Source organism: Mesoplodon bidens, assembly GCF_964165515.1.
Source record: "Mesoplodon bidens genome assembly, chromosome: 3".
Taxonomy (NCBI): Eukaryota; Metazoa; Chordata; class Mammalia; order Artiodactyla; family Ziphiidae; genus Mesoplodon; species Mesoplodon bidens.
The window spans coordinates 163,090,372-163,328,846 of NC_138178.1; the positions used below are offsets into that span (position 1 = coordinate 163,090,372).

Here is a 238,475-nt window from a genome sequence, read left to right on the forward strand (position 1 = left end):
GCTATTTCCTTTCCCATGTTAGGGAAGTTTTTGGCTATAATCTCTTCAAGTATTTTCTTGGGTCCTTTCTCTCTCTCTTCTCCTTCTGGGACCCCTATAATGCGAATGTTGTTGCGTTTAATGTTGTCCCAGAGGTCTCTTAAGCTGTCTTCATTTCTTTTCATTCTTTTTTCTTTATTCTATTCTGCAGCAGTGAATTCCACCATTCTGTTTTCCAGGTCACTTATCCGTTCTGCCTCAGTTATTCTGCTATTGATTCCTTCTAGTGTAGTTTTCATTTCAGGTATTGTATTGTTCATCTCTGTTTATTTGTTCTTTAATTCTTCTGGGTCTTTGTTAAACATTTCTTGCTTCTTCTCGATCTTTGACTCCATTCTTTTTCCAAAGTCCTGGATCATCTTCACTATCATTATTCTGAATTCTTTTTCTGGAAGATTGCTTATCTCCACTTCATTTAGTTGTTTTTCTGGGGTTTTAACTTGTTCCTTCATCTGATACATAGCCCTCTGCCTTTTTAACTTGTCTATCTTTCTGTGAATGTGGGTTTTGTTCCACAGGCTGCTGGATTGTAGTTCTTCTTGCTTCTGCTGTCTGCCCTCTGGTGGATGAGGGTATATCAGTCATGCTTATTTCTGCTACTATTCTTAGTAAAGAGTCTATGATGCCTGGAGAGACAGCCAGGACTAAAGTCTCCATAATTTTTTATAACGAACTACTCTGATCACAGCAGATTGAACCAGGGTGGTCACTGATTCAAAGACCACCATTGATAGTCTGGCCAATAATCTATATAGAAGCCAGATGCAGCAGTTGGACTACATGGAGTAGGCAGTTGGGCTAGTAGGCGTAGTGTGAGTTGGATGATATGTTTGGTGCATGTCCAAAGCTCATTCCATGCTATTTTGAAAGATATAGGAAAAGAAATAGAAAAAGTTGAATATTCTGTTTATGTCTTTGGCTTCAGTCACAGGATATAAAGAGAAAGAATAACAAAGAGAAAATAACAAGGACAGCATGCCCAAACTCCCTTGCTGGGCGTGTCTCCTGCTTGAAGAAACTGAACATGGAACTGTATGGCAGAGAGTTCTTGAAGGATGTGTCATAGTCTGTAGCACTCTTGGTGACCTGAGCTGGGGAGGGGGAATGGGGAGTTGGGCCAGGGAGCTCTGGCCATCCAGAGATGGTGACTGGTGCAAAAGCCTTACCCAACTGGACATTCAGTCCTGGAGGATAAGTGGCTGATCCCATCAATCCTTGGTATAGAGAAGACAATATTGTTGGTGGACAATAGCATAGGCAGAAATGTGTATATATAAAGAGAGCAAAATGTGGAAGCCACAGGCAGTAGAGGACATGTATAAGAAGATGTCATGTGGTAGAAAGAAACTGAGTAGAAATAGCTAGTGGCTGAGTGCAATAGGAGGGCAGAAGCATGAGAAGCAGTGACACACAGTAACTGAGTGCCCACAATGATGGAACAATAGTCTAGGGGCAATGGATTCAATACTGCTGAAGGGATAACCAGACACCAGGACATCTCAGGTGACCACTGAGATATCTGTTATTTTTCTGGCCTCTCCATCTATCCCAAAGACAAACACCCATTACTTGAGATAACATAAGAGTGTCTCTGTTCTTGTCCCACATAAGAAACCACCTACTGTAGTGATGGAAAGCAGGAGCACTAGAGCTAGACTGCCTGGGTTTGCATCCAAACTCCAGCACTCCCAAGCAATGTGACCTGGAGCAAGTTACCTGACCTCTCTGTGCCTCTGTTCCCTCACCTGTGGGGGATTTTACTATGGGTATATTATTATTACTTATCTTGTAGGCTTGTTATGGGGCTTAAATAAATTAATAATTGTAAAGTTCTTAGAGCAGCACTTGGCACATAGCAAGTGGTATATAATCACTTGTTGAATGAATAACTTGTCAGAAGGGGAACTCTTCTTCTCTACTCCCTAACACTCCCTTCCATGTGGAGGGACACCGATTAGTGTAACACTCCAGGCTGCTCCCCACCTCTTGACCACTCCTTTCCTCACTCAGGGTCTGAGGGGATGGAATGACTTATCTGATTGGAGAGTACATCAGCTAGAACTGGGCTCAGCCTTAAGTGACAGGAAACTCAAAATAATAATGGCTTAAACAAGATAAAGGTCATCTCTCTCCCATAAAGTCTGAAGTAAGCAGTCCAGGCTTAGTATGATGTCTCCAGGGTCCCAGGTTAGTTGGTTTGCCATCCTCAAAATTCAGTTTCCATTTCATGGTCCAAAGGGACACAAGCTCCTTATTCTTGCCAGAAGGGAAGAGGAAAACTAGGGGGAGAAATGCAGATCCTCATTCATCCTAGAAACTGAGCACAACCTTCCTTTTACTCCCATCCCCTTGAACAAAGTCACATGGCCACACCTAGTTGCAAGGGAGATTGGGGAATGTAGTCTTTTTTCTGAGGAGCCACCAGGCCCCACTGAAAAATGGGGGTTGTATTACTGTAGGGGAAAGGGAGAGTAGATTTAGGGGATAACTAGCAGACTCTGCCTTAGTGAGTTTGTAAGGAGAAACAGAAGGCTCAATTCATACACTTGTTGGGGAAAAGACTCCTCCTCATCTAGCACGGCTGGGTGGATGTCTGCCTGATTCTAGGGTTCAGGATTAGAAAGTTGCCTTGGCCACCAATAGAAGCCATATTCTCCAATATCATTGTTACCACCACAGGGGTGATATATTTATCTTCACCTGCTGAACAACTTTACCTTATTTTCAATTGTTTCAGAGCCTTGGTGGGGAAGAAGGGTGATAGTTTTATAGACCCTTCAGATTTCCAATATAACTTAATGAGGAAAAGACCTGCACAGAATGTGTCAACACACATGGGAGTCACATAGAATTCCATATGTTGTGGACCCATGGCATGGAGAGAAGCCAGGGTGCATTTCTGGCTACATTTTAATTGCACTACTCCTAGATCCAAAATGTGTTTGGTGGCTAAATATGTCTGGATGTAATCTTTTAAAAAGCTCCAGTGAAAGCAATACCATTATACTTCCTCCATCCTGGGAAGATTTTCTGTTGAGTGGGATCCAGAACTTTCGTGTTAATTCTTTAGCAGAGTGGGGTTTTTTGGATCTAGACTGACTATTCTCTACCATGTACTGTTTTAACATTTAGAAAGTGGCCATTTTTAGCAAAAGCACATCGTGTGAATGTAGCATATTGGTGTGGAGGAGGGTTACATTTCAATTTGCTGTGTTAGAGAAGTAAGAAAATCACTGACTTTTAGATCTGGAAGGAAACTTAGAGAGCTTTGAGCCAACCCTACCTATTACAGATGAGAAAACTGAAGCCCAGAGAAGGAAAACAAAGCTGGCCACTCGAGCTAATAAATTAGAGAATTGGACAAGAGCCCAATAACTACCAGTTTAATATGTTTTCCAGAATACCATACCAGGCAAAACTCCCCTCCACTCTCTTCCACCCTGCACTTTCCCTACAGTCAATACAATTAAGAAAGAAAAGAGGTGGGTTACTTAAATTAACTTCTCCATGCCTCAATTTCCTATCTGTATAAGGAGATTCATAATGCCTGAATCACAGGGCTATCCAAAAAGATTAAGTTAGATAACTATGCCAATACTCTAACACCAACAAAGTAAATGTACCTCAAACAGAATAAGGGCTCACAAGGAGTTTTTATTAAAAGAGGACACTGGGCTTCCCTGGTGGCGCAGTGGTTGAGAGTCCGCCTGCCGACACAGGGGACACAGGTTCGTGCCCCGGTCCGGGAAGATCCCACATGCCGCGGAGTGGCTGGGCCCGTGAGCCATGGCCGCTGGGCCTGTGCGTCCGGAGCCTGTGCTCCACAACGGGAGAGGCCACAACAGTGAGAGGCCCACGTACCGCAAAAAAATAAATAAATAAATAATGAGGACACCATGTAAAAGGTTAAAATTTCTAAGCAAGGACCAATGTCATATAATCACTCTGTCACTTGCTCATTCATTCATTGATTCATTCAATCAAGAGTAAATACACAGGGGACTTCTCTGGTGGGGCAGTGATTAAGAATCTGCCTGCCAGTGCAGGGGACACGGGTTCAAACCATGGTCCAGGAAGATCCCACATGCCACGGAGCAACAAAGCCCATGTGCCACAACTACTGAGCCTGCGCACTGCAACTACTGAGCCCACGTTCCACAACTACTGAAACCCACATGCCTAGGGCCCACGCTCTGCAACAAGAGAAGCCACCACAATGAGAAGCCTGCACACCACAATGAAGAGTAGCCCTCGCTCACCACAACTAGAGAAAGCCCGCCCATAGCAACAAAGACCCAATGTAGCCAAAAATAAATAATTTTTTTTTAAAAAAAGAGTAAATACACAGTTATTATCTGCTCTGTGGCAAGCATTGCACTGAAGTCTGGAGGTATAAAGGCGAATCTAATCCTGCTCATAGTGAGAAGAGGATATAAAAGACTACATAATATATTAAGGGCAAAATGGAACAGGTAAGTTCAGGTATGAGGTGTAAAGAGTGACCAATGAATTCTCTTGATTAAGGCTGAGAGAGGAGAGATTAATAGAAAATATTTCCTGAGGGAAGTGACTCCTGAGCTTGGTTTTCAAAGAAATAGCATGTGCAAAGGCACTGAGGCATGAAACACCATGTTATTCATGGAAAAATAACAGAGTTCAATGTTAGAGAATAAGGTGCAAAGAAGACAGAAATAGGAGGTGAGGTGACAGGAACCAGAACATGAAGACTGCTCAGTCCATGCTGAGAACCAAGAGTTTACATGCAGGCAGTGAAGAGTTCGTTGAACACTTTTGAGCAGAGAGAGGTGTGGCCAGATTGCTTTTGGTATGAGTTGAGGAAAAGGAGAAATTTGACAAGGCAGGAAGCAGGAAAGCCAGTTAGGAGAGGACGTCAAGACTGCAATCTGTCCACCAATATCCATCCAATATTCATTCTCCCTTCCTACACAGGGATAAAATTTTTACCTGGACATAAGGCTGTCCAGAATGAAGATTATATTTCCCAGTTATCTCCTTGCAGTGAGGTGAGGCCATGTGACTAATCCTGTCCAATGGGATGTGAGTTTATATTACATGTGAAACTCTGGGTTCCTAGTTAAAGGAAAGGTTAAAAAAAAATCCTCTCATTTCTCATATCTCCCTTCTTTCTTCCTGGAATTCAGGGATGGTGGTGAGCCACCTTGGACCATGCAGATGAGAGCAGCACCTGAAGAAGGTGAAGTACCAAAATAGAAGGGACCTGAGCTCCTGCAGAGGAAGAGGCTAGAGACCAGCCTGGATTGTTATGTGACAGAGAAAATCACTTCTATCTTATGTTTTAAGGCACTGTTACTTTAGGTCTCCATCACATGCAGTCAAACCTATATTGTAAAAATTCCATGAGATGCTGCTGCCAAGTTGAAAGAAGATGGTCTAAGTGGGGGCAGAGGAAATGGAACAGAGATAACAGATTTGAGAGAAGCTGTTGGACTTCCTCAAAGGATGAAGGAGACATGAGAGAAAGAAGTGTCAATTGCTCTCCCCAGGTGCCTTTGCTTGAAGACTAGGTGGATGGTGACATCATTTAAGAAGACAGGAGAAATTAAATTACTTCCAAATATCTTAAAGGACTTGGAAGCTTGCTGGAAAAGATCTTGGTTTTCAGTTCATTTGTTCATCCATTTAAAAACCCTGTACTGAACTTGCGCTAAGTAACAAATTATTTTTTTTAAGTTATACATTATCAACAGAGTCAGTTAAAAAAAAAAAGATGGGTATCTCAACTGTAACATCAGTAAAGTACAGAACTCTCTAGACTAAGCACAGATGTGTTGGACCCTCCATGGTTTGAGCTATCAGCAGAAGGGCATCTCTCACCTAGCGTGGTGTTACTCCAGGTTTGCACAGGTAGCGAGCCTGAAAAAGGGGAAGTGTGTGAGGCACGCTTTGAGCTGGAAGGTTTCATCAAAGCCCACTTGTTTGGAATTGAGGTGCTGTGAGAAAGAGAAAGTCCCTAAAGTGAGGATGATTCCACATAGCCACTCATTTAGTTGTGCCGTAATCTCAAATATCCTTAGGAAGTCCATTTTAAACTAAATTGTTGGAACAAAATAAAATATGTGTATGTACATTCCACACATTTTGAAACATAGCCCTGTTTAAATAATCTCTGCACATTTTGCAGCAGACTTTCTTTTTGTACTGTTTATCCTCTTACACAAGCAGTTTAAATAATCACCCCACGTGATATTCTGGACTTCCTGGGTAGAATAGGTTTTCTCATGTTGATTAAAAATTCAAAGGATATCTATAAATCAGGAAAGTCATTTCACATTCGTGTTAACATCCATAAATGTTAGGCTCCCTCAAATATATCCTAAAATAGGTTTCTTAAACATAAAATATACAGGAAGGAAGATAAACAAATTTATTTATTGTCTTAATGGATTGTTGAGATCATGTTCATTCCTCCTATCTCTGTTGTCCTCAGAATGCTCTGTCAACCGTCAAATGAAAGTATTTCTCAACTAAGTCAGAAAAAGGGAAAGCGTTGGTTTAATTAACTGGCTTTCAGTGCAGTTCTCCAGGTTATTTCTTGAATACCTGCTATGTGCCAGATCCTGTCCTAGGCCTATGGGGATGCAGAATTAAATAAAACTAAAATTATTGCTCTGTTACAGATGCAAGCAAAAAGCCCAGGGACCTAGAGGAAAAGATGAATTCCTTACGGTTAGAATCCAAACTCTTCCTAAATATTCCTACATTTGAGCTGAACTTCAGAAAGGAGGAAGGGCTGGACCTGCCAAGGAGGCATATTTGACATTCCAGGAGAGGGGACGAATTTCCATGGATGTTGGATGAACACTACAGAGCCCAGTGGGAATGGGCTGTAGGCTGTACAGCAGGTATGTTTATGGGCTGAATTGTGTCTCCCAAAATTCATATGTTGAAGTCCTAACTCCCAGTACCTCAGAATATGACTGTATTTGGAGACAGGGTCTTTAAAGAGGCAATTAAGCTAAAATGAGGTCATTAGGGAGGGCTCTAATGCAATATATGACAGGTGTCCTTATAAGAGAAAATTTGGACACAGACACGCACAGAAAGAAGATCATGTGAAGACACAGGGAGAAGATGACCATCTACAAGCCCTGGAGAGGCCTCAGAAGAAACCAACCCTGCCAACAGCTTGATCTCAAACTTCCAGCCTCCAGAATTGTGAGGAGATAAATTTCTGTTATTTAAGCGACTCAGTCTGTGGTACTTTGTGATGGCTGTGCTAGCAAACTAATACAAGGTGTGACTCGTCAAAATTTGTAGAAGACCGTCAAATGCATTACCCTTAATCCTCACATTATCCTTGCAACGTACACATTATTGTGCACATTTAAGGAAACAGGCTCACAGAGGACAAGTAACTCATCCAAGGACACACCTCTAAAAGTAACAGGAAAAAAATAGGTAGAGAAGTGGAATCACACTGCACATATTTCTATTTGCTCATTTTTACTTAGTGGTTTTATCCTGGACACTCCCCATATCACTAAAACTCTGAGCATGTCGATTTAGGTTTGCCTATCTCAGCTTTGAATAAGCTGCCAAAGGAATCTACATAAGATGAAAACATCTTGAAAACTATACTGGAAAAAACAAAAATGAATCATAACCTATTAAAACTGATAAGAAATTTCATGATCACCCAAGAAAACCAAGCACCACAATAGATGAGAACATGGCTATGGCACATTGTGGAGAGTGGAAAGGCAGTCCTAGCCTATGTGAATGTTCTGGGGAGGACTTCCTCATCTTCCTGGACCCCAAGACCTATGAAGAGCTGAAGGTGGCTGATCCCTCCCTACCCCTGGATCTGATAAAGCAAGGGGGATGATGGTGTTAGTGCTCACCTCACAGTCTATGAAAAGAGGGAAAGAATGATTCACAGCAACACTCAGGGACATTAGCAATGAACTCTATGATTTGCAAGATAAAAATCAAGAGTTCTGTTCTTGCTTTTTGTCTAAAGATTATCCAATTCATTCTTTATAACCATTTTCAGAATGATGTGTGTGACCATTGCAAGACTGTATGTCTATCTCCAGTGAAATCCATTGAAGAACTGGGATCACTCAAGGAGAAAAAAAAGAAAACATTCATCACCTTCTAGAATCTTACTATCTGGTTGAAGAAAACATAACAAAATCTTTTTTAAAATTAGAAAGAAAAAAGACAGGAATATGTTTAAAGCAGCCTTCAAATTATTTTTTAAATAGCCTAATAAGAAAGGTTAAGGAACCTCCACGCTGTTCTCCATAGTGGCTGCACCAACTTACATTCCCACCAACAGTGCAAGACGGTTCCCTTTTCTCCACACCCTCTTTAGCATTTGTTGTTTGTAGATTTTCTGATGATAGCCACTCTAACTGGTGTGAGGTACTACCTCATTTCAGTTTTGATTTTCATTTCTCTAATAATTAGTGATGCTGAGCACCTTTTCATGTACCTCTTTGCCATCTGTATGCCTTCTTTGGAGAAATGTCTATTTAGGTTTTCTGCCCATTTTTTGTTTGGGTTTTTTTTTTTTTTTGATATTGAGCTTCATGAGCTGTTTGTATATTTTGGAGATTATCCCTTGTCAGTCTCTTTATTTGCCAATATTTTCTCCCATTCTGTGGGTTGTCCTTTTGTTTTGCTTATGGTTTCTTTTGCTGCACAAAAGCTTTTAAGTTTAATTAGGTCCCATTTGTTTATTTTTGTTTTTATTTTCATTACTGTAGAAGGTGGATCAAAAAAGATATTGCTGAGATTTGTGACAGAGAGTGTTCTGCCTATGTTTTCCTCTAAGAGTTTTATAGTATCTGGTCTTACATTTAGGTCTTCAACCCATTTTGAGTTCATTTTTGTGTATGGTGTTAGAGAATAGAGTTACCATATGATCCAACAATCCCATTCCTAGGCATACATCTGGAGAAAACCATAATTCAAAAAGACACATGCACCCCAGTGTTCACTGCAGCACTATTTACAGTAGCCAGGCATGGAAGCAACCTAAATGTCCATTGACAGATGAGCAGATAAAGAAGATATGATACATATATACAATGGAATATTACTCAGCCATAAAAAAGAACAAAATAATGTCATTTGCAGTGACATGGATGGACATAGAGATTGTCATACTGAGTGAAGTAAGTCAGATGGAGAAAGACAAATATCATATGATATCGCTTATATGTGGAATCTAAAAAAAATGGTACAAATGTATTTACAAAACAGGAATAGAGTCACAGAGATAGAAAACAAACGTATGGTTACCAAGGAGGAAAGCGGCAAGGTGGGTGGGTGGATGGAGAGATAAATTGGGAGATCGGGATTGACATATACACACTACTATATACAAAATAGATAACCAATAAGGACCTAGTGTATAGACTAGGGGACTCTACTCAAACTCTGTAATGACCTACATGGGAAAAGAATCTAAAAAAGAATGGATATAAGTATATGTATAACTGATTCACTTTGTTGTACAACAGAAACTAACACAACATTGTAAGTCAACTGTACTCCAATAAAAATTAATAAAAAAAGAATGTGTGAAAATGCTTTGTAAATTTTGAAGCATCATAACAGGTTAAGGAGTTCTTATTACTGTTCATTGAACAAATACTGAGCTTTTTCCTGTATGTCAGGCACCATTTTCTGGTTATTCATAATAAATGCATACAAGTTAGCATGGTGGAGTTCAAATTGAGTTAGTAGTTGCCTGAAAGAACTAGACTAAAGGAACAATTTAAAAGGGTTGAGGGTTTCCTCTCTTAACACTGCCATAAATATTTTGGATACCATCATGGCTCAGAGGCATAATATACAAGGCAAAATTCAGGCCCAGGGCTGGAATCCCAGCTCCACCATCTATTTGTTATTTGACCTAGGTAAGTCATGAAAAGGTCGTTGATAATAATGTACCTTGAAGGGTTCCTAAAGATTTCATGAGAGCATGTGTAAAGTACCCAGCCCACAGTCAGAGCACTGTAAATGGAAACTTTTATTATTCTTAGGAGCTATATTGGTTTCCTAGGGCTGCTGTAACAAAGCTTCACAAATGAGGTGGCTTAAAATGACAGAAATGTATTTCTCACCATTCTGGAGGCTTGGAAGTCCAAAATCAAGTCGTTGGAGGGATTGGTTCCCTCTGCGGGCTGTGAGAGAGAACGTGTTCCATGCCTCCCCTGGCTTCCGGTGGCGGCCAGCAATCCTTGGCATCTCTTGGCTTGTAGATGCATCCCTCCAATCTCTGCCTGCATCATCACATGGTCTTCTCCCTGTGTCTCTCTCTTCTTCTTCTTCTTTTTTTTTTTTTTTTTTGCGGTACGTGAGCCTCTCACTGTTGTGGCCTCTCCCGCTGTGGAGCACAGGCTCTGGACGTGCAGGCTCAGCGGCCATGGCTCACGGGCCCAGCCGCTCTGTGGCACGTGGGATTCTCCCGGACCAGGGCACGAACCCATGTTCCCTGCATCAGCAGGTGGACTCTCAACCACTGCGCCACCAGGGAAGCCCACTCTCCTCTTCTTATAAGGACACCAGTCATACTGGATTAAGGACCCACCCTACTCCAACATGACCTCATCTGAATTACTTCTGTAACAAACCTATTTCCAAATAAGGTCACATTCTGAGGTACTAGGAGTTAAGACTTGAACATATCTTTTCTTCTGGGGGGAGGGGGGTGGGCAGGATGAAGGGACACAATTCAACCCATAATGGGAGTTTAATTTCAGCTTCTTGTCACACTCTATCGCAAGTGACCTTGAATGAGGTATTTCCTCTGTTCATTAGTATCTCCATTTATAAATGGAGATAATAATAACTGTCTTCTAAAACCTCCCTAAGAATTAAACGACTATAAGTGAGAGTGCTTTGCGGACTATAGGGCATCGTGTAACTTAAATTAATCACAGACATTCGTCTGGCATTACAGGCTTTGGATGCCCATTCTAATCCTAGCAGCCAGGCCCCAACTCCTGTGAACCACATGAGCCCCACAGTTTTTTGCTTACCTTCAACAATCCCAAATAGGACATTTTATTACTTATTCATTCTCTTAACTCAAAGTGAACTAAATTATGCCTGCGAATGATTGGGCAGTGGCAATCGAATTACCTGACAATTTCCATGAAACTCACAGTACTAACTTAATGCAACGTGACAGCTCTTTCCTGTAGCACATTCTCAAAATTTGATTATTCTTAATAAAAAAACATTCACCGGGAGCCTCACTCGGATTGCACAAGGCCTGTTCAGTATTCATGTGGAAAGATTAGGCTTCAGGAGTGACAGCCTAGAGCAGCCAGCCTGCCTGCCTGCCTGCCTGTCAATCATTTTCTCAGGCTCCAAATGCAGCAGAATTGATGTGTACCTTGTTCTGTAATCTTTTTCAGGATTAGGGACTTTGTTAGTCCATGAATAATGAAATCTGCTATTAGTCATAAATTGGAGGAGATAGTCTGTGTTTTGACGCCAAGAGAACAATTTAAAAGGACATAGGCCTTTGACACGTTCATAGGCCAGGCATATTAAAGCATCCAAAGTAGCCTCCATTCAGGTTCTACATTTCAGTGGTATTTATTGCATATTACCAACAGGTGTCCATTTAGCGAGTGATATAAAAGAAGTGAAACGGAGTACGTAGGCATTTGCTTCACTCTCATTCACTTCTGGACTAAAACATGTAGTTTCTCTTTTTTCTATTTCCACACGGTGCTTCTCATCATAAGTTATTACCATCCCTCCAGGGCCCCCAGCCAGTAGCACCATGGCACAGTGAACAATTAGTGCCATAAAGATTAAGCATGGGGTTTTCACCAGCCTGAAAGTGCAGCAATCCTAACGAGGAAGATAGGGAGAGGTGATCTCAGAGCCACATAGACCATCATTCTCAAGACACCGGATCAAGCCCACACTGACAGAGCCGGGCACTACTTATCCCCAGCTCCCCCTTCACCAGTGGAGAAACCCCAGGATAACTGCAATCAGCACAGGTTGTTTCCATGTCTTGGCTATTGTGAATAGTGCAGCTATGAACATTGGGGTGCATGTATCTTTTTGAATTATGGTTTTGTCCAGATACCTGCCCAGGAATGGGATTGCTGGATTCTATGGCAACTCTATTTTTAGTTCTTTGAGGACCCTCCATACTGTTTTCCATAGTGGCTGCACCAATTTACATTCCCACCAACAGTGTAGGAGGGTTCCTTTTTCTTCACGCTCTCTCCAGCATTTGCTATTTGTGGACTTTTTTTTTTGGCTGCATTGGGTCTTTGTTGCTGCGCACGGGCTTTCTCTAGTTGCAGCGAGTGGGGGCTACTCTTCTTTGCGGTGTGCCGGCTTTTCATTGCGGTGGCTTCTCGTTGCAGGGCACAGGCTCTAGGTGCACGGGCTTCAGTAGTTGTGGCGCACGGGCTTAGTTGCTCCGCGGCACGTGGGATCTTCCCGGACCAGGGCTCGAAACCGTGTCCCCTGCGCTGGCAGGCAGATTCTTAACCACTGCACCACCAGGGAAGTCCCACTGATGGCCGTTCTGACTGGTATGAGGTGATATCTCATTGTAGTTTTGGTTTGCATTTCTCTAATAATTAGCGATGTTGAGCATCTTTTCATGTGCCTGTTGGCCATCTGTGTGTCTTATTTAGAGAAATGTCTGTTTAGGTCCCCTGTCCATTTTTCAAATGAGTTGTCTTTTTGTTATTGAGTTGTATGAGCTGTCTGTATATTTTGGAAATTAAGCCTTTGTCAGTCACATCATTTGCAAATATTTTCGCCCAGTCCGCAGGTTTTCTTTTTGTTTTATTTATTGTTTCCTTTGCTGTGCAAAAGCTTGTAAGTGCGATTAAGTCCCATTTGTTAATTTTTGCTTTTATTTGTATTGCCTTGGGAGACTGACTAAGAAGACATTGGTACAATTTATGTCAGAGAATATTTTGCTTATGTTCTCTTCTAGGAGTTTTATGATGTCATGTCTTATGTTTAAGTGTTTAAGCCATTTTGAGTTTATTTTTGTGTATGGTGAGAGAGTGTGTTCTAACTTCATTGGTTTACATGCAGCTTTCCAACTTTCCCAACACCACTTGCTGAAGAGACTGTTTTTTCCCCATTGTATATTCTTGCCTCCTGTGTCAAAGATTAATTGACCATAGGTGTGTGGGTTTATTTCTGGCTCTCTATTCTGTTCTATGGATCCATATGTCTGCTTTTGTGCCAATACCATGCTGTTTTGATTGCTGTAGCTTTGTAGTATCAACAATGAGCTTTTTTTTAAAAAAAGAGAGAAGAAATATGTATCTTATACATTGTACCTTTATTATAAATTATAAAAGATAAGTATACTACATTTTACAAGTAATAATAAAGTGTATAATATTTTTAGAGCTTCACACAGCTCTGTGAATATACTAAAAACACCACTAGCTGCCTGGGTCTTGGGTGGAGGGAGTGGGGAGTGGGAATGGGGAATAACTGCTAATATGTACAGGGTTTCTTTTGGAGGCATTGAAAATGTTCTAAAATTAGATTGTGGTGATGGCTGCACAACTAGGTAAATATACTAAAAGACCACCAAACTGAAAAGATTTATACAGATAATCTACTTTCTGTCTCTATGAATTTGCCTATTCTTAACATTTCACATAAATGGAAACTAACAATATATGGTTGATGTGACTGACTATAGTTTTTATCATGAATTCCAAATGAGCAATTGATTCTCATAGAATGCTTTCCTTGAGTTTTGCTGACCTCTTGTCTCCATAGGCAGCCATCAGTTGCGAATGATGATTGAATGTAGTTCCAATGTGGTAATGATATTTTCATTTATATTCATGAGTAAAGTGTGAAACAATGGAGACATACATCAGAACTTCATTCATCAAGGATATGAGCAACTTCTTTGCTGAATAGCATAAATACTGAAAGAGTATTTTCTCAACATTTTATGCCATTGACAATGTAACAGTCATAAACACAGCACAATTTTAAGTTTAATCTTGATTATTAACATTTTCTCCATCACTTTTTAAGTCTAGACCAGGGATCAGCAAACTTTTTCTTAAAGGGACACATAACACATATTTTAGGCTTGTGGGTCATACAGTTTTTTTGCAAGTACTCAGCCCTCCCATTGTAGCATGAAAGCAGCCATAAACAATATGCAAATAAGTGGATGTATTCTAGTAAGATCTAATTTACAAAAACAGATCACAGGCCCACAGGCCATACCTCTGGTCTAGACAATCAACAAAATAAACAAAAGACTTTATTTATAGTGTTTACCAATTTCTGGTATGTAAATACTTCCACCACTCCCACCAGGATTTCAAGCTACCAATATGACACCACTGAATGCAAAGTTATGAAGAGATGCATAGTAGGAGGTGGCATGGTGTTCTACTAATAAAAGGAGATAGAATAATAAAGTATCAAAAACATAGTACTCAAGATATGAGATCCACTGACTGTATAAGGCGTCTTAATGTTCTATTTTCCTGCATGATTACTAATGGTCTTTGCTGGCCATTTTCTCTAAAGACAAGTTATAAGAAAAAAGAAAATTTCATGTATTTTCATCAGGCTAATAAACAGTATTCTTCATCTGTAGAATACCAATTAACACTTGAAGTGGCTGATGATATTGCATTTTCTTATGAAATGATAAATATTAAATAGTCTAAATAGATTATAAAGATGTAAGGAATTACGTTTCTAATAAACACATGAACAAACCTTTCTCCAGCAACTGATTTCTTTCTGTGATTTAAAGGGAACCATTAGTCACAACAAAAAATGTATGTATTTCTCTGATTTCCATGAGGTTATATTGGAATTCAATGACAACTAAAATATTCAGACTAAGTGTCTTCAATAATTCAACACAATAGTTTATTTTCAAATTGTAATCTAAAATATTATAACATGTTGATGATGTGAATAAAACATTACTTGACTTGAATTCCTTACTTATTAACAAGAATTTGTTGAGTGCCTACAAGATGCTAGTCACTCTGCTAAGTAATGTGAAGGATACAGAGGTGAATAAGACACTCCTTCTTCTCCTTCCATTTCCATTTCCAACACTCTGGTCCAGGTTCTTGTCACTCATGTCAGGATGACTGCAGTTGTCTTCCAAATCATACATCTAACACTACTTCCTATTTCCTTCAGCTCACATTGCATATTACCAGGTCAAAATTTCTAAAACACAACTTTTATAATACCACTTTCATGTTGAAAAACTTGAATGGCTCTCTACTACAATAAAGCACAAACTTCTTAGCTTGGCATCCAAAGTCCTCAGCAGTGAAGTTCCTCTTCAACCTTGTCTCTTCCTACACACACTCTTGTCTCCAACTACTCTTTGTCTCACAAATTTGTCTTTGGAATTGGGACCATCACCCTTTTGCACATGCTGTTCTCCTGGCCTGGAAAATTCTGCAATCAAAGACTCCTCCCCATCCACCTAAGTCAAAGCTTTAGTTAAGCGTTTCATCTTACTGCCCTGTCCCTAAGGATCTCTCTAGCTTCTGACTTCCCATCATTTAATTCTTACTGCAATTTGTACTATGTATGGAACAATTAATTTGGACTATCAGCTGTGTCAACTGTATTGGTCAGGATTCTGTTAGAAATCCAACCCGAGCAAGCTTTGACCAAAAACAATTTATTGAAAGAATATTGAGGTAACTTACATTATTAAGGGATTGAACAATCCAATGGCAAAGACAGAGATTCAGCTGGAATTCAAGAGCAATTGAAATTGAGCATTTCCTGGACTCTGGGTCTTGCCTCTGCTTCTTGTGGGTGGCCTTTGTTTCCTTCCAAAGTAGATGACTTCTCCCACATGGCATAAAAGAGGACGTCCAACAGTTGCTATCTCATTTCATCATGGCTCCTTCTCCCATAAAAGAAAGCTTTTTTTTTTTTAATCCAGTCAGAAAGATACTAGGGAAGGATTCAAATTGGCTTGACATAGGTCAGGCACCCATTCCTGAATCACTCAGTTGTAGCTAAAGGGACAGCATTATTTAGTACAAGTGCAGCTATTGAGAAACCAACTGCAATGAATGTATCAAGGGCTGTTCCCAGAATAAAACAAATATTCACGAATAAGACAGTAAACCCAAAAAGTGTCTCGTACACTCCACACCTTGACTACCCAACATTAAGTGCATGTTCACACATGTGCGTGGGCACACTCACACACACAACACATTCTGTTTTCAGGGGACTTGAGTGCCACAGTAATAAATGAGGCCAGAGTTCTCACTGAAGTATCTGTAGATATAGCCTCTAGATTCAAGGTAGTTAAGGTCAATGGAGTCATTTCCCACCACTGTAGCCACTGATCTCCTAAAAAGGCAGCTTCTCCATGATTCCCCCATGAATCACCTGGGTCACTTAAATAGATGACAGATAGGTGGATAGATAGATAGATAGATAGATAGATAGATAGATAGATAGATAAAGGATTTTTTAAAACTAATCTCTTCGAATTAGGTTTTATTTCAAATGAACGCTACTATAGTCAACACAGACACACCTCGGTTTATTGTGTGTTGCTTTATTGTGCTTCACAGATACTGCATTTTTTTACAAATAGAAGGTTTGTGGCAGCCCAGCATCAAGCAAGTCTATTGGCACCGTTTTTCCAACAGCATTTGTTCACTTCATATTTCTGTGTCACATTTTGGTAATTCTAGCAATATTTCAAACTTTTTCATTATTATTATATTTGTTACAGAGATCTGTGATCAGTGATCTTCGATGTTACTACTCTAATTGTTTGAGGGGCACCATGAACTGCACCCATGTAAGACAGAGAACTTAATCAACCAATGTTGTATGTGTTCTGACTGTTCTACCAACTGGCCATTCCCTCATCACTCTCCCTCTCCTCCAGCCTATTTCCTGAGACACAGCAATATTTAAATTAGGCCAATTAACAAGCCTACAATGGCCTCTAAGAGTTCAAGTGAAATGAGGAGTCGCACATCTCTTACTTTAAATCAAAACCTAGAAATGATTAAGCTTAGCGAGGAAGGCATGTCAAAAGCCAAGATAGGCTGAAAGCTAGGCCTCTTATGCCAAGTAGTTAGCGAAGTTGTGAATGCAAAGGAAGAGCTCTTGAAGGAAATTAAAAGTGCTGCTCCAGTGAACATGAGAATGATAAGAAAGCAAAACAGCCTTATTGCTGATATGGAGAAAGTTTCAGTGGTCTTGATAGAAGATCAAAGCAGCATAACATTCCCTTAAGCCAAAGCCTAATCCAGAGCAAGGCCCTAACTCTCTTTGATTCTATGAGGGCTGAAAGAAATGAGGAAGCTGCAGAAGGAAAGTTTGAAGCTAGCAGAGGTTGGTTCATGAGGTTTAAGGAAAGAAGCTGTCTCCATAACATAAAAGTGCAAGATTGGGGCTTCCCTGGTGGCGCAGTGGTTGAGAGTCCGCCTGCCGATGCAGGGGACACGGGTTCGTGCCCCGGTCCGGGAAGATCCCACATGCCGCGGAGCGGCTGGGCCCGTGAGCCATGGCCGCTGGGCCTGTGCGTCCGGAGCCTGTGCTCCACAACGGGAGAGGCCACAACAGTGAGAGGCCCACATACCGCAAAAAAAAAAAAAAAAAAAAAAGTGCAAGATTGAAGCAGTAAGTTCTGATATAGAAGCTGCAGCAAACTAACCAGAAGATCTAGCTAAGATAATTAATGAAGGTAGCTACACTAAACAACAGATTTTCTATGTAGATGAAACAGCCTTATACTGGAAGAAGACACCACCTAGGACTTTCATAGCTGGAGAGGATAAGTCAATGCCTGACGTCAAAGCTTCAAAGGACAGGCTGACTCTCTTGATATGGGGTAATGCAGCTGGTGATTTTAAGTTGAAGCCGATGTTTATTTACCATTCTGAGAATCCTAGGGCCCTTAAGAGTTATGCTAAGTCTACTCTGCCTGTGTTCTGTAAATGGAACAACAAAACCTGGATGACAGCACATCTGTTTACAACATGGTTTACTGAATAGTTCAAGCCCACTATTGAGACCTAATGCTCAGGGAAAAAAGATTATTTTCAAAATATTACTGCTCATTGACAATGCATCTCGTCACCCAAGAGCTATAATGGAGATGCATGAGATTAATGTTTTCATGCCCATTAACACAACATCCATTCTGCAACCTATGGATCTGCAAGTTTCAAGTCTTATTAAGAAATACATTTCGTACACCTATAGCTGCCATAGATAGTGATTCCTCTGATGGATCTGGGCAAAACAAATTGAAAACCTTCTGGAAAGGATTCACCATTCTATATAACATTAAAAATATTTGTGATTCATGGGAAGAAGTCAAAATATGAACATTAATAGGAGTTCGGAAGAAGTTGATTCCAACCCTCATGGATGACTTTGAGAGGAAGTAACTGCAGATGTGTTAGAAATAGCAAGAATAGAAGTGGAGCCTGAAGATGTGACTGAATTGCTGCCATCTCATGATAAAACTTTAATGGGTGAGGAGTTGCTTATTATGGATGAGCAAAGAAAGTGGTTTCTTGAGATGGACTCTAATCCTGGTGAAGATGCTGTGAAGATTGTTGAAATGACAACAGAGGATTTAGAATATTACATCAACTTAGTTGATAAAGGAGCAGGAAAGGTTGAAAGGATTGACTCCAATTTTGAAAGAAGTTCTACTGCGGGTAAAATACTATCAAACAGCATTGCACCCTACTGAGAAATCATTTGCGAAAAGAAGAGTCAGTCAACGCGGCACACTGCATTATCGTATTTTAGGAAGTTGTCACAGCCATGCCAACTCTGATCAGTCAGCAGTCAACAAGGAGGCAAAATCCTCCACCAGCAAAAAGATTAGGACTAGGGGCTTCCCTGGTGGTGCAGTGGTTGAGAGTCCGCCTGCTGATGCGGGGGACACGGGTTCATGCCCCGGTCCGGGAGGATCCCACATGCTGTGGAGCAGCTGGACCCGTGAGCCATGGCCGCTGAGCCTGCGCGTCCGGAGCCTGTGCTCCACAATGGGAGAGGCCCGCGTACCGCAAAAAAAAAAAAAGATTAGGACTTGCTGAAGTCTCGGATAATAGCTAGCATTTTTTAGCAATAAAATATTCTTAAATTAAGGTATGCATATTTTTTAGATGTAGTGCTATTGCACTCTTAATAAACTACAGCATAGTGTAATCATAACTTTTATATGCACTGGGAAACCAAAAAATTCATGTGACTCACCTTATTGCAATATTCACTTTATTGCAGTGATCTGGAACTAAACCTGCAATATCCCAAAAGTACGCACGTATTAGACAGTGTGACTGACACACACAGTAGTCACATTTTTTGCTGTAAGAACTACTCTTCCAGAGGGAAGAAAATCAAAAATTAACAAGCAAAAAAAGTCAGCTGCAGGTGTGGCACTGTGCTGAAAGCTAGGAAGGTATATATTCATTTTTTATTGTTGCCATGAAAAATGACCACCAATTTACTGACTTAAAGCAACAAAAAGTTATTGTGTCACATTTCTGTAGGTAGGATGGGCTCACCTGATTTCTCTCCTCCTGGGTCTCAAGGCCAAAATAAAAGTGTTGACCAGCCTCAGCTCTTCTGCAGAGGCTCTGGAAAGAATGTGCTTCCAGGCCCATTCAGGTTGTCGGCAGAATTCAGTTCCTTTGCACTGGAGAACTGAGGGCCCTGTATCCTTGGGGGCTGTCAGCCAGAGGTTGTCTCAGCTTCTAGAGCCTTAATCATGGTTCTCTCCATTTTTAAAGCCACCGACAGGTAGTAAAATGCTCCCTGTGCTTCAAAACTCTCTATCTTCTCCTTCTGCCACATTCCTCTGTCTCCAGCTGAAAAAAGTTCGCTGCTTTTAAAGGCTTGTGTGATTAGATCCGGCCCACCTGAATAATCCAGGATACCCTCATTATTTTAAGGCCTATTACCTTAATTACATCTGCAAAATCCCTCTTACCATGTAATGTAACATATTCACAGGTTCCAGGGATTAGGGCATGGACATCTTGGAGGGCCATTCTGCCTACCACAGAAGACATTGAACCTTGGTCATGGCCAAGTGCAGAGAAGGAGGCATTTCAGACCAAGACTGATGCCACTTTCATGTGGGATTTATTATTGTTGTAATTATCTTGTTTAATCCAATGTACTGGAAAATACTATGAAAATAAATTTGTTGATTTCAATATACTTTTTCTTATTACATATAAATATACATTTAGAATACATAGATATATGTATTTATATAGTCAAAACCTTGGAGCTTCATATTTAGTTCATTCAATTTATGAAAAATATGTAGCTCATAACCTAGTTAGACAAGCTAGTCCTCTTTAATCAAGTCAATCAATCAAACCTGATTTACTGTCAGAAAAAAAAAAACCTCTGACTTTATCCAAAGTAATGCATTAATTATAAAATCCACTAAAACAGACACAAATCAGAGTGATAAGTTTCCAATACTGTAAAATAAATTACAAAAAGTTGTCAAGACTAAAATGACACAGATCTAATGTCATAAACTTATGGATTTTTGTAAGTTTTGAAATCAACCATAAAGCTATTTGCTGTTTTTCATTATTTAACTCATTATGGTATAAAATTTAGTGTATGGTTAAAATTGTGCATTTTTTGTGAAGGGGGGCCTAGGGTGAATGACAGGGTACTATTCTGTCAGCTGTGTGTGTGTGTGTGTGCGTGTGTGTGTACTAATGCAGATGTTTGGGTGATGTTGTGATGAAAATTACCTTGATGCAATGGTAGCTTCCAACTATGCTCTCAGGCAAGATTTCTCAAAGGTCACAAAGGTTCACCAACCAAATCAAAATACCTGAATCACACAGGTTATTTAATCAATTTAAAGCACAGTAAGAAGACAGGGAAAGAGGTGAAGTAGGCTAACACACTTAGGATACAAGCAGATGGAACCAGCACAACTTCTCCATCAAGAATTTCAGACTCAGTGCCTAGGGCCCATGGCACTTTTAGGAGCCCACAAAGCAGTTTTAATTTCTTTTACAATTGAAGAAAAAAACATCATCCAGCCTGGATTATACTCATCTTTATACCAAGACAGTAGTAAATACAATTTTTAATATTTCTTTTTGGAAGAAGGGACCCAGGAAGGAAGATTCAAGTGCTCAGGGTGAGGGACAGACATCTTGCAGTCCAGGATGGAAAGACTACACTACCCAAATCTTGGGTCACACAGTGTTTGCATCTTGTCTTTCCTTCATCAATATTCCCCACTGATGACTGAGATTTGAACACAGGGCTTTGCAGACAGAAAGTGCCTGGAGGCAACACAAACACTAGCTTCATCCAAGAGACTCAGGACAAGGATGCCTGGGCATGGTGACAGCTTAGCAATTAGTCTGCTCAATAGCTCTGGGTCTTCACTGACCTTCTTAGGCAGCACACAAGTGGGGCCAGAATAAGACCATAGCAGGAGCCTCCAATGGATGGTGAATTTAAGGAAGCCCAGAAGTGGCATCATCTCACTTTATGACTTGGTTTTTCTAAGTCTTTGTACCTATAACTTATAACTAACACCTTTTTTGTTCCACCACACATTCCATTTATTCTATCTTCAACCTGTCTCACAGGTTACTTACTATCTATAGCACTTATGTATTCTGCCTGCATATTTGTTTGCCCATATGTATTCTGCAAGCTATTTGTTTGCCCATTATTTATACCAGGTATGTCCTATCAATTTTGCCTATATCTCATAAGTTACTAGCTTTCTTAACTATGCTTAACACTTCTTATGAGTCTTGTCTATCCCATTTGTTGTCTTGCCTTTTATAAAAGAGCTAAATATTCTCAAATAATACAGAAAACACATTACAGGAAAAGTTAAATAAGAATAACGTAGGAGGTTAAGAAATAGCACCATTAATTTCATTGGACTTTGTGATCAAATATGTTTTATGCAGATAAAGTTACAAACCACAAAAGACTATGTAGTTCTAAATGTCCATCAACAGATGAATGGATAAAGAAGATGTGGTACAAATATACAGTGCAATACTACTCAGCCATAAGAAAGAATGAAATAACGCCATTGGCAGCAACATGGATGGACCTAGAGATTATCATACTAAGTGAAGTAAGTCAGAGAAAGACAAATATCATATGATACCACTTATATGTGGAATGTAAAAAAAAAGATAAAAATGAACTTATTTACAAAACAGAAACAGACTTACAGACATAGAAAACAAATTTATGGTTACCAAAGGGGAAGGAGGGAGGGATAAATTAGGGGGTTGGGATTAATAGATTCACACTACTATACATAAAATAGATGAACAACAATGACCTACTGTATAGCACAGAGAGCTATATTCAATAACTTGTAATAACCTATAATGGAAAATAATATGTAAAAGAATATATATATATTTATATATAAGTGAATCACTTTGCTGTACACCTGAAACTAATCACAACATTGTAAATCAACTATACTTGAATTTTTAAAAATCTTTTGAAGACTGTGGTTTATCAACTTTTCATCATGTTTTCATCATCATCTTGTTTCTATTTTACATTGAGAAGTAGACAAAATAATCATTTTATAAGGTGAAACAATGAGCATTTTCTGCAGTTTAAACATGTAGTTATTGTTATGATTACAACACAGATTTAGACTTAGGAATCACAGAAAAATTTTATCCACAGGTTTACCCAAGGTAACTTGAAAATGTGATAGCTCCTGAAAATAATCCAGTTATATTTTTCATATTAACCATCATTAACCTATTCTACTTGAGCTGCTCACAGGTGCTTTTCTGTCTAGGTAATGACATTGTGGGGATAAGCATTGAGAACAGCTAGAAAGGAACACTTACGTGAAATATTTTGGTGGGGAGGGCACCAAGAGGGAGACCCATTTTTAGTTTTCATTATTTCTTTTTTTTTTTTTGAGGTACGCGGGCCTCTCACTGCTGTGGCCTCTCCCGTTGCGGAGCACAGGCTCCGGACGCGCAGGCTCAGCGGCCATGGCTCACAGGCCCAGCTGCTCTGCGGCATGTGGGGTCTTCCTGGACCGGGGCACGAACCCGCGTCCCCTACATCAGCAGGCAGACTCTCAACCACTGCGCCACCAGGGAAGCCCCCATTATTTCTTATAAATACTTTGCTTAAGTTCATCGAATTCTCAAGAGCTATGCATTTCACCATAATAGTGAGGGATAAAAGGGCAGGTCATGAAATGAAAATCAGACCCATGGTCTACAGATAATATATTTCAGGATACACCAGCAGGGGCCAAAATATCCTTATTTCCAGTGCCATGCTTCATCTTTAACAGAAATATGTACAAGATAGAAAAGGAAAGAAAGATGGGGGTGGGGCGGTGTTATTCCTTGATTTCATCAATTAAAAGACTCTGCCTTCGAGTCAGTACTTCAAATTGACTGCCCTGGAGAGAGGAGGTGTGGTTTATAACTCAGAGCAATGGACCACAGTAAGAACTGGAAAAGGTAAAGTGTTTACCTTTCTTAGACGAAGTGGGAGTTGGGCTATGAAAAGGGGAAAATGGGAAAGGACAACTCTTTAATGTCAGGTAAGAGTACCCCAGGGGTCTGACAGCCCAATTGGAAGGCACTGGTCTGTATCTCTCAATTCAACTGCTAATTGTTTACTGACACTATCATCGTAAAATGCTTTACTCTTAAGACATTTTAAAAATCTTAAATTCAAGGACCATTTCTTATAATCCATCCCCCACGATGCTGCACAGATAATAGGGGCCCAGGAATAACTATTTGTAGTTCACCCAATTATTCATTCATTCATCCATGCATGCATTTGCCAAGGACCTATTGTGTATCAGATGCTAGTACAACAAGTAAGCCAATGAACATTTACTCTAACTTACTCTGTGGCAGGCACTGTACTAGACACCGGAGAGAAATAATGAACCAAACTGTACCTTTGAGAAATTAATTGATTAGCACCTCCTCTGTATATTTATAGACTAAATTCCTGGGTCCCCTTTATTTAAAAATCTCTTTTTGTGACAAAGTGAGAGAGTGGCATGGACATAAATACATACCAAACATAAAACCGATAGCTAGTGGGAAGCAGCCGCATAGCACAGGGAGATCAGCTGGGTGCTTTGTGACCACCTAGAGGGGTGGGATAGGGAGGGTGGGAGGGAGACTCAAGAGGGAAGAGACATGGGAACATATGTATATGTATAGCTGATTCACTTTGTTATAAAACAGAAACTAACACACCATTGTAAAGCAATTATACTCCAATAAAGATGTTAAAAAAAATCTCTCTGATTCCGGTCTCACTATCACTTTTTTTGCTTTATGTACATATGAATTGAGGAGAAGTAAATATGAAACAATTCTTACCCCACAGCCCACACAAAAAGAGGTCATGGGCCAGATTTAACCCATGGACCATAAATTGTTGACCCGTTACTTAATAAAAGTAGAAAAAGAAAGAAAACCAGGGAACAAATTTTCCATAGCAACGATTAAGTTGTGTGTGCTGATACACAAGTACTAGTTTTGCATCATTGTCCAAAGAGAAAGGAAAGACTAACAGTTGTGATTTGCAGTTTATCTGAGAAGAAATGGTTGATAGGAACATCATGTTCTGAGCCAACTGTGAAGGTTAGAGGTTGCAGAAGGAAAACAAGACAAGGTAGATAAATAGGGTAATGAGCCATTCGATTGTCAGAACTTTTTAATGCCTCTACCACAACTAGGCTCATTTCTCTTATTACTTGGCTGAAGAATGGCTACCATCAAGGTGACTATCACAGGAAATTCACCACTGAAAACGGTTTGGCTTAAAATTCTTTCTCCTTCTCTGACATGACGATACATCAGAAAGTATTGTTTTGACTTGAGTCTTTCAGTATGAAAATGTGCATATCTCTGAAGAACGTGCTATTATTGCTCTTTTCTTTTTTTCTTTTGGTTTTAGGCAATGTATTGGCTTCCTGATATGATAATATCAGTCTCCTGATGTTAGTCTCCTCCTCTCTTCCCCTTCCCCCACCAACACTTGCACATCCTCCATCCTCATCTCCTCCTGCTCAACATGTTACATCAGTGCTTCTAAAATTATGAGTCTATATGCTATTTAGGAATGACATGTGGCAAACTATAACATGTTGTCTTTTTTTTCTTTTCTGAAACGCATCTTGCTTTTTCCTCGAGGTAATTATTATCTTCCTTCCACCCCTTAGTTTCTGTGTTCTTATCAATAATTCAACTTCCCAATTATTTCCTAAGGCCATCTCTTTCTTGTAACAACTTGCCAGCTGAATCCCAGAATGGCCAACACACATCAATACTAATTCTTTGTAACCAGTTCTCCTTGGGCTGCTGGCTCCCACATATCATAGTTTAGGTTTCTGTTACAGCAGCATCCACTTTCTCTGAGTGTGAGAAAGCAACACTAGTTGCTACAATAGACAAAACCCAAATCTCAATGGTTCAACTTAATAATATTTTTTCTCACTCATGTCACAGTCCAGGGCAGATCAGGTGGCTCTCCATCTCATAGAAAGCCATCTGGAACTCAAGGCCTCAAAGTGACCATGGAAAGGAAGGAGACCAGAAGATCATTCTGGATATTTTTCTATCCAGACCTGATAGAGGGGTTATATCACTTCTTCCCACATTCCATTGTCCAGGATTCGTTCACATGGCTTCAATATAACTGCAAGGGATCTTGGGATATGTAGTCTTCCTGTGTGCTAGGAAGAAGAAATGGTCTGGGGAACACAGAGCACTGACTGACACACCATGTCTTCTGATTACTTGGTGCTTTTTTTTTTTTTTTTTTTAAACGGAGCACATCCTCCAGTAACTTCCTGAGAAGCATTATAGAGAGGTAAAATTTTGGGCACTTCCCATGTCTGAAAATTTCTTTATTCTAGCCACACGTGCATTAATACCATGTTTGGGTATAAAATTCTTGATTGGAAATTTGGTTTCCCCCAGAATTTTGTAGCCATTGCTCTAGTATCTTCTAGCTTCCTATGTTTGTGTGTCTTTGAGAATCAGATGTCACTGAATCCCTCCTCTTCACTGACAGAAAACAAGTGACACTATAACTGGACTATTTAAGGCATGATTATGTTTGTGTGCTTCCTGCCAAAAGAGTCATTAATTGTACTGACCGGTTGTTTCAGAATTGTGTAAGACAGTCTCAAAAGTACATAACCAAAAGAGCTGAAATTCTGCCTCTGCTCAGACTTCTTATGATTCCTGGTGGTAAGGACCAACTGAAAGAAAAATTTCTGAGCTCTCAAAAATTACTGATCACAAAATATTTCCATCTGGACATGTCCCTTATGTATCACTACTCTGATGGAAGTGACATTGAGGCATACTGTATACGTCAACCATGGGTCAGTGAGGGCAGAGAAGAAGCCATCACTGTGAGAATGGGAGGAACTGGTTTCGTCAAGAGACCCCTAACAAGTGAAGAGAAGCCGCAGCCAGCAGCCAAGACACAGCCCCTAGAGGGAGGTGACGAATCCAGCAGATTTCAACCAGCATTAAACACTGAAAGCTGTCAGACCTGTTGGGAAGAAGTTCCCAGAGAGCATGACAATTGAAATTCAGAAAGCCAGCAGAGCAGTGAATCCAGGTAGTCTATTGTTTGAAGTAGACTACTCCAGTGAGCATTTGAGGATAAACCAATCAGGGTCTATCCTTCTGGAAGAGTAAAAATATCTAATAAATTCATCATCTGGCCAAGCAACTATGGGGTCGGGGCATACTGATCCCAGCAAGGAGATCAGGGGAGCTCATCTTGAATCCAGGTCGACGTCAGTCTTCAATGACCTTTGCCCTGGTTTCTTGGCCCTTTGAGAATCTCTGTTCAAAAGACCACATCAAGGCCACGTGTTTTGACTTCCCCCTCATTGTCAGTTGCTTAAAACAAAAATAACAGTCCAGACTCCCTGCCTTTAAAAGTAAAGGAGGGACTGCCCTGGTGGTGCAGTGGTTAAGAATCCGCCTGCTAATGCAGGGGACACAGGTTCGAGCCCTGGTCCAGAAAGATCCCACATGCCGCGGAGCAACTAAGACCCTGTGCCGCAACTGCTTAGCCTGCGCTCTAGGGCCCGTGTGCTGCAACTACTGAGCCCACATGCCTAGAGCCCGTGCTCCAAAACAAGAGAAGCCACCGCAATGAGAAGTGCATGTACCTCAATGAAAAATAGCCCCCACTATTCTTTCTCTACCGCAACTAGAGAAAGCCTGCGTGCAGCAACGAAGACCCATCCCAGCCATAAATAAATAAATAATAAAATTGTTATTAAAAAAAGTAAAGGAGATTTATTAATTTGGGACACACAGGAGCCAATTGCTATAGAATTTTTTGGTACCAACTGAAGTCAAAACTAGGTATAAGCTGGCCAACCTAGCCTCTTAGAACCGTGTCTGAGTTTTCTCCAGGCTGAGAGAAAGGCAGAACTGAATCCTCAGTAAGAAATTCAAGCTACCAAAAATAAAAAGATTTTACAATTTTTGTCCTACAGTTCCTACAAAACCAGGGACTTCCATCCAAGACACCCACTGAGCATCATCCACTGTCTTTACTGGGTACACATTGCTGTGGTTCTTCCAACTGCTAACTTTTTCCACTCTTGGGAGCCTGGAGCATGTCTCCCATGCTTTTCTCATACCATCAGAAAAAAAGTTCAACTCAATCTAAAAGCAATTTAAAATATTGTGTTCGTAATGACAAATCTGTCTAGCTCCAGAGAAAACAAATAAAACGAACAAAAGCCAGATTTTTAGTGGTTGAGTTTGAAATTAAGGAAAAGACCTTATGAACTAGAATTTGGGTGTTAGGACCTGTCTTCTCCCAAAACAAAAGGCAACATAAACATAGCTTCCAGAAAGGCTCTAATACCCTCTGTGTAACAGCTCCCTCTGGCTTTAAATTGCTTAACAATTTATTTGACTTTGAGCCTCAGGTTTTGTTGGAAGTCCATGGCAGTATTGGAAAGAGAACCCAGGATCCCTCACTTCTGAAACCGTACTCATCTCTTTCTCCTGTCTCTGCCTCTGCCTCTGCAAAGAGGAAGTATGACTCAAACAATGCTTTGGCATCAACAGAAGAAAGGACTATAGAAGAACAGCTCCAATCAGTCCTTACTATTCTTTGGAAAATATCCTCTTGAGTCTTTAACATGGTGCTGCCAGCACACAGCAAAGAAAATGGTCTTCAGGTTGAGGTATGGTCAAGAAGAGCAATATATGGAAAAGAAAGCGACCCAGCTAGGACCATTAGCATAAATGATTATTAATCTGCCATTCACAAAGGAAGCTTCCATACTGTTGAGGCTTCCGTATTTCTTGTTTGTGTGTGCTTTATTGTGAGGCTCCTAAAGTGAGCTCTGAGAAGAAAGAAAATGCTCTTGGAACAGAGGAGACAACACCTTGCCTGCTTTTGATTCTTAGTATGAATACAGATAATAAAAGAGAGTTTCTGGATTCTTCTTGGGGGTTTTCAGTGGAAGGGGTCAGAAAAGTTCCCAAAGGCATCACTGGCTTTTGGCTGTCCACAGGAGCTCAATTTGATCCTTTTGACCCTTCAAAGTGAGTCCTTCCTGTGGAGAAAACAGCTTCGGCAAACATTGGACTTTTCATCCTAGCTGGTGAAGGGGGAAGCCATGTGATCCCATGGAGAAGGGCTGAAAACTACCTTGGAAAAAATCCAGCCAGAGCCCAGAGAGTCTTCTCCTGGCTCTAGGGAAGATAGGATGGTCTGGCGTGGGTCTTCCCTCTTACACTCTTGCCTTGGAAAGCACTGTGCTCTCTTCCCCTTGGGCGAATCCTTGCCAACCCTTAAATACCCAGAGTGGAGATACCCATTTTGTGCCTGAAACTACCACTATCTTGGTAGGTGTATGAAATAAAGCCAGTGTAGCTAACAGCAAGCTAATGTAGCAAGCTGCATTAGTACACCTGGAATGCAGATTTTTTATCAGGTTTATATAGGGTTTAACTGGGTATGATATAAGTGGGAAATTCTTTTTTCTCCCACCAATACCTGGGTCAGATTCCATCACGTTCAAGTCAATTTCAGCTGTTAAAAAACAGTCTCATATTCAGGAATTCAAAAATCCAGTCCAGAATCAAAACTTTCTAAATCAAAACTGTAAACTTGTGTTCAATTAAATCTTCTTTCTCCACGCAACTCAGGCTTGATTTCACGTTTTGGGAATCAGCATCTTTGGAGGGGTCGTTGGCCTTCTCTCTCAGCAATACCTCCTACCACAGTTCAATCTACCCAGTGTCTGCTTTTTGGTTCTCCAGGTACCAAAGGGATGAGAAGGAAGAGATCAAAGGAATTTTTACTTAATTGGTGCTGTTTCAGTGCCTTGATGTGCCTCTGTCATATAAGTACTGGCTTTATTTTGTGGGCAGCAGTTAAGGGTGTGTTGAAGACCATTTAGGGCTCCTCCTTGTGGCAAGCAATTCTTCCCCTGGCTGAGTCTCTATGACCCCAGCTCCATCAGTTCCTGCCCTGGCAGTGTATCTCTGGGGTCTGCTTACTCGAGAAAACAGGCTTCTTAGACAGGATCTTTTCAAGACAATGTGTGCCCAGATCCGTTTACATGTCTGCCTGATGCTTTGGGGATACATTCTTGCCCCACAAAGCAGTGAAGTGCAGCTTGCTTAGCCACTGAACTTGCTCCTGTGAGCTGCCCCAGCCAACCTCCCACCTTTAGACTTCTCCAGGGGACACCTGTCAATCTTTCTAGAGAACTCTGTGCTCAAACAGGCAAGCTAATGAATTTCTGAACCCCAACTGGCATTCAGCCAGGGAATGTGACATGGTCACCCCTTCTAACAGAAAACACCAAAGTCTGAGACGTTCTGGTGGTTTTATTAGGTCTTCTTCATTTGGCTAATGAATGAGAGCAAAAAGTAGCAACACCCTCTCCTCTCCTCTTTTCCCTTCCCTAAGGAGAAGACCCATAGCTGGCTTTACCCCTTCAAATGCCCTTCAAAATAATTCACCCAATAAATGGCAATCTTCCAATAAGATGGACCTGGTTTATGGGTGCAGGTGTTCAAAGAACAACTCTGGTTCCTCTTTGGTAAATTCTGAATGAATGTGGAGCTATTTATTTATTTAGCCCATTGCCCTCAACATTAAGGCTTTAGCTGAGATTCCAGTGCAGAGAGAAAAGTCTCTTTTCATAGGCCATTTCATGGATTCTGCCTCTTTGTGAATGAGGTCTACCTCTACCAGCATAAGAAAAGAATCACAAGATGAGGTGACACAGTGAGGTGTCCACTTCAAACAGTCATCTCCCCATCTCTCCTGGGTTTCTCTTTGGCTATGCCAAGGAGTCCTCAGTACTGGCCCTCCACTCAAAGTCACATGTCTAGCCCCAGTGCTATGAACTTTGATCCCTGTTCAGGAGGTTAGGTATCCTTCTCCCAAAGGCACAATAACCAATTTTCAAGGGGGCGTCAGACACCTGGGTGCGTCCTCAGCCTTTACTTCCATAAGGCACTGAAGCATCGTATTGTGAAACCTGGCTACTTACACATGAAAAATTGAAATCATTTAACCAGCAGCATACGTTGGCTCATTGAACACGAAGTGTTTCTTCTAACCCCAAAGGACATCATCAGAAGTAGTCAGCCTAAGGCACACCCAAAGATAAGCGATAACGTGGAACTTTATGACTAGCATCCACTTTCAGTTACCCCTTTGTGATTTATTGAGAGGAAAATGTTCATCTTATCCAGGCTCAGTTTATGCATGGCTCACCTACCATTTGTGTTGCTGTGACATTGCAGAATAAAATCTAACTTAATATCACTCCCCAAAACACAAGTAGACAGTTGATTTTGCTCAGGGAAAAAGTGATATAGTACATCCTAAAGTCAAATGCAAATTGTTTACAGAAATTCTGTTAACATTAAACTGCCTGCAAGTAACATAGTGAATCTGAAAGGAAAAACAAAAGCATGCACAGGTTTGAATTTTTTACACATCAAAGCTATTGAAAGTTAGAGTGACAGGGATATATCATGACCACAGTATAAGGCAGGTTCGACCTTTCCTCCTTCAGAGTTCCCAGCACTGACAAAACAAGTGCAGGAATGAATTGCCAACTGGGGTCCATTCTGAACACTCAGAAGAGTAATGGGGGCCATGAAAAGGATGTGCTGAGCAAGAGGGAAGGGGCTGGGCCTCAGCCAGGGCACACCCCTAGGACATGTTCCATCCAGTCTGGGCCAGCTCCCCAGTATTGGTGCTAGAAAGGGCGGTGGGGGGGAGAGCAGCTTAGAGGGCTGGGCACTCAGGCTATGTCTGCCCTCACCCAGTACCTCAGGGGCAGCCAGCTTCACCAGTCATCAGACTAGGGACAAATAGAGGCAAGCCATTCACACTGCAGCTCTGCTCCTCGTGCTCTCTCGGGTACCCTCCTGGCCTCACCTCCCTTTCCAGCCCACTCCTGTTCCCTGGGTTTCACGGGTAAATGTTGTCTTCCATCTTTGGACTTTTTAAGAAAGGCTTTGAAAGACTCAAATTTACTGATGCCTACTTTGGGTGGTCCAGTCTATTCCCCCCTCACCATCCTATCCTGCCCCTAATGACTGCTGTGACAACTAGGACTATTCCCATCTGAGAGTGTCACCTCTGACCCATTCACATCCTTGAAACTACTATCCCCTTCCCAGCTCTGTTCTAAGCTAGGTGGACCTGATGTTCAAAATATTTAACAACCGGTATATGGTGCAGCCACCAACCAATCAGAGCGGATTCCAACAGTAAACAATCAGCACAGAAGGGCTGGTAGGCACCTCCTGAATAAGGATCCCAAAGTGAGGATGAAGAAACTTAGGCCAGGGCTTCCCTGGTGGCGCAGTGGTTGAGAGTCCACCTGCCGATGCAGGGAACAGGGGTTCATGCCCCGGTCCACGAAGATCCCATATGCCGCAGAGCGGCTGGGCCCATGAGCCATGGACGCTGAGCCTGCACGTCCGGAGCCTGTGCTCCGCAACGGGAGAGGCCACAACAGTGAGAGGCCCGCGTACCACAAAAAAAAAAATACAGAAACTTAGGCCTGTGTTTAAGACCCATGGCTTTTCTTCCATTGTTAGCCTTTGTGTTCTTCAAGAACCTCAGGACTGTCTACAATTAGAGCCAGCTTGACTGATTGCACCATTCACAGAGGGGAAAGCCTGGCTATGAGGGAACAAAAGGTGTCATGCCTATACTGGGAGGTTTTTTGGAGGGCTTGGGGGGTCGTTGAGGTTTTTACTTAGGTAATATCCCCCTATAAATAAACATCTCCACACATGGAAATTTCAACAAGTGTATTTTTCTGAAATAACTTCCCTTCCAAAGGACAAGCACTTTCCATGTTGTCATCATACACTGAACTACTAGAAAATTCCAAGGAAACCCGTCACTCTGAAGTAGGGCTTCTTCTACCTTCAGGGGACAGGAAGAAATAAACTAGCTGTCACGAACTCTCCTCCATTACTGCCCCAACAGGATTGCACCAGCTGTCTTCTTCCTCTCCAAATAAAGAAGACTGATTGGCATCTGAGGGAGAAACCACATCACATGAAGATGCCCAAATATACATTCTATTTTAGCAGGCAAAGTAAGAAGTCATGATTAAGACACCAGCCATGTCCTGGAAATAAATGCGCACCCAGAGGTGTCTGGGAGCCTAAAGTATCATGAACACCAGCTGGCAATTCATTGCCAGGGAATGCTCTTCTTCTACTCAGTGTCTACAGTGTCTCTGTTACTGGCTAAATATACCCCAAATATAATTTAAATATAGATGTGCTATCTATTTCTCACATTCCCTGGGGCTTCCAGTGAAAGACAAGGATCATCCCAACAGTCCTTGCCATCACAAGGTATTCATTGAGGAGAAGCACTGGCTATATTAGTTCATCAGCATCCCACATCTGCTGAACTGGTCTGGATTTAGCATAGTTTAAAATCACTGGGCTTCCCTGGTGGCGCAGTGGTTGAGAGTCCACCTGCCGATGCGGGGGGCGCGGGTTCGTGCCCTGGTCCGGGAGGATCCCACGTGCCGCGGAGCGGCTGGGCCCATGAGCCATGGCCGCTGAGCCTGCACATCCGGAGCCTGTGCTCTGCAACGGAAGAGGCCACAGCAGTGAGAGGCCCATGTATCACAAAAAAAAAAAAAAAAAAAAATCACTAATTTCTCCTCCCTCCAAAAAAAAAAAATTCATGAATTTCTTGAATTATTTTTTACCATTGAATTGGTATAGCAAAATGGATTTAAATCAGGACATTGAAAGTAGTTGCAAAACTGCAGTTATAAACCTCTGTTTTTGCCATAAGGTTTTACCACTTTTGAAGCATTGGACTGAAATATGTATATATATACACACATATATATTTAGTGAAAGTAGTCAAATAATCCAAAATGCCAATGACTGCCAAAGGAGAGAAATTTATTACTAGGGCTATATATCAGAGACTGAGGGCCTTTCTCATTTAATTTAGCATTTTGTGGACTTCTCTGGGGTATAAGAAGAGGAAAGCTGTTGTATCAAAGAATAAGAGTGAATGAACAATCACATGACAAGAGTATTGGGCACAGTTTCAAATTTTTTTAGAAAACACCTAAGTACATAATCTGAGGCTAGCAGGGAAATGGCCACTCAGGGCAATAAATAAGAAGCCAACTGCCACTGGAGTCTCAGAATATGAAGAGAAATGCCAATTCATACAAGTTTTGTTTGACCCAATAATGGGCCAAATTTTATGCAGATTTCAAGAACCTGATACAGCTCTTAACTAGCTGTCTGTGCTTCTACACATAGGAAACATATCCATGGTTTTATAAGAAAATGCTCTGGCCCTAAGTTTTAAATCTCACCCAAAAGGCAGTTATTACTCTTAAAACTTTCTGTTACTCCTAAGTTAGTCAAGTAGGCCAGGTATACAAGATTGTGCTCTGAATATTCACATGTTCCTCTGGCAGAGATTTAACTTTGGCTTTGAAATATGCCATTGATGAAGCTATAACCAAGAGCACAATTTGGATCAGAGACAGATTTGACCAAGCTGGGGTCCAGGACCAAGTGACTTGTAGGGGCAGGAATATAGAGGTGGATCAAAGAGCAGTCAGGGTCAAAAACTAGGATTCAAAGGCTTAGTTCTCTTAAGTCAAGGCTCCAGATCAGGTCCCAGGCCAGAATGCAAGATGCACAAGGTACAGGTAGAAATGTATTCCCTGAATGGGGCGGGTTGGAGGGAACCAAGATAGAGGGGCAGACAACTGTGGATCCAAAGACAGCCTATTAGCTTCCATAACCTCCCAGGAGGTTGAAATTAGCATACATACCCTTGCTAGGAGGCGTCCTGCACAGAGGCGTGCAACGAGTGTCAGGGACATCCTGGTGTCAAAAGGACCGAGGGTTTGCCACTGGTCCAAGTTTGATTGGCTAACCCCTGACAAGTCAACTCTATCATCTATCTCCACAACATTAAGCATCCACTTGCATGTGACAGTTTTCATGCAACCCAACGCTCAGCCAGAAAGCCTCCCAGCTCTGCAGAACATTAGTGTACTGACTCTCTCAGCGCGTCCACATCCCCACCCCCAGCTCTCCATTTCCCTGCCACAGCCGGCCCTATCCAAGGCTGGTACCTCACCCCAGTCTAGACCCAAACCAAGCCAGGCACGAGGAAGGAAATGGTGGAGTCACTTCACTTCTCCCCACCACCCCCCGGCCCATCCCTTCCTACCCCACTGCCCATCTGGCAGGGCTTAGCTTTAGGTCTCCTGCCTGTAGACTGAGAAGGAAGTGGTGCCCACCCATGATGGCTAAGTAGCTAGGTTACAGCTCTGCGCCTGGATCCTCCCTGGCTCTCATCCTGACCTCTGAGCCCTAGGACTGATGCCCGAGCTTGCATACATCCCTGAGAGCAGTTCACTATCTCCATTCTAGTCGTAGGGCAATCAGGGCTCCTGCATCCTGGAGTTCCCAAACCCAGATAATCTCCATGTGCCCAAGGTCAGAGGACTGGGTTTCTGCCTTGTACCCCGTGTTCCAAGGTCTTGTTCTTGATTCTCCAACGTCGTGCTCAAAGTTGATCTCCACTCCATTCTCCAGCCCTCCTTGGGCAGGATCCAGATCTAGAGCAGAAACCCCCTTCTTTGGATGTCTTTCCTGACTCCCCCCAGCAAGGTGAAGGGCCTCATCCTTAGGTTTCAGAGCCCCCCTGTAGCTTATCTCTAGGATAGTGCTTTTGCATTCCGTTGTAATTGCACTTCAACTTGACTGCCTTGTCTAGTAGCTGTGACCTTGAAGGCAGAGATGAAGTTCTGACCATTTCTATATAACCTTAGGGCAAATATGGTGCCTAGCACAGAGAAAAAACAAAATACAGGCCAATTGAAAGAATTTTGGGTGGATGAATGAGAAAATGAGTTTTCTTATCAATAATAGCCAGCCCACCTGGACTTCTCTGCATCCCCCGAATTTTCATGACCTGGGTCCAGCTTTGTGATGAGAGCTCACTGGACCTGCCAGAAAGCTGAGCAGCTCTGCCCACCTAGCTGAACCTCAATGGTGGGGATCTGTTGCTGGGCTCAGTGCCCCAGAGTCTACCCCAACCTATGGTGATGTCGGTGGTAGGGTGGCTAGAGCCACCCAGCCGTCCTGACCACTCCTTACTTTGACCAGATCTCACAGAAAGCCAGTTGTCTGGCCACACTAAAATTCTGGTCTGCAACTCACCACCCTTTTAAGTGATGGTTTAAACTGTTACCATTTTTACAATGGCATTGATGCCTGTCTCCTTAAATAATATTCCAAGAAAAACTGACTCGTTTCAGAAACCACAAAGTTCACAGCCTATGGAAGAAGAGAGGAAGAGCAAGGAGAGGCACTTCATAATTTATCCAAATAGCAGGTGCCAAAACCTTTCAAAATTCACTGAACATCAACACATAGAGAACCTGCATTTAACCATGACAGTGGGCAGGCTTTGGAGTCTCGTGTGTAGTGTGTCCCAGCACCTCATGAGTGTAAACAGATAAATAATCAGGGGACTTAGATCAGGAGAGCCCATTCCATTGGGGGGAGATTTGGAAGGGCACCAGGACCAGGGTATGGGACACACACACACACACACCATTCTGAACTTTCCAGAACAGTCCTGATTTCAAATATTCAGTCCAGTTGAACAAACAGTATTTCAACACTTCCTCATCCAAACCACATGTCCTGGATACTGTGTGTAGCCCTTTCACTAGATAGATCAGAAAGGAGCTTCTCAAGCTTTTCTGAGACTCCTCAGAGCATCTGTAGACAACACCCACACTCTGGCAGGAGTGGGGAGGGTATGAAAGCAGAAGATTCTAGAAAGCACCCACACCTGCAGAAGGCAGGCAGAGGGTTATATCATCGGACAAGTCTTATCCAATGAGGAAGGAAACTGGCGGAGACTCTGGGTGTTGAAAAACTGTAGTCACTGACAACTCCTATGGGGCTTGGGGCCTCCTTCTAGAGGCACTAAAAGCCTCTTTTTGATCAGTTGGGATCAAGTCATTGCAAGTGTGAAGTACTAGACTCTCCAATAGAATGTATCCACAGAGTTTCGGAACTGGGTCCCCTGGGCACCCCAGGAATCTAAGAGCACTTTAGAAGGGTGAGACTCCCTTGGCTCTTCCTTTATGGAATGCTTATCAAAGTCCTTGATCTTGGCATTATCTGTGTTATCACAGCCCATCTTTCCTAGTTATGAATTTGATACTTCTATCATCTGAGTGTAACACTTTATTTTTGGAGGTGCTCCAGTCAGCTTTGTCATCTTCCTTAATTTGTGCAGCTGCTCCGGGGTAAGTAAGAGGTGATCCACCTTCTGTCCATTTTGTCAGGGGCTCACCCTGCTGGTAAGTCTGCACCAGGCACTACCACCTAGAAATTCTCCAATCTGCATTCGCCACACAGCTAGCACATCTCCAACCCTAACATCCAATAGGTATCAGTTTCTGAGTAGCTATTAAAGGCGTCTAACCATCCCTATCCATCCATTGTCTTCCAGCCACAGCACAGTGGACAGATGGACGTATTCTGGGGAAAAAATAGAATCTTGCTACATGTCCTACGGACAAAAAAACGCAGTCTTCCCATGAATGGGAAGCTCACACAGCTCACTGCATTCCTCCACCCAGAACATCCCTTTTGACGTAAGCTCAGTCACATCCCAATATTCCCATCTTCACTTTGGCGCCTGGCCAATACCTTACAAGATTCCTACACACCCTCTGGTGTGCAAAAAGAAAAATAGACAAAGGCAGTGGCTTTCAAATCAGGATCCGGGGGGTTGTCCTCAAGGGATCCATAAACACACTGAAATGGTGTGTAATGTTCTTCTTTTTTCCTTCTGCATATATGACTTTCATCAACTCTCACAGGAATCCATGACCCAAGTGATGTTAAACTCCACTGCTGTAAGGTATATTCCAGTCAAGCAGGAGTCACTCTCTGGTTCAAAATGGAAAATACGCCATTTTCCTGTACCAAGACTGGAAAACCACTGGCAAGAGCCTTTTGAGGTAACCAAAGCCATAATCCCATAGATAGACTTCCAGTTCTGTCAACCTCTTTCCCCAAGAATGTACCCCATCTCTCCATGGATATGGCCATGCCTGACTCACCTAGTCTCCGTTCACTGCCCACATGTTGTGGTGACACAGCTTGGGGTCCCAGAGTTCATCACTGGGGAAGCATCTGTCTTCATGGACATCATGGCCAACTTTGGAACCTACTTCCACCAGGAAGAGCATAGACCAGAAGAGCAGTTTCTGGGTGTCTTCCTTCCCCATCTCCAGCACACCTTTCCATCAGGGCATCCAGGAACTGTCTGTCATGATCTACCAGTAGAAGGGCACCCAAAGGTTTGGTATGGGGGTTCTGCCTTGTCCTTGAACATTTAAATGCAACTAAGCACACCTACGCATCCCTCTGTAGACTCTGTAAAGTAGAAGGTCATTACAAGCAAGAGTACCCCACTAGTGGTTCTCCCAGGACCTCTCTCCTGCTTGGTCCTGCCAGGAACTACCTGACTATGCATTTCCCACTGCTTCCTGTGGCTCTTGATTTCAGCAGGGACCCAGTTCAATCACCTTCTTTGGCTCAACAACTTATTCAGCTCTTGCTTTACATGTTGTGTCAGTTCTGGCCCTTGCTGAGAAAGAATACGCTAACCCTTTGGCCATACAGAGCTTCCCTTTTACAGTCCGGCTACACTCCCTCACTTCCCACTTCTCACCTCCTCAGATCTGCCTATGAAGGTTCCTGGAAGAGTTCTCACATTTATTAGTTTTTCAGATGTTTGTAGGAAAGAAGGACATTTCAACCATGGCTCCAGGCAGTAAATGTGCCCACATTTTGCTATTTGAAATTTCTGAAAGCAAAGAAACTGAGTACTGTGTTGAAGCATTATTTTTTCCTCTTCCCTGATAGAAGGTGGAACCCTGGCCCTCAGGGGCAGATGTTCAGATGCTTCCTTGCTATCTCAAGTGAAGCCATAGTGAGAGAAGGCCTTCCTTCTCCCTGCATTCTCCAGACTGCCCAGCTGGCCGGACCTCATCGTAAAAGTTACTTCTTCCCCAGATGGCCTTTGTGGCTCAGGATGGCTGGAAGGATGCTTATTGTGAGATCTTTTCTGGCCCTGCAGTGTTACCCCATGGGACTTCTGGAGAGCAAGGAGGATGCTGCAGCCCCCGGGGCACCGTCCCTGGTCCTGATCTGCATATTCCCTGGAGGCACCTCACAGTCTTCCTTCCCTTCTCGTGAACCATCCAAAACCAGACCCATCTGGATGCGAGTTCCCCGCTAAACTAGAGAATATTGTTGGTATTTGGACAGGAAAATGATCTTTTTGGCTGGGTGCCCTTTGACCCTCTGTTGTAGGGTTCACCCACCCCATGGCGTGATGAGTTTGGGCCCCAGTTGCCCTGTTTCCCCAGGGAGGCAGATATCTGAGAAGAGGGGGGCAGCATGGTCTCGTGAGGTTCCTTCCAGCACCTCGAGCTCTGCTGCTCCTCTCTGGACAGCACCCTGCCACTTGCCTTCCCCCTCCCCTTCAGTCAAAATCCAAGGGCAGAGGCAGGTAAGTTTGGGAAGGAAAAGGGAGATGTGCTGGGTAAAGAAGGGAGAGAATAAGAACATACACATCCTGACTCTTTACTCCGCCGCAGTAAACACTGGCACTCTGGGGTTTTATAGAAGGAAGGTGGCAAAGATCTATGTAAATAGAGCCTGCAGAGCTGATTATGTCTTGGCCTGTAGACCATGAGGCTGACATGGCTCACCTTTCACTCAGCAGGAGAGTCGTGCACAATCTGCTTTGTCGTTTTGTCAGGAAGGCAGAAAGGGAGCGAGGGGCAAGCATCTAGAATCCCAGGACCCGAGGCTGGGATCTGGCTGTGCGAATCCGAGTCACTGAACCTCAGGGGCTCAGTTTCAACTTGTGCAAAATGAGGACAGCCACAAGCCCAGTACCCTCTGGACCTTTCACAGCCCCAGTGGGCACCCAAGTGTGTTGAAGCATGAATTCTGAAAACTTCATCTGAATCCCAACTTGGAGATTTGAACCAGTGCCTTAGTGTTTCAGCATTTTACGGGTGGGAAATCTGGGGCACCAAAATCCAAGAGCCTTCTCAAAGATGACAGAGCCCTTCTTCACCCAGAGACCATTAGAAACCCCAGCAGCCTTTTGCCAGTCCCTGATATGCGATGATTTCCTTTACTCTTTCTAAACCTGAGTATCTGTGTTTGTCCCCGTAAAAATCAGCAAACAACTACTAAACTCCCCCTGAGTAAGAACACTGTGGGACAGTGTGTGCAGTGTGAATGAAATAGGGGTTTTGATAGGAATTGGAGGTTTTCAAAAGCCTGAAAAGAATAAAGAGGCAGTATGCTGATATCCTTAAAACAAGCAGTCTAGGGCTTCCCTGGTGGCGCAGTGGTTGAGAGTCCACCTGCCGATGCAGGGAACACGGGTTCGTGCCCCGGTCCGGGAGGATACCACATGCCGCGGAGCGGCTGGGCCCGTGAGCCATGGCCGCTGAGCCTGCGCATCTGGAGCCTGTGCTCCGCAACAGGAGAGGCCACAACAGTGAGGGGCCCGCGTACCGCAAAAAACAAAAACAAAAAACAAAAAACGAGCAGTCTAATCTGTGAGCAGGCAGCAACTCAATCCATGCATTTGTTTCTCAGGAAAGGAAAATGTATAGAGTTCTATGAACTGATATTAAACAAATAGCATGTGTGATATTTGCCACAAGAGTGGAGGGAAATCTCTAACTTAGCCCTAGATTTTATTTTTTTATCCATTTGTACTGCAGATGGAATTGGGTCAACCAAAATTCTGTCCTCTCTCAAAGGCTCTGTTAATTATGCATCATGAAAGGACAATCATGGCCACTCATGATTTGGGCCCTTCCTGGTCATTTCCAGCAGCGGTTATTGTTGGCTCTACGAACTGGACATCTTAGTAAACTGAATTCTGTTTGGGTGATTGGTTAAGCAGTCTGTTCTCCCAGGGAGGGTAGGCAGGAGTGGAGGACCTGGCTTTGAGTCATGAATAGTGAAAAAAGCAAGGCTATTCCAGAGGAAGGCCAGCCAGGGATGCAGAGGTGGACAAGGCCACAAAGAAGCAAAGCAAATCCAAAACTCAGAAGCAGCCCCTCATTCTTTCCTTTATTCTCTTAAGAGGAGATTGTCACTGAGGCCCTGTCTGCACAGGGCACACACTCTATGTGAGAAGACATTTGGGTCCCTAACGACGTAGTACAGCAAGTGACAGAGAAAGCAGAGAGGCGGCGGGGTCAGGGTTGTGCAGGCCAAGAACGAGGGGAGCCTCCTGCAAACAGAGTAGTAATTATGAAGGGGAGGCCACTGTGTTTCCAAGTCCCTTTTCCTATTTGTCAAGGACTTGCCCAAGGTCATGTTGGACCGAAGTCTTGAATCACACTTCCATGAAATTACCCAAGTTTTCCCTGCAATAAGTAGCACACCACCACCAAGCCACTTGCCTCTCCCAGGACAAAGGTAGGAAGCAAATCCAGTAGAAAACCCAACACAAGCAACTCACAGGCTCCTCCCTTATTGGCAGAGCTGGGAGCAGGCTGTGCTCACTCCTCCAGCCCCCATATCCTTCGACTCTGTCATAACTACTCTCAACATTGGAGGAAGGAAAAGATTTCTATTTAAAACAATCAGGGGTTGCAACTTCTGCCTTCTAAGGAAGTGGCATGATCCACCTCCTTGTAGACGATTTTTCTGTTGAGCTGTCAGGTTGATGGGCCTCTTGGGATATGAGGAGTGAGGCCACTGAGCTAGTCTACATGTGTGCAGAGTGAGCCAAGGAAAGCTAAATCGCTTTGCTTAATAAAGCAACCAGGGCTTCCCTGGTGGCTCAGTGGTTGAGAGTTCACCTGCTGATGCAGGGGACACGGGTTTGTGCCCTGGTCCAGGAAGATCCCACATGCCGTGGAGTGGCTGGGCCCGTGAGCCATGGCCACTGAGCCTGCACGTCTGGAGCCTGTGCTCCGCAACGGGAGAAGCCACAGCAGTGAGAGGCCCACATACCACAAAAGTAAATAAATAAATAAAAATAAAAATAAATAAAGCAACCAGAGTTTTGGAGCCAACTGCAGACACCACCAGGGAGGGGGCTGGGATCTTGGGAGAAATGGGGATGTAGTGTAGTTAGCAGCAATGGCGGGGGTGGGGATTAGGTAGAGAAGAGGCCGGCGGAAAAGCCCCCAAAGCCTGGGATAGCTAGTGAATTTTGTTTCTTATTCTAAGCAGTGCTAAAATCTCTTCCACTAACCCCAAACCTTCAGATATGCAAAGAGAAGTAGCTATATTTCATTCATCCTAGGGTGACAAGGACAAAAAATAAAAAGAAGTTATAAGAGGCCAGGAAGAGTAAAAGAAGGAATTCAGTAGGATCAGGAAAATAGAAAAAGGAAAGAACCATAGAAATCCAAGGCTCATAGAAAATCCTTGGATGTATTTGGGAGAACACTAGATCTCTCAGAATCTCTCAGGACTCCACCCTGGCAATTTGGTTACCAAAGGAGAGAGCCCTATTCTGGGGAGACAGGAAGACAGGGGGCCCGCATTGCAGAAGGAGGGGAGTTGACTCATAGCTTTCTCGCTGCCCGTCTTACCCCAGATCTTCTCAGCCATCCTCCTGTCTCCTCGTCGGCCTCACTGGAGTCAGTTACCCTCAAGCTCAGCCAGAAGCCTGCTCTGTTTATTCCATTTTTCTAACTCAGGTGGTCTCTCTCGCCATCACTAGCACTTGCCCTTGTATCTTATTTTGTCCAGGCGTTCTCACTTCTATGGAGCACCCACATCAAGATTCTGTGCTTGACTCTCGGGTTCATGTGGAGAATATTCCCTCTTTTTGCCTTCCTTCCCTCATTCCACTCTCTTAATAACTTATCAGAACCAGAGCAGAGAAACAGCCCCCCTCCTCATGCCCTTTTACAGCTGTCCTGTTCAATGCAATTCAATTATAAAGACTTTCATTGTCATGGACATCATATCTTCCCCCAGATTTATTAAGTGGTGAAAACACAGAAGAAGATCAGTCACAAAATGTCTAATGCTGACTTTCTTTTAGAGTTTGTAAGGGGGCGTTCCCAAAACAGTCATCCATCTTTGTCATTCTAAAGCTCTGTCCCCTGAATATTGGACAGTCGGGCCGCCAATGGCTGCAGACTGGCTGCAATTCAAGGCAACTTTTATTACTTTTTAGCAGGAAGTATATACTACTTTTATTTCCAAAGTCTTGTTACATATTTTTTACCAGCCTACCACAGTTATGTCCAGAATTAGTTCCCTAAGTCTGTCATTTCTAAATATTCTGATCCATCTAGGCAGGACAGACCTCACAGGAGTAGGCAGAAAACATGATAACAAATGTCAGGAAAAACTGCAAAACCCCATAAATCTCTGCCTAAAATCTGAATCTGCAAAATGCCCTTTTGCTTCCCTCAGTCCCACAACCTGGCATGCTATTTTTACCTCCTAGTCAGGACACAGAAGCAACACAAGAGTGTGTAAAACTACCCCTACTTTCTGGTTCCAGCTAGACTGGGACTCTGCCACTCATGAGCCGTGTTTACCTCAGGCAAGTCCGTCTATTTTCTCTGAGGGTCAGTTTCTGCACCTGTAAAGTGGAAATACTTATTCTACCTGACGAAGTTCTTAGAAGAATTACATTATAGCATGTATGTCAAGTACCGAGCTGAGTGTCAAGCAAAGAGTGGATCCTTAGTGAAGGTGACTGTCCTTCCCTCCACCTTCCCCCCTCTTCTCAGCTGTCCAAGCTGCACCCACCCCTTTCTCCTTTGACTTGAGGATCATTTCCTAATCTGGGGGACACAGTGGTTGGGAATCAGCTTTGCCTTTTTCTCTTCATCTCCAAAATGTCACTTTCAACTCCATCCTTGGATACGAAGGTAAGGAGGTGTCTTTAAACATTCAGATGCCTGACAGTGGACACATGAGCTTATCTTCAAATAAGATGGAAGCTTATCCCCTACTAGCAACACTTCCTGGAGTGCCTGGGTTTCCAATGAGCTTCTAATGTCATCAGAGCTCCTGGGCTTCAGGCCACCATGATGCTTTGTCTGTGTCAGCTGAGCTGGATCACTACCTCCTCCTGGAAGGAGACCAGGTTAACCAAAACAAGTCCTTTCTTTAATCATTTGACAGCAGACCTTCAGGTAGGCAGAGTACAACTACAGGTTTAGACCTCTGTGAAGCCCTTGAGAAGTCATTAAAATTGGGAGAGTGAAGTTGTTCATGGAATCAACCAATCACATAATGAGGAATCCTGGACTAGGTTTTCTTAGGCAAACATGTCACAAGTTAACATCAACCCAGCTTAAAGGAAATGCTCCATGCAGGGAACTTATATGGGTCAATTCGAAAAGTGTTTATTGAGCACCTCTTTTTCCTGGATCCTGGTGAGGAGAGGAGGGACATAAACATGAATCAAACAAGATCCCTATCCTCATGGAGTTCCTAGGCTCTTCGGGGAAACAAACACATAAGCAAATAATGATAGCAACAGAACTGAATGTATCAAGTAGCAGAAAACAAAGTTCAGAAAGGTTTCCCAGAAGAAGAAACGTTCACCCGTAAAAAAGGAAAAGGAGTTTTCTAGTGGACAGAAACTTGGGCAGGTCATTTTAGGCAAAAGGAAAGCAAGTGCAAATTCCCAGCAGGTGAAAGAGCAGGACCCATTTGAAAAATGTAAGGACATTGGTAGAGCTGAAGCCCAGGAGCCAAGGGAAGCAGCAGGAGCACAGGAGTCTGGGGCCACCGGGCAGGAGCAGAGCCTTGATCCCGTAGGTGATGGGAAACCAGAGACGGAGGAAGGGGTTAGCACCACTGCTTACCGCTTTAGCAGCAGTGCGAGAAGTGAGCTGAGGGACAAGTGAGTACCACTGTCCCATCTGTAAGGTTCACACTTCAGAAAAGGAAAGCTGGTGAACAAATAAATGCCCAGAGAGTCTCTGCTCTGTGACACGGATACTGTGATCTTCAGAAAGCACGGGTGGGGGCTATCTTGTTGACCCTTCTTAACCTGGAAGAGTTGCTAGAGAGGATGGGAGGGTGAGTGTATGATATGTCCTCCTTCTAAAGCTTTGACTGGAGAGTGTTCCAAATAACATGGTGAAACTAACATCTGAATAATTCAGGTGATGCCCATACTGTCAAGGTAACATGCTACCCATCTACCTGTACTTCGGTTCAGTATGAGTCCAAAGAAATCCACTGAGAAGACTCTTGACTCAGTGTGTGCAGGCAGTGGGCAGAGAGGCCTGACCTGGCCTCTGGCGTGTGTGACCCAAAGGAGTCACTGAACATAGCTAAGATCAGGAGAGTGGACCAGAGAAATAGGAAGCTCTCTTTTCTTTCCAAAGTTTATTATCTATCTGCATTTGTGTGGGGAAAAGTGGAGCTAGAGAGTGATTTCAAATTCACAGAAATAGTTCTTATTGGAAAGTGCTTTCTGCTAAGAAATGGCATTGCCGGGGGGATGCTGGAAAGAGAGAGAAATCCAAGTCTTCTGCTGGAGGGGCAGGCTGCCTGGGGGGCCTGGGTATAGGAGGTAGGGAGCATCCCAAATGCAGATGTCAATTTCTTTGCCCCCCGAGTTCACTTAAAAGTGGAATATTGATGGGCTTACCTGCTGGCGCAGTGGTTGAGAGTCCACCTGCCGATGCAGGGGACACGGGATCGTGCCCCGGTCCGGGAAGATCCCACATGCCGCTCCGCGGCTGGGCCCATGAGCCATGGCCGCTGAGCCTGCGCGTCCGGAGCCTGTGCTCCGCAACGGGAGAGGCCACAACAGTGAGAGGCCCACGTACCGCAAAAAAAAAAAAGGGAATATTGATGCAGGCAAGAGGCGGAGAATGTGAGGTTGTTAACACCTGGAAGACAGGAAAGAATTTCCCTCTCTCTAAACCCAGAGGGTCCCTGGCTTTCTTGGATGGGCCTGTGGTTTCTCTCTTCCTCTACTATATCTATAGTGAATTTTCTGTCCTCTCACCATTAATTCCTCCCCACCCCCTTTTCAGAATTAAGGAGGCCCTCTAATCCATCCACATTTGACTCATCCATCCATCTTGTCAGGGCTATTCCCCCACCCCACTACAGCCAGCACTACCACAAGACTCAGCTCAGCAAGGTTGCCAAGGGGGCTTGGCCCTATCTATGTTCTTGCTGCTATAATGGAGCCTTTGTTGGCAAGGATCTCCCACTGAGTTTCCCCTATGCCCACCTTCCCCAAAGAAGGTAGAAACTCCTTATGGAAATGTGTGATCTTATGTAATTTTGTGTCTGGCAGGACTTATAGGTATATCTATACCACTGGCAGTGTACTGGAAACAGAGACCCTCATATCCTATTGTTCCAGATGCTTCAATCCATGGCATTGGGCAGCTTCTATGCATAAGGACTTAGCCCCAGGTGCTATCAGGGACAACAGGAAATAAACATCGGGGCCCTCTTTATTAGGGTCTCACAGTTTAGCTCTACAGATGTTCCCCAGGTTATGAGATACTCATGGGCAAATTTCCCCTTACACAAATGGTTCCTAAAGGCACTGGCTACCATTTAAGAGATGGTAAAATTATGCCTTTCTCAAGTAGACACAAAGTAGTCTTGAGCACAGATGCAAACCAAGGAGCTAGAGGAAGGAGGAAGGGGTGGGAAAGGGGGGGCTTTTGCTTTCAGCCCCATGTTTCTGAATTGCCTGGATTCTTCCTTTATCAGCTCACATTACTTCTAGGTTTTGTGAATTATTCCCTCTCCATCAACCTAACGTGCATCCTGTTATTGCATCTTCATTGTTATTGGAGATTATAGTTCAGGGGAAGGTATAAGTCATTTTGAGGACATAGCAAAGAAAACAGAGATCCTAATTCATTCTGTGGCCAGTCATGGCTGATTCAAAAGGTTTAAAACCTATTCCCATCTCGATGACATCAAAGTGATTTGTGGGACATTAGGGTGGCTTCTATAAAATGAAGGCAAAAGAAACATATCTTCTTTGTCAACTTATGGGAAACATGACTTGTACATGGAAAAGGGTTATTGCTTTAAGCAGGGACGTGTCCGTACACATTGGCATATAACCAAGTATGCGCACATAAACACATAATCAGGTGACTAAAGTTTATGAGAAATACCGAGAGACGCCCATCTGTGTCAGTAAGCGCCAGGATCTAGGAAATCTGGAGGACTGCAAGGCTGCATGGAGGAACTGAGTCCTGAGTAAGAGTGGGTGGGATTTACAAGGGGAGGAAAAAACCAGGAGGCTCCTATGGGAGGAGGAAGCCTGCCAAGCATTTCTGCAGAGCCAGAGGAGCTAGTCTCTGGATGTGAATGGACCCATTTGCATGCAAGATTAATGTAGGCAAGCGCCATGAAATACGCACCATGAAATAAGAGTAGACAAGTAGGGTGGGGACACGACATGCAGGGCCAAGGACTTTGAAGTTTCTCCAATGAGAAGCTAGCAGTCACTCATCGGGGGCAGATTCATGAGAGCAACTGTGCTCCTGGACGCTTCTCTGCCATATCCTAACATTCATACAGTCCCAAACTTTCAGCATCACCTATAGACCCTTTTCCAAACTGAATGCAGAGGGAGGGAGACGCAAGAGGGAAGAGATATGGGGTTATATATATATGTATAGCTGATTCATTTTGTTATAAAGCAGAAACACTCCATTGTAAAGCAATTATACTCCAATAACGATGTTAAAAAACCAAACAAACAAACAAAGTGAATGCAGACAACAAGAGAGGGCTGCTCCTTTTTACAAACTGAGAGAAGGAAGAACTAATTTTTTTTTCCTTGGCTAGTTTCTCTGGCTACTCCATAGTAACTTACATATTTAGGCTTTGTGTATGCATTCATCAGGTACTTCTAGGGGCAGATGGAGAGCCGGGGGTTGAGACATCTCAGAATCTTGGAACAAGAAAACATCCGGAGCCTCAAATCATTTTCAAAAATGAGAGACAGAGTCAAGTGTGCGCAGTCATAACAAGATACAAAAACAAGAAACCAAATTGCGTTCAGTCATATAATTTCCCACTGGAAATGGAATTTATTTAGTGAACTTCAATGCTCCTGGAACTAAGGGGTTTTTTTGTTCTTGTTCCCTATTTAATTAGACCCGTAACTCTAGTTATGCCCATTTCTTAGAGGAGCTTAACTACATAGGGCGCAGCCATTAAAAAACCATATAGAAAAGAGTATTTATTAATGTGAGAAAATGTAATGCATTGCTAAATGTAAAAGGACAGTGTGGTAACACTTTTGTAAAAGCAATATAAATATTGTATGCATTTATATATATTTATATATAAATCTAAGAGGGAGAAAAACTAAACCAAAATATTAAGTTATGTTTCCATGGAGGTGACTTGCAGATGATTTTTATTGCTTTTCTTCCCTCTAGTATCACTCAAGTTTAATATTTCGCATGTATTTTTAAACTAAGAAGGAACTGTGTTATTTTTTTTTAATTGCATAGGAATTTGGGATGAGATAAGGCCCAAGGATTATAGTTTTGATTAGAGGAGATTCCTGAGTTCTTTGCCTTTCTCTTTCTAAGCAATTTGATGATAGCAAGGGTCAAAAGAAGTCCCTGGTTGATTTAAATCTGTTACCATTCCTCCACTACTTGCCAATGCAGGCATTTTTTTAGGGTGTCTGTCTGAGAGAGAAAGAATCAAGGCATTTTCACAAGTGATTAAACTCATCTAGCTAGAGTGGGAGCGAGAATGACAGATACCCATGTAAAAAGACAAATGATAAATATTTCAAAGCATTTAATCCAGAGTTTTTGTGTGTCCTCACAGGCCCCCAAACACTTAGTCTCCTACAAGGACTATCTGAGTTTATGGCTGCCAAAGTGATGTACATTTCATTTAGATGACGAATCACCTGTTTCCTCACCTTCCAAATCATAAACAGTTGCACTTAATGCATCTCACCACACTGCTATGCAATGCAGAAGAGAAGGGCTTCTTCGTGAAAGGCAGCTCTATTTCCATGCTGGACATCACTTACCCAGGCACTCAGTAGGAGACCACAGACAGATAATGTCCTGCCTGCAGCCCAAATGCCACAAAACACACTAATATTATTTCTCTTAATGGTTTCCTTACACTACCGTCCAAAATGAATCTGCTAATATGTAACAGGACTTATCAAAACAGGTTTCTGCTTCTTCCTTAGTACTCATCCTGAAAACCTATTGGTAATTACCATTATTGGGCTTCATTTTGCCTCTGTAAGTCTTAGAACAGAAACCAGAGCTATCATACATGTTCTCTATCTACAGTGTGGTTTTGTTTTCTTGGAATGCAGTGCCATCTAAGCTCACAAGAGACTGGCAGCAGCATGACAGACTGGGATGCCAAACAGAGGGGACAAATTTCCATAATGGCAGGTACCTTCAATATCCCAGACTCCTAATGGTTTCCATTTCTCTCCCTTTCTGAATTAAAAAAAACAAAAACAAAAACAAAAACCAAGCAGCCTCTGAGATAGCCTAACCCTCAATCAGATAAGGTGAAGGTTAAAACAGTATTTGAGCCAATTGGCTTCTCTTTTTTTTTTTTTTTTTTTTTTTTTTGCACGGGCCTCTCACTGTTGTGGCCTCTCCCGTTGCGGAGCACAGCCTCCGGACGTGCAGGCTCAGTGGCCATGGCTCACGGGCCCAGCCACTCCACGGCATGTGGGATCTTCCCGGACTGGGGCACAAACCCGTGTCCCCTGCATCGGCAGGCAGACTCTCAACGACTGCGCCACCAGGCAAGCCCCAGTTGACTTCTCTTAATATGCCGTCTCAACCAGTGCTTTTCAAACTTAATGTGTGTCTGAAATCACCTGGAGATCTTGGTAAAATGCAGATCCTTAGGTCTGGGTTGGGGCCTAGGATCTGGAATTTCTAACAAGTTCTCAGATGATGCTCATGATATGACTGGTCCACAATCCATACTTTGGGCAGCAAGGACCTTGACCTTTCCAAACTTGGCACTTCTGGATCCCTTTGGTTGAGATAACTCATTAAAACCAACTTTGTGTGACAGTGACCCAATATAATCAAAATTTAATCTGGAGTAAAGGGCTCACCCCTGACCAGGGAATATTATGAAGGAAGTCCAGTATCTTTGTGCCCTGAACATTTGGCAAAATGCGGGAGGAAAAGGGAGGATGGCATGAGAGAGACAGGAAGTGACATAGAGTGGAGGACATATCTATGGTGCCTCCAGAAGCTAAAAGGGTTTTAAAAAGTGGCACAGTACGTTCTTTATCAGACCAAAAAAAAGGCACCAAACCAACTCCAGAAATAGACCCAGAACAAATCTGGTTCTGCTGATTTTCTTAACTACTTCCTCTTGGAATCCAAAATGGAAGGATTTTCAGGAAAAGAAGAAAAGGGGATCATATTGCCTGTGCCTCCGTAGGTGACGTATGCCTGCTGAAGGCATTAGGAAACCAATAATGAGACTCTTTCTATATTCAACACTTGAAATGCAACTGGACAACTGGACAATGAACTACAGGGCAGATTAACTGAATTGGTTATGGCAATGAGACTCCTTCATTCCCAATTTCCAATGTTTTGTGACTTATGGGATGTACATGAATTAAGTATGCCTGGGAAGGATACATTTACTTCCTTCCTAGTGAAGCATTTGCACCTGCTCTTTCTCTGAGTCTATCAAAGATGCCCATTCTGCAGTGATTTCCATTTACATAAAATGGATAAGAGTGTACAGGTGCGCTCAGATAACCCCTCCATACCATTGTGCATCAAAGGTAGAAGGGATTGTATACCCAGACTCTCAGATTCACAGGCAATTCTGAGGCCCACAATGACTTGTCCAAGTCCAACTTCCAGTTGAAGGAATATTCTACCAGATCAGGAAAGGGGAGTCATTTATGGAAGAATCACAGAAGCCCCATACAGTCTGGATGTATGGATTCCGCATGGCCCAAATTCAGAGCTCATAATTCCTTTGCATTTCCAATTTGCAAGTTTTAAGGAAAGAGCAAAAGGCCAAAGAGGGAAATTTTCACAAAAATGTATACTGCCCCTGCTGTGACTGCTTATAGAAAATAGTAGATTCCTGAAAGAGAATCCAGCTCTGAATCACAGTCCTGGGGACCAGACAGGGGGACCAAACCAAGGACCGAACAACAGGTCCCCATGGCAGGCAAGGGGTGGACCCCTGGCCCCTACATGAAAGACTGTGCTTCCACTTGAAGGAAATTATTTTCATTGTCCCAGATTACCATCACCAAAAACAAAAACTTGTACCTGACAAGCTGGGCAAGAAGCTAAGATTTAAGGTAGAGGGGTGTATTGTCAGATATGTAAGGTCTATAACTGCCTGTAATTGTCAGGGTGACCTTTTTAAAAAGCTACTCAGTGTCATAAAAGGAAGAGAAGAAAGACAAAGGGGCTCATACTCAGAACCCCTACATGCTAGGGAAATAAAAAGTGTTTGAGATGCCTTTACCTCCACCATCCAAAGGTTTCTTGGGGAAGTGGCCTGATACCAGCTCTTGAGCCTCATTGATCCTGTGCTTCCCTCCTTCCCTCCCAGCCAATCTCCTCTTCATGGCTTCTCTTCCTGTTCTGGAAGAACTCACAGTGAGACTCATAGTGAATCCTTTCCCGACCCCTTCGGACATCCTCAATGTCCTAGCCCCTTCTCTTCCAGCCCCATCTGCCCTATTGCCAACCTTGGATCGGTCCAAACATTCTCCCCTGACTGTGCTTCTACCTCTGTGCTGCTGAGCACTGCTTGACAAAGTCACCTCACAGGGTCTGCAGCCTCTCCTGGGATCTCAGTGTCCCATAACAACCCTCTCCCATATCCCACCACAGCTATTCCAAAGCTTCACCACTCTTACCAAGTCCCCATTGCATCCCCAACTTCCTGCCCTCAGCAGATCAGCTTGCCTCCTACCTCCCGTAGGAAAATAAACCCTCAGAAGAGTCAGGAAAGCTCCTTTCTGCCTATGAATGTATCCAAATCTGCATCCATCCCTCCTCACTCCATCACCTTCAGAGAACATTATCTATTTTTATGTCCAAGGCAGTCCCACCACCAATGCCCTGCATGCATCCCCTCTCTCCTCTCTTCTGGGCCCAAGACCCTCCCTGGTGCTTCCCCAATCCCCCTTGTATTCTCAACCTCTGTCATCAGGTTCCTTTTGTACAGCTTTAAAGGTGCCCCAGTGCATGCCATACTTGTGGAAGAAGCAAAGGTCTCCACTGATCTTTCCTCTTCTCTTGCAACTGCTCTATCTTCATTGCCAAGCTCGTCAAATAAATGTGCTACGCTTGCTCCCTTCACTACCTCTTTTAGCTCACTGCAACCGTGATTCCCACTGCTGCACCACTGAAAATGTTCTGGCAAAACTTGTAGGCACCTCCTAAATAACAAAACGAGGCTCAGTGGACTTCTTACAGACCTCATCGTATGTGAACGCCCTACTACTCCCTTCTCCCTTGCCCCGCCCTAGCCCAGGCTCTGGCTCCCTGGGATCCTCCTCTTCTGTTTCTCTCCCCCAACTCCTGCTTTACTAACTTCTGTTGGTTTCGCTTCTACCCTTGGCATGTGTCATGATTCTAGGCTTTTCCCTCCATGTGCTTAGTAGAGGGCTCTTCCCCACTCTCATGACCTTATCTCCTGGATGGACGAGTGGACCCAGAATAACCAAGTCCTTTGCTAACCATCTCCTAGTCCGAGTTTTCTAAAGAGCCCACAGGTACCTCATTTCCTGACTGATTCTCCCTTTCCCACAATTTCCAAGCACAAAGAGAAACCCACTAAATCCGGGTGCCTTCATAGAGGAAAGGGTCTCACAAAGTGAGAAAGGTTGGAGATGCAAGAGAGAGGAGGAAGGTCTCCACAAAATCAGGAAAGAAGGGGATTACTGAGGGCACAGTAGAGGGCTTAACTTTGGAGATAACAGCTGTTCCTCTGAGGAAGAGAACTTAGTATTTATTGAGTGCCAACCGTAGGTGCCAACAAGGACTAAGCATTTGGCTCAGTTTCCTACTCATAATAATCTTATGAGATAGGGAATAGCATTCCTGTTTTATAGAAGAGGAAATCCATGCCAAACAAGGTTCATTAATTTTCCCAAGGTCACAGAGCTAGTTAAGTGCCAAAGTTAAGACTCAAACTGAAACCAGGTCTCTGCAAAGTCATTGTTCCTAAGGCATGAGAGAGATAAAACAAGGATCTGGGAGAGAAAGAAATATGAGAAGTCTGACAACCTTCTGAATATGAATAGAAATAGAAAGAAAAAAAGGATGTCACAAAATTTAATAAACTCAAAAGCCTGGGAGAATATTTCCCTATATCTTCCCTTTGCCCAATCTCCTTTTCTCAAAAAAACCCAATAGTCATCAAGCTCAATAATATTTCCCTTCCAAGTGATGTTTTTTTAAATGTGTTAAATCTCATTTGTGGTCTTCTTATATTGAATTTTGAGTGGAAAAGAGAGGGAACAGAGATGCTTTGTGGCTTCATCTGCTGACTTTTTTTTAAACATCTTTATTGGAGTATAATTGCTTTACAATGGTGTGTTAGTTGCTGCTTTATAACAAAGTGAATCAGTTATACATATACATATGTCCCCATATCTCTTCCCTCTTGTGTCTCCCTCCCTCCCACCCTCCTTATCCTACCCCTCTAGGTGGTCACAAAGCACCGAGCTGATCTCCCTGTGCTATGCGGCTGCTTCCCACTACCTATGTATTTTACGTTTGGTAGTGTATATATGTCCATGCCACTCTCTCACTTTGTCCCAGCTTACCCTTACCCCTCCCTGTATCCTCAAGTGCATTCTCTAGAGGTCTGCATCTTTATTCCCATCTTGCCCCTAGGTTCTTCTGACCATCTTTTTCTTTTTTTTTTAGATTCCATATATGTGTGTGTTAGCATACAGTATTTGTTTTTCTCTTTCTGACTTACTTCACTCTGTATGACAATCTCTAGGTCCATCCACCTCACTACAGATAACTCAGTTTTGTTCCTTTTTATGGCTGAGTAATATTCCATCGTATAAATGTGCCACATCTTCTTTACCCATTCATCTGTTGATGGACACTTAGGTTGCTTCCATGTCCTAGCTACTGGAAATAGAGCTGCAATGAACATTTTGGTACATGACTCTTTTTGAATTATGGTTTTCTCAGGGTATATGCCCAGTAGCAGGATTGCTGGGTCATATGGTAATTCTATTTTTAGTTTTTTAAGGAACCTCCATACCGTTCTCCATAGTGGCTGTATCAGTTTACATTCCCACCAACAGTGCAAGAGGGTTCCCTGTTCTCCACACCCTCTCCAGCATTTACTGTTTCTAGATTTTTTTGATGATGGCCATTCTGACTGGTGTGAGATGATATCTCATTGTAGTTTTGATTTACATTTCTCTAATATTAATGATGTTGAGCATTCTTTCATGTGTTTGTTGGCAATCTGTATATATTCTTTGGAGAAATGTCTATTTAGGTCTTCTGCCCATTTTTGGGTTGGGTTGTTTGTTTTTCTGATATTGAGCTGCATGAGTTTATCTGCTGACTTTTGTCTTTCCTCCTCCAATCTCATCTTTCCTCCTCCATCACCTATGGGAATGAAGAAATTTTGTACACTCCAATTTGCTTTAGGTCTTGGCACCCTGGACATTCAACATTCACAGTAGATACTCCCTGGGAGTATCTATATTCTCCTGAGGCTTAATCTTTGTCACTGCCTTTCACCCTCATCACTGACTTTTTTAAAATGAAAAATTTTAACCATTTGTATAATTTGATTGGGCTCTTGTGGGAGGGTGGAGGGGGAAGATGGAGTAAGAAATCTGCATTATTTCCTTGGCTTTTTCTCTAAACTTACTATGATTTTCTATCAGCCAAGAGAGTGAGCCCTCCCTCTTTTGCTTAGCTTTGGAAATACTGTGAAGATCAGCAAGAACTACATTGGATGGTTGGTGGGTGTATGTGATGTGCATGTGAGCACATTTATGTATTGAGGGTGGGCTGATGGCATTGTCTCTGAGGTCATGACCATTGAAACCCACTTCTCTTGCAAGGTTACCTACCCGCCACCCCTGGGGAATTAAAAACTAAGAAGTCAGGCACTCTCTCTAAATATTATAGTGAGAAAGGGAAAATGATCTTGACCAATGGTATCAAAATCCCAACATTAGTCCAATTATTTAAGTTTGACTTCTAAATTTAGCTTCAGTTAGGTGTTCAATAAACACCTTTGCAGTGTAAGAGTCATTCAAAAATTATTTAACGAAAGGACACTATGTTGATGTCCTAATGTTTTTCTCTTTGTCTAATGAACGCATCCAATTAGACTCAAAATTTTGGTGATATACAGTGCAAGAACAATGGTCCTTGTACCCCTCCAGGCTTTGTTCAGCCACAAGTTGCCTAGAAAAATCCATCTACATTTGTGCCAACTCCTCAGAGGAGCTTTCCCCTTGAGCTTGTATTAGAGAACAGTCTACCTGTTCCCCTGGAAAATCTTTGGTCCCAAGTCATCACGAAAATCATACTGAAGAATGGACCAAACCCCATAAAAACCACATGTAGAAGGAGAAAAAATGATGAGAGTTGAATAAATTAGATCTTAACCTTGAGATTCAAGGTGTCGTCAGACACACACAGAGAGAAGACTGTGCTGTGTCTCTGAAGGGCTGCAAGTGTGGAGAGGAGCAGACCACAGGACAGTTTAACTGAATGGAACCTTGGCGAAGGCAAGATGCCACAGCAACCCTCCAGTATCGGGGGGAGGGCCTTTGGTGGGATGAGGGTTGGGGGAGGTGGGAGGAGCTTCAGACTTTGACTGCTCTCACATTCCAAGTGAACATGTGACTCTTCTTCCATAGTCACTATTCATTTTCTTGTTCCTCTCCCACTTGATTATAAGCCACTTAACTTATCTCAGAGCCCCAGCCCAAGCCTGGCACATGGTAGGAAGCCAATGAATATGGAAGAATGGAAGGAAGGGAGGAAGGGGGGAGGAAGGAGAGAAGGTAAGACAACTGGAAAGCCTACATACAGACACAAGTGAGACAAGAACTTAAAATGAGCAGCAAGACCAGTCTCAAGTAGACAGCTGAAAGACCCAGAAAATCTTCTGGAATTTCTGAAAACTTCAGCGGGCTCAGCTCAATGGAGAAGAGGTCCAAATTTTCTCTAGTGGTCAAGACAAGAAAGCCTGAGGATGGGGACAGAGACAGTGTCCCCTATTCATTGTTCCCCTGAGGGCCAGGGCCAGAAGTGACCACAGAGCCTGGCAAACAGGCAGACAGGAGTTCCTAAAAACCATGTTGAATGAACATGAAGCTCATTTCTAAAGCCCTTTCCAGCTCTGACATTGTGGGACTCTGCCTTTCAGGATCTCTTATTTCAGGCAAATCCCTCTGACACGCCCGGCAAAACAGAGAAGGATGAAATTGCATTTTGAAGGATAGAAAGAGGTAGAAGCCAAAGCTTGACCTTGGGAAGTAATCTCCCTGTTCCAGCCTGGGGGACTCCCTGGATTGCTGACCAAACGAATGTTTTCTCCAAGAAAGACCATTCTGCCCATTGATGGCAGCAGATACTGTGTTGGGAGAAGAGCCACAGTACAGAAACCGTGGTCCTGGTGACCCATTTGATTGATGGGTATACTGCAGAACTCCATTCCACATTTTCCCCACACTGGAGCCTTCCATATCCTAAGAGGAGGGGTAGCTCCTGACTTCAGGCATATTCCCACTCTTCATTCCACTCCCTTCTGTTCTTACTAATGAAGGAGCTTAGCCTGGTTGGCCTTTCCTAAGGATGAATGATTTAGGGAAACTGCTCTGTGCCTTAACACACAGGCCATGGTGGGAAGAATTACTAATGTGAGTTTTGGCCGCATTTATGAATGGCAATCAATCAGTATAGAAGGAAAGAAGGAAGGAGGGGTTGGAGAGAGAGAGCAAGGGAGAAAGGAGGGAGGAAAGATGGGAAGAATGAAGGGAGGGGGGGATGGAGGAAGGGAGGGAGGGAGAAAGGAAGGAAGGAGGGAAGGAAGGGAGGGCAAACTACAGATACAGATGAAACAAAAACTGGAATTTAGAGCAGCCCCTGTCTCAAGTCCAGAGCCAAAAAACCGAGAACTTTTGTTGAATTCGTTTCTGAGAAGGAAGACACAGAATCAAATTTCTAAATAACTAGTTTCAGGTCTCAGTGCTGTCCTTTTCTAGCTGGGTGAAGAAGTCCCTTTAACCAGATTGTCTGATGAGTGAACTCTTGCTTTTCCTAACCTTAAAGGACCGGAAGTCCTTTATAAATCCGCCGTACCGTTCGCTCATGTGGTTCTGGGTTTGTGTTCCTAGACAATTTAACTGGACCCTTTTCTTAGGCTGGGCTCTTCCTCACAAACCTTCAGTGCTCCCCCCACACCCCCATTGGGTCCTTCCATTCTAATAGCACTCATCCATCCTTGAACCCGCCCTGACCTGCCCATCTCTGGGCTTTTGCTCATGGTTCTGCTCTGCCCGGAACACTCACCTACCCCCACCCCCAGGCCAACCACCACTGACTCAGGCCTCTTCCTGGAACCTGCCATGACCCCGCTGCCAGGTGGCAGGTGGGACGCCTTCTTCTGGGAGTGACTCTTTCATCGCAGTGGCCACATTCTGTGACATTTATCGGCTTTGTGGGTTTCACCCGCACTAGACGGTGAGGTCCTTTGGGCAGAAACACCATCTCACTTCTATCACTGGATCTTCGCCTTAGAGCCCCAGGCCCGGCACACAGTAAGCATTCGATCAATGTTTGTTGGGTGAAGGGATGAATGAATGAACGATCATCTTCTCCCTGTGCTTGAAACCCAGATGCCCTTGAGAAGACTGAAAGGTAAGCTTGAAATCAAGCTATTTGTCACTCCCTCCCTCCGTCTTCTCAGTAGGTGCATATTTTGTGCCTTTTTCTCCTCGTACCCTCTCTCATTTCTCCCTTATTCCCCTTTGTCACTTTAATGGCATGCCAGCTCCCAGATGCCAAGCAGTTTACAAGGCTGGAAGTCTGGCAGTAGTGACACAAGCAGAAAGCATCAACTCCCAGCGATGGCCTGGGTCAGCTGGGGGCATCAGGAGACAGAGACCTTCCTGAAATCTATTCCTAGGGACTCAAAGTGTGTGCTGGAAGACGGCGTTTTCTATTTTGAGTGAACCAAGGAAAGCCTTGGCATGTAAGTATGGGAGCCACATCAGGAATGCTGTATTCCAGTCTGGACCCCTCCACACTCATGCTGGAAGTGGGCAAATAGCAGCTGGAGGGTCCTCTGTCAGGATTACTACAGAGGGGACACGGGCTCTGCAGGACAGCTGGAATACGTGAGCTCAACATTCCCTGTATTGGCAGGTGTCAATATCTGAGGGCAGTTTGGGGAGACTGCAGTGCATTTCTGACTGGGGCTGTGGTTCTGACCCACTGTCCCATCCCCCTTTCCCTTCCTACCCCAGGAGGGAGACTGCAGGGTGGGGAGAGGAGGGCTCCTTGGCCTGACCCCGTCCGAGGGAAGGCGGGGTCTTCTCCTCCCCTGGGTTCTTTCAAGGTCCAGCCTATGAAAAGGAAAGTGAATATCAGGGTTACAGAGAAAGGCAGTTACCAAAACGCCACAGTAACTGCTCCCTGCTTACTCGGGACGGTGCTGGCAGCAACAGGCTCGATGGCAACAACAGCGACGCTTTCGGCACCTTTGGCACAAGTGCCCCGGGGCCTTCACGTGATGTATGAGGTTAAGCGCTAGCCCCAGGACCTTCTGGCGTCTTCCACGGCTTACCTGCCAGTTTGAATATTGGCACAAGCCCAGATCCCTCGGCCAAAGAGGAAAAGGATGAGTACTGCGTGAGAGAGTCACTCTCAGGGACTCTGGGGACGATTTAAGAGACACTTGAGGGGTTGGAGCCCCACAGGGCAGCTGCGGGGGAAGGACGGGGCCCGAGGAATGCTGCTGTGTGGCTGTTCCTGCTGGTCTAGCCCTCAGCGAAATGGTTGGTTTCCCAGAGTTTCATTGCATTCGGAACCACTGGACTGAGATGACTCCTGAGGGCAAGTTTGGGAGTAAAGAGAAATGATGACTCCGACTCCAGACCCAGAAGGCATCCTGGATGGTGGCGTGGAGCAGAAGCCTGCCTGGGGGACCGGGAGAGTGGACGGGAAGGGAGGGAGGACAGCCACGGGGGCAAGAGAAGGCAAAACCGCCTTTTCTCATAATTATCCAGTGACTGGCAGGGAAGATTTGCTGGCCCATGTGGGCCCAGAATACGGAGCTTCTGAGTACTCTGCCAGGCCTGGGGGTCCCAGCGGGTGGGAGGCAGGCTGTGTGCAAGCTAGGGCAATGCGATGCAATGCCGCTGCGTGTTACAGCCCTGCCTAAACAGGGCACGGGCCCTGCTGGAGCCGCATCCCACATGGCGCCCATTTCTGCACTAGCGCCACCACCCACCCTCCCAGACTAACCCCGCTCATGGGACAGACCTTTTCATAAAAAAACAAAACAAAACTGGAACCGTCCACAGAGCAGAGACTGAACTCCAAAGCACGCAAACACGATTAACACCCCCAACTACCTAACCTTCCTCACACCAGCTTTCCTGGCCTCCGAAGGCCAAAGGGAAGAGCGCTTTTCCACTGTGAAATGATCTCTAAATGCCAAGAGGTATTTTTGAATAGGATCATCTAGGACTTGACATCCGAATCCAGAGAGAACAGAGGAAGTGGATAGATAGACACAACGGTTATCGACCACAGCCAAACCCTCCCGAACTGCAAGAGGAACTTCTTGCTGAAGTTAGCCAGCCGGCAGGAGACTAATCACACAGCGCCAGCAGAATACCCAAGGAAGGAGAACCAGGCAGGAGGGGGCGGGGGAGAGGCAGCTGCTCACTTGCATTTTCTCTCTCAAGAGCCAATCGTCCAGGATGGGAGGGCAGCTGTGGCCTTTGGGTGATGTCCCAAATGTCCCTGTGACGATTTACCCACCTGATGGAACTGCGCTCAGCGGCTCTGTGCTCAGCGGCTTCTGAAGGGATGGAACAAGAGACAGAGACAGAAAAAGAGGAAGGTGAAGACACTACCTGGTGTCTTCCATTCTGTACCTGTACCTCTGCTGGATGGTCTAACACGTTTTCTGACAAGTAGGGAATTTTCTGACTTTCCCTGGTGGTGTCACAGCCAGCCCCCCACCTGAGCTCTCACTCTTCTCCCTCCCCAGAGATGGAGGGGACCGGAAGGGGCGGGGAGGGCAGTTTCGTGTATCACTCTTGGAGCCTTACTAATTCAGTGCTTTAGCTGAAACACAGGGAACTGGGGGGCGGGGGTCTGAGGAAGAGGTCTCAACGGCAGACAGCACCACTGTGATTTGCTGCTCATCTTCCAGCCCAGGGAGAGGACCGGTCCCCTAACTCCCAGGGCTTGGTATCCTCACCTTACGAAATTCATCCAAGTGACCGTGGGAAGAGATGAGGTGCCCTGGCCCATCCGGTGCCTTTGATGACAAAGAGGTGGCATCTCCAGGGGGCGGTTGCGTCTACCAGGCTGTGGTTTTCAAGTTTGGATTAGAAGCTTCCCTGCAGGGAGGAACCCAGGAGAAAGTGGGACCTGGAGCTACCATGCTGAGCTGGTAAAGAGAGACAGCCCAGGGGCGGGTATAGAACATGCTGGGTGGGTGGGTAGAATACGTGCGCCTGAGTATGTCTGGAGTTCAGTTCTGTGACGTGGTTTGGCCATAGGGTTGTCTGGATCCCTCTCTCCCCACAGGGGACCCCCATTTCTGTCCCCATCGCCCCTCCTTTTTCCCTGAATGGGGAGACAAACTCTGCTCAGCACCACCCTCCCACCCACCAAGGCCGGAAGGGGATAGAAAGCAGGAGCTCAGCTGAGGGTGTTCTTTGCCTCTAGTTACAGGAAACAGCCTTCCCCATCCTATTCTCAAAAAAGGGATTATCCAGTCTGAGGCACTGCCCAGATACAAAGTGTTTCCAGCATCGGAATCTTCCACAACTCTTCTGTTCCTGCCTTAGAAACGAGATGATACAGGTTCAAAACAAGAAGATTCACTTAGGACAGAAAAAATTGTTTAGGTGTGCAAGAAATAGTGAAGCCCTTTATTTTCTGTAAATCATTATCATTTCAGTTTCAAGATCCATCCTACCAGGAATATAGGAAATTTCTACTTGGGTTGATGGTTTGGGCTGGGATCCTGGGACCCTGCACTTGCCCAGAGCGCCCCCGGCCCTTCCCCCAGGGCTGCCCCGGGGCTCCTCTGCTGAAGCCCATCATGCCATGTCCCATGCCCTCTGTGTGGGACCCCAGACTTCTCTCTGCACTGTCCCCATCGTAAGGAAATGTCTTCCGACGTGGGGAAGCCTCTTTCCCAGCCCTGCGTTCCGAGTCACTGTGCTTCCTGTTAAATGAAATCCTCCTGTGTGCCTGGCTTTTGAAACAAAGAAGCAAGGAATCCTGTTGCCATTGTATTCCTCCCTTGAGGAAATGAAGCCAGAACCTGGGAGCTGCTTGATGTGAGACAAGAGAGAGGGGGAAACACGGGGAGGAGAGAGAGAAGCTGCTATTCTGTGTCTTCCTCAGTCACACTTGCTTTCAGAAGGAGTTACAATTCCTGTTGTGATCAGTGAAGGGTAGAGCTTATCCTCTGTTCATCTTTTAAGTTTGGTTTAGAGCTTGTGATTTATTTTAGAAAATGTCTTACAGCAAAGTAATCCCAAGTGAAGATTCATTTGTGATATCCTCAGGACAAACGGATCAATCTCAAATATTATTATGCAGAATTCTGATTGGGAGCCATTCACGTTCCCACGTTCCCTAACCAGTCCTACTATGTATGCCTTCTTTAAGATGCCACCTCTTACAAGAAGCCTGCTTTGACTGTCACGGTGCATACCAATCCTCACACTCTCTGAATTCCTAGCACTTTTGTGATAATTCCTTGTATTTTTTAACAGAATCACATACAGTCCTATTACAGTTCTTCCTCCAACCAGATTGCAGGATTTTACTGCTCCAGTGCACATTGCACAGCACTACCTAACTACAACATGAGATCCTTGAGAGCAGGGATCAAGGCTTTGCCATGGCCTGTCACTCTCCCAGGCCCTCACACAGAGTGGGGTTCCATAAGTATTTGTTAAATGAATGGATGAATGGATGGATGGATTGGATGGATTGGATGGATGGATGTCTTGTACAGTCGTAACCAATTACCATCACCATTAGATATTCTTTTTTGTTCCCTCTCAGCAATAATTCAGTGGAGAAATTGTTTCAAATTCACATTCACTCATGGAAAGAAAGGAATGTCCCATTACTTTTCTTCTATGGAATCAGACAACTACAGAATGTTGTTTAAGGCACAGATTACTGTTCTACATAAAATGTTGAAACTTAGAACCATAGATTATGCTAGCATTATGTGTATTTCTATTTCATACATTTGCAACTTATGCTGTTGATTCCAGAATGTTGGAGTTCTCCAAGGTTCTTCATTTCAAAACAAATTTCTGTCTTACTGAGGCCTTGCACTTGTTCTTTGTCTCAGGTGTCTGTAAATGATTCAATTTTGAGTCATTCATATAGGCAGTTTGTAGATAACAGATACTGGAAAACATTTTAAAGTTATCATATTCCAAGTGAGGAAAAAAATCTATATTTATCCTGAATGATTCCAAGTGATGAATCCTTAAATGACCTTTAAAATTCATTTACTAAACGTTAACTCTTTCAAATGGGTTATGCGAGACATTTCAAAAAAAATTTTTTTAGTTTTAGATTCTTGTAATGTATTTTTAAATTTATTTCCTAGAACAAGTCATATCTAAAGGCAATACATAAAGGCAAATGAGTGTTGGCTTGGGTGCCATCTCAAATTCACAGAGCCATGTATGCACTGGCATTTTAAGACTGAATAGTTTTGTGTTCAGGGTGTGTGTGCACCACTCTTGTTCCTGCGGTTGATGTAAATTCACAGAAGTGGCGAGGTAAAAGTTACCATTGGGGGTCAGTATTCTGTCTCTAGATGTCTTCCCAGATACTTTCCATTTACCTGGACCACTGCCCTCTGCCCTGGGCTCCCCTCACACACTGCATCCTTCCAACCTCCCCTCAAGCTCACCCCAGATTTGGGCTCCCCTCCTCTGCTTCTATTCTCCTCAGAGGCCCTTATGCAACACCATGGTTTTGGATTTGCTGTTTATCCAACAAATATCTTTTGATCTCCTACCACGTTCCTGGCACTGTGACGGGCCCATGAAAACAAAGAGGGGAAGAGGTCTCCCTTTAGGGGCTCTCGATGTGGGGAAGAGAGACAATGACACAAATGGGGTGACGGTTGATACCAGGGGATCACTGGAAGGCCATGTAGTCCAGTCCTGGAGGCGCAAGGAGTTTTCCAGAAAACTGATCCCCACAGCACAGTGGCCAAGAAATAGAGCAACCATGAGACCTCTCTGGGATTCTCAGGGCTAACTGAAGAGGAATTTGAGGGGCTGGAGCCCCACCAGGCAGCAGGGCAGGGCCAGAGGAATACTGTTTTATGGCTGTTGCTATGATCCATTCCTATGAGGCCAAGCAGAAAGCCCTTTCTAATAAAAGTATCCTATCTAGGTACTTTGGGCTTCTCTAAGAAATGCAAGTCCATTTACTATCATTTTGGAAAATTCTTAATCTTCAACAAAGGTGTCTAGTTATCCTGCCCCTGTTCTCAGACTGACTAATGCTACTCAATTCTAGATGCTGTACCCTCATGAGACAGTGTGGGTGAATGATGCCTTAGTATTATTCTGAAAATAGTTCTGGCCTCATGGATACCATGAGAGAATCTCAGGGATGTAAGAAGGTCACTGGACAATACTTTGAGAACTGCTAACCTTGAGTACGGTCTTAAAATGGATTCTGAGAATGCACGTGGATTAATAGGGAAGGTATTCTACAACTGATGAAAATATCTGCCTTGGGCATAGGTGTAAGGGGTGGTGGCACATTTGTCATATATTTGACATCCACACAAAACATAATTTCATATTTCCTAAGGTCATAGACATTCAAACTGTATCTCTAGTAATAAGATTGGTTTTAAAATAAATATTCCATCATCTGTACATCTATATGAGAGTTATCCATCAAAGCAGTCACCTTTAGAGTCTAGTTATTTTAATATCACTGTGATTAAAATTTTGGAGTTCTTTGTAAACCCCAAATACAAATCAAGTTCATTACTTTGTAGGCAAACTTGATTTTGACCAAGATGATACTCAAGAACTGGATAAATCACTTATTCCACCAGTCTTGGCTCCAAATGACTTCCAATTCACGAAAAAATTAAATCTGCCTTGAAGGATGCAAATGTGCTATCATGAAGGGTACTAAAATTATTCCACCAATAATTCGAGTGTCTGTATTGTATCAGGTAGTGCTCAGTGCTGGGAATGAAAATGAGAGGCTGAGTTCCTGTCCAGAGGAGCTTATCATCTGCATTAGACAGACAAGGAAACCAGCTGTTAAATCCAGTATAGCAGATGCTCGAGTTGAGGGGAGCCCACTGTGTTGAAGGCAGCTAACTCACTCTGAGGGGAAGGGGACAAGTGAGGGAAGATTCCCCACAGGTACCTCTTCAGCTCAGTACTGAAAGACTTGCAGGAGTCAGGTGGTGGTGGGATGGGGAAGGTGGCACATAAATGAGGAGGACTTTCAAAAGGGACAACACGTGCGAAGACCTGGCAACAGAAGAAGAAAGCATGGACCATTGGGGAGCTTTCAAGTAATCCAAAACTGTGGTGGCAGAGAGCGGTGTGCGAAGAGGCAGAAATACACGTGGGGCCTGGGATAGACCAGAGCTTTGGGATTTTATCCTGAGGGCCAAGGAGAGCCACAGACCAATTTGTATTTTGGAAAGATCATGTTGAATTCCTACTACGCACCATGCACCATGCCCCAGGCCCATAAAAATGAAAACAATAAAAATATGAAACGGATCCGTCCCTGCCCACCCATGACCAGTTGTCACATTGGGTTAGCCTGGGCGCAGTTCTTGGCTTTGGCTACTGTGGCAGCCACTTGGCCTTGCTTAGGTCCTGCAGCTGGGAACTCACCTTTGACCTCATGGCACGCCTCTCTCACAAACAGGAGGGGAGAGACATTGCAGACAAGTCAGAAAGAGCCACATCACCTTTACTGGAGGAGTGCTCAAAGCACATGTCCCTCACAGCTGCGTGATCTGGTGAAAGAAACTCAGGTTTGGAGCTGACTCACTTGGGTTCGAAGTGTCTTATTCTCTCTGAGCCTCAAAGTCTGCATCTACAAAATGAAGAAACCCAACTTGTTTCGTTTGGAAGACCAAATGGCACATTTGTAAACTGCCTAGCAGAGTACCTGGTAGGTAATAGGTGCTCAAAAATGGTGAGCATTTTATCTCTACCCACCATGACAAGCCCATGCTTGGTGGACGCATAGCAAGGGCAAAATCAAATACAGCTTGAAGTGTTGTCACCCAAAGAGTTGTCCATTTTATACTGGCAGACTTGTCACAATGTCCAAATTCAGTGTTTCACCTAGAAAATGTGACATGCTTTCCAACCACCAGCAACGTGCAATCAGGATCAGATAAAAATAGGGAGGTGAAAGTAAATGCGCAGTAACCATACTGGGTTAAGATTCCTCTTCTTGGGTTGCTGTGGGTTCCCCTGCCCACAAGACAGCGAGTTTCCATCAGCTCTGCCCCGATGAATGCCAGCCAGGCAAGCAGCCTGACCCCAGACGACCTGCGGTCCTGAGTATAGCTCCCAACCCAGCCACTATGAAGCACGTTTGGCCCACAGAAGAAAGGAAAACAGGAGAGACATCGGATTGGATCTTCCAGAAGGTCTTTGTTGTAGTTTTCTCCATCATTGAAAAAAAATTACATCATCAAATAAAGACAATAGCAGCACAGCTTATTAAAATGTTACAAGCAAAGTTGCTTTTGTACTTTTCCTAAGAACATTATGAAATTCCCTCCTCCCCCCACCCTGCATTATTTTCTGTAAAATGCCTTTTTTTTTTCTAAAGCACCATGAAATCCTACAGAGAGAAAAATAGGTAAAACACCTCCACACGTGGGTTCATCGCTGTCACGGGGTCCCCTGCCTATGACTCTGGGATGGGTAAGAGACCAGAGGCTGGCATGTGGGTGGGTTTGCATATCGGTTCTAGGCACCCCTGCACGTTCTCACTTCAAGCCCTGATGGCGGAGTGGAGGCTTCCCAGTTGTCCTGGACAGTGCAGGACCGCTGTAGAGATGGAGTGGGAATGCTCTCAAGGAGTTTTTTGGTTTTTCGAAATGCACAGGGAACTATTTGAGATTTTTCACTTAAAAACTGAGAACAGAAAGATTCCAAATCTCTTAGGCACCTGTGAAAACGATCACATTCGGTAAAATCAGAGACACCTCTTATTTCTCCTCATCGCCACTGCACCGAGGTCACACGACTTGGGGACCGCCCTGGGAGGACTGAGGTTTCCATGGCCTGTGGGTGGGGTGGTGAAGTAAGTACAAAGCAGCTGGTTCCTCATGCAAGGACAGAGGCTGGGACTTTATTTACAGCCCTGGAATCAGCATGCTCTTCCAGTGTTTCCATACGCAGAATTCACAGCACCCAGAAAGCCAAATTGAAGTCACCTGTGTTTCACAGAGTTGCCATCTGTATTTTCTAAGGCCGTTACTAGCTCTTACACTCTACCACCAAGAGCTCCCTCTGCTCACGCAGCCACTGTCTGCACACAGTTGCATCATAACTGTGAGAAAGAATATCACCCTCCCCCCTTAAAACATTCGTGGGATGCAGGAAGCAGAGACATGAAATGCAGTACTGGCTTTTTTTTTATCTTTTTTTTTTTTTAGAGAGTCTCTGCATGTTTGTTTGTTTTCCTATGCCTTTCCTATGGTTCAGAAACCATAGTACACATTGGAATGGTCTACATTCTTACCTAATACAGTGAGTAAAAATCTGCCATACCCAAATTCTGGCCACATTCTCACTAACCCCCAAAACTAAGCATACAGATATATAAGCAGCATCGACAATCGACTCAGCCAAGAAGTATCATCTCAGAGGGAAGCAAGGGTGGTTTGCTAACGTCTAATACAACTAGGACTTTCAACATGGAACAGTCCTCACAGAACCCAAAGCAGCCATTTCCTGTGTGTGTGTGTGTGTGTGTGTGTGTGTGTAGGCGTCTGAGTAAGAAATGTCTGTCTATAGTATATAAATTCATAAAGTAATCAAAGGTAAACTTTACTACAATTGACTGCAAATAATAACAGCTTAAAATTCTTTAGTCTTAACACCATGCAAAAAATGCCCACATGGCATGAGTCCCCTAGGTGACAGTGTGCTGTAAGGTGACAGAGTGAGTCTACACAGGACATGGATGTAAGGTGGATACCAGGCTCCCAAATACATCTGGTCTCCATCAATCACCAAGAAAACATATCCCAAAGGGCAAGAGACTAAGCTCTCATCTTCGCCTAAAATGAGTGGGGCCCGTTAGTCAGTGTTTACAAACCCAGGTAGTAATGTTCTTAATAAATTTAATTAACTCATGGACCAGGGAGTGTTTGGTCAGAGAACTGCAGAACTAAAAGGGACCTTAACGATTAGCTGTGTTCCACTCCCTTGATGTGCTGATGAGGTAACAGAGATATAGGCAAGGGGCCTGAGGGGCCCAACATCCCAGTCTGGGACTGGGGAGCACAGAAAAACAGTCCCAGTCACCTTAGCTGTAAGTCGGGGACACCCCTACCTACACACACGTAAGGCCCTTCCCCAAAAGTGATAAAGTCCTAGAGTCACTATTGGATTAGGACTGGGCCTTGAGCCGAAGTCTCTCCAAATTGTCCCTTGGTTCTCACCAGATCCATTGTGGAGGAAAAATTCAATACCCAATTACCAGGAGAAACAACAGACACTGCGCACTGAAGTTACTGCCCCTGTGCTCTCTCTATCCATGTGCAAAATCAAAACGTTTTCTCCAGGTTGATGGTGGGGTGGGGAATGCAGGTTGGAAGGACGGGGCTGTGCCGATGCGTATGTAGAATTTGTAGCAGTTTTGCTTTATCCACACAAATTCTACGTGTTACTTGGCCCCATCTTAAAAAGGTAACTTTCATGCAACTCCAAAACAACTGGCCTCCCCCCAGCTCTTAGCTTGTACACACGAAGTGAAGTCTCAGCTTCTCCTCTGGAGAGTACGTTATAGCTTGTCCAACACTCTGCCCACAGAGCTAATGGATCAATCTCCACAAAGGGTGGGCGCTTCTTCGACTTTATTCATCAGGGCCTCAGCCCCGTCTGTACCTGGGGAACTCCCAGGCAAGGGCTATTTTCGATCCTCCATATTATTGTGATTTGACTCGTCTGAGCGAGCATTTACACACACACCAACGCCTGTTCTGTTTGGTAAAGTGTGCAGCTTAGAGGTTTGAATTGTTTTATTCCAGCTGTATGCCGAGTTCCTGCAGGATAAGCAAGTAAAGTGCAAAAGCGTGCTTTCAAAGGGCATTTTTAACAATACAGAAAGGATGCCACCTAGAGCATTCCCAAAACTAAAACCAAAATAATGTCCAATAAGCGTCTGCAAGGGCAACTCGTTAGGCCATGTTTACACAAAGACCTCATACCGTCTTGGTAGTAAAGATCTTCTCCCCACCTCTGTATGCTGTGTCCTTGAAACTAGAAAGACACACATGCACACACACACAAACACACGCACACTCACATTCACGAGGGTGCATGACACGGATGCTGTAGCAAAGTCAAAAGCAGACTTTGGTCAGATAGACTTTGAATACCAGCTCCACCACCTTCTTGCTGTGTGCTCTTAGGTAAGTTACTCACTTAGCTTCCCTGAGCCTCTGTGTCTTTAACTGTATAATGGGTTTCCAAACACTTCCTGGAGAGTATTGCTGGGAGGTTTCAGTGAGCCCACGCCCATAAAGTGCCTCATCTAGAGCCTGGTCCATGGAAGCCACTGGATACAAGACAGGGAAGCCGCTTGGCCAGATTTGCTTATAGGGTCTAGAATTTTAACCCACTATTATAAAGAAGGTACCAAGATACAGAGAGTGGAAACCCAAATGAATGAGATCCTTGGACAGTTTAATCAGGAAGCTTTTAACTTGACAGGATAAGAAAAGTCCCAGTTATCTACCAATTTCTTAAAACACATTTTATGTCAGGCTGGAATGATTCCAATAGTAAGAACCAACACCCACACCCGCATATACATTGTTTTCCAAGTGTCTATTTATTACTATGTGGACACAGGATGGCACCAGTGAGCCACAGCCCCGTGGAGGCATTAACCGAAACCGACCTCGGACAGGAGGGGTCTCATCCAACTGGATTCTTATTTGGCTCCTTCCCAAAAGCAATGCCAAAACTTTAAATAGAGCCTAAAATTAGGGGGCAGGGGGCGGGGACTGGAGGGCTACATGTGCTCTAGACAAGGGAGAGCTGTGCATTTTGGGGAAATGGGCAGGAAGAGGTCTGCCATGGTTCCAGTAGTCAAGGATGTGGAGGGTATAATTTTCCCTGAAAGTCCAGAAAGCATTAGATGGTTTGTGGAAGTCTCTGCTAGTCCTGTGATCTTGTGATAGATCTACTCTGTGTATTAGTTATGTGACATCTGCAAACAGTGGCACCGAGCCTGGGAGCCCCAGACCAGCAACTTCCCAGTGTTGCCAGGTCCAAATGCTTAAGTGTGTGGCACAAATAACTAAGTTTGAACCAGCATGATGGCCAGCCAACTCTGAAAAAGGCTGAGGCACACACAGGATGGTTGGCCTAGTACATGTTTTTCCCTTTCTGATAAAAATTCACTTAGAATCCTCCTCTCCAAACCTATGACTAGCCACTCTCCCCTTTCCTTCACTGGATGTTCTAACTTCATGGAACAATCATAATGATCACCACTTGTTGGTTACTGTTTGCCTAGAAACAATCAATCCCAGTGGTGTTCCAATTTTAGAGACTAGCAGGTATGAGGAGAGAAAGGAGCAAAGGAAAATAAGTGATGCTTTCGGAATAAAGGAACACCCACACGTGAAAGTGAAATCTTTCAAATACTTCTTTTAAGTATTATTTTTTTTAAATGGCGATAATGGCACTTAAGCTGCAAGCAATGAAAACAATTAAATCTCCTTGTACAAGGGTCGGTTGAGGGATTCATTTTCCTTTTGTTTGCAGATAGCAAGATTGAGCCTCGGGTCACTATGTCTACCCTAAGACACCCAAAGGGACAAGAAGCCCTGAGATGGAATGATGCCATGGTCCTCCTTGGTGTGTCTCAGACATGCAGGATGTCTATAAAAATTTAGGATCAGCTAGACAGAACAGCAAGCCACCGGCATCATGCGAGGCAATAGTTTTGGTATTTTCCCCCTCTTATCAAAACAAATTGTAACAGAAGTTCCACTGGAAAAGTGAACGTGAACATTTCAAAAGCCAGTTTATTTTCACCGTTGCACCCACTGAGGAAAATGCATGATTCTTGCCTGTAACCATGCAGCGGCTGAGGCTGAGTTTTCACCAATGCTTGCGAGTTCTTTGGGACTACCTGCCCCTGTGAGAAAGACAAAATTCAGTAGGCTTCTGTCATTGGTTAAGGTAATATCCACAGTGTGATATGTTTGTGATTTTTTTTCTTTTGTAATGAGGAAAGCAATTGCACCTTTTAATATGTGTGCTCTGATCTGCTTCCAACAAATTCCAGGTGCTCTCGGGTCCCAAGGACATTCATTTGGAGCTTAGAAAGGCTAGGTATGCACTGAACGGTTTGTATCAAAACTGGAGCTCAGAGCAACATTCCAAAATGTCCACTCTAACCCAAGTTACAAGTACCACTTCACCCCCCCCATCCAGTCCCCTTCTGTGTGGGCACATACCACTAATGGTAGGTTCAGGAAATGACTCCATTTAAAAGACACACCTGTTCCTTTCAGACGGCTGGTCTAAGGAATAGCTGCCCTTTTCTCCCCGCCATAGCGGGGAGGCGCTTCACTGGGGCACAGCATCGCCTGGACGTGCCCTTGACCTCTGCGGCCGTGACCTCCTATGCCTGCGAAGGCTCCCTGGGTGTCCTGCGGTCGTGACGGAAAGTGAAGTCCTTGTTCTTTGATTCCTTTTGGCAGAGCAGGCTTTCTCAGTCGTTTATGGCACAGTGAAATATATTCTTCGATGCTATGTAATTTCGGACTAACGAGAAGTCTTGTTTAAGGCACGTGTCTCAGGGTGAATTAAAAAACAAACAAACAAAACCCACAACGCTCGGTCAAGTCCAATGTCCTTACAGTCTAGTTTCTGCCTTCAAGTAACGCGTTGTTCTCGCGCTCCCGGTCTTTGGTGTCCGTGGGGACCACGCCATTCCCCACCTCGGCCTGCGGCTGGATGCAGTCAGTCAACACGGCCGTGCTGGAGTGGTCCGGGTTACACACCTTCTCCGCCTCCTCCTCTCTCTTCTCCTCATCCAGGGAGTAATTCCGGAAGGTCCTGTAGATCTTCTGAACATCCTCGGGCAAGGTCTTTCTGATGTCTTTGTTCTTCCTCTTGGTGAGCCTGGAGGCGGACCCGAACTTGTTGACGATGTTGTCCTCAGAGGCTCCCTGCCCGTGTTTGTTGAGCTGCTCGGACCCCTGCAGGCGCAGGTTGTTGGGCCGGTTGTTGATGCTATCCTGGGACGAGGCCTTGAAGCGGCCCGCGTCCAGCGCGGCGAAGACGGAGCGCTTCTCGGGGGAGAGCATGTCGAGCGAGTGCGCCCTCTGGTCCAGGCCCAGGCGCCGGCGCTCCATGCTGCGGAGGGTGGCCGCCCGCTGCAGCTTGTCGTGGATCTCCACGCTCAGCCGCCGCCGCGTCTCCCGGAACTCCGCCGTCACGTTGGCCTTCCACTCGGCCGCGTGCGCCTTGATTTCACCCACCTGGCGGAGAGACGGGAAAACAGCCGCGCGCTGAGGCATGCTCCTCCGCCCCGGGCGCACAGCCCTCGGGTGTCCCCGCGGGAAGGAGGCCGGGACGGGGCCGCATCGCCCAGCGGGAGGGCCGGGATGCTACCTCTGCCCTCGCCCTCCCTGCCGCCTAGACACCCACCTCCGCATGGCTCGGGTCTAACGAGCCTCGGGAAGGCACACCTGCTGGGGAACCCAACGGCAGCTTGAGATCTGGAGACCGTGACGTTGGCATTCTGGGGCAGAGAGCAATGTTTGGAGTCGGACAGGCCTGAGTTCCCGTTGTTGCCGCCCCCGTTCCTCCAGCATAACTCCGGGGAGGTCGTGCCTAGCTCACGGGGTTTTTCCTGCTACGTGAGGCAGGCATGCATCTAGCATGTTCAGCAGACACAAAGCAGGTGTTCAGCAGGTCCTTTGCCCTTCCCCGTCCCTCCAGGATCGATCTCTATCTGGGAAAGGTGACCCACCTGTCCCAGTTAGCCTGTGAATGTCCCGCTTTTAAAAGGGAAAGGCCTCAGTCCTGGGCACACTGGTCAAGGTGGTCACCCTATATCTGGGCCGTGCTATGGCCTTGTGCTAACCCTGGTTTAAGAAGACCCTCCAGGGCACATGGTAACCAAACTTCCAGGGTCAAGGTGCGGGAAGAGGGCGTGTTCTGCCAAAGCCCACAGAACACACTTCCTCAGAGCGAAGTTTTGCATGAGGGTCAATCCCAAATCTCTGGGCTCTTTTTCAGCAGGGCTATTAGTTAAAGTCTCATGCTTTCCTATACAGATGAGTAACTCGGACGTTTGCATTGAGGAACGTCAGTATTTATGGTGTGGCTTTCTCTTTTGTTATAGCTGATTTTCAGCAGGTCAGTTAGCTATCTGGGGAATCAGACTGGAGAGTGCATTGACATGGCTTATGCAAGCCAGGAAAATTAAAGCATTGCCCCCAGGAGTGATCTGGGAGACATCTCCGTTCAACAACGCTCTCCTGGGGCCTTCCACATCAAATGATCGCGTTCTGGGAAGGGAACAGTCACCCTTAAAGAGGCTGCCCCTCTTTGTGTTTCTTTGGGTTTTATCTCCTCTCCTTTCTTTAGCACTTTCCTTCTCTTTACTTTGCCCTCCCTCTTTCTTATTTCTTTTCCTCTCTTTCCAGATGAACTACGTGGACATTTTATAAAAGAAACAAAATCTACCTTTCCTCCCTATGGCTACCTTTTCTTGCCTCTGTGTAGGTTTCCATGCACATTTATTTGAGGAAGGAAAGGCTGTGTGCCCCTGGCCACAGACATATACTTGTTTCTACAGATCTGACAACCAAGAGGGGGCATAAGTGAAAGGAACCCCTTGAGTTCACTTCCCCATGGCCAGCCACAGTTCAATAACTTCAGTCTCATACGGAATTGAGAAAAATTCACGTATTTGCTGACTGGGGACAACTGCACACCTCCCTCAACTGTAATCTACTTCTGCTATGTTTGTTTGTTTTTCTTTTCATTTCTTTTTTTAAAAATAAGTTGTTGTTTACTAGTCTTTCCAGGAGCTGTGGGCTGGTGGGTCATCAGATTTTCACACCTCCCAAAAAAGGATCCAGAAATAACTGCTATTCCATTTAGCTTGTCATTTAAAACAATTCAAGGATTCAAAACAAGGAAGCCTAGAAGCCCTCCATTTAGTAGGACACAGTCTAGCCCATAGAATAGAGATAGGTAATTCTTAACACGAGCCTATCTGATCTCAGGAACATTCATAGAATCTGGAAAGGGGTCCTACCTCTTCTTTTGTCTTTTTGGACAGAACCCGTAGCCAATCTCCGATCATACTGAGAACAGCTGCAAAGTAGGCAAGGCCAACAAGGATCCAAAACCACACTAGGGGCTTATACCACTCCCGGTAATTGATGCCAGCGTTTCCCCCTGAAAACAACCAAATGTTACTTTAACCAGGATCTAGCATACAGCCTTCGCAGAGCAAACATATCCCAGTCTGTGTAGCAGAAATGTTGTCCATCACCATCTAACAGCTACTAGGCTTGCTGTAATACACAATGTGACATCGTTGGGATGGCAAGGAAAAGACATGTCTCTTCCCTAAAGTAGCCTGACCTGTGGCTTAACTTCCTCTGAATCTTGACCACTAACCATAATACTTGTAACAAAAAATAGTCAGTGGCCAACTTGATCCACCTAGTCTAAACCTGAGCTTGACGATGAATGACTTGAATAAGAGGACAACAGAGCAGTCCCAGTTGTCAAGTTTTTCTTAAACTGCCTTAAATTTAATAAAAATAAAATATCATTAAATAATCCCAAATGGTTGGGAACTCTTGGAACCATTTCCTTCTTAAGCACACATGCATTTACCAAGAGATAAGTAGATGTATGGAAGTAATATTAGACTTAATGGTATTCCTGAGACTCGGACCCAAGCAATAGTGCTAACCAAGGGATGGTGTTTACATGATGCTAATCCATAGGGTCAGTTAGACTGAGCAATTAGAATCACCATGCTAGAACGAAAAGGGACCTTCAAGCCCAGCTAGTTCAATCCCTTTACAAATAGGGATTACAGTAAAAATCCATCAGACCAAATTGACTAGTTGCCTGACTGCATTGACTGGCTGTCCCATTGAAAGGACCAGTCATTATTCCAAGTAATTAGCCTATTTATTCTAGGCCTCCTACAGGCACTGCCTAAGGTAGCCATGCAAAAGAGATTCCAAGCCCAGTGCCCTCTCCTAAAGAAGTAAGGAAGCTCCATGAAATAACTACCAGCCTTGCTCTCACCCTGTGAGATGTCATTGCCCACTAAAGCGGGCAGGTGGCCATTTCTAAGACAACCAACTTGAGCCATGGATTGGTAATTATGGTACCACATGGTAAGTGATCACTGGACTTTCCCACTGGGGCATGTTTGTAACCTCATCTAGCATCCTTGAATCCATACTGAGCTCTTATGGTATCAAGAATACCTCCCAAAAGCAGCTGGGCAGGCACTGTGTCTTGTGGCTCTTTTCGGGGTGACCAAACCCACTTTGCAACGCCGCCTGCGAGGTCTCCATAGCTACAGCCACTTCTTAAAATTAGAATTCCAAATTTTGCTAAAGGGCTCTGTGGCAACCCCCCCTCGGTTTGGTGTAGCTGCCTTGTTTTTCCCTTTCAGGTAACTCTCCCCGCTCAGCTTTCTCTAGGATACAGTTGGAGTTTCTGCAACGTTAAGTGGGTTTCGAGGTTCATTTCATCTCTGCGCTAGGCTAGAGAACTCTGCAGCTTTCTCCTTGGAGCTATCTAAAAATAAATATTTACCTTCACAAGTCACCATCACCCCAAAAAGACTGTCACTAGGGCGCGCTAGCGAACAAGGCTGCCTGTTCCTTTATCAGCTGCTAGCCTGGAATGCAGAACTCAGTGTGTGCTCCCAGTTGGGGTCCAAAATGCTTGTAATGTTGTTAGACTGTCCTAAAGTGAGTCAGCTACAAAATAAACCAGCACTTGATCCTGCATGGTGATCGATGTTCTGATCGATATTTCTGAATTGATGCCCTGTCAAATCACAGCAACCATCAACTCTTGTTAATGTATCTTTTTAAATGACGGGCATCCTTCCCTTTTGCTCTTAAAAGTATTGCCAAAAGGTTGTGACGCACTTCCAGTGTTCTAAGGCATGCATTCTTCAGACTGGTCTATGTTAGCCCTGGAAACTGCAGTTTAGAAGGGCCTGGTCCAATTGCAGTCAGCACCGTGAATTATAGAAGACCCGAGTCTGCGGAGACTTCAGGACAAAGGAAATATGGCTCTGTAATCTGCGGTGAGTAAGGGAATTAAAACAGTGCTATGCAGGGAACCCTGCTCAATATTCTGCAATAACCTAAGTGGGAAAAGAATTTGAAAAAGAATAGACACATGTATATGTATAACTGAATCACTTTGCTGTACACCTGAAACTAACACAACATTGTTAATCAACTCTGCTCCAATATAAAATAAAAACTAAAAGAAAAAAAAAGAAAGGTAAAAAAGGTAAAAAAAAGAGACATATTTACATGTACAACCACCGTTATCAAAAACCCATGGGGAAAACATGTTCATTTTCTCTCACCCAGTTACAACAAAAACAGACTTTAAAACATTCTAACAATTCTACGTGTTTATCTGTAGATTTGCCCATTTGCTCCATTAAAATCTTCCATTGTTAAAGATCATTAAAAAAAAAAAAAAAACAGTGCTAGTGGCAGTCACACCCTTACCAGGTAAGTAAACATCAGGTCAAGTGCTGGTGTGTGCTACGTAGTCACAGCCCATGGTGGCTCATAAGGATAAATGATAAATTTAAATCACAAGTAATTTTTTAAATCTCATATTCCCAAGGCTGTGCTATTTGTATCCCAGATTAACAGGTTGACAGATGGAACTGAGCGCTTGGTTAGAAAGCAGGGTTTACCATAAGTGCCCTCCAGAAGACAGTCCTCCAGACAGGCCAGTGTTAGCACAGGGGGCTCTGAAGCACAACAGAGTGCAAATGATGCTTTGGGGAACTTAAAGATCCTGGTGAAATAGCTCTAAACTGCAGCTGCCGTTACATGTGTTTACCTGGGACTGGAACCTCAGCTGAGTTTTCCCACAGTGCAGCTATGGATGATGCTAAGGAATTAACCAGAGAGTTGTTCCTCTTACTTTCCTCATTTCTCTGTGTGGTGTCTTTCCAGAGCTTCAGGCCTCTCATCAAATGGCATCAAGTGACCTCTTGCCCAAGCTGAGGATCTGCACAATGGTTGAGCACTGTGCATAAGGAAAGATTGGTGGGGTCCCAGGCCTCGGGCTCTTTGTAAACAATCTTTAATCACTTTGACTTTGCAGTTCTTAGCCCTTAGCCAATAAAAAGGAAGAAAAAAATAAAACTGCTATTTCTACAAAGTGGACTTCAGTCTTCAACTTCCCAGTTGGAATAGCTACAAAATCACTCCAGAATTAACCTGGAGATACCCATGCACCTGCTGACCAGCCTTCACACCCTCTCCAGAATTTGCTGTTTTCCAGATTCCAGGAGAGGAGATCCCTGTCTTCTATAAATGTATAACTTACGATAGAGTTCCTTGGTCAGAGTGTTCCCTTCTTGAAGGAGAAAATGATCGACTCTCTGACCACCTAGAACTATTCCATTAGGAAAGAGAAGGATGGCCTCCTCCTTCTATTCCTGCCTTCCTACCACGCTCAGAAAGTGGTACAAGTAAGATGTCAGATCTCATCTCAATTTTCAAGCTCCCCGTCCCTAGATGAATTTGATGGTGGTTTCCATTTGCTTCCTTAAGCACAGTTCATTGGCATTTATTTTTACAATGAAGGCTATTTCTCCTATATACATTCATGCAGAAGCCATTATAATATTATATTCCCTCGGGGCAGTTTTCAGCTCCTGGTAGGTCACCTGAGTCTTAATTCTTGCATCCGGACATGCCCAGGACAACTTCTGCAGGGACAGTGGCTCTCACCTCAGCATCAGGCAGCTTCATCTGCAGATCACTGCAGACTAAACTCTATGCTAATTCCTACAGACTTTCATATTTGCCACTTGCTAATATAGCCTTTACCAATTGATTCAAGGAGGCTTAATACAATTCAGAAGTCCAAAATCCAATGAGAAATTCATTTCACTCATAATTCATATGGTGATAAGGGCAATCTGCAACCTGGCGGGGGGAGAGGCTAGCTTCCTTTCAAGGCAGCAGCCTGCTGTTGTTTACATCGCAGAGGACCATGGGTTTGAAACAAGCCTGTGCACAGCAGCAGTGATGCTGAGCCTTTTTCATTTGCTTCTCCCACATCTTTTCTCATGGTTTGGAAAAGCACTGCCAAGAGAATATTTTCCCCACCAGGGCCCTGGTAACTGGGATGCCCAGGGTGCTTGCTTACCTGCCACAAAATCACCAAAGCCAACCGTGGTGAGAGTGACCACCACAAAGTAAATGGACTCCAGGGCCGTCCATCCCTCAATGTATTTGAAAATGACAGCGGGGATTGTCACAAACACAACACAGCCGGCCAAGATGAACAGGATGGTTGAGATGACCCGGATCTTGGTCTGACTCACTTGCTTTTTCTAAAGAACAGCAAAAGAGAAAGAAAGATAGGCAAGTCAGCTCCATCACCCTGGATTCAGAAGACAGAGGTAGAGAAAAAAACATCAGTGGCTTTGAACCTCTCTTTGGTCATGGGCAGCTTTGTGAGAATCTGATGAAAGCTGTGGACCCTCTCCTAGAAAAATGCACATTCAGAAGTTTTCAGGGGGTCTAGGGGTCCTTGGGCAAGAAACCCCACTTAGCTTGGGGTTTAGCAAAAGAATCATGCCCATGGAGTCAAGAGATAGACTGGAGGCACACTGGTGTCCTATTGAATGGCACTCAAGACAACACTGGCATGGCAACTAAACTGAATAATCCCTTAAGGTCTTCTCAAAGCTCCCAATTTGCCATTAGAGACTGTCATCAGGGGACCCTAGCACCGTTACTCAACCAAAGCCACATACTATCATAAATATATATTTAACACCAGAGTGCCTGGACCTTTGTACACTGCCTAGATTGAGTTTCTGCAAAAGTACACATTTACGTCATGGAAATCCTCACCATGTGATCTATTTTCTAGTCATTGCCTTCCGGTAACTTAGAGAGCAGAGAACCTCCAGAGTACAGAGAGAACTTTGCATTCATACACCTCATTTTACAGATGCAAAAAGAGGCCAACAAGGGTAAGGAACCTGCATAACATGTTGCTAATTAAGGGCAGAGCCAAGATGTGAATTCTGGTGTGATCTCAGTCTGGTGCGCAGTGATGGAGACCAACTTTCAAGTTACTCAAGGATTCACCAGTTCAAAGTTGCCAGAGTGCTCCCCCAAGGAGAGAAACCAGACTAACCTCTGTGAAGAATAGGCCTTCCTGTTTCCCCTCTCGGAAGGAAGACTGAGAATAAAAACTGGTCACTGAGCGATCTTGTCAGTGTCCAGGACTTCCTAAACTTTCATCACAGCAGGGTCACGTCAGCCAGGTTTCCCAGGACAGAAATGGTCAAGAGAGATTCTTCTACGATCATCCACTCGGCTTGACCAGGAAATGCTAGCCAAGGCAATGACTAGGTCTCCAAGATAGGAAGGTTGATGATGATTCTGTTTCCCTTCCTCTCATTTGCCTCTTCCTCCTTGACTTATGGAGACAAACATCAGTACCACCTCTTCACTGGAAAACGCCAAGGGACAAAAGAGCTGGAAAAGGAGTGGAGAGGCTGCTCTTCTCTGTAATCATGCCTCAAAACCATCTGTCCCACCTGCCTGGGGTCCTGAGTCCCAGGTATGTTGAATACGGCAGAATGGAATGGGCAGGTAAATGATAGGAATAGTGGAGAATATTTATTTGCACAAATCTCAATCAGCACTATTTATACTCCAGTTCCTGGATCAGTGTATTCCCCTAAATATTCGTAGGAAAAGCTAAAGACATACAATCCTTTATAAAAAGGAGTCAAGTTCTCTAACTCCTAAGAGAGTACTCAGTATATAAAGTGGGAACAGGAAAAAATAAATTGATCCATGTTTTTATATAGTTCCCTCCCCATCTCCTCAGAAAAGCCATCAGAAAAAAAAGATAATTTATTGATATTTTTGAAACTGCATATGAAAATACCATTTTTCCACAAGTGTACTGTGACAAGATAAATTATCTGAGAACCACAAGTAATGTTTTACCCATTTCATGAATTTCCAAATAGGATATTATAGAACTTTGAGGGGGCAGTTAAGGCCCCTCTGAGAATCCAGGAAATTAGTTATTATTAGCCTAGTTTTGTTTGTAAACATGTACAAAACTCCAAAGCCCAAAAGGAGATTTTTACCATAGATCATTAAGTTAATCTAATTGCCGACAATGGGAACATCATTTTCCCCCTCAGTAAATCATCCTCCTCAAATGCATAATGAAATTAAAGTGAATTAAACGTTTGTGAGACACTAGTTAAGTCAGAAATTAGGATGCGAATGCAACTGCAATCCAAATGAGGTTGAGATTGGCAAAAGAGAGCAGCACGTACGGAGGAAGCTGGAGACCTTCCCAGGCTCCAGGAGGTGGGCAGAGGGAAGATGGCACCGGACAGCATTTGTTTGGTAGAGGAGAGGAAGGTGTGTAACAAAGGCTAGATGGTGGAGTCTTAATTGCATTAGCTGTTGGAGAGTTTATCTGCAAGGTAAACATTTCACCACTGCTCACTGCCCAAGCGAACCAACATGTCCCTGGGCTGCTTCCTCCAGACATCCTAGGGTGATGCTCAGAGAATCCTTGGAGAATTTGGTCATCAGAGTATTTTAGGGACTTACGAAATCAAGTGTCTTGCATGCACGTGTGTGTGTAGGTCTATGAAACTGCGTATACCCATAGTTCACTATAAAAGGAAGAGATATGGGTGTAAGATTTTGGCAATATCTGTTATTCTGGATACTCATGTTTTTGCTGCCCTCTAGACACTTAAAAAAAAATAAAGAATGGTTGCCTTAATTGAACATTTTAAACTGTAGCTCTCAAGCTGGAGCCACAAACACGTCATCCAGTGATCTCTGGGCTTCTTTTCCTCATTAGCTCTGCACCCATTCACTACTACGGTAAAATGGTGTTTAAGAACTTGGCCTCTAGGGGCAGCCTGCTTGAGACACATCCTATCCCCAATGCTAAAGGACTGAGTGACCTTGGGCAAGTTTCTCAATTTTTCTGGCATCAGTTTCTTCCTCTAAAAATGGAGGTAAGAAAATCCACCTCATAGGATTGTCTGGAAAATTAAATAAGTGTGTAAAATCTCAGCACAGTGCCTGCTGAATGCTTGATGATTGTTAGCAATCATTTTTGATGTAAAAGTTCAAGGCTTTCTTTAAATGTGGACATTCCCGGATTTAATGTTGCCCTTTGCTACTGAGGAATGTCCCCTCACCTCGGGTTTAAGATAATCTTTGTTTAGATTCAGGTGGTCACTGCTGGTTTTCCCTTCCTGGATACATTATGTCCTATAATTACCTCCTTTCCAATAAGAAAAAAGTCCTCATTCTCCTTTGGTTCTTTTGTGCTGACTCTGGACTGAGCTCTCAGACAGGCTCAGCTCACAATCTTGGAAGCTTTTTTATTTGCCTTTTAATTAATTTCCCTCAAGTTTTTCATCATCCTTCTGAAACTGACAAGAATTGCCGTTAATGGTTGCGGTGTCAGGAACCAGCTGCAGAGGGTCCCTGAAAGGCACAGCCCTTGGGTTCCTTGAACCGCCCCCTAACTCCCCCACCACTTAGGGAGTCAAGTTGTGTTTCCATGGTGGGGTTGCTAGGCAAAATCCCATTGTTTATTTACCAGTAAGCAGAGCAGCTAGCAAAAAGCTTTGTGAGAGCCCAGATCTGACTGAGCTAATGTGTTTTGAGGCTAACAAAATTGTTATCTGGGAAGAGATGGTTTGATACAATATTTGGGCAGAAGTGATAGAATAGTTGTATATATCTGTCCAAATCTTGTTTTCACACTTTTTGGATTAGAATAGATGATGTGGTTTTTCCTTCTCCTTATGCAGATGGTATCATGCAATACTATTTCCCACGTCCTATTGGCACTAACTGCAGGAATTTTTTTTTTTTTTTTTTTTTTTTTTTTTTTTTTTTGCAGTACGCGGGCCTCTCACTGTTGTGGCCTCTCCCGTTGCGGAGCACAGGCTCCGGACGCGCAGGCTCAGCGGCCATGGCTCACGGGCCCAGCCACTCCGCGGCATATGGGATCTTCCCGGACCGGGGCACGAACCTGTGTCCCCTGCATTGGCAGGCGGACTCTAAACCACTGCGCCACCGAGGAAGCCCTGTAGGGATTTTTGAGGAACTCAAACCACACCTCCTGGACGGTTCTTTTCGTTGTCAAAATTATGTGCAATTTTTCCAAAGAGAAAAATACATTTCATAAGTAGGAGGCAGGGGAGCCAGCTCTAAGAGCTCTCCTTTGAGAGAGGATGCATGTGCTGACAATTCAGGTAGTGTTTACTTGTTTCAGACCTCAGAGGGCTAAGCCGCACATCCAATTCTCATCAAGCATAGTGGTCTTCCCCTGTTTGTTTACTTCCACAATCTTATTATAGAGAACAAGTATATTTTTATTCATTTGTGGGCTATTTCTTTTTTGATTTTTTACCCCTCTCTAATATCTATTCTTCTTTTCACTTTTATGAGATTTCTTAGAATTCTGAGATTAGCAATCCAGATTGATGTGTATGGCTGAGAAGCTGTTTATTTGCTGTGATTTTTAGCCAGGATGTGGGGATTTTATTCAATAATAAAGACACTGCCATAAAAACCCTAGGACAGGAGCTAGACATGCAGAGCTCTAGTTTATGGTTCAGTTTTGTTTTGTTGAAATGCAAACACATCACCATGGTAATACAACTGAACTGAGAATGATTTCTCAAAATGGAAAGATAATAGGAGCTGCCTCACAAAAGAGTTGACTTTACTTTCTGGTACTATTATGTTTTTCACAAAGATTTCTTTTTTAAAAGTCCAATTCTAACGAGTGGTTTCAACATCACAACGAATAGCCATGTAGTATCAGCAATTCTATGGACTGTGAGGAGAGCTGTTAAACACCATTTGCCTATAATCTCCATGGCAGAGATACTATAAACACACATTAGTAAGAATCGTGCAGTAAAATCTCCGTGGAGCCTACTGAAAATGTCCTACTCAAAAGCAGGACAGTATCTATACCAAAAAAAAAAAAAAAAAAAGATACAAATTACACAAATGGATAGTATCTATACCAAAAAAAAAAAAAAAGTTATATCTAACATCTGACTCTGAGCCACGTTGCAGCATCCAACAGATTTTTGGCCAGTTCAGTGCTTTGCTGGTACAGCCATGCAAAGTTTTTGAAAAAGCTTTTGGTGTATACAATTAAATTGTTTTTATCACTGAAATGCCAACATAGGTGCACCTGGGATGAAGAAAAATTAAAATCCAGAAATAATCATAATTCTCAGCTGTTCCACTCTGGGAACAGTTCAACTAAAATCTTTGAAAGTTTTCTGTTCAAAAATTCCGTGGCTTTTAACATTTGAAGATAATTCTCTATTGGAACACAAGATATTTTTGCACTTAAAATTCAACCAGGTAATTCATTCAGCACATAATTATTAAAAACCTTTTACATGTCAGGGGTTGTTCTAGTTGCAAGGGACACAGGAGTTAAAAAGAGAGAGAGGAAGTTCCTTCCTCATGCACACAAAGTCTAGTTGGCTGGGGCAGGGTGGGAACATCTGAGTCTTTGGCCAAAAACAGTCTTTGTGGCGCTGTCCATGGTGCCCAGCCCTGGTCTGACCACTGAAGGCAAAGTTATTACCTAATGACATCCCAGTGATTAAAAATATCACCTGGTAGAGAAGAAAGGAATATTCTTGTAGCTATTGTAAGTGGAATACAAAAGTGTGCCACCTGTAATAGAAGATGTTTGGATCTTTGTTAGCTAAGCACTCAGAAACTATGTCCCAGAAATCAGAACAACACATAAGTGATCACACCAATGGAGGAAACACCCAGCTGTAACCGTGGCTGAAGAATGATCCTTCTCTTTAATGAAGGTATGAAAGGAGAGGAGGATGGGGACACCTCCTGATGAGACACATCAAAAGAATAACTCCTGGCAATCCTGATAGATGCCACACCCAGCTGCTCACCTCTCCAAATCCTAAATGTATTTTACCCAGATTTCAGCAGCGACATGCACAATGTTCCCACCCAAAAATGCCCTCTCCACCATCATACACACAAGCATATAATAATACTACAGTAACTAGGCTACAGACAGCTGAAAGGTAGACTCACTCTTCTCCCTCCCTTTGCTAATGAGGGTTCAAGGTCATAGTTCACTGGCCAAACAGTCCACAGTAGTCAAGACACAAGAGCGCCCGAATAGAAAAAGTGTTCCTTCCCATCCCTGCCACTTTTTCCCTTGTTCACGGGGCTCCACACACTGTAACGCACAGGCCTCTCTCCAGCCTCTGACTCTGATGCAAGAACTGAGAACTCAGACTCTTCCTCTCTTCTTCCTTTTGGGAACAGGCTGCCCTCAAGAAGTACCCCCTTGTGATCTCCTGTCTAATCCTCAGGTTGTACTAGGAAACCCATTTTTCCACAAATATAAGTCAAATTCTCCAGTGTTGAGGGGACATAGAAACATTAGGTTGGAATTTGTCATCTCCTTTGTCTTATTTCTCAATTGATACATACCTTGGGTGGGAAAGAGGGGATGCTGTTTATTTGGTTCTTTCAAAGACCCCAATCATCTCAACTCTGTTACCATGTTTGTTTTTAAAATTTTGGCAATAGCTTAGTAATTATTCCACTATGAAGGGGGGAAGGAAGTCAGACCGTGTACTGTGGTGCAAGTTCTTTTCAAAGGAAGGTGAATTCTCTTCTTTAGATTGTGGCCCCTCACCAAGAAGGAACACATGTAACAAAAGGGGAAAAGAAAGAGTGAGATTACAGTGGGCCTCCTGCTAAGAATGCTCTCCTAAAAGAAGATAAGGAATTGGGAAAGACAAGTCCTGGCTGGAGCTGTCTAGGAGAGACAAGAACCTTGCCCAGGGTCTGGTGGGGGTGGCTTTGGTGGGGGTAGAGTTGGGAAGCAATGATCATAATGCAGCTGCCTAACACACAAGGTAAGTAAAATGCTCACTTGCCCCACTGTGGCTTATCAAGGACCTCTTTACTCTTTCTCGTCCTTCCTGGCATCTCTTAGCCATGTCACTGTTGACTGGAACCAGCATCTAAGAGCACCCAGGAAGTATGGGAGAGAAGAAAGCCTTCAAATGCCCTCACCTTGGGTATGAGTAGCCCAGAGAGAAGGCATCTGTGAGCTTCTGGTGGGCTTCCTGGAATGACTGTCTATATGTCCAAGAATCAAGATAAGTGACAAACAAGCATGTATTTTCTGTGGCCTTATTTATCTTGCCTGTTGGAAGATTTGAAGAAAGCCCCCAAGATCAGCCAGATTTAGGTCAGCAGATAAAAAAGCACCTGGATAGTACTGAGTCAATCTCTGTAAAAATTCCTGAGTTTTATTGAGGAAGTGGAGAGCAAACCCTTTCCCAATGGTTACACCCTTTCTTTCCTTCCTTCTTTCTTTTTAGACAGATATTTTTAATGAAAGCCCATAGGGATGCTCGTCCACATAAAACTATAAAGAATAATGAAATAAGCATTAAGAACTCATATAGGGAAAAGATGTGTGAACCACAAGAGAAAAAAAGGCAATGAGAAGCAAGAAAAATTAAGAAAGCCTTTGAGAAGGATGAGCATAATTGAGAAAAAGACTTTGGGGTATAGAAAGCAGAGATGGAACAATGGTTTAAGAATTTTGGGGGGCCTTCCCTGGTGGCACAGTGGTTAAGACTCCACCTGCCAATGCAGGGGACACAGGTTCAAGCCCTGGTCTGGGAAGATCCCACATGCCGCGGAGAAACTAAGCCCGTGCACCACAACTACTGAGCCTGTGCTCTAGAGCCTGCGAGCCACAACTACTGAGCCCGCGTGCCTAGAGCCTGTGCCCTGCAGCAAGAGAAGCCACCGCAATGAGACGCCCGTGCACCACAACGAAGAGTAGCCCCCCTCTCACTGCAACTAGGGAAAGCCCGCGCACCGCAATGAAGACCCAACACAGCCAAAAATGAATAAATAAATAAATCTATTTATTTTTTAAAATTTTTTGGAGGTATTAGAATGCTTTCAGCTGGGCTTGTACCTCTCTGTTTGAGAAACAAAGAAAACAGAAGAGAAAGAGATATGCTTGAACTTTTGAGTGAGACTGGAAACAGAGGAGTTTAAATAAGAATGGAACACAGCTTCATAGAAAGTCACCCAGAAATAAATCTTATACTGGGAAGCCCTGCACTGAGGGAACTTGACAGAAGCATCCAGAACAGAGAAATTTTCTTTAGCAGAATATTTCCCAAGCTGTGAGTGAAGTTGAATCCTATAACTTTTCTATTCTTTCATTCAATAAATATTTATCAGGCACTACTGTCCATCAGTTACAGGGCTAAATCCAAGGGTGAGAAGAAACAGAATGGCCCCCAACCTCACAGAGCTAGTCGGGGCAAGACAATCATTAAATAATCACACAAGCAAGTATATCATCACAGCTTGAGAGAAGTGCTATGAAGGGGAAAGAATTCACTGAATGAGAGAGTATAATAAGAAGAACCGATGACACTCTTTGCCTGTCCCGTTCTCCCATATATATTGGCCATATATATGTAATACCTCAAGATTCACCCATGGTAGTAAACGGGGTTACTGCAAATGATTCAAGGCAGGAGACTGGTGCTGGAGAGAAACAACCCTGCAAGGAGGCCAAGGAGGTGAAGGAACAGACTTAATGTACTTTTTTGGTTGGTTCCTGCTCCTGGCAGAATTTTCATTGATAGCCTCATGGCAGAGTCATCCAAAGTGGGTATTTCAACATCCTGATAGACTTGTCCTCTTTGTATCTTACTCAAATTTTATACACATCCCTCAAGGACATTCCAAGTTCCAAGTGTGTATGCACTGTGGGTAAATAAATCCATAATTCATCTATGTCTATTCATCTGTCATTCTTCCACGATTATTAAAGAGTAGCATTGTTCTTTAATTTGATTAGAATGGATTTCATTAGAATGTGGATTTGATTAGACATGATCAGACAAAAGCCTATTGGTATTACTAAATGAATACACACAATAAATGTCCCGGTTGTTAGTTAATTGGCATATTTTTTTTTCCTTTTAAGAGAATTAAGTTATATACAAACCCTTTAATGGAGCTTAATGTAATGACTAAAGTATACCTTCATCTTTCATGAAATGACTGGGCTGTTTAGCTACGCAAATGATAGCAGGCATGGACATCACATGCTCTATAAGATAAAATAGTAAACAGTGGTCCACTCTTAGGTAGGAGTTGTGTCTCTGCAGGTAATAATTTCTTTAGAAAAGTATTCTCTTTAAACTAGAAGTATTCTCATCTAGTTTTAGATGACTTCAATCCTGCAAAGTGTTTAGCAGAGACGCATGCTTTATTTGAACAGTTCTCCACAGAAGACCAGAAGTGGAGACCCCAAAGACAATTTTTTTTAAAGACATCCAGGCCTCCTGATGTTCTCCTCATGTTGAAAACAAGACTAGAAAATGGACTTGGACCCACCCTGGTGACACACAGCCTACAGTGTGCTGTTCACAACCATCGTGATGCTGTTGAAGGCCAACTAGCCACCCTATTATCATGTTGTGATGGAATTAGATCACAGGTCATGACTGCTTTAGAGGTCACCAGTCATTCCTTTTTGTCCACCCATCATCTGAACTCCCTTCTTTTGTTTGGTGAAAGACAGAGACCTCTTCCCAGCACAGAAGCTGAAGAATGCCAGCAACTCACTTTCCCAGCCTCCCTACTACAAGGACACAAGCATGCAACCCAGGTTCCCCCAACCAGAGAGACGTAAGTCAGACGTTGAACCAGGCACTACTGAGCGGATGTGGCAGAGTGGATCATGAAGTGTTCATCTGAAGGTTTTCTGTGTTTTCCTCCCTCTCTTTTCTCTCTCTGGCATCCCAAAGGCCATTCCTAAATGAGGGGTGATGATTCTCAGAGGCATCTTACAGAACCACTTCTTCATCTCCCAGAGACTAGATAAGACTTGGCTAAGGATGGAGACAGAGAGGGAGCAGAATGCCACTCAGCCTGGAAAGGGAGGAAGGAGGGAGAGACTGTGTCTTCCTAGGGTCTTCCAAGCACAACCCCCAGTGTGCAGGACCAGAGGCAGAGAGGAAGGGATGCGTTGTAGAGCTCTCTCCTAGGGCGGGCACCACCAGCTTCACCACCTGTGCACAGCCCACCTCTCATGAGTCCTGGATCCTCCTAAGTCTCTTCAACAAAGACTGAGGGACTTGGACACTGAGCGGGATAGAGACGCGGAGGGGAGAAACTTGCCCCTGATCAAGGTGGAATTGAATAGGACCAGATGGGGGCTTCCATGGTGCCGGTGGGGAGTGGGAGGAGGCAGGCAGCAGTGAGCACACCAGTGGTGTTGTAGAAAGAAGCATGGACCATGTGGACTCCATTCCGGAACTGGTAGCCCCAATGGTGGTCAGTAGCAGCATCCAGGGCCCAGAATCAGTGGGGTCGGCAGGGCTGGCTGCTGTCTGTGCCAGGCAGACACAGCAGTGACTTCTTTCAGGTCTAGTTCTATGGGTCATTGTTCTTGGCTGGGTACCTTCCAGGTATAGGTCTCCCTCCACCTCAGGGATGTGACAGGTATACAACAGCATTTAAATGTTTTCTTTTTTGCTTAACTTAGACATAGTTGGTTTCTCTTGATCCAGCTAAACTGCCCCTCCTGGAGGTGAGGGTAAAACTGGCTTCAGCCACTTGGAGGCGGGTCAGGGACATAGTCCCCCAGAGTCCCCTGCCACCGCCAGAATTCTGGACTCCAAGATCATCCAGAACTATAACCAGATGCGATTTAACTGCTTTGGGTAATATCTCTCTGACATTCCTAAATCTTCAGAAAAGTCTTCCTAAAAATTGCAGCTAGTTTCGGCTGTGGTATAGAAGAGGCTATATCCATTCCTGGGATGAAGGGTTATAGGGAGAGTGGTGCCAGCCTCGTCCTCCAGGCCAGCAGGGCAGGAGCAAGTACCAACCAAGGCAGAGGGGTCTGCCACCTGCAGGAGGGGGCCAGGAGCATTGCCAAGAGGGGTCCGTGGTTAGAGGCAAGATTGGTAATCTGGAGGCGTTGATGGGGGGGGGGACACGGGCTGTGGTCAGGACAGATATGGGCACACATGAGTGATCCTCCCTGCAAGCACTAGAAGAAAAGACAGCTGAGAGGGGCCTGCTGGGATGCCAGTGGAGCAACAGGCATTAAGGCTACATATAGATGCAAAGAGAAAAGACTCAGAAGTACAATTATCAGCGTCTTAATGGTGGATCTCTTTGGGCAATGGATTTTCATGTGATTTCTTTTCTCCTTTGTACCCTTCTGTGTTTCCAAAGTCTCTACAACGACCATCTATTCTTTTTGTAACCTTTACAATGAAAGAAGAGAGGAGAGTTGGAGAGAACGAGAGGGAGAGCGAGAGGAGGAGAAAAGGGTAAGACAGAAAGCGTCGACCGTGCTCACAAACACTGCAATAGTTCCCCAGAGAAATAACACAAAGCCATGGAAAACTGTGCAGTTTGTCTTTCTTTCTTTCGGGAAGGGGTTGACAGCCATGCCTTTGAGGGAAAACTAGAGAGAGAAGGAAACGTAGCTATTCCCTGTGGTAAAGTAAGAGAGATGGGCCTTGTCTGAGGCTTCAGAATCCCAGGGACGGTTGCCAGAGGTGGCAGTGGAAGCTGTGAGGACGTGGCCTTGTTCCAATTCAGTAATTGCATCCTGCCTGCTGCCCACGCCACCTCCCCTCCCTCCAGAATGCGGCAACCCCCTTCCTGAGCAAAGCTGTGGAGGAGTCCCACTGTTGGCAAGCATATGCCATCCCATCTCATCTATAACTCCAGTTATTTTTGCAGTTTACTCTCTAAAGGGACTGGATCCTTTACCGGTGCCCAAACACTGCACCAACCCATGCTTCTGTGTCTTTTTCAAGGTGGTTCCATCTGCTAGGATATTCTTCCCTTTTTTACACTTGGAAAACTCCTGTTCATTCCTCAAAACACAATTCCGACATTACCTCCTGCAGGAGGCCTCTGCCTTGTCAGTTACCATGTCCTCTTCCCTGCCGTCTTTATTCCTTGCAATTCACCCCGAACTGCCGTCTTCCTGAATGTATGTCTCCCTACCTTTGCATCCCAGGTGCCCTGCACCGTGTGTTTTTCTACACTTGCTCCCTCTTTCTTGGCACCTGGGGAAAATACGAGAGCAACTGTTTAAGGTAAACTGTTCTATGGAGGAACTAAAACTATTCATCCAGTAAGAGATAAAGTGTCAGGAGTTTCTAATGTAAGTTGCTCATAAGAGTATATATGACAGGCACAGGCAATGGACATACACACGCACGCACACAGGATGTTTTTGTTGAATTGAATTGAATATTGACAGCACAGGAACTGCCTCAAGGCGAGAGTCTTGACATCTGAACATGGCCATTTACACGAGAATAGAAATTATACATGTATATACATGTATAGTCCTGAAAGTTACACAGGAGCTTCCTGGAAGTTTTTTTTATAACCCCGTTTGGTTTATAACACCTGAGGAGGTGACTGGTAAATCTGTGAGGGTGTTTGTGCTCTCCTGGCACATAGTAGGTGAGGACAAGAATGTTTAGACATCCTATAATACAAGAGTTGGTGTCACAAAGCAGAGGATTAGCCCAAATTTACTGCGAGTTTTGAACAACGCACTGAGAAAAATTTATGTGTGTGTATAATTACCTGAGCTGAGAATGTAACTCCCTTTTAGGTATACACACACACACACACACACAATTTTTTGCACAGTTTCAATATAGGCTGAATTTTATAAGACTGTGACTCCAACATAAATTGCAAGAAGGCTGAATTTTGACGAGTTGGAACCTTGCCAAGAGCTGTTCTCCATCTCGGAAAACCCCATCACTGGCAGGAAAGTCCCTTGTGGCAGCTTAGTCACTGATACAACACACCTGGACCAGCCTCTGCATCCTACATGTAGATGCGAGGGTCTCACTACTTCAATACTTCTCCTGGGGATTCATGACCAAGCACCTATTACAAAAACATGATTATTTTATTATAAATTACCTTCCTTTTATTCCTCCTTCATCTTGTAGCTAGAAAATGGTGTGTAGGTAAGTTGTACTACCTATGAAATTCGTTCCCATGTAGTAAAGGGGCAGTAATAGTTGCTCTAAAAGGGGGTGTTGGGTATTACAGGGATGAGAACCACTGAGAAAGTTAACTGTACATTGTATTTGAGGTTGACTTGAGAAGTCTGTAAGATCACACTTACAGGTGTCTCTCGATGAGATAAAAGTCCATGTGCAAAAAGCATTATCAGGGGACAGCTCCCCTACTGGACTGCCCTTTCATCAAAATAATTGGGGAGCGGGAAGGGTAAGCTGTGACAAAGCGAGAGAGTGGCATGGACATATATACACTATCAAACGTAAAATAGATAGCTAGTGGGAAGCAGCCGCATAGCACAGGGAGATCAGCTCGGTGCTTTGTGACCACCTAGAGGGGTGGGATGGGGGGGTGGGATAGGGAGGGTGGTAGGGAGGGGGACGCAAGAGGGAAGAGATATGGGAACATATGTAAATGTATAACTGATTCACTTTGTTATAAAGCAGAAACTAACACACCACTGTAAAGCAATTATACTCCAATAAAGATGTAAAAAAATAAATAAAAAATAATTGCATCTCAAAGGTTAAAGCCGTTTGGGTTTTTTTCCATTGACATTTATTTGCATGCGATACTACTTTTGATTTCAAGGGCACTTTCTATATCAAAATGTATGATTCTAGTCATGCTCACTCACTCCTTCCCCAGGTGTGGGTGCTGGGCCCTGCGCTGGGAACTGCTGAACGGGCAGACAAACCTGTCCTCATAGGGCTGATGGGGGTGACAAGAATCAAACATGAAACTCAGATTCAAGGAGATGAACATTACCTAGGCATGTAAGGTGTTATGGGAGTACAAGGTGCTGACCTTATTTAGGACTCAGAAAACCCTCGCTGAAGAGCTGACGTTTATGCTGAGAGCAGGAGGAAGACGGGACAGTGTTTGAAGCACCATAAATATCACATGCAAAAATCTGGAGATGAAAGAGGGTGGTACTTTGGTGCAAACACACAGACCCTTGGAATTTCCCCTGTGCAAGCAGAGATTTCTCCCCAAACACGGTCATCAAGGATCTTACTCTAAGAAAGAATGTTAACTGTGAAAAGCTTTAAAAAAATTTTTAATAATTTTTTTGAAGCATAGTTGACCTACAACACTTATATCAGTTTCAGGTGCACAATACGGTGATTCGATATTTCTATATGTTACAAAATGGTCAGCACAATAAGTCTAGTTACCACCTGTCACCGTACAAAGATATTCCAATATTATACTATGTTCCCCATGCTGTACATTTCATCTCCATGACTCATTTATTTTGTAACCAAAATTTTGTACCTCTGAATCTCCCACACCTATTTCACTCATTTTTTAAAAATTCAACCAATATGAATTTTTCACAAAGTCTGGTTGGTGAATTCATTTTTTTTGTCATTGTTTCCCTAATAATGGGAGAGAATCTGAATTCAAGACATTTCTAAAAAGATTATTAAAACTAAAGGCGTGTGATCATTTTTTAAAAAAAACTAGAAAAGAGACAGAAAGCAACATGCCCATTTTTCAGGCAGGAAGCAGTCTCATCCACCCTCCAACTACCCCTAGTAGAGGCTCCCAAAAGCAGATGTCACATGTTTATCCGGCCATCTGGACAGGTCTTCTTCCTCCTCTTCCCTGGAGAAAAGGTTGACAAGCCTCCAAAGGGGAGGTAGAAGAGAAAGGCACCTACCAGAAATACAGAATCAAAGGGCTAAGGACAACTGAGACTTCTTTCAAAAGCAGCAGAGACAAGAAGCAAACAGCGATGTCAGGAAAAGGATGAAAGCCAAAAAGAAAGTGGTAATAACACCGCCAGAGCACCATATGGCACTTAGATGGTATGCATTTCATCTGAAATGTTGATATTTGCTTTCTTGTTAGTTTTGGTGCCAACTCTGTTACCGTCCTTGATAAAATTCATTTTGAAAAAAATCACACGGAAGCTTCTGTGCCCTATCCTTAAAATCATACATAAATTCCTTTGCTTTTTTTTTTTTTAACTGCATGCTCTAGAATCCTGTTTCTAATTGTTCAAACTAAAGTGCAAAGCATTGATCAATCAGAAGGGAATGTCCTGGTGACTGATGCGAGATGCCCGTCGCATTCATTGGTGCCTATTCAGCAGTGAGACGGAAGCAGGGGGAGGGGGGGAATGTGGACGGGGAGACAGCCAAATATTAATAATAATAATCTGACATGAGCCCTTCAACCATTCCCCAGGCTCAGGTAGAAATATTGATGATGTTTTCTACAGTAAAATTCATTTCTGCCAAGGAATGGAAAAAAACTAACCCAAGGAACATTGTTCAGTCTAAGTGGAGCCATGGTGGCAGGAACGCAGTATCTAAACACCAGCACAGCAAAACCCGTCTTCCAGGGGCGGGTCCCTCATTGATATTTGAGGAGCCATTTATCTTTGGGGAGGAAAGCGTTGGAAGTCTTTGATGCTTTATAAAAAATATGTACAGGTCTGTGTGTTCAAGACCTAGTAAGAGCACATGCAAGCTGAGAGGCAACCAGCATGCAGCTAAAATAAATTCTTTTTCATTCTTCGATTTTCCTTTCACCAGCATCTATCTACGTGGTGGAATATCATGGACATGTCTGCGTAAGCAGTTGCAGTCAGTGAAATGCAGTCAAGGATGAAATGCACAACCTCCCCGCTTGCTCAGATGGAACAGCAGACCTTCTGGATTCTTCCTTTGCTGAATCATGGCCAGTGCATCTTTTCCTCCCGAGGCAATGACTGACGACTGGAGCTCTATCCCAGGCCCACGGCCTCCTGCCCATTGGATTCCCTCTGTCTGTTACTGCCCTTTTGCCTCCATTTCTCCAGCCCCACCCACCTCCACATCCATTCCAGGAAGGGTAGCACTGAAACCTGCATCAGTAAGCATCTCTTCTTCAGTCGGGTTTGTTGGAGGGGGATGCATAGCCTACACTCCCTGGGTGTGTGAAAAGGAATCTGGTTCATTTCTCTTTCCTCTCCAACAAATTCACCATCGATACTTATTTACTGAATGCCTCTAAAGCACTTAGCACTGAGCAGGTACCAGAGGGGTACAGAAAAAGAAAGGCAGAGTATCCCTTAGCTTCAAAGCCCTTATGTTTTACTTAAAGGGAACAATCCATTAGCTACCCAGAACAGGTCCATCATTGAAAAAGTGTGTGACGTCAAATACACAAGCTAGAATTCACAAGTTCCTCCCCTGGGCTCCCTAAGCTAACGATGTGCTTGTCATAACAATGAATAACATTTATTGAGTGCTAACTGGATGCCAGGCATTGCTCTCATGCATCAACTAAGTGCCCAAAGAGGTAGCTACTATCTTTATCCCCATTTTTCAAGTAAGGAAACTGAGGCACAGCCCGGGGTCACGTGGCTGGTGATCAGGACTTACACACTGAGGCCATGTGACTTCTGAGGCTGCCTGCCCCAACCCTGGTCTCACTATGGACACTGGTCTTCATACATGTCTGTTTTCTCCTTGGAGGAAGGGACTGTCTTTGATTATGGCCACGCCCCCACCCTGTTGAGAACACAAAAGGTGTTATTTGATAACTACATATGAAGTCGACCTGGGGAGAGGTATAAAGGAGCCACCCGAATGGGGAGCTGGGGAGTGAATCATTATGAGGTGAAGAAAGGATTTCAAAGGAGCAGCAAGGCCAGGTGAAAACCAGGCGTCAACAGCATGTGAGGCCCAGGTTGGCCTGGTGGTGAGCCACCCTCCCTCCTAGCAGCACTGGTGCATGGCCAGAGTTGAGGAAGCAGAGTGGGAATAAGCACAGGGACACAGCTGGAGGTGAGAGCAGAGGAGGGGAGAGGGTTTAAGAGGGAGGCAGGGCCCAAAGCACAGCCTCTCCACTTTGCCCCCCATGGAACAGAATGACAGCCTTGGAGCAGCCCAGATTTCAGAGGACGATCAGGTAGCAAGTTACCAAATGTTGTCTTTGTGGCCTATAAAAGTTGAAGAAAAAAAAGAAAAGAAAAGAACAAGTGCCGGTGAGGATGTGGAGAAATTGGAACCCTTGGGCATTGCTGGTGGGAATGTAAAATAGTGCAGTTTCTCAAAAAATAAAACACAGCATTCCCATATGATCCAGCAATCCCATTTCTGGGTATATACCCAAAGGAATTGATACAGGGACTTGAACAGATACTTGTACATCCATGTTCATGCAGCATTATGCACATTTGCCAAAAGGTAAAGCAACCCAAGTGTCCATCGAGAGACAGATGAATAGATAAACAAAATGTGGTCTATATATATACAGTGGAACACATCAGCCTTAAAAGGAAGGAAACGCTGACACATGCCACAACATGCATGAATCCTTAAAGACATTACGTTAAGTGAAAGAGACCAGTCAGGAAAGGAGAAGTACTGTATGAGTCCATTTATATGAGTATCTTGAGCAGCCAAATTCAGAGAGACACAAAGTAGGATAGAGGTTGCCGTGGGCTGGGAGGTTGGAGGGAATGAGAAGTTACTGTTTAATGGGCAGAGGGTTTTGGTCTGGGAAGGTGAAAAAGTTGTAGAGATGGATGGTGGTGATGGCTGCACAGCAGTGTGAAGGTGCTTAATGCCACTGAGCTGTATGCTTAAAAATGGTTAACATGGTAAATGTTATGTTATGTGTATTTTACCCCAATAGAACAAAATAGACCTAAAGAAAAAGCTGAAGCAGGCTCTAAAGTATCCAGCAAATTCCTGGGGACACCTTAAATGAAGAGACCCTTACTGAAACAGTGACTATGGCCAGAACCAAAATGTTCATTCCCTGGAAACAGTGCTGATTTGAAAAGCCAGGGTTGCTCTGTACTTCTGTACTCAACTTTTCTGAGTATGGGAATCCCTTTTGAACATTTAAAAAAAAATTCTCGTGTTTCCCTGGTGGTGCAGGGGTTGAGAGTCCTCCTGCCGATGCAGGGGACACGGGTTCATGCCCTGGTCCGGGAGGATTCCACATGCCGCAGAGCGGCTGGGCCCATGAGCCATGGCCGCTGAGCCTGCACGTCCGGAGCCTGTGCTCCGCAACGGGAGAGGCCACAGCAGTGAGAGGCCCGCGTACCACAAAAAAAAAAAAAAAGAAAAAAAAAAATCCTCAATCCCCACACAATAATAGGATGTTTGGTACCCACTGATTGTGCAAACCCGTAAAGAAAAGAAAAACTACTATGAATCCAGGAATCATATTATTAAATGAACTTAAGTGAATTATTGATGACTACCCCTCTACGTACATTTGGGAAAGGGTAGTAAGTATATAAAGGAGAGGTGATTTCTTCTATCTACCAGTGAGGCTTGATGCACAAAATGATGCTCTTCTCCTTTAAAATCGCAGCTCAGGCCCCTGGGGACCCACCACCCACAGGGTGAGAACCACAGCTCTATCCTAACAAGAGACTAAAACTCTGCAGTAAACTTCCAAGATATAGTGCAAAACCATTAAGTCAAAAATGCTATGAGGCACAAATGCAGCACTCCTCAGAAAATAAAAAACAAAGCATTTTCTCCCCCAAAATACAAAGTGTAATTCCTCTAACAGGAATGCACGTTTCCTAGGCTCGATCAGTTTGGGCAGCCCTTCCTTACTCAAAGTCATCAGTGTGCTCTGCAGTGTGACCATACCATGCCTACCATGCTGTCACCCCCAAGGGAGTGGTCTCTTTGGGGTGAAAGTTCAGAACACCAGCACACCTCTCATTAATGATGTATTCTAAACACTTCCCCTTTCCTAAAACAAAAAGTTCTAAAGCAACTTGGAATTTATCAATGACCACTGACATACCAGTCATAGACCACATACCCTGCTCCAGGACGGGCAGACTCAACGGTTCAACAATGGCATCTCTCAATTTTTAGGAACCTAATTTGTCGGAAGATACACTAGAGTGTTTTTTACTCACTTGGCTCACAGAAGTAGCATGAGGCTAAGTGTAAAAGAAAAAAGGTTTTTTTAATATGTAATGTTTAATGTTTAATATGTTATGTAATGTTTAATATGTAATAAAAATGTAATATAAAAAAGGTAGAGAGTTCTATAAAAGGGTAAAGGATTATTATTCTATTGTATGAGTGTCCTCCAAAGGACCCAAACTATCCTGTGAAAACTGGTGATGAAAGGTGAACATGGGAAATCATCCACCTATTAAGCTGGTTTTATGATACTAATAAAAATGTGAGTACTAATAAAATTCTTGGATTAAATTCATAACTCAGAAGTACCTGGAAGTTTTCAAAACAGCTTACCATACATACTAAGGCATCACTGGACTTTCAGTAGTTCCAAAATGCAAAGATATAAAATGTTTTCATCAATCAATCCCCTGGGATTCTAGGAAGTGACCATCTCTTCCATGGGCAAGACCTGGCAGGTAAGGAATACCCATATAAACGTTCCAGAGACCTTCCTCATTTGGATGGCAGTTTAGGAAGAGCTTCTTCCACCACTTTCCCTGAAGTTAGGACTGAGTGAAATCCCCAGTGGGAATTAAAATCTTGATGTTGAGGCCCTCAAACTCCAGGTTCTCAAAACTGTTGAGGCAATCTGATGAATCCAGAAAAAGAAGAATGCTTTTGGAAGACAAGACCAGCCACCTCGGCTCACCAAGAAGCTTGGCTTAGAGCTGTGTGTTCCTCTTATTGTCAACACCGAATGGGCTGTACACAGTGGAGAAATGAACAGTAGAGTGGAGAACACAGTCTGCCTGGCAACCCGCCTCGCAGAGGTGGGCCCAAACCAGTCAGCCATCGAGACAGTACAAGCCCACTTTCACATTATAAGCCTACCTTCACATTAATCACACAGCAGACACGAGCAAGCGGGCATTTATTTAAGTCCTAGGTTAATCTCCAGGAGAAGAGAACACTAAGAAAAAGATGTTTGCCAATGAGGAGCCAGATTAAGGAGCTAGAGCAGGTGCAGAGAGAAGAATCCGAGGCAATGGTCCAATTCAAAGTATCCATAGATGAGATAAAGCTGGGAAACTAAAAGGCTTTGAGAGCAGATAAAGACAGGGCCAATATTGGCTTTTTTCTCAACTGGCCATCTTTGTCTGTCCTCAGGTCTTACTAAACCTTTCATGAAAGACTCTACTGAACCATCAGATGCTATCCCTACCTTACAGGAGAAAGAAGGAAGGAAGGATAGTAGATAAACTAAGTCTGTGCATGCACATTGGGATGGGGCAATCTCGTTTGGAATCTCTGCTGTCACTTATGGGCTGGGTGACCTTGGATAGTTCACAGAACCAGTCCAAGCTTTCCAATCTCATAAAACTAGGAAGGCAAGAATGGTCCTTTGAGAGGGTTGTTGTACAGCTTACTCTAGGGAAAGCCCACAACCCAGTGTCTGGCATATAGTAAATCCTCAAACAGATGAGCAACTTATCTCCAGACTTCCATACTGAGTCCCAGAATACTCAGTCTGCCTCAACCAAAACCCACTAGACAAATGACAACTCCAAGTCTCCCTACAAAAATCCCATATACAGAAGTTTATAAGTGAGTGTCCATCCTAAAGTAACAATCAGATTCCCAGAAGTTACCTGTGATCAAAGTTGGTCAGAAAGAAAAAAAAAAAGAGTCTCTGTTCAAGCTACCTTAAAACTATTTAAATGGTAAATGCTATCCAGGCAGTATTTTTTTTTTTTTTTTTTTTTTTTTTGGTTGCTGTAGGCAGGCCTCTCACTGCTGTGGCCTCTCCCGTTGCGGAGCACAGGCTCCGGACACACAGGCTCCGCGGCCATGGCTCGCGGGCCCAGCCGCTGCGTGGCATGTGGGATCTTCCGGGATAGGGGCACGAACCCGTGTCCCCTGCATCGGCAGGCGGACTCTCACCCACTGCGCCACCAGGGAAGCCCGGCAGTATTTTAAGTAGTTATATTTTAGGCAGATGTGATAGCCTTGCTGTTTATAGGAAACAGTGAAGATGCATTTTAAAGGCCATTAAAACCTCCCATGGTGAGCTTCCCTGGTGGCACAGTGGTTAAGAATCTGCCTGCTGATGCAGGGGACACGGGTTCAAGCCCTGGTCCGGGAAGATCCCACATGCCGCGGAGCAACTAATCCCGTGTGCCACAACTACTGAGCCTTGCTCCAGAGCCCGCGAGCCACAACTACTGAAACCCGCGCACCACAACTACTGGAGCCCGCACGCCTACAGCCTGTGCTCTGCAACAAGAGAAGCCACCGCAAGGAGAAGCCTGCGCACCATGACAAAGAGTAGCCCCCGCTCACTGACAACTAGAGAAAGCCCGCGAGCGACAAGGAAGACCCAAGTCAGCCAAAAATAAATAAATAAAATAAATTTATAAAAAAACAAACAAACAGAAACCTCCCATGGTGATCCCAGATGGCAACAGGAAACACCAAAGGGACACTGGCCAGTTATCAAAGATAGACAAGAAAGAGGAAGAATCATATATTAGATTAGTCCCCAGTGGGCCAGCTAGAGAGAGTGCTGAGATGGTATGCCTGCTGAAGAGTAGCGGAACAAATTATCTTTGTGTATATCATCAGAATTAAGTCCCCAGGCACGTTCCCTTATTGGTGAGAAATGATCTTATTCCCAGAGTATAAAATTTCTAAAGCCCTCTTCAAGGACCATCTGAGAGAAGAGAATTCCGAGTGGGAACGGCACTGGCATTGAAGAACTGGACAGGACCGTGGATGGAGACACCAGAGCTTGTGTGGAAGATTCAGCCAGGGAACCAGGGCCCGCCCCTTGGGACCTGTGGGGGCAATTGATCCCTTAAATCCCAGCAGAGTCATGGTTCTTACCTGGATGATTTTGCCCTCAAGGGGATATTTAGTCACGTCTGGAGATATTTTTGGCTGTCATACCAGAAGCACTGATGACACTGGCATCTAGTGAATAGAGGCCAGGGAAGCTGCTAAACTTCCTACAATGCACAGGACAGGTCCCATGACAATTATCCAGCCCAAAATGTCCATAGAGCTGAGGCTGAGCAAGCCTGCATCAGAGGAAGGGAGAAACGAAGGACCATCATGGACAAAATGTGTCACGGCTGTGATTAAGAGATGCTGTGTAGTCTGTTTTGTGGATGTCACTTATATAGTTTGTCCCAAGTGCACATCTGGGACAATATTCTTAAATGAATTCAGCTGTTCTGAACCTGGTTGAGAAAGCTTTAAAAATATTTGCCTTCTGTGCATTTAAAAACAACTACCTCGCACCCCCTTCTAGCCCCTTAGGGGAAGGAAGAAAGCAGTTGTTCACATTAAAAACCAGGGTCTTCTCTCTGATCAAAATAAACTCACAATATTCATGTAACATTAGTCCTACTGGGTTATTTCTCAGGCATGTTTAATACGGTACGCACTAGTGGGGGCATGTCATAGAGGCAGAAAGACACACGTACACACACATAAACACACGCAGAACCTCGGGCGCTCTCAGCCCACCATCTGCCCCCCCCCGGTCCCCCGCTATTTAGGCAAGATGCTGGTGTGCATAACTAGTACCGCAACGAACTTTTCCACTAATACTAGGAATTGGAAATTGTAGTTGAACCCACAGTGCCAAGAATAATACCCAGTTTCCAAAACAAGGGCTTTTATCTTCTTGACATAATAATAATTTTGTTATCCTCATTGCTGCTGGGGACTAGCTCAAAGACACGCTGCAGAAACAAGTCTCCTGCCAAGGGTGTTCTTCAAATCTTTCTTTGACTCAGGCCAGGCACATGGCAGAGGACTCCAGGAGCCCTAGGCTTTCTCCACTAGCCCCTTCCTGCAATCCAAAGTGATCAATTAGCCCACTAATTGAACATCATTACCAGACTGAGATTGTCATCACCCTGTTGTAAGCATTTGGTGGGTTCTAAAGTCCCCAGGTTATCACAGCACTGATAAACCTAGGGTAACATGTTACTATTTGTCAGCTACACCCAGGCTCCTTTCGTTCCAAAGGCAAATACACATTTCTGCTGTATCCTTGGGAGGGAGGCCAAAGAAGAAAAAAGTGTCCCTTGGTTTTAGAGATAATATCAGAAAGCCTGCTGATCAGCCAGATAAAAAAAGACAGCTGCTTCCTACCAGAGGCCAAAGTCCAGCTCAGAGCAAGAAAATGGGATCCAGTCCAAAATCTGACCAGGTTTTCCTACAATATCCTATCAAGTGACAGTCGGCCCAGCCCAGCAAAAGAGCCAGCCCACAGCAGGGGAAGAAGAGGCTGCCCACTTCCAAAATCTGCTTTGGGGGCTTCCCTAGTGGCACAGTGGTTAAGAATCCGCCTGCCAATGCAGGGATACGGGTTCAAGCCCTGGTCCGGGAAGATCCCACATGCCGTGGAGCAACTAAACCTGTGTGCCACAACTACTGAGCCTGTGTTCTAGAGCCTGGGAGCCACAACTACTGAACCCGTCTGCCACAACTACTGAAGCCCGTGTGCCTAGAGCCCGTGCTCTGCAACAAGAGAAGCCACTGCAGTGAGAAGCCTGCGCACCACAACGAAGAGTAGCCCCCGCTCGCCGCAGCTAGAGAAAGTCCACGCATAGCAACAAAGACCCAACACAGCCAAAAATAAATTAAATAAATTAATTTTTTTAAAAAATCTGCTTTGGAACCCAAGTAGTCCCTGTTCAATCCCAAGTAATTATCCTTCCTTGCTAACTGCCCAGATTTCCTGCTGGAAACCTAGGAAGAATTTATTTTTACTTTATAAAAATACTTATAAATTATCCCAAGTCCAGGCTCACTCACTCCACTCACTGTGTGGTTTTAGGCAAGTCACAACAAATCAGGGGCTCCATTTTTGTTGGATGCTGTATGAGTTTCACTGGAAACGTGTTCCCCAAAGAGTGATCCATGGGCCACCTGTATCTAAATTCCAGGGATGCTTGTCACCCTAGAGCAGAGCCAACAGGTAGTCCCAGGGAATCTGCACATGACATTACTAGTACCCACCTATTTTCCCATCCCCTCCCCTTCCTGGAGATCCAACAATGCATTCCAGGCCCTCTTTGCAGTGGGATAGAGCAGTGTGACTTGTTCAGGCCAGTGGGTTGTGACTGGAGGCCAAAGCTCTGAAGAGCCATGCCATGCCTGGCTCTCTTCCCCTAAAAAACCCTAAAGTCTGGAGAATTGCCCAGGCAGCAGCAGACCTGGGGGAGGGGGGTGAGTAAGCTGGTGGTTTGTTAGGTATCGTATAAGTTAGCCTCTCCTCAGTCAAGGATCCCGAAGGCCACCGAATTTATCGATACATAAGGGGGAGAGAGGGCGGCATCACTGTGAGTGGTCCGTGTGGCTAGCAGTTGACTGACACCCGTGGCAGATGCTGTCATTTGCTTACCCCAACTTCTCCTTTGCTCCCAGAATTCTAACTTTGTTCATCACAGCCGGAGATGAAACATGATTCCTCTGTGCCTTGGGGTTCTGAAACTTTAGCAGGCATCAGAATCACCTGGAAAGCTTGGCAGACACAGATTGCTGGGCCCCAACTTCTCTAAGAATTCCCATGTCTAACAAGTTCCCAGAGGATGCTGCTGCTGCTGCTGGTCCAGGGACCACACGTGGAGAACCAATGGTCTAAATCAATCCACCCCATTCTCCTTTGTCAATTACTCGCTTCCCTAAACTCCCTTGCAGGTAGGAATGGTCATGCGACCTACATCTGGTCAATGAGACAGAAGAGGAAGTCTGCAGGGAAAATTTGGGGCAAGATTTTTCTCCCATAAAAGGAGTGCTTTTTGTCTTACCTTAAATGTGGTTGAGTAATCAGAGAAAGTCAAATACTATATGATATCACTTATATGTGGAATCTAAAAACTACAACAAACTAGTGAATATAACAAAAAAGAAGCAGACTCACAGATATAGACAACAAATTAGTGGTTACCAGTGGGAAGAGGGAGGAGGAGGGGGGGATTAAGAGGTACAAACTATCATGTATAAAATAAATAAGCTACAAGGATATATTGTACAATACAGGGAATATAGCCAATATTTTATTTTAACTATAAATGGAGTATAACCTTTAAAAATTGTGAATCACTGTATTGTACACTATATTGTAACCTACAGTATTGTATATCAACTATACCTCAATATAAATAAATAATTTTTTTAAATGTGGTTGAGTGAAAACATGCTATTTGGTCTTGAGGCAGCCATCTTGCAAACAAGGTGGTCACAATCCTGAGGACGCAAAGCTAACGTGCCAAGGACAGTAGAGCAGAAAGAGAACAAACCTAGGTATACGCGTGTGATATTGTGATTGAGAACAAGAAATATGTATTTGGTCTTGGTCTTTCCTGGCACAGGGCTCCTAAAACCCTTGGAATTTCCTGTGATGAGAGCCATAAAGTTTCTTTTGTTACGTTAATGAGGTAGCTTTGGGATCACCTAAAGATGGGGGTTGGTTACCAGGGAAAACAACCAGGAATAGAGGGTTGGAACTTTCAGTCCCACCCCACCCCACCTCCAACCCCCAATTTCCCAGGAGAGGAGAGGGGCTGGAAGTTGACTTAATCACCAATGGCCAACGATTGAATCAATGACGCCTACGTGATGAAACCTCCATAAAAACTCAAAAAGGAGGAGATTCAGAGAGCTTCCAGGTTGGTGAACCATAACAATCCACATGCCACCATGCCAGGCCCCAAATGCCCTGGGGACAGAAGCTCCATGGTTTTTGGACCTCTCCCTGTGTATCTCTTCATCTCACTTTTGATTCATATCTTTAAATATCCTTTGTGATAAACCAGTAATCTAGTGAATAAGCTGCTTTCCTGAGTTCTGTAAGCCACTCTCACAAATTAATTGAACCCAAGGAAGGAAGATGCTGTGGGAACCTCTGATTTTTAGCCATTCATCAGAAGCATGGGTAACAAGCTGAACTTGCAATTGGTATCTAAAGTGGAGGGCAGGCTTGTAGGACTGAGCCCTTAACCTGTGGGATCTGATGCTAATTCCAGACAGATAATGTCAGAATTGAATTGAACTGTAGGACACCCAGTTGGTGCCAGAGAATTACTTGGTGGTGTGCGGAAAAATCCACACATTGGAATAGGCACCAGAATCCTTAACTTGTCACTGGGAAACTGATGCACCAAACCTGCAACGATCTTCCTCTAGCCTTCTTACTATGTGAGATAAGTAAGTGTCAAATTCTTAATCCACTGTAAATTGACGTTGGGGGCAATGTCCATTTTCATGTTCCACGTAGAAGGACTCCAGCTAGAGTAACACTCCATATCTCTACCTCCGCTGCTCAGCCAGACAGTGGCTCACCACCCAGTGGACTCAGCATAAGGGACTGAGCTCCCTTGGCTCAGCCTCTTTCATCTCTTGTTTGAAACCATCCGCTGCAGAGAGCTGCACTGTTTTGCTCTCTATGATGTAGTAAGGTCAGTGGAGCAGACCCTGCCCTCACTGAGGAGGCCTGTGCTACCAACAACCAAGATGGAGTGGGAGGCAGATTTTCTAAAATGACCAGAGAAGATGTCCCACCCTAATCCCTAGAACCTGTGATATGATGAGCGATTACTCCCATGACTCTGTTATGTTATAGGGCACAGTTCATGTAAAGTTAGGGAGATTGTCCAAGTGGGTCTGATCTAATCACATGAGCCCTTAAAAGCATAGTGCTTTCTCCAGCTGATGGGAGAGCGCAGAGGGGAAGTCATAGAGATAGAAGAAGGGTTCCATGCTGGTTTTGAAGATGGAGGCCAAGGAATGCAGGCAACCTCAAAGGTAAGAATGGCCCCCACCTGACAACCAGCAAGGAAACAGGACTCTCAGTCCTACAACCACAGGGAACTATTCTTTGCCAAGACCTGAATGAGTGTGGAAGCAGATTCTTCCCCAGATCCAGAGCCCAGCCAAGCCTGCCCAGACGTCTCACCTACACAACTATGACATAATAAACGAGTGTTGCTTTAAGCATCTACATTTGTACTAATTTGTTACACAGCAACAGAAAAGTAATACAGCAGGGAAATTCTTCTAATTCAGGGTGAAAATGGTTAGTAAGTCCTTTTGGCATCAAAGCTAAAGCTACATTCTCTGATGAGCTTATCAGCAATAAAGCTGACCTTTTAATCTCCATCTGACTCCTGTGTCTATTTCTCAATTAATTCTGAACTCCAGAGGGGAAAAAAGAGTTTTCATTTATTCACCCCATAAAAACCCCAACAGTCGGGTATTCAGGAATGCTTTTGGCATTTCTATATAATACAGTAAGTCTCCACAATTTTTAAAATGAGGCTCAGACCTGGAATGGGATAGAAGAAACCAAATCATATCACCTCAGAATATAGGCACCTAGATTTTATATTCTATCTTTACTCCACTAAAAATCCTCTCCTTCCTAGAGCTGAGAGAAAACACAGCAGATGAATGGAAAGGCTTAATCAGTGAGCAGGTAAATAAATAAATAAACCTTCCTCGTGGGAACTAAAACTTCACAACCCCAAGCTTTGTTGGTTTGTACAATTTTCAGTTCTCAAATAATCACCGAAGGGTAACGGGCCTTTTAGATGTAGTTTAAATGAAAAGCAAAAAGCTTTGAGATTTTCCACCAAAACTGCATGCAGCAAGCAAACTGCTGCAGAATCAGTTGTTTGTAGTTTCAGGAAGTGCACCCATGTCCTCCTGGAACTCAGACACCCCTTCCACAGCCCCCTCCAAATGTTCTGCAAACGCATACATAGTGTGCTGCCAATTCGGTAATATACTGCCACTCCTTCCTAAAAGACTCCCAGTCTTTGATGGCACTGCAAGCACCTGAGTGGGCCATCAGCATAAAAACGAAACGTGAGGGGCTTCCCTGGTGGTCCAGTGGTAAAGAATCCGCCTTGCAATGCAGGGGACACCCTTTCGATCCCTGGTCGGGGAACTAAGATCCCACATGCCACGGGGTAACTAAGCCCATGCGCCACAACCAGAGAGCCCTCGTGCTGCAAACTACAGAGCGCACGTGCTCTTGGAACCCATGGCACAACTAGAGAGAAGCCCGTACACCACAAGGAAGAGCCCGCACACCACAACAAAAGATCCCGCGTGCCTCAACGAAGATCCCACGTGCCTCAATGAAGACCTGACGCAGCCAAAAATAAATTAAATAAATAAATAAATAAATAATCTTAAAAAAAAAAAAAGAAACGAGATTTTGAAGGCTCTGTCCCAGAGTCCTGTGAATGATCCATTTGAGAGGCATCTTTAAGGGGAAGAACAGTCCTCTGTACTTGCAGTCCGAAATTCGTATGGGAACTAAGTCCCCAGTTTCGGTAGCAGATGTCATTAAATGATTTCAACCTCTTCCCTCATTTAGAATACAGTAACCAAATTTTATTTTTGCTAAAGGGGGATTTCAAAAGCCTGTAGTCCGATCCCTTCTTTCTACAAATAAACTCAGATCTAGAGAAGCTATATTAAAAATAGAAATGCTAGATCAGTCATTTCTCCATTTGACTCCTGTTCTTCTGAGTGTTTAATCCACCAGATTTTTCTCTAAATCAGAAGCCAAGAGGCCACGGCTAAAAAGGTACCTCTGAGAAGTTCAAAACTGCTCTTGGAGACAAGGTTGCCACATCTGGTTTAGGGAGACGAGCATCTGAGAAGCACAGAAGCTGAGCACTGATGGTTTCCATGGTGACCACGGGGTCCAGGTGCACGTTCTAATGAGGCCAGCCAGCATTTTGGTGCAAAGACTGTAGAACATTCCAGGAGAACCCCCATGTCACCGAGCGACTCGTGAAATTTGAATGGGTGGCTAGCCTGCCAACAAGTGCTTCTTTCAGGAGACAGACACACAGCAGCACCGAACTCTGTGTCTGGCCCTGTACCAAGCCCTTTTCCATACATTATTTCATTTAATCATCACCCAGACCTTAAATTCAAATTCCATCCCATTTTGCCGATGAGTAAACTGAAGCAGCTCACCCAAGATCACTGACCTTATAGAAGGTGGTTCTAAGCCAGCTCTAGTGCCTTATTCCTCCACTCAACTCTACAAGAATTTCTGAAACTGGTAGCTCTCGAGGGGAGAGCTACCTTGCATTCTTCTAAAGAGAAGTTTATGTCATGAGTTCTTGTCTCAGAGGGGAAAACAAGCGCAGCCTTAGAACTTACCACTGATCTATCTTTGCCCATCATTGCCAGATTCTGAAAAAGATCTCAAATTATCATTTTCAAATATGAAGTCATCATAAGAAATAGTTCCCTGAAGAAGGTTTGAAAGACTTGAGAATTATGTCAAAACTGAGAAAGAGAGCAGAAATGACCTAACACCTAAGTAAAACTAGTGTTCTGTTAAACTATGTGAACAGGTGTGAGCTAAAGGGCTTTGGAAACCCCAGTCCAATCACCTCTACTCCACATGCCTGTCACTGATGCCAGGAATGCCATCTGTAGAAAATAAATTCCTTGAGTTGAGATTTTTGTCCCTTGTTTAAAGGTGAGTATTCTCAAGAGGAAAAACCTAATTAAGGCAATAGCAATCATCAACACCTTAGTATAAATTAGTATGTTAGTGTACTACTGCTGATGGAGCACTCAGCAGTGGGGTGGGGGGGCATGAGGAGACAGATACATAGCACAAAGCAATGTCTAGAAAATGCAGGCTTCTGGAAGAGGTCTTAGAAGCCAGGATCAGCCTGAAGATGCTGTGCTTGGAAACAAAGTGAAGGAGCTCCAATAACAAAATGGATGGATTTATAATTCTCTACTTTATTGCCAACATACTAAGGAACCCATCTTCCACCTTTCATAAGAAATTGCATATGCCTCACCTCTTCAGAAAATCTGTGTTGGCAAATTTATACTTAACCCTCTTGTGTTGTGATTCCAGGAAGACCGACAAGAGACAAGAGTTTAGGCACAGTACCTGTGACCACCGTGGACCAAAATTAAAAATACAACCATAGCATTGAACTATTCCATTAAAAGTGATAATGATACAATAACACCCTGGTAATTCCTTCTGGATCCTGTCAGGCTAAAGCCAACTGGATCACAGAGGTTAGGGTTTAAATAGATGGCAGTACTCACTCGAAAGACCTTCTCCACTCTTGCAATGCTCTTCCCAAAAATGGTTCCAAGTTGGTCTCCAATTCCAGCCAATAAGAAACCAAAGAGTGGAATTCCAAAGATGGCATATAAAATGCAAAAGATTTTGCCTCCTTCAGTGCTTGGAGCAATATTCCCATACCCTGGTGAGAAATATTAAAAAGAGAGAGGGAGAATGGTGAGACGCCAGAGAAATTACAGCACTGAACGAAAGAATCCAGACTTCTTAAAGGGTTTCTCCATTCCCCGCCCCTCTCCACTTCATGAGTTTTAGGAGCAGAACTTCATTTCCAAGGCTCTATAAAATTCAGAACATTGTTCCATTGCTTCTCTTCCTCCTCTCCCTGTAAATACTTTCAAAAGGATCCAGGTTTCCAGGATCTTATTGTGTTTCATTAGATGACATTTTAGGAAATCTATGATCACCCAGAAATGCATTTCTGATGGAAACCCATTTCAGAAACATCAACCCATACAACATCAACATACAACCCATTTCAGAAACATCAAATATCTAGGATGTGCCTGGTTTAGGGATGCTGAACACCTGAGAAGGGCTCAGCATTGCCTTTTTTAGATTTAAAAAGAGCTTCTCCCTTACAGCCTCATCCCATGGCCATCCCCTCCACCTGACAGGCTGTGGTTGTCCCCAGCATTTGCCTTCTTAGGGTGATGGGTGCTCCACGTTAAGGAGGATGTGTGGTCTAGTACAACTTCAGAAAGGACCCATGGATCATACAGCCCTACCCTGGGAAAACAGTAAAGAGTGGAGGAGGGAAGACTTTGTGCTCTTGCTCACACTGACAGTGATGGTTAGTTCTGCCCGGATCTCTTTTTCTCTTTCCTGGGAACTCCGTATCAACTGAGCCCTGCCTCTCCTCCCACCGACTTCCTTTTTTTTTTTTTTTTTAACATCTTTATTGGAGTATAATTGCTTTACAATGGTGTGTTAGTTTCTGCTTTATAACAAAGTGTATCAGTTATACATATACATATATCCCCACATCTCTTCCCTCTTGCGTCTCCCTCCCTCCCAACCTCCCAATCCCACCCCTCTAGGTGGTCACAAAGCACCGAGCTGATCTCCCAGTGCTATGTGGCTGCTTCCCACTAGCTATCTATTTTACGTTTGGTAGTGTATATATGTCCATGACACTCTCTCACTTTGTCCCAGCTTACCCTTCCCCCTCCCCATATCCTCAAGTCCATTCTCTAGTAGGTCTGCGTCTTTATTCCTGTCCTGCCCCTAGGTTCTTCATGACCATTTTTTTTTTAATTTTTTAGATTCCATATATATGTGTTAGCATATGGTATTTGTTTTTCTCTTTCTGACTTACTTCACTCTGTATGACAGACTCTAGGTCCATCCACCTCACTACAAATAACTCAATTTCGTTTCTTTTTATGGCTGAGTAATATTCCATTGTATATATGTGCCACACCTTCTTTATCCATTCATCTGTCTATGGACAGTTAGGTCACTTCCATGTCCTGGCTATTGTAAATAGAGCTGCAATGAACATTGTGGTACATGACTCTTTTTGAATTATGGTTCTCTCAGGGTATATGCCCAGGAGTGGGATTGCTGGGTCGTATGGTAGTTCCATTTTTAGTTTTTTAAGGAACCTCCATACTGTTCTCCATAGTGGCTGTATCAATTTACATTCCCACCAACAGTGCAAGAGGGTTCCCTTTTTTCTACACCCTCTCCAGCATTTATTGTTTGTAGATTTTTTGATGATGGCCATCCTGACCAGTGTGAGATGATATCCCACCCACTTCTTGCACCAAGGATTATCATGTGCTAAATAAATGTTTGTTGGTGGAATGGATGTTTAAATACAAAAGAATCCTTTTATAGCCAGGCCTATTCATATGTTATGTCAAATAGTGCTTTGAAAACACCAACACCTGCATTCTCAAGAGTTCTGCAATTACGTAAGTAACCCATGTCTAGTGAGTATTCGGCTTACTCTGTATGACGGGAAGAAAGTGGTGCTGGAAGAAAGAGGCTTATAGCATTAGCACAAATTATACAGAGATGAGACTCTAAATTACTTGTTACTCACTTTCATGCCAATGAACCTTGCAATATTATGCCAACTAGTGTCTAGATAGTCACCTAACTATTCTCCCATATAGGGCAACTCATGTGGAGCCTATTTCTAAATCCATGCAAGAAGTGAGTTATTGGGCTCATGGCTTACTGGCATTTGGGGGATGCAACAGAGTAAAGATAATGTTGATGGTTGGTCCATCATTCATCCTCCTATAGACCTGGAGAACTCACTGCTGCTTTCTGCCTTTGGGTGATGAGTCACCTGGTTATTTTCCCTTTCAATTTTCCAGTCACAATCATTCAAACCTCTTATCACAAATCATCTAAATTATAGCTTCTATTTCTTAAATGACTGTTCGGGCAAGCCTTCCTAATCTTGCATTTCTTTTACTCACCATGAATTTTGATTTAATTGTGAAAAAAAAAAAGGCTCTCAGAACTTTTATCAGGTGTTTTTAGGAACTTGGACAAAATCATTTTGTAAGCATTTCCCTCTAGAATAATCCAATTTACATTAAGATAGCCCTATTAAAAAAGGAATAAATGTGCCTATACAGCTCCACTTTATGCAGAGTTATGGTGACTCTTGGAAATATTCTGGTAATTTGTGGAAACATTTATCACTCTTGCTTGACTGTCTCATAATTGCCTGATTACTGTCAAGGAATACAGGTTTTCTTTTGGTCTGAATATCTCAGAAAGAAGCACATTGCAGACACAGGCAGACAAACTGAGGCTTTGAAACTGCTTAATAGGCCTCTTATTAGCCCTAACAGGGGCTGCATCCCTTCCTCCAGCTTTTAGAGAGGATCTGCCCCACCACTTGGGGAAGGATTGTGCTCAGGGGACATTCCAGTGTCATCTAAGGAGCATGAGAGAAAAGAGGGAAGATGAGGCTCGAATGCGATACCACCTCCTTCTACCTGGTTGGCCTTAGGCTCGCTTCACCTCTCCAATCCTAGTATTAGAGGGGTTCAAGGACAATATGGGGAAAATCAGTGAACTGTAAAGTGCTATACCAATGCAAAGGGTTAGTAGTGGTATGACAATCAGCTCCTTACCTGTTCAGTGTTTCGCAGACTAGACACTAAAATAAAATTAGAGCAAAGTTTTGGGCACTAGTGAAGTAATATTCAAATTGTAACAGGGAAGAGCCAAATCTGACTCCATGATGGATCTGTTTCTTTTACTTTAACCTTTGCTTCCTGTTGCTTTTGTTCACTAAAAGGATAGCATCTGTACACAGTGGCCTGCCTCAGGGAACCCTGCCCCTCTGCCTGAATGTTAAACCCAAGTGCCTTTGTTCAGGAAAACATTCAGACCCTGTCCACCTGTGGATGGCTGCAAGAAAGAAGAAATTAAAACATCCCCACCCTGAGGCTGGCCATTTCAGGGAACATTTGCAAGTCTTATAGCATTTTTATTTTACTTCCTCATCTCCTCCCCCTCTCTGTTCTATAAAAGAAACTGGTATCCAAACCCCGATAAGATGGTTTATTGGAGACACTAGTCTGCCATCTTCTCAGTCTGCCTTTCAGAACAAAGTCAAAGTCGTTATTCCTTGCCTCAACACCTCATCTCTGATTTATTGGCCTGTAGTGTGGCAAGCAGAGAGAGCTTGGACTTGATAATAAAATCAGTCTTTAAATATATTTCAGGCCATCACTTCACATCGGACATAAAGTAATTGCTGTTCTTGAGTAATGCTGTATTTTTTTTTTGTGTGTGTGTGTGTATCTGTGTCCCCTGCCTCTGATGAACTATATGGAAAGATGGTTCTCCAGTTTGACCCTCAACCCTGTTACTCTAAGAAAATTCCAGAAGTTACATTTTAGAGCTTTGCTCTAAACAGGAGGCAACAAGAGGGCCACATTCCTGGATTTTTGCCTCTATTTGTACTGGGTCTGCTAGACTTCCCTGCCCATCCTTCCAGAAGGCTTGATAGAACTTTGAAGTGAGGTATAACAGCGGCTCTAGAACTCGAGACTGCAGGGATACCTGTTCTGATTCTTCCACTTACTAACTCTCAGATCTTGGGCAATTTACCTTTCTGCCTTGCTTTCCGTGACTGAATGATGGAGCTATTAATAGCACCTACCTTATAGCTTAAAGAGTTACATGTGAAGCATGAGTAACATGTGGAGATTAAATACATGTGAAGCATGATGCAAAGAATAAGCCCTCAGTAAGGATCCACAATTATCATCTTGCCCCAGGTTTTCTGTGGGAAGGAATCGTTTCTAAGCTACGTGTCTCCAGGAAAATTAAGCCCCAGGAGAAAACAGGGTTGGTTCCTGTTTTCCCTCCGGAAACTCCACTGTTCTCCTATAGCACCAGGACAAAGGACAAAATGACTGTGCCCCAGGCTGGGCTGACTCAATGGCTTGGGTGGGCCCACAGCTGGCTTTGGGGTGTAGGTGTGCATGGGGCAGCAAAGGCTGGGAAGTGAGAGGCAGCTGGTCAGGAAGAACTAGCCCAGGGCATTAGAACTGGATTTCATAAAGCAGAAGAAGTCCCAGGAGCTCCTCCACCAACTGGCTTCTGGTGACTTTTGGCAGGAGATGACCAGCCCAGAGAGAACATTCTGTGGTGAACAAGAAGGACCAAGGCAGTGCTTAGCTCTGGTCACCCCTGGCTAGAAAACAGCCCAAGCCCTTTCCAAAGAGAAAGCTGGTGTTTCAAGAGGACTCAGGCCTGAGTAGTGCACACGAAACTCTTCCGTTTGCTGTTTACATGTCAAAGTCAAATCTTGGGCAAACCATGTGCTATTCAGCTCTGGTATTTGGTTTACAGTACATGTTCTCAAAGCCTACTGTCTGTGCATTTATGGGCGTGCGGCCTGTGCAGTCACACGGAGCCCCACACTTAGAAGGGCCCCATGCTTGGTTTAATGCTCTGCCCTTGCCATTTTGTCCTTCTTAATCTTTTTTTTTTAGCAAAAGACTGAATTTTCATTTTGCACTGGGTCTTGGGCCTTGGGCCTTATGTAGCTGGTCCTGGTGAATAAAGCTAGGCTCCATGGCTTACTGACCTTGAGATACTGAACAAGCTACTTGACATCCCTGGGTCTCAGTCTTCTCGTTAGTAAAATAAGGCAAATAAGAGTACCTACCTCACGCAGTTAACGTGAAACTAAGTGAGATAACGTATGTGGAGCACAGTTCCTGGCACCTAGTAAGCACCGAGTAAGTGTTAGCCACAGTGACAGCTATTCCCAAAGCCATGGGCTAAACATCCAATCCAAGTGCTAGGCAGGTAGAAATAGCTGCCTCGGTACCTTGGCAAGTACAGTTCTTAACTGAGGCCACCAGGCAAGGAACACAGTTACTGACTACCATCTGGGACCTGATGAGGGGCTCTCTAGGATATGGGTAGAGCCAAGTGACTTAATCCAAAAATGCCTCAAATGCAGAATTCCCTGGCAGTCCAGCAGTTATGACTCTGCACTTCCACTGCAGGGGGCATGGGTTCCATCCCTGATCGGAGAAATAAGATCCCACATGCCACGCAGTGTGGCCAAGACAAAAAAAAAAAAAAAAAAAAGTGCCTCCAAGACGAAATCTAATTGCATTCCATAGCTGTTGGTGAGAACTCAATCATTTTCTGCCCTTCCACAAGTGATGGTTTGTGGGAAAGAATCTGCACACAGGAGTATCATTCCTCCAGCTTAGAAAAACTACGTGCTGGAGACCCACCAGCAGAGTCAACCATTGAGGCAGGTGGGACCTTCTCACGTCAGAATTAGTTACTGAGAAAGGGAACAGGGTGCACAATGACCTCAACAAAGACAGCAGTCTAGTCTTCTGGCATGGCTCCTGGTTGGGAGAAGAGCCTGAGTGTTCTCCCTTTTGCCATACACTTGTAGATCTTTCTGTATATCTGAGCACAAGAAAAACTTATTTAAAAAAAAAAGAAGCTTTGATATTTTCATATAAAAGGGACCTCTGATACTGAGTAATAGCACTGCTTTTCAGGAAAAGACTATTATTCCTAAGATCTCTCTAACACATTATAAATAATGAGCACATTTTTTTGTGTCTGAATAGTACATAGTACATAGTACTCAAGAGAGTCTTTCTGGAGAGCAATTTGGTATCCTTTAAAAGGTCCAGGCCCTTTGACACAGCAAGCCCTGGGGGATCTTTCCAAGGAAGCAGCCAGAGATGAAGATCACCATTCATGAACAAAGATTTTCATTGTGATGTTCCACTATCACATAAGTAAAAACTGAGTAAGACTCCAACAACATGTGATGACAGCATTGATAGTAGAGCCAATGGAACCCATCAAAGCTTATGTTTTTCAAAGAACCTTAGTAATATGGGAAAATGTTTACCGAATTATGTCACACATTATGCGAAACCAAGCAAGCATGCTAATGTATGCTTATTTCACAAATAATGAAAACGTTCCTCAGCTCCAGCTGCTCTACTGCCTGTGTCCTAAATGATGGAAAATTTCTCAGCAAGAACGGGAAGAATTAGCAGGCTCTGAGTTTTCTTATAAGCCTTGCTACCACTTGTGATGAATGAATTTACCACTAAATAACTGGGGAAAAAACCTTATTTCCTCACTTCATTATTCTTACTAACATTGTACTTATGTTTTCTTTAGAATTCTCTATGGCATGACTCTCTAAAGACCCTCCGCCCTGGAGCCAAAATTTAGCCAGCTAAATGGTGTTCAACTCACAACACATTATTTTTCAATTAAGACAAAGTAAAAGACAAAATAGCATTTTCTCCATTGAATAGTAAAGGACCCAATCTCTAACATTAACACTGAGCCATGATACTGAAGTGGACTTGTGGTTTGGGTTGGGTTTTATTTTTGTTTGTTTTTGCTTTACGCTTGTTTTGTAGTAGTTTCCTGTTCAGCCTCCACCTTCTTTCATATTTTGGGAAAGGTCTCTGTCCTTTGCCCAGATATGACACAGTGTCCTGCCTCTCACTATAGAGGCAACAGCATCCTAGGTTGCCAGGACACCAGCATATGAACTTAGGGGCTTACCTAATAGGAGGCTCTAAGACTTTAAATCAAGAGCAAGTAGCCCAAAGAAGGTGGGAGATGGCAGCTGCAGTGGCCAGCAGGGTCAGGCACTGGCTATGAGGTCAGAGGATACTTACTGGCCCTCTATGATCTCTGAGCCATAAGTGTGCATTGGTTAGAATTTTTCAGTCTTAGGCATGATAAAACCCAATGCACACTCACTTAAGAAAAAAGAGAAATGTACAGACCCCAGTAAATAGCAGGATATTTAACATTTATTTCTTAATTCTTCATGGGTAGCTTCATTCCAAGCTCAAAGGATGCAAGATGGACCCTGCTTGTCACTCCTCTTTTGTTACTCTGCTTCTTTACTGTTAGCTGAATTCTAGGCAGAAAAACCCTCAAGGGATGAAAATGAATGGTAGGATCCCAGGCTTATCCTTTTCCCAATTTACATCCAGTAAGAAAGAGAAGTCACTTCCTCCAAAACTCAAGCAAAAGCCCAGGAATTGACTTGCTTATCGGCCTAATCCAGATCTCATGTCTGTCTCTGAACTCAGGGCTGTGGCCACGCACATGCAAGGCACTGGATTTCTTTTTGTTATGGTTCTAATCTAATGTTAACTCACATTTTCTAATTTAAGTATAGTTGATTTATAATATCGTGCTAATTTCTGCTGTACAGCAAAGTGATTCAGTTATATATATATATATATATATATATATATATATATATATATACATATATACACATACACACACATTCTTTTTGTTATATTCTTTTCCATTATTGTTTATCATAGGATATTGAATATAGTTCCCTATGCTATACAGAAGGACCTTGTTGCTTAACCATTCTGTATGTAATAGCTTGTATCTTCTAACCCCAAATATCCAGTCCATCCCTGCCCCACCCCCTTCCCCCTTGGCAACAAGTCTGTTCTCTATGTCTGTGAGTCTGTTTCTGTTTTGTAGAAAGGTTCATATGTGTCATGTATTAGATTCCACATGTAAGTGACTTCATATGGTATTTGTCCTTCTGTTTCAGACTTACTTCACTTAGTATGACAATCTCTAGGTCCATCCATGTTGCTGCATTATTTCATACTTTTTTATTGTTGAGTAGTATTCTGTTGTATATATGTACCATCCATTCATCTGGCAGTGGACAGTTAGGTTGCTTCCATGTCTTGGTTATTGTAAACAAAAGGCACTGGATTTCTTAGTCTAGACAAGATGATTCTTCCCCTGTGGCCTGGGGGCCAAGTGTGGGGAAGGGGACCATTAGGGAAATGGTTATCCAGACAAGAGTGAGTAAGTGAATGGGTGCCAAGCAGCAGAAACTGAGTCATTTGCACAAACTCAAAGATTCCTGTATAAGCACATTAAAAAGGGCAGAAGATGTTACATATCAAACGTTCCTCATTAGGCAGATGGAACCACCATTCCTCAGTTACATAATGTCATGTGGGTCAATGAACACAGTTGTTCAATAAACCAAGCCTTTGGGATCTTAATGAGTTAACACGATAAATGGGTGCACATCCCAATGTAGCTATAGTGTTTTTCAGTGCATCATATAGGTCACTGATTTAGCCATTTTATAAAAATAAGAATATTAGAATTTTCTATTTTGTTTAATATACACTAATGTCTCATGGGTCCAATACGGGGCACTGGAGTGCACTTTCCACTTCTTGAAGTGGCCTAGACTTTCTCAATTTCAATTATTTTACTATAAATCCCCCTAAAACACATGACACATTTCCCCATCTTAATAACCAGACCGTTGAACACAATCTAAGCTGACATTGGTCTTCTCTGATCTACTATGGTGATGCCCTCGGGGGATGTTGAGGTGTATAGCACTTTTTGCCATTACACCAAATGGTGCCATATCATCCTGCTTCCTTTGTTGGATGCTGTGGGATTGAGGACAAATATGACCAATCTGGTCTGGAGTGTTTGAAAGGTTTCTAGGCCCTAGACTCACTAGTGTAATGCACACCTCTACTACTTCTAACAGTTGATCTTAATGTATTTGCAGATTTGCAAGCGTGAACCTAGTACATCACATGATTAAGAGGCTTTCTAAAAAGGAATGACAATCCTCTCTCACTCTAGTTTTCTTACTGCACATAACTTTCTTGATTGCACCGATGTAAAAATAACACAGGTCCTAAAGAGGAGGTCTATAACCATAAACAAAAACCTGTGCCTCTAAACAACGCTTAGCTTCTGAAACTTGTGCCAATAGGAAGTCAATCATCAAAGCTGCATCCCCCAAAAAGGCATACTCTCCAACACCAAAAAGTAAGGGAGAGGGCTTCCCTGGTAGCACAGTGATTGACAGTCCGCCTGCTGATGCAGGGGATACGGGTTCGTGCCCCGGTCCGGGAAGATCCCACATGCCGCAGAGTGGCTGGGCCCGTGAGCCATGGCCGCTGAGCCTGCGGGTCCAGAGCCTGTGCTCCACAACGGGAGAGGCCACAACAGTAAGAGGTCTGCGTACCGCAAAAAAAAAATAAAATAAAATAAGGGAGAGGGAAAAACTTCCCAGAAGGCAAAGCTGGGCCTCAGAGAGCTATGAGATTTGAGAGATTTGAGCTATGAAAGAGATTTCCTCCCAAAGAGTATAAACAAATGTTAATGAAGGAATCCTCCCACTTCAAGGGCAGAAGAGCCTCCCACTGTCTGTCCGACATTGCTGTGAACCGGGTGATTGTTGTGTGTCTCCCATTCTTCTGAATGAGAATTTTTATTGTAGTGTGACTTCACTACTTCGCTAGTAAATGAGGGCAGATAACTCTCAAACTCATTTTCAGCAGAGCTGGGAGAGGGATGCAATCTACAGATTCCACCATATATGTAAGGATTACCAAAAGAAGATGAGATTGCACAGAAGCAATAGGGGAAAATAATACAGAGAAGAAGTACAGAGAATGATGAGAGGGTCCATAGGTGGCAAATCTCAGAAAGTGCCAGCAAAAATCCAGTTATGAAAGTGAGCGTCTCACCTTGAACTTCAAAAAAGATACCCCTCTATGTACCAAGTATGGAATGTTGGGTGAAGAGGGAGAGCAGCAGAAGCTCCCCTAAACTTGATCTGATCCAGAAAAACAGAAAATGCAGAGCTATACAGAGAATAACACAGATGGGCCATATTTGCAGGAAGCACTCTGTCTCTCTGACAACAGGAAAGAGGAGAGTCTTGGCATGCGCTACCAGAAAGGTTACCTGCTTCTCCCTGCTCTCCTCTCCCCAGCCCATGGAAATGTTCAGCAGAGAGCTGGTCCAGGAATATCCAGTTCTTTTGGCATCAAGTATGTGAAAAAGAAACTGGCCCAGGGACTTCCCTGGTGGCGCAGTGGTTAAGAATCTGCCTGCCAATGCAGGGGACATGGGTTTGAGCTCTGGTCTGGGAAGATCTCACATGCCACGGAGCAACAAAGCCTGTGCGCCACAACTACTGAGCCTGCACTCTAGAGCCCACAAACCACAACCATTGAGCCTAAACACCACAACTACTGAAGCTCATGCACCTAGAGCCCGTGCTCCGCAACAAGAGAAGACACTGCAATGAGAAGCCCATGCACCACAACGAAGAGTAGCACCTGCTCGCCATAACTAGAGAAGGACCACACACAGCAATGAAGACCCAACACAGCCGAAAAAATAATAAAAAATAAAAAATAAACTGGGGCCTCCCTGGTGGCGCAGTGGTTGAGAGTCCGCCTGCCGATGCAGGGGATACGGGTTCGTGCCCCGGTCCGGGAGGATCCCATATGCCGCGGAGCGGCTGGGCCCGTGAGCCATGGCCGCTGAGCCTGCGCATCCGGAGCCTGTGTTCCGCAACGGAAGAGGCCACAACAGTGAGAGGCCAGCATACCGCAAAAAAATAAATAAATAAATAAAAATAAACTGGCCCAGCATAAATATAAAGCTTCCATTTTTTAAAAATGTGAAAGAGCAGCAAAACTTACCAGTGAATGTGAGACACTCAGCAGAAAAATGTTGCCCCAACCAGACGAAAATTGTAAACAACTATGAAGTAATCACCTCTAAGAATCATCACAGAGAAACCACAAAGATGCAAGAAATCAGGGAGGAAATGGTGAGATAACAAGTGCAGATGAAATGTGAGCTGAGCTAATAGAATGCAGGGAAAAAGTAGGAAAGAAAAAAGTCCCCTAATGATCATAAAAATGAAAACAAAATTGGAAGAAGCACATGGCAGAGTAGGCACTGTGAAAAAACAAACAAAAAAAGAAGATAATACTAACAAGTTGAAAACCAAATTTTAAAGATAAAAAGGAGTAGAGGGAAAACACTAGACATAGAAGACAAGCAAAGAAGTGATGATAGATGTATAACTGGAATCCCCAAAGAACAGGACCAAAATCATACAGCAGAGAAAATGTTTAAAAATAGCAATCAAGAAAACTTTCTGAAATAAAAGGGACAAAACCTGGTAGTGTTATCAGATGAAAGATAAAGAAATAATCTTTTGAGTAGCTGAGCAAAAAGATCAAGTCACTTATAAAAGGGAAAAAATTGTCTGGCATCAGATTTCTCCACAGCAACATAAGCATTGGGAGAAAGTGGAGATCCAACAAGATCCTTAAAAAAGAACATGTGAGTCAAGGGTTTCATTTCCAGCCAAACTGCCCTTCAAGTATAAGGCTACCATTTTGAACAACACAAGAACCCAGGGAATATTGCTCCCTGGAGCCATTCTTAAGGCAACTACCTGAAGAAGAGTTTCAGTCAAGCAAGTGATGGTGACAAAAACTATAGCAAAACCATGATGAAAACCAGGGCTAGAGATGAACACCGGCAATACTTAACTGTAGAACTATGACTAAAACAAATGGGAGTACCCAGGTAGCAGAACAGAATAGCAGAATGTGAAATATACACCCTGATGTTACAGAATGATACAATGAGTAACAATTGATAGTGGAAGAAGAAAAGAACTTGAGATGCTGAGTAAGTCCCCTGACTGCATTATATATAATAGCTGAGAGCCAAGAGTTATTAAAGTGGGCAAATCTTCTAACAGAAGCCTAAGCATATTTAATAATGTAAAAGTAAACATTAAAAGGATGGTGTCAACTAAAATTGTGTGGTGGAGAAAGAGAAGAGATATCACCCATAATAAGGAACTAATAGATGCTACTTAATGAATAGAACACTAAGATTATTATATGTGATTATAATCATAAAGTTAACCCCTATGACAATCGTTTAATCCCTATGGCAAAAATACAAAACTCCCCAAGTATAAGAAAAAAGACACACACAAAAATTGACAAAAGACAAAAATTGGTGCAGGAAGGAAGTAATCATAGCTCGCCTTATGATCAGCTGTGAAGAGGAGCATTTACCTAGCAAAATAATGCAACTATTCACATTCACTTTTTTTTTTTGCTTTATAACAAATTTAATCAGTTATACATATACATATGTTCCCATATCCCCTCCCTTTTGCGTCTGATCTAATTAAACTATACTGGAAAGGAAAGAGGACGGGAAGAGAGCCCTTCTACAGTGGGGCGGGGAGGAAAAAGAGAACTAATTCCTCATCTTCCACAACGGGAAGTCAAGAAATCATCTCTAAAATAAAATTCAGGAAGTGTAATACCAATGTGACATTGAAAGACATGGAGATGAATATCAAAATAATCATGCAAAAGAAATGAAAGGGGTTGCCCCAGGGGAGGTGAAAAAATAGGAGAGGGGCAGAGACTGCTGTTTTACATAACAAACTTTGTAGAACACAGTTTGGCTGTTTAATGTATAACTTCAATAAAAAGTACACTTTTAAAAAAAGAATTTGAGCTCATCTGAGCAATCAGAGTTCAACTGATCATTCAGAGGTTCATTTCTTACCCTAACCTTTCCATGAGATCCTTTCAAAGGAAAGTTTCCCTAGTCTTTCATTTTGAAAAATGAAATTCTTCGTTCTGCTCTGCCTTTTATTGAAAACCACCACACAAGTACTGCATTAATCTGACAGTGTTTCATCAGCCTCCTTTGAACCTCCGGCTGCCATGCATTCTATGAGGACAAAATGTTGATTTCAGTGCCATTACTCAGGAGGGCCTGCAGAGGAAAAGATACTTGCAAATACATTGATACCTATGGTGGTGATGACAGTTCCAGCAAAGAAAAAGGCACTTCCGAGGTCCCAGTGACTGCTGTTGTTAGAAGAGTTTCCTATGGGGCTTACTCCTGCGTTGTCAGCGTCAAGAGCATGCTGCAAGGAAAGTGAGAAAGCATGAGGTTCAGTGAAAAAGCTTACCAAGGGGCTTCCCTGGTGGCTCAGTGGTTAAGGATTGCCTGCCAATAAATCCAGGAAGATCTCACATGCTGCGGAGCAACTAAGCCCATGCGCCACAACTACTGAGCCCGCGTGCTGCAACTACTGAAGCCCACGTGCCTAGAGCCCGTGCTCTGCAACAAGAGAAGCCACCGCAATGAGAAGCCCACACACTGCAACGCAGAGTAGCCCCCGCTCGCCACAACAAGAGAAAGCCCGTGTACAGCAACAAAGACCCAAGGCAGCCAAAAAGAACAAATAAATAAAATAAATACGTTTTTAAGAAAAGATTTCTTTAAAAACTAATAAGAAATGAGTGAACCAACTAAAGTAATAAATGTCGGCACATGATCTTCCCAAAAATGTGAGAAGAAAGCAATTTAAAGTAAGTTTATAAAAAAAAAAAGGTTACTAAGATTTCCTTGCTCAAGAACCTACAATGATCTATAAAGGACTGGTTATGTGGATGAGGGTACAGTCATAAAATGAAATACTATTGTTACAGAGAAAAGCACAGGCCCAAATGGCACCACTTGTGCTAAAGTCCATAGTATCAAACCTGCACTTAATACCTGACTTTATTGCAGTTACGACCTTCCTCAGAAATGTAATCTTTTTTTAATATTTATTCATTTCTTTTAGTGAAGTATAGTTGATTTACAATATTGTGTTAGTTTCAGGTATACAGCAAAGTGATTTAGTTATTGTTTTTCAGATTATATTCCATTATAGGTTATTACAAGATACTGAATATAGTTCCCTATATTCCCTAAATCCTTGTGCTTATCTATTTTATGTATAGTAGTTTGTATCTGTTGATCCCATACTCCTAATTTGTCCCTCCCTCCCTCTCTCTCCCCTTTGGTAACCGTAAGTTTGTGTTCTGTGTCTGTGAGTCTATTTCTGTCTTGTATATAGACTCATTTGTATTATCTTTAGATTCCACATATAAATGATATCATGTAGTATTTGTCTTTCTCTGCCTGAGTTACCTCGCTAAATATTATATTTTCTAGGTCTATCCAGAAATGTAATCTTAATCAACCAGTCTGGAATTTTCTGGTCAGCACCAATGAGGCAGCCTGTCTCATGGACCTGCTTCCTCCCCCAGAGGAAAAGAGGCAATGTGCATGATAAAACCCCTGCTATTCCTTCCCCCTCTACCCCCAAAGAAGATGTCCTGACCTAAAAAATAATCCTTTCTTTTCTTTGGATAATAGCTCCTTTGCCCCACTCTCTTCCTATAAAAACCTTCCATTTTGTGCAACCCCTGGGAGGACCCCTCTAGCTGCTAGATGGGATGGTGCCTGATTCATAAATCATTGAGTAAAGCCCATTAGATCTTCAAATCTACTCGGTTGAATTTTGGTTTTTGTTTTACTTTTTGGCTTCGCCGTGTGGCACGTGGGATCTTAGTTCCCCGACCAGGGATGGAACCCACGCCCCCTGCAGTGGAAGCGCCAAGTCTTAACCACTGGATCACCAGGGAAGTCCCTGAATTTTGTTTTTTAACACTATACATCCACTTGTTAAAATTAGAAAATTAGTTTTAAATTGGGGGAAAAAATCCATATATAGTATGTTGCCATTTATGTAAAATTTGCAGGCATAGGATTTACCCAATCCTGGCAGAAGTTATGCAAAACGCATACATCTTGTTGTGCATATACATAGAAAGATGTCTAAAAGGACTGGCACCCAAAGTGGTCACTCCCGGGAGGCAGGGTTTCAGCTCCTTTTCACTCTCTTTTTCTGTTTTGTTGGAATGTTTTACACTGAGCTTGTTTCAGGAGTTAAGAGCTTGGCTCCTGGGTCAGACTGTCATGGTTCTGCTCATTCATCACCTCAGATCCTTGGGCAAGTTATTTTAACCTCTCTAAGCCCAAATTTCCTCATTTGCAAACTGGGGATAACAATGCCTTCCCCAAACAGAGTCGTTGTGAGGATTAAATGAGATGATTCATGTAATATGCATAGCCCAATGCCCAGCACTGTGTCAGGGTTTAACAAATAGTTGACAATTTTGTGACTGTCATTTCACTGTCCCCCAGCAAACACACACACACACACATACACACACGGCTCCTTTTAAAAATAAACAACAATGACTCCTCACTGGCTACCGGATTTGGAGTTCCATACACCTTAAAATTCCCAGTGACTTGGCCACATTGATGCTGCAACATCATCTCACGCTATACTATAAAAGCCTCCAGGGCTTCCCTGGTGGCGCAGTGGTTGAGAGTCCGCCTGCCGATGCAGGGGACACGGGTTCGTGCCCCGGTCTGGGAAGATCCCACATGCCGCGGAGCAACTGGGCCCGTGAGCCATGGCTGCTGAGCCTGTGCGTCCGGAGCCTGTGCTCCGCAATGGGAGAGGCCACAACAGTGAGAGGCCCACATACCGCAAAAAAAAAAAAAAAAAAAAGCCTCCAGCCCTGGGCAGGAAACTCTATGAGACATCCCCTCATACTTCTGGAATTTTGCTTTGCCCTCCCACAAAGGTGCCCACGCTTCAGGGTCTAATCTGGGCCCCATTTCTTCCAGGAGGTTCAGTTTGTACCTTGTAGCCTCCACAAAATGCCCCCGTCCAAGGACTTACGCTTCTGCACCCATACATTTAACAGGCTTTTGATCACACACTCCCTTGCTGGAAATCCTTCCCTACTCTCAGCATGCACAGAATAAGGTGGAAAATTCCTCAGCAGCCCTTCCTGAGCTCACCCTGCCAAACTCCTTCAGGCCAGGGAAGAGGGTAGGAAGAGATTTCAATCAGGTGAGCTGTGGTGGGGAAGGTAGGGGCTTCAGACGGAGGTGACAGAAATATGAGCTACTTCTAGAGTCTCCATTCCCTGGACACAACTGTAATAACCCCATGTGAATTTTGCCAGACACAATTAAATATTGCAATGGGATTATATTCATCCTAAATAATGCCCATAAAGCTCTGTTAAAACAAGCAGACAGTGGTTGCCATAAATTAGATTACAAATGAAAAAGTCAATCATTGTTAGTAACATTTTGCCTTCATTGATCTGAGATATTTCAAACTCTTTAGACCAGGGATCAACCCTTTTCCAGAAAAGGTCGGACAGTAATTGTGGGTCACATATGGTTTCTGTTGCAAACCCCCTAGACAACTTACTGGACAAAAGAAAAAGTCTCTTTTGTTTAAGTCTTTAGTTTATTCTTTCCTGCCTCTAAGAACATGAAATATTATACTGGCCACTGTTTCTAACATAAACCCTGGCACCCCAGAATTTAAAATCCAGCAGCATGGGATGTGTCTTTGCCTGTGGTTTAAATCGGCCTAATCATCTACAAGGATCACTTATTCATCAGGGGCTATGCAATTCTCTGCTTTAGAGAAAAGACAGATGCCAAGTCCTTTCTGCTGGTAAAATATCCATTGTCACTACACTTTGAGCGCCATCAGACCAAGCCACAGGCCTTAACTAGTGTTTATAGCCTCATAGTCTATTCAGCTCTGATGGGACTACCTGGAAATAATACCTCAGGGACAGCTCCAGGCCCCAGTCGCTTAGGTAGCCACAGATCACACCATCAATACCTAATATTTACAACTTCTATGAAGCTGCAAAAAGAGTTTGAGTTCAATCAGGTCCCACTGTGCTGAGAATTACACATAAATATCCTAAGCAGACCAAGTGCTGCGTATAAAAGTACAGATTTGCAGTAAAGACAGGCAGGGATAATTACTTGCTTCATCAAAAAGTCCAACGTAAGATTCCTTTTCAAGTTTCTTTTCTTTGAATTATGCAATTTATAAATATTTAATGTTTACATATGTAACCCTGAAGGAAAGTGTCTATCGGTTGAAAGGAAAGGAAATTAACATTTGTTGAGTATCTACATTGAGGCAGGTGTTTTAGAAGTGTTCTTCCATTTTATCCCTTCCACAACTTGTGTGTTATTCAATTTTATCCTTTCTACAACTTGCAAGAACTTACGGAATATTATCGCTCTTTTGAGATAAGGAAACAGGCTCAGGAAAGTTAAGGAACTTGCCCGAGGTCACACAGCCAGGAAGTGGAGAAGCCAGAATTCAAGTCTTGACTGGCCCAAAGCCACTGTTTTGCCCTTTCCTCTGCATATGGTACCCAGAACACACTCATCCTCCCCCACCCTGTGCTCACCTCCAGACAGAGATGAGGGAGAAGTCTTGTCATCGTCCAAGGATTTAGACAGAAGGGACCTCACAAGCGATCATTTCTAATTAGACTACTTCCTTGAACATGTCAATGGGGGCACCAAACTTTATTTGGCTGCTGGAGCTGGTGAGAGCTTAATAGCTCAGCATTAAATTTTAAATTAAAAATAAATAAATAAAAATGGAGAAAGGTTGATTTTATAGTCTGAAAGGGAGGGAACAGAGAAAACAGAGAGAAAGCCCCGAAAAAAGGAAGAAGAGAGGAAAGCAAAGGAGACTAAGTGTCAGTTGAGCTCAGTTACAGCAATGCCCAAGACTTCTGAAAAGCAGGTCCATCTAGTACCCAATTTTAACTTGCTTCATATGTGTGATATAAATTCCTCTCTCGCTCCCCCAAATCTTCAGTAAAGTGGGCTATACAAGCAAAGGCCCTGGGGAAGTGGTTTTAAACATAAGGATTGTTATGGGCATTGTGGGCCACAATGTGATTTAAAACCAGAAGTAAGAAGGAGAAAAATAAGGTCTCTCACAAGTCACCAACCTCTTGGTAAGACTTTAGAGGATCCCCAACCCCAGGAATGAGGTTTGATTCTATCTAGATCATATACATCAGAAAGACTCCAGCAAACAAGCAGAATTAAAATGAATTAACAAACTCAGGTTATGTAGCTACAGGGCAAACCCAGTATAAACGGACTGTTATCACTTGAAACAATAGCATCATTTTTAACTCAGTAGTTCTGAATGAATTGTAACATTATTAATTTTATAAAGTATTTTCTAATAATCTTAACTGTTTGAACCCAAGTAAAGCCTTTTAAAATTAAATGCATTTGCTTTTAAGTTTGTTTGTTTTTCTTTCTCTCCATTCAGGCTGCAAAAGTGAAGATAAGCCAGTCCATTAGAAGTGTCCAAGCACGTAGATAATGAAATGATGAAACTGAGCCACGTACAGTCTGGCTTAAAGGATCAGTTATAAGGTAGAGAGGTTCAACCAACATCAGCATCATTTTAAGCCACAATCTCAGACTTAATGAGCATCACGTGTTCAGTTACACGATCAACCACTACCAAGTTCAGAGACGTCTTCTGAGGATCAAAAAGAAGACAATTAAACTACATGTGATGTGAGAGTTTCAAGCTTCAGGAAAAACATACTATAGATAAGAGGGTCCCACGTGAAAATTTAATTCCACCCCTTTTTGAATTTCCTTTTTAGCCTGTCAGTTAGAACTTCCAGTTCCTACCCAGTAAACGATTCATAAATGAATGTTTCAATCAATAAGAAATGAGTGGGGCTTCCCTGGCGGTGCAGTGGTTAAGAATCCTCCTGCCCATGCAGGGGACACGGGTTCGAGCCCTGGTCCGGGAAGATCCCACATGCCGCAGAGCAACTAAGCCCATGAGCCACAACTACTGAGCCTGCGCTCTAGAGCCCGCGAGCCACAACTACTGAGCCTGAGTTCTGCAACTTCTGAAGCCTGTGCACCTAGAGCCCGTGCTCCGCAACAAGAGAAGCCACCGCAAGGAGAAGCCCGCGCACCACAAAGAAAAGTAGCCCCTGCTCACCGCAGCTAGAGAAAAGCCCACACGCAGCAATGAAGACCCAACACAGCCAAAATAAATAAATAAATAAATAAATACATTAAAAAAAAAAGATTGCTTGAAAAAAATAAGAAATGAGTGAACAAATGAAAGTAATAAACGTAGGCACATGATCTTCCCAGAGGTGTGAGAGGAAAGCAATTTATTTCTTTGTAATACAGACAAACATAAGAAAGTAGTCCAACACAAAGAAATATAATGATTGTCCTATTTTTTAAAAAATAAAGAACGAGGAGGAAGAGTTGGTGACAGTGGTAAGATCTAAAAGAATCTGTTTCTAACTTACTTACAAAACAGAAACAGAATCACAGATCTCGAAATCAAACTTATGGTTACCAAAGGGGAAACGTAGCGGGAAGAGATAAATGAGGAGATTGAGATTAACGTATACACACTGCTATATATAAAATAGAAAACTAACAAGGACCTACTGTATAGCACAGAGAACTATATTTGACATTCTGTAATAAACGATATGGGAAAAGAATCTGAAAAAAATGGAGATATATATATATATGTATATATATCTGATTCACTTCGCTGTACCCCTGAAACTAACACAACATTGTAAATCAACTATACTCCAATAAAAATAAATTTAAACATCTGCTTCTCACAGAGAGTAGAATGGAGATTGCCAGGGGCTAGAGGGTGGGGAGGGCAGATATTGGTCAAAGAGTACAAACTTCCAGTTATAAGATGAATACGTTCTGGGGATCTAACGTATAGCATGGTGATTTCAGTTAATAATACTGTATTATATACTTGAAGTTACTGAGAGAATAAATCTTAGATGTTCTCCCCACAAAAAAGAAATGGTAATTCTACGACATGATGGAGATGTTAGCTAATGCTATGCTGGTCATCATTTTGTAATAAATAAGTATATCAAATCAATACGTTGTACACCTTAAACTTCCCCAATGTTATATGTCAATGATATCTCAATAAAACTGGAAAATAAATAAATAAAAGAATCTCTTTTCTTCCTGCTTCCTCTATCCTCCTTCCTCCCCTGCATTAGGACCACCAGAAAGGTATAACAGAGAAACTGCAGCCTCTCCCAAAATGAGAAGGGGATAAAGAGCCCTCGAAACCCGCCCCCCCCCCGCCCACCGAATTCCCCTGGTGCTGTCATCCCATGAGGCAATGCTGGGTTGCATAAATCACTGTTCCGGGCAGCACAAGATACCATCATGAGTGTTATCGCTACTCTGGGATGAATGACGGCCCACAGGGGACCACTAACTGTCTGTGGCTTTTCTCCTATGATCTGTGTACTTGGTGAGACAATCTGTTTCTCTGCTTCCTCATATGGCACCAAAAAGGAAGACAAACAAAGGTGGAGAGGTGATCACTCAGCTTGTCTGAGATTGAAGAACGCAGCCGATTGGCACCATATACACAGACGCTAATAACCATGGCGATGGTTTGATTTACTGTCCAAACCAGGACACTTGCAGAGGGAAAAGGGCCTTGTGCACGATTATGCTTGGACTGCAGGACAGGCATAAGACAGGACGTATGATCCTTTTACTAACAGCTCATACTACGGGGACAAAAGGAAATGACCTCATCTGAGGGCACAAAGGTGGCTCTAGGTCTACAACGTTCTTAATCTCGAGAGGGCACAGTCAGCAAAAGGATTTACGAAGGAGATATTTAGCCAGGGGTCGAGGCAAGAGGAGGGGGTCGTGGTGGAAAGTGGCTTCATAAATGCATTCAAAGCGGGCATACTTTCAGCCATTAATGGACAGAAGGAAAGCCACAACCCCTGGGAGACAGAGAAGGGCAACTGGCAGACCACATTTATTACAACTCACCAATGCCCCTAATGACTCAAAACCCTGACAACAGGGTAGCAGCATCCTTCCACAGCCTCACACATTTGTTGCGGAAGGGCCTCAGGTGAGAAGTGGAAGTATGATATTAATTTGTTCGCCACAGTTGCTTTTTATTTCTCCTGCTTCAGAAGCATTTCACATATAAATATTTCACAGCAGCAGAAGTGACCATGCTGGGGCTGGGGGCATGGGGCGGGGCTCCTTCACATCCAAGTGCAAAGCCACATCATATACATACTTCAGACAACAGTGGGAGGGCATCAGAGAGGAAACCTGGAGCCACCCCCAGCAAGGCACTTCTTGATTCCAAGAAGTCTTCACTTCAGTACAGAAAGAGAGAGAGTATAAGCACCTCATATGTTCCTCTTGCAACAGAGAAAGTTCATGGATAAAGTGCCAATGTCTAGCCTGTGCAAGGTACTCAGCTTCTCTGAGCCTCAGTTTTCTTACCTATAAAATGAGGTACCCTTCCTTGCAGGGTTGCTGTCAGAATCTTTTTTAATGTATACATGACTCCAGGCAGCATGCCTTGTCATTTCATATGTGACGACGTTAATAATAACAGGAATCCTGAGTACTTAGCAGTGCATAGATTAACTCAGTTAACCCTCGCGGTGACCTGTGAGATGGGCATCCCCATGGGACACATGAGACGGATTGAGTACCTTGCCACATCTAGTGACCGGCAAAGCTAGCAAGTGGATACTCTTTGCATTGTCAACAGGAAGATCATCGCCCTAAATGCTAGAAAGGCAGCTTCTCTCTGTGTTCTTCTTTATCCCCATCTCAGACCCTCTTAGCCCAGCTCCCTGCCTCTGGAGAGCAGGCTGGCTCCCCACTAGGCTGGGACACCCCACATGTCTACAAGAGGTCAAGGGAGAGGGGGACTGATGTGCACAGGTCCTCACCTCCCACCCAGGCAGATGGCCAGTGTGGCAGTCAGGCCTGTGCTGGCCCAAGTGGACCAGCCCGTCTAACAGACTCACTACCGCAGAGTCTCCCACAAATAAAAGCTCACAAAAACCAGGCCAGGCCATAAAAAGGCAAAGAGAGAGGCACCTTCAGTGCCATGGGGGATATGGTGATGGTGTTTATTTCCCTGCTGCCCTAAGTATCTAACTGTGTGCAAATATTAGCCTTTCCTCTGTCCCGGGGATTCAGGCAGCAGGCTTTCATCGGTGCTTTACGACCTGGTTATAAATGTAAAGTGAAGGTCACCTGCAGATTGGAAAGCGTGAGTGGAGAATTTGTTTGAAGAATAAGATAGAGAAACCCAAGATGAGCTAGATGGCACATCCAGAGCCTATGGTCTGAGGAAGCTAGCTTTCCGTGCTACCACTAGTTAATTCTTTGGGGAGAAAATGTTCTAAAACTCTGTTCCTTAGCACCTGGGTATACACTAATGACTCATGTAGCCAAACATTGTCATATGGGACCAAGCCATACTGGCAGGAGACCTTCTACCTTCCAAATTGTGCCTTACCATGTAGAATTAGTTTTCTCTGTCTCTTTGACTACATGGAAGGATGAAATAAGAGACATTTTAACGCATCAAGTCCACTAAGGAAGCAGAGATATATGTGTGTGCTCTGATAAGATCAATAAACTTTCAGACTAACTAACTGTCGTCCTTTCATCTCAGGTTGGACTCAGCCTCTACAGGTTGAAAAACAAATCTGCCAAGTGATGTTGAAAAATCATCTTGGTCCTGAGGAGAATGCTTGATGTATGCACTGCTCTCTCTGTACTTCAGATTATTCCTATCAAAGATGAGTCTATCCAATTTCTGGGGAAAAAAAATTTTTTTTTTTACTGTGCTACAAAAGCAGCTCCAGGGGCTTCCCTGGTGGCGCAGTGGTTGAGAGTCCGCCTGCCGATGCAGGGAACGCAGGTTCGTGTCCCAGTCCGGGAAGATCCCACATGCCGGGGAGCGGCTGGGCCCGTGAGCCATGGCCGCTGAGCCTGCGCATCCGGAGCCTGTGCTCCGCAACGGGAGAGGCCACGACAGTGAGAGGCCCGCGTACCACACAAAAAAAATAAAAACATAAAAAATAAAATGAATACAACTGATTATGAGTAATGAAAATAATTGTACGAGGCACACACCACAAAAACCTTGTTAAAATAACGAGTCACAGATGTAGAAAACAAATGTATGGTTACCAAGGGGGGAAAAGTGGGGGAAGGGATAAATTGGGAGATTGGGATTGACATATACACACTATTATATATAAAATAAGTAACTAATAAGGACCTACTATATAGCACAGGGAACTCTACTCAATACTCTGTAATGGCCTATATGGGAAAAGAATCTAAAAAAGAGTGGATATATGTATATGTATAACTGATTCACTTTGCTGTATACCTGAAACTAACACAACATTGTGAATCAACTATACGCCAATAAAACTTTTAAAAATAAAAAAATAAATCTTGTTAAATGACATTTTTGCTTCACCTTCAATGAGGAGCAAACACATTCACATTTGTAGATAAATGTGGACACCGACACCGTAGCATTCATTTCTGGATTTTGTTTTATTTTTATGAGAGTTTTTTAAGAACACTGACTTCTCATTTGCAAATCATTTTTCTAGTGTCATGCCAATTGCCATTAGTTCTTTAATTTCTGGCTTAAAAGCTTTAGATCTTCTTCCCTAAACAGTGATGGAATCAACAACCCCAGGGATAAAAACAATAATAATAATGAAGTGTAAGCCTGTAGAGACAGGCCAGGGGCTGCAAGCCCGATCTTGCACACATTGAACAATCTTCTGCATGACCACTTCGCTGAAGAAAGGGCAGTGCCTCTGACTTCAGGGCAATAGCCAGGGGAGTTGCTTCAACTTGCCAGAGCTGCATCTTTGGGCACAAAGATGCCGATCCTGCGCTCACCAGAGGTCACCTGCTGCCTCGGCTGTGGTCCAGACTTCCTGCACAAAAGGCTGCTTGGAGGAAGGGAGGGCTCAGGGCAGGGAAGAAGGCTCATCTGGCTTTGCACTCACTCACAGCAAGGATTTCCACTCGCTGCTGAATGGATGTCTCAGGCACCATCCTTTCCTTAAAATCATTACGTTCCCAAATATGTAAAACTTTGGGGCTATGGACACCAAGGGAATCTGCTCATGCATAAAGAACATGGAAGAAGTACTCTTGACAACCAGACCGAGAGGAAAGGTCTTCTAGAGCACAGAAACAAAATCACTTTCTGCTTTGCTTCTGTGAAGGTTCTAAATGAAAGGGGAGTTCCCTGGCGGTCCAGTGGTTAGGACTCAGCACTTTCACTGCCATGGCCTGGGTTCAATCCCTGGTCAGGGAACTAAAATCCTGCAAGCCTCAGGTGCAGCCAAAATAAAATAAAATAAATAAACGAAGGACTCTTGGTCTCCAAAACAGATATACAAGCACCATTCATTCATTTCTCAAACTGTAAGCAACTTCTACGGGCCACCCACTGTGCCAGGCATCAGGGATATAAGGATAAAAGACACAGACTCAACCTCAAAATCTCACAATGCTGGGAAAGAGACAGGTGAGAAAATGATGACTAGCTAATAGAGTCTAATAAGCATAGAGGCAACTGTGAGTGTTTGATGCTACCAGGCCAAGCAGGTAGCATGGAGGGCCCACGAAGGCTTCTTCCAGGCCTTGAGTTTTGGCACCTCTGAGGATAAATCAGTTCAGAAATCCAGAGCATAACAGTTAGCAAAGTGCCATAGTTGGCACTCCATAAATGTTTAGTTGATGAATGGATGAACGTATGACTAAAACCCAGCTCATAACTACCACTGCTCTACTCTGGGTTTCTATGAGGGACCAAAATGGCAATGGACTGACTGATTGGATCACGTCACCCTGCTGCTTGAAACAGCCAGAGCTTCCCAGTGCTCTTAGGATAAAATCCAACATCAGGCCCTGCAGGGTGTTGCCCCTGCCTGTCTCCAACCTAAATGCCTACCAGTCTCCCCTTGCTAATGGACCTCCGGCCACCTACACTCCCCTTCTCTCAAGTTCCCAGACATCCCGGCTTCCTTCCACCCACAGGGGCCTGACAGCTCCCTCCGCCCAGAACCCCTGTCCTACTAATCAAGTCTGCTCACTTGCCTCACAGCTCCAGTTCCCCCACCCCTTTGTAGCATTCATCTGGTTTTATTTACACTTATGTCTGTGATTATATGCATAAGGTTTGCCTCTCCCACTACCAATCAGTAGGGTGACCGTACAATTTATCTTTCAAACCACGTTTGAGAGGAAAAGGGCCACTGTTCACAAATATTCCAGATCCACAAAAGCTGGGATGTTTGCCCATCCTAGCCATAATGCTCCAAGAGGTCGGGGACCATGTCTGCCTTTTATTCACCATCATGGCCCCAGTACTTAGCATTGAGTAAATCAGTAAATTTGTCAAATTAATAAACGAATGAGGGAGTGAGTAAGCAGGAGAGTGAGTGAGTGATTTGAGGTTTGGCAGAAGAGAATGGAAATGTCACAGCCTTGGGAAATGTGCATGGGTCACGCAAATTAACCAACATCTCCTGCTTGTGGGGAGAAAGCTTGACAGCTCAAGATCTCTGGCCTTCCCTTTATCTGCAGAATAGCAGCTTTGGTCACCATGACAACATCAAAGGTCCATGCCCAGGACCACAGCATTGTACACAGTCCTCTCCTGCATCCGCCCATATCTCAAATTAACTCCTCCGCCACCAGTGAAGTGAGTCACTATACCAGAGGCCCACAGTTCAGCACCTGGCCCTGGCACGGATGCTCTCCGTAGGCTGGGAGCGTTAAAAATCCAGGGGAGAAGGAGAACGGGGATCTGTGTCAGAAAGCAAGCACTGACTCTCAGGAAGGAGCTTTCCCATCCTGTGGTTTAAGTGGATTTTCCCTTAGGAGGAATTTGTCCTGATACAATTACACGCTCTCCAGCCCCATTGTGTCGAGCCAGGGATACAGCCTGATGAAGAGACCATGGGCTTTGGAGTGGGAAAATCCAGATTCCAGGCCCACTTTTGCCACTAGCTAGTTGCGAGGACTTAACCGGGGCACCTAGCCTTGGTAAACGGGGACGGTAACAGCGGCTACCACTTGGAATAATGGGGAGTGAAAATGAGGCTCAGGAACACATGTAAACTGCCTGGCCCCAAGCCTGCACCCAGTCAGGACTTAATCAGTGGTGTCAAACAGTATCCATCAAATACATCTTGAGGCCCCAGTACTGAGCAAAGGATCCAAGACTCTAACCATTTATTAGCACAGGATAAAAATCCCTTGGGCTTCCCTGGTGGAGCCGTGGTTGAGAGTCCACCTGCCGACGCAGGGGACATGGGTTCGTGTCCCAGTCCGGGAAGATTCCACATGCCACGGAGCAGCTGGGCCCATGAGCCATGGCCGTTGAGCCTGCGCATCCGGAGCCTGTGCTCCGCAACGGGAGAGGCCACGACAGTGAGAGGCCCGCATACCGCAAAAAAAATAAAAATCCCTAAGCGATCATACAGTGAAAACCAGTGGCAAAGATCCTACCCATCAACATAAAAAGTCACAACCTGAAAAATGACCACTACAGATCCTCATCCACGCAAGCTGAAGCATTCTTCCCTCCCCTGTCAGTCAGTGAAGCCTCATGATTTTGTCCCTTGACGGTTACAGAGGTTGAATGTTTTATTACTTTCTCCAAGATGAGTCAGGTGGGAAGTTCCTACAACAATTGCACTGGGGGTAGGGAAGTAAGCAGTTGTGGCCTGTGAGAGCATGGAGGATAAAGACGTTCTTGGGATGGAGTGACTGTCTAACTGAGTTGATGGAAACTGTGACTTCAAAAACCTATTCAATGTATTGGCTTGGCCAAAAAAGTTTGTTGGGGTTTTTCCATAAGATGTATGGAGACGAAAGCTGGACGGGGGGAAATAGTGTTTCCTAAATGCCAACTCTATGCCAGGCACTCTGCTGAGCACTTTATGTGGGTTAACTCGCTCCCTCCTCCCATTATTCCCAATGAAGAGGGACTGCCCCATCCCCATCATAGGAAAAGCAGCCTTAGGTATAATAGTGTTAAAGACCAAGTCTATCTGACTCCAATGCCCATGCTCTTTCCCCTCCTTGACACCCCCTTCTTTGAAAACACAACGGTCCATATTTAGAGTGCTATAGTACCATGTCAGCCCACATTTCCCTAAAAATTTCTCTTTCTCCCTCCAATCTTTTCCTTGGGGTAAAACCTTTAAGAAAAGGCTCAGACGTAGTGTAGGGGGTACTGACCATTGACACAAGTGAGCAGTCTAGCACAGTGCTTAGACGTATGGGCTCTGGAGTCTGGCATCCCAAGGCTCAAATCCCAGTTTAACCACCTATCAGCTGTGTGGCCTTGGGCAAATTACTTAATTTCTTCGAATTTATTGGTTCATCCATGAAATTGAATGATGACAATAGATCCTACCTGTAGGTTTGTTGCAGGGGTTCAATGAATTAAAGGATTGAAGCACTTAAAACATGCCTAGAGGAACGTAAACAACCAATAAGTGGTAGCTATTTTTTATTATTACAACAGCTCTGCAGGAAATTTCCCTCTTACTGTCATCTGCAGACCCTCTCACGGAGTCTCAAGGGTAAGATTCCAGAGATGAATGGGTCTTCTGTGCCCTCTGTGGACTGAACTGCTGAAGCCCGGCTCAGGTTAGTCAGCCTGCCCCAGGGCACCACACTAGAAGATGGACATGCCTCACTGAGGGATAAATAGCAATCAGGCCCAGAGGATGCAGGCCCTTTCACTCAGTCACACTCTGGAGTCACTGGTCATCCCATTGTCTTGGTGACCCACTCCTTGGGGCTGCCTGAGCCTTCTGGGTCCCTGAGGTTCTCCAATATGTGTTTCAAACCACACAGAGGAACAGTCAGGGTGAACAGAGAGCATGGGGCCAGCCCCGGTGTCTACTTAATAGATCTGAGGCCAAGTGTCCCCATCAAAGCTGGGATGATTATCTAGGTGGCACGGTAAGCCCTCTCAATGACACAGAAAACGGCTAGGTTACTTCCCTGGGCTCAAGCCACATCAACACAGCAAATGGTGTTAGCAGCCCAACTCAGCACTCAGGGGAGTCATTTCTGTGAAAGGGACTTTACACTTTAACAATCGAAGCAAATCAAATTTAGGATTTGAAGCCCCAAAGTGCATTTCAGGAGTTTTCTTCTCTTTTCCCTTAGCAGAACCCCAGGATGCGCATAATTTAGAGGCTTTCTACTCCCCACAGCATATCCTGCTGAAATAACAACGGAAGTCACGCTGGGGCCCTTAATGAGACAGGGCGAGAGCTCCGTGACCCCAACTAGGTAGGGTCTATGAGCCCCATGCCAGCCTGAAGAAGCTACAGAAGACAGACATTTGCCCTTCATCTTCCCAATGAAGAGTTCTCGGGGTCTACGTCTCTCAGGGAGGATTTGAGGCAGGAGATAGATGGGCCCCAGGCTGAGCAGCTGGATTTTGTCCCCTGTGGACAGATACTCCAAGATGAAGATAATATTTAGCAGAAGAATAATAGCAGAGGCTGAGCCCTGCCCAGAAAAAAGATAGAGACCACGTATTTCTCATCTTTGTGGTCGAGGAGACCTTCCCGACTGCACATGCACAGAAAGGCTCCTTGGAGGTCAAAACGGGAGTGATGTCAACCTATCCATAGGCCTCTTCGCTAGAATCCATCTTGGCTAAGAGATGTGTGCACATGCTTGGGAGGACCCTGAGATAAACCAAATACGGACTCAGAACCAGGCAAAGCAAGATGACTGGCCAAAGGAAACCTGGAAGAAATGCCCCATATAGGTGATGCAAACTACCATGAGGGCACGACTCTCTCTCTGAGTCCGCCCATGTGTCTATCCACATGTACTCTTTTTCCTCCTAATAAACACTTTACTTGTTTCACTAAAAAATAATAATAATAATAATAATTTAGGGGTTCCCTATATTTCTTTTTCCTGCCTTCCCTAACAGATACATAGTAGCGATCACAATAGCTCAAAGTAGCTGAGCTTTTTTGTTTAATCTTCAGACCTCCCTAACAAGTGGACACTATTACCATAATCATCATTTTACAGAAGGGAAGCTGAGGCCTGGGGTGACTCCCTTTCTCACCCGGGTCACACAGCCCACGGGCAGGAAAAAGATTTAACACAGGAAGATTAACTCCAGAGTGTGGGTGCCGCTCGCCGGGCTTCCCCGACCCACATGGCCTCTGCTTGAACGGGAAGGGAGGCGGAGCACAGGGCAGGCACTCCAGACTTCTTTGCTGAACGGGACATGAGTCGTCTTCAAGTTTGCTTTGTCAGACTCTCTTAAATGTGGCCCCTTCACTGTATCTCGGCATGGCCCACCGATGAGGTCCCAATATGCTTCCGAACTGGTCTTACTTCCTCCAATTTCTCCTTCCTCCAACCCTAAATCCTCAGCGCTCAAAGAGTTACCTTTCCAAAGAAAGTTTCCATCGTGTCACTACCTTCTTAAATCTTTCAGTGACTCCCCCACTTCCCGCAGCACAAAGCCCAAACCGCTCGGCAAGGCTCTCTGGGCACCTCAAATCCAGCCCCTGCCCCCGTCCCAAGCTCACCTCCCACAACCTGCCCACACCTCTCAGCTCAAGGCACAAGGACCATCTGCATCTCCCTCAACGGGCTCCACATGCCGGTGGGATGCCCTTCACGATGGGTCCTGAATGATGAACTCCTTCCGTATTGCACGTTTCTGTTCCCATGCATGGTGTTTAAGAGAACAGGACAGTGGTCAGACTGCCCAGGAGTGAATCTGAGATCCTCCACTCACTAATCAGGTGTCCTTGAGCGTGTAACTTCACCTCCTGCTGCCTCAGTTTCCTCCTCTGCGAGTGGCACAAAAGACTATCCTCATAGAATCGTTGTAGGGACTAAAGGAGACAAAGAGCCACGAAATCTTCCCTGACCTCTGTTTGCCTCACTGGGGCGCCATTCCAGTGATCATCGAAAAGACAAGAGATCACAGACGCTGGGGAAAATGTGGAGAAAAGGGAGCCCTTGCGCACTATTGATGGGGTTGGAAACTGGTGTAGCCACTATGGAAAGCAGTATGACGTTTCCTCAAAAAAATAAAAGCAGAACTACCAGATGATCCAGCAATTCCACTTCTGGGAACACATCCAAAGGAAAGAAAAACACTAACTCGAAAAGGTATCTGCATCCCCACGTTCATAGCAGCATTTACAGTAGATGAGACGTGGAAACAACCTGAGTGGCCATAGATTAATGGATGAAGAAGTTGTGAGTTTTACATATATATGATGTAATATTATTCAGCCATTAGAAAATGAAGGAATCCTGCCATTTGCAAAAACATGGATGGACCCTGAGGATATGCTCAGTGAAATAAGTCAGAGAGAGAAAGACAAATGCTGTATGATTTCACTTATATGTGAAATGTTTTTTAAAAAAATTCATAGGAAAAAAGATGAGAGATGGGGGGTGGGGAAAGGGGAGTTGGAGGAAGGTGGTGGAAAGGTACAAACTTCCAATTATAAGTAAGTCCTCGGGAGGTAATGTACAACTTTATGAGTATAGTTAACACTGCTGCATGCTATATATGAAAGTTGTTAAGAGAATAAATCTAAGAGTTCTCACCACAAGGAAAAACAAATTTTTCCCTTTATTGGATCTATATGAGGTGATGGATGCTAACTCAACTTTCTGCAGTAATCATTTCACAATAAATGTTCAAACCATTATGCTGTACACCTTAAACTTATACAGTGATATATGTCAATTATATCTCAATAAAACTGGGGAAAAAATAGCTCCATTCCAATGAATTCTAGTTATTGGTTTATATGCCTCTTCCTCTAGGGTTTCTCAATCTACTGCCATGTGAAACTGGATAATTCTTTGTTATGAGTGGATATGCTGGGCATTGTTGGATGTTGAGCAGCATCCCTGGCCTCTACCCACTAGACATCTGTAGCATCTCTCCAACAATTGAAAATGTATCCAGACATTGTCAGATGCCCCCTGGAAGCAACCCCCACTCTCCACTAAGAACCACTGCTTGAAATTCTGAGCTCCTTGAATAATACTATAAACAGCAGCAGCAATATCTATCTTTTTGTTTGAGTGCGCACCACGTGCCAAGAGCAGTTCAAAGCCCTTCTCATGAATTATAGAATTTAATCCTCTCAATATCCTAAGGGTGAGGGATTTTAGGCACATTTTATTGATAATGAAATGGAATCACAGAGAAGTTCACAACTTGCTCAAGGTGTATTTTATCTTCATCTTTTCTATCCCCAACACTTAGCATGTTACCTGATGTAACAAGCTCTGTAGCAACTTAAAGAATGCATAGATGAATTAATTAATGAAACAGTCTCCTCCATAGCAGCATCTGGGTCAGGGATGGTGACCCATCTGTCACCTCCAGAGTCCCATCATACCTCATAAAAGTGGTTTAAGTCTTTGGAAAATCCCTCCCCAGCTATGGCCCTTTTAAGCTATCAAGGCATTTCACGGGGGTTAATCTGTTCCAGGTATTCTGTTTTTATTATTAATAACATGATTTACACCTTCCAGATTAGCTTTATGAGGGGTGCACTCAATCCAGCCAAGAGTCCTGACACTACCAGAAAAATACCATTGACCAGCCAGATACAACAATAAAAATATCGGTGAGATACAATAATATTATTTTTCCAGCTTATAACACACCACACTGAAAACCCTCCCAAACACTGTGTTTCTTATGAGCACTACATACAGTGCTGCTCAGAGGTGTAGAGTGGAGAGGATGCCCCCTGGTCCAAAAGTGTGGACACTTTCATTCTATGAAGGAATCAGTGAAGGGTAAACCATATTAAATTTTTTTAACATCTTTATTGGAGTATAATTGCTTTACAATGGTGTGTTAGTTGCTGCCGTATACAAAGTGAATCAGCTATATGTATACATATATCCCCATATCCCCTCCCTCCTGCGTCTCCCGCCAACCCTCCCTATCCCACCCCTCTAGGTGGACACAAAGCACCGAGCTGATCTCCCTGTGCTATGTGGCTGCTTCCCACTAGTTATCTATTTTACATTTGGTAGTGTATATATGTCCATGCCACTCTCTCACTTTGTCCCAGCTTACCCTTCCCCCTCCCCATGTCCTCAAGTCCCTTCTCTACATCTGTCTTTATTCCTGTCCTGCCCCTAGGTTCTTCAGAACCTTTTTTTTTTTTAGATTCCATATATATGTGTTAGCATACGGTATATGTTTTTCTCTTTCTGACTTACTTCACTCTGTATGACAATCTCTAGGTCCATCCACCTCACTACAAATAACTCAGTTTTGTTTCTTTTTATGGCTGAGTGATATTCCATTGTATATATGTGCCACATCTTCTTTATCCATTCATCTGTCTATGGACACTTAGGTCGCTTCCATGTCCTGCCTACTGTAAATAGAGCTGCAATGAACAGTGTGGTACATGACTCTTTTTGAATTATGGTTTTCTCAGGGTATATGCCCAGTAGTGGGATTGCTGGGTTGTATGGTATTTCTCTTTTTAGTTTTTTAAGGAACCTCCATACTGTTCTCCATAGTGGCTGTAGCAATTTACATTCCCACCAACAGTGCAAGAGGGTTCCCTTTTCTCCACACCCTCTCCAGCATTTATTGTTTGTAGATTTTTTTTTTGTAGATTTTTTGATGATGGCTATTCTGACTGGTGTGAGGTGATACATCATTGTAGTTTTGATTTTCATTTCTCTAATGATTAGTGATGTTGAGCATCCTTTCATGTGTTTGTGGGCAATCTGTATATCTTCTTTGGAGAAATGTCTATTTAGGTCTTCTGCCCATTTTTGGGTTGGTTTGTTTGTTTTTTTGATATTGAGCTGCATGAGCTGCTTGTATATTTTGGAGATTAATCCTTTATCAGTTGCTTCGTTTGCAAATATTTTCTCTCATTCTGAGGGTTGTCTTTTCATCTTATTTATAAACCATAATAATTTGATTCTTGACTGACACAGGTTCAGCATTTTTAACTGCTTAGCCTACAAAAAACTGTAGGTAAGCACCAGTATAAATCCTTATATCAGAGTAGATGGAGATCTTAAAGTATCCCATGTTCAGGATTGATAGTCAATGGGTATAAAGGGAAAAAAGAGGAAATGCTTTCTGTTAAAGAGCAAAGAACTCCAATGCCTTTTGACTCTGCTAAAATTCAGGAAAGTGTTGAACATAAAGCGAATGTTTAAGAGAGAGTTAAGCTTATGCTAAAGTAAACGCTACTTCAAGGGCTGTAGACTCATTGGGCGAGGCAGGGTAGAGCCAGGCAGACCTCACTTTGAATCCCAGCTCTATCATGTTGGTGGTTGGAAAGTTACACAACCTCTTTTAGCATCAGTTCTTTACCTGTAAAATGGGTATAATTATACCAACTTAGAAGGTTGTTGGAGAGACTAAATGAGATGATGGGTAGAAGAGGCCTAGCTCATAACGGGTGCCTACTAAAGGGTATATGTTTTAATTGTTATAAAAATGATCTTAAAGGCATGCACGCGCGCGCGCGCACGCACACACACACACACACACACACACACACCCTCATTTCACAGAGAAATCTTCGAGGTCAAAGGATGGGTCTTAACAGCAACACCAGAACTAGAATCTCTACCTCCTCCATTCTGTCCTTTATTCTGGCCACTGAATTCTTTCATAAAGTAGAAGGCCAAAGAATGAACAATAGAGAAATACGGAATTAATAAATAAATGCATGAATAAGCTCAGGTGTCTCATGGCATTACCAGTGTTATAGATTTAGTTTGATAGCTCATCCCAAAAGCATTTCTCTGTTGGGTAGTAATTAGATGTAAAGCCACGCAGAGGCTACACATGGATGCAAAGATAATAAGATATGATCCTTTTCCTCAAGATCTCATTGTCTAAGGAAAAAAAATTCAGGCACAAGTCCAGATTCAATTCAGACCACCTTTTAGGTTATTACATGTATTGCAACTAAATAAAAAGGATCTCACCACATATCACCACAACATGTATAATAAGTTCCTTACTGAAAATTACTCCAGAATTATTTCCTCCATTCTCTACACCGTTATGAGCCTTAAATCTGGCACAGATTAGTGACAGATTGGTAGCATTTTACCATGAAAGGAGAAAAAAAAAAAAAAGACAAGGCCACCTAAGAAAGAGTGATATGAAACACTGCCCCTTGACCTTTAGAATTGCAAGGTTTTATTTTTTAATAAAAACTGTAGGATATAGGTATGAAACCATATGTATTCCCAGGAAAAAAATGTATATTTCTATTAATCTAAGAGTCAAGTCAGATTATAGAAACTAATTTAAAAGACTACAACTACTATGAAGGGGCCAGATCATAAGCAGCCTCAGAATTCCCCTACCCTATCAGTGTAGCTGGAAATAGATAAATAAACAAGCCAGCCCAGACTTGTGAATCCTACAGAATCCTAATTTGTAGTAGCCATTAGAATTTTTTTTTAGCCATTAGAATTTAACGCTGGTGGGACTTCCCTGGTGGTGCAGTGGTTAAGAATCCGCCTGCCAATGCAGGGGACACAGGTTCAATCCCTGGTCTGGGAAGACCCCACATGCCACGGGGCAACTAAGCCCGGGTGCTACAACTACTGGAGCCCACATGCCACAACTACTGAAGCCCCTGCGCCTAGAGCCCATGCTCCGCCACGAGAGAAGCCACCGCAATGAGAAGCCCGCACACCACAACAAAGAGTAGCCCTCCCTCGCTGCAACTAGAGAAAGCCCGCACGTAGCAACAGAGACCCAACGCAGCCAAAAATAAAATTAATTAATTTTTAAAAGAAAAGAATTTAATGCCGGTAATCCCAGAGCCAGAAGGAATTGTGAAAGCTGTCTTTTCCATCCCTCTGTCTTCCAAACTTTAGAACCCACAGAAAGATGGGACTCTCCCTTGCCTCCATAAATGTCACCGCCCCCCACCACTACTCCTTGTGGCTCAGGAGGGCGTGTAGATTGGAGGCTGTCATCCTGCCTCACCTCCAAGGTGAAGCCCATCTGCTGGGCTCTAAACCACTTCCCTTCCCTCTTCCCAGGACTCGGTCCTCTCCACCTTTTGCTCACTTCTCAAGCCTCCTGTTGCGCTTCCTCCTGTTATGCCACCTTAGATGACTCCCTGTCTCCCACATCCCTTCCCAGCCTCACATCACCCCTGCCAAGGTCGCCCCACCCCTTCCTCTGCCTTGTTTCTGTAGGCGGGGGCCCAAAGTTCTCTGCCTCCATTTTTTATGAACATTTTTCCCTTAATATCCAAGGCATGGAAGGGCTTTAGTACAGTGCCTGACACACAGTAAGTGTTCAAAAATAGCAACCTTGATTGGTCCTGTTACTGTTATCCTTATTATTTCATCCTCACAAACCCAACAAAGCCTCTTTCAAGTCACTAACACCCTACCCATCCCACAGCTGGTGACCTTTTCTCTGTTCCATTCTCATTCACCTTCGACAGGTTAATACATCCCTGCTTGTTTAAAATTCTTTCTTTCTTTGGTTTCTAGGCCACCCTCTTACCCCAGCATCTCACACAGATTTAAAAGTTAATCAGCATATATAAGTGGCCTTGAATTTGAAAATCCCAAGCCCTTTGCCTGCTGCTGCCTCTGGCCACCACACGCAAAAGCACGTGATACAAAACACAGCCTGCTCCTACGTTGTACATGTGACCCCTCTTCCCCCACATTGTCACAGGTCTCCACTCAAGTGTCACCTCCCAGAGAGGACCTCCCTGACCATCAGTAGCATCTCAACCAACGGCGAAGCTCAGTGAGCCAGAAAGACAAAACCAACATCACACTCTCCCCCCAACAGGTGATTCTACTGTTGACTCACTCCTTGCTCACCTGAATCAATGTCTCCAGCTCCTGTGGGCTCACACAGATATGATCCCGCAGGAATTCTGCCTTCTCCAAGGCAATAGTGTTCTTTTGGCTGCTCTCAAAGGGCTGTTCCAATGCCCGGAAGACGAGACCGCCCGTGACGAGGTAGACCACCACGACCACGAAGATGGCAACCACTGTTTTACACTTCATGACGGTCTGCAGGCCCCCCTGGGAGGCACCTTCCATTCTGGCTACCACCGTGGCTCGGGAGGAGATGGAGAGGCGTGGGGCCGCGTAATGCCCGTTAGTGGTGCCCTTGGGCTGGCACACCGGGGGCGCTGCTGCAGGAACGGCCACTGAGAAACGGGGTGGGTGAGAGGGGAAAAGAGAGTTTGTTTATAAACACAAAGCCCAAAACTTGTCGGAAACAAAGCACAGATGTCTTTCTCAAGCCAGCTTTCAAATGTGAGGATTAAAAATTGGTTCACCAAGCCTGCAGTGAGGGAATTCAATCAGTTGCTAGGTGTCTGTTGAATTCTAAAACAGTGAGCACCAGGAGTTCTAGTTTTCACAAAAAAAAAATAACATTGAGTCTGAAATGTTTATATTTCTCTACAAGGGTCCAAATTTGAAAGCCATGTCTCTGTTATTTCTCATTTATTTTCTCTCTTAGTTTCCTTGTTAAGTGATGTGTAAGATACACAACAAACCATGATATTTTAAAAAGAGACATATTGTTCAATTTGGAGAAGAAAAGGTAGGAGAAGGATACCCAGCAGAATTGTCCAAGTGCTGAGGGCTAGGTAATACCAAGAGTATAGAAGAGATGAGCATCTAGCAAGTTTAAAAGTTCTTTTATCCAGGTCTATGGTCACAAAACAAAAGAAGGGTGAGCTTGCTATAATGAAGAGTCAAAAACCAAACACAGTGACACTCAGATCAAGATAGAGAAGCAGGAAGACATGGAACTCACCTCCCCCTACGAACACATCAAAAATACATCTACAGGTTGAGACCTGTGCTCTTGGGAGGGGACTCAGAGGAGAAGGGAGATTTCATGGGTGGAGCCACTCCCTGGGAAGTGAGTGGTTCCAGCCACATATTGGGTGCCCCAACCCTGGGGTCCTACAAAAAGAAGACGACCCCCTGGAGGGCTGGTGGGACTAACAAGAGGATTGTGGGAAGCCTGAACTCCACTCAGGAGGAGCGTGCTTGTGCTGGCTTGCTCCTGAAGAAGGGACGAGAGGGCAAATTGAAATCAAGCAGGTGGCCAACTGGTTTCCCATGACTTCCCCAGTGTATACACCAGCCTGGTCCAAGTGAACATTCCAGCCTTGCTTGCCTCCCATCACAGCTCCACACTGGAATAAGAGCTGCCATGACCAAGGAAAGACCTTAGTCATGAGACACTGAGGTAGCTCAAACCTGAAGCAACATCTGAGAAGGGCAGAGGCAGCCATTGCTTCACTTATACAAGTGGCACATGAGAGGCAGTCCAGATCTCTGATGGTGGCTGGACCGCCACGGACTGTACCCAAGCCCTCACTGAGTGCCTGCGCTAGCTCCTCTTGCTCCAGTACTGTTCTACTCTGGAGTGAGGGTGCCAGTGCTGGGAGGGGGAGAGCACATACTTGAAGGGAACTGAGCCAGTTTGGAAGCCCAACTTTCACGGCTTCTTCTCTAGCAACTTGGAACCTGACACCCTGCTCCCCCACAGGGTGATGATGGACACTTAGCACAGAAGCTTCAGCTCACACCTGCTCCAGCCCTAGTCCTTCCATCTCCATCCCCACCTCCTACCAAGATAATAGCTGCCAGCACAACCTGAGGAAAGATATGGCTTGTGTTCACATCAAATCCAGCTCTCCCACCAAAGCCACTGGCAGACTCAGACTGTAAAGGAATGCTCCAACATAAGGAGCAATGGGTAACAGTTTTACCTAATTTCATAGAGACAGAGAAAGACAGGGAAAATGAGAAGACAGAGGAATTTTCTCAATTGAAAGAGCAAGAGAAAACTCCTGAAAAAATAATTAATGAAATCAAAATAAACAAGTTACCAAATGAAGAATTCAAAGCATTAGTAATAAGAATACTAACTGAATTAGGTAAAAGAATAGATGAGAATTTTAACAAGGAACTAAAAAATGTATAATAAAGAACCAGTCAGAACCAAAGAATACAATAACTGAAATGAGAAACACTAGAAGGAATTAACAGCAGATGAGGTGACACAGAAGAACATAGAAGGGATCTGGAAGACAGAATAACAGAAATCACCCAATCAGAACAGCAAAAAGAAAAATAAATTTAAAAATTAGAACAGTTTAAGAGATCTCTAGGATAACATCAAGTGTACCAACATTCACATCATAGGGGGCCCAGAAGGAGAGAGAGAGAAGGGGGTTGAAGATATATTTTATGAAATTATGACTGAAATCTTCCCAAATCTGAAGAAGGAAACAGATATCCAACTCCAGGAAGAACAGAGAGTCTCAAACAAGATGAACCCAAACAGACCCACACCAAGATATATCATAATTAAAGTGGCAAAACTTAAAGATAAAGAGAGAATTCTAAAGGCAGCAAGAGAAAAACAAAGAGTCATATACAAGGTATCCCCCAGAAGGCTATCAGCTGATTTTTTCTGCAGAAACTTTGCAAGCCAGAAGGGAGTATCATGATATATTTTAAGTGCTGAAGGGGAAAAACCTGCAACCTAGAACACTCTATCCAGCAAGATTATCAATTAGAATTGAAGAGAGATAAAGAACTTCCCAGATAAGCAAAAACTAAAAGAGTTCATCAATACTAAACCAACCCTAAAAGAAATGTTAAAGGGTCTTCTCTAAGTGGAAAAGAAAAGGCTACAAGAAGAAGTATCTATAGGAAAGGAAAAATACCACTAGTAAAGGAAAATATACAGTAAAGGCTGAGGATCAACTGCTTAAATAAGCTAGTACAAAGATTAAAAGACAAAAAAGTTGTAAAATCAAGTATAACTACAATAATCAGTAAAGGGATAAACATGAAGATGAAAAATATTACATCAAAAATAAAATATGTGGGAGAAGAAAAAAATGTAGATCTTTTAGAATGTGTTTGAACTTGAAGAACTACCTGTTTAAAACAAATAGATACAGGTCAGCACATATGAACCCCATGGTAACCACAAGTCAAAACCTACAACAGATACACAAAAACAAGAGAGAAAGGAACAAGCATACCACTAAAGAAAGTCATCAAATAAGTGAAGGAACTAAAAGAAGAAGAAAAGAACAAGGAAGAACTATAAATACAATCAGAAAACAAATAACAAAATGACAATAAGTACATACCTATCAATAATTACTTTAAATGTCAATGGACTAAATGTTCCAATCAAGACATAGGGTGGCTGATTGGATAAGAAAACAAGACTTACCTATATGCTGCTTACAAGAGACTCACTTCAGAACTAAATACACACACAGACTGAAAGTGAGGGCGTGGAAAAAGATATTTCATGCTAATGGCAACGACAAGAAAGCAGAGGTAGCAATACTCACATCAGACAAAATAGACTTTAAAAGTCTGTAACAAAAGACAAAGAAGGGCATTATATATTGATAAAGGGATCAATACAAGAAGAGGATATTACATTCATTAACATATATGCACCCAATACAAGAGTACTTAAATATATAAAGCAAATATTAACAGACATAAAGAGAGAAATTGAGAACAATACAATAATATAGGGGACTTTAACACCCCACTTACATCTATATACAGATCATCTAGATAGGAAATCAACAAGGCAACAGTGCTCTTAAATGACACAATACCAGTTGGGCTTAATAGATATATATATACAGGACATTCCACCCAAAAACAGCAGAATACACTTTCTTTTCAAGTGCACACAGAATGTTCTCCAGGATAGGTCACATGCCAGGCCACAAAACAAGTCTCAACAAATTTAAGAGGATAGAAATTATATCAAGCATTTTTTCCAACCAAGAAGTATGAAACTAGAAATCAACTACAGAAAGAAAAATGGGGAAAGCACAAATTCACAGAGACTAAACAACATGCTACTAAAAAACTAATGAGTCAACAAAGAAATCAAAAAGGAAATCAGAAAAAACCCTGAACAAATGAAAATGAAAACACAACTTTCCAAAATCTATGGGATGCAGCAAAAGCAGTTCTAAGAGGGAAGTTTATAGCAATACAGGCCTCAAGAAACAAGAAAAATCTCAAATAAACAACCTAACCTTTCATCTAAAGAAATTAGAAAAAGAAGAACAAACAAAGCCCAAAGTCAGCCCAAGGAAGGAAATAATAAAGATCAGAGAGGAAATAAATAAAATAGATACCAAAAAGTAATAGAAAAATCAATGAAACCAAGAGTTGGTTTTTTGAAAAAATAAACAAAATTAATAAACCTTTAGCTAGGCTCATTAAGAAGAAAAGAGAGAAGACCCAAACAAACAAAGTAAGAAATGAAAGAGGAGAAATAACAACTGATAGCACAGTGATACAATAAGTCATAAAAGAATACTATAAACAGTCATATGCCAACAAATTGGACAACCTAGAGGAAATGGACAAACTTCTAGAAATGTACAGCCTGCCAAGACTGAGTCAGGAAAAAAAGGCAACATTAACAGACGTAAGATTGAAATTATAATAAAAAAAAATCTCTCAGCAAACCAAAGTCCAGGATGGGTGGCTTCACAGAGGAATTCTACCAAACATATAAATAAGAGCTAACACCTTTCCTTCTCAAAATATTCCCCTCTAAAATTGTAGAGGATGGAACACTCCCAAATTCATTTTATGAGATCACCATTACCCTGATACCAGATAAAGATATGAAAAAAAGAAAATTACAGGCCAATATCTCTGATGAATATAGACACAAAAATCCTCAACAAAATATTAGCAAATCAATTCCAACAATACATAAAAAGGATCATACACCATGATCAAGTTGGTTTTATTCCAGGGTCACAGGATGGTTCAACATTTGGAAATCAATCAATGTGATACATCACATTAACAAAAGGAAAGATAAAAATCACACGATAATCTCAATAGAAGCAGAAAAAGCATTTGACAAAATTCAACATCCATTCATGATAAAAACTCTCATTAAAGTGTGTAGAGAGGGAACATATCTCAACATAATAAAGGCCATTTATGACAAACTCACAACCAACATAATACTCAACAGTGAAAAGCTGAAAGCTTTCCCACTAAATTCAGGAAGAAGACAAAGATGCCCACTCTCTCCACTTATATTTAACATAGTATTGGAAGTCCTAGTCACAGAATTCAGACAAGATAAAGAAGAAAAATGTATTCAGATTGGAAGGGAAGAGGTAAAACTATCACTATTTGCAGATGACATGATACTCTATATAGAGGAACCTAAAGTCTCCACGCAAAAACTATTAAAACTGATAAATGAATTCAGCAAGGTTGCAAGATACAAGATTAATAAACAGAAATATGTTGTGTTTCTATACACTAATAATGAAATATCAGAAAGAGAAAGTTTTTTTTAAATCCCATTTAAAAATCACATAAAAATACCTAGGAATAAACTTAACTGAGGAGGTGAAAGACCTATACTATGAAAACTCTAAAACGCTGATGAAGGAAATTGAAGATGATTCAAAGAAATGGAAAGATATCCCATGCTCTTGGATTGGAAGAATTAATATTGTTAAAATGTCCATACTACCCAAAGCAATCTACAGATTTAATGTAATCCCTATCAAAATACCAGGGACATTTTTCACAGAACTAGAATAATCCTAAATTTTATATGGAACCACAAAAGATCCCAAATTGCCAAAGCAGTCTTGAAAAGAAAGAACAAAGCTAGCAGTGTCATACTCCCTGACTTCAGACTATACTACAAAGCTACAATAATCAAAATAGCATGGTACTGGCACAAAAACCATAAAACTCTTAGAAGAGAACATAGGCAGAACCCACTTTGACTTAAACTACAGCAATATTTTTTTGGATCTGCCTCCTAACGTAAAAGAAATAAAAGCAAAAATAAACAAATGGGACCTAATTAAACATAAAAGCTTTTGCACAGCAAAGGAAACCACTGACAAAACAAAAAGACAACCTACTGAATGGGAAAAAAGATTTGCAAATGATATGATCGATAAGGGGTTAATATCCAAAATAGATAAACAGCTCACACAACTCAATATCAAAAAACCAAAAAACTCAATTAAAGATGGGCAGAAGACCTGAACAGACATTTTTCCAATGAAGATATACAGATGGCCAACAGGCACATTAAAAAATCCTCAACATCACTAATCATCAGAGAAATACACATCAAAACCAAAATGAGATATCATCCCACACCTGTCAAAATGGCTATCAACAAAAAGTGTACAAATAACAAATGTTGGAAAGGATGTGGAGAAAAGGGAACATTAATACACTGTTGGGATTGTAAATTGGTATAGCCACGATGAAAAACAGTATAGAGGTTCCTCAAAAAACCAAAAATAGAATTACCATATGATCCAGCAATTCCACTGTTGGGTATATATCTGAAGAAAATGAAAACACTATTTCGAAAAGATACATGCACCCCAATGTTCATAGCACCTTTATTTACAACAGCCAGGATATGGAAGTGTCCATCAACAGATGAATGGATAAAGAAGATGTGGTATATACACACAATGGAATATTACTCAGCCATAAAAAAGAACGAAATTTTGCCATTTGCAACAACACGGATGGATTTGGAGGATATTTTGCTTAGTGAAATAAGTCAGACAGAGAAGGACACATACTCTATATCACTTATATGTGGAATGTAAAAAAAAAAACTAGTAAATACAACAAAAGAGAAACAGACTCACAGATATAAAAAACAAACTAGTGGGCACTTCCCTGGTGGCGCAGTGGTTAGGAATCCGCCTGCCAATGCAATGGACATGGGTTCCCGCCTTGGTCCAGGAAGGTCCCACATGCCACGGAGCAACTAAGCCCATGCGCCACAACTACTGAGCCTGCGCTCTGGAGCCCGCGAACCACAACTACCTAGCCCACGTGCTGCAACTACTGAAGCCCGTGCACCTAGAGCCCGTGCTCCTCAACAAGATCAGCCACTACAATGAGCCCGCACACCGCAACAAAGAGTAGCCCCAGCTCACCACAACCAGAGAAAGCCCGCATGCAGCAACAGAGAGCCAACACAACCAAAAATAAATAAATTTTAAAGAAAGCAAACTAGTGGTAACCAGTGGGGCAAGGGAAGAGAGAAGGGACAAGATAGGGGTACAGAATTAAGAGGCACAAACTACTATGTGTAAAATAAATAAGCTACAAGGATATATTGTATAGCACAGGTGATATAGATAGTATTTTATAATAACTATACATGGAGTATAACCTTTAAAAATTGCGAATCACTATGTTGTACACCTAAAACTTATACAATACTGTAAATCAACTAAACATTAATAAAAAAATTTTCATTGTCTTAACATAATAAATAAATAAATAAGCAACAAGGATGTATTGTACAGCCCAGGGAAATATAGCAATTTTTTGTAATAACTTTAAATGTAGTATAACCTATAAAAATATTGAATCACTGTTTTACACCTCAAGATAATATAATATTGTAAATGTACTATACTTCAGTTGGAAAAATCAATCAGTGTAAAGAAAGTTTGGGTTTCTGACAACTACTAAAGGTAAGGAAAAAGAAAGGTGGTGATAATGAGGGAAGGAATCAAAGACTGATGTTATATTCCGATTAACTTTGTTTCCTGAAAAAAAATAGAATAAAATAGACCCTAAATGTATTTCTCAATAGAAAATGCAATGAGTTACATGTAATCACTCCTGATCTATTAATGATAGAATTTTTCTTCTATTTTCCTCGAATAATAAGTTATTGGAAAAGAAATTTCCCCTGGTTTGAACACATCGAATTATCAAAGGTCCCTGCTCTCTGTAAGGACAATTTCATTACCTTGGATGTAAATAGGTTAATTTGGGGACTCTTCAGGAACGGCAGGAAGTTCAGCGCAGTGTCACACACAGAATGGTATCACACATTTCAGAAATCGGCCTGGTGCGCAACGAATGGCCATTTTCCTTCGCTTTTGTTCTCCTTTTATAATACTAATGCTTATTATGGCCTCTGTCAAGGTGCAGCTTGGCTGTTGTGTAAATAATGTATATTAGGAGGTGACAAACCTAATTATCCAAGTGAGGCAAACAGTCCCACTCCTGAGAGTTAAACTGCTCTATCTCTGCCTTGGGGAACTCAGGGTAAATAAAAGTGTACAAATGTCACTCCTCCTCACTCAAACACCAATGACCCTGACAACACCTGGAAGAATCTAGTTTGTAAAGTCTGCCTTTCCTCGTAGAACCTCAAAATCAGATTTTCTCTTTGGAAACCAAAGTTGGATATCAGCTTTTTATTGTATATTATTCTATCAAATAAGTCAGTAAATGTTACATTTCCTTCTGACCTACATGAACACAGAACTCTCTGGAATCTCTGACTTAAGAATTAGAATTAGCACCCTGAGCATTATGTTCTTGCTAATATTCCCTAAAGGCATTACATTCAGGTTCCAACTTGCCCTGTTGATACAGAGAAGTCTAGCCTTGCCCAGACCTGCTTTGTTTCAACTTTGCCCTCATTTCCCATTCTCTCGCCCTCCTCACTGCATCTTAATCCCTCGTGCCTCTCACCATCACCATGGCCACCAGCCTCATCCAGGCCACCATCACATCCTGCCTGGTCTAATCCAACAGCCTCCTAAGTGACCTCCTTGCTTCCACTTTCACCCACCTTCTGACTCATGAGTCTGGGGGTTAAATACCACTTCTAGAAGCATCTCCTCCCCTTCCCCCTGCTCCCTCTGTGGTCGGCAGAATAACAGCCCCCAAAGATGCCCATATCCTCATCCCTGGGACCTATGAATATGTTACCTTACATGGCAAAAGGAACTTTGCAGATCTGATTAAGTTAAGGACCTTGAGTTGGGGAGATTATCCTGGATTATCTGGGTGGACCCTGTGTCATCACAAATGTCCTTATAAGAGGAATGCAGGAGGGTCAGAGAAAGAAACAGATTTAAGGACAGAAGTAGAGGTCAAGTGATGTGGCCATAAGACAAGGAATGTAGTCAGTCCCTAGAAGCTGGAAAAGACAAGGAACAGATTCTCCCCTAGAGCTTCCAGAAGGATCCAGCCCTGCCTAGACCTTAATTTCAGCCCAGGAAGACAGATTTTTAACTTCTGACTTCCAGAACCATAAGATAATAAATTTGTGTTGTTTTAAGCCACTAAGTTTGTGGCAATTTGTTACAACAGACACAGGAAAACTAATACACCCCCCACTAAATTAGGTCTCCCTTGGCCCCCACTCTCTGCACTATGATGTTGACAGAACCTGTTTGCTCATCATTCGACTTAGAGCTCCAGGAGGGCAGGCATCGTGTCAACCCCCTCATCTCTTGTACCCCAGTAACCTGCCCAGTGCCTGACACATTGATGGCTGATGAAAAGAAGCTTCTAATGAAAAAGGAAAGGCAGGAAGAAATGTTGGCACCTCCAAACCACGCCTACAGTGGTGGATGGCGGGGTCATACGGAAAACAGCTTGACATTCCAGCAACACTGGACAGGTCCTCCAACACAGCAGTGCTCTCTTCACACCTCCACACCTTCACGTGTGTTCCCTCTGCCAGGAGTCCCCTCCCCACCCCCATCTGCCTTGGGAACTCCCGTCCTCCTCAGTCTCAGCTCCAAGCTGCCTCCTCTGTGAAGCCATCCTGGCCTCGCCAGGCAGACTCGACGTGACCGTCTCCCCACAAGACTATGAACTCCTTGGAGTCAGAAGGCTTGACTTTTCATCATTGGATCTCCATTTCTTGGCACAGTGCCTGGCCAAGAGCAAATATTTGTTTTCTGTTGTTGTTGATGATAATGATGATGATGATGACTCCTTTGGACTATAAACAGAAGCCCCATCAGAATCACCACCACCCTCAAGAGGAAGCATTTATTTAGCACCACATGGGGCTGTGCTGTGGTGGGGATAAGGCACGGTCCCTCCCAGCTTCACGGGGTTGACAGTCTACTTAGTGAACATGCTTCACAGCGTCAGGTAAAAAACATTAGGATGAAGCCTCTCTGGGTGACAAATGATGGCCCTGAGCACGGAGATCAGTTTCCTTCACTGACCTGCATCATGGATGATTCCAGGGCTCTAGCACCCCTGAGGCTGGGCAGAATTGGGCTTGAGAAAGGTCTTTGCGGGCCAGTTCCTGGTGCCAGTTTGCTAAGAGACTGAGCCTAGGAGCAGAGTTGGAACAGAATCCACCAATTCCTGAGTTCCAAAACACCAGAAACAAAAACCAGAGAGTTTCGATCCCAAACCCACCAGTGTCTGGGTGACCTTGAAACCGCCACTTAGTTTCTGTTTCCTTATATGACACATGTGAATAACAATGACCACTTTGGTTTTTTTGGTTTTTTTTTTTTACCCCCTCATGGTTCTTGGGAAATGCAAGCCCCCCTGACTTACTGATTGGAGTATATTTGTACATATCACGAGTATTGGCAGGGACCTCAGAATGTTACAAAACCTTTTGTGCATTTGATGAAAAATGGAGTAGGCTGCTTTAGCAAAGATGACTGCACATTTCAATGGCTAGAAAAGGATTTGGTTTGTGTCTTTTCCTTAACTTGGATAAGTTTACAAAGGATGGGTTTTTTTAAATTTTTTAAACATCTTTATTGGAGAATAATTGCTTTACAATGGTGTGTTAGTTTCTGCTTTATAACAAAGTGAATCAGCTATACATATACATATATCCCCATATCTCCTCCCTCTTGCATCTCCCTCCCACCATCCCTATCCCACCCCTCTAGGTGGACACAAAGCACTGAGCTGATCTCCCTGTGCTATGTGGCTGCTTCCCACTAGCTATCTATTTTACATTTGGTAGTGTATATATGTCCATGTCACTCTCTCACTTCGTTCCAGCTTACCCTTCCCGCTCCCTGCGTCCTCAAGTCCATTCTCTATGTCTGCGTCTTTATTCCTGTCTTGCTCCTAGGTACTTCAGAACCTTTTTTTTTTTTTGTAGATTCCATATATATGTGTCAGCATACAGTATTTGTTTTTCTCTTTCTGACTTACTTCACTCTGTATGACAGACTCTAGGTCCATCCACCTCATTACAAATAGCTCAATTTCATTTCTTTTTTATGGCTGAGTAATATTCCATTGTATATATGTGCCACATCTTCTTTATGCATTCATCTGTCGATGGACATTTAGGTCGCTTGCATGTCCTGGCTATTGTAAATAGAGCTGCAATGAACATTGTGGTACATGTCTCTTTTTGAGTTATGGTTTTCTCAGGATATATGCCCAGTAGTGGGATTGCTGGGTCCTATAGTAGTTCTATTTTTAGTTTTCTAAGGAACCTCCATACTGTTCTCCATAGTGGCTGTAACAATTTACATTCCCACCCACAGTGCAAGAGAGTTCCCTTTTCTCCACACCCTCTCCAGCATTTATTGTTTGTAGATTTTTTGATGATGGCCATTGTGACCGGTGTGAGGTGATACCTCATTGCAGTTTTGATTTGCATGTCTCTAATGATTAGTGATGTTGAGCATCCTTTCATGTATTTTTTGGCAATCTGTATATCTTCTTTGGAGAAATGTCTATTTAGGTCTTCTGCCCATTTTTGGATTGGGTTGTTTGTTTTTTTCATATTGAGCTGCATGAGCTGCTTGTATATGTTGGAGTTTAATCCTTTGTCAGTTGCTTCATTTGCAAATATTTTCTCCCATTCTGAGGGTTGTCTTTTCATCTTGTTTCTGGTTTCCTTTGCTGTGCAAAAGCTTTTAAGTTTCATTAGGTCCCATTTGTTTATTTTTTATTTTATTTCCATTTCTCTAGGAGGTGGGTCAAAAAGGATCTTGCTGTGATTTTTGTCATAGAGTGTTCTGCCTATGTTTTCCTCTAAGAGTTTTACAGTGTCTGGCCTTATATTTAGGTCTTTAATCCATTTTGAGTTTATTTTTGTGTATGGTGCTAGGGAGTGTTCTACTTTTATTCTTTTACATGTAGCTGTCCAGTTTTCCCAGCACCACTTATTGAAGAGGCTGTCTTTTCTCCATTGTATATTCTTGCCTCCTTTATCAAAGATAAGGTGACCATAGGTGCATGGGTTTATCTCTGGGCTTTCCATCCTGTTCCACTGATCTATATTTCTGTTTTACAAAGGATGTTTTAATTAATCCATTTCTTCTGCTCAGAAACCACAGTTGCTCTCACTCTAATACTAAGTTGCCTTGTGACCTGGGATCTGCCACTGGAGCCCTCTGTGCCTGGAGCCACCATAGAAGCAAAATCGGCCCGATGGTGGTGACAGTGGTGGTGCAGATAATAGGAGTTCCTGCCACTTATTGCACACTCACTTTGTGCCTGTGACTCTGAAAAACACTTGTTTACATTGTTGCATTTGGTCCTCACCATGAGGTATTATCTCCCTTGTGTGAGTCCAGGTCCTCCCAGAAGCAGATGCCAAGAGGGGATTAAATGTGCAGGGCAGAAATAGAGACACAGATGTAGAGAACTAACGTATGGACACCAAGGGGGGAAAGTGGTGTGGGGGGGGTGATGAATTGGGAGATTGGGATTGACATGTATACACTAATATGTATAAAATGGATAACTAATAAGAACTTGCTGTATAAAAAAATAAAATAAAATTCAAAAATTCAAAAAAATAAAAATAAATGTGTATGGATTTTATTAAGGGAAATGCAGTCAGGTGGCAAGGACAGCCAGCAGACACACTGTGAGTCTGAATCCACTGATGGAGAGAGGGAAGGAAGGGAGGGTGTGGGAGTCCTAGACCACCTGCAGCCCAAGAAGGCTCAGCACGGCCATCAAGGAGTTCTTGAGCCAGAGTCAGCCATCTGAGGAGTCCTGTGTCTCCCAGGAGAGGCCTGCTTTAGGGTCCCTGCTGCCCTCAGCCACGGGCTGGAAGCAGGCCACAGGAAGTATGCCCACAGTGGAAGTCAGAGCAGCAGCCGGGTTCTTGCTCAGTTATACTCCCTCCAGTTGGAGGCCTGCGTGGCGCATGCCTGCTCACGGCCACCACACATGCCCACTTCACAGACAAAGAAACTGAGACCCAGAGAGCTTAAAGGACTAAGCCCAGGTCAGGTGGCCAGAAAGTGGTGGAGCCAGGATTAAAATCAGAATAACCTGACCTCAAAGTCAGTTCTCTGGACCATAGGAACAGAAAACTAGGAAAAAAAAAAAAAAAAAAAACTCCAGGTGGAAAGAGCCCTTTCATCTAAAATGTGTCAATAATGGATGAGGCATATAAAGTAATGGCCTATCGGACTTCACAACGCCAGCAGAAAAGGATTTGGCAGCAAAAGTGCTGCCAAGACTTGATGAGAAAGAAAATGTTGGAAGACAATGATTTTCATTTTACAATGTTTCCTCCCAAACAGTAGTCCATTCCATCTTTTCCGTAAATGTGGGTGGATATGGGGGCACATGTGGAAATCTTTTTCTTCTTGTTTGAATTTGTTCAATTTTATACTATTCAGGCTTTCCCAGGCTTTCCCAGGCTTTCCCAAGCCCCATACATTTTACATTCAATCAACAAACACATGAGTTCACCAGGCACCATGCTTGGCCCTGGGGATGTGTATATGAGTAAGACACATCCCTGCCTTCAGAGGTAGTGTGGGAGAGTTGACAAAGATCTGACGCACGATCTAGTTTATCTTCACAAAGCCTTCTGTGGCGGGCCGTGGTCATTATCTATCCCCCTTGGACAGGTGAGGAACTGAGGCCAGGGGAGGTGACACTGACTAGCCTATCACAAGCTAGTAAGCAGTGGCATCCTTGGATCCAGCTTCAGACCCCTAACCCCGAGTACCCGCCCTGCTCCACAGCACCTGGAACAAATGGTGTTCGGGATGCTGGATATCGAACGGGATTCGGGGTATCCTGAGAACGTGAAATGCAGCCACCTCGGAGGTACCACTGTCACATAGCAACATGACCCTGCCTGTCAACCCACGCAAAGTACAGCTGTGACTGCAACACGCTGGTGAGAAGCAGGGAACACTCGCCTCCCCTCACCAAACACCACCAACCCCTCCGGGTCTGGAATTGTTCCAGGGCCACCTGCATAGGCAGCTCAGAGCTTCCAGAGAGCCCCAAGTTAAAGCTGAGCCTGGAATCCCCAAAAGGCTTCCCTGGCTGGACCAGAGGGTGGGTGTTGGGAAGAGGGAAGGAGAGACGAGGAGGAGACCATTCCAGCCCCATCATCCCGCGGTTGTCACAGCCGCTGGTTTCAGCCATGATCTGCCTCTAAGAACAGCCAAGAGAATGTGTGTGCTCTGTCTGATTCTATATACCTTACAGCCAAACCTTGTTTTTCCTGTTTCCATGTGACAGGTTCACCTTAGACATGATCAAGCTGGTCCTGGTAAGAATGCAATGACCATCACTGTAACAGCCTTTATTTTAAAATCCAATTATTAGAGAAATGCAAACCAAAACTACAATGAGGTATCACCTCACACTGGTCACAATGGCCATCATCAAATACTCTACAAACAATAAATGCTGGAGAGGGTGTGGAGAAAAGGGAACCCTCCTACACTGCTGGTGGGAATGTAAATTGGTACAGCCACTGTGGAGAAAAGTATGGAGGTTCCTTAAAAAACTAAAAATAGAGTTACCATATGACCCAGCAATCCCACTCCTGGGCATATATCCAGAGGAAACCATAATTTGAAAAGATACATGCACTCCAGTGTTCACAGCAGCACTGTTTACGATAGCCAGGACATGGAAGCACCCTAAATGTCCATCAACAGAGGAATGGATAAAGAAGTTGTGGTACATATATACAATGGAATATTACTCAGCCATAAAAAAGAATGAAATAATGCCATTTGCAGCAACATGGATGGACCTAGAGATTGTCATACTGAGTGAAGTCAGACACAGGAAGACATATATCATATGATATAGCTTATATGTGTAATCTAAAAAAAGGGTACAGATGAACTAATCTACAAAACAGAAAGAGAGGTACACATGTAGAAAACAAACTTATGGTTACCAGGGGGTAAAGAGGGGGGATAAATTGGGAGATTGGGATTGACACATACACACTGCTATATATAAAATAGATAACTAATAAGTACCTACTGTATAGCACAGGGAACTCTACTCAATACTCTGTAATGACCTGAATGGGGAAAGAAGCTAAAAAAGGAGTTGATATATGTATATGTATACCTGATGCCCTTTGATGTACAGCAGAAACTAACACAACATTGTAAATCAACTATACTCCAATAAAGATTTTTTTTTAAAAAAAGAAAGCAATGACACTCAGTCTAGACATACTAAATAACCAAGCCATGTCCCCAAAATGCCACCACAGACGAGGCTCTCCCTTTAGGTTTTATCATTGCCCTCTCCTTCTAGACCTCCTTAAAAACGTCTAGCCCTCCTTAAAAACAGATGGAAGAGACCAAGGTATCGTGAAGTTTCTGGAATGGAGAGCCACGACAGTGGGAAGCAAGACTGAAAGGGGAGGAAGAAGGAGGTAAGAACGTGCTGCCACCTTGACTCGGCGCTGTCCTCACCTACTCTCACCTGAATTGCTGGGACAGCCTCCAGTCCTGCCCCTCTTAAATGCATCCTCCACATCCTCCAGGGGGCCTCTCCAAAGCCTGGATCTGATCACATCCACCTCATCCTCAAGCTCCACTCCAGGCACCACGCAGCTTCAGAAGAACATGCAGGCTCCGTGGCTTGCAGCAAGACTCCCTTCCAGGACCTCGTGCCTGGCTGTCTCCCCAGCCTCACCGGCTGCCACACCCCACACACAACCTTTGCCCCAGGCAAGCAACACCCAGGCCCCTGCATGCCGAGCCCAGAGGAACAGGTCTTGTTTCCCAATTCCTTTCTCCTTCTCACTCTTTATCTGGCCAACTGCTCCTCATACTTCAGAACTCTCTTCATGTGTTACCACCTCCAAGAAGTCCTCCCTGACTGCCCACCTCTCAGTACGATCAGATGCCCTTCCCCTTGAGATTTTCTCTATGTCTCAATGTGGAGCTTAGCACAGTGCCTACAGCTGGAAGGCTTCTAGGTACAATTGGCTCGTTCCTGAATTCATTCATCCATCCATCCACAAATCTGCCTTATGCCAGCATTTATGATATCAAGTTTGCACACATGCCCAAAGGAAAGTCTGACTGCTGAGTTCACTGAATCTGGTGCTAGTGGTTGCTGTTGTTTCCTCACAGACAGACATCCTGAGTCAAGGTGTTAAAATTCTCAGAAAGCAAATAGTCCAAGGAGAGCTTGTAATCCACTTCATTGTGCTCCAAACCCTCAGTTCTGAGCTTTCTTGTTCTCTTCACAAAGAGCTAGAAGGTTCTCTTTTACTCATGGGTGCAAAATATTTGGGGGGGGTGTTAAAAAAATCTGTTGAATGGGATGAATCACCCTTGGTGAGTCACCTCTCTCATAGCAAGCAGGCAGAATTTCCCTCCAGCCTGCCTTCCTGGGGTTTCTCTGACTAGGACCAAACAGCATAAATTTGGGTTTGAGGACCCAAAGGCTGAAGCCCTGGCCCATTAGTGCACCCCCAGCCTGAGAAGAAAACAAAGGTTGCTGGATTCATTTGGGGCTCAAAGGATCACTGACTTCTTTCTCAGGACTAGTAAGCAAATGGTTTCTCCTATCTTCCCCAACTCTCTTGTATTTATAAGCCAATGGCATGGCACAAAGTCAGGGGTCTTCACCAGCAGACAGGGCCTGGAGAATGAGGCTCTTGGCATTGAGGCCTCAACTCAGGCAGTAGCACAAGGGATGGAGAGGAGGGGGTCAGAGACAAGGGGTGTTAAAGAAGTAAAATCCACAGGTCCTAGTGATTGACAGAAAGTGAGAAGTGTGGAGAGGGCAGGATCCAGGATGACACCCAAGCACCTGGTTGGAAGAGCGTGGTGTTTTCCAGGACAGAAAAGGCAGGAGGCCTGGGTTTACAGCTTCTGTGGCACATCCAGGTGGCCATATCCAGTAGACATTAGACTTAAGGGACTGGAACTCAGGGACAAAATCTAGCTGGAAGCCTAGGTTTGAGAGTGATGAGAATATAGGTGATATTGAAGCCACAGGACTGGATGAAATGGTCCAGAAGGAGATGCAGAATGAGAAGAGAGTAAAAGATGGTGCTCAAGGGAGCAACATGTAAGAGACAACAGAGAAAGAACTAGAAAGAATGAGAGAGCAAAGGGGGAGCACCAGGGTGTGGCTTCCTAGACATCAAAGGTGGTCAATCTTTTTTTTTTCCTTTTTGTTTTTAATTAATTAATTAATTAAATTTTGGGCTGTGTTGTGTCTTCATTGCTGCATGCGGGCTTTCTCTAGTTGCGGCGAGCGAGGGCTGCTCTTCGTTGCAGTGCGCGGGCTTCTCATTGCGGTGGCTTTTCTTTGTTGCGGAGCATGGGCTCTAGGTGTGCGGGCTTCAGTAGTTGTGGCACGTGGGGGCTCAGTAGTTGTGGCTCGCGGGCTCTAGAGCGCAGGCTCAGTAGTTGTGGCGCATGGGCTTAGTTGCTCTGCAGCATGTGGAATCTTCCCAGACCAGGGATCGAACCCTTGTCCTCTGCATTGGCAGGCGGATTCTTAACCACTGAGCCACCACGGAAGTCCCAAAGGTGGTCAATCTTATTCCACTCCGCTCCCAGCATCATTCCCAAGGCCTGGTCTGCTAGAGGTCTCAGGGTGTGTTTGATGAACTGATTACTGTCTCGTAGGATTATCCTGCTGCTCATTAACAGCCTTCTCATAGACCATTTTCTCTCCCTGGCTTCCAGGAAACTCTCTTCAACAGACCTCTGTTCCAGAGTTCCTGGGCATTATAGGTCACTCCTGGTAGCAAGCGAGATGCCTTTACTGCTGCAGTGAAATGAACTCTCACTTACGCACATGAGCACAAAAAGCCAAGAGCCAGAGGTATTTCTTGTATGTGCTGAGCTGGTCAGAACAGCTCCGGCATTTCCCACAGGTCTGCTCGTCTTTCGGGACCCAGGGCTGCCTACCTTCTGGTTCTGCCAACAGACCCCAGACTCTGCCATATTGGCGAGATGGACTCATTTGTCTTGACTCTACGGTTTTGTTTTGTTTTGTTTTGTTTCAACTTACTTTTATTTAAAATGAGGCCATATTTTCCTCTTATAAAAAGAGAGTTCAACTACAACTGTCAATTTTCTCATCTGTAAAACAAGAGCACTGAATCAGCTGACTATATTCATTCAGAACTCAATTTCTTTATCGTATGATCACTAAGGTTCTCCCTAAATCTAATATACTAAGGTTCTAAGGAAAGGAAAATATATTACTAACGACATGTTTTGATTTTTACTTCTTAGAGGTCAAGGCTGAAAGGTGCACAGCGACGGCTGGGGTTCCTTTGTTCCAAAATGCTTCATGAATAATATAGCTTGTCTCCTGCTCTAAGTTTTTCCTCCACAATTTAAATTAGCTAGAGCACTTTTATTTTTTTTTATTTATTTTTTTTTTTTTGCTGTACGCGGGCCTCTCACTGCTGTGGCCTCTCCCGTTGCGGAGCACAGGCTCCGGACACACACACAGGCTCCGCGGCCATGGCTCGCGGGCCCAGCCGCTCCACGGCATGTGGGATCTTCCGGGATCGGGGCACGAACCCGTGTCCCCTGCATCGGCAGGCAGACTCTCAACCACTGCGCCACCAGGGAAGCCCAGCTAGAGCACTTTTAAAAGGAAAGGTTTTTTTCCCTTCCCTTTGGGATTAAAAATAATATAAACAGCTGCAGTTCCCAAAACACCTCCTTTACCCTGGGGCCAAGCGTTTGAAATCCTATTGTCAGGACCCATTCCTTCGAGCTAGGTTTGCCTTTCCCAGGTGTCACATCAAAAGCAGTTAGTTACCTCTCCTGCAGCTCTCTGCGGGGGACCCCTCCCAACCAGGCTGGAGCCAAGTGCTCCTTCTAAAATTCTAATCTAGCTCCTTCTTAAACCCCTGCAGTTACAATGCCGCAACTCTTTACATGGCCTCAGGGTCCGTGTTACTTTGCCAGCCCTACCTCGCCCTCCACAGGCATTCCTCCAGCCTCAGTAAAGTCCCTTCGGTATCAGTGGTCACAAACACATAGATCCTGAGTAGCTGCATTCATTTAACCAATTATTTTTACAGATCCACAGCAGAAAGGAAAACCAAAAAAATAGTATTAATCCATTAGGGAGAAAGATTCATAACCCATGCTACTGCCTAATTCTCTAACCTCAGGAAATCTGTTCATTGCATCCCACCCTAGGATGGTGACAGAGGTGGGTACAGGTACCTGGATAAATTCCGTATCTATCAGAGCATAAAATACATTGAAGTGATGAGTGTGCTAATGTTTAACAATAATTAAAAAGGAAGGGGTATTTAGAAACTTGATGTGTCATTCATTCACTTATTCAGCCAATACATGCCAAATGTGTGCCAGGAAGAGTACCACACTCTACACTCAGAGTTCGGGCTGCCAAGCCACCACCCACCAGGAAGCTGAAAAGGATCAACTCTTTGAAGAAGTGCAAGGCCAGTGAGGCCTCCATGTAGCTTTGATCTGTCTTCTACTCTCTGCTTCCTCTGCTCTGATCCAACCTGCCCTTCCTCTCCGGTTCCAAACCTTTCCAAAGATACCACAGGACCCCCTGTTGCAGAACTGAAGACCTCCCCTACTTCCTCCACATTCTTCCCTGACACTTGGGCTTCCCCTAAGGATACTGCCCTCTAAGGGTGGCATTCAGGTAGAGGTTGCTCAATCTCCCTCACCCACAACATCAGGGCCAGGCTGTCCCAGGAAACCAACACTCCACAGTCTGTCAAAGCCCCTGTTCCTTTGAGACCCAAGCCCTCTGGCTCCTCTACTACCTGCTCTGCTTTATGGCTGTCAGTGGTAGACCTGACTTCTCCCCGGCACCTTCCACCATCCAGGTCCTGCTTTCCTCCTGACCAATTTTAATGTCCCACAGAGAACCCACCCAATACCCACGCCTCCCATTTCCATGATTTCAGCACCATGACCATCTCCATTCCACTTCAACCACTGACTCAGGTCAGGCTCCCAAGAAGCAGGTCCCATCCCGAGGTGAAGATTGGTTTGTAAGCAATTTATTTAAGCAGTGCTTCCAGAAGAGCCCACAAGGAAGTGACGAAGCAGGAAAACAAAGGGCAAGAAACCAAGCAAGGGTGCAATTCCAGGTGAGGCCCCTGGTCTCTGCCTGAGCCCGCGGTGGCGGGGGCGGGGGGCTCTGCAGCATAAATTACATCCCTGCGTGTGTCTCGCCCTAAAGCAAGGGAGCTAGGCTTTCACTCCTGTGACCTGTCACTGGCTACGGAAAACCCCTAGGGGAGACAAACACCCTGAAACACTGCTGAAAAGAGGCACCAGTAAACCCAGGGAAGTCCTCTGACAAAGGCTGTGGGCACGCGCTACAAGGCGAAAGGACACAAACTCTGGAGGACGGGTGTGCAGGGCCGGGAAAGCGCACCGGGAGAGCTCGTGGGGCACCAACAGCACCCGCCACCACTGCCTCGCCTTGGGCCACATCCTGAACCTCGCCATCGTCGTCGCGAGACATGTCCCCACCTCAGAAGTACTCAGTTACGGACACGTGCTGCTGACTTGCACGTCCAATTCTTCCGGCTCTCTCCCTTAATTACTCCCCCACCGCATCCTGCCTCTACTCTCCCGCCCTCTCTCACGCCCCCCCCACCACCACCACGTCCTCTTTCTTCCTACCCGACTCAGCTTAGACTCCAGCTTCAACACTACACCCTTCAGCTCACAGACTCAACTCCCTTCCCTCCTGTCCTTTCGTGGAACTACCTGGAAATAGCCCCTTCTACATGATTCCTCTTCTCTGCATAGGGTCCTCATCCAGGCTGCTGAACGCTGCCAGGGAAACAGAACAGGCTCAGGGATTGCTGCCATTCTAAATCCAGAGTGTCCTTCCTTAGCTGGCCCTCAGTGCCGCGCGGCAAGCTGCCCCGCTTCCCTGCTCAGAGGTGGCGGTCAGGTTACATGTCTTGAAGCTATGCAAGTGTATCTCACTACAAACAAACCTGGAATCGTGTATGAAAATCCCTCTGCAAGATGGATACTCTCCAAAAGGATTTCTTGCAAAAAGCATTTAAAAAGCAAGTTCTGTGTGCCTCTAAAATGGGCTTTGGTTTATGCTTATCTTTTTTTTTTTTTTTTTTTTTTTTTGCGGTACGCGGGCCTCCCACTGCTGTGGCCTCTCCCGTTGCGGAGTACAGGCTCCAGACGCACAGGCTCAGCGGCCATGGCTCACGGGCCCAGCCGCTCCGTGCATGTGGGATCCTCCTGGACCGGGGCACGAACCTGTGTCCCCTGCATCGGCAGGCGGACTCTCAACCACTGCGCCACCAGGAAAGCCCTATGCTTATCTATTTTTAAGAACAGTTTATGTAGAATGAGGTGTGCCCTCACTTTGCCCTTTTCCCAGGGTCTTTGAGATGGAGTCTCAACGCCCCAGGTACATTCTGCTTTGCAAGCAGCCTCAGCCGTCTTCACTCGCCATTGTAGCTAGCTGTTCAGTGTACCCTGCTCATTCGTTGTCACTAAAACTCCGACAAAAAACTTAGACGGAGAAAAAATTGTTTTAGGTGGTTCTTCCTCCACTGTGCCTACTAAGTTGCAAAAATGAATGAGATCTGTCAAAGGGAGAAAACGGTTTCTACAAAACACCCTACAAAATGGCTCTGTATTTCACCATCACCCTCTGGATAATTTCCTCTACAGCAGCTCCTCTAATGCAGTATCAGTGCTGCTGACATCAGCAACATTTCTGTGATTTACTGCAAATGCAGCTCTCAAAGGCTGGGAGTAAGCGAGGGCGAGAGGAAGAGAGAAACCTGAAAGGGAAAAGAATTAGTCCTCAAAAGGCTGGGGAGACAGAGACGCAGAAAAAGTACCAATCCAGTTCTCTGAAGAAGTGTTTTGAAATATTCTTAATAGCTCTCATTAGTGAAGTCTTCAAGGAAACAGCAGACTTACTGAAAAATTGGGGGAGGAGATCTTTGAAAGGTAGGGAAGGGAATCTTCAATAAACCTAGCAACACCTAGGTTGGGGGTGGGGGGGACCAAATGGGGTCTGATGAAGTCAAGAGTCAGGGCTGCCAGGGAAATCCTAGGGCTAAACCAGCTTCCACGGGAACTTTCCACACCAGAGAGCTGCTAAATGTAGGTTGGACCTTCCTGCTAGACCATCACCTCACTCCACCCTCAAAATATCTAGAGAGTAAATGCCTCCAGAGACCCCTTGAACATGAACCCTTCCATCTCTGAATGGTCCACAGTCCCAATCCCAGTGCACAGTATACAATAAGAGCTCAATTCATGTTCACAGAATGGATTTAACAGCTGTTTGTCAAAACCTTTTGTGCTCAGGCACCAGAGGGCACAGGTGATGGAGCAGAACCCTGCTGCCTAGGAGCTAACCAAGGTAAAAGGATGGATGAATGGGGGTGGGTGGGGCGGTTCTCTTCCACTCCCATGTCGTTCAGAAAAGGTCCAGCACTCAAGGATCTAGAGAAGGTGTCCAAAATCACAGAGAACAAGCAGATCTTTGGATGGATCACATGGCAATCTACCAAGCTGCCATGCTGGTCCATAAGCGGCTCCCCAGGAAGCAGGTCATAAAGCAAGTGTGTACAGAGTTTGCTCTGACATCCTTTTCAAGGGTTAAAGCCCTCTTCCACACTACCACCTTCTTAGAGACCCTCAGACCCAAATCTGTTACCCAGGCAAACTCTCCATGGGATGAATCAGTCGCAATTAAGCAGCCACTATAAAAACATTTCCTTTCAAGGAACTGCCCAGTTATAAGAACCATGGGGCATTATTCAAAATCCTATAGCCAAACACAAATTAGATATTGAGTACTGGCACACAGTAGGGCTCAATAAATTAGTTTAGAATGTAAGTACTGCATTCAGCTTGCCACGTAAAGGAACATTTACTGTGGATGCAAGTTCCTCGTAAATGGCAAAGCTTGGGGGAAACCACAAGAGAAAAAAAACATTTTCATAGAGAATTAAATCTAACCTTTGGGATCTCCAGTCTTAACCAAGGAACAGAATCTTCATAGAAAATCCTAGCTGATATTTAATTCAACATACACTTTGGGTACTTAATTGCTTTGAAATTGCCTCTGAAGAGGTCATTTGAAATACAGTCTTGTGGTTATGTCTCCTCCACCTTGCAGAAGGAGAAAGGAAGGCATAGAAATTGGTCTGACCAATTAAAACAGTGAATAGCTCAGCCCGGCTGTCTTGGAATTTGTGGGCATTTCCAAGAGTTCCCTGCTATTTAAAGATTCTTAATGGCCCCTCACAAGCCAGATGCATTTAAGCTGCTCTAATTGCGAGGTGCCAACCTCAGCAAAACCATATGCTCCACAGCCACAGTGTGCTAAAGTAGGTTATGTCATGAAGTACTTGGTTCCTCAAGCACAGCCAAGAGTGCCACACCACTTAATTTATTGAGAACCTCCATGTGAGGCCCATTCATGGTGTTCTCTAAGTAGCATCACAAGTACAGGGGTAGGTTCTTTCCATTCAAATGTTATTGTCAGCTACATTTCCTCACAGCACATAATGCAGTTTCTCTCAAACCAGCATTTGATGAGTGCCCACTAAGTGCAGTACACAACCTGCACAGCTGTGCATGGCAACCCTGCCTCTCAAGGCAGCTTCAGCTCTGTCAAGTTTGTGAACTCCCTACAATCTGGACATGAGCTAGAAATGTTCTTGTGACTGAAAGTTCACATTTCCTTTTATCACAAGTGAACGATTGCTGGATACATCTATCAAACTCTGCAGTCTGTTAAAGGAAGAGGGTGATCATCACATTTTAAGGCTATTTTTAAAATCACTTTCCATCAAGAAAACCCAGTGTGAAAAAGTAAACTGAAAACAAAGATCACAATATGATCACTCTTTCTGGGACATGTTTACATACTACATCAGTCAGGATAATCTAACAGACAGATGATCTAAATCTAGCTGAACTTCTAAAAAATAGAATAAACTCTTTCTCCCTTTTCTATGACTTTTGGTTTTATGGATCTGTGCTTGCATGGGCACTTTAAAGGTTATTTTCTACAGCAGATGATAATGCAGATTTTACCGGCAGAAGAGGTTTTAACTAGCGACTGGGCTCTTGAGCCTGGACTTAAAATAAAGACAGTGATACCGCTTACAGACCAAATCTTTAAACTAAGAACGGTGTGGAATAGATCAGAGGTGTTCAAACTTTTAGAACAAAACTCTTCCATCAAAGGGTTTTGTTCTAAAAGTTTGAATTTTGAGTGGAAATTTAATTTAAACTTTAAGTGGAATGAAATTTAAACTTTTTTTTTTGCATTTATTTATTTATTTATTTATTTTTATTTTTTGCTTTCTAACAAATTTAATCAGTTATACATATACATATGTTCCCATATCCCCTCCCTTTTGCGTCTCCCTCCCACCCTCCCTATCCCACCCCTCCAGGCGGTCACAAAGCACCAAGCTGATCTCCCTGTGCTATGCGGCTGCTTCCCACTAGCTATCTACCTTACGTTTGGTAGTGTATATATATGTCCATGCCGCTCTTTCACTTTGTCACAGCTTACCCTTCCCCCTCCCCATATCCTCAAGTCCACTGAAATTTAAACTTTAAGTGGAAATTATAGATATAGATACAAAATTCCATTTGAAGGAAGGCATCAGTCAGAGAAACCTAACAGACATAAGATACAAATCAAACTGAACCCTCCTTCAAGTGGAAGGGTTTTGTTCTAAAAGTTTGAATTTTGAGTGGAAATTCAATGGAGTTGAATAAAATTCAAATTTTAGGTGGAAATTACATAGGTATAGATGTAGAATTCCATTTGAAGGGAGAATTTTGTTCTAAAAATCTCAACGCCTCTGATCTATTCCACACTGGTCTTGGATATTACTATTGTATTATATATTACTAATACAATATATTAAATATTAGATATATTAAATTATATATCGCATTGTGAATAATATAATATAACATAATATAGTGTCTTAAAGCAGACCAAATAGTTGGAATTTAGGGCATGAGAGTCATACCAGCTTTACCTCCCTCTCAATCCCTGCACTGGGTCCCCAGACCTCCTTGTGACCCAGAATATTCATGGAACACAATTGGAAACCACAAATCTGGAGGAAAGAATCTGGAGAAAGAGCACCAAAGAGAATATCCAGAACTTGGGTTCTAGTCCCAGCTTTGCACCAACTAGCCCTGCCACCTTCAGCATCTACTGTGGGAGCAGAAGACCTGGGTGCAAATGCCAGCCTGTGTCACTTAACCTCTCTACTACTCTCTCCCTTACCTATAAAAGGGGTACAGTAAAGTAACCTGCCTCATTGGATTACACTGCAAATCATTGATATCATACTCATAGGGTGCTTAGTATATCAAATGGCTGCAGTAAGTATTTAATAATTGCTGGTTATAATAATAATTAATTAATAGATAAGGTCTACAGAATGAGAAATGTGTTCCTGAACATTGAATGTAATGCTAACTGAATATGTTTGCATTAAACTCATTTTGTGTCTTGTTTTGACTAGTTTTTTTTTTTTCTCTCTTTTTTTGGCTGCATTGGGTCTTCGTTGCTGTGCATGGGCTTTCTCTAGTTGCTACAAACAGGGGCTACTCTTCGTTGCAGCATGTGGGCTTCTCACTGCGGTGGCTTCTCTTTGTTGCGGAGCACGGGCTCTAGGCGCGCAGGCTTCAGTAGCTGTGGCAGGATGGCTTCAGTAGTTGTGGCTCACAGGCTCTAGAGTGCAGGCTCAGTAGTTGTGGCGCACGGGCTTCGTTGCTCCGCGGCATGTGGGATCTTCCCGGACCAGGGCTCAAACCCTTGTCCCCTGCGTTGGCAGGCGGATTCTTAACCACCGCGCCACAAGGGAAGCCCTTGACTAGTTTTACTGTAACTATCATTAGGGATTGACATTTCTCCCTCTCCAGAGACTACTTAATAGAAAGCCAACAGTATCCGTCTTCACCTTTTAGCTTGTTGGCTTCCTGCGGTATCTCGAGTTGCGCCCCATGGCAATTAACACAGGGCCCTGCACAAAGTCAGCATTCCATCAAGGTTTCTTAAATGACAGAGAGCTTACCAGTCCTAACAAGTTAACCTTTGAATACCAACACAACTTGGGTCAAGAGAGGTAAAGTCCGTTAATAGATAAAGGAGACCCTGACTTCAGAGCATGTCCCAAATGTAGAAATGTATTGGATCCTTTAAGCCAATCAGCCCCTCATAATTGGCCTCCCGGTTAAGCCTCAAGGCAGACTGTCATTTTTCAGAACCAGCCACAATATCTCCCATCCCACAAACTCTTCTCACTATGTGACTTTGATATTCCTCCCTTGTGAAGGTGGAACCTATGCCCCCTTTCCTGGAATCTGGACAGGCTTGTGACTAAGGCAGAAGGGACACTATGGGACCTCCAAAGCTGTCATAAAAGATCACAGCACTTCTTCCCAGTTCTCATGGGACACTCACTGTTGGAACCCAGCTGCCCTGCTGTGAGGAAGCCCAAACCAGGCCATGTGGAGAGACCACTCGGAGTGGTCCTGTGTAGGTGTTCCAGCCCACAGCCAAGCTAAGATCCCAGCTGAGGGGCAGTATCAACTACCAGTCATGTGAGCAAAGATGCTTCCAGTTGATTCCAGCCCCCACCACCACCACCATTAACACCCATAGCCTTCGAGTCTCCCCAGGTGAGGCCCCAGATATCATGGAGTAGAGACAAGTCATCCCTATGAAGTCCTGCCTGATTTTCCAAACCACAGAGTCTATGAGCAAAATAAAATGCTAGTTTCATGCCAGTAAGTTGGGGTGGTTTGTTATATAGCCATAGCAACAGAAAGCAGTTTTAATTCATACTATAGAAGAGGAATTGCTCATAAAATTGAACCACGGCAAAAATCAGGAACAGAGCCCAAGCATCTTACACATTGACCAATAAACAAGTTGAAACAAGATTCTAAAATAATGCTCTTATTATATATAACACAATTTACTCTTCCATCTGTTGAACATACCATATACAGAGCAAATAGCAACATTCAAATCATTACCATTTATTGAGTGCTTATTATGTACCAACGACCATTCCAGATACTTTACATGTATTAACTCATTTAAAATTACTCTATGAAGTAAGTACTAGTATTACCCCATCTTACAGATGAGCAAACAAAGCACAGAAGGACTAGTAAGAAGCAGGGCTGGGATTTGTTTTGTTTAGCTTTGTTTTGGCCACGCAGCTTGCAGGATCTTAGTTCCCCGACCAGGGACAGAACCCAGGCCTACTACAGTAAAAGCTCTCAGTCCTAACCACTGGACTGCCAGGGTATTCCCAAAACTGGGATTTGAATCTAGCAATCTGATTCCAGAGTGGGTGCCAGACTGCAGTGCACTTAGGGACGCTTCTCAAGCCTTATGCCATGAAAAATACTATATGTGAAGCAACTAGCACAGTGCTTGGTACGTAGTCAACACAATGAATACTACTTCCTTCCCCACCACTGACATAATTTAGGTGCCACATTTTCTAAAGCAAAAATGATGCTCTTCTTTTTTTTTTTTTTAAATTCTGTAAGGCTTTTCTTTTTTTTTTTAATTTTTTTTTTAACCCCATATTTGTTTATTTATTTATTTTTGGCTGTGTTGGGTCTTCGTTTCTGTGCAAGGGCTTTCTCTAGTTGTGGCAAGCGGGGGCCACTCTTCATCGCGGTGCGCGGGCCTCTCACTGTCGCGGCCTCTCTTGTTGCGGAGCACAGGCTCCAGACGCGCAGGCTCAGTAGTTGTGGCTCACAGGCCTAGTTGCTCCGTGGCATGTGGGATCTTCCCAGACCAGGGCTCGAACCCTTGTCCCCTGCATTAGCAGGCAGATTCTCAACCACTGCGCCACCAGGGAAGCCCGATGCTCTTCTTAAGTCAAATGGATACCTCTCACATTTTGTTTCCCTCCTTGTTCATCTGACTGATGATTTCTACATCTTCATCCCCAGCCCTGACCTTTATCCAGAACCGGTGGATTTAACTGTCTATGCAATCCAGCCAACTCTTCCTTCCAAGAATATCCTGATTTCCACCCTTCTCCCCAGCCCAACCCCACCGCCCAGTCCCAGCTGCACAACAGCATCCTAACCAGCCAGCCTCTTCCTCTGCTGACCCTGCTTCTGCCTACTCACCACACCACAGCCCACAGCCCAGGAGACTTCTAAAATGCAAATTCATGGTGGTGTGCTGAATCGGGCGATTGGGATTGACATGTATACACTGATGTGTATAAAATTGATGACTCATAAGAACCTGCAGTAGAAACAAACAAACAAACAAAAACTAATACTAAACTTTCTTTGGGTTATTTGTATGGAAATATGTTAATATAAATGTTTCAGACATTACATGAAATTTCTAAAAATCTTGTATGTTCTGGTATAATGTTATAAGTCATAATTCTAGTTATTACTTTAAAATGTATATCTCAGAAATAACTAAATTTCCTTGTCAATTGCATTATTATGAACTTTCATCAAATCTTTAACCGTGGTCATTTTTAAGTCTTTTGTCATTTACAGACAGTTCTGGGTGTACTCTGATGCTTTTGCAAAAATGTTCCTATAAAAGGGTTTCATCTTCAAGGAATTCATGGAAAAGACTCTGACAAGTACAGGTTTCTGGTAATTGACTCTACTGCTGAACTGAATGAAGAAGCATTTTCAGAACTCTAGTGGAAAACTGATGAATTCATAAAAGTGCTAACAAAAGATCAAGATGAAAAAAAATTACATGGGACTGAGTGAACTGATGAGGATGATTATAATTTTTGTGACTTTCTGTTTGAATAAAAAAAAAATCCCGCAAGGACTCAGAGGCAGAAAAATATACAAATCCATTTTCACTGCAAGGTATAGGAGCTGTTACCGTGGAGGATTCCTGGACTGAATGTCAATATTATGACACAGTATGAGTGTGTTTCGTGTTTGGTAATTGCAATTATTGTTGCTTTTGTTGTGGTCATCCATTTACAGTGCTTGGTGTCAGTTTATTTATCTCTTGTAAAAATAAAATACAGTGTGTGTGTGTGAAAAAAAAAAATACCAAGCAACACTGTAGAAAAGTACTTGGTATGTTTGGTCTTCACTAGGAAGAAAAATGATGAGGGAGCAGTTGAGAAAACTAGAACATTGATGAGAAATCTGTGAAAATGTGAATTATTATATGTATTTTTAATGTTGGCAGCTAATTCTGTATTTTGTAAAACAGTGTACAGGCCAAACAATACATCCATGGGCAGCTGGCCTGTGCATCCCCATATTTATTGATATTACTGAATGTGTTTTAAAAGTACATATTTCTAAATTAAATAAATAAATAAATAAATAAATAAATAAATAAAAATGCAAATTCAACCCCACCACTCCCTTGCTTAGAACCCTCCTGAGGATTCCTGTTACCCTTCAAGGAGCATCCACCTCCTTCCCTGCCTCTCTAACCTCACCTCCCTCCTCAACACCCTCCAGCCTCACTCGTCCTCCAGTTTTTTCCAAGTTAGCTCCCACCTCTGGGATTTCCCCGTTGCTGAGTCCTCTGGATGGAACATGCTTGCTCCGATCCTTGCAGGGCAGCTCCTTCTCAACGCTCCGGCCCTGCTCAATGCTACCACCTCAATGCAGAAAGTCTACTCTCCACTCTGAGGGCCACTCACTCTCTAGCCCACTGCCTGGCCTTATTTTCTTCACAGGTGAAATTGTATTCTGTACTTATTTGCTTGGTTATCATGTATCTCCCCCACTGAAGTATAAACTCCCCATCTAGGGTATTAGATCTGATCTGTTTTGTTCATCATTGCATCCCAGCACCTAGATGAGTGCCTGCTACATCACAGATGTTCAATAAATATCTGTTGGATAAAATGAATGAATCCCTTTACTGGACTATAAATCCTTGACAGTCAGGGAATAGTAATTATTCATCCTTGTATCCCAAATTTTGAACCCAATGTCTTTTCCACGTAGGTAGTGAAAGAAAGAAAGAGAGAAGGGGATAGGGAGGAAAAGTGAGAGAGAGTAGAAGAGAGGAAGGGAGGGAAGGAGGAAAGACAGCCACGATATGCCACTGAATTTTTCTGATCTGTGATTTTATACATGTAAAACCTTACAAATATCCAAAATTTAAGTCCCATACAGTATGCATTTAATCAGTCATCATTACTGAAAAATAACTACTCAAAATGGAGAGTCTTAAAAGGTCAGAATGCATGGACGCCCTAACTCTATCTGACATAATTTTTTAGTACATTTATTGGAGTATAATTGCTTTACAATGTTGTGTTAGCTTCTGTTGTACAACGAAGTGAATCAGCTATAAGCATACATATATCCCCATATCCCCTCCCTCTTGAGCCTCCCTCCCATCCTCCCTATCCCACCCTTCTAGGTCGTCACAAGCATTGAGCTGATCTCCCTGTGCTATGAAGCAGCTTCCCACTAGCCATCCATTTTACATTTGGTAGTGTATATATGTCAATTCTACTGTCTCACTTTGTCCCAGCTTCCCCTTCCCCGCCGTGTCCTCAAGTCCGCTCTCTATGTCCACGTCGTTATTCCTGCCCTGCACTAGGTTCATCAGTACGTTTTTATAGATTCCATATATGTGCGTTAGCATATGGTATTTGTTTTTCTCTTTCTGAATTACTTCATTCTGTATGACAGACTCTAGGTCTATCCACCTCATTACAAATAACTCAATTTCATTCCTTTTTATGGCTAATACTCCATTGTATATATGTACCACATCTTCTTTATCCATTCGTCTGTCAATGGTCATTTAGCTTGCTTCCATGTCCTGGCTATTGTAAACAGTGTTGCAGTGAACATTGTGGTACATGTCTCTTTTTGAATTATGGTTTTCTCAGGGTATACGCCCAGTAGTGCGATTGCTGGGTCATACGGTAGTTCTCCTTTTATTTATTTAAGGAAACTCCATACTTTTCTCCACAGTGGCTGTATCAATTTACATTCCCACCAACAGTGCAAGGGGGTTCCCTTTTCTCCACGGCCTCTCCAGCATTTATTGTTTGCAGATTTTTTGATGATGGCCATTCTGACTGGCGTGAGGTGATACCTCATTGTGGTTTTGATTTGCATTTCTCTAATGATTAGTCATGTTGCGCATCCTTTCATGTGTTTGTTGGCAGTCTGTATGTCTTCTTTGGAGAAATGTCTTTTTAGATCTTCTGCCCATTTTTGGATTGGGTTGTTTGTTTTTTTTGATATTGAGCTGCATGAGCTGCTTGTATATTTTGGAGATTAATCCTTTGTCAGTTGCTTCATTTGCAAATATTTTCTCCTATTCTGAGGGTTGTCTTTTCATCTTGTTAATGGTTTCCTTTGCTGTACAAAAGCTTTTAAGTTTCATTAGGTCCCATTTGTTTATTTTTTATTTTATTTCCATTTCTCTAGGAGGTGGGTCAAAAAAGATCTTGCTGTGATGTATGTCAAAATGTGTTCTGCCTATGTTTTCCTCTAAGAATTTTATAGTGTCTGCCCTTACATTTAGGTCTTTAATCCATCTTGAGTTTATTTTTGTGTATGGTGTTAGGAAGTGTTCTAATCTCATTCTTTTACATGTAGCTGTCCAGTTTTCTCAGCTCCACTTATTGAAGAGGCTGCCTTTTCTCCATTGTATATTCTTGCCTCCTTTGTCAAAGATAAGGTGACCATAGGTGCGTGGGTTTATCTCTGGGCATTCTATACTGTTTCATTGATCTATATTTATGTTTTTGTGCCAGTACCATACTGTCTTGATTACTGTAGCTTTGTAGTAGAGTCTGAATTCAGGGAGCCTGATTCCTCCAACTCCGTTTTTCTTTCTCAAGATTGCTTTGGCTATTCAGGATCTTCTGTGTTTTCATATAAATTGTGAAATTTTTGTTCTAGTTCTGTGAAAAATTATCTGCCATAATTTAACAAGCTTTTTTTTTTTCTATTAGCCAATCTGTGAACATGTCTAAAATGATGTTATGTCTCCTAAGCTCAAGGGTGCAGTCCAACAGGTGGAGACAGAGTTGTCCTGGGAGGAAAACAAGATGGGTAAAACTCCACACCCCACCCCACACAGCCTTCCCACTAGCAGGAAAAAATCCGGGGACCTGCACATGTTGTGGCATCACAGCTCAGAGTGGGGGGGCAGAGGGAGAGCACTTTCTGGTTTCATGTCATCATCCCAGCGCAGACTCTGGGTAGATCCTCATAACCTTCTCCTTCCTCTCCTTGTCTGAACAGTGTCTAACCTGTTCCGGAGGAGGTCACACTGGTCAGCCCAGCAGTTGGTTTGGGCATTATAACCCCACTCAATCTGGAGGGCAAAGAGGGTAGGTATCCCATGGCTACAGATCAGCCAGGTATCAATAAAACATTTTGCTTTCTCATCATCCCTCTCCCTGCCACCTGACTCTGGAGGAGCCAGAGCAGCAAAGCAGGCGGGGAAGGAGTTTGGACAAGGAAAAGAAGAAAGCAAACAAGGCCATTCTTGTCCACTGCTGGTTTGTGTTATCTCAGGCAGGCCTGACCTGCAGGAAAAGGAGAGCTTTGAATTGATGGAGAGACTGACGTTTGAGTTTATATTAAACTGGACTTTTGAAGGCCTGAAAATAACTTACTGTACTTTATTTTATTTTATTTTGCTTTACTTATTTTATTTTATTTTATTTTAAGTGCCTGGAAAAGCTGTGGGATATTTCTGAGATATCATCCAGGGTTGGCCTAACAGAACAGAGTGAAGGTAGCAGTTGAAGATGAATAAAGCCATTTTCTCTTTGTACTTCCGACAAGTCCAACCCATTTCATAAACCGATTACACAGCTTTAAAAAAAAATTAAAAGTGCTGTAGCCACCCCCTTCTTTTTACAGATTCATATGTCCATTAATTTATATTTCCAGCCCTATCCTCTAAATTCCAGTCTCCTATCTCCAACTGTCTAATTAAAATTTCCACTCAGATATCTGACAGGCTTTTCAAATCCCACAGAGTCAAAATAACACAGTTGATTAAAATTAATAATAACAAAATAAAACAAAAACCCTCAAGTCTTCCTATCTCAAAAAATGGTACCACTGTTCTTCCAAGCTGCTCTGTCCACAAACCTGGGAGTCACTTTTTCTTACAACCCCTCGACACAGCTTCCATCAGCAAATCTTGTGGATTCCATCTCCAGAGTATAAATCAAACCTGTCCACCCCTCTCCATGTCAACTGCCACTCTCTTTATCCAAGCCACCATGATTCCTTGCCTGGACTTCAATAACCTCCCCACCAGTATCCCAGCTTCTATTCTGATCTGCCCTCTCTCCCCACCTCATCCCTTCTCTCAGCAGCCATGTAGTAGCAAAATCACCCGGATTTTTTTTTTTCTTTTTGGCCGCACAGAGCATTTTGCGGGATCTTAGTTCCCCAACCAGGGATCGAAACTGGGCCCTTGGCAGTGAAAGCACAGAGTCCTAACCGCTGGACCACCAAGCAATTCCCCACCCTGATGTTTTTTAAGGTAAGCACTCCAGCCCAACTCTCAGCCTTTGTGCTGGGCTTTTCTGGGCTCCACTCCGAGCCTCTAGGCCTGAAGCACATGACCCAGGCCAAGCCAATCAGCACATATGATCCCCGCCCTCTCCCACTATTGGTGAAAAGATGAGTCTCTGACCCTACACAGGCCAGTCAGGACCAAGAAAATTCAGATGCAAGCTTTTCATTTGAGCCTTAGAGAATTTAGCTTTCTTTTTCCTGAAGGATATGAATCTGGAAGGATGAAGCCCAGGAGCCAGTGGCAACCATCTTAGAACCACCAAGAAGGAACCTGCCCAAGAACACAGCAATGCAGAAAAGACAAAACAAGAAATGAAGAAACACTCAGTGCTGGATGCATTTAATCCTGAGCCCTAGATTGAACTCTACCTGGACTGTTCAGTTATGAGACTCAATAATCCCCTTTTGAGCTGGATCCCATTGGGGCCAGGTTCTCTGTTATCTGCAATAGAAATTATCCTAACAGATACATCAGCTTATCCAGCAGCTGTGTTTATGCCCATGAAGCTCAGGTCTCAGTCAATCTTGACATCTAAATGGCCTCATACCCGCTACATGGGCAAATCCCACAAGAGGTTCTGATTGGTCTCCAGAGCACCAATTCCAGCATCACCATTGCCAGGTTAGCATCAAATCCTGACTTGAAAAATTACTGGCCTTTTTCTTTCTCCACCTAAACTTAATAAGCAGCTTAAAGAATACTGTCCCAACTTTCCCCTCTTCGTGTATTAATAATGTTGCTCTCTACCCTTAGAAAACATTTAAATACGTCACCTATGACCCTGTAGAGTTTATAAATTTCTCACTATGTATTCATTAATATTCTCATTCAGAATACTCTATATCTTTTCAACGTATTTTTATGTGTGTTTCCTCATTGTTCTCTTCTTATATTGGAAAGTCTAAAGGACAGGGAACAAGCCTCTTTGTGGGACACTTGGCACAAGGCAAGGAGTAGTTATGTACTTAAATGTTTATGATGACAAAGAGTGGTGACAAGAGTGATATTGTTTGTGTTGCATGCAACATTAGAAAGACAACTGTTCTGACCATTCAGTGGAGCTATTTCCTCTATATTAATAAACAACTACTTTATTCTGTCACACCTACGAAAATAAATTAGAAATACACTTAGGTGAACAACTTCAAATTCTTCCTAGTGCCCAGATTTGAATAGCTACCCTTGGCATTTGGAAGATTGGACTCTTCCTGATCATATGTAAACTTCTTTTAGCTATTCAATAGCTCTCAGCAAAATAACAGTGATTTTAAATAATGAACCAAAACATTTTAAATTTCCTCGAGATCTACATGGAATCAAAATCTAAAAGGAATCCAATGATGGCAGAATATCTCCACAAATACTAGAAACATAATTAAAATTATTAATCAGCCCTCAGCTATGGACTGTGAGCTCATCCCTACAGCAAACTTCTCTTGGGATCATGGGCTTTATTAAAATACCCATCACAGAGTTCTGGAACCTTAGCTACAATAGCACTTTTGCTCTCCGGAGGTTTGATTAGAGTAAAGTAACAAATTCTCAAACCTCAGCACTTAACTCATCAAGCTACCAGGTACTTCCCTGGACCTGCGGGGCATCTGTTCCCTCCCAATCTGGGCTAGTCCATGCACCTGGGCTACAGTACACAGGGAAGTTACTCAAGACATCACTAGAATTCTGCTCAGTGGCTCTAATTTTGGATTCCAATGCTACTACATGTCATTGTCGATGTACTGCTCTGACCCTGGTTGGCTTCTGGAACTTCTCTTGACTGAACATAAATTCACTTCATGTTCTGAGACTTTGGATGCCGTGCAGCATGTTGAAGTGGAGTAGACTTTAATGCTCCATAGATCAAAGCCTAAATCTCAGTTCTACCATTAACTAACTATATGATGCCGGGCAAGTCACTTACCCTCTCTGAGCCTCAGTTTCACACATGAAACAAGGATAACAGTGAGGCTCTGTGAATGCCTATCTCGCAGGATTGTTATATTTTAAATAGTGTATTTGATTCAAAATCACAATGAAGTATCACTTCATTGTGTCTATCATCAAAAAGACAAGAGATAACAAATGCTGGTGAGGATATGAAGAAAAGGGAACACTTCTGCACTGTTGGGAATGTAAGTTGGTGCAGCCACTATGGAAACCAACATGGAAGTTCCTCAAAAAATTAAAAATAGAACTACCATATGATCCAGCAATTCCACTTTTGGTATATGCCCAAAGGAAATTAAATCACTATCTTGAAGAGATATCTGTACTCCCATGTTCATTGCCGCTTTGTTCACCATAGCCAAGGTATGGAAACAGCTTAAGTGTCCACCAGTGGTTTAATGGATAAAGAAAATGTGATATAGAGATATATCATTTAGCCTTTAAAAAGAAGGATAGCCTGCCATTTGCAACAAGATGTATGAACCTAGAAGACATTATGCTAAATGAAATAAGCCAGACATAGAAAGATACTTCATGGTATCACTTATAGATGAAATAAAATTTTTAAAAAATAAAACTCAGAACAGAGAAGAATGGTGGTTGCCAGCGGGTGGGGGAAATACTGAGAGGCTATCAAAAGGGCACAAGCATATAAGATAAATAAGGTTTGATCTAATGTATAGCATGGTGACTATATTTGAAGATATTGTATTGTATAATTGAAATTTGCTAAGAAAGTAGTACTTAAGTGTTCCCACACAAAAAAAGGTAAATATGTGAGAGGATGGATGTCTTAATTAACTCAATAGTGGGACTCCTTCCACAATATATACATATATCAAATCATCACGTTGTACACTTTAAATATATTATGATTTGTCAACTATATCTCAGTAAGACCGAAAAAACAGCATATTTTAAATGGGCAATAATAAGGCATTTGATAAATGGAGTGTCTCAATAAATGTTGCTGCTGTCCTTGTAACTTCCTTGTTCACTTTACCCTCATCAGGTACACACACTGACCCTAGCCTCTCTGGGTGCCAGTTCCCACCTCCCACGCTACAGCCCTAAGTGCCATTTCTCATTCCTCCTGCGCTGTCTGTCTGGCAGAGTCATGCTGCACTGGATTTACGTAGCAGACCAGAAAAGGGGAGAAGATTCAGAGATGCGAGGCATTGGAGAATTTCTCTCCATTCTGCTGTTACTGCCTCTGCAGCTTGAACCCCTGGCTCTCCATAAACCTTCTGACTCTACTCTCTTAGATGTGGACATCTGGGCATCTGAGTTCTAGCATCCCTGAACCAACTTCAATGCCTAAAACTACAGGCTTAACATTAGTACGGAGCTCCACATGGCCCCATAATAGTGGTCAAAGCATGGTATCAGTAATAGTATTGTGTAAATATCTCCTATCAAATCTAATACACCCTCAATTACAAATGCATCATTATTTTATGTACCTCTAAAAAATTAACATCGTCAATAAATGATTACATACCTTTGGTAGTAAGACACATTCTGATTTCAGACATATAATGAAAATAATGCATCCTGGGATTAATGTTGTACAACAGAGCATTTCTCTTGGAGAAATGTTAAAAAGTACAAAACATGGTTCTTGTCCATATTTTTAAGAGTCCTGCACAGAGCCTGGCAGACAGTAAATATATGTTTGTTGAATGAATAAATATATGCGTGAATGAATGCATTTCCTAACAGCCACATTATAATAAATGAACGCATTTCCTAATAGCTGCATTATAATGAGGTTCCATCATTTAAAAAGAAAATTTGATGCAGTAGGAAATTCATGCTAAAAATTAAATACATCATTTCACCAAACCTTCCACTTAAATTCATTGGAAAAATAAACAAGCTTCAGTCTAAACAGTTTGTTGCCGCTTCAGCGAAATGGAGACCTAGATACAGTAATAAATTCTAAAAGTTTAGTGTCTAGTTAATAGCTAATTTTAAGGTAGACACTATTTTTAATTATGCAGTATCCGGGACCATAAAACATAAGGCCTATTCAGAAACATCTGGCACCATCCTCAGGGCACACTTTGGGTTCCTATTAGCCAGCAGATAGCATTGGCATCTTTGATAACTGGGAATACAGATCCACTTAACAGTGACTTTTCCTTTCGTCTGTACGGCTAAATTGGCTATAGAGTCCCTGGAGCTCGACCAATCCCTGCGCGGTGGTGGGGTGAGGACAGGTGAGTCATGTTCCCTATGCAGTTCCCATTAGAAGGATTCAGCCTCCACTGCCTGTCCAGAGCAGCCCCCAAGAGTCACTATGCCCTATTCATTACAATTAAAATTGGTGCGTTTTATTCTGGGTACTACAGAGATAGATAGGCATTACACGAAAGAGATAAAAGAACAGGAACTATAGAAGCAAAGACTAAATGAAAATAGATGGATTTTGGAGATTCATAAATTTAAAAGTTTCTCTGGGAAAATTTCCAGTGACAGTTGCCGCCAGCATCAGCGAGTCACTCTTCTCTTGCTCTGCAGCAGAATGTCAAATTCCAAACCCTGCTCTTGTTAAGCCTTCATCTGCCGTTTGCTTAAACGTATTCATATTAGACTCCTCTTCGTGTAGAGGCAGAATTGCATCCACAGCCACTGGACATCAGATCCTTTTCAGGTGGAAAACAAGAAGTTGGAAGAGAAGAGTCCTGTCACCTAAGTCTCCCCAAATATAGACAGATTGCAGGGGGAAATGATGACTATACGGATAAAAACAAGCCACTCAAATGACCTGTCACAGAATATGATCCGCCAGTTCCCCAGGATATGCTACCCACATAAAGGCCAAGAGCAATAATGTCCTTTTCCAGGGCTTCCCTGGTGGCGCAGTGGTTGAGAGTCCGCCTGCAGATGCAGGGGACACGGGTTCGTGCCCCGGTCTGAGAAGATCCCACATGCCGCGGAGCGGCTGGGCCCGTGAGCCATGGCCGCTGAGCCTGCACGTCCGGAGCCTGTGCTCCGCAACGGGAGAGGCCACAACAGTGAGAGGCCTGCGTACCACAAAAAAAAAAAAAAAAAAAAAAGAAAGTCCTTTTCCAGTGTTGAACCTAAATGCTTCTAGAATCCACACCTAAATTACACAGCTATTTCTCCTGTGTATACTTAAAGACAAAATAAAAGGAATTAACAGAGCGTGGACTGCTTCTGTCTTTTCACAGCAAAGTATTTTCTGTAGGACACATCCTCCCCTCCTCCACACGTACTAGAATTGCAATCATTGTCTTCTTTCCCCATACATTTTTCTGATGACTAGTGATGTTGAGCATCTTTTCCTATACCTGTTGGCCTTTTGTATGTCTTCTCTGTAGAAATGTTTATTCAAGTCCTTTGCCCGTGGGTAGCCCATGGGTAGCCTGTGTTGGAAGGAATAAAGGTCATCTTACCTGTCACCAGGGAAGCAGAGCCCAGGTGGGCCACAGAGTACCTTTTTTAGTCTAGTCCTCTCAGTTTTGTATTTAGTAAATATTACTCTCATCATCTGAAAATTAAAAAAAAAAAATCTCATACCTAGTGGATGAACTGCTCTCCTTGTAATTTAAGAGAAATGATTGACTCCACTACGCCGATGGCCAGTTGATCCCCAGACCTCTGTACTGACCCTCTATTTAGACCTTTCTTCTTCACTTCCCCATTGGTCCCTCTACCCCAGACCTCTGCCATGATGACCATCATGACCATTCATCATTTCTCACCCAGATTACTTCAGTTTCTTCCTAATAGTCTCCAGCTTGCTGTTATTCCACCCTCCGGTTGAGATCCATTTAGATTTTTCATAAGGTGCAACTTATCCCATGTCATAGCCTTCAATGGCTCCTGATCACCTACAGAAATAAATCCATGCTCAGCCCAGCATCTAAGGGGCCCACAAGACCCCAGCCTGCTTTTCCACCTTCATCTCCCCAAGTTCCCACAAGACAACCGGAGACTTGCCCTTCTCCCAAACAAATGCCTCAGTTTTCCTCTTTGGTGCCTTGTTGATGCCATTCCTTCTGTGAGAACCCCTCCATCACTGCCTTTTACATCATCTCATCCTTTAAAGCAGGGGTCCCCAACCCCCGGGCCACGGACCGGTACCCATCTGTGGCCTGTTAGGAATGGGGCCACACAGCAGGAGGTGAGCTTCGGGCAAGTGAGGGAAGCTTCATCTGTATTTACAGCCACTCTCCACTGCTCGCGTTACCACCTGAGCTCCGCCTCCTGTCAGCATTACGGTGGGTTGTATAATTATTTCATTATGTATTACAATGTAATAATACTAGAAATAAAGTGCACAATAAATGCAATGCGCTTGAATCATCCCCAAACCATCCACCCACCCCAGTGGAAAAACTGTCTTCCACGAAACTGGTCCCTGGTGCCAAAAAGGTTGGGGACCGCTGCTTTAAAGTCCATCTGAAATGGCACATCTTCTAGAAAGTCTTTCCTAGTCCCCAGAGCTGGCTCGGAACGCTTCCTCTTGTAAGCCCTGAGCATACACTCACTGCATCTCTCTTATGGTCCTTACCCCACTCTGCCTCCCACTTCATCTTTTGGTTGCTGGTTTATCCCTCCCTAAAACATTATACTCTCCTTCATAGTTGCAAAAGCATCAGGAAGTGTCTGGAAAATACTTGCTGGAGTGAAATGGATTTGAGGAGCGCTCACCCAGTCTAGTTCCATAGTGTTGCCCAGTTGACAGAGCTGATACCAGATGGCATAATTAAAAGCTGTTCCAGGGGCTTCCCTGGTGGCGCAGTGGTTGAGAGTCTGCCTGCCGATGCAGGGGACGTGGGTTCGTGCCCTAGTCCGGGAGGATCCCACATGCCGCGGAGCGGCTGGTCCCGTGAGCCATGGCCACTGAGCCTGTGCTCCGCAGCAGGAGAGGCCGCAACAGTGAAAGGCCCACGTACCGCAAAAAAAAGCTGTTCCATGTGGCTGGGATTGGGTTCATCAAGCCTACCTCTCATCTTCTTATTGGTACACCATCCTCTCCCTGCTTCCTTCCAAATCCATTAAGAGCAAAGACTGTATGTAATTCATATTTTCATCTCCCTCAGCCAGTAGTTTGTACAAGGTAAGTATTTAATAAATGTAAGCTAAACTCCATTTATTCAATTCCATCATGTCACAGTAGAGAGCTGTAATGCCCCGAGTGTTCCCAAAAGTGCAGCACATGAACCATTGGTGGTAAACAAGATGACTTCAAGTGACATACAGAAGAAAACTTTTTAATGGCCATGGGTTTACTATAATGTGCACTAGGAAAAATATAACTAGTACAGAACACTTCTGATTTTAAAGGTACTATTGCTTGGGGTAGGGCTAAATTTATTTAATTTTTAAACGAGGGTCTCAAAGAAAAATATTAACTAAACAGTGGTAGATATTACGGCTTAAGGCAAAGCTAAATTTATTTAAGCTTTTAAAAGTGACACCAACTTACAGAAAAATATTAAGTAAATAGTGGTACAGATGATATTTAAATATGGCAGAAAAATTAAAAAGCAGAAGTGGCACAGGAAAGACTGAAATTAAGAAATCTCGCCCCCTAACTAGTATTTCCAGTTTGAATCTTGTTTGCTCCCAAATGTCCCACACCCACTGCAAGATTCATCCCTTACAAATATTCCTTCATGTCACATCAGGTCTCAGGAACCCCAAGTAGCTCCCCACGACCAGCCACATCCCACCTCCTCTACTGACAGTTCTCATTTCTCTAATCCTTTCTTCCAAACCCACCTCTGATCCCTCTGCAGGGAGATCCCGCCCATCCTGCCCCTTGGGCAAATCTTGCAAATGTATACCATCTTGCTTGTGCTTAGAACGTTCTCCCCCCCTTTCCTCTCCACTAGTCCACGTGCATCCCTTCCCCCTGTGTAACGGAAGTTCAGAGCCATCTGCTTCTTCCATCTCTTATTCCAATCCATCTCGTACCACACATTCTTCATCCGTTAGAGCAAGGTTTTCACTTGTGACTTTGCATTCATCCACTTGTGACTTTGTTTCATCACCCTGATTAGACTGTGAACTCAGCCAGAGCCAAGACTATGTCCTTAATGTTGTGTGAAGTCTCAGTCAACCTACAAGAGTGCTGAACAAACCACAGGCACTAAGTGTATGTCTTGTAATAAACCAAAAGCCGACACATCCAGAAAACGTATAGCACTGTGTGCTCTACTAGCTTGTCAGACATGAACTTGGTGTAGAATGTGCTCAGCGTCTACAATTGGGGTTCTTACGGCACTCATCCCAAAGACGGAGTTTTAACAATTCCCTGCACAATGAACCTGGGTGTAACATTAGAATGCATCCTTGGGGTGTTTCAGTAAGGAAATCAGGATTTCCCAGGTGGTGCAGTGGTTAAGAATCCACCTGTCAATGCAGGGGACACAGGTTCGAGCCCTGGTCCAGGAAGATCCCACATGCCGTGGAGCAGCTAAGCCCGTGCACCACAACTACTGAGCCTGCACTCTAGAGCCACAACTACTGAAGCCCATGCGCCTAGAGCCCACGCTCCTCAACAAAGAGAAGCCACCGCAATGAGAAGCCCACACGCACAAGGAAGAGTAGCCCCCGCTCGCCGCAACTAGAAAAAGCCTGCGTGCAGCAACGAAGACCCAACACAGCCAAAAATAGATAGATAAATAAATAAATAAATAAGTGCTAAAAAAAATAATAATAAAAAAATAAGGAAATCACCCTGTGGGGAAAAGTGAACTTTTGTACATTGTTAGTGGGAATTTAAATTGATGCAGCCACCATGGAAAACAGTATGGAGGTTTCTCAAAAGACTAAAAATAGACCTACCACATGACCCAGCAATTCCACTCCTGGTTATATATCCAAAAACAAAAACCCCAGAAAACATTCATTCTAAAAGATACATGCACCCCAATGTTCATACCAGCATTATTTACAACTGCCAAATATGGAAGCAACCAAAGTGTCCATCAACACTTTGAATGAATAAAGAAGCTGTGGTACATACATACAATGAAATAATACTCAGCCGTAAAAAAGAATGAAATTTTGACATTTGCAACAAAATGGATGGACTTGGAAGGTATTATGCTAAATGAAATGTCAGAGAGAGAAAGACAAATACTGTATGATATCACTTATACGTGGAATCTAAAATACAGCAAACTAGTGAATATAACAAAAAAGAAGCAGACTCACAGATATAGACAACAAACCAGTGGTTACCAGTGGGAAGAGGGAGGGGGAGGGGCAAGATAGGGGTACGGGATTAAGAGGTACAAGCTATTATGTATAAAATAAGCTACAAGGATATATTGTACAACACAGGTAATATAGCCAATATTTTATAACTATAAATGGAGTATAACCTTTAAAAATTGTGAATCACTATATTGTAGACCTGTGACATATAAAACATTGTACGTCAACTATACTTCAATTAAAAACAATAAGGAAATCACTCAATCTGGGTTCATCCCTAACATTTTTTCAAAACTCTATTATCCCTTCAAAAGACTTTTATGGAGTCCAAAATTCAGAAGGTTTTTGGTCCCAAAATTAATTTCATTTATAATGTTTTTTAAATAAATAAGTAATCATCTATCCTGTACTATACTTTTCTTTCTCAATCTGTTAAGGGGTATTTCAGTATTTCAATCGCCATCTGAGGATATATAGTCCAGTGGTTATAAACATGGACTCTGGTTTCACTCAGACCTAGCTTAGACTCTCATCTTCACCATTTGGAGCTCCAAGACCTCGGGAAAATTCATTCACTAACATAGCAAATATTAATTGAAAGCTACCATGTGCCAGGCACTGTGCCTGACCTCCATAAGCCTTGATGTTCTCCTCTGTAAAATGGGAATGATAGCATTCCCTGAAATAGAGACATTGTCAAGATTAAATAAGATAATGTATGCAAAATGCTTAGCACTCTGCCAGGTTCACAGTAACAATAAATGGTAGCTGTTACTATCATTATCATATCATCATCATTATCATTATCTTCAGTCTTTGTAGAGCATTTAACACTGCTCATTATGTTTCCCTTCTTAAAACTCTCTCTTGGGGCTTCCCTGGTGGTGCAGTGGTTGAGAGTTCGCCTGCCGATGCAGGGGACGCGGGTTCGTGCCCCGGTCCGGGAGGATCCCACATGCTGTGAAGCGGCTGGGCCCGTGAGCCATGGCCGCTGAGCCTCCGCGTCCGGAGCCTGTGCTCCGCGACAGGAGAGGCCACAGCAGTGAGAGGCCCGCGCACCGGGAAAAAAAAAAAAAAAAAAAAAAAACCTCTCTCTTGTCTTCATGGAGATATCATTTCAGTCATCTTAGTTTATTAATTTTTTAGTCTTTACTTATTAAATTAATAAATAGAAAGAAAAACATTTAGTGAGTGAGAGGCATCATGCAGAGAATTATAACAGTGTGCTATGACAGAGAATGACCTGCACAGGTGACTGTTTAGAAAAGCATCTCTGAGGGGGTGGCATTTGGGCTGAGATTTCAGAAGTGAAGAGGAGCCCATCACATGAAGATCCAGTGGAAGAGAATTCCAGGAGGGTCCTACAAAAGCCCTCGGATAAGGAGGCGCACGGTGTATTCAAGGAATGGAAGTAAGTCTAAAGAGGGCTAGGCTGTAGCTGAGGTTTGGAGAGGAAGTAAGCAACAATCATCACACGGGGCTTTGCAGGCCAGCATCAGAAGCTGAGAATTAATGTGGAAAGAGGCACTATTCAAGAATTTTAAGCTCTGGGTATGACAGGATCTGATTTACATTTTTAAGGGTCATTTTGGCTGCTCTGTGGGGAATGGAGTACAGCGAACAGGAGTAGAAGTAGGGAAACCAATAAGAAGACTAGGTCAGTCATCCAGCTGAGGATGCTAGAAGTAGAGGGGTGAGACCTAGACAGAAACAAACAGATTCTGGATATATTGTAGAGGTCACAGTTGACATGGCTTGCTGATAAATGGGGTGTGAAATGCCAGAGGGCAGGAAAGAAAGGACTCACTCATCATGCCTAGATTTTTGTTCCAGCAACTGTATAGATGGTGGTGCCAGTTATTGGGATGAGGACATATCACAGAGGCACAGGTTTGGGATAGGAAGTCCACAGTCCTGTTTCAGTCTTTGAGGACATGTGAGTGGAAACACCAAGGATGCAGGTGGCTGTGCAAATCTGGAGAGGCACACTTGGGAGGCATTAAGGACTGCTGACATGACCTGGGGAGAACCAGACAGAGACGAGAAGGCCCTCAAGTCCAAGTGCCTGGGCATTCAGTCACTGAGAGGGAGAGTACCGGAGAAGGGGGCAACAGGAAGCTGAGGAGTGGCCACAAGGGTAAAAGTAAACTCAGAGGAGACAATGTCCCACAGCAAGTGACAGAAGTAAAGTGCTTCCAGAAGGAGGGAGTGGTCGATTGTCAAAATGGCCTTGAGGTGTCAAGGAAGGTGGCAGGTGCTACATGTGCTTTCACATGAGCCCCTCCCCCTTCCTCACTAACAGACCCAATTTTACTTAAATGTTGGTTAAATGGCAACACATTCAAAAAAGGTGGGCCCCAGTCACAGACTCAGGGGATAAATCTCAACTGGTCCAAGCCAATAATGATAATACCATTCCCCTCTGACAGTGATTGGTTTAGGGGTTGATGTAAGGAGAAGTAGGCTGTGGAGTTCCTAGGAGGAGAAATCCTCCATGATAAAAAGAGAAATATAAGGAAAAAGACCACTGCACTTCCCATGTTGTGTTTAGACAACATAATGCCTGCTGGAGCGTCCGCAGCCCTCTTACCACCATTAGGGAGCTTTTGCCCAGTGATAAAGGGAGTCAGGGCAAGAAGCTGGACAAGCCTGGGTTCTTAGTAGCATTACAGAGCAGCTGAGCCAGCCTGGGAGCCCCCTTGTTCAGTGAGATGATAACTCTCTTAACAGTAAATGTCCATATTGTTTGAGCCTCTTTAAATGGGACATTCTGCCACGTTCAGCTGAAAGCATCCTCACTGACACTTCAGATAAAAGAAGAGAAAGAGGATGCTGCAGCCACTGGTGACCTCAGTAAGAGCAGCCCCCGTGAAGTGGTGATGGATAGAAAGAAGAGGGGGTGGAGACCGTGACTCCAGACAACTCTTTCCAGCAATTTTGCTGTGAAGTGTGTACAGGAATTAGGTGGCGGCTGGAGGGGATGGGGGGGTCAAGGGGATGGGGGGAGATACTGAAGCACGTGTACACGTGAGTGGGGATGTTGCAGTAGAGATGGAGAGAGGGTGGCTCAGGGCAGAGAGGAGAAGCAAGAGAGCATAGGTGGGGGGCCCCCGGCACAAGTGGAGAGGCTGGCCTTGGACAGAAGACACACTGCATCCATAGAGGGATAAAGACAAGATGGCAGGTGCAGATGCAGGGAGTCTGGCAGACTTGGGGGGCGTGCGGGAAAAGATATGTTCTGACCAGTTGCTTCCTTTTTTTTCAGTGACGTAGGAAATGCTCAAAATGCGAAATGTCTCTCAGACCTATCGAAGACCCTCCCGCTACTGTGAAGTCCATCCTGACTTGTACTCTCAAATCCACCCCCCCTTCACACTGCCATGAAACTGTTTGCCTCTCTTCTGGAGTATGTGCCCTGTCTTGTGTCGTAGTTTTAATCCCCTGTGCCAGCAGGATGGAGACTCCCAGAGGGCGGGGAGCATCTCCTAACACCTCAGAATCTATCACAGAGGCTGGCACACATGTGTAGTAAATATACTGAATTGAAGTAGAGCCTTAAGGCATTGGGATGAAAAAGAAAATTGACAGATTCCACATATGCAAATTCTCCTACTTGCTAAAATTTATTTATAACCCCCAGATCAATACTCATGGCACTTTCACAGCCATTCATGGGTAGGTGCAGAGCAGCAAAAAAACTGAGTCTTGCAACACACACGTTCCCAACTGAGGTCAAACAAGGAAATGCTCTGCCTTCTTCGTGTCAGTTCTCATACTGTAAGCAAGTGTCCTTTCTGTGGTCTATTTAGTGCCACGTTTTTCACATTTTTCTGCTTTCTGTTGGTCATTTCACTGCTTAAGATTGCACTCAAGCATAGTGCTAAGTGCTGTCTCGTGTTCCTAAGTGCAAGGCAGGGATTGCCCTTACAGACAAAACATGTGTGTTAGGTAAGCTTCCATCAGGCATGAGTAACAGTGCCATTGGCCGAGAGTTCAATGTTAATGAGTCAACGATATATGTTAAGTAAGATATCTTTAAACAGAAACACACATAAACAAGGTTATGTATAGATCAGTTGATGGAAATGCGGTGACCAGAGGCTTGCAGGAACCTAACTCTAGATTTCCCCTAGAAGCAGTGGTTCAGTGTTCACTAATTCAGTACTCGCGGAGACTTTAGAGAAGGTAACTACTGCAAACAAGAATCAACTGTATTTCATTTTGCCATCTCCTGAGAAAGGGAATTATGGAAACAAAATGGTTTGATGAGGCTGAGATGAGACTCATCAAGCCTTAGCTCTCTTTTCATGCTTTTTGGATTACTCACCAGCACCAGGATTTGTGTTAAAGAGAAAGCTGCTGATTAGCTATAGATAATATCCCCTGAGAGCCATTAGCCTGCCTGAGAAGCATCTTGGGGCCCTTACCCTATTCTCTCACTCAAAGCCAGCTGGCTTTGAGAGAAGCAAAGGAAGGGTAAAACATTACCATATGTCTTAATTTGGGTTCCCCCAGAAGCTGATCCTAAGATAAAGGACTGGAGCACAGTAGTTGTTTGGGAGGTGAAGAAAGCACCAATAGGGAAATGGAAAAGAGAGACACGGGTCAGAAGGCAGCCAAGAAAACCAATAGAAAGTGCAGCATCAAGCTAGCTGTCACTATGGAAGAATGGAATTTTTCCCACTGCAGAACATATTCCTGACTTATTGTACCCAGGCCTGAGGGAACGGGGTATTTACCTACCATCTCCCATCAGTCATTGGTTGAGGGCTGCTCTTGGGGTGTTCTAATTCCCCTGCACTTTCTGCCTTCCATGGGAGCAGCAAAGTAGGCTCAGTTAAGGAAAAAGGCCAAAAACGCAAGAACTGGCCATCAAAGTTAGCCAGTTTGCACTGAAGGGGGAAGGATGGGCACTGGCGCGTCTGCCACATCACACAAGGCTCAACGTCTCACATGAACTGAGACCAGGAGTGGGGCCACTTCCACGAGAAGTCTACCAAACAAGCGCATAACCAAGTCCTGGGGTCTTCATGTACTTTCAGCAACTTGCTAATTCAAAGATCAAGTGCCACTAGTTTTAAGTCAACATAAGGTTTCATGGTGTTTCTAAAGGAACCCAGAGGTAATACATAAGGTTACATTCCTTCTTCTTTGGTAGAAGCAAGATGGAAAACTCGCTTGCATTTTTAATGATCAAGTGGAGGCTTCTTCCCTAGAATAGGATATTCAGAAGCAGTTGTGGGAAAACGTGGGAATCTAGTACCTCACAGGACACGCTGTCTCATCATCATAGACTAGGGAGGTCCCCATGGAACATACGACACAGACACACATCCCTGCCCAAGAGCCAGCTGGTGGTAGGCCTTTTCCTTCCACAAACACCTATGCCCACCACCCCGATGTTGCCACAGCAGCTGAGAAATGTATACTCCATCTCACATGTCTCAGGAGAAGTCCTGGGGCCAGGAGAGGAGGGCCATCATACACTTCGTAGTGTTTAATTACAATCTACTGTTAAAGACAAGGCAAGAAAGAGGACATTTCCTCCATCACAGCAGGTGACTGGATTGCTGGGCTTTGAATCCAGAAAATATATTTGTCCCTTCATTTTCATGTCTATAACTTTTCCAGTTCATGTCATTACCCTTGAAAAATGGACAAAAGAACTAGACCGGCCAACACAAGTCCTGGAAGTCACCCTGTGGGTATCCATCCATGAAACCATATCCTCCTCCGTCAATCAGGTGGATGGAGAATCAGAGTCCTGGGAGGAGGGACTCCCACAACCACAGCAATGAGGAGGGGCCAGGCCTGGGGCATCCACACTCTTCTCCCTGGAGATGGTGCACAGCATGATGCAGAGGCCAGAAAGTGAATGACAAGAGAATGGCCTTGGATCCAACACAGACCTGGGTGCAAACCCCAGCTCAAGCACTTTCAACTTGGGTGGCCATTAGCAACTTTGGTTTCTTCATCTTCAAAATGGACCTAATACTACATGTCTCAGATGACTGACATTCATTCAAAAATAGATATGGATGCTATGACATGAATGAAAAAATTACACTAAGTGAAAGAAGCTAGTCACAAAAAGCTACATGTTATACAATTCCATTCATATGAAATGTCCAGGACAGACATATATGTGGAGACAGAAAGGAGATTAGCAGTTGCCTGGGACTGGGAGAGAATGAGGGAAATTAGGGGTTGACAGCTAATGGGGATGAGGTTTCTTTTTGGAGTGATTTAGAAAATCTTCTAACATCATACAGTGGTAATAGTTGCACAACTCCATGAATAGAGTAAAAACCACTGAATTGTACGGTTTAGATGGGTAATTTTTATGTTATGTAAATTATATGTTAATAAAGCTGTTTAAAACAAAACAGATCTGGGGCTTCCCTGGTGGCGCAGTGGTTGAGAGTCCGCCTGCCGATGCAGGGGACACGGGTTCGTGCCGCGGTCCAGGAAGATCCCACATGCCGTGGAGTGGCTGGGCCCGTGAGCCATGGCCGCTAAGCCTGCGCGTCCGGAGCCTGTGCTCCACGACGGGAGAGGCCACAACGGTTAGAGGTCCGTGTACCGGAAAAAAAAAAAAAAAAAAAAAAAAAAACAGATCTGGAGCCCTCACTCTGTGCAGGTTCTTTGGAAGACCTGAGCATCCAGGTCATGTGGCTGAACATTAGGATTTTAACTGGAAGAACAAGCAAAGTGACTCAGGTTGCTGTGAAGAATGTTATGTCTCGTGGGTTACGCCCTGAGCACTGCGCCTGATGCAGACCCTCAGGAAATGGGTGCCACCAGTCACATCATCACCATCATTTATTAGGTGCCTCCTTGTGCCCTGGCACTATGCTCTGTCCTTTGTGCCCATTGTCTCATTTAAGTTTCACAACATCGAAGGGATGGGTGCTGTGATCATTTCTGGTTCTCCGGTGGAAAAACAGGCAGAGAGAGGTAAGACCAGCAGCGTGGGAGTGCTGGAGCTGGGGGTCAAATCTGAGCTCTTGCACACTTTCTCATCACACAGCCCTCCCCTCCAGCAGCACATGGCCATCACTACCATCACCAGGCATCACAGGCAGGGCTCTCTCGATCACTAGAATTGGTCTAAAATAGAGCAGACAGCTGACAGCAGGATGGCTCCTACAGGTCTCTCCCGGCCACTTGGCTGAGAATCCTGGCAGTGGTGGTGCCGCTTCACCCCAACCCTGCCTGAAAACTCCACGTAAGGCTCCCACAACCTGCTGGATTTATAGTGGACACCCCAGGCAGTCCAACCAGATGCTGTCTCCTTAAGGCCTCGTGACCCAGGCTGGCATCCTTGACTCTGTTGGCCTGAGTCTGCCCCTGCATCCCAGATGTAGCAAAGAGACTTCCAGACTCATAAAAAACCAACTGGAGCCCCAATTTCCCCCTATTCAGAAGATGTGTAAATTTAGATACTTTGGAAATCATGTGTAGCAGAAAGTTCACATCTGCCAGACAGAGTGAGAGTATTTAAGTACCGAGTGTCTCAGCCTCTTGCAATTCCTCTGAGACTAATTTACATGTCATCATCATGAGGGAGACTCAACCTCCCATCCCAGTGATAGACACACAAGCCACAGGGTCCTAATTAACAAAGGTTCTTAATAAAATTTCAATATAAACTAGGCCTTCTTTGAAATCACTGCATTTTCTAACGGAATGTTGCTGCCTTCTGCAAGATCAACACTCATTCTCCACAAAATTAACAAACTAGACATTTTTTCAAAGAGCAATGTAACATCAGAATGGCCTCGTTTTCACCCTTATTATAAATTTTTTTAAGCCCCTTTATTTGTCAAATGTGTGCCTAAGAGAGATTTCTGAAATGCGCAGGAAATCGATCTGAGTGTCTGTAAGAAAGGCTGAGGGCTTTCCTGGTGGCGCAGTGGTTGAGAATCTGCCTGCTAATGCAGGGGACACGGGTTCGAGCCCTGGTCTGGGAAGATCCCACATGCCGCGGAGCAATTAGGCCCGTGAGCCACAACTACTGAGCTTGCACTCCGCAACAAGAGAGGCCGCGATAGTGAGAGGCCCGCGCACTGCGATGAAGAGTGGCCCCCGCTTGCCACAACTAGAGAAAGCCCTTGCACAGAAACGAAGACCCAACACAGCAAAAATAAATTAATTAATTAATAAACTCCTACCCACAACATTTAAAAAAAAAAAAAAGAAAGGCTGAGAGTGCTGGCCAGGTGGTAAGTTTCAGGAGGGCAGGGACTCTGTGTTGTTCATTTCTTACCTCCAGGCCTGGAATAGTGGTGGGCACAAGGAAGGCACTTTGTAAATATTCACTGAATAAATGAATGAACACCTTCTCCAAGAGGCTGAATATACACCCATGTCCATACTTGTTATAGGCTTACGGAAGATTTAGTTTGGAATCTCAGAACCAATATGTTCCAGGATCAGTAGAGCCATAGCCCTTCATCAATTCTTCTTTCCAAAGGGAGAAGAGAGACAAAGGCCCCTCCCCTGCTGGCATTACTGTGAGAGGCAGCATTGCTCATGGAGGTAAGATAAGGGTGCAAACACGTGCTCTGTTCCCTCTTCGCTGTCTGGGCAAGTCACTTGACTTCTCTAGACTTCAGCGTTTTCCTTTGAGAAGCCGCAGAGAGTTTAGATGTCTCAAAAGTCCTTCCCGATTTCTGAAGTGAGTTTAATGTGAACTGGGCTTTTACACAGTCATGGTTGGCCTTCAGTGACTTCCCCTCTCATCACCGCACATTCTGTCCCCTGCTTGGACCTGCGGCACCTCCATCCCACCTGCCCCCATCACACAACTCTATCCACGTCCAGTCTGCTCCCTGCACGACTCCTCCCAAAGTCTGAGTTCAACGCTCCTGACTTTTCCCTTCCCCACTTTACGCCAACCCATCAATACGTTTTGCTCTGTGTTCCATTCCCTCTCAGCTCACGTCTCTCATAGAAACTTGATTAACTTGGCTGTACCAATGGGTAATTGAGAGTCTGTAAATTATCTGGAGAAGATATATTTGCCTTTTAAAAAGATGTGTTCTGGGGAGTCTGGGGGTAAATGGTTACATGTACATGTATGGCTGAGTCACTTTGCTGGGCACCTGAAACTATCACAATGTTGTTAATCGGCTATACTCCAATATAAAATAAAAAGTTAAAAAAAAAAAAGATGTGTTCTGGAGATGATGTTTTAATCCATAGTGACTTGCACCTGTCTCAGTGGCTAGACTGTGACTTTCCCAGGTATAAAGCCTCAGATCTTTTTCATCTTTCTGTGTCTAGCCCCATTTCCGCTGTCACTGACTCACAAAATGTTTAGGGAATAACCCCAAGGATGAATGAAAGGTTGCCGATGAACAGAGTAGCTGATAGGTTTTAGGCAATCCAATGGTCACGGGAAGGAGTGCTGTGGGTCAGCTTGTAGACAGGGACTTAGAAGGCTCCTCTAATCCCACCCCCTGTGCCGCTGGCTCCACTTCTCTTTAGAACGGAGTCTGAATATGAAGATTATTGCCTAATAAGCAAGCATTCACGCTCCTACAGAAGCTGTGTTCTCACCCTGCCAGAGAAAGGGACCAGCACTTCATAGCTTCTCATTAATTCAGGCTTCGGGTAGGCCTTCCAAGCTGAGGCCACAAGGACTTGACAAGCAGGGGGTCCCATTATAGTCAAAGGAGAAATACCCCAATGCCACAATGCCTCCCGACACACCAGGAACAAAGTGACAGCGGGTATGGAGGAGATGCTGGCAATTTTAATTAGGTCCATTATGCTAAACCGATAGCTGAATGCTTCCGAAAGGTGTTTGAAGTACAAAATATTGAATGCGCCATAGATTTTAGTTTACTGATTCACTGTCTCCAGATATAGAAATTATCACAGAATCAAAAGCCATGTAACAAAGCCAAGGAAAAGATTATATTAATTAACAGAGATTGAAAATGCGGCAGCCATTGCTTTAAGATACACCTCCCCCTGCAAAAAGAAAAAGAAAAAAGATACACTTCCCATTTGCAACCAGAAGTTTAGAATTGGTTGTCATAAACCAAAGAGGCCAAGGAAAGCTTCTTTTCCTCCCCAAATGTTTCTCAAAAATTCCTATGATTCCTACAAGACAAGGAATCCCCCAGGTAAGTCCCACACCCAGCACCATGCCTGGCACATAGTAAGTATGCTCCATAAACATTTGCTGAATCAATCATTCGATTACAAATTATAATCATTTATAAGTGGTTTAAATAATCTTTAAAAATACAAATCTGATTGTGTCATCCCTACTACTTTAAACTATTCAGTACCTTCCCATTATTCTCAGGGAAAAAAAAAAAAAAAAAAAAAGCTCCTCATATGACCTACTATCCCCTGCATAATCTGGCAGCCACCCACCTCCCCAGCCTCATGCCACCAGGACACATCTCACTTTCTAACCAGGACCACAATCCAGGTTTTCTGGCCAGAGACCAGTGGTCTATTCACTGTGCCTCACTGGCTTTCTCTGTTCTTTTATAACATATCCCCCAAAATCTAAGATCTAAACCATGTAGTAAGTGCAGGAGTTTTATTCAAAACAATGAGTGTCATGAGCCACCATCATTATGCATGACTACAATTAAATCTAGAGTACATTCACTACATAACTATGCCTAATTTTTCATAGTAAAAATGGAAACGCTGAGGAAATGATGTGCATGTGACTTAGTCTGGGTCACAATGAATCAGCTATAGGTCCAGGAACTGAAAATGGGGGCTCAGGAAATGAAGAATCAGTCAGAAGTTAAAATCACCAGTGTAGAATCACCCTGAACATCAGTCACTGTTCAGGGGTGAGGGTGAGGGTAGTGCCTGGATGAAGGAATAGAGGGGAAAGCAAGGGAACCAGAAGGTGGATACAATGGCGTATCTGCATCCTGAGAATTTTTCAGCCCGTGGTTGCTATGGTTACAGACGCCATGAGAGTTGGCTACGGAATGTGACAGGACTCTCAGGCAGCCTCATTCAACCCACCCTCACCTTGTCCTAGGGCCTCTCTTTGCCATTTTGTGGGAGAAGTAACATATTCAACAAAGCCCATGGTGGCACTCAAAAGACACTGTGTTCACTCTCCTCCACCCAAGACACAGAAGCTTCAGAACTTTCCTTAGACTATAAAGTCGCCTCCAGAATAATCCAGGCGTGCAATGTTTGGAAACGTGGGAACCTCAAAGACATCAAATGCATTCGGCTTCCTCGAAATCATTTTCTCTTCAAGAATGTGCAGAAAAAGCAACAAGGTGGTTTAAAAAAAAAAGTATGTTTACTCCAAATATAACAGAAAGTGGCTTCTCCCCGTGTGCTGGGCCCATCACCCCAGGCACACCATCCCTGCCGTCTTGGCTACGTTCTGGTTTCACAGTGAAAAGAAACTGGGCATATCATGTGCCCATTTTTTGGTGAATATTTTATTGTGCTCCCTCACACATACAGACATAAGGTCTGCTGCAGAAACACACCAGACGCCCATTCCCTGACATTTCTACTGCCCAGCCTGAGGGATTTCCCGATCTGGCTTTATCCAAGGAGGTTGGGTTTTCAGTCCCTGAACGTGTAAAGGAAGAGGGCTGTCAAAGAAGGGCAATCTGCAAACGAGGTGGGTCCCTTGAGTTGTCTCACTCAACCTCTGGTATCACAGTGAAAAGAAACTGAGTATATCATGCAGTCATTTTTTGGTGAATATTTTACAGATCCACATATAGAATGGTGCCCACCCAAAAGGGGCTGAATAGATGCTTTTTGTATTTGAAAAATCTGCTTGGACTGGTTGGTATACTGTGATCTACTATAAGACCATATATTCATATTTTATATAAATCATCATCATACTCACTGTCTTTCTAAAATACCATTCGGAGCAATGGGTGATAAAAGGGGTAAATGGAATTCAGTGACTTATGGTTCTGTGGGTAAGTGGGAAATGCAGGGTTAAACAAAATCATCCTGGTTTCTGCACTGCAGGATTCTCAGGGGAGGTGTAGAAGGTACAGGTGAGAGCTCCAGCGTTAACACACCTCTGGCATCAAGTCATAGAGCTACAAGGTAACTTTGGGCAAGTTGCTTAAGCTCTGCAGGCCTCAGCCTCCTCATTCAGAAAGCAGGGATAATCATTTCATCTGTTTCTTCGGACTATAAAGAGGACTACATGAGATTATGACTCTAAAGTACTTTGCACAGTGCCTGGCACTTAGTCCATATTCAAGAAGAAATAAGGGGAAATGCTTACGGTGATTTTTAAATATTTCCTCAAACTCTTTGACACTCCCTCCTTCCAAAGTGAGCTTAATCACCCCTCCTCCCCAAATGCGGACTAGATTTAGTGACTCGCATCTAATGAAAAGAATGAGATAGCAAATCCATTTGTGACAACACAGATGGACCGTGAGGACATTATGGTAAGAGAAATAAGTCAAACAGAGAAAGACAAATACGGGGTGATCTCACTTATATATGGAAACTGAAAAAACCCAACTCATAAAAAAAGAGAAGAGACTGGTGACTACCAAAGGCAAGGGGTGGGGAGTGGGCAAAAGGAGTGAAGGGGATCAAAAGGTACAAACTTCCAGCTATAAGATAAATAAGTCCCAGGAATGTCATGTACAGCATGGTGACTATAGTTAACAATCCTCTGTTGTATATTTGAAGGTTGCTAAAAGAGTAGACCTTAAAGGTTCTCATCATAAAAAAATTGTAACTATGTGAAGTGATGGATGTTGACTAAACTTACTGTGGTAATCATTTCATAATGGATAAAGATATCAAACCATGGGACTTCCCTGGTGGTACAGTGGTGAAGACTCTGCGCTCCCAACACAGGGGACCCGGGTTCGTTCCCTGGTTGGGGAACTGGATCCCACATGCATGCCACAACTAAGAGTTCGCACGCCTCAACTAAGGAGCCCGTGAGCCACAACTAAGGAGCCCTCAAGCTGCAACTAAGGAGCCCACGTGCTGCAGCTAAGGAGCTGGAGAGCTGCAACTAAGGAGCCCGCCTGCCGCAACAAAGATCTGGCACAACCAAATAAATAAATAAATAAATAAATATTTTTTTAAAAGACATCAAATCATTATGCTGTACACTGAAAACTAATACAATGTTTTATGTCGATTATACCTCAGTAAAGCTGGATGAAAATACAAAGCATGTGGTGGTAGTAACAATGTATGATTTCTGAGGTTAGGTTATAAAAAGCATTCAATTCCACCTCATTCTCTCTTGAAGCGCTTACTCTGGAGGAAGCCAGCCATGTTGTGAGGACACTCAAGCAGCCAGTGGAGAGATTCACATTGGCAGGAAATGAGGTCTCTCCCCAACAACCAGCTGCAATTTGCAAGTCACATGAGGAAGCCATCTCAGGAGCAGATCCCGCAGCCCCAGTTAAGCTCTCAGATGACAGCAGCCCCAGCCAACACCTGACCATAACCACTGGGTGACTCCCAGCCAGATGGCACAGCTAAGCCGCTCCTGATTTCCTGATCCATAGAAACTGTGAGATAATCAACAGTGATCATTGGTTTAAGCCACTAAACACTGGGGTCATTTGTTACACAGCAATATCAACTCTCCAGGAGGGAATGAGCATGCATCATTCTGCAATCTGACATGGCCATGAAAACATTTTCTTTCACACAGCATCTGGTAAGACTAGTCTGTATCTCATGGAACACACCTTGGGAAATGTTGGTCGAGAACTTAACAGTTTATAAAGCTTGTTCACATTTATTCTCTCATTCGATCATCTTAGCAAATGTGAAGCAGGTGTTACTGTGCTCTTTATTTTACCCAGGAGAAAACTAAGGCTCCAAAAGCTTAAGTGACTTGCCCGGGTTCACACAGCTAATAGAATTGGTAGAACAGTAACTCAGGTTGAGTATTATGATTCTAAACCATGTTTTGTCTCTCTTTTTTTCTCTGGTTTGATTAAAACAGTCTAGGTTTTTTAAACCTGGAATAAGAATATGGGGAGTCTAAAAGAGTGCCAGGAAGGGGGGTGCTCTGTGGAATAGGCCACCCTCCCAAATGATCTGGAGAGTGAACCAGATGCTTCTGAAGCATTTGGGAGCTAGAGCCTTCCCTGACTTCTACAGAACAGGGTCCCCTTCAACCGTGATAATAACATAATGCAGGTACCACTCAGGGGGCTCTTATGACAATCTAGCACTCTTCCGAGAGCTTTGTATATATCACTTCATTTAATCTACATAACAAATCAAGGAAGTACAGGCTGTCATCATCTCCACCTTACAGATGAGGAAACCAAGTCACAGAGAAATGAAGCAACTTGCCCAAATCAGCCACTAATCAGTGATGGACCTCAAATTGGGACCCAGGTGATCTAAGACTATCGGGGCATTTAGGGGCCTTATCAAGCAATGTCCCAACTCCCTCCTTTTCCATAAGAGTGGAAGAGCTGGAACTAGCACCTAGACCCTCCCACCCTAAGCTCCTGTAATGTACAGAGGGTGGCATCTAGCCCAGAGGCTAGGTTCAATGAATATAACATGCATTTATGCCTGTCAAGTTATTTTAAGGAGGTATATGCTGAATCCACTCTACTAAACTGCTTCCCATATAGCCTCAAATTCCACCCTGAGAAATGAATGCCTTTGGCCTAAAGCAATATTCTTAACTGGTGGACTGAATGTTCAATTGCCCAGTGTCACATGATACTGAGCATCTCTATTTAACCTGTCAGGCTCATATCACATTAAATTTGGTAAGTTACACTATTTATCTTTATCCTAAAATATTTAATGTGTTATCTGGGGGACCCACAGGGCTGTTTACACATTAGAAACTCATTTCTTGGTAGTAAAATTGTTGCTAGTTTGTACGTCAGAATTACAAATATCAGCATTTTAGCCCATTCTGCAAAGGTCACCATGACTTTCAGACTCTCTATCTCTTGAGCAAACCTGCATTGACTCTTCAAGTATCTCTTTTTAAACTGTAAACACTACCTTTGCCCCTACATTGGGTAGTTGAATGAAAAAAATTAGAATCCTTTGCCTAAGAGATAGCATTTGAAATCAGAACTCTGTAGAAATCAGGGACGGAGGGAGGGTGGAAAGGAGAGAATAAAGGAAGGAAGGAAAAACAGAAGGGAGGGAGGAATAAGGGAGTTCCCTGTGATCACATGATTTATGTATGGCAGTGGTTGACTCTACAAATCCTATACTTTGCCACCGTTCCGCTTTGCTTCAAAGTTCCCTCCAGGGAAAAAGAAAGTAAAGTTATTGGTAGTACAGAAACTAGAATCCCCTGAAATCCTGCTACCTACCCCTCCACACAACCTCTTCTGCCCACCCCTATCGGCCTCCCTGGCTCTGGGAATAGAGGAAAAAGAGAACACCGCTCCCCTGTGACCACCCCCTCCCATGCCAATGGTTCTGGCCCTCAACCCCAAGTCCAACCCTACAAGGAAGATGAGAATGTCAGCTTTCATTTTCAATTCATAGTACTCAGTCCCAGACACTTACAAGGGAGAAAAAAAATTCTCACACTGTGTCTGCAAACCACAAATCAATGTTCTAGGAAGTAAATATGAGGTTTTTGTTTCTCCATTTTCTCTCATTACCCTGGATAACAGTAATTAATGAGCCCTGATACAGTAAAGTCTCTGCTGAGAGGACCATTAGGACCAGAGCCCAAAAGTGGTCAAAAGCCCCTTGACTTCTGTGAGAAACCTGCCAGGTGGGTGTAACCAACATGGTGCTGGTGCCACATTGAGGTAGATCACATAACCAAGTCATGAAGAGCTGAGCCCCTAACCAACTCTAACCCTTGCTGGCTCATCCAGTAAGTGCCCTTCAGAACAGAACCTGAGTACAGCAAAAGATGGCCACTTTTATTCACTTTGCTGCTTCAGCCAAGGGAGCTGTCCAAACTGAAACTTCCTAATTGGCTTTCAGTAAAATGGCTTCCTTCTATTTCTTCACTAAACTCTCTAATTCCCCACGGACTAAAAGTAAAATGAATCCACTACATCAAAAAAGGTACATTTTACTTTTTCTTATCAACAGTGGGCCCCTAGTACTGTGCCTACATTAAACACCATATCTCAGTGGTGGTGAAATGTCCCAATTTGGGGCAAGATGTGGATTGTATTTTTGGTTTTTTGTTTGTTTTTGCAGTACGCAGGCCTCTCACTGTTGTGGCCTCTCCCGTTGCGGAGCACAGGCTCCGGATGAGCAGGCTCAGCGGCCATGGCTCACCGGCCCAGCCGCTCCACGGCATGTGGGATCTTCCCGGACCGGGGCACGAACCCGTGTCCCCTGCATCGGCAGGTGGACTCTCAACCACTGCACCACCAGGGAAGCCCTGGATTGTGTTTTTTTAATGCCTCTGATTTAAGATGATGTTCATATAGAGCCTGCTATGGACTTAATTGTGTCCCACACACCCATCCAAAAAAATTCATATGTTGAAACCTAAACCCCAAACATAAGTGGAGATAGGGCCTTTAGGAGGTAATTAACATTAAATGAGGTCATAATGGTGGGGTTCCCATTCAATAGGGCCGGTGCCCTTTAAGAAGAGGAAGAAACACCAGAGTACACTCTCTCCATCATGTGAGGCAAGAAGGTGACCATTTGCAAGCCAAGAAGAGAGCTCTCACCAGACACCAACCTTGCTAATACCATGGTCTTGGACTTCTAGTCTTCAAAACTGTGCGAAAATAAATTTCTGTTGTTTCAGCCACTCTGTGTGTGATATTTTGTTATGACAGCCTGGGCAGACTCACAGAGAGCCAAAGTACAGATGTTTCAGAAACGGGGTGGAATAGCAAAGTCGACCTACCCAATTTCAATTCCACCCAGTGATCACTGGGATTGGCAAAAGGGTGATGAAACTCCCTTGGACACTGCTGAAAAAGAACCCGAGCCAAATCTTGGCCCAGACAGTCTTTGGAACATCTTTCCTCTTTACTTTCTAGGATAATTGTGGCGATTCTGGCACATTATTAATCCCATTTGGAAAGCTGATCTCCTGAAAGTTGGATATTAAATCAAAAGATTATTTTCTTTCCAGAAAATCTAATTAATTTTCCAGAAACACATTAATAAGGATAGCACTCAACTGACCTTACAGGTTGAGCATGAGTCATATTCACAAGAGAGCAAAATCTCTTTTTAACCAAGAGAGCAGAAACGGGACCCAGGGGTCTTCAATGAACTCATAGGATAAAGTGCCGGCCAGTGCAAGTACAACCTGAAGAAAACCACTATCAGCTAAGGGCTCACTGATCAACCGAAAGCCTTCTTCCTCTAAATCTCTCAGAGAAATCTCTGAATACATTTTTGGATAGGAAAGAATGGGAGAGTGTGGAATGGACAAAAATCCTGGGAGGGAGGAAAGCTTGAGGGAATTTCCCTGGACGTTAAGCATCAGAAGGCCTGGGTTGGCCCCAGCACTGCCTCTTGGCAGCCTTGGGCCCCCAAAATAAATCATTTACTTGTTCTATTCCCATCAGTAAATCTAAGACTCCAATACTGACAAAAATAGGGTTGTTTAAAGAACAAATGAGATAATTTGTAAAAAGCGTTCTATAAACTGAAAGGTGATACACACATAAGATACAGGCCTCTCTGGAATTATGCACTCAACTATGCACTAAAAATGCAACTTTAAAGAAAAATCCAGCTCCAGCTCTAAGGCTTTGCTTCTTTCTTAAGTGGGCTTAACTACCTAAAATGAGCTGCACACCAGTGACCAACATGCACCAAATTATTAATTGGACACCAACCGTATCTTTGTCAGGCTACATCTGCCCACCCACCTGCCCCCAGCTCACCTCCATGCCTGGTGAGAAGGCAAACAGAAGGAAAACAGTCTGCTGGAGGCTCTGGAGAGCTGGGAGTTTGCAAGGAAGTGGGAATATCAGTGTCCTTTCCAACACCATTAATTAGGGATATTATTATCCTATTCTTATTTGTCCTTTGCCCTTTGTAGCTTAAAAGAGTGCTGGAATTTCCATCATGCTCGAAGCCTTAGAGATCCTCTCTGATCCATCCTACATGCATTCAGCAAAAGGTTATTGAGCATCCACTACATGCCAGGCACTTGCCAGGGCCTGGGATTAAGACAGTGAACAGGACAGGGAACATTCTTGCTTGTTGGACTCACGCGCTAGCAAGGGAGGCTGGCATCAAAGGTGACATATGAGCAAGTAAGATGGTTTCAGATCATGACAAGTACCAGGAAGACAACTGAACAGGAGAGGTAAGAGAAAGCGATAGGGCTGGGGAATGAGAGGCGAGGCCTTCAGATGGGACAGGGAAGCCCTTGCTAACAAGGTGATATTTGAACTGAGATATAAAGGATGGAAAAGAGCCAGCCGCACTAACATACATTTATAAGCAATTGAAAGTGCAAGTGCAAAGGCCCTGAGACAGGAACACGTCTGATCTATTTGAGGAACAAAAGGAAGCCAAATGGTCCAGAGGTCAGCTCAAGGGGGATGTTGAAGAGATAGGATCAAAGAGGCCATGTCAATGGCCTCCTTGCACATGGGAGGAAGGTTAAGCCCAGAAAGGCTAAGTGAGCAGCCCAAAGTCACACAGCTAATTATTGCTACAGCTTGAAACTAATTCTTTTGCCCCCAAATTGAGTTTTTTACACTATAATGATCTGCTTGCCTCAAGCTGTAGGGATATTGTTTGCTGATCTTACTGGTTTTTTAAAGCTTTTAACATACATCAAAGCAGATAGCCAATCCCAATTTTCAGCAGAAGATCATCAACAAGTGATCCCAGTGATTTAAAATGCATATAAATTCTGCTGTGAAAGCCAATACTTAGTGCCAATCTACTGTTCTGTAGGTCCTCCACAAACAGTCACCGTGTGTTAAAGGCTTAGCTTTACAAATATGGAGGAAGGCCTTAGCTCACCAGAGAATAATCATTTTACACTTAGGTCTTATTTTTGCACCTAAACCTCTTAACAGTGCTTTGCTTAATTCACCCAAGTGCAATCAAAACCACTCTGTTCTCAAACCAGCTTCATTTTGTGCTATTAAATTGTCAGGTAATAGGGCTGTAAGCAAAACATCATAATTACAACTTCCTTCCAGAATCGGTGAGCACAGCCACCTGAAGGTGCAAGTCTGTCTGTTCATTCCAGAATTCTAAGGAACTGTCCCTCCTCTTTTCTATTATAATGCTAGGGTCTCCTTCATCTTTCCCTTGCTAAACACATTTGGTCTATGTAAACCCAAACTTCCAAAGAACAGACCCAATGTCTATCCAGTAGCCAGTGACTACCCGCCCCCCAGAGGTAGATGCAGAGATGATATTTGGTTAGACGGGTTAATGGAGAAAGGAATGAGTGAGAAAGGCTGATTCACTGCCTCACCCTTCTCGTCCTCTTCCCCCTCCTCCTCCTCCTCCTCTCTAATGCTCTTCCTCCTTGAAAGAAGCTTCTCCAGTCCCTGAGCTCTGGGAACCTCACCAGGCAGGAGCCAGAGGTGCAATAACATAAGGAACAGATGGGAAGAGTGTTTAAGGGCCCATATTTTAGTCTGACCCCACCACCAACTAGCTGTGTGGCCTCAGATAAGTTACTCAACCTCTCTGTTCCTCAATTCCCTTACCTCTAAAATTAGGATCATCTCTTCTGTCTATGATTAAATAAAGAACATTAAATTAATCTTCTGGTTAAAGAATAATTAATAATACATAATTTAATAAATAATTTAATTAATTCATTAATATATGTGCACCTCGTTCTATGCTGGTGTGAGATATGGTACCCTCATTCCCCACTCTCTTCCTGCCTCCACCCCCTGGCTAGGAAAGCCTACTGTCACCCACACCTCCAGGAACAATTGTGCCTCAAGTCAGAGCACACTACTAAAAGGCAGCTCAGTGGTGTCCTGATGGCAATCAAGGGTCAAACAGGGACAATAACACTGTGCCATCAGATAAGTATTGTGAGAATAACTGTATGAAATTACGTACATCAAACACCTGGCACGCAATGATTGCTCATTGAATGTTGTGACTTTTATCGGGGTCTTTTCATTTTTAGCATCATCTGTTGTGACTACAGACACTACTTGCATGCTTCTTCACTGTTTTAGGCTGTAAAATGTGGGATTCATCTGTGTTTATCACTGTGACATAAATAGATAGAATGATGATTATATAGAAATGTATTTTAAAAGCCAAGGCAAGCTTCACAAAATCAGCCCCACAGCCCTCCCTATCAGAGCTCCTTGAAAATAACTGATCTGATATTTTAGACAACAGCGCACTTGACCCATCTCTTGGATGACTCAGAGACGTCTCCCATTCAACAAGTCCTGGGGTGAACTCCTGAGTTTTCCCTCAAGACTAGTCCTGCCCTGGCTGCCTTCCCAATCATTCCAACTACTCCACCTCCACACTTTATTCACACAAAGCCTGTAGATTTTGTACCCTCCCTCACTCCCTACTCCATCCATTTCTCTATCTCCACAGCCACCACCATGGTCCACACTACTATTGTATCTGGTCCCTCACATCCACAAGAGCCACATGGCACTTGCTTTGAAACTTAGTTGAGATCATGTCGCCCCTCAGCTTGAAACACTCCAATCTCCCAATCCACAATTCCCCCCTACCTGCAACAACACGAGGCTTTGGGATCAGACCCTATGGATTCACCAGCCACACCTCAAAACACATGATCTCTTGCTCTCTGCTCCAGCCATGGAAACTTCCTTTCAGGTCCTCAAATATACACGCTCCCTCTGCCTCAGGGCCTTTGCACTTGCTGTTCCTTCTTCTGCAAGTTCCCATCTTCATTAGCAAATTAATCCCTACATATCCTCCAGGTCTCAGTACAGATATGTGACTATCTTCCCTGACTATCCGCCTCCCCTGGTTCTTGTCAGTCTCTTCCATCAGACACTTTCTTAAAGCCTTGATGCTCTTCTTCATGGAACATGTATAAACTTGTAATTATGCACTTCTGTGCAATGACTGATTTAGGTCTGTCTCCCTCACTATAAACTCCAAGAAGACAGAGCTTTTGTCTGTAGTATTCTGACTGTATTCCCTGTGCCTGGGACAGCATTTGGTTTGTAGTAGACACTCAATAAATATGTTTTGCAAGGATTCCTCCCCCCCAAAAAAAGAAAACAAACAGACAAAAAACAGGCACACTTCCCTATTTCCAGAGATCTAGAGACAAAATAGAAGGTCTGGGCTGTACTTAACAGCCCTGGTTGTATTAACAGCACTGGTGTTAGAATAGGCAATGTCTCTTCACTCTGTCTTCAGTACCCAGTCAATTCCTAAGACATTTATTCAACAATGACTGGGTTTCCTCTTTTCCAGTCTGGAGAAAAGAAGAAGTGCACTCATAAAAAAAAAAAAAAAAAACACTAAACACACACACAGATACATACACATCAAATAAACAAATTTCAACCCCAATTCACACAGAGGCGTTGCCTCGCCCAGCTCAGCCTTCAGATGAGCTAAGAGAAATGCTTGTCAAAAGCATGACAAAAGCAAGAGCATTCTTGTCAAAACTGGACAGGAGGTTTCAACTTGTTCTGCTCCCGTAGTGATCACTCATGAGAAGCCTTAACATCTATATGCTAATTAGACACCCTGGATGACCCTAGGCACACCCAAATCTGTCTAAATCACTCCCTTTTGCACCCAGGAACCACTGTCCAACATTCGTAAAAGCTTGTAAATGACACTACTACTCGGGCGTGCTCCCCTCCCCGAGCCCTTACCTGCCCCATCCTTTTTGAAAACCACTCCCCCTCCCCCTTCTACTCCCATCTGAGCCAACCTAGCTGCGTGGTTTGGTAATAAGATTGAGCGAAGATTTGGAAGGCCCCGTGGGCTTCATTATTCCACATGCCCTAGAGAAGGGCCACCTCCAGGGGCTGTGGCTGGGGCTCCGAGCCCCACTTGCTGCCAGGAAACCTTTCCCACTGAGGACACCCTGCCAGGCGGTGCAGCTCCAGGTCCAGGGGGAGGCACCCCACCCATCTGCCAGAGACAAAGATCACCAGAAACAAAGGACACACACACACACATACACACACACAAAGTCAGAAGGAAATACCGACACTTGGTGAGATTTCAAGCCAAACACCCAGCTTGGTGTATCTTTAAACAGATTTTAAAACAATCCAGGAGGGACACTGATTATGTGATGACAGGCGCTATCTGGGCTTGGCACCCACGCTGCCTCCGCCCTCCTCCCACCCGCGCTGCAGTTCCCAGGCGAATTTTCCAGCCTCAGGACTCAGGCGGCCAGGAGCAAGTGTGCTTCCAGTCAAGGAAGCGCGCACACGCCGGAGACAGAGGCAGGGCCCGGGCGGTCAAAAGTAGGAAATACCAACCTTTAGGATCCCAGTTCACCTGTTTTCTTGGAGTCTCGATTGGAAATTTCATTGCTCCGTTGCCCAGAAGGGGAGGAAATGAAAAGGATCGAAATAATAATAAAGTCCTCAAGCTTTATACGCCTCGGTACAGCAGTCCAACAAAACAATTTCCAAGGATGGGGGAGCCTTGGACTGGGTCGTGGAGGAACCCCAGAGAAAGACAAGTGGAAAAGATTTGGCTTAGGAGACAACTGGAGACTGCTTGGGTGTTTGCACCGGTTGAGGGGTGGCCGGCAGCAGCCTCTCGGGTAAAAGGAAAAGTAAGACCGGCGAGGGGTGGATGGAAAGGGAGGCTCGGGAAGATGAAAGAGCCAAGCTGCTTCCCAAATGCGGGGCCGGCAGGTTGGGGGCCGAGCAGCCGGAGGGCCGGCGCGAGGGAGAAGCCCACCGCAGTGTCACTCCAGCCCCTGAAGGCGTGTGCTCACACACTCCCGCACACACACACACTCGCACACACTCGCCCGGGCGCGCGCTCGAGAGGGGACGTCAGCCTCGCTCGGCCGCGCAGAGCACACAAGCCCCACCCCGGCCGCGGCTCCTCGCCCCCGAGCGACGCCCCCAACTCCCCACCCAGCGAAAGCCATTGGACGTAGAGGTGGCGCGGCACCCGGGGAGCGCGCGGCGAACACTACCCTCCCGGCGGCCAGCCTCAAAAGCCGCGCCACGCGGGAGGGCGTGTAGCGGGTGGAGGGGCCCCGCCAGGGAGGCGCACTCGGCCACCAGCGCCCGGGCTGGGACAGCGGCCGGCTGTGGACTTGCCGGCGCGTCTGCTGGAGGTGGCGGGAGGCGGCGGGCGCAGCGGCCCGGAAGCCGCGGTGGGGCGGGGAGCCGGCGGCAAGCGCGCCGCTACTTACTGGCTAGGACAGCCGGCGGACGGGCGGGCTTGGGAGCGGCCGCGGCGCGCTCCGCGGAGTTGCAGCCGGAGACACGCTTGGCTGCTTGGAAGGCGCTGCAGGAGGCGGAGGAAGGGCCGCGGCGGCCCCTCCGCAGACCTGTGCCTCGAGGGAGACCTCCTGTCACCGCTTCCACCCTGGGCGCACCCCCATCTGCTTTTCTCACTTCATGTTTTCACTCCAGTCCCCTCCCGCGCCTGGTCCTCCCGCCAGCACCCGAACCGACGTCCCCAGCGCGCTCCGAGGAGGCCGGTGCCAGCCATGAGCCTTTTGTTCTGGGACCGCTCCGCGTCGGCCGCGCTCTCCCCGCCCCGGGAAGCTGGCTCCCCAGGCGCAGCCCGGTCCCTTCCCCAACCACCTGCAGCCCGGCTGGGGCCTCTGCTCGGAGGCTGGGGAGGGGGCTGGAGAGAGGCGCCGCCACCCCTGAGGACAGCGGAGTTGCCAAGACTCGGCGGCCCCGGGAGCCCGAGGGCCTGGCAGGGCAGGTGCAAAGGAACCCCAGACATGTACCCGGAAAAGAAGCTAAACCTGGCGCGTTCCCTCCTCCCCCACTCACACTGCCCGCTCCTGAAGCCGCACAGGGGCTTGCGGTGGGACCTCAGTGTCCAGAAGAACCTGGTGGTGGTGAGATGCTCTTGAATGGGCTACTCAAAGTACCAATAAAGATAATGTTTACAAATTACTTCGGATACCTAACGACAGAGACTTGCACAGAGTAGATGCTCAAGAAATGCTTGCTAAATGAACGCATGAACTGCATGAAGCAGTGCTGGACAGGAAGTAGTTTAAGTTACTGTCCAGTCACTGTCCATTTTACATATATCTTGAACCCCTTCTGTGTGCCATCACTGTGCTAGATGCTGGCGATATGGCAAAGAGCAAGACTGACATGGACCTTGCCTTCATAGGGCTTACTGTCTAGTGCCATGAGGTCGGGTTAGATCATCGTTGCCTTTACTTAAGAAAGGGAAAGTGACTGTTCAGCCTATTCCCAAGCCTGCCTTCTATGGCCCTAACTGCCTACACGAGCATTTGCTCTCAGAATGCATGCCACTCTATGGCACCTTGAGGCTTCGGGGGAGCCCTGTGTCAGCAGCAACTTTCTCATCATCCATCTCCCACTGTCACATCCAGGCTTCAGAGTTACACGGCAAGATCCACTGAGGTCCACTGTCATCTGTGAGAAGGGTTGGCAAGTGCTTTGTAACTGACCCTACAGGCTGCTGGGGAGTTCTCTGCAAATCCCGTCAGGCAAAACTGGTAATAATCTGATGGCACTCTTCTGACTCAAACCTTTAAGCAGGTACAGGTTTCCTAGATGCTTCAGTGCTACCTTCTCTGGAACTCTGTTTCCACACTTTGCTTCTCTCTACTAGAAGTCTGAGAGGATGGATGAGACTTGGAAATAAAACAAAGAATGACCGCTTCTCCAGCCATGCGCCCAGAGACACCAGTATATATGTAAATTCTGCTCCAAAACCCAAAGGAAGCTGCTTCCAAGCTCCTACGAAAGCCTTCAGAACCTCACTCCTCCTCCACTGCTCACAGGCAGAAAGGTGCCAGCCCAGTCACTGCAACGCAATGTTATTACCTGCATCAGAGTCAGAGAGAGGTCTCCACAGAGAAAGATACCCTCTCTCCTGAATCCTCTGAGGATGCGGAGGCAAGACTGACATCTATCAACTGCCCTTTCACCTTCTCATACTTCTCTCCATTCATCTTCCCTATATGGCATAGAGGAAGCTCCAACTGGCCTCATCTTGCAGATGAGGAGAGCAAGGCTCAGAGAGGTAAAGGAACACGCCCAAGGTCACAACACAGAGATTCAAACCCAAGTGAGCTCATCTGGTCCCTGGACCCATGAATCTGACCTTGAAGCAGTCACATGGGTACTTTCGGGTAATGAAGATCTGAGTACAATATTTTCTAATACTCCAGATCCTCCTCCTTTGCAGAATAAATTGGACTAACTTAGTGCCCTGGGGTCTACATCGGGGAATTAGTTCACTGTCCAAGGCAAATTCCCATGGCATGAAATGCAGCTCAGGGTTCATCATTCAGCCAATCAAGAAACGTTTATTGAGCACCCCTTGTGTGCAAGACAGTTTGCAGGTTTCTGTCAGAAGTTATTTGGCCCCTAGAGAACCTTGCCCAGAAATGCATCAGCAGGATGATTATTTGGGGGGCCAGGAGATTTGGAGCAGAATCAGGGGTCTGGAGTTCCTGATGACTTGCACTAGTCACCGGCTCTTGGGATCATCTCTCTGCTAAATCACTCCCCGCTTTCCCGTCCCCAACCTCTGGGGCTTCCCTCACCTCCACTTTTTCTCCCTTCTCAGAATGTGGACAAAAACGAGTTTGTGGGGGGAAAAAATCTACCAAAATTAATTAATTACTTAATCCCAGCACCCCCTCCCCTAACGTGCCTGAAATCAAGCCCAACTCCTAAATTGCGTATTTGGAATGGACTTCGGGCCGGAGGATGGGGGAAAGGGAGGGTGACTCGGGGGAGGGTGTTCGGGAAGGGAGGGGGCAGGGAGGGGAGCCCCCTCCCGAGACAAAGATCTTAGCACATTAACCCTTTGTGCTCCGCAATTCCCTTCCATCGCCTTCAGTTCTACCTCTTGGTTCTTACCGACTTGATGACACTTACCCCAAGAAGGAGGAAAGAAGTGGTCTGTGTAGAGAAAAAACATCCAAAACAGATGCCGCGCGGAGCGGTTCCCTCTCCTTCTGTGCCTCCGCAACTTTCATGGCTGTTGCTGCGGGAGGGTTAAGTCTGGTGGAAAGAGACCGCCTCCGGCTCCTGCGGCAGGAAAACAAAGCATCCTGGCGCTAAGTCTCCCTGCACCCGCCGAGCCCCGCCAGCGGCCGCGGGCTGGCGGCCACCGCGTCCTGGGCGCATTCGGTGGTAAAGGGCGCCGCGTTCCTTGCCGGGGATGCGTTTCTGCGGGCCGCCCGGGTCTCTGCAGCTCAGAACCTGCAATAGTTGTGGCACCACTTTATTGAGTACCGTGGGGCCCGGCGTGGAAGGGCTGAGGAAGCCGGAAACCCCCAGTCATTTCCCGCGAGAGAAAGTTTCCCGCGAGTTCGTGGCTCCTTTACCCCCTCCCCACGCCGCAGCCCGGGATGGATGTGAGGGCGGACGGATGCTGCCTGGCACGTGGGGAGTCAGCCTCTCCGAATGACTGGCAAAGAACAGCTCTGCCAGAGGAGGGGTGAACACGGGATCGGGGTGAGGCAGGAGAAAGTCCGGGACAGCGAATCGCAGGGAGCGATGGAGCAGCTTGGGAAATCCAGAAGGGGGAGGAGGACAGATCTGATTAGAATCTACTTCGAATTCGTTCATCTGCCTTGGATTGTTTCCCTTTGGTTTCACCATTCCGCCTTGAGGTCCGGAAGAAAACCCAATCTTGTATGATCTTTCTCATTCCCAAGACACCTGCAAGTCCTCTTCTCAAAAGAACTGCAGAGAAATGTCCAGGTCATTTTTGTGAAGATATTCCCACACAGACACACACACCCTGTGTAGACCCACTCAGTGGTAAAACTGATAGGATTATGCACTAAAGTTAAACTTCTCCTACCAGAAATGTTGTCTTTCCTCAGCGAAGTTTCCACTTTGTTCTCAGCAGTTAATCATTCCTACATTTGTCTTCACGTCCCAACCAGCATCTGCAAAAACACACCCTTTAGTATATGTTGCTCTAATCTTAGGCTCCGCTTTTGCCTTGGAAAAGCTGGAGACACGTCAGCAACTAAAGGGCCAGGGGGTGTCATGTATCATACTGCTCAATAATAAACTCTGTATGGGTAAATCCTGCAGATTTATTTATGTGACTCAAACCTCTGATTGGGGATTAATGAAGACAGTATACTATGAACTCCAGAGAAGTTGTAATTAAAGCACCAGGCTGATGAACACATTTCATAACTGGTGACTACCTCTGCTTCCCTTGTAAGTTTCTCTACTTTGAAATCTTTTTTATTGAGATATAATTGATATATAACATTATATTAGTCAGGTGCACAACATAATGATTCTATATTGATTGGTATGTATTGTGAAAAGATTACCACAAGAAGTCTAGTTAACATCCATCACCACACATAGTTACAAAATGTTTTTCTTGTGATGAGAATTTTTAAGATCATCTGTCTTAGCAACTTTTAAATATACAATACAGTATTGTTAATTATAGTCACCATGATGTATATTACATACCCAGGACTATTTTAAATTTTAAGAAAATATTATTTAAGCTCCTATAAGGCATTGTGCCAAACATTTTACCAAAACTGTGCAGAGCTAGAATCCTGCTTATTATAAAACAAGTTTTAAGGTGATTCCCTCTCTCTGAATTAACACCAAAGCATAATCCCAGGTAATTTCTTTAAAGAGATGGAGCTGGACTTTTTTTTGGTTTTCTCCTCAAATTTTTATTTTGAAAATGTTCAAACACGCATAAAAGTTATAGTTGTCTTATAAAAACCATAGTCTTGGGGTCCAATGGGAATCCAACCAAAGATTTCATTTGGATGTTATTTCTAATTAGTGCATTTTATTCTAGAAAAGTCCATCCATCTTTTTTTTTATGACATTGATTTTTTTTTTGAGAGTCCAAATTCATTTGCTTTCTGGTAATGTTTAATGTCATGATGTAGTTAAAGATAAGTTGAGTCAAAGGGAAAAGCAAACAATTTCCTGACCACAGCAGGTCGTTAAAATAACTCAACACCTTCTAGTTGAATTCAGTGTCTCTGCCAATATCCACGGAATAGAAGGCAGCTATATCCCCGCTCACTCAAGTTTCTCCCCCAGACTCAGCCCTAGCCTTAGTCAAAGAAGTTATATTTGTTTCTCATCCCCCAGTAGGCCATGTTTCAGGGATGAATGAGTGTTTTCACACATCCACACAAAGTTGACAGGCACATATGGTGTTTTACTGAATTCAAAAACAAGAACTCAGCAAGGTTACACACCATAGTGAATAATTTTCAAATCATTCTAGGAAGGTTTTAATGTGAATCAAAATTCAAGGCATGTGGAAGGCACGCATGCTTTCAAATAACCTGTTTATTTATTGACGAGTCTTATTCCCAGAACCTTTAAGCTTGGCAAAGAGTTGAAAATCCTTTAGAGGGACCTATTGTCTCCAAATATTGACAGTCGCTTCTCCCAAGCAGCCAATGAAAGGCTTGGGATAGTCTGACTGATGGAAAAAGTTTTGCTCAGTAGGGAATGGGACATACTCTCAGGGTCCAGTGGGAATGTATGAAATATATTCATTTCATTTTTGCTGCTTTTTTTTTTTTTTTTTTTTTTTGCGGTGCGCAGGCCTCTCACTGTTGCGGCCTCTCCCATTGTGGAGCACAGGCTCTGGACGCGCAGGCTCAGCGGCCATGGCTCACGGGCCCAGCCGCTCCGCGACATGTGGGATCTTCCCGGACCAGGGCACGAACCCGTGTCCCCTGCATCGGCAGGCAGACTCTTAACCACTGCACCACCAGGGAAGCCCTTTTACTGCTTTTAAAGCAAGTATTTGTTTGGTTGAAAATGATTGGAACAAGTGTAATGTTAGAACTTTCCTCTCCTAACACTATGTCATCTAAATGTTTGCTGAATCATAGAATCAGATTTGGAAAAGGTCATTTCAAGATACTTCCGAGTTCACCTTTCCACCTCAGAATAGGATTCCAATTTATATGACCATCCAAGATTTCTACATACAGCTAGTGAAAGAGATTCCAAATTCTGTATTGATAGGCTTCCCCCAAATTTAAGAAACTTTGGTGAGGTCAAATCTTTTCTTACTTCCAATCTAAATCTCTTCCTTCCTTAAGTTTTTCAATACTTAAGTGAGGATGAAGAGCAGCAAGACCCTTACAATAACTTTTATCTATTAGAGATTAAATTGTGCAACAGCCTCTTCTTCATGTCAAGTAATTTTTTTCACCCCTTTACCAAGACATTCAAGCCTTTGGCCAACTCATACTTTTCTTAGAAGCATCTTTTTCACTACAAGTGTCAGAAAAGAAAATCAAAATCTCTCTAAGCCTTCCTGAGTTTCTCCAACTATAAAATAGGCATCAGTAATGAGTACAAAGTATTTGGCCAACTGACGCCAATCCTCTTCAGTAGGAAGTACAACTAAGCAAGTGAATTGTGCCAAGTTTCATTCAGTTTCTTCATCTATAAAATGGGACACTAAGTATCTGGCTAGTTCCACCTACGAAGTCACTTAAGGGGATAATAAATGTGAAAGTGCTTTGTAAAATGTACAGGGATTCACAGCTGTAAGGGATCATTGTTATGATTACTGGTTCCATAAGGTTTTTCTTACTCTATGCCAGGCCCATAGCAAGCACTTTTTAAGATCACCCCATTTATTTCTCATAACAATCCTAGAAGATGGGTACTCTTGTCATCATGATTTCATTTAAAACAATGCCTGACATGTATTAGGTACTTAAACAGTTGTTGAGGAGGAAATTGGAACTTGGAGGGGCTAGTGGCATATCCAATTAACATGACTAGTTGAAGATGGAAGTAGAAATCAAAGCAGGCCCCCACCCATCTCTAAGTCAAAGTACCACTCCTTACGCAGAGCTAGTTACATAAAGTTATTTTGATCTCTGGAGTAGAGTCCGTTCCACTTGAAATTGCAGCTGAAACTGTCTCTACCTTTTCCCCGTCTCCTTGGCATCTCCCTGCCTTCTGGGTCCCTTACATTCTTCACCCTATCAAAGTGTGCTCTCTTTGTCTGTCATACAGAGTGAAGTAAGTCAGAAAGAGAAAGACAAATACCGTATGCTGACACATATATATGGAATTTAAGAAAAAAAAATGTCATGAAGAACCTAGGGGTAAGACAGGAATAAAGACACAGACCTCCTAGAGAATGGACTTGAGGATACGGGGACGGGGAAGGGTAAGCTGTGACAAAGTGAGAGAGTAGCATGGACATATATACACTACCAAACGTAAAATAGATAGCTAGTGGGAAGCAGCCGCATAGCACAGGGAGATCAGCTCGGTGCTTTGTGACCACCTAGAGGGGTGGGATAGGGAGGGTGGGAGGGAGGGAGACGCCAGAGGGAAGAGATATGGGAACATATGTATATGTATAACTGAGGCACTTTGTTATAAAGCAGAAACTAACACACCATTGTAAAGCAATTATACTCCAATAAAGATGTAAAAAAAAAAAAAGAAAGAAAGAACTAATGAATGTTCCTCCCATCCCAGAACTATTTGCGTTTTAACAGCAGGTGAACCTTTAAGCCAAAGTAGTGAATATGAATCTTAGATCATTAGCATCATCAAACAAATAAATGAAGTGTTGGAGAAGAGGTGAGCAGGGAGGGAGGTGCAAAAGCCTTTGTTATGTCCCTGAAGTCACACCAAATGCATGGCCACCTTAAAGTATTTAGTCGGGTAAGCAGTCTTGTTGGTATTACTTGGACTTTGCTAGGTCTTACCCAGTTCTCCACAACCACACGATGTTGGCTGGGCTACTCTGCTCTTTCAGTGGTCGATTAATAATGCTGATTATAGAAAAGAGGATCTCTGTCCAGTTTATGCAGGACTGCTATATTTAGATTCTGATAATATGTCATTTAAAATAGCTCTCTAATGTTACTGACACAAACTGAAATATTGACCCACTTGGACCTGCGAAATAATTAATGATATGCACCACTCTTTTCGTCAGGAATCAAAGTTAAGCTGACAACTAATTTCTAGGAGTCTTATTGTATCTCTTATGGAAGATCATTCTGTTTCCTTTATTTGCAAAAATGGGGTGTTATTTTTTTTGTTTTTTATGCACAGGCTCAGCGGCCATGGCTCACGGGCCCAGCCGCTCCGCGGCATGTGGGATCTTCCCGGACCGGGACACGAACCTGTGTCCCCTGCATCTGCAGGCGGACTCTTAACCACTGCGCCACCAGGGAAGCCCATGGGGCATTATTTTTCAAGAAGAGGTTCCAAAGAGCTGTATCATCAGGTTCCAAAAAGTTGTAAGTGACCATAACGTTTAGTTAGAAAGAATGCAACATTTTTAGAAAACCATCAATTATTACCCCACTATCTGTCACACCATTGTAAAATCTTGGCTCATCTGAACTTACTAAGTTAAATCTGCCCCCAGCAGCATCCTGGAAGAGTCAAATATTACATTTGCTGGTATATAAACAAGGTCACTTCAAGTCTAGATGGACACCGCTATCCTACCTGGTAATTAGCCTATATAAACAAGGTCTCTACTAGCTTATATGGCAGCTAGAGAAAGGTACTCCCTCCAGTGGAAAAAGTACCATGGCATTGGCTTGATTTTCAGACAGTACCTTTGTTCAAGCCGGAAGACACTCCTTGGGAGTACAGAATGAGGTTTGGGGAAGACATACTGATACCAGGAAGCCCGGTAGTGTATCCAGAACTTGGAATGGATTTCAGCCCCCACTCACCCATCAGCCTCGTGCCCATATGCAGTGCACAAACCACACAACTGTATGCTCTTGCCCTCTATATAAGATACATAGATGGATACAATGAGTAGGAGTATATGATGGGTTCCAATTACTCAAGATGAATTTTTAAGAAAAACAATTTAAGTACTTTGTCACACATGAATTAAAATTAATTTTGATTAGTTTGGTAGGAGAAAATGTATTATTATGTTTATCATTAGACATTTTCAGCCTCTCTTGTTTGCCTTATTTGTCTCAGTTTGTAGAAGACCAAAATATCATAGCTCTGCAACATCGTAACCATGTTCTTTCTTTAAATAGATAAAATTAAGTTTGAACTTAATATTGTAGTGATGCCTCCGTTGCTTTTGAGCCATGAATGATGGAAATAATAAATTTAATTCTAAAATATCAGGGAGGAAGATCCACACTCTACCTCTGACCAGCTGGGTAACTTGTTATTTTATTGGGAAAGCTACTGAGATGATGTGACGTTCTTACACTTACAGTGATGTTTCACTTTCCTCTACTCTCTCCCTAGAAGATAGCATCATCTATTACTTTCTTCTTTGATACCAAGACTTTTATTTGTAATACAGACACATTGGTTATAGAGATTTTTTCTGGCAGATAGAATTTTAGAAGCTGACATCAGAGAGCTCATCTATTAATTTTTTTTTTCTTTTGGCTGTGTTCGGTCTTTGTTGCTGCGCAGGCTTTCTCTAGTTGCGGCGAGTGGGGGCTACTCTTCCTTCTCATTGCGGTGGCTTCTCTTGTTGTGGAGCTCGGACTCTAGGTGTGCGGGCTTCAGTAGCTGTGGCACGCGGGCTCAGTAGTGTTGTGGCTCACAGGCTCTAGAGCACAGGCTCAGTAGTTGTGGTGCATGGGCTTATTTGCTCCGCGGCATGTGGGATCTTCCTGGACCAGGGCTTCAACCCGTGTCCCCTGCATTGGCAGGCAGATTCTTAATCACTGCGCCACCAGGGAAGTCCCTCATCTATTAAATTTTATATTCAAAAGAGGGTAACCCGGAGTTAGTGCATTTATCCATTCTTCTGCTCTTTCCCCATGGAAAGCTACAGATCCTTATAATGTATCTGATATTCTCAGTGATTCCAGTCCATCAAACAGAGATGCAGTTGCTTTAGAAATTTTGAGCTTATTCCAGTGAGAAAGCTGAATCATAGAATGTAATCAATACTCCAAAGAAGATATACAGATTGCCAACAAACACATGAAAGGATGCTCAACATCATTAATCATTAGAGAAATGAGGATCAAAACTACAATGAGGTATCACCTCACACCAGTCAGAATGGCCATCATCAAAAAATCTACAAACAATAAATGCTGGAGAGGGAGTAGAGAAAAGGGAACCCTCTTGCACTGTGGGTGGGAATGTAAATTGATATAGCCACTATGGAGAACAGTATGGAGGTTCCTTAAAAAACTAAAAATAGGGCTTCCCTGGTGGGGCACTGGTTGAGAGTCAGCCTGCCAATGCAGGAGACACGGGTTCGTGCCCCGGTCCGGGAAGATCCCACATGCCGTGGAGTGGCTGGGCCCGTGAGCCAATGGCCGCTGAGCCTGCGCATCCGGAACCTGTACTCCGCAACGGGAGAGGCCGCAACAGTGAGAGGCCCGCGTACCACAAAAAAAAAAAAAAAAGAAAGAAAAAGAAACTAAAAATAGAACTACCATATGACCCAGCAATCCCACTACTGGGCATATACCCTGAGAAAACATAATTCAAAAAGAGTCACATACCACAATGTTCATTGTGGCTCTATTTACAATAACCAGGACATGGAAGCGACAAAAGTGTCCATTGACAGATGAATGGATAAAGAAGATATGGCACATATATACAATGGAATATTGCTCAGCCATAACAAGAAATGAAATTGAGTTATTTGTAGTGAAGTGGATGGACCTAGATACTGTCATACAGAGTGAAGTAAGTCAAAAACAGAAAAATACCGTATGCTAACACATATATATGGAATCTAAAAAAAAAAAATGGTTCTGAAGAACCTAGGGGCAGGACAGGAATAAAGATGCAGACATAGAGAATGGACTTGAGGACACGGGGAGGGGGAAGGGTAAGCTGGGACGAAGTGAGAGAGCGACAAGGCCATATATACACTACCAAACGTAAAATAGATAGCTAGTGGGAAGCAGCTGCATAGCACAGGGAGATCAGCTCGGTGCTTTGTGTCCACCTAGAGGGGTGGGATAGGGAGGGTGGGAGGGAGATGCAGAAGGGAGGGGATATGGGGATATATGTATATGTATAGCTGATTCACTTTGTTATAAAGCAGAAACTAACACACCATTGTAAGGCAATTATACTCCAATAAAGATGTTAAAAAATAATAACAATAGAAGGGATTTTAGAGATCATGTGGTGAGAGCTTTCCAACTCGCCAGGTGACATGAAGCAGATTCCATGGTCCAACTGCTGCTTCTTGAGATCCTGTTTCAGTGGGTCTAAGGACTGGGGATTTATTTCTTTAATAAGAGCCCCTGGTGACTCTTTCATGCAAAATCTGGGAATCTTTGACATCCTGGAACCATTTGTTTTACAGATATGGTGATGAGGTCCTGAGAGGTAAGGTGACTTTCCGAGGCCAAAGAGCTAGTCCATGATAGAGTCAGGACAGGAACAGAAATCTCCTGAGTGACCTCAAGTGGCCTCATAAAATGGACTAATGTATTTGACTTAACACTTCAACCATGGAGGGGGTTGGGGATTGTGAAAAAAAAAGTTACATATCTGAAATTTCAGTTATCCAAAACTCCTCATTTCAGAAGCATTCTGGTTAATTAAGCACATATGGCACCTTTGTCCTTTACTTGGTGAACACATTTCTCCAACCTTTTCTTTGACTGGTCCCATATGCTTGCATACGGTTTACGGGCCTCCCTTCATATAGGTAACTTTGGACCTATCAACACCTCTCTCTTCTTCTTGCCTCTTGGTCAGTAGTCTTCTTCTCCTTAAAACTTTTATCAAACCAGGCATGTGTCCCTTGACTCACAGTTCCTCCCCATACCATTCACTTTATCATCCTTTCATTTTTACTGCCCAACTTCTCTAGTTTTCTGTGTCTAACTCTAGTGCATGCTTGTTTATATAAGTACTAAGTTTCATATACGAGACAACTGTCATAGAGTGGAAAGTCCACCGTGATGGAGAGCAGAGCCACTCATTTCTAGTCCCCTCTGTCGCTAGTAAGCTGTATGACCTTGAGCAATTCACTTAGCCTTTCTGAGCCTCTGCTGTTCGATGAAAGGGTTAAACTCTGAGCTTCTGAGTCCTTTCTTTCTATATGTCTGCTCCATCTCTTTAAGAAAGGAAGGAACCATCTTTTCTCAATTTATTTTTCTCTCCACACTGAGCCTATTTCATAAGACTACCTAAAGTGCTCAGTCACTCAATAAATACTGACACTTCCTCCCTTGGTCCAGTTTGACTTTTCTTCTCCTGTCACAGAGTGGTGCATGAGCCACCTATCTGACCACAGCTGACCTTTGTTTTTGTCAAAGACTAGATTTTTTTTGTAAATAGTACAAACTGTGTGTCTTTCCATTGTCACCCTTCCCTCCCGTGAAATGGCACATCCTGTTCCTTGGCCCTCCCTGTTTGCCATTAAAACAAAACATTATTTCCACATGTCCCTTGTATCTTACAGATTTTTTTAGATGTTATGTTTAGCACTTCTGATTTTTTAAATGTATTTTGCCATACTATTTATTCATATTCCTGATGGTCTGATCTGATCACCTCTTTCTTTAGAATTTCCATTTACAGTTAAGTCTCAACTCTACCTGTGGTTTGGGTCATATTGGTTTATGTTTTTGGCTTTGTTTAGAAGTTATTTGGTCTCACAATCACAACCATAAGCACATTTGATTTGATGATTTGTTTATTTATTTTTAGAAGAGTAGCTCTTAAAACATATGGCACTCTATCACATAAAAAATTGCTCTATTCAGTCTATTGATCCACATTCAAAAGTAATAACTTTAAACATACATGAAAGAGGACATAAGTATGGAATGATGGACAGTCACTTGGAGTTCAAAATAATACACAGGATTGTAGGATAAAAATATGTGAGATTTCAGGACCTTGGACAGTTAAAAGTACTCTTGCTGTAATGCTTGATATCACCACATGAGCAAGCTTGTCGTACATTTGAAAATTTACAAGGTCATATCAGATATGGTACCGTGAAATTTTTGCTCATATTTTTTTCAGAGATGCAACATAAAAGAGCCTGTCCAAAAGAAATGTAGAGAATGGGTGCCAATGTCAGGTACTGTTTCCCTATGCTTTCCTCTGACCTTCTCTTTAAAATTAATATAACAGGGGGACTTCCCTGGTGGCACAGTGGATAAGACTCTGAGCTCCCAATGCAGGGGGCCTGGATTCAGTCCCTGGTTGAGGAACTATATCCCACATTCATGCCACAACTGAGGAGCTCACCTGCCATAACTAAGAACCGGTACAACCAAATAAATAAATAAATATTAAAATTAAATTAAATTAATATAACAGGAAAAATGATTACTGAATATTCTGATGCATAAAGTTATTTGAACTCCAAGCTGAAACCTAAAGATGATCAAAACCTAGACAGTGACAAGTCCAAATTGTTGGGCCACATTCTGAAAGTTAGATACTAAATCTATAATTTCCTCTTTATTTCCCCATATTTATTTTGAGAAAATACAAGGAACAGGCTTTTAAAACTGATCATGGGTGATTTTCTATGTCTCACGTCTTACAAGAAGAAAACAAAGATTTCCCTGATGAAAGCGATAAAGCCCAGGCTCTATCCTCAGGTACATGAGAGTGAACAGCTTCAAGGCATTGATAGAACTGTACACCAGGGCATGGTGGTAGAGTCACTGCAATGCAGTGTTGAGTGGCTTACACAACTCTTCCTTAGATAATTTGCCATTTCTCTTTAAAATGTAAGCAAACACTTTCAATTACACAATTATGAAGAGCTACAGGTAAGCAGAATCAGAAGCAAAAAGGTTCAACTTCACTACCATCCAAGAAATGCAAATTGAAACAACAATGGGATGCTGTTTTTCATCCCTCAGGTTGGCAGAGATTAAAAAGATTTCCAGGGATGTGGGGAAAATGAGCACATTCATGCACTGCTGGTGGGAATGCAAATTGGTACAAGTCTTTGGTAGGGTGATTTGAAAATACGGATGAAAAGACTAAAAAATAATGACGAAGCTATATAGTTAATAGCATGAAAACAGATTCTCAATTCATTGTTAATTAGGAAAAGCGGGTTACCAAGGTATATAAGCACGTATTTATGGTATTTAAACATGCATTCTAAAAGGACGCAAACCAACATGTCACTATCCTATAGGATAGGATAGTTGGGAAGGTAGGGAGAGAGTATTTACATTTTGTTTCCATGTTTTCCAATGTATCTGTATTCAAAATAAATTACTGAATCTGTTTTTAAAATAACAATGTATTCAATTTTCCATAGAATTCTAGGTGGTAAAGACTGCCTAGTTTCTCCTTCTTAGGGATCTACATTTAGTGTAATTGGCTGTGGCATGTTTAAGATAGTAAAGAGAGGCCAGTGGGGCTGGACAGTTGTGGTCAAGAAAGTGAATGGCCCCAGAGAAGTGTAGACAAAGAGTTAGGGTCTGAATTACTCCCAGCTTTGAAGCCTTGGTAAAGACTTTGGATTTTACTCTGGAAGCAATGGACCACTATTTCAGAGACAGAGCAAAGAAGGGGTAATGATTAGATTTGTGAAGTTTTTATTTTCTTTTGCTTTTAGTTACTCTGGCTTCTCTGTAGAGAAGGAAATGAAGTGAGGCAAGATTAGAAGCCAGGAAGATCAGAAAGGAGACCGTTGTAGAATATGATAGATGAGATTAAGGCATTAAGAGTGTAGGATGGAAAGAAATAGAAAGATTTGATTTAAATTTTGGAAGTAGAAATGACAAAACTTACCTATGTGGTAAGGTAGAAAGGAAGAAGTTAAGGGTGTCTCACACATTTGAAATTAGGGATGACTCTGACAGTGATTCCTTAATATCAAATTTAGAAAGACTAAATCTCTCTTCTTGGTTATTAGTTTTCAAGTCTTTATATTGAAGTGTGTCATTATAGTGGGTTGAATGGTGTCTCCTAAAAAGATAAGATATATACACATCTCAATCCTAGGAATTTGTGAATGTTACCTTATTTGGAAAAAGGGTATTTACAGCTGTAATTAAATTAAGGATCTTAAGATGTGATTATCCAAGTTTATCTGAGTGGGCCCTAAATCCAATGACAAATGTCCTTATAAGGATGAAGCAGAGGGAGACTACAGACAGAAGAAAAGACAGTATGACCATGGAGGCAGAGACCAGAGTGATGCAGCTACAAGTTAAGCAATACTAGCCGCCACCGAAAGCTGGATGAGGTAAAGGATGGATTCTTCACTAGAGGCCCGGGAGGGAGCACAGCACTGCTGGATTTCAGACTTCTAGACTCCAGAACTGTGAGAGAATACATTTCTGTTGCTGCAACCCAGTTTGTGGTAATTTGTTAGGACAACAACAAGAAACTAATAAAAACACAGATATAAACCATAAGCATACAGTTTAATGAATTAACACAAAGTGTTCATTACTCTTTCCCATTTAGAAAATTAATTATGGAAACTTTCAAACATACCCAAAAACAGAGAGAGTAATAAAATGGACCTTCATGTTCCCCAAACCCAGTTTCAATAATCATCAACACACAGCCAATCCAGTCTCACCTGCACTTCCACACACCAGTCTGCAGCTGGATTGTTTTGAAGCAAATCCTAGTCATCGTATTATTCCATCTAAAAATACTTCCTAATATACCTCTAAAAGATAATAACGCCTTTTCATCATAAGCAAAATGCCATATATCACCTAAAAATTAACAAAATATTCCTAATAATATCAGATATCTAGTCAGTATTTAAATTTGCCCCAACTGTCTCATATATGGTTTCTTTTTTCAGTTGGCTTGTTTGAAATAGGATCCAAGCAAGATCTGCATTCTGTATGTGGTTCATGTATCTCTTGTCTCTTAAGCTATGAGTTCTCTTTCCTCCTTTTCTTTTTCTTTCTAATTTACTTGTTGAGGAAAACAGGTCAGGTCATTTGTACAGTAGAATTCCTTGGATTTTAATCCATTGCTGAGTGTCTTCAATAGTTTCCTATCTCTCATGTTTCCTATAAACTAGAAATTAGATCTTGAGCAGAGTCAGCTTCAATAATTTTGGCAAGAATACTTCATAAGTGAGGTTTTGGATTTGCATTGCATCACATTAATGCCCCCGTGTCTTTTTGTGTGACGCTGAAATTGATCAATGGTTTCAGGTGTCGTCAACCTGATCTAACCATTATGAAGTTTCCCAATAGTTTGTCCCCTAATTGTTTTACATTCATTCATGATCATTGCCTAGAATCATCATTTGGGGTTGCAAAATTATGATATTCTAATTCTATTGCTCTTTTTGCATTAATTTATTAGCTGGAACTATTGTATAAAGAAGAACTTTTCCTCATAAACTATTTGATTACCTTGAGGTATAGTCCATACAAGAAAGACCCAAAAGATGCTCAATTCTTTATGTACCAGTTTTCAGAATAAGGAATTGGCTCCTTAGCATCCTCCTAAGGGTGGGGAACCCAATGGGGTTTGTTCGTTTTGTTTTGTCTTGTGTCTTTAAAAGTCATGAATTTTGTTTTAGTTATTAGTTTATTTCTTTGGGGGGATGGGATTCTAGCCAGAAGACATAAGTGTACTATTTCCTGTGTCCCCTGGGAGCCAGTGTCTATAAGTGAATTCTAGACCCACTCACTCTTATATCTATAGATGCATCACTGGTTTCAGCCCCCTTTATAATAGAGGAGGAAACAGAGGGCCAGAGTGGCCTGGCATTTGCCAAAGTAATTCACTTGGTTAGTAGCAGGGCCCAGGTGAGATTCCAAGTCCATGCTGTTTTCCACTGTAACTTAACTAAGAGAGTTAAACTGTTGAGATTGCTAAATATTGGGCTGCCAGATGCAGAGTAACCACAATAGTAAATACATTCATCTGGCAGATGAGGAAGTAAAATTTATATATCTTGTGGTTATATGTAAGACTTCTTATTGTGGTTTGGTCAAGAAAGTCAGTAAATGTCAATTTGTGCACCAAAAAAGAGATTCGAGCCAATTGTTAAATTAAAGGACTTGAGATTGGTTAGGAGAAAAATACTTTTCTATTTTGACACTGACAATAATCTGTTTTGCTTACATTTTAAAGCAGAACACAAAGTAGCATAACTAGAAAGACAGCTCCCACAGTTTGTTCAATCCAGCTTTATTTTAATTTTATCTTAATTTTTAAAAATAATTCTGTAATATTAAATACAATATAATATGCAAATATGAAGTCCCAAATTCACAGCTCATTATTACATGGATTCAGATAGAATGTAGTTCAAATTATGTTTCCTTCATTAAAGTATAACTAAAATATAAATATAACTGATGACAGTCAAGTGTAATGTAATACTCCTGGGGTTGTACGAGATGGGTTAGCTCTTCTTCCTAGTGCTAAACTTATAAACTAATTGATTTCAGTAATCATTAATTGGGCATTTGTTCTATCATATAAGAATTGAGCCTGGAGTCTTTTCACATACAAAACTGTATTTGAAATCAACATGTGTCCTTGAATTAACCCTTTATATTTTAGTATATATGGTGGATATGATAATAGGGTTGAAGAATTTAGAAAATTTTAACCTGGAGAAGACTAATAATAGCTGTTTTTTATCTATTGTATCAACTTCAAAATAGAAAATGGAGTTGATGCCTTCTTTGTGGCTCCATACAAAGACCAATGTATGTGAAACACATTGACGTATTTTGACTCAACAACGTCACAGGAAAGAGAGCTGGAACCACCTTCTCTTCATTCTCTCCCTCGTAATTGAAGCATCCAGGGAGGGAAAAGGAATACACATGCACCTTCACATTCCCAAATCAATTTATTTTTATTTCTAGAAAACTCTGATTCTTTAAAAATAATACTAATATAAAGTTTCTCTTCTCTCCCATGACTCTGCCCCAGCAATCTTCAATCTTTTAGCAATTATGTTTCTCTAACAGCTGGTCTGCATCTCTCTATCCTTTCTCTAAGTTTTCTCTTCTGCCTAGTTTCTTCCCTTGCTGCTTCAGAATTCCTGGAAGAATAAACACAGTAGGCATCAGTGCCCCAGGATTTGCAGGGAAGTACTGTAATAAAGCAATGGTTCCCCAGTCTTGGAGTTTGTTTAAAAATACAGATTCTAGGGCCTCCCTGGTGGCGCAGTGGTTGAGAGTCCGCCTGCCAATGCAGGGGACACGGGTTCGTGCCCCGGTCTGGGAGGATCCCACATGCCGCGGAGCTGCTGGGCCCATGAGCCTGTGCTCCGCAACGGGAGAGGCCACAACAGTGAGAGGCCCGTGTACAGCAAAAAAAAAAAAAAAGAAAAAAATACAGATTCTAGGTACCATCCCATATTTAGGATCCGGATCTCCAGGGGTGGAGTCCCAAAATGTGTGTTTGTAACAAACTCCCCAAGGAATTCTGATAGAACAGGTCTAAAGACAGTTGTCTGGGAAGCACTCTCATGAAGCACAGCGATTTTTCATGACCATGGACAGGGGCACACATTTCTCTTTTCCCATCTCCCCCCACCAAATAAATCCTAACCAAATATTATCACTATAATAAACTTTTAACTCCATGCACAAGCCCTATAGGAAATTTTAAACCCTGGTACCTAAATTTTAAAATGATTATTTAAAACAGTACTTGCGGAGAGAAGGCTTTGCTTAAAACCATATTATTACCTTACTTTTTATATCACATGTAATGTTGAAAACCCCAACAGGGCCACCATATTCACATCAGCTAGGGCTCTTTAGGTCTCAAGTGTCAGAAAAACAATCCAACCCATCTTAAGCAGACAGGGAATTTACTGGCTCACACTACTGAAAAGTCCAGATGTTATTGGCTTGATATAATGGGCTCCCATGTCATTCCAATTCCATTTCTCTATATCTCTCAGCTTCACTTTTTCTGTGCTGGCTCTGTTTTCAACAGGATCTCCTTTCAAGGTTGCAAGGTGGTCACGGAGGTTCTACTTCACATCCTCGTAAAGTCACTTCCAGCGTGGAAGAGGATTCCCTTCCCTCTGCAGTCCCAGCACCAGTCTCATTACATGTCATTGGTTCTGATGGGTCACATGGTTGTCCTTGAACCAATGACTGCCCTGAGAAATGTGGTGCTTATTTGACCAAGTCTGAGTCAGTGGCATCTGCTCTCTACTGGAGCTGATGGTAAAGTCAACACATATGGACCTACTGTGACCAGAGTGGCTCTGAAAAAAATACTGGGTGCTGTTACCAAAAGGAGGGTACTGGATGGCCCAACCAGGCAAATGTCCTCCCCAATATTTAATGATCTCAAGGCTATTTTGACTAATGAAAGAAACACTAGTAAGTTGCAAGACTGAAACCCAAACCAGGATTTTTTAATCTGTTTATGAACTTCACCATAGATGTTTCCCAAAATGAGGCCTCATGGTCTATTTTAACAAGTTCAAAGCAAGATTATTATTGCCTCATGTTTTGGGTGTTTTTTGGTCCTACTTATCTTCATATTCAATTTTAAGCAATGATTCAAACAATATGAAAAACTAAAAATAATATAGATCGTGAATGTAAAATGTCATTAAATAATGATGCATTTTGGGGTAGCTGATTGCATATAGAACTTTCAGTTCTGGAATAAGGTTACTTTTTCTACCCGAATGTCACTAGAAACTTTCCAGACCTGAATGTGCAGTGATCTAAGATTCACAGTAAACAGAATACCTGAAAACATTTTTTAAAATCCTAGCATAAATATGAACACTAAAAATCACATTGTACCTAAGAAAATCAAGAAATTTTCCAGTACCCATAAATAACTCCTACAAATCAATAAGGAAAAGAAAGACTACCAACTGAAAATTGGGCAAAAACCCTGAACAGACATTTCACAAAAGAAGCTATCCAAATGACAAATACATGTGTGAAAGGGTGCTCAACTTTTTAGTTATCAAGAAAATGCAAATTAAAAGCATAATGTGATACCAATACCCACCTGCCAGAAAATAACAAATGTTGGCAAGTGTATACAGCAACCAGGATTCTCATCAACTGCTGTTGAGAGTGTAAATTGGTACAACCATTTGGAAAGCTAGTTAGCAGTACCTATTATGTGCTTGTCCTATGACATAGAAATTTCACTCCTAAACATGTACTCAAAAGACATGATCAAGAATGTCCATTAGAAGCACAATTTGTAGTAGTCAAAACCCAAAAACTACCAAAATGCCCACCACCACCAACAGTGGAATGGATCAGTAAATTGTACAGCTGCGCAATTTAATACTCTGCAGCATAATGAATAAATAACATGGATGAGTCGCACAAACATAAAGTTAAATGAAAGAAACCAGCCACAAAAGAGTACATATTGTACCATTTCATTTATAGACAAGCCAAGACCACACTAAACTAACCTATGCAATTAGAAGACAAGATACCAGTGACTGGAGGGAGGATGGTGACTGGAAGACTTGGGGGTTTTCAGTAATATTCTGTTTCTTTATGAGTACTGGCTACACGAGTGTGTTACATTTGTGAGAATTCAGATAGCTGACATTTATGTGCATTTCTCTGAATACATATTATACTTTAAAAGTTAAAATAAAAAAGGGAAAAGTCAATTGTCTCCAGCCTGTCATTTCCAGCCTATCATTTCCTTCCATTACCAATCCCCTTGATGTTTTATAAGTTGACTTTCAGTCAACTTGAAAATACTTGCTCTGTTTTAACAAGTGGTGGGTGGTTGATGTGTTTTCTCTATAAATAGCTGGTAGAGTGGTTTGGGAAGTACAGTATAAATGTTAGTTTTAAGCATTTGGGGGTGCGCACAATACTTTTTCCTCATAGAGATGACATTATTAAGTCACTTTTATTCAGCTTTATTTTATCTGTGTAGCACAGCACCTGCAAGCACCCATGATTGCCAGCTGCAGGTTATACCACAATTGATTCCTATGCAGATCTCAGCTACTAGAGACATTAAGGCAAGAATCAGATGAAGTCTTCATTGCTGATCCTGAAATCTTGTTTGAAATAATGAAGAAATTCTGAGAAGATGTGCTGTCTTTTTTCATACTATTACTATTTCCCAGTAGTGGTTTATAGCTAGTAGATAAAGAATAACCAATGGTCAGGTTTTTATAAAAATCATTTTGGAGCCCAAACTCCAGCTTCCTCCACAGGAACCCACAAGTCTTTGATCCAACCAGAGCTCTTCTCAGTGTTGCTACTTCCTCTGTAAGTAAAAGCAAGAGTTCTGCATAAATACAGAGAGAGGCTGGATTAACATTGAAAATAAAATAGTTATCCCTATAAGCAGCATTCTATTGTTCAGAATAATGGAGTTCGTGGGCTATGCGAAGCCATAAAAAATCCAAAAGAATGTAAAAACTTTTAAATTATGAAATGATGAGTTAATGGGTAGATGTTTACCCAGCAAAATAAACAGACAAAGCAGCAAAGGGAATGCATCAAGCAGTTAATCGTTTTATTGTAAGTTATAACCAAATAAACACTGGGGAGAGGACTCACATCAGTGTCCCTGAAGGTCAAATATCAGGAGAATCAAGACAACAGTGTTTCTAACCCATAATGTTAAAAATAATAATTCCTATCTTTTGGAAGTTGTTATGCTTTGTTTTTATTGGTGAAATATGGAGAGTGCAAACTTTTAAAAATTTATGACATTATTTTTTGAGATTTCTCAGAACCCTAGACTTTTAAAATTGAATAAGATATTAAAATTTATCTTTTATATATCTTTGATATGAGGACCAGTTGTCCTCAAATGGTGCTCTAAGGAGCCCTAGGGGCTCCTACTTAATATGTCAATGGTGGCCAGAGATTAGTTGGAGAAGGACCAAAAGAGAAACACTCAGGACACTCCCAACCTTGGGCCAGCATTAACAAGTGGAACTCCACTTTTCTGGTTTTCACAATGGGCTTCCACCTGGGTTTTATTTAAAGAAAGCATTCAACGATTTTAAAATAAGAAATAATAAAAAAATTTTATGGAGACAACTCATCTGGTCCAAGTATTCTCAAAGTTGATGAGTTTACAGTTAAGGAAACTGGGGCTCAAGCAGATTAAGTGATTTGTCCCAAATCTCAGAGCCAACCAGGTGCAGGACTGTAGCTGGAACTTTTGCTTTCTGATTCTGACTTGGATGGACTTTCCAAACTACCAGTGCCCATAAAGAGCCTCTGCAGTTTCCAAAAAGAAGGGTTGGAAATCTTGAGTTGAAATTAGTTCATGCTTATTTTTCCAGCCTTTATGGATTCCTTTAATGTCAGTGTTAAAGCCCTTGATACAGAGACCATCTGCATTTTTTAAAATTATGCATAGCATGCTACGTGAAATAATATGGATAACAGAACCAAGGGTAAACTATTAAGAGTCCATTGCCTGCTTGCTCCAAAGTGCTATTTGCAAACAGAAAAAGAAATTAGCTGCTAAAAATGTTTAATTGGTTACAATCTAGAATCCTTCAAGAGTAAAACTGCCATGGGAACTGACTAGCTGATTTTTAAGCTTAAAACAGACTCTTAAAGTATATATATATATATATTTCAGCGTTTTTTAATATCAAGGTTTTTGTTCAAAAATGCTACATAATTAGACACCAGCTTTCTCTCTGGAATGCCAGCTTTATTTTCTTAAGAGAATCTACTCAATTCATTTCTTTTTTCCAGTTTGTAGCCAAAGGGTTAATTAAAAATAGGGACCTCTTTTTTAGCTGTTACTATAGTCAGCTCCCATTCAATCTAAATATACCCATACCCTTGCACAGTTTTTAACCCTACAAAGCTGAGACTCATGTCTATCCAAATTAAGGGTAAGCTTAAATAGTCTGTCCTCAGTTGAAACTATGGCGACCAATACACAGTACACATCCTGCATCTTGCCCAGTAGTCCTTAAAATTATTTTATCACAAGACAGGAAATCTGTTTTGTTTGGTTGTCATTTAAGGACAGATTTACACTATAAGATAGTCAACCATCTGCTCTTATTTAGGAAAAAAGGGATTTATGATAGGATAAGCTTTAAAATTACAGAGAAACAGAGTCATTTTTATTTAGTTAGTTATTTATTCACTGCCTTATTTCAAAAAAAGATCTATGGTAAGTCCCAGAACTTCCAAAATGGGAGATGGAGAAAATGAGAAGAATGATTGGAGTGTGGGCTTTCTACAGTTATGACCATGTAAACAACTGGTTTGTCAGTCAGCTAAATAATAAAAATAAAATTGGATTCTGCACAGTGACACTGCCAAGTAGCACAATTAAATTGTGAAATATGAACGAATATTTACTTTTCTGACTTTTGTTTCAAATTGAAAATAACTTTATGATTTTTTTCTAATTGTAAAGTCAATACATGCTTAAGTAGACCATCCATTCATTTTAGAAAGGTATAAGGAAGACAGTAAAAATCAGCCGAAATCATCTGGAGGTAACTGTTTAAAATTGTGGTGACCCTCCTCCAACATTCCTCTGTGCATAGACACATGCATGCCTTAATAAATCTATATAAATAAAGTGGTATTCTGCATGATGTTTTGTGACCTGCTTTCCCACTCAATTCATTGCAAAGATCTTTCCATACCAGTTAATATAGATTTGTTATATATTCTACCACATAGATGTACCAAAATTAATTTAAATAATGTCCTTGTTAGGAATATTAAGAGTGTGTCCAGCATTTTTGTATTATGAACAACACTACAATGAAGATTTTTTACATACATCTTTGTGCAATTGATCAATTGTCTCCACAGGATAAAGTTCTAGATGTGAGATTGCTAAGTCAAAGGGTATATATATATTTAAATGTTTGGTCCATATCATCAGGACTGCACCCTGGAGAAGTTGAGCCATTGTATACATAAACAAGGCATGAGTGTAAAGTTTCTCTACACCCACACCAATATTGGATATCTCATTCTTTATCTTTTCCTATCTAATAGGCAAGAGGTCATTATATTTGCATGGTAGCAGCTCTTCTCCCATCAATTCATAAATCTAAGAAAAGGAGAAATATAATTCAATTCAATGAGATAATTTAACTATAACAGATGATTTTGAAAGGGTCTTCCAAATTTAACACCGTATAATTCTACAGAGTGTCCTCAGTTCATTTCTCTATCAAGCATCTACTATAAGCAAGATCCCAGGGGAAGAGAAGCTAACCTTGAGCACCTAATGTGTATGAAAACAACCCTTTGAGATCATTGTTTTAATGCTCATTTTATAGAGCAAAAATATGGGAGTTCAGAATGAGTTAAATAAAAGTAGAATCAGAGCAAGTTATCTGACAAGAAAGCTGAGGGTGTTTTCCCATATCATGCTGTATATCACTGGGGTTCCTGTCCTTCAGGAATATACAGTCTACTCTGAGGCAGGGGTGGGAATTGTAGGAGAGACCAGACTCACATAAAAATAATTTTAAGTCACATCTTCTGATAACTAAGGTCAAGCCCTTGTCTTCCTCCACCTACCCCTATCACCAGGCGGTGTCATTCCCTTAGCATTCAAAGTGGTGCCTTACGTATCATAGATGCTCAATAAATATTGTCCATGCTCCTCCCCCTCTGTCTGACTAGTCCAGGAGGGTTAAAATTTTCTCATTGTGGACAGGGTGGTCCTACCATATGATAGTTGACTGACAGCTAGCAAGCTCTTAGTCTCGGATTGGTTGTAACACCTAACTGGTAGCCCTCTTTCCCTACCCAGCCTGACCAGGCTTGGAGCCATGAGCCCATAGAAACAGAGTGAGATCCAGCAATAGAACACTCAGCTCCAGGGCACAAGGGAGGCACATTGTACTCAAAGTTCTGCCTTTACCTTTCTATATAATCTGATTAAAATATTATTATGCCTTATACTTTTGACATTTTCTCCCTGGCCCTTTGACATTTTTAGAGTGTCTTTAGACTTTATCAAGATTATTATCATAATTATCATTATTGCTATCAATCACTAGCCATGGGTAACTCACATTTTCTATGGTTCAGTGTTGGTTTAAAATGGCACATCTCAATTACCACTATTCTAACTTAGTTACTAGTTCTGAGAGCTAACATACAGTATGAGAGACAGGTCAGAACCAAAATATTACTGAATTCTTATTGGTTATATTCCCTTGGGGTCAACAGATCCAAAAGTCAGTGGCTGATGTGCATTCACAATGGTCTAGGATCTAGACTCTTCATAACCATTCTTGCAAAGAAATCATATAATGCATGTTTCATATTTCACATAGTACAAAATAGCTTTTTAATTTGTTTTGTGTAAATATATGACAAGCTGCAATTCAATGGTTTCTGCAGATTAAATATCCTCAAAAAATAGCTGGAAAGGGCTTCCCTGGTGGCGCAGTGGTTGAGAGTCCGCCTGCCGATGCAGGGGACACGGGTTCGTGCCCCGGTCCGGGAAGATCCCACATGCCGCGGAGCGGCTGGGTTCGTGAGCCGTGGCCGCTGGGCCTGCGCTCCGCAACGGGAGAGGCCACAACAGTGAGAGGCCCGCATACCACAAAAAAAAAAAAAAAAAAAAAAAAAAATAGCTGGAAAGACATACACATTTCCATTGTAAAGATCACATAAACCTCACTTAGTGTATAAAGCTGGGCCATATTTCCAAACAATGACTAAGTGTTCCATGTGCCTTGGTTAAGCTGAGGAAATGTTGATTTTGATAAATGCCTATGGTTTTTGCAGGCTCTTCAATATGACAAGCCTTCGACGGTGGTCTACCCCACTGTAAGATTAACCTCTGTATAAGAGAGCACCATGGGTAAGGACACGGGCTGCAATGACAGCCCATTCCCAGGAATAAAAGTGGGCCTATTATATTTGCTACAATAGACTCATGCTCTCCTTTCCAATTTGCCATCTTTTTACCCCAGACAAACGTGTTATTATTCAACAACAAAGGGTCTGACAAAATGCCGCAGAGCTCATACTACAGAGCTACATAAAAGCAGGAGATGATAAATGTTAAGTGCATTCTGGCTTGATTTGTTTTAAAGAGATCACTTCTAAGAAACACTTGGGATCAGTACTTGCGGTATTAGAGATGTGTCCTGACAGCTGGAGTTTGTTGGAACATGGGTTGCTTTGTTCTCTTTTATGTCTGTTTATGCCCATGCATTTGTTGTCAGTCACTGCTCATGGAGAGGGCAAAGCAGAAGATGACACAACAGAGCAACAGCTAAGAGGTGAGAGATTTTCTCTGACTAATGCCAAGGAGGAGGGTTGGCTGCCACTAGTTCTATTTTTAGTAGTTGCTGCTGTGATAACTTCTGGAATTCCAACCTGTCCCTACAGACGACTTCCTGTTTGGACATCAATATACAAGTGTACAACCAAACACATAACCTCTTCTTCCTGTGCACATAGCTAGACTCTGCTTCCCAGCCTCCCTTGAGAACAGAGCTAATGGAATGTGAACAGAAGTAATGAGGGCCACTTCCGGGCCGGGCCCATAAAAATTTCCATGGGTAATCCTCCTCTCTCTTCTCTCATCTGCCAGCTGGAGATCCATGCCCAAGTAACCATGAAGTCACCTTGGAAGAATGGTGAAGCCTCCGGAAGCCAGATCCTTGAATGATTGTTTGAAGATCAGCTGGCTAACATCAATACCCATGCCAACTGGAATTTACAAAAAGAAAATATAAATGTCTATAATATCGGGCCCCTGAAATGTGGGTGGGAAGGTGAGGGAGGTTTTTTACAGTAGTTATCTTACTCTGACTAATGCATCATGCAAGAGCCCAGGGAAAGTAAATGATGCTCAGTCTGAATATGCCTGTTCTGACCTCCTTTCTGGTCACCTTTTCTTTGACCTCCCCTTCTGCTTGCTCTCTAATAACTGACCCTGAGCTAGAGAATGATGGGGAGGAACATGTTGGGTTGTTCCATACTAGCATGTTAATCAGACTTTGGAAAAGACACTATGAAGATCAGAGAAGAACACGTATTCTTGAGGAGAGAAATGCTAACCAACAAATGCATGTTGGACACATTCTATAAAGGATTCATTCTGCTAAGTACTAGGAATACAAAGGCATAAAACCTCATCTCCACCTTGAAATGAAAACAAAAACAAAAGATACGGTCATATCTTTCTACAAGTTTACAAATTTAGGGGGAAAACATGACTTCAAAGATAGTTGGCTAATGAAAGAAGATATGCTTTAGAGTTGAACAGAACTGATTTGACATACCAGATATGCCACTTATTTCATTTATGGAAAATGAATCAGCCTGTGCCTCAGTATCCTCATCTTTAAACTAGGATGATACCTGATAAACATGGTTAAGTTTTTATTTCAAAATAATTTTGAACTTACAGAAGAGTTGCAAAAGAGTTCCCACCTACCCTTCACCCAGCTTCCCCTAATGTCAACAATTTACATAGCTATCACATAATTATCAAAACTAGGAAATGAACATTGGTACAGTACAAATAACTAAACAACACACCTTATTGGGATTTCTCCAGTTTTTCTGGAGAAATGTTCTTTTTCTGTTCCAGTGTCCAATCCCCAGACACCACCTTCCATCTGGTCATAAAGTCCCTCAGTCTCCTTTACTCTATGACAGTTTTTTTGATTTCCTTGTATCTTGTGACCTCACCACTTTCGAAGAGTACCAGTCATGTATTTTGTAGAATGTCTCTCAATTTTAGTGTTTTCTCCTGATTAGATTAAGTTTATAGATTTGGGGAAAGAATACCACAGAGGTAAACTGTCTTTCACATCACATCATGTGAGGAGGTACATAACATCAACAAGACTTGTTACTGGTGATGTTAACCTTGATCATTTGGTTAAGGTGGTGTCTGCAATGTTTCCCCACAGTAAAGTTACTCTTTTTCCCATTCAGTAGAAGTGAGTCATCCTTATATATTCTTTGGTAAGGTGTATATTCAGATCTTTTGCCCATTTTTAATTACTACTTAGTTTTAAGAGTTTTTTATGTATTCTATATTATAAGACCTGCATCATACATGTGATCTGAAATATGTTTCCAAGTCTGTGGCTTACCTTTTCATTCCCTTAAGAATGTCTTTTGCAGACCAAATGTTTTTAATTTTGATAAATTCCAATTTATCAATTACTTTTTTTCATTGGCTATAGTTTGGTATCATGCTCTGTCAAACCCAAAATGAGACAAATTTTCTCCTATGTTTTCCTCTAGAAGTTTTATAATTTCAGGTTTTACATTTAGGTTCATAATTCATTTTTGAATTAATTTTTGTATAAGGTATGAGATATGTGTCTAGGTTAATTTTTTGAATATGGACACCCAATTATTCCAGCACCATTTGCTGAAAAGACAATCCATTCTACATTGAATTGCCTTTGCAATTTTATAAAAAATGCATTGATTGTATTTGTGTGAGTCTATTTCTAGACCCTCTTCTGTTGCATTGATCTGTGTTCTATCCTTTCACCAATATAATCCTATCTTGATTACTGTAGCTTTATAGTAAGTGGTCAAATTAGGTAGTATGTGTTTTCCAACCTTGCTTTTATGGGGCAGAATTATTTTGGCTATTTCAACTCCTTTACTTTTCCATATAAGTTTCAGAATCAGCTTCTTGAGAGCAGCAAAGAAGAATAAGCTGGGTCTTATTTTTTATCTAATCTGACAATCTCTGTCCTTTAATTAATGTTTAGACTATTCACATGAAAAATACATTAAAATTTACCTTCTTACTAGCTGTTTTCTATTTGTCCATGGTTTCTTAGGTTTTTTTCCCCTCTTTTTTCTGCCCACTATCAGGTTCATTGAGTATTTTTTATTTTTTTGGCGGTACGCGGGCCTCTCTCTATTGTGGCCTCTCCCGTTGCGGAGCACAGGCTCCGGACGCGCAGGCTCAGCGGCCATGGCTCACGGGCGCAGCCGCTCCGCGGCATGTGGGATCCTCCCAGACCGGGGCACGAACCTGTGTCCCCTGCATCGGCAGGCGGACTCTCAACCACTGCGCCACCAGGGAAGCC

At 43.3% G+C, this 238,475-nt stretch overlaps 1 protein-coding gene across 2 annotated transcripts; it reads right to left on the reverse strand.

The window, feature by feature from the left end:
• Window positions 1-71,075: 71,075 nt before the first annotated feature.
• KCNK10 (potassium two pore domain channel subfamily K member 10) lies at window positions 71,076-212,480 on the reverse strand (the record flags this gene model as incomplete). 2 transcript variants are annotated; one of them, XM_081230055.1, is made up of 7 exons in its annotated part: window positions 71,076-71,696; window positions 73,487-73,629; window positions 77,623-77,809; window positions 107,627-107,787; window positions 120,834-120,951; window positions 143,538-143,872; window positions 212,438-212,480. In XM_081230055.1, 7 exons carry the CDS (start codon window positions 212,478-212,480, stop codon window positions 71,076-71,078), a joined length of 1,608 nt encoding a protein of 535 aa, XP_081086181.1. The 2 variants fall into 2 exon arrangements, with proteins under 2 accessions (XP_081086181.1, XP_081086180.1); XM_081230054.1 differs by lacking the exon at window positions 212,438-212,480 and adding an exon at window positions 208,850-208,901.
• Between the last annotated feature and the right edge of the window lie 25,995 nt (window positions 212,481-238,475).